The following is a 288,358-nucleotide window of genomic DNA, read 5'->3' as shown; positions in this document are numbered from 1 at the left end:
GAACGATATGAGTTGACTTTTTGGGGAAATGGTCTCGAAGCCCTAATGCAGTGAGATGGTGCATTATCGTGGTGCAAAAACCAAGAATCGTCTGCCCATAAGTCTGGTCTCTTTTTGCGAATAGTTTCACATAAACATTACATAACACTCAAATAATATTCCTTATTAATAGTTTGACCCAGCGGAATGAATTCATAACACACCACATCACGATAATCGAAGAAAACTATTAACATGATCTTGATTTCTGAACGACTTTGGCACGATCTTTTCGGTCTTGACTCTCTTGACTCACCTTTTGCACGGTATTCGCTCAATTGGTTGGTAGTTTCTGGGTCGAATACGTAGATTCAAGTCTCGTCTCCAGTTATCGTGCATTTTATTTTATCTTTATAGTAGGAAATAATTATTTCACAGACTTCAACGCGAGGCTGTTTTTCCAAAAAAAATGTATATTTGGCACCAAAAGAGATTTCACTATTTTCAGGCATAAAACTGGTCTGGCTGATCCAAATGAAAAAGCCTTATGCAATATTCTCAATGTTTTTGTAGCAGAAATTTCAATTCGCAAACAAAATTTAATGCAACTTCTTTGCTCAACAAAATCACTCACTGTGAAAATCGCTATATTAACTTTTTATTGTGTGCAAAACACGTGCGTAACTATTGGATAAATACAGATATTGACATGAAATTTAACACAGATTTCAGCGACAGTACTACCAACCTAAAAAAAGAATTTGACAGGATTGAAGAGCCCTCATATTTTAAATTTAAAAAATCACCTTATTTTTAAATCTCGGAGTACGTTCAAAAACCTGTATTTTTAAAGGATGTAGGTAGAAGATCTAGACATTGTGGTTAAGTTACAATTTAATTCAGTCAAATGAACCCCACCTGCATTAATAAAGGTTCCAACCCCAGCAAAATTGTAAAACTTTATTACAAATCGCTTTTTCAATTTTCAAAACTGAAAATGAAATCGCTAAGAGTTTATGTATGTTTATTTTGATTTATCGTTTATTGTCACCAGAACTCAAAAGCTGCCATTTATCAAATCTTCTGCGCGACTTTATGCCCCAATGTCCAGAATATGTAGATTAGCCTATTTGTCACATAACTTGGAATTATATGTGATAGATCTTCTTGCGTTTCTCATATCTCTTTGCCATTAACACACTGTGGGGTGAAAATGTATTGACATGGATTTTCTCGAAGTAAAGTCTTAGATCTTTGATCATGATACCGTATATATGTACTGTTATTTTATTAGCCTTGTTTGTCTTTGCTCAATAGTTTTATGTTCTTTTTGTTCAGTTTCTTGTGCGCATGTTTCTTCGTATAACTGTTGTAATTGGCTTAGGCCGTATATATTATAAATAAAATATATTTTAATGAAATCCATGACGAATTTATTTATCATTAAGTATCTATACCTTGTATGTAAGTGACGGGTATCATTTTTATTTCGCCATACATTTTTAAGTTGCAGGACTTTCAGATTATTTATTTCTGATTTTCAAATTATGTCTTAACCCTTTTGTTTAGTTCTCGAATACTTGTAATCACTTTTAATATTGTAAGCAAGATAGCTTACTTCAAAACATGTTTTTTTTATTAAATCGATTATTATTTATGCATGCTTAATTAGACACGATTATTTTCGCGATGGCCTCTTCATCTATGGTTGGTCGTGCGATCTCTCGCAGGCACGGCTCCGTCAGGCGAGCTACTACAGCGGGCATTATAGATAATTAGATTACCATAAACAATAGATATATAGATAAAATATTACCTGCGTTTGGCCGCATGAAGATTTCCATTCAGTAAATTATTAGCACGAAGAGACGCTTTTTTCTTATGCACACGGCGCGGCGAAGGCGTCGTAATAATCTTTCGCCATCTTTGATTTGTGTGGGTCATCAAATGTAACCAACAATAACGTATGTGTTTTTATATATGTTTATTATGAGCACTACAAAAACTACAAACAAAATTACGTTTCTTAAGTTATTCGTCATAAGTAGACAAATATAGCTATCCTTAAAAAAGGCAACACTTGGTAAAACTGTAAGAGTTTTATACTTTTCACTCTAAGTCATATTTCTTACTATTTTTACTACTACTACCATCACGTTGTGTCTCCGTAGGGGTAGGCAGAGAGAATGAACCACCACACACGTCTATCCTGGCATATATTCCAAGCCTCTTCCACATTAATACATCTTGTCATACATGCCTTTATTCACTTGTTTTACCATTCTTTCGTCGTCCATTCGTTCTTCGTGACCAAACCATCTCAGAGACCTTTTTCTTAATCTTATCAACACTTGACTCAGATTTACACTCTCGCCTGATTTCATCATTCGTAACCCTGTCATACATTGATTTCCCACACATTTGTCTAAGAGATCGCATTTCAACCGCGTTCACTCGGCTTTCATCCTTCCTCTGCCAGTTCTATGTTTTTATATTTCTTTATAAACATTGCTTTGTTCTTTTCATTAAATCATTCATATAAAAACTCTTCACTATTTAGCCTTTAATTTATTTAAAACCTTTAAAAATTATCTTAGAAATTTTAATACGAAGTTAAAAAGAGTGATGAGAAACATTTTATAGTTTTCATTCTTGGAAAAAATACTTTTCATAAATTCAGACCCAACTACCCTCCATTAAATCTTTATTTCTCATATAAAAACTTACCTTAACATATCCAGTTAAGTTAATTGCTTTGACGAAGAAGCGCGCCGGCCGTGAACGCCCTTTTTCAATTGTTTTTTTTATTAATTAATAAGAAACCTTATAGTTCATACTTTGCGTCATCGGGTAAGTTTATCGGTTTTTATCAGAATTCTTAGTTCTTTTTTGAAATTCTGTTTAGTCGCTGTTTTGATATTGTGAGGTAAGTCAAAGTAAATTTTTAGTCCATTATTCATAAGTCACTATTATGAACAATTATTATAACATCTCTTTTATTTTTTTTTTCGATATTTTAGAGCCAGGGCACGCGATCTTTTAAGGAAAAATATGTTGGTAATTAAGCCTAACTAAAAAACATAACAAGGCCTTTGCTGAGGCGTCGTAATTTCTTGTGCTACTACTACTACTACCATCACGCCATTTCACCATAGTGGTAGGCAGAGAGAATGGACCGCCACACACGTCTATCCTGGCATATATTCCTTTTATAATATGGCATTATACACTTTTTTCTTATGCACACGGCGCGGCGAAGGCGTCGTAATAATCTTTCGCCATCTTTGATTTGTGTGGGTCATCAAATGTAACCAACAATAACGTATCTGTTTTATATATGTTTATTATGAGCACTACAAAAACTACAAACAAAATTACGTTTCTTAAGTTATTCGTCATAAGTAGACAAATATAGCTGTCTTTAAAAAAAGGCAACACTTGGTAAAACTAAAAGAGTTTTATACCTTTCACTCTAAGTCATATTTCTTACTATTTTTACTACTACTACTAGTACCATCACGCTGTTTCTCCGTAGGGGTAGGCAGAGAGAATGGACCGCCACACACGTCTATCCTGGCATATATTCCAAGCTTCTTCCACATTCATACATCTTGTCCTACGTGCCCTTCGGTTATGTCTTTTTTGGTCGTCCTCGTCTCACGTTACCGTTCATTTTCGCCATAAATAATTGTAAAATAATAAACAGCTAATAAAATGTTTCCTGCAAGAAAGCGATAATTTTATTAATTTTAACAACGCGTTAATGTCAATGATTTTTTTTTTGTATTCTATGTCACTGTATCTACGTTAGAAAAAATATTAATTAAATCAATTTCATCATTGCGTTGTGATGGCTCAAACGTACCCTTAATTCAAGGTGTAAATCTTCACATAAAGTGCATTCTTAAGCCGTTTAAAAATTAAAAGATGAATCACTATCCGTCCTCGCCGGCCGTAAAATAATGAGACAATCAAATATGCACGTGAATTTAATATTTCGTGTAATTTGGTCATAATCGGATTACCACAGCCAAGTTGAGTTCTAAATATCTCCCTGACACGCCACAAAATACACGAAACCTCACGGGAAAGATCCTTATCACAGGGAGAGAACAGCTTCTAACGAATTTCCAAAGCGATTCTTCAATATTGATAGTAATTATCTGTAATTAATATGTTAATTCAACGTTTGGCCTGGAAAATTGGTCCGTAATGACACCCTGCAAGATCTTACGTGTTACGCTTTCGCGAGACTGATTAGAGAAGCCGCGTTAAACCAATCATAACAAAATTGGCCTGAAATTATTGCGTTAATCGGATCTTGTAATAAATATATCATCACGCAGACGTCCACATGTTCGTCAATCTTACGGCAAACTTAGTGATTTTAATGAAAAGGCCGCTAGGGATTTTGTCTGCTTTTCAGCTGGTCATAATAGAAGCGGGATACGTTAAGCAGGTGAAAAGTCTTAATTGGTTATATTATACATAATTAACCTTATAATAATCAAAAGGCGTTGATTAAAATCATTTTGATGAGTTAGATACAAAATATCAATCGAAAGGGTTGGTTTCGTTTCGTGATTTGACTTAGCGAGTGGCTTCAAATAAAAGGGCATTTTAAAAATGTAATAATTAGGCTAAATTTAATATTCTAATAAATAGGAATAGGAAATATTGGGTATGTAATAAATATTTTTTTTATCCTCGTGGTGTAATGGTCAGCGCGTTCGCCTACCATGCAAGAATTCGATTCCCGGCATGGTTGATATGAAATATTTATTTGAAAAGGTGTTTTCACACTAGAATATTTCATAGTCCGTGGACTCATACCAGAAGCTTAAGACTGATCATCCTACCTCCATGCAACAAAAAATATCAAGATACGCTGCGATTAGAGTACCAATGCAGTGCCCTATGCACCATTAGGTGCGGAAAGGGAATGATGATGAAGAATTAATATACTACAATGAGGAAACTTAGCGGTTTTTTAATTTCCATGTATCGCATTATCAGCACTATAATTCTTTTAAGTTTTGCTTCTTTTTAGTCAGTTCCACCGACTGATCCGTTGTCCTTGTATTGATCTGAATTTTTTTCAACTCTCTCATCTATTGATTGAATTATATGAACTAGTGACGTCATTTAAAGAAACTTTGCAGTACAATTTATTATATATGACAAATATTTTTTGTATCCAATTTCCCGAAGGGCTGAAGTTCCTCATTCTGATATTTATATGCGTAATGAATTCATATCCAAATTAGTATTTGTGCCCAAAAATACATGAAGTTTCATTTTTTTATGAAACTTGCAGAAAGGCATAATATGCATTAAATATGATAAGGCCATTTGCAATAAATACGTGTTTTGCTAAAATAAGCTTTTTTTCAACTATTGCTCACATTTAAAAAAAATAGCACGCGTTAGAGTTAGCTACTAAAAGCATGTGTCCAATTATCACGTTTGTTTTATATTTTTATGCAGGTGTATAGTGGGTTTTGCATGTAGTGTAATTAATGTCCTGAAGAGACGGGTACGTCTCAAAACTAGTATATAAAAAAAATAATAGAAAAAAATATATCCAATTTTCCGTAGACCTGAAGTTTCTCATTCTGATATTTATATGCCTGCTAAATCCATATCAAAATGAGTATTTGTGCCCAAAAATACATTTTCAATTTTTCATAAAATCTGCAGAAAGACATAATATGCATTAAATTTAATAAAGTAATTTGCAATAAATACGTGTTTTGCTAAAATAAGCTTTTCTTCAACTATTGCTCACATAATATCAAACATGTATACAAATAAATTTATTTATATTTTTATATATCTTGAGCTTTTTTATTTTTATTTTCGATGGAATATGTTTTAACTTGAATTATAAAAATAAAACTTTTATTTTATTGGTTGGTTACAAAAAATTGCCATTTGGCAATGAGAAAATTAAATTTACAGTGCTAATTCTATGCAAGGTCTCTTTATAATGCAATATGCTCTCTGGTTATTTAGTGGCCGGTGTATTCTATAGTTAGGAGTTACCATTAATGTTAGTAGCAAGTGCATTAGGCTCTAATGAGGATAAAATTATTACTGGCAAGCGATGAAACTTGGAAAACTTTACGTATGCGAAATAATTAAGGTGCCAGACGGTAGCAGAATACCTACCTTTTGCAGGCGGACAATTTTTATAATTAAGCTCGTATTTTATACCCGTGAACGCAAAGGACACCATTTTTTCTTTCGTCCTCTTCGCTTGTTGGATACGGCATAGCACCGACAAGTACCGAATTATCTTGGTAAAAAGATTAGTTTTATTATATCATCTCAATAATTTAGATAAGGCGCTAAATAAGTATTTGAATGAGGAACTTCAGCCCTACGGGAAATTGGATACAAAAAATGTTTTCTTGCGCGCGGTAAAAATTAGAGCATTCAATTGTACGGTAAAATTTCTTAAAAATGTACGAAAAAAAATAATATTTTAATAAAAAGGCAGTACTTTGAATGACGTCACTGGTTCATATGAACCATCCAATGATATGAGAGCTTTGAAGGATATCCGGTTTGGTCACCGTAAACGAATTAATCGGATGAACTGTCATAGAAATACCTCTGACGTCACACGCGAAGTTATTTCAGAAATGCAAAACTTTAAAAAATCATAGCGCTGATAATACGATATATAAAAATAAAAAAATAAAATATTGGCTTAGTTTAATATTCCATTAACAAATAAAAAAGAAAAAAAAGACACTGAACTTCCTCATTGCAGCGTGTCTGGATATAAGGATGCCAGTCCAGAAACATTTAAAGATTTCAGTGTAGAATCATTTTTAAAGCCAATATTTTACGCCTACCCTGCCGGAAACAAACCTAAGGTGTCAAGCGTAGCAGGGGCTAATCGTTTATAAAAGCGATTTTGCGCAGCTTACCATTATATTTGACAATCCATAATAATGTTTTCCGGTGACTTTATCTACAGAAACACAAATAAATGATTACTATTTTTTATAAATCATTGCCACCATTCGTATGTTTCTCCAAAAATAAATAAATATATAATAAAGCGCGCCTAGCGCCAGCAATGAGCCAAGGAATTAGTCGATTACCCCAGCTTATTTTTTCATACAAATAAGTGTACTATATTTTGAACGTATTAAACCCAGTGGCGGGATTTTTCTCCTAGAGTTAACTTGTAGATTACACAAATTCTTTAAAAATTCTCGATTTGGAAAACAGTGTTTTAAACATTATTTTTATTTGAGATGATACTTTTGACATATGACTCGCAACACCTGTGGCGCTCGACGCGGCCGTTTTTGGCATTATTAATTTCTGATACAAATCGGCCAGTTGACATTTCAATCGTTATGAAAATACCTAATACTGACTGAATGATAAACTTCCATGTAAGTAATATGTTAAATTAATGGATAATATAGCTACATACACAATATAATATATCACAAAGTTACGAAATTTGAGTTTATTTCATAGATGAAAGTTGTTGTTTCACACAGAACCACAGAAAAAATAGCAATTTACATCATATTATGAACCTACTATGTAGGTACAAATATTTTTTTTTATATAGCTTACCTGTAAAAAAAATCACCGTTCACCACTGAATGTTTTTCCATGCATGTTTTGTAGAGATGAAACGGATTTCCGGTAACTATTCGGTATCCGGACTATACGGCCTAATTTTACTATATGGCTGGATACCGGATGGTAGATTAACATCTGGCGGATACTTATTGTTTATATAACTGCGAAAATTTCATTAAATTAACGCCACCAAATTTATTTATTGATTTCGACCACTGAATAGTGATTTCGAGCGTTTTTGAGAAAAGGGAAGAAACCTTCATTACTTGAAAAATTTACGTTTTTTCATAAAAATGTTGTTCAGTGTTTAGTATACGCAATAGAAAATTAATTTAACTTCGCAAATATGTTTTTTTTACTAAAAAAATATTTGGAGTGAAACTGACCAAAACCTCTATACTTATTTTATTAATAAACTTATAGAACATACTGATGAACGACTTATCGTCATTAAAAATATAATGAAAATATTTTAACCGCTTTTTATTTTATGGACATTCAAATTTTTGTTTTTAACTTGGAGAGAATTTCGAGTACCGGGTGTTCTTATTTTTTGTTAGAAATTGAGCAGGAAATCCGGCTATTCGGCTAAAGGGCTTGCCGGATATCCGGTATCCGGCCAAATTACTATCCGTTTCATCGCCAATGTTTTGTCAAACACAGTTGGTTTTATTTTTATTGGGTATATCTTTAGTGAGACTTTTATTGGTGCGTGTATGCGTGCATGGATCTCCCACACTTAAAATGCATAAAAATGGGTTCATATATTTCTACATACTGTTCATATATTTCTACATTTAAAGATTTAAACCAAATCCTTACAGGTACATAGTAACCCAACGGGCTAATCACCATACTACGAAACGCACGTGTGGGTATACGATTTTATATAATTAAACAAGTGTAGGTATACAAACAGTGTAAATCTATTTTCAAAGGCTTTTCATACTTTGAGAACACGCATTATTTTCCAGAACATTATGCAATAAAGTGTCAGATCATAAAACTTAAATCTATAAAGTGCACCCATTGAATATTGATTCACATGATTTCATGCGCTGTAAAATTGTAACCGTTTTATATCAAAGGTCGATTTACAGATTAAGGTAGTTTTTTTAAAATATTTTTTTAGTTTATTTAGAAAAAAATATATGTTTGTAGTATTACAACTAAATACAAGTTTTGAATAAATTTCATACATATACTTACATTAACGTTTTCCATTACGTAAAATAAAAAAACTATTCTTCTGCTTACAATAGTGTGTTGATTTTACTTTTAGTTGGTAAATATTTTCTGTTTAAAATTTAAATTAAAAAAATATGTAAACGGTGCTTTCAATCAGTGCTACACAAAAAAGAATTGTGAATATAACTTTTGACTTCTTTCTTAAATCTGTTGCATTCCTGACTGCACTTAAAACGTTGTTAATTTTTTAAATTATTTATTAACGGCCGTAGCCAATTTGTACAAATTGTATACTATAGTTAAAAGGCAAAGTAGAAGATATGTAGTAAAAAGAAATCATAGTTAATATGGTTACACGTAATAAAGGCAAATTACAGTTAATAAAAAGATTATAAGATTGGTAATAAAACAGTTTAACGCAGTTAGAAAATTTACAGAATATAAGATACATAAATCTTACAGTCATATTACGATGTACACATAGACTCATTATGTATGTTGTATATGTTAGTAAAAATTAATGGAATTTTACATATTTATAAACATATTGAATTTTTGGTTCATTAGTTATTGGTGTAATGTCAGTAGTACCTATTTCCTATGTACAACCGTATGAGTATGTTGAAACAGTATAGATAGTAAGTATGATTGTTTGAAAATATTGTTTCAGGCATCTCAAACATTCGAAGAGGAGAAGCATAAACTGGTTCGCGACAGCAGTTTATTTAGTTTAGTAAATTTAGTTAATGTCACAACGCGAATGGATAATAAGGAAATGGAGTAAATGAACTGACCTTTTTGTAGATTTTCTTATTCCTGAACGCCAAAATTCCACACTGTAGTATCTTCGTTTATATTAACGCAGTAAATTAATTTTTATATTTATATTGCGTTTTTTGCACCAAAAATCGATAGGCGATTAAACATGTACTTCTATCGAGCCCAAAGCGGACCCTGTCATCAGGTGACAAATAATACCTAACTATTAATTTATTTTTAGAAACTTTAAATGGGTGCGAAAGTGACAGGATTGCATTTGGCGAGAGAAAATGAGACAAGTATAGATATTAAATTAAGTTGTGACATATTATCAACAACGACCTAACCAAAGGTGTACATAAATATACAACAAGGTAGTTACATAAGGTTTTAAACACTTTTTATAATAAATATCCCTTGTTGTGAATGATTTATCAGAAAATAAATGTCTAGCGGAATTAATATATTACAGAAATAAACGACTAATACATGATTTGATTTTTAGCTTTTGACATATTTTTATCTTTTTTGATATTATTCTTCTGTACGTGTGATGTCACTGAACTCCCCTAAATGGCTTAACTGATTTTCATGCGGTTTTCAGCGAAATGTAGATATTTGCGCTGCGCGTGTTCATAGATATTAATTTGTAAAATTGAATTTATAATAAAAAGGTTATCAGCATCAATATTTTTTTCATCAACCTACCAGGGTTGCATTCGACGAGAATGCATGTACATTAAACGGATGGATGTTGTTTTTTTGAGTTAAAAAAAGTTTGTTTTTGAATGTTTACAAAAAACATTCGCTTTTAATGGATCCAATCAGATTATTTCCTTAAATTGCTTATGATTTCTTCCCATTTATTTATGTTTACTGGATTTTTGGTAATACTAAAATAATATTAACTGGCATTCAATACATTTTTGAAAATCGCATTTATGAGTAAAGTGCACCCCTGTTGGTGAGAAGAGCCGTTTTTGACATTTGCAAAAAGAATTCTACATTTGAAAATGAATTATTCTATATTTTGGAATTCAACCATAAGCAAATACCTAGGTACCTACTTAAATTCAATATTTGAATGTTAATAATTTTTAGATTTGGAATTCAATCATATACAAGTACCTTGGTACCTACTTATCAATGAAAAGTATTTTTCCAAGGCAATAGCAGGTGAGCCAACGTTCGGGCAGGACAACGTCTGCTGGGTCCGCTAGTTTACTATAAAAATGTATTTATTTATACAAAATCAGTAAAAATAAAGAATTCATATTCTGTATGCATATATTTATAATTCAATTCAATTATTTTAGTCTTAAAGACCCTACAAATTGTTAGGGAAATTAATGTAGAAATCTCGACATTACCACGGCCTATGACCTGTCATTGGCTGGTCTAAGTGATCACTTTACCGGTTACGTAAAATCCACAATTCTGTCTCTGTTTAAATATCCCCTTTTTTGCGAGCGTAAATCCACATTTCTGCAATTTTTTGATAGTTTAATATATTTTTTAACTATCCAAAATGCGATTCCATCTACAAATCGAACCAGGTTGTGGTCCAATAGCAATGTCGTGGACTCACGGATCAAAGGTCCGAGGTTCAAATCCCTACACAACTCGATTCCCACTTTTCCTGCACAAGTTATTTGCGACTTTAAGGAAATTGTCCGATAATCTAAATATTAAAGTACTTAAATAATGAGAACTGAAACCTTAATCTAGATCAATTGGTTAAGGTCATCAGACTGGATTCGAATTTTCAAACAGGAACTTCGGTAGCAATTGCACAGAAATCTTTAATCCGAGTAATTTAAAAAAAAACATTTCGTTATCCAAGTGACTTGCTCTTTCAAGAATTCAAAGTACTGAATATTATTCAACAGTATATATTGAGAACGGTAGTGGTTACACACATAAATAGAGACATTTACCCAAGCGTCAACCACAACCATAATACAAGATATTATAATAGGGATCTGATACTAAGTGAAGGGGTCAACACTGTTCTGGCATCGAGACAACACTTTTACGTAGGCAAAAAGGTCCATAACCTTTTCGAAAGAAGTCGAAAATAAAATATGAAAATAAAGAACAATTAAAAAAAATATATTTATAGATGGCAACCATGAAGTTTCGCATGAATAAATTGTCTATGTTTTTATGAATGTATGTATGTGTATGCCTATGGGTGTATGTATGTGTGTGCGTATATATGTGTGTATATATATATATATATATATATATATATATATATATATAAATATATAAACACACATATATATATAAACACAAATATATTTATGTGTATATATGTGTATGTGTGTATGTATCAAAATGTGTACACGAATAAGTTTATATTTTATTTGTCTGTGCTCTCTATTAATGTGTAAACTATTATCATATATTAGAATGTAATTGCCTAGCTTGGAAGGGGTATGTTCCCTTGTTAGCTCGGCAAAGTGAACGTAAACTTGTATTTTGATAAAAGGTGTAAATAAATAAATTACAGGATGTATTTGATTTTAGGATCCGTGATTACTCTCCTGTGATCCCGGTGGACAGAATCTGCGCCAGAAAACCCGTATTTCGTCAATTTTTTAGTCTGTTGATATTTATTTCGCGCACATACAACTGTATTCTTCGTCCGCCCGAAAGGTGTTATGTGAAATAGAACCAGAATCCTGGATAAGTGTTTTCGACCCGATGGCTCCTCTCAGATAACAATCATGTGTAGTTAAAGAGTGGAGAAAAATCTGCCTCGTACTATAGTGGTTGGCGCCTATTATACTTGAGGTTCTAGGTTCGATTCCTGGGAGGCCAACATGAAATATTGATTATAATATGGTTTTACATTGCAATATGTCACTGTCCCTGGACTGGCACCTGAAGCGTGAGACTGATCACCTTACCTTATTGTAACACACGCTTGAGATACGCTGCATGTAATTTTCCAATGAAGTGTCCTATGCACCACTAAGTGCGTATAAGGGTTTGATGATGATGTTTATTACCCCAGAAAAGAGACCCATAAATGCAAGCAAACTTTCACAACTCTACCATTTCTCATATTATTTTTATTTTATTTTATTAACATAAACGGCAAATCTGCCTTTTACAAATATTTATAATATTAACATATTTGGCTAAATATTTTTTTTCTTTTTTTCAAAAACATGAATATAAAAAACAAGATTTATAAAAAAAAATCTAAAAAAATCGCACCAAAAATTATACATGATTTATATTTAAAAAAATAACCTAAAAATTATACAGCATATTCAGTAGAAAGTTTAAATAATAAAACATTCTAAAGTAAAACAACAAGAAAATCGTAAGTACTGTTTCACACAGCTAGGCAAAGTGAACAAAAAATTGTACATGAAATGCATGAATAAATAAATATAATTACCATTCACTATCTTTGAAAAAATTCAAAAGGTTTGTTCTAGAGGAACAATACCCTACACTAAATATAAAAGATACGTGGGAATAACTATTGCCGAGTTCATGAAGTCTATTTAATACTGCATTACAAGTATACACTGTCCGTGAATTGTTGCTACAAAACGGTGGCACCTGTCTAGTCATTCTTCCAGGCACCCTGAAGTTGATGAGAGATAACAGTTCAGGGCAATCCCATATTGAATTTACAATTTTGAATAAATTTAAAAGATCTATAATTTTTCTTCTATCGTTAAGTTTTAACAAATTTAATGTTTTTAGTAAAAAATCGTAATTTAAAAATTCATGACTGATTCTAAGTTTAAAATTGATATACCGTAAGAATTTTTTTTGGACTCTTTCAAGAGAATTTTGGTGACAGTTGTAGTAAGGAGTTATACTCTAACTGGCTTCTCACTAATGAAGTATAAATCAACTTCAAAGTGCCTATATTTTTGAATTCCTTAATCACACGTAAAATGAAGCCAAAAATAAAATATTAATTTAAACGAAAGCCCGTCAAGAAATGTCAATAGACACCTAAATCTGATGACTGGATTCGAATCGTCAGACGGAGACTTCGTTACAGGGTGTATTTAATTGTAAGAATCCGTGATCACTCCTGTGATCCTGGTAGGCAGAATCTCCTTCTCTGATCTGAACTGGAGTCACCCATTGCCTGTTCCCGGTATCGAGGCGGTATCTGGTCCTCCAATCACACCTTAGTCGACCTCACGCTGTACGCATCACGAAGCTCCTCCACTGGACCCTAATGACCCTAAGAAAAATGCGCAGAACCCTCACACAAGTAGTACGGGTATTTTATACACGTATTAACTCAAGACAAGATCTGGATTTTTTTCGTTTAAATTTACAACGATTTAAACGAGCACTAAATAAATAGTCCAGATCTTGTCTTGATTTCCCTTATTTGTCAATGCTTCTTTCTTATTTTTGGTGATTTAAACTATTCTGTATTGAAAGAAGTTAAATGACTGATTTATTAAATTTATATAAAATAATTCATTCCATGTTTGACACCTCTGCACTTTTATCACTAATTAGTTTTAATGTACCAAAAAGGACAACTCGGGAAACCTACCAATACTGTGGCAACAATACTTCGACATCATATGGTAAAAATGCAGTCATCAATAGACTTCACTCTCTGGGCAATAAGTACCAGGACATTGGTGACTCAATTCACATGAAATTTATTACAAATAGAACGGCTCTTCTTCTTTATTTTATTGGTAATAGTTCTAGGTAACTATTTGTTACTTTTGTTAAAAATTTGTTTTAAACTTCTTTATTAGTGTTTTTTTTTTCTTTTTTCGTTTCTTTTCTTAATTAATTTATAAGTAAAAAATATTTCTCTTTATCATTTTTTTTACATCATTATATACTTTTATACATAAACATATACTATTTACCTAAATATTAGTTTTCAATAATAATACATATATATATATATATTTTTTTAATGTTATTCAAAATTTACTTCTTAGTTATTTTTTTAACTGGTTCAAAGTATCTCTAATACCAAATTATCTTTTTTTATCGATAATTCTATAACTGGTAATATTTTATTCTTTTATATAGTTTATATTTCTTAGACTTTCTAAATTAATAATATTGTTTTAAATGCTCTGTATTACTTATAACTATGTTTACATGTATGTATATTTAATTGTATTTGTAACTAATATGTAAAAGGCACTAAGTGCCGTTTATTTCAATAAAATAAAAAAAATAAAAAGTCTCGAGAGTTTTCGGTGAGGATACAATTTATAAGACAGGTTAATTTTATACACTTATATACATAATATTTTTTTTATTTTTTAAAGAAATGTTTGAGTTCTTATGATTTACCCAAATATTTAATTTTGAGGGCCATTTTCAACGAGTTGTAAATAACTTATTATTAGAAAATGGAAATCGAGTTGGGGTAGATTGGGATTCAAACCACGGACCTTTGGTTCGTGAGTCCGAAACACTAGCCACAGGACCACAACCCGATTATTATTTACTTTTTAACAGTTACTGTAAAGAACTGAAGAGGAATTTTTTCAGTTACTTTTTTGTTTGAAGATATTTCATGTTAGTAATAGTTTTCGGGAGATTATTGAACAACATTGGATTAACGCAATTATATTTCTTTTTTAATACTTCAAGTACAAATATTAAGTACTTTGGTGGACTAATTGCTTAAAGTAATATCTTCCAGCTAACCAAAACACAGACTGTCAAAAGAAGAGTTGGTCAAAAATTTGTACTTAAAAACGAAAATATATATCAAAAGATACGTACATGACACAAAAAGTAAATAAAAATAACAGCTGTTTTTTAATGAGCCGATAAGGCTTGCACATATGTATTAACATCAAACAAGTACATTGAAGAATGAGGAATGTAAAATAAGACAATGAGTTTGGAAGGAGAGGAACCAAGGAAAGAAAAGGGATAAATATTTTTATTTTTTTTAATACAAGGAGTTCGGGATTCTGAGGATATATAGTAATGTTTCAGGCGTTTCTTGAAAGTGGTTAGAGAATGTTCGTTCTCCAAAGTAATTTGTAATTCGGGGAACGACCAGGTCAACTTTGTTTTAACTTTTTGTGGTGCAACTGGCCCTTACGGTCATACCGTACGTACTAGAGCGGCACTGCGCTGTGCTGCGTGAGTCCGTAACCCTACCACGGACCAGAATCCAGTTCTGCGACTTTTCATTACTATCATTATACCAATCGCAGTAGGACCTAAATCGTGGAAGACGAACCACTACAATACGAGGCGGACATGCTTTCACCAGATTTCCTGTTTTTATGATTTTTACCCGAGTGTAGCCATCGAGCCTAAAACACTCAGAACGTATTTTCCATCCGCTTGGACTCGGACAATTTAAAAAACATTAATTATTTTCAGTGATTGTAATAAATACTGATGATAACATGTACCTACTCGTATATGTATTATGTACAAAAAGCACATTCTACAGTTTGATGGTGAATATTATTTTATTTCATAAACACTGGCCAGTTGTATAAAAAAAAGAGTTTGCACGAAAAATAAAAAATAAACAACTAGTTTTGCATATTTTGACAAAAACACAGCAATTATTTAACTATAAACATTATTTAATCTATTTTTTTATACAACTGACCCTAGGAAATACGGAAAACCACATTCTTGGCTTGGTTTTTTTTTGGTGGTAGACAAGAACTGAATTCAACTTTCTTGGGAGTTATCAATATTAATATATTACAACAGAGATGACTAACATTACATAGATAGTAATATTGAACTCTAGACATTTACAGGGCTTACGACTAGTCAATGGCTGGTTTAAGTGGCCATTTCACATGCTGTGTAACATTCACCGTTCTGTCCATGTTTGAACATCTATATTCCTTCAATTCTTCCATCTGTCGATCTTTGTGAAACCAGCCGGTCGAAGAAAAAGTATTGAAATTAAAAAGTAAAATATCGGTCTTGTGGTGATTACAAAATGGTCAGCGCGTTTGCCTACCATGCTAGAGGTCTTGGGTTCGATTCCCGACATGGTTGATATGAAATATTTATTTAAACGGGTGTTATTTCACGAGAATATTTCATAGTCCCTGAAATATTCTCGTGAAATAACACCCTAGACTGATCATCTTACCTTTATAATTTTTTTTTTAAAGCACGCTGCAATTGGTGTACCAATGCAGTGTCCTACGCACCATTAGGTGCAGAAAGGAAATGTTGATGATGATAATGATGGTATTTACAGGGGTTGCGTATCTGGTTTATATATGAAATAATTCAGTCAAAATCCCGCTTCAATAATTTGAATCGGGTTGTGGTCCCGTGGCTAGTGTCTGAGGTTCGCACTCCACTCTACCACAACTTGATATCCATTTTCTAATTGTGAGTTATTTACAACTCGTCGAAAATGGCCACCAAAATTTAAATATTTGGGAAAATCATAAGAACACAAAGATTTCTTTTAAAAAAGTTTTTATTTATTTAACTTCAAAAAGATCAACAGATGGAAGAATCAAATAAATGTAGACGTTGGAGCATAGGCAGAATAGTGAATGTTACACAGTGTGTAAATTGGCGACTTAAATCAGCTAGTGATAGGTCATAAGTCCTTTAAAAGCCTAGACTTCTATATTCCCTTCGATAAAATGTGTTTCATCTGTGTTGTAATATATTTATGTTTATTTTTTACCCACAGAAGTCATAGGGGTGTTAAGTACCTTATGGTGATACAGATTCCTGCAAGGAACGTTTAATTATACACTGCCTTGAGTTTCTTCTCTCTCTGGGTGGAGTGTAATCAGCGACATACGCAATGTTGGTGTTGGCCACAGATATATTAGTGTATTATCTATTCAGTGGTGATGGCCAATGTTCGCTCAAACTTTGGTTTGAACCCTAGGAAATGAATTATCTCTTTCAACTATTAGATACATACCATTGTGTTCAAATATCACCCAGCTTTCAGTATTTTATTGTTTTACTCTTTTACAAACTTCATTATTTTAATTATGGTAGCAAGTTTTTTTTAAATATTTTTATTAGATTACAATTTTGGTTTTTCACTTATTTTTAAAAATATATCGTATTGAAAAAAAAACAACTTTTCAATATCGCAATTCCCTGACGGTACAAATTTGTACCACTGTTTTTTTTTAATGTGGAGTTTTAAAAAAATAAAAGAAAAATGCATAATTATTTTCAAATTATACATTTTTTTAAATTTAATTTGATTTAAAATGTAAATTATTAAAAAATACGTTTAATTTAATAAAAAGACAAAAAAAAACTTTAAATCCACTAAATCTATGTTCAGGGATAAAAGTGTTGACATATGCTCATCAAACGTACGGCAATTATGTATCAAATTTTTAGAACCTTTTTACGTTTAAAATCGGGTTAAAACTCCCTCTAAGTCAAAAATAGAATTAATAAAGCTGGTAATTCAGTATTTCTCTTCAGTCCAGATAACAATGAATCATTTTTAAGAGGTTTGGAGTTTTGTTTTTACAATTCATTTAAAGGTTGAATCATAATCAGTGGTTGTCCTAATTGTGTGTATAAAATTATAAATCGTATTTTATTAATATAATGTTATTTATTGAATTACTTCTTTATGTTCAATAAGAATATTACTAAAAGTTCAATACGTAGATTACAATTACAGAAAAAAAAAATAGTTGATCAAATAAAACAATAATATTAAAACTAGACTCAAATCAGTGTTTGATTTTTAATATAATAAGTTTTTCTATTTGACTTTAATAATTTCCAAATAACTTAAGTTCTTAAATACGATAGGTACTAAAGAATTTATTTAAAAAAAATAATTGTTATGAAAAATAAAAAAAGTGTTATTATGGTAGAGCGCGATTCGAACCTGGAGCCTCCTAATCCGAAGTCCATGACACTACCCATGGAACGACAATCCGTCTCCAGCAAAAGGTTATGTACATGTATGTACACGTTTAGGCATAAAAAACATTTAACATAAGAAAATCGGATTCGAAAACGTGTGTTCAATACGTTCGCATTCCCGCCCGGTAAAATAAACAAAGTTAATAAATCAGATAAATTGAAGCACATTGTTGTCGGATGATATGTAAATTCCCGACCACACGGAACGATACTGTTAGAAATTGGCGACAGAAACATCGGGAGAACATCATATTATATATACGAAGAGCGAGTACAAGTGGTACAGGACCAACCGTGCTGCCATCACTTGACATCATCTGAAGAATGGTTCTCTCTCCTTCTACCCTGTTCGCTGCAACTCTCCTTGTGCGGGTGGGTATGTGCTATGTTCCTATAGTACTGTCACGCTTGGAGTAAGGCCTCAGGGCCGCTAAGCGAATAATTTGCACGTTTATATTTTACACATTATGTGTACGAAATAGGCGTTTAAATAATATGTGCAAGCACGCGTTTAAACACTATTATTATGTAGGCAATAAATTTAATCACAGAATGGGTACAGGTGATTGCACAACGGAAATTAAAAAACGCATCCTAATAGGAAAAAAACGCCATGACTCGACTAACCAAAATTTGGCAAGATCGGGGCATCTCGAAGGAAACTAAAATGTGCATAGTGCGTACGCTTGTGCTTCCAATATTATCGTGTGGCGCAGAAACGTGAACAGTTAGAGAACGCGAGCAGGAGAGAATAGATCCCTTCGAGGTATAGGTGTTGGCGTCGAATGCCGAGAATCCCATGGACAGCCAGAAGAACAAACGTCTCCATATTGGAGGAACTCAATTTGAAAGTTCGCCTATCGGCCGTATGCTGCCAACGCATTCAGCAGTTCTTTGGACACATAGCTAGACGTAAATCTGAAGAAAATAATTATCACAGACAGCGTGCCAGGACGGAGAAGCAGAGGCAGAGATGCAGCTCGGTGGATCGAATAAGTTCACGGGTATGGTAAATGGCGGACTTGGAGCTGTGGAGAGGGCGCAGAGCCGTGAAGAGTGGATACGCATCGTCAATGAAATGGCTGAGGAAAGTACCAGCAATCACCACCCTCCCAACTGAGGAACGAGAGAGCAGAAGAATAATGGTTTATTTACTTAACAATTCCTAAAATCTACTACTTTTGGCTGTAATATATTTCTCCGGATTTTGTGTAGTCTGCCTAACTACGTACAACCTGTTTTAAGGCAGACATTTTTATATGTTGTGCAAAATCATAATAAAACATGGCTAGTATATTAAAAAAAAAATTCACGCCCACAGGGCTTTTACATGCATGAAAGTTTTATAAAATATGAGTATATAAACAACATAAAATTTTAAAAATACAATATAAAGCAACAAAAGATAGAACAGTGTTTAGAAGTAAAGTTGGTATAAAAGAAAGAAGATGAGTATATAAACAACAAATATTTCAAAAAAATACAATTTAAAAAAATACAATATAAAGTAATAAAATATAGAACTGTGTTTAGAAGTTTAGTTGGTTTAAAAAATATATATTTATTTTTAAATAAGCTAAAGAAATGCAGTTAAAGGTTTAAAGCAGCTATTTTAGTGAAATAGCTAAAAACGAAATACCTGTTTATCAATTAGTTTTTTACTTATTTATTTACTCTTGAAGGAACATTTTACAAAATCATTTTTGAATTATTTTTCAGGTATTTCGATCCAGTCTAAAAAGTAAGTCTTTTCAGGAATATATTTCTACCCTCGTTTTGAGTTGGTGAGAACTTTTTCATTAATCAGTTGTTTTAGAATATTTTTAGGAATGATCGATTAACGTGATAATCGTTTATTAAATGCATATGAATACTGTTGCATTAATCCCATTAAAATTTATTCAAAATTAACTTGAAAATAAACATTGAATAGTTGCTATTATTTTTGTGAATTCACACTGCAAATACTGGCAACATTCGCGTTACTCGATAACCTGTATATAGGTAGGAAAAAATAATTTCAAAAATAATTACAAAACGGAACGAAATATATCAAATTGAATTTTTGTTTTCATTGAAACAGTTTTTTTTAAATTTCTACAAATTAATCATCATTGTTCTCCCAATTTCCGCACGTAATGGTGCATGGGGCACTGCATTAGTAAACCAAATGCAGCGTAGTTCGATCATCTGTGACATGAAGGAAAGGTGACCAGCTTTAGGTGCCAGTCTTCAGTGCCCACGCTGCCAGGAATCAAACCCAAAAGAAAATGAACGCGTCAACCACTACACAATGAGGCGGACTTATCTTCACTCGATTTCCTTCTTAAGGATTTTTACCTGACAGCAGCCATCGAATCGAAAACACTCGTCCAATGTTCTAGTTCTATTTCACGCACATAACTGAGGGTATTGGAATCAAAGATAGAAACCTCAAAAAAAAAAATGTTTTTTTTTAAGAAATATTTGCGTTCTTATGATTTACCAAAATATTTCATTTTGAGGGCCATTTTCAATGAGTTGTAAATAACTCACTATTGGAAAATGGGAATCAAGTTGGGGTAGAGTGGGATTCGAACCACGGACCTTTGAGCCGCGAGTTCGAGACACTAGCTACGGGACCACAACCCGATTCTAATTGAAGTCATTTGTTGTTTATCAACTTTATTGTTATAAAATCATGAGTTGAGTTGCAAATGTAGTTTAAAATCATACTTCTGTTGGTTTGAAAATAGTGTTTGGAAGCAAACATAACATTATCCATCAGCCATTTTATTCAACCAATAACAGGCTTGAGATTTAAATTTTCAAAATGGCCGTGCCATACAAATATTGAGAAAGTTTTTTTTGAATTCGTGTTTCTATTAAAGCTAATTTATTCGTATCTTAAAGTTTAAGTTCAGTGAAAAAAACATTTTTAACGTGAAGACTCTTTGGCATCAGTGTAGCAGTTTTTGTTATTTTTCTCAAAAAACGAAAACGGGAGTTTGCTTTCTTTACTTCCAATGCCCTTAACTGTATTCTTCATTCTCCTGAACACAGAAAAATTAATAAACTGCTTGTTAAAAAAGTAGTTTTGTCTTTCCGATAGACAATTAGTAGCTAAAATGCAGAAATAAGAAATAACAAATACCCAGAGGCGGCTCTGTAAAATCCTAATTTATTATTCACTTCCCAGATGACAGATATTTCGTCCAACAGCGTCATGTCGCATTTTGCAAGACAAAACAGTACAAGGATTTAACTATTAATAGGGACCAGGGAGGACTAAGGACTGACGACAGGACGCGTGATGTGACCAATCTGATTGGGCAAAACATTCAATATTCTCACTCTTGCAAATAAGCGACACTGGTAAAACGCGTACCTACATTCCAAGAAAAGAGTATAATATATTTCAGCCTTCTATCACTTAGTTATGATAACATTAACGGCTTATGAGGTATCTAGTTCGATTCTCCGTCTAGGTAAACATTAATCGTGTATGATTTTTTTACTGATCAAAATTTGTCAACTCACAGTGAAAGCAGTAGAGTTAAATTCAATTAAAATCACGATTTACATTGAAAAAAAAAAACTATTTTATTAATAAAAAAAAACATTGCTTTTTTGTATGAGCGAAACCGATAGAAAGACCAGCGGTCTTTGAAATGGTTATTCGGGTATGTGGGGGGAGTGGTTTCACTGTTCAAAATACGCTATTAGTAGTACTTCGACATAAATCGGGTTTTCTCTTCCAATTTTTACAAACAATATGGGAATCGGGTTGTGGTCCCGTGGCTAGTGTTGCGAACTCATGGATCAGAGGTCCGAGGTTGGAACCCCACCTTACCCCAACTCGATTTCCGCTTTCTAATAGAGTTATTTACAACTCGTTGAAAATGGCCACTAAAATTTATTTTTTATGTAAATTATAAGAACACTCATATTTCTTTAAAAAAATTATTATTATTCAACCATCTTTCAAGAATGTTAAGACTATAATAAAATAGAAAAAAAATAATATATTGACATTTATCACGATGTCATGAGAGTAAATGATTATGTTGCTGTGTTTCTGAAGTCAAATGTCTAATATTTAATTTTGTGCATGTAAATAAAATAGAACCAGGACCCTAGACAAGCGTTTTTGACTCTATGGCTTCTCTCAGGTAAAATTTTTGAAAATGGAAATCAAGTGGAGAGGTTCTGAGTTAATTTCCTGACGGGGTGGACATGAAATATTAATCTTTAATTTTCTTTTCTACCATGTATTGTCGGGGTTACGTTCAAGGCGCACGGAAGGAATGCGGTAATGTGTTTTGACTCTCCCGGTTAAGTTTCGACAAAAATTATATATTAATTATTCAAACATCACATCGCCATTGCCAAAACTGCCATGTCTAAGCTCGATAAAATCTGGAAAGACAGTGCCAATATAAAGCTAGTCAAGAGTTTGGTTCGCTCCATTTTCCTATACGCTGCAGTAACATGAATCATCAAAGCAGCGGTAAGACGAAGAATTGACACTTTTGAACTGTGGTGCTGAAGACGCATGCTCCGAATTTCGTGGACAGCTAGACGTAGGTACCAACGAGTCCATCCATCGAGAGTTAAACTTTGACGGTTTAACTCGCCTATGACGCATTCTCCAATTCTGCAAAGCAAGTTCATCCCAAGTTGCGCGTGGCAATGAGGATAACCCGGAGCGACTGGTTGTGGCCGGTGGCGTGGAGGGAAAAAGAGGAAGAGGTAGATTCCCTACACGATAGACCGGTCGGGTCAGGACAGCGGCAGGCACTTCCGTGGTTAAAGCGCTGCGTGCAGCACAATCAAAGGAGAGTAAGAGAAAAATTATGGGTCTTGGGTACAAAAGAGCCAATGTCGGATCACATTTTTTTCTTGCCAACATTTTGTAGAGTTGATGTCAATGGAAAAATACATATATTAGAACATATATGTATATAGATATACAGGGTGTTCTTTAAACCCTGTCACATCCGAAACCACGATGATCAGTATGAGCAAGAAGACATATTGGCACATAAAAAAAATTTTTAGAAAAAATAAAATTTCAATAAATAAAATATTTAAAAAAAACAAATGGTTGCTCACTTCTGCAGGAGAGAAACGAGGAGAGGGGAGTTTAACACATCGTTAACCACGCGGTAGCGCCCCCTTCGCTTCTCCCCTGCAGAAGTAAGCAACCATTTGTTCTTTTTAATATTTTATTTTTACAAATTTTCTTCGTTCTTCATATTTTTTTAATATGCCAATATGTCTTCTTGCCCATACTGATTATCGCGGTTTCTTGTATTGTATATTTATATACAGGGTGTTCTTTAAACCCTGTCACATCCGAAACCACAATGGTCAGTAAGGGCAAGAAGACATATTAGCATATTAAAATAAATATTTAGAACGCAGAAATTTTTTTAAAATAAAATATTTAAAAAAACAAATGGTTGCTTACTAAAAATATTCCTCTGTAAGTATAATGATGTTGCACTGTAGTTGTTTTTAATTTGGGAATTAAGATATTACTACCTGTTCTAGGTCGCGTACTTACGTTTTGTGACCTAAAAATACTACTATTTATTTTGTCTTAATGTATTTGAAGCAAACAATTATTTTTATATAACAATTTTATACCTTAAAACTTAATTTTTTAAATAATTGAACAGTGGGAAAAGCAGATGTTTTTTTCAAAATAATTTTTATAATATTTTTTTGTATTTTTTCGACTGGTAAAATGTTTGTTTTAAAAGCACCACCCCATCCGACTATTCCGGACTGTAATATGGATTGGGCTAATGCAAAGTAAATTGATTTAAATTTTTCGATGGTTAATATATTCCTTAATCTAATAAATATTGTTTTTTTTTTCATAGCTGTTCTCAAAATAAATAAAAAACGCTTTAAATTCCCGTAAATAAATACGAAAAGGCTAGCAACTCCGTGATATTATTCACACTTAATGAACAAATCTCTAAAATCGCATGGATGATTCTCAACAAAAAAATGCTAATAAAAAACATAGGTACATAGAAAAAACTCCATCACTATTTTTAAATGTACATAATTCCAGGTAAACCAATAGCAAACAAAATTACCATCTAATGAAGTGTGCAAGACCTAGCGAGTTTAATACTGTCACATCAATCGGATATATCGACAAAAGGCAGAAGAGAAGCGAAATCACAACTTTTATGAATTAACAAAATACCAGCAGTGGTGCTATGTGTAAATTTAATATGATTAAGCAATTTTCAACGGATCGGTTGACACCCCTTGCAAATTAGTGCACTCACCCTTGGATAGTGTTTGGTACCAACCTAAACTGCACAGGCAGGGTAGATATCTAATTGAATATTACGGAATGTTTGCAGGAGAAAGGAATGCTTTAGGGACACTGAAAAACATAAGCGCATTTTTAGTAATAAACTTACTGAACCTAGATATTTATAACAGGGAATCAATTCATTTATTTGTTATATCCAAACGCTCTCAGTGAGCTTTTACATTTTTGCAATCATTGTGATACGTAATATGCATAAAATAAATACATACGTCAACTGGACAGTGATATAAAAATACAAATGGAAAAATATAGAAGTAAAACAAAATAAACATTAATGAATGGAAAATCCTTAGGAACCAAAGGAAACTGATTAATTAATGTACACAGACAAGCAAAATATTAAGTGAGAAGGAAACATATTTTCAATAGCTCTGTGCTAACAAACCCGGTCAACTAAAATCGAAATCAGCTGGTTGTGAATTTTTACAAAGAAATATAAATGTTCATGGAAGCGGAGAGAGAGGGGGGAAAGTAGAGTTGGAGCTATACAATGTCTTCTCCCTTTTATGTACTTTTTATTTAATATTCATATTTTTACTTTTTTAGAATTCAATTATTTTTCCCGTCTCCTCCTGCATTCATAATAAATTAGTGTGAAATCTGTAATTGGTCTTACTTTTTTAAATTGTTCTTTTGTATCTTGTTTTATATAAAGACTGTATGATTTCCTTAATAAATAAATAAATAATTCAAATAGCTGCAGAAGAAACATTTAATGAAATAAGACATTAACACAAATAAAGAATTTTAAAAATAGGAAGGCTCCCGGAATTCACAGTATCCCAAATAAACTGATAAAATACTCAGATTAAGAAATCCACAAACTCTTTAACAAAATATTAGCAGCAGGTATTATACCAGAAGAAAGGAAAATTAGTATAACTACACCTATATTTAAAAAAGGATAGAAGAAAAATCCTGAATTATTGAGAAAATTCTTTACTGTGCACAACACTCGAATGAGGAAGTTCAGTGGTTTTTTTATTTGTTAATCGACTATTAAACTAAGTCAAAACAATTTTTTTTCAATTTTTATATATCGTATTATCAGCGCTACGATTTTTTAAAGTTTTGTATTTCTGAAATAACTCCGCGTGTAACGTCAGAGGTTCATTTCCGCTTATTCTTATTCGGTTCTTCCCATTGGTCCAGAAGCGACAAGCAGACCGGAAATCTTCCATAGCTCTCAGACCATAGGTTGATTCACATGATCCAGTGACGTCATTCATAGTGCATTTTTATTAAAATATTTTTTTGCGAGTCATGCCCACTTAACCAGCAGTACAGTAAGAAACGATTTGGTGATTCCAATAGCACGAACAGTTGTATTCCAAAAATCATTTCTATGTAACAACCCTAAACTGTATACCTAACCTGATTCCGTCAATATCTGATAAACAATAAGTATTGAAAAAGAAAATTACGATTCGGTTGACAGACATTGGAAGTAACGAATCAGAGAATTTATTTAGGATAATAATCTAAATATTATGCAATTCCATTGAATCATTTGTAAATTTATTATATTTAAAAAAGAAAAAAATTATATTAACATACACTGTATATTATAATAATAATAATACTTTATAGATTTATTCCACTTTTATTTATAATTATTTTTGAACCTGGTCACTGGTAAAAAAATTATAAAACTATAAAGTATTTTTATTATTATAATTAAAATGCAGTTCCACCAAGAAATGTCAGTAGAAAAACTCAATATACACTGTATATGTTTTTTTTTTCTCTGTTAGGCTATAACAGTTTTTCTATTTCTTCAATATTATTTTTATTGAGGGGAAACATATTCGATAACCATATTTGCCGGAGCAAATCAGTTTCTTGGAACTGGCATTTGCCCATATAGGAACCGATTGCAACATTAGGCATACTAATATTTCTGACTTGCTGACCCTTCACATACTGAGCCTACAAGCAGAATTTGTCAGAGTGTTTTTTGTGCCATTTTGTAAATTATGAAATGTATGTATAAATAAAAAAATTCAAATAAAATATATTATTAGAATACTTCTAGAGAGAATATCCAATGCAATGGTAAAGACAATTCAACCATAATATATACCAACTACAAAACAAAAATTAATGTGAATAATTAATTATCCTAACAAATTCCAACAATTGATGGTATTAGACAGGGAGATGGTCTGAGCCATTTTCTATTTAATCTTATGATAAATGAAATTATAGAAGAGGTTACTGGCTCGGAACTGGGTTGTAACCTTTTGTAACATTTTGTAAAATGTACAGTAAAACAATTAATATTAGCTATAATAGCTAAATCTGAGGATGACCTACAAAGAATAAGTTTCTAAAATAAATTATTCCGTATTATTTCTTCACCTGGTAACGTGGTCAAAGTACCTGAGAACACGGATTTGCACAGTGGAAGAAATACGCTGCTTAGTACTCAACTCTCAGATTATAGAAACGCAAGTCCTATGGGTTGTTCAAGGTATCTACAACATTCTACGCCAGCATCACATTTCGAACGCCACTTTCTGTCTTCGTTCTCTTTCTCTGAAGGTCCATGTTTCTGCGACGTACAAGAATATAGTAAAAATTCGTTTATAAGCCGTGAAAAATAATAAAACAAAGATAGAGACATTCATTTATTGAATTGATTGAAAACTGTGTGACCTAAAAACAAATCACTGACTCTATCGTAATTTTTAATTCAGTGTACCTTAAATATATATATAAAAAATTCAACATGTACAATAAGAGAAGTATGTATTTATGCAATTCTTTGTATAACCAGGATTGCATTTATGAATCAAAAAAATTATCGATTTTTAAAAATCGAGTCACACGAAAATTATATTATTTGTATGAAATTTTGTCAGTGACGATAATAAATTCTTAATTCCATACAATTATAAAAATATTTTTTTGTATGAAAACCTAAGATGATAAATTTGTGATTAAGGTAGGTTAACTAAAATAACAAACAAAGAAACCAAGTCAGTAGAGTGTAATTTCAAATACTTTTGTGAACATCATTTTAAATCTATTTACAATAATTTGTCAACATACAACTCAACACTATCATAAATTAACTTATGATCTTAAAATTATCCTGATTTAGAATAGTGAATAAATTATTAACAGTAAAAAAAAACATAATATTACATTATCAATACACATATTTTATGACTTAATTATATTTCACAATATTTACACAAATAATACATTGCTTACCAACATTTGAACACATCCCGAAAATCTTACAAAGTGACTATAAAGCATCCGAAATACAATTACAACCATGGGTAAACGCACCGCATAAATGCACAAACTTAATAATATCAAATTATAATGTCTTATCAAATGAAATCAAATATGGAAGACGTTGATCGAGTGCTTGTTTTATATTTCTTAGAGTCAATACGTTTTCATAAACTATAAATTGTCATGCTTAATTAGTTTTAAAAATAACTTCATTTTCACATAACCAATTTACAATTTGAAATCTCACAATCAAATATAATAAAAATATGAACCAACTTTTTGAACATTTTACTCCAGAAGAGGTAATGTTTTGAAAATGCAATCAAATAAGGAAGTTCAGTGGTTTTTTTTATTTGTTTATAGAATATTAAACTAAGCCAAATTTTTATTTTTATGTATCATATTATCAGCATTACGATTTTTTAAAGTTTTGTATTTTTGAAATAACTTGTCCGTTTACGGTAAGCAAACCGGATAGCTTTCACAGCTCTCTTATTATCGGTTGATTCATATGAACCAGTGATGTTGTTCAAAGTAGTTCGTTTTTATTAAAATATATATATTTTTTTTTGTACATTTTCAAGAAACTTTACGTTACTATTTAATGCTCTAATTTTTACCGCGCGCAAGAAAACATATTTGTATCTAATTTCCCGTAGGACTGAAGTACCTCATTACCGTCTAGTGGTTAGTGTGTTTTCCTACTATCTCGGGTTCGATTCTCAGTAAGGCAAATGTGAATTATTTATTTAAAAACACACAGCAGCATTTAAATAAAACCTAGTGAACTGAAATACTTGCCCTTGTGCATATAACAAATTAACAAAATACACCGCTATTGGAGTACCAATGCAGTGCTCTATGCACCGTTAAGTGCAGGTAAGAGAATAATGATCAATTAACTTGAAAGATGAGCATATATTTATACTTCTTAAATTAAAATAGCATATACACACACATGCATAAATTTAATGGTTCAAACTAACTTGTAGTTTCAAACCAAATTTTTAAAAAACCAATATGTCTTGCTAGCAATAACAATATTACAAAAATGACTTCTTTGTCTGTTCGTACCCTAAGCAAAATCAATTTTAATCCCTTTTAAGATATTTAAGACTGTATTACTAACATTGAATATTTCTACCAGAATTTGTTGTTTTGCATTAATTTAAACTTCAATTGGTACTCATATTAATCACATAAAAATCGATCATAATATCTTCACTTTTAATGTTTTTTTTCTGCGCGTGAATAATCATCGGTCTTAATACATAATAGATCATTAAAAAAAATATTTGTTTTAATATTTTTGTGAGAATGTCATCAATTAGTATTAAGCCCGAGATGAAAGTCCATTGGGAGTGTGCCACTGTGAATGATTTATTTTTTAAGTATAAATGTTTCTAAATGTCTAGAAGGTTTTTATATTTCAAATATAATTTTGGCAATTAATTTATATTTTAAATGAGCTGTACACAATATTGTAATTTTTGTAGAAAACAGACAGAAAACGATTTGTATTCAGCACTGTGGATATGTTGTCAAAGAAGAAATATAGCTTTGGTCATTATGATAATGCTGCAGTTCTAAAAATTGAAATAAATTTATGTATTAAAAAAAAATAAGGACAACAAATGACATTAAGGACCGTGAATTTTGGTTAAAATAGATTCTATGTCCAGTTGCTTTAGTAAATACTGCGGAGTAAACTTTGCCTTCTTTGAATTCTCTTCATCTCTCTCATCTGAATCTTCTTCACAATCTTGTCTCTTTCTTTTGTCAGCATGTTCGGGAGTTTTGTGTATTTCCACCGATGTGGTCTCCGATTGAAAATCATCTCGGTGGTCAACCTTGGGTTCATCGCAGGAATTTTCAGAGAGAATATCTTCAATTATAGTTTTCTTCAGTTTTTCACATGCTACCTCAACATTACCAGATATGGGGAATTCCTCTATACGACTGAAGAAGAATGGACTTCTAGCAGATTCATCATGCGTAAGGATAGAATTAATAGCTATTGAGGTTTCAGTCTCAGTTACCTCTTCAGATTTATAGTTGAGTTCAGAAATATCTTGAATACTTTCGTTCTGCTCTTCGCATTCATCCATTAGTAATTCTAGTGGTCTCTTTGGTTGAGTTTTCTGGTTCCAACTTTTATTTTTTACATTGGCAGTTGGAAAAGGATCTATGGTAAATAATTCAAAGAAATTTGTGAATTGCACATTGCGTTCTTCTTCTGTATTCGTTTCAGGATTTACGATTGTCGCACTTACACGGAAGTTATCAAAATCGATACCTAAAGGCATTAATTTTGGTCGTCGTTTGAGTGAACGATGTAATATTGTTTTGAAGTTATCAGTTGAATCATTACAAAGATGAGTTTCCCAAGTGACATGATCATCAGAATCATCAGAATCATTGGAGTTATTGATTTCATCTGCTGAAATATTTTGTGAAGGAGTTAAAATTTCCGAAACATCTGGCAATCTAGAAGAACTTGGTGAAATATTTATTTTAACTTTGTTACCTTCAGTTATTACATCCTTTGCTTCCATACTGACATCATTCTCATTCCCTCGAGATTTATCAACATTTGCATCAGATTTATACCCCTTTGAAACTTTTGGTTTAATTTCCGCCGAAATATTTTCCTTAATTTCCTTTGAAGTTTTAGAACGAGAAGTTGATTTAATTGGACTTTTGTGCTTGTTTTTTTTTAAAACTGAGGTTTTTACTTTTAAAGGGCTCTTTTTATAATTCATACTGTGACTTTCCTTAGGTCTGTAATGAGACTTAGAACTATATTTTAATTTTTTAGAATTATCAGTTTTTGGTTTAAGATCTGTTTTCAATTTCTCATTTTCCAGGTGTTTTTCATCATTGTCTTCAAAGATATTTCTCGTAGAATCCAAACTCTTCAATTTGTCTTTTTTATTAACAGGTGATTTACTAAAATGTACACTATCATTATCCTTTTTTTCTTTATTTTCCAATTTTGGTTTCGAACTAGAATAGTTATGCAGCTTTGTAGGTTTTGCTGATGTGTCAACATTTTCATGAATTTTTAATGAAGTAGATACTGATTTGTTTTCGTCTTCATGGGATTCCGTGACTTGTGTGGCGGTTTTTAGATTTTCTCGGTTTTCAATATTTATTATAGAAACGTTGACAGTGTTAAGTTGACCTGTAGATTTTGAACAGTTAGAAGAAAATATATCTTCAATAGCAACCGTATCAGTCAAATCCTTCTCAATTTTTTTAGCACTAAATTCATCAAATCCTTCTTTCTCTAAATTTTTTTGAAAAGGTGTTTTTCCACCATCAGAGCTACAACTATTAGCTATAAAATTTTGGATTTGGAATAACTCAGACGAGTCATTCAAAGACTTACCACTTGTTGATTTGGGATCATAATTTAAATCAGTGGAATCTATATCTGCTTCATCAGAGCTCAGGTGTAATGTCACAAAATCTTCCTCAGTAGACTTTGGGGAGCATAAAGGTCTTTTGTTATCTTCTAAAGAACCGCCCTTAACTCTATCAAGATTTTGAGAACTAACAGTGATTGCATTATCTTTAGTAGCAGATACACTTTCAAAATCCTTTGTATCAACTTTGGTGTTTAATCCTAAATGGGAAGCTGCCATATTAACTTGAGCATCTTGACAACTCACTGTCGGAATATTACTAATGGAATTTTGGGATTCAGAACATTTAACCAACAAGGTATCTGGCAACGTGTTTTGAAGTTTACGGGGAGTAGAAGATTTTCTTCTAGATTTAATTAAACTAGTACTATTATTGCTGGATTCACTTTGAGCATTATCATCTTGAACTTTTTTAAGAGTTGACAGGTAAGAGTCAGATTTATCAAGAGAAGGATCAATAGAATGTTTTACGTTGGTTGGTTTTGAATGACTTTTTAATGATAATTGCGATGATTGAACAACCTTTCTAGTGGCCTCAATTTTTGTTTTTTTTTTGGATTTTGATTCCATAGGAGCATTGAGTTTGCTTGACGCTTTTAAAGATTTGTCTTTTAATTGTGTATTTTTATCCACTACCAAAGGGTTACTTGTATTTTGATTACTTGTAACACTTTGTCTGGCATTTTCATTTCTTGCATTGGGAGTCGATGTAGAGTATTGTTTTTGTGTGTCAATGAAAGACATTTTTATTACTGTATCATCGAAACTACTAGACGACTGTGTCGAACTAATAGACGAACTATCACTAGATAAATCTAAATCTTGTGGAAACTTTTTGGTTGATGTAGAAGGCTTACTACAACTATCATTCACTGTACATTTATCAGGATAACTGGTTTTTAAACATTTATCAGTCTTTGGTTGCACATGTGGAAAATACACTTTAGGTGTCACTCTCGGTCTTAAAACCCTCGTCGGTATTACTTCTTCAGCGGTTTCTTTATCTTGTTCTTCCGTTTCTTTCTGTACTTCTTGTTCCTTTAAATCATCTTTTTCTTCATTTTTATCTAGTGGTTTAAATTCAGGTGACACTGAACATTGTGAATCTTGAGAAAGTCTCTTTTTCAGAGCTTGTTCCATAGCATCTACATTGAACTCTATCTCATCTGGTTTGTAATAAGAACTACTACTTGAATAATCCGTAGGACGAGATGAATATGAACCGGGCGTACAGTCTTTGGTAATAGGTTTAGATGTAGAGCCAACAGCAAATGGTGTGGGAAAGTTAGGCGTCGGCATATCTAATAATTTCAGAGATGATAATCCCAGATCATTGAAAAACCCTGGACTTATAAACTTTGGAGTTTCCAAACAATTAAAGTCCATGATTCCACACTTGAATGGGGTTTCTAAAAGCGAGGCTAAATTGCATTTAGCATTCATCGGATTGAAATCGTGTTCTCTCGGCATATCCGGAGTTATTTTGACAGATGGAACAGGTGGTTCGAGAATAATTGCTACTTCTGTTTTCGCCACTTGCAATTCATTTAAGTTGGAAGCAATCGGAATTTCTTTGTTTACTACAGTCACTGTTTCTTTAGAAGAAGACTTTCCACTGTGTTTAGAGTTCTTACTCTTTTTTGGGGCTAAACTTGAAGATGCGTTTGTTTTACTTGATGATTCTAAAGTCAAATCTTTACCTGAATTATTTTCAGAAGTGATTTTAGAACTGTTTTTGTTTTTAGGTGTAGATTTATTTTTAATTTTATTCTGCAGAACTGGAACTGTTTCTTGAACAGGTACAGTTTTTTTGGATTCAGTTTTCTCATGTACAGAATTTCTCAAGTTTCTTACCTGAAGCAAGTATTTTTGGTTGGTTATAGAATCATTTTTTTGCTGGATGACAACTGAAGGGTTCTCTTTTTGTAAATGTTTACTATCAGGTAACATAACATTTGATTCAACAACTACACAGTCATCATTACTATCTTCTCCAAAAACATCGACCATTAAAGATTTTTTATCGAGTGTATTTTTAGTTTTATAACCTGTGAATTCATCAGTGTCTGTGTGATTTGGCACCGTAATAACCTCACTTAATAAGCCATTTTCATTTTTCCTAGCAGGGTCTGGGGTTTTACTCAATGCATTTTCTAACAGCTTCCCCTCATCCTCAGTGCTCTTAGATAGATTATCTTTAGTTTTCTGAATTTCAGAAGTTACATTTGGCTTGGAGATTTTTCTTCGTGATTTGGGTTTATTGGTTTTTAGGATAGCCGGTTGATGCTTATCGGCCACCTGGGCCCTGATTTCTTGATCCCAACGCCTCTTGTCTACACTACGAATACGAGCCCATTCAACTGCTGCTGCATCTTCCAAGCGCTTTTTTTCTTCGGTAATTAACTCTTTTTCAAGCTGCCTTCTCTCTTCAGCAACTCTTTTTTCTTCTTCCTTGATATGTTCCAAACTTTTCATTAGTTCGTTTCGAATCATATCAGGATCTTTATCAGAGTTAACAGTTTCTTGGCTTGTTAAAGTTTCTTCTGTATTAGATTCTATAGTCTCATTTTTACCTCGAGTCCCTTGTTTATTGGAGTCTGTACTCTTGCTAAAATTATCAATGTCAATGTGCACCGACTCGTTGGAACAATTTTTTGAGAGGACTGCCTTTTTTTTATAAACCTTTCGCTTACAGTCATTACTTTTGTTTGACTTTTCTGATTTCAAGAACGAGATATCATTGGAAGAAATTATTTTTCCTACTCCTTGAACGTCATCCCAAACATTGCTTATTTTGGGGTCGGATTTATCTTGTACTTTCCGCCTCGGTGATGTCCTTACTGGTTTCAGGACTTTACACCCAGAGTTCTGTTTAATTGGAAGTTTTTGTGGTTTAATAACTTTACAACCAGATTTACGTTCTGGGAGAGCCTTAATCAGTTTTATTCCCTTACATTCTGTTTTGCCTACAGATTTTGTAAATTGGATTTTAGGCTCAGATGCAGTTACTGCGTCAACTATTTCACCTTGTGTTTGTTCTGGAATAGTAGGAAACAGTTGAGACTTGACACTGAGTCCTTTAGGTTGCGAGTTTTGTGACTTTTGGCTTGTTCCGTGAATTCTGAGAGACTGTTTCGGGGAGCTTTGAGTTCTTCTTTTATCATCTTCGGATCCCCGAGGTGGTGTATTAAAATCTAGAACTCGTACATGTGTAAAGCTCCGTCTAGGAGTAGAGGAACTTGACCTTTTTCCTATTATTAAGTCAGGAGTATTTCTTTTTTGTTCAATTAAATCATTAGAAACAACATTTAATCCAGCTGTAGTGTACGAGTCAGTTAAAGTGTTTTCATTGTTATCAAAAGCTGCTGATGCCTTTTTGGAAACAAGTGTTGAAGGGGGAAGTTGAGAAGCTTTGGAACCTTCATCGATAACATAATGATCCTCTTCCGAGGTTGCGTAACTTTGACTACTTATGGAATCTTTAATAAATGATTCTTCTTTGTTTTGGGGTGACATGCTTTTGCCTGAAAGCTGACATTTTAAAGGTATTGACATATTATCAAAGTTTTTCAAAATGGTTGAATTTCCGTCGGTATTGCTCGTATTATTAAAATAACCTTGGTGAAATTGGACGGAATTGACTACCTGACCTATATTTTTTTTTTGCTCTATCGGGGTAGATATGGTCCACTTCCTGTTTGGTTGATTTACATTTCCAGCATAGTAATTACTATTGGACTCGACGGATGGTACAGGTTCAGGTATTGAAATAGTTGGAATCATTTCTGACATTGTTACAGATCCAGTCAGTATCTTAGATGTATCTAAAATAAAAAAGAGAGATTTATTCATTCACCTAATTCAAATTGACAGGGACAATAAATAGTTTTTGCATAATCATTTAAATGCAAGGAAATTCAATAGAGAGAAAAAAAATACAATTTCAGAGGAGCAAATCTTTTTAAGTTTGAAATAGGCCACCCCTTTCTACTCCTTCCCTCTTTTAGCAACAAGCTCAAACAAACATAAATACACCCAGATAAAATCTGGTACAAATTCGTTTGGATATTATTTCGTGGTTTGTAACATTTTTCATAGGGGACACGTATGAAAAATGTGTTTTTCTCACTATTGTATTCATAAAATTAAGATTCTTATGATTCAAGAAACAGTAAATATTATGTATTAACACAAAGTTTTATTGGGAAAATTTAAACACAATTTTTTTTCTTTGTGTGTTCACTTTATTGTATTTGATTATTATCGCACGGAAAATTAATATTTTGTAAATATCACCTTTAGCTGCAATTATAAAAAGTTTTTACTTATTGAACTTTTTGTACAATATGAATTGCACATTAGCAGATTTATTGCCACTTGGCAATTTCTTCCAATTAAACAAATGTGTCATTTGAATCTAAATAAAAATGTATGGAGTGCAAATGTATGGAAGAATACTAATTGAGGGAGTAAGAAATGTGATTAAAGATAGAGTGTGAGATATACAGAGCGGTTTGTAATAGATCAAATATTTGCTTTACGAAACATGACAAAAATTTCTTGCTAAAACCAAAAGCTTTTCTGTGCATTTGTCGATCAACAAAAAGCGTCTGATAGAGTTGACAAAGATAAATTGTGGAAGTGTTATGGGAGTATGGGGTGAACGGCTATAACAGGTATAAAGATAGCACAGCATGTGTTAGGGTTAGTGGTTTGACATCCCTAAAGAGTCAGGATGAGTGATATCACCATGACTGTTCAATATAAATATACAGTACAATCCCATTTTTACCTTCCTCAATTTTACGCTTTCCCACTTTTTACACCGCAACGTTAGCGTCTCATTTTTTTCATATATTCTTGTACAAATATTCCACACAATGAACATTTTTTTACATATTTCATCACCCCGGTTTTCATTTCATTCATTTGATATGTCAAAATAGCCAAAATTATGTCGGCATTAAAATAACTAATAATGGGTAAATTATTGTCTTAAAATAAATTCAAAGCAGATGCAATGTAATCGACCTTTTTATTTAAGTGTCTAATTTTCTTACGAGCTATTTTGCATTGAATTTTGATAATTTTTTCAAACAAATACAACATTAGTTACATTCCGATTTCCTTTAGGGTAAGTTGAACAAAAATGCCAAATTAACAGTTTCGAAATTGTCACACGCAGTTGACACACGTTTAGGAATAGTAAAGTCTTTATTTCAATAAATTTGATGCAGATATAGCAATAGAAATATTAAAAGTTATAAACATAATGTGAAAAGAAGATTAAAAAGTGATTATAAAAGAACAGAACAGTTATTCCGAGACCTAAAAATGACAGTTGTATTCCAGTGATTTTAAGTGATGTTATAGTAGAAAAGGTGATGAAAAATTATTTTATGTGTTCTAAGAAAATTTAAATCTTTATTTTAGTGTTACATTTTAATATTTACATGTATATTATTTTAATTTGTATTTAAAATAAATAAATAAAAATACTAATATTTTTTGAAAAAATGCAAAATATCAAAATCTTTTTAATGAAATCATTGAAAATAGGCCAAAATGTTCAACATCCCCAATTATGTCAGTTCTTACAATTACAATTTTCTGGCGGTATATTATTTATACATAGTCTAGAACATTTATTTTATTTTTTCAAAAACTTAAAAAAGGGATTTCTCTGTATTTTTACCTGTGTTATCTGCTCCTACTAAATACGTCGGCATGTCCAAAATTTGTTTCTTGGAAAAGCTATTTTGCTTAGAGCCAACATTTGCGATGCATGATGCCGATCCAGGAATATTTCCACTGCTGATGACAATATCAGGAGCCTTACCAGTCACTACCACTCTACTGACAGTGCAGACTTTAGTCATACCACTCGGGAGTGGAGACAGATCACATTGCTTGGTTCGCTGTCGGTTTAGCACAGTCTTCAGTTCGTACATCGCTGCTCTAGGTACAACTGAAGCCTCGGCTGGAATCTGTTTCTCAGCATTTGAAACTAAATTTAAATACTGCACAGATGGTTGCACAAACTGAATTTTAGGAAGCGAAGCGATAATATTTCCTGTTTGCATAGGTATATGTACATTAAAAGGACCTTGAAGTACAGGTGCGGTAGTTGGCCTTATATTGCTCATCTCTGTTTGGGCTTGTTGTATTTTATTTGTCTCATTCGGTTGTACAAGATTTTGAAAACTTGTAGAGATATTATTTGCAGCCTCACTATTTGCATTAAGATGATTACCAGGTGTGGAGGCTTCTTTGTTAACCAATACTTTGGAGACGGTTTTCGGTTCAACCGTGACGTGTGCAGAATGTAGAGGCAAATGGTGAGAGTAACCAGTATTGGTAATAATCGAATCATCGACCTGCTGAACAGAGAAAGATCCGTTATTAGGATCAATTTTTCCTTGAACAACTTCATTTGATAAAATAATAACATTTTTGCTGGATATTTTAGGTTCATCCTGTTTGAGATCTACAGTTGGAGAATTACTATTAGAGGACGATGCTTGGCCAGATAAATCATCCTCGATGTTGTGAGTGCTTCCTCTGTAACTTTCCCTCAAGATGTCCATTCTCTTTCCTCCCCTCGGATATCGCCGAGATCTATTGAAACTTTTAAACGGGGAAACATTCAACATATCAATCGATTTTTGGTTGCATTTCTGAGGGTGAGGATCATTTTTCATTAAATTGTTTCTGACCATCCGCAAATGATTTTCTCCTATTGATATATTTTTGCCTTTCTTTATCCAGGAAGGTGGTTCATTTTTCCTGCAAAGCAAATTTAAGATTAATCATTCGAAGAAACGGACTTCCGCTTATCTGCTTAATCCACTGGATCAATTTATTAAATGTATAATAAGTAATAAGTTATTAATTGAATCGGCATTCACTTTGTAACACTTCATAATAATTTATAAATATAAGAACTCACTTGGATGAACAAGATTTCTCGGGAGTACTTGTGCTAGGCCCACTCGCAGCATCTGAATCTGAAGAACTTTCTACCGAGGCAGCTGCAAAAGTGATGCAATGTTATAAATATGGATATATAGACTGCATCCGGACCTGGATTCTTTTTTGAGTTGGATCAGCATAATTAATGTTGAAGCTTCAAAATTTTATGAGTGTGTATTGAATAACTTACCTAAAACATCAGTTACAAGTTGATCAAATATGGGATCCTTTTCAGTCTTTTCTACAATGGATTTGATGACAGTGTCCAACTGAGGAACATCATCGTCGATAGTAATTATATCAGTTTGGTCTTTACTTGTTTCCTTTAATGTCAAAGTTTCTTCCTGAGATTTGTTCGCTTCACCAATAATTTCGTGGACCAACTTGCTGGATGAATTGTTAATTATCCTGTTTATATTCTCAGCCAACTTCTCATGTAACTCCGGACAATCTAGGAGTGCATTTGTAAGGGTCTGCAAAAGTGTAATGTTGATTTAACCATTCGTCACAAACTGACTAAATTCCAAACTATTCCTACGGGTCTGGGGAAAATCGTAATCTGCGCAACTAAGAAGATCATTTAACTTATTTTAAACTAAATAGTCTTGAAGAAAGAAGAAACGAAATAGACCGCATTTGGCGATATAGAATTATTACTAACCCACGACTTCACTATTATATACAGAGTTGATCATTTTCCTCCAAAACACAACATCAAAATATTCACCAATATTAAATTAACAATATGTATCATCATTGTCACCATCCCCCTTATCCTACTATTTTGCAAAAGATTTTTTTATTTTATCTTTAATATAAGTTGAAAAAATATGTGTGTAGCTAATAAGTTAGTTCTTAAAAAGTGTAAAGGGTATAGTTTACATTGATAAATAATTCATATATATATATCGCCCTTATGGTGATTTTCCACAAAAATTGCGCAGTAAAAATCATCTGGAATAAATAAATAATTTACTGAGAATTATATTTAACTCAATATTAGAATATTCATGATTATGTATGTATTTTAAGATTAAATAAATACATAATAAAGTATGTAACAATTCAGTACTCACAGTAACATTGAAGGAATCTGAGGGAAACGAATCATTCACAAACGACTTCTTCTGTGGGCATTGCTTTAACTTTGAACTGAACCGTTTGGAGGAACTTTGGTTATTGTCAGGTACTTGGGTTGATTTTACAAGCCCGAGGGCTTTTCTAAATTCTACTTCTTCCATGTTGCATGGCTTATATTTATTCTTTTTGGGATTACTCAGTGACTTGTTGAGATTTTCCTTAAACACTTGCGATATTGATTTGGAGAGACCTCGAGTCACGGGAATATTCATGTCGGAGGGAAGACTTCTCCTGCTTTGCTGCATTGCCTGTGGTGTGGCAGGCTCGCAAAAACATTGCGTAAATCCTAAAAAATACAATGGTAAATTTTATTATTTAATAGTGAGGGCATTTTTACTTGTTATTACAAACAAAATTTATTTATTTTATTTGATAAAAAACTGATTTTTTATGAAATAAAAGAGATGAATAAACTAAAATTACAAAGTAAAAAAACTAAAAAATAATAATAAAGCAAAGACTATTCATAAAAAATAAGTAAGGCACGGCATAAATACGCAGTAACATTTTATTATTTTTTTAATCAATTCTATTATTGGGTAGGTAGGAAGAAATTGCCTTAAGGCAATATGCCCGCCCTTATATGTATATATATTGTATATGTATATAAAGTGTCAAATAAATAAAATTATTTCTTTCATATTTCGTGATAAAAAAAGGATTATTATTATAATTTTTTCCTTTTGATAATATTGCTTAAAAAAGGATCTTTATCAAAAACAGTATTACTTGTATTCTTTATCGTTATGTAGTTGAATGCTATTTTACTTTTTTAAATCATTTCAATTTTTAATCTGTGATTTTTTTTCATAAATGTTATAGCCCCGCCACACTTTGCTCCTTGTGCTGCCGCCCTCTCGCCCGATGTTGCCCTCTCCGCCCACACACTGCTCTACTCGCGCAATTAATTGCGACTCTACGCACTTGTCATTTGTCTGCTATATAATAGACGATGAAACTATGGCAGCATTATGCATTTTTAGTATAGCTAATTATATCAATGTCATACAAAAAAATATACATAATTCAAAAATGACACGTGCGTCTTGTGTGAGCGCTCTATGCGTACCACCTGCGTACTGTGACTGCGCAATTATGTGGCCAACCACTCGCGCTTATATTGCGGTCCTTTGACTCGTGATCAAAAACTGACAAAATAGGGAACGATGGGCACGACGAGGAGCATGATGTGCGGCATGATGAGTAATGTTGCCACACTACGTCTCTGCCTCCTTTCATCGCTACTTCCCATGCCACTCGTCGAGTGTGTGGCAGGCCCATTACATTTTTTACTGATATTTTATATTATTTTATTGTTATTATCAATTTTTAATTGCAAATTTTCAATTATTTAATATAGGTAATTATATTTTAATTTATTAACTGCTGTGGTTATAATTTTTATAATACAATTGTGTAAAGGGTTATTTAAACCATATTTTTTTTTTAAATATATATTTATATGTTTTCTACTGATTTTATCATTTATACTGTTGTTTTTTTTTTATATATATAAAATAAATCAATATTATTGGTAACTAAAATGAAAATAAAATTATTAAATATGAAATAATAATTTGAATATTAGTCATTCAAGCAATACAATAATTGTCTTATAATACATTTTTTTAAATAATTAAGCTACTATCTACCCTGTAGCAAAGTACGAAAACATCAAACATGTTTCAAACAAAGTCCACCATCGCCATATCCAAAGATGAGAATCTTATTACGCCATCTCCAAATTATTTTGTTTGATAACTATTTTAAAAAACTCAAATATTTGGCATATTATTGATAAAAATTAGTCAATAGGTACTACTCATGCCGTAAAACACTCATTTCGAACATTCACAAAAAAGAAAATGGTGATACAAATGATAAACGACTCATATACTCACTTTTATTCCCAGGCAGATCAGCCAAGCTAGTAGCCTCTGCTAAACTCTCATTGGAACGCGTTACACCGTGTATTCGGCACCTTCTGTCACTGTTGCGAATAGTTCTGTCTTGCCTCTCTATGGAAGCAGCTCGTGGCGGCATATCCAATATTTCAGTCTTTATTGTTATCACACTGTCGCAACTATTACTTCTTACATGTTTAGACTTTTGTCCCAAAGATCTTGCCTGCAGACTAATAGAAAAAAACCAATATTGGAATGAATACTTGAATGAATAGCCAATTGTCACCAGTTCAATATATGTGTTCGGCAGCGGCTGTTATGGATGTTATTCAAATTTTTAATTGGGTTTTACTATGTTATTGGTTCAATCACAAGACCAAAAGCAAAGCCAAAAACATAGGAACCCAGGAAACCATTGAAGAACTGCAGCCGGTGCCGAGAATGAGAACATCTTATGGTCAATGTTCGCTCTTATATCTTGGACAAAAACCATTCAACAGTCTGCCAAAAAATGTCCGCAACATATCAACATATCCAAAATTCAAACAGAAAATAACAATTATATTAATGAACAGAAATGGAATCAACCCGGAAACTATAGTCACCCTATAATTCTGATAATCCAAGCTAAGCTACCTACTTTTAGTTGATACTTGTAACAATGTGTTTGTATTCTAATTAAATTGTTTTCTGTATATCTATGTAAAAACAATTCGTAAAAAATATATATATCACACTAAAAAAAATAATTAAATGTCTTCCTCGACACGGGTTTTCCCAGTGAGGAATATATTGTAAATTCAATTATGTAATATATTTTTGTGAAGTATTAAATAAATAAATATAATACTGGTAATCAATAATATTCATTTGCTGACTGTTATTTTGATTTTTTTTAGTGCCATAAAGTGTTATTTATTCATTTAAAAAAAGATAACAAATATTTTTGTAAACAGATTGTTTTTTTTCAGTCAAAACAGATATTTAAGTTCTTATGATGTACCTAGATATTTAAATTTTAGGGGCCATTTTCGACGAGTTGTAAATACCTCAGTATTAGAAAAAGGGTATCAAGTTGTTGTAGAATAAGCTTCAAACCTTGGACCTTTGATCCATGAGTCTGCGGCACTGGCCATAGGCCCACAACCCGATTCAAATTGGTCAACCATTTTACTAACCATCTGTTCACTATATGTTATCGTGCAAACGTGGTAATTTCATACCAATTCAATAGTTTTCAGATCGCTTCTCATCTATGGTAAAAATAAGCAATAAGGAACAAGTTCAATACAATATTATATGAGATATAACCCTAATCATAATGCAACCACTTTTACCATTTACTATTTGCACATTGAAGGTTAAGTCCATCGTGAGGTAATACGGTAATTATTGATCAATGACAAATAAAAGTATATGGGAAGAAAGAGAGAGTATAGGAAACTGAAACAAACAGCAACAGCAAAAGTATTTGCATTCTTTTTAAGTAGGTATGACATAATTTCTTAGGCACAAATATTATGTGGGTTTTATAGTATGTACTAAAGAGTTCATCTCTAAAACATGAGATTTCATAATAATATATGAACTTTGCTGTACATATTTGTTTACTTGTCAAAATTTACAATAAAACTTTATAAATCATAAATATAATAATTTTATATGCAATGACCTTCAGTCGATAAAAATAAACAAGGAATTAGAAAATAGTAAACTAACAATAATTCATCTTGAATTCTATGTAAAAATCAATAATACAACATAATGGAAGTAAAATATACAGATAAATAGCATTTGAAATGTTTGAGGTTAGAAAAATTACAAAATACCTTTGGTGTTTTTACAAAATAATTTTAGTCTAGCAGCATGCATTGTACATTTTCTTCTTTCTCTTCTTAATATTTAGCTAATTCAATTGATTTCGATGCAATTAAAGTATTGAAACACACATTTATGAAAAGTAACTGATCAAAACTAAGGCTTTTTATGGGGAGTACCTTGACTTTTTATAATATGTTATGATTAATATCATAAAATCATAGTGCTTTACACATTTACAGATTAGACATGCACTAAGCTTAACTTGCATAGTTCAAGCTTATGCTGGGCAAGTAAGCATCTTGAAAGGCATCCGACCCTTCTCGGGTCGGATGATATGAAATACTGTGAAATAGAAATAAATCGAAGAAAATCACTATTATTTTAAATATAAATTATATATGATAGTTCCGATAACTCACCTCTGAGATAATTTTTCAGCCTTTATTTCTACGTCAGTATTTCCTTCACTAATAAATTTGACTTTCTCCAAAAGACTTCGGCATTTGGCAATACGCTTTCTGAAATCCTCTCCATTATCTAGGTCCAGAACTGAAAAAAAACAGTAATTAAATAAGACAATTCATTGATATTAATTATAACTAGGATATTTTTAATTAAAATTTTATTCTAATTGAAAATTGAAAAAATATTTTCTTTTGGAATGATGAAAATTGATTTTTTATACCCATATTGTATTACTGATACTTGGTGCAATGGTTAGCACATTTGATACATAGGGCCTTACTTTTAAACCCGGTATGAAGTTACACCTAGACATGGTGGTAGAATAAGGAAGGGAATACCATCCTTAATAAGGATTACCACTATGCCTATACATAACTTTATACTAGGTTTATAATGCCCATAGTATCCAGGGTTGGTTTCCTGGAAAGGTCGACATAAAATATTTATTTACACTGCATTTGGTGTATAAAAAGATAAGTCCTAAGCACCATAGGGTGGGGATAAGGAAATTGTGATATTTACATTAATTCAATAGAGATTAAATTTCTTTATCAATACAACAAGAAATGTGGCCTATCGGCCATTACCTTATATACATAGTATCAGATTGCACCTACATAGGAGCAATCTCTTGAGTCTAAACTACACAAAAACATGCTTAATTATTACAATAATGTCTCGGGTATAATGTGATTATACAAGACAGTTAAGTAAATAGTTACTTGGGATATTATGTACGAATTGATAGCACAATTTGGTATCCACTACACCCTGGGCGCAAAATTGAACGACAGAATATTTATTTTAAGTGCTAAGTATTCAAAATGGAGCTAAAAATTTAATCATACATTTAAAATACACAGGATGAATTGCACAAATCTTTTTAACCGTCCAAATCATCAAATTGAATTTCTAATATGAATAATGCTGATGCTATCTAAATTTCACTAGCTGAACAAGGTCGAAAAGATGAAGTATCCATATTCTTGAATATTATTTTGATAATTGTACTATTTTGGCGTAGAGGCAAAACAAATACATAATAGAATCGTATAAATTAAGTAATGATAACTTAAACTTACTGTACGAGTGAACTGCACAATAATCTTCTAAAATGTCACTCAACGCCAAACCCATTATTGTTGTGAAGAACCCTCGGCCCCTGCATTCTTCCAAGTGTCGACATCCTTTGAGGAATTCATCATATGCTCTCATGCACCCCTGCTCTTCTAAATAACCTGAAATATCGACAAAAACCACATCTCAAAATACGTTAAAATTGGATAATAAACAAAGAAAGTATTTCCCGCCAAACAAAAACTAATGACGCCTAAAATAAGTTAACGGTCTCACCTAAGACCAGTCTCGCAACTTCAGATGGTAAGAAGGCACCCATTTTTACAATGTTACACACAAATTATTATTTCGTTCATCAAAATTTGCAACTATAAATATCGAGAGCAATTATTTTCATAAAAATGTATCGTGAGCATTTTCAGGACAACACACATTTCAACACTTCTCCCAATTTCAAAGTCACAGAAATCAAGTCAGAGAAACGAAAATAATAGACGAAAAATTTACACATGTTGCAATAATTCATGTGTAGCCATATAAATAAAAGTACTAACAGATGACAGCTGCCAGGAAAGGCGATGCGAATAAAAAAATAACTATGCAAATTTGTAGTTTTGATAATTCAATATTTACACCAGCGACGCCGATAACCATGTTGTATATCTGAAAAAGCATCACTTAACATTTCCTTGTTCTAAACACATTTTAAAATGTTTATTTTTCTATAATACATTACAATTTTTAAAAGTTTAATTAATAAAGTACCTAATTATATTTTATAACCCCTTGAAAATATTTGTCCTCTTTTTATCCATTGGTATACTAATGCAGTGCCCTATGCTCCGTTGGATGCGGATAGAGGGTATGATGATGATTTTTAGTAGTTCGAATAGTAAAAGTATGCATTGTGATTGTACCAAGTTTCAAATCACAATTAATTTAGTGGCTATAGAAAAAAACGCATAGGCATAAAACAAAATGTTATTAAATATAATGCATTTTTAGGCTGGAAAAATTTAATTACTAAGTATCGAAAATAAAGAACGTAAAAGATCAGTTATTAGGTATTATAAATATTTAAATGTTTCATTCTGAAATATATATTACAACAAATGTATATTTATTACACACTTACATCAACACCACTATTAGGAGGTATATTGAATTTAGAACTTATTGATTACATAGAGAAAAAAAGGACTGTAGATTTTATAATATATTTGTTATAGTCTACTTTCCAGATATTAATTTCCCAAATTGATTAATTTTTTATTCAAGGCCCCCTTTTTTTAAAATAATATTTAGCGTCTTTTGATAAAACATGTCCAAAATAATAAATATTTTAACTAGATATTTTTTGTTGCTTTGCATCTTTTTTTCTTTAAAAGCTTTTGTCATCATGATGCGATCACTAGCAGGTTTTTTAATGTTTAAAAAGGCACCCAAAGCATGTGCCCAAACTAGGTCCACCGTTATACTTTTACTCTTTATGGGGATTGATTTATTCTCATAATTCAATATTTACTGTAAACCATTTTTATTATATAAATATTTGGTCACAGTCAATAGTTGAGTGATTGGGGTCAAAAGCTTTTTTATTAATGTTTATAGAGAAACTTGTTGAGGTTTATATTAAATATTATATTACTATTTATTTGAAAATGTATTACAAACACTAAGTGCATTCTATTATAAGATATGTGAACTCTTAAATTTTTGAAGCAGTTAACTATTGGTTTTCTAGAAATGAGGAAGTGCAGTGCTATAGATAATTGGATATAAAAAATGTTTTCTTACATGCAGTAAACATTAAAGCATTTAATTGTACTGCAAAATATCTTGAAAATGTGTAAACAATTAATAAAAATGAACTGCGTTCTTAAGAATCAACCAATGGTAGAGTTTTATGATAGATTTTCGATTTTTGGGAAGCCAACTCACCAATCAGCAGACCTCGCCTACTAGAACTTGTGGAGTAATTTCAAAACATTAAAAAATTATGGCACTGATGGCACAATACATAAAAACATTGAAGGCCTAGTTCAAAGTCTACGAACAAAAAAATATTGAACTTCTTCATTGTTTTAAAGAGGGTGATCAGAATCAGGAAAGATCGAAAATGAAAGTAAGTCAAAAGTTATGGTATTTGAAAGGGGAAGTGAGGTTACTGATTGCATAATAAATGTAAACAATGAATGTCTTGAGCAAGTAAAAGGATTAGTTTATCTGGAAGCATGTTTTCAAGAAATGGAGGAGTAGATGTTGAAAGGAGAGTGAATGCGGCCAACACAATGAACAGCTCACTAAGCACAATAATTGCTAATAAAAATATGTCAATCGAAGCTAAACTGGCAGTGCACTAAAGAGTTTCAGCCCCAACACTTATGTACGGAAGTGAAACATGGAATTGGCAGAGGAAAGATGAAAGCAGAGTGAACACGGTCGAAATGCAATCTCTCTGACAACGTGTGGGAAATGACAGAGTTACGAATAATGAAGTCAGACATGAGTGTAAATCTGAGTCAGGTATAGTTGATAAGATTGAAAAAGGTTCTCTGAGATAGTTTGTGCATGAAGAAATAATGAATGACGAAAGAATAGTAAAGCAGGCTAGAATGAATGGTAACATGGGACGTGAACAACCAAGAAAGACGGGACATGCCCAGATAAACCAAAATTTTAAGTCTGGTCATGTCGAAAGCAGGCAGAACCCAAGGGCATGTATGACAAGATGCATGAATGTGGAAAAGGCTAAGAATGTATGCCAGGATAGAAGTATGTGGCGGTCCATCCTCTCTGCCTACTCCTACGGAGAAATGGTATGATGGTAGAAGTAGTAGTAATAGGATTTTTTTTTTTATTGAATCAGAAATATATAAACGGCACATCAAATAAAAAGAACTAGAAGTAAGCAAACTTAATCATATTTGTCCATATTCTAAATTTAAAATGAAAAAATATATTTAAAAGTACATTTATTTAAAAAATTTACCTAAAAATTATGTTTTTAAAGATAAATTAATGATTTACAACTTATAACAAACAATAATCGTGGAAAACAGTTCAATGTAATGGAGTCTATGCAAATTCACTTAACATTTAAAAATGAATACATAGAGTTTTTCTGGAGAGGTCTTTGTAAAGGATGTGACAAAAGTTTTGCAGCACATTCATGCATTTTAGATGCACATTTAACCACTTCAAACATATAAGAGTAGCCATTGTCCAAGGATTGTAAAGAGTCATATATCTCTTCACACTTATGTCCCGAACACATTTCCTCGTGGGAGTAGAGAATGTCTATGGTGAAGTAAGGGTGGTCCTTGAGAAATTCGTAGGATTGGATTTCCGGTGCGAGGCGGGGAAAGCAGTTGGAACGGTTGTAGAACAAAATCAGCCTTACAACATTTGCGGGAGGAACGAGCTTATAGTCCGCACAGAGCTCCGGCATATTTACATTACTGTGGATTAAATCAAACAGCTTTGATAAGTCAAATTCCTCTATGTTACACTCTTCACTTTCAAAGTTATCTAAGGCCATAATAATCTCAATGATATTTTTAGTAAAATTATGTATCCATACTGGTTCGCTTTCTTTTAATATGATTAAAGCAAATTCAGAATTGTGGTTGATGGACTGCTTGGAATATAAAAAGAATTCCGTTATTCTTTTCAACATATTCAATGGTGTAAAAGTGGTTCCCGGATCTAATACAAATAATTCGGAATCAGGGTTTTCACAAGCATCAATGCAGAAAATTATCTTTTCAGGTACATTGGAGTTTGGTACAGTTCTCTTCGGTATGTGATTTAACACCTCTATATCATTTTCTGTGTTCAAAGAAGACTTCTCCTGCTTGTCATTGCAATCTTCCCTGGAAATACAAAGTAACACAATAATTTTTAAAAATAATTAGGTACATATTCCCAATCTTTGTTAAATAAACCCTTACGTATCGCTGTCACTAATTTCGTGAATTTGCATTTGCTTTCCATCTCTTTTAATCTCAGAATATTCATCATCCGTACTAGGACTGTACTCGGTTGTCATCTCAACGATATTAATACACTAATTATTATTTCAACAAAAAAATAATGTGCTGAAAGTTAGTTAAGAGTTATTAAAATTATATTTTGACTAACACTAACGCCAATGACATTAACCGAACCGACATTAACTGACAACCATAGATGACTCTTATTTTTTTCACTGACAAGTGACAGTTTTAGAATTGTTGCTACACTGCTAATGTGTTTACGTAAAATAACAATAAAATCGCGTTCTGAGAATCGATGATTATAGGGGAAACCAAGGACGAGAGTAACAATTTTCAATTTTGTGTTCGTATCTGTCGTTTACTGACAGTTATGACAGTCACTGTTCTTTCCTAAAATAAAAACTTATTTCTTTCGATGTATGCATGTTTTTTTTTTTAATATACGGTTTTTGAAAAAATCTAATAGAGCAAATGACAGCATTTGTTACAACCATCCCGACCTCTGGGCATGGTTATAACAAAGCATAGGAATAATTATAAGCTGGTAAAAAAAATAATGCTCAAGTACCAATTTTTTAATATTCAATTCAGTATTATAATAAAATAAATAAACAATGGCGAAAATTTTCGGAACTGTATTTAAGTATATATGACGAAAAGGAACGGTAACGTAAAAAAAAGATGACCAAAGAAGACGTGGTATGATCAGATAAACCAAAATCTTAAGTCTGGTCATGTCAAAAGTAGACAGAACCAAAGGGCATGATTTAAGGTAATTAATAAACAAATACGTTTATTTCTATTTTTAACTTTTTAATCTTTTTTTTTCTATTGAATATGTTCCGTAACTTGAATTATAAAAATAAAACTTTTATTTTATTGGTTGGTTGGAAGAAATTGCCATTTGGCAATAAGCCCGCCAATGTACAAATAACATTATGTACAAAGAGTTAAATAAATAAATAAATGTAAGACTAGATGTATGAATGTGGAAGAAGCTAGGAATATATGCCAGGATAGACGTGTGTGGCGGTCTATTCTATCTGCCTAGCCCTACGGGGAAATGGCGTGATGGTAGTAGTAGTAGTATTTAAAAAAAACATGGAATCAACTAATTCGAAGCAACCTTATCCGCTGGGTATAAAATATAGTTCTTCTCTCTAATCATGGTCTAAAATTCAAAAATCGGTATTTTACTCACTCAATAGAGATATGTGGGGTTTGTAGTCTATGATCGATGACACACACATGCCAAATAATTTCACTTGAAATATAGAGTCATGACTCCAAGAAGCAAGTCAGCGTTTTCTATTGAATTCAATTAATTATAATAAATTTACATTCTGCAAAACACGAGATCAACGCCTTGCACTACATTAACATCATTCCTACCATGGAAAAATGTAGTGCAAAGGAACGTGGCCTATAAAGAGACCACAGGGTGCAGTTAACGATCAGTCCAGTGAAGTTCAGTCAGTCAATCACTCTGTTCCAGCATGTAGTTAAGTGCAGTTACTTCAACCCATTATTGCCACTACGCTCGCGCTAAACAACCTAGTACTGTATCTTATTCGCCATGTAATAAATATGCATTTAACAGCAACCTCATCGTCTCTTCTGTCAATCTCTAACTGGGGTAGGAGCTCCACCAACCCTCAACAACCAAAATCCTACAGAGATGCTGAACTTTGTGAAGTAATTGCAGAGGTAAATGAAACTGCTAAATCAATAAATGATGTTCACAAAGTGCCCAGAATAGATGATGAAGTAAATGGCATAGATGATAAACAAATAATTTATTCGGTAGACATGCAACATTCGTACACGATGAAGGTGTACTTACATTTATACATAAAACCATACACACGCAGAAATATATAGACCATTCACACGCCACTAGAGCTAACACTAATAAATTCTTCGTTGTTCCCAAACTGAGGACCACATCGGCCCAGCGCTACCACTAGGTACTGTAGTGGAATAAAATTATATAGTAAACTTTCTTCATCAATTAGAGATATGAAACCACTGCAGAAGTTTTTAAGAGCTGTGGTGATGTGGCTCTTGGACAAGGTACAAAACCCTTGAAACGTACAGTGTATTATTTATATAGGTACTATTTTTTTTACTGCAGATATGTATATGTATATATGTTCTTGCAGGATGTAGGTGGTGATTGCGTGATGGTCCACTGCCATTAGGGTGAATATTAAAATGTTTAAAGGAGTGACCGTGGAACGAGTTGCTGTCGCTTCCCGTTGTACTGCCCGTAGGTGCGATACCTTACCGATACCACACCATATGGATACAACTTGCATCTTTCTTGGTACCTATGGTTTTACCTGCATAGATAGATGCAACAATAAACTGATATTGGGATATATATATATAGCACATCGTACTAAATTATTAGGGATTTTTAGGTTTGAGACATCTTTCAAATGCAGAATGCGCATAAGGTACTGCTGCAATGGTTCTCACCTGTTCAGAATCCATGTTTGAGACTCTGTTATTTGCGAATGTCAGCTTTAGGAGGAAGATTTCAACTATGTTTTTTTTTAAAGCCCCATAAATGATTGTTATCTTGATTTCATATCCAACCTCTCTGACATTAACACACCATTTCCTATTTATATTTGAACTCTCCTGTCCCCACCCAATAAATATATATATTTAAAAATCTATGTAAATATCTAGTTTTGAATGGTGTTAAAATGTAAACGTGTTATACGGAGTGTTTTTTAAACTCAGTCACATCCAAAACCACGATGTTCAGTATCGGCAAGAAGACATATTTAAGCATATTTAAAAATATATTTAGAACAAGGAAAATAAAAAAATTAAAAATATTTAAAAACCAAATGGTTACTTTCGTCTGAAGGAGAAAAGCGAGGGGAGCGTGGCTGGGCAGTTTTCGGCCTATCAGACACCCCACACCCTTCTCGTTTCTCCCCTGCAGAAGTAAGCAACCATTTTCTTTTTTTTTAAATTTAATTTTTTTAAATTTGACTTGTTTTAAAAAAATATTTCAATGTGCCAATATGTCCTCTTGCTCATACCGATCATTGTGGTTTTGGACGTGACAGGGTTTAATGAACACCCTGTTTATTAAGAGAAAACAAATACGAACTTGTATATATAACTAACACATGTGTAAATAAAAAAAATAAAAACGAAAACTTGACACTGGTCAGAATACCCGAGATGGGAGGTGAAAAAGTCATAAAAAACGAAGATGAAGTTTTTTTATTTGAGGTTGGTAACTGGGAACTCTGTCTTTCAAAAAGCAACCTGTTTAATAAACATTGTTAAACAATGGCCAGATGATAATTTTCTTAGAGGGGGGGGGGGGGGGTTGTGCGGCATCCATTCTAAAGCCTCTCATAATTTCACAGAAATTATTATTGAGAAATAATATTCCCGTGCCCTCCAACATACCCGTTAGAACAGTTGTTCCAATACATGAAGGTGCTGGATATGAGACAACTGTACATAAAAGAAGCACTTAGACACCTGGTCGAACAATAAGAAGAGGTCTCAGCAAAATGTCCGTACAAGGTTTTCCCAGAGCATGAATTATGTCTTACCCAAAACCCGTAGGACTTTTGCTCAGAGCCATCTCTCATTTATCACACCGAGAGTGTTCGATATTTTGGAAGAGGGTATTAAGCTCTCAAAGACAAAAACTATCTTCAAGAAAGTAGTTAAGGACTGGATTTTCCTTAGTGGCACGGATTTGAATAGGAAACTTCTTCATGATTTTCCAAATGTTTGAGTGTACTGTTTATCATATTGATATGCCATATATATATATATGTATTAAAAATATATAAAAATATATGTTTCTGATCCTATATTTGTGGTGATATACTCATTTCTCTGTGTCAACTAATTGCTAGTCCCATCTCAACACCGAACTTTTAGTCTCATGGAGTTGGGTCTTATGTCTCAAATAATGTACAGCAAACTTATGTATGTAAATAAATAAAGGTAGACGGCATCAATTTATTTTTAAAAAAAATGTTCTGAATGATATATATATATATAATATATTAGATACTTATCGGCTCGAAGAAAATTTTCCCTAATTTATTTTAATTTTGATTACCTACTAATTGTTTTTTTAACAGTTTAAATTTCTTTTTTTTAAAACTAAAATTAAAGGTTATTGGTTTTTCATTCATTTCAATCATAGCACTGTGTGCACAGCAAAAACTTTTAACAAATATTTTTTGTGGTATGAAGATAAATTAAATCACCTCTAGATCGGTGATACCGACCGTCCTTTCAAAATTTGGAACGAGCTCACGATTTAGCAATGTTAAGTAAGTACTTTTTGTACACTTTTTCTTTATTGTATCGTTCTTTTCATGTCCACATGTAATCAAAATGTCACAGTTTTGACGTTTGATATTGATAGTCGTAAAAGGTAAATTGTGATTTAGGTTAACCAATAAGCCGACACACTTGGAAACAATCATGGATTATAAAGAGGAACAAGCCAATGAATTAGAGGCTTTAGAGTCCATATATTGTGATGATATGGAAAGTAAGTTACCAGGATTTATATCATTCTAACTCAAACTTAAATTGAAATCTATGAGTTTATAAACAGCGAAAGCAGTCGATATTTCTTTTTGTGATTTTATTACACGTTTTAGAAATAACCCCAGTGAATTCTGTTTCATTCTTTTAAAAAGTTACCTAATTTTGTGGAATTAAACTTTTCTGTTAAAATATGTCTGTCCGACATATTTTTTTTAAGCGTCCTGCATTTTAAAATGCACCATATCTAATCGTTATTGTTCTCTGTTTCATTTGCGCTAAAAAGTTTTGATCGCAGTTAAATCTAAAATAATCAATACGAAATGAAAATTAATATTTCTTTACACAATTATTCAAATGCATGTCATTTCTTACCAAAAGTCCGCTACTGTACGATAACTCGAATATAAATTAATTAATCATTATTTATATTATTAAGTGCGTTTTTGGGGTTTATAATATAGGTATTTAAATTCATTGTTTTAATGTTTATATCATTTCAGTATTAGATGTTAGTCCACATAAATTTCGAATAACAATCAAATCTGAAGACTTTGATCAAGACAATGAGTATGGGATGTCTTGCTCTCTTATATTCACATATACTAAAACGTATCCTGATGAACCACCAGAAATTGAAGTTGATGATGAGGAAAACTTAGAGGATACCAATAAAGATGAACTTATAAGCCATTTAATTGAACAAGTAAGTTGAACAAATTACAACAGGGATGGAGAACATTTTAGAGAAAGGAAAATTTAAGTCTAGACATTTACGGAGGTTATGACCTGTCATTGGCTGGTGTAAGTGGCCACTTTACACGCTGTGTTACATCTCTTTGTTCCAACAAATTTATATTTTAATAACTCTCTAGAGAGTAAATCCTGCCTGTCTACAAACATTTGAACATACAGTGTTCGGCAATAAATTAAGGACATCTACGGCTTTGTAGAGAGTTGTATTTGTCATTCATACAGATACCGGACTCGTGCATCAGAGATGACGCTCTACAAAGTCAAAGTTAGCCGACTAGGCCGGCAGTCTCTTCCTTAGCCCGATGTCCTTTATTTACTGAGAAAGAGGTCAGAATTAAGGAAGACTCCCAGTAGTTTAACGGTGGGTAAAGCGGTATTCCTTATATCGGGTAGTGCCATATCCTGAATCAAATTCTGTCGTCTGGCTCAAACCATCCATAATTGTTCCATTTTAGATGGGTTTAATGTTAGTCTATTTTCAGTCATCTAGTTTCCTATTTTCTTAATGCATCCATCAATTAAATTAACAAGCACACTCTTCTCGCTTGATTTACAATTTTAAAAATCTGTATCATCCGCATTGCAATGAGGCCACAATCCACATTCCTTGATAATGTTCTTTATATCTTTAGTGTATAGAAGATAGAGGAGAGGTCTGAGAGTACTGAGCCTTGAGGCACTCCTTTAGACACCTGGAACATAACTGCATATTCTCTTTCATGAAGATATGACCTAAACCACATATTGTCAACAGAAATCCATCACCGCGTAACTCTAATTTGACCACGTTAGAAGAAAGGTTAAAACACTTTTCAAATGTGTTCAGTAAAATTATGTATTTAAAAAAAAAAAAACTTAAATCAAAGTAAGATTGCCGTCTATGATATGTGCCTGATCACGGAAACTATAAGTTTTCTCCGGACGTTCAAGCAAAATATTATGTACTACAGTATCAAATGCAGCACTCATGTCCAAAAAAAGCCAACAACATCAGATGACCAGAGTCTACAGCCGTTTTAAGCATTGTCCGTTATTTTCTTTTAACTTATCTTAATTGTTTTTTCCTCAGGCTTCAGAAAACCTAGGCATGGTGATGATTTTCACTTTAGTATCAGCTGGACAAGAATGGTTAAATATAAAGTCAGATGAGCTTAAAAAAGAGAAAGAAGAAGGTGATCTTAGGAAAAAAAAAGCTGAAGATGAAGCTGAAATGGTAAATTCAACTTTAATAATATTGACTACATAATAGTTGAAATATTAGTTTATAAATATGCTTGTAATGTACTCACTTTAGGAATAATAAAAAAAATATTGGGCACTGCTGGCACATTTCTAGTTTTAAAAGCTTTTGCAATATTTTTATTTAGTATGTAATGTGAAAATATTACTTATAAATTAATATTTTTAATCTAATGAGCTATTTAGCCAATATGCATAAATATGTACTTGACACTTGGATTGGTAGTTCTATATGTTTTTGTGGGGGAGATCTACATTAAAGTCACTAGCACTTTATATCCATATCACTCTATATAATTATATATATATATCATATAATATATCATTTAATTATATATATATATATATACATAATTAATTAATTAATATATATATATATATATATATATAATTAAATGATTAATAACATATTCCCATGTATTATTATATAACTTTTCTGCATTCTATTTTTTGACATGTATAAATTTTTATTATTTATATTTTTCTATTATTATTTTGTATATTGTTTTGATTATTTTGTATATGGTTTAATATGTTAATAAGTGTTTTTGATTTATATATAGAAGAGTCCCGACTTATCACGGAATTTTCTAAAAAGTCGAGACAAAAAATTATAATTGTGCTCTATGATGAAATTGTGTATTTTGTGCATTAAATAAATAAAATAAATAAATAAAATAAATATAAATGAACATTATCAATAAAGGCGAGGGCTAATTGAATATGTGATTATTAATTAGATTATTATTTATGTTTATAGCATTTAATTTGTGGTCAAACATTTTAATTAATGTTAGTAAACATTAACATATTACAACAGAAATGAAGAACATTTAAGAGAAGGTAATATAGAAGTCTAGGCATCTACAGGGCTTATGACCTGTCAATGGCTGGTTTAAGTGGCCACTTTACACACTGTGTAACATTCACCATTCTGCCTATTTGAACATCTATATTCCTTCAATTCTTTCATCTGTTGATGTTTTGTGATTTGTGTTCTATATTACCTTCTCTTAAATGTTCTTCATCTCTGTTGTAATATGTTAATATAAACAGCTCCCCAGGGAGTTGAATCCAGTCCTTGTCTACAAAAATTTGGACAAACTCAAAATATTGTTAGTAAACATTGGTATTTAACCACTTAACGGTAGGTAGGTGGTTAAATACTAATATTTACTAACATTAATTAATTAGATTATAATGGGAATTAAAATTTTTGTGGATTTCTATTATTTTTAGACTATTTATGTTACTGCCTTTGTTACTTACTTGGTGTAGGAGTTTTAGAGAGTTGAATCCCGAAACTATAGTTTTTTTAAATTTTTTTTTATTTATTTACAATTTTAAAAAACCCGTCAGGGTTACATTAGAAATTTAATATTGTCTAGTCATTTTATGTCTCGTCTAGTCTAGTTAGTTCAGTCATCATGTGCTTTTTCAGATTGATTTTAAATTTGTCTCCAGTAAAAGTTTTCAAGTAGTAAGGTAGGTCGTTGTAGTGTTTGAGTCCATTATGTAGTATTTTTGACTGTCCTGTGTTTGTCTTTGCTTTTTCAATATGATAGTGTTGTTGTTGTCTGGTGTTATATTTGTGTATGTCAGCATTTTTGACTAATATTATGTTGTCGTCTTGTATGTTTCTCAGTGTTATTTTGTGCACAATTTTTAAGGTCTCAATTTTAGTCAAGTGTCAAGTGTCCTTTTAAGAATAAATACATGCAACACTAACAAGAAAGTTTTTGTTTTTATACTAATTCATTTTAATAATGTGTCAGTTTAGATTATTAGATAGTACAATAGTATATTTTCATCTTTGCACTTCAGAAACGATTTGAAGGTACAAGAGTGACAGTGGAATCATTCTTGGCGTGGAGAACAACATTTGAAATAGAAACTGGAGTCGTAGCAAGGCGGGATAAAGAATTGAAAGACAACAGAAAACTTACAGGAAAGGAACTCTTCCTTAGAGACAACACACTTAATGAATCAGATCTCAAGTTTCTCGATGATGGTAAATATATTTTTTTTATTTCAGTTAAAGAGACGGTGAATCCTTCAATTGGGAAAATTACAATAACCAAAGAAGAGTGATTTCTCAAACTGGCCTAAGTCAAAAAAGATTGTTTAGAGAAAAACATTTTTTTGTGTTTAGTCCGTTCTTATCCGACCAAGTGATTTTTTAAATATGAAATGTCAAAGTGATTTTAGACTTGAGTCATGAAATTGATCACTTAAATAAACTTTAGTAATTCTTATTAAAATAAGGACTTTTGACAGCATTTTGAGGAAATATGTGAATTTTTTGAGCTGTACAGTATCGGATTTAGTGAACAAATTTTCTTGCCAGTTATACAGCTTTTAATTGTGATTACAATGGCATTCTTACTTAATTCATTCATGAATTTTGACTTGGGACTCTTTGAAAAATCACTCTTCAATTGTGTTGGTTAATATAAAAAATGGTTAAACCCTGACTAAATGATTTTTCACAAACGACGTTTTTCTGTAACAGAATATCGCAATTAGATTAAATTTAAAAAATTAACAAGATCTAGATGTTAAGAACGATTCAAACATATTTTATATAAATAAAATAATAAGATATTAAGCAGATTTCATATAAAATAAATTTGACGGAGTTCTATAAAATGAATCGGATTTAACTAGTTTTGAAGAAATTCATTAAAAAAATATTACCAATTTTGATTTAATCCGTCATTTATTGTCTATTGTAAGGGTTATCACCATTTATAATATATCTTCAAAAATTCAATTAAATTTCACTTTAAAGAAAAATAAAAACAAAAGCAATGAGTTGCCACACATTCTCTGTCAAATTCAAACTAGGGGCTATATTGAAAAAATGCACCGCTTTGATTGGCCTCATTGGATTTTGCTAGTTTAGGAATAAAACACAGTATGGATGTTGCCGATTTCGATATAAAATTAGATATCAAATTTGTATTATTGTAGTAAAACGTTTGATCTTTCCATAAGCAACCCATGTATTCCTAATATTTTAATAGTTTTGCATTTAAATTATTCTTTTTTTTACCGATTTTGATATCATATACAGTTTACATACATATGCATAAGGGCGGGCGGGCATATTGGCTTAAGGCAATTTATTCCCACCTACACATATTAAAAATTAATTGTTCTTTTCAAAGAAATTGTATACCCTTATTTATATTCAAGCTATGTCACCAACCAAATTTGAAAGTTTTGTCAAACACGAGCTCTTAAGAAAAAACTGCTATAAGATTAAAGAACATTTGAGAGAGTTAAATGCAAAACCGCCACTGTGCATTATCACTGTTTATAGGAAGACCAATTAAACCAGCAACAAAAGACTATTTCTTTTATGTCCAATGTGCAACTTGTGCATGGTATAACAGGTAGCGAAAAGACTATTCATTTTAAGTTTAAGCTCATTATTAAGAATAGTCATTTGGCTATTGATTTTTTTGATCTTCCCGTAAATAATGATCATGCACAGTGACGGTTTTGCATTTAACCCCCTCATTTAGAAGATAAATCAGCTTGGCAGTAAACTTATGTTTTTCGTTATGAAATTATTAATTTGAAGTATAATTATACAGTGAAACTCCAATTATCCAAATTAATGAGTGCCAGAATTTGTTGCTTTTGAAATAATACAAAATATTGAAATCACATTAAAAACTCACATAAACATGTCCAGCAAAATTAATTGCGCCATTAAATAAAAATTAAGAATTTCTTCTTTATTTTTTATTTCCTGATAACGATCTAGATATCCAAAAGTCTGCAGTTCTGCTGTAATTACTTGACGTTTGCAGGCGATTCTATGAATCATATCTAAAAAAATTAATTAATTGTAATTGAAAAGTTACTTACTTCTATGTTTTTTAAATTACTAAATGTTCTTTATCTATAAGTCTTCATATTCATACATAACACATTAGTAATATTATCAATATTTAAATAGAGATGATAAAGTTTCTTGAAAAGGAAATAGAGATCAACATATTTCTCTGATCTAAAGTGTTCATCATCTCTGTGGTAATATGTTAATCTTAGAAATGATTGTTTTAAATTATTACTTTGTACACTGAGGGACCTTTCACCACTCTGATCATGATTTAACATCAATATTGGCTTTTAAATGTCTATTTTATGTGACAAGAAATAAAACTCCATACATAACCATGTTCCTCTCAATTAACAAAGAATGCACTTTGAGAATCAAACTCTGTTTTGACTTTTTATTTTATTGTTATCAATAAAATAAATTGTCGAAAAAAAAACTCAGTTCTCAAAGTATATTCCTTAATAACTGAGATGAAAAAATATTCTTCCCTAAAATATTGCTCCACAATGTTTTGACGATCATGGTTCGATGTGTCAAAACTTTTGCGAAGTAATAGAACTGAAAATTACAATAGCATAAATCAGACTGATTTTTATTTATAAATATGTATAACTCATTTTCTTTTAGCTGATACCATCAAAGTGGATGAGTCATTATTTCAAGATCTTGATGATCTTGACATTTCTGATGACGATGATGAAGATTATGTTCCAGGCCAGAGTGAAAGTGATTAATACAATCTTTATAACTTAGTTCCCAACCTTATATTTGACGTAAGTAAATAAAAATTGTATCTACCTCTAGTTGGTCTTAATTAAACTGTTTTTATATATTTTTATATTGTGCATTTATTTTTGTCATAATATTGTAAATGTTATATGTTACTTTAATTTCATCTTAAATTTTGAAGCTATTAAAAAGATAATTTCTTTTGAATACTGAGAAATAAATAAAAAATGCATTCTGTAAATATTTATTTTTAATTTTAAATGTACTTGAATACAAAATACTATAAATGACATATGATGTATTATTATATCTCAACAAATTGAATTCTAATGGAAATAATGCTATTCAAATGAGTTGATTTTTTATTTTTAAATTAGGTTGCCAAAAGTCAAACATTGTTTTGAAAATACGGTAAAACCTCTATCTATCGTTCCTTGAATAATCGTTTTCCCAGATGTGTTATTTATTTTTTTCCCAATTTATTTCATACAAAACACACATTGCATCAATTGAACATAGTTATGCAGAAGGCAGCCAACTATAGAGAAGTGAAACGGAGATAATAGCACTTTTGTGAAAAGAGTGAATAATCAAATCTCCACAACAGTTAGAATGTTTTTTTTAGTTTGGCAAATGATAAATAATGCACACATTTGTTTTTTTATAATACAAACAATAATTTAATTATGTATTTGACCAGTTTTAATAATTTTAAAGTCTGGCTGACCACACAACCTAAGATATGCATTTTGCAGTTTTAGCCAGCCCTAGTAAAACTCTGATGTATTGATCTTGTTATTCTATATTTATGTTCGGGTGCTTAATTATAAATAATCAGTTAATTAATTTGTTATAAGAACTTACAAAATAATTACATTATTTGTTAAGATAAATTTTGAAATTTTGTAAAGTCTGGCTGATCATAGAACCTAAAATATGTATTTTGCAGAAAACAGCCACATCTAATAATGAATGACACCTCATTCAAACTTTGAATGTATGAGGTAATATTCTGTATTAAAGCATGTTTTTAAATGAGTGAATTTATCAAATTAAAATACCTATGTATTTATCCATTTTAATTTATTTAAGAGAACTAGATTTCTTGAGACATTAATCATTAATTATGGCTTGGGTAGGTAGGATGAAATTGCCTTAAAGCAATATCCCGTCCTTATATGTATATGTATATAAAGTGTCAAATAAATAAATAAATAAATCTTTCCACCAGCATCTATACCATAAGACTTTTCTAGTGCTGTAGATGTTTTCTGCAAATTGAGAAATGTCATTTTTGCGATCAGCACTATTTTCAGAAGCTGTTTTTTTGAAGAATTACAGTATTTTGTATGAAGGCAGCCTGGCTGTTTTTAGCAGACCTTACTGCACCCGATAACACCAATATCTAATTTTTCGAAAATTGTGGACTGGGTGCTTTCTGCATAACTACGTTCAATTGTTTCTCTATCCACCATTTTGTCGCATTAATCTTTGAATTACGCTATGTTATTGACATATTTTTATATCTTGTCTAAATGTTTGACAGCATTCGTAACAATGCGAGGAACATTCGAGAGAGAGTTTGTCACTGCTGTCGGTGCCAATGAAGAGGATCCATCGGTCTGTACCTTCATTTTCAGAAGCATCTACAATCTTCGAAAGATTACAAACTTTCTAAGCTATGCATATTTAATAACTGATGCTGTAAATATACTGTTGACTTACGGAATTAAACAGCCGATAAACAAATATCACTGAAATATTATTTCCAATGCCATAAGGATTTTTTTTGTTTCTGTTCAGCTTACTAATTTTATTTAAATACATTTATTTACATAAATGTTATTAAATATTTGTATATAAACACTTACGGACTTTTCTGTCTACCGGTTTAGAGACGCACCCGTCTCTTCGTCAGGACACCAATTAAACCAACATGCAAAACCCACTATACACCTTCACCATAGTTGTTGCACAAAAATATAAAACCAACACGACATACATTTTAATAAGCACATGCACTGATTAGGACAAACATGCACTGATTAAATTATGAAAATATTATTTTGTTTGAGAATGAATGAAAAAAGTAGAGGGGATGGAGGGAGGGGGTAAGCTTAATAGGTTTAATAGGGTGACCATTACAGTGGAACATCGTATAAAGGACTATATTGGAAGTTTTTTTGATTATTGATCAAAGGAACATTATTTTTTAAAGCTTTCCTAATGTGAAATATTTTCATATTATTTATTATATTTCCATAAAAGAATATTTTCATAATTTAATCAGTGCATGTTTGTCCTAATCAGTGCATGTGCTTATTAAAATGCATGTCGTGTTGGTTTTATATTTTTGTGAAACAACTATGGTGAAGGTGTATAGTGGGTTTTGCATGTTGGTTTGCATGTTTGTTTAATTGGTGTCCCGATGAAGAGACGGGTACGTCTCGAAACCGGTAGACATAGAAAAGTCGGTAAGTGGTTATATACAAATATTTTATAACATTTATTAAAATGTTTGACCACAAAGTTAATGAATTAAATATTTATAATATATATTTACATCTTAACCTTGTATCCTTTTTAGAATTTTAACCTGCCAATGGTAATGTGAATTTGGAGGGCGGTATTTTTACCCAATTGTATCTTCTCTCGTAATGTGATACAATGAAGTGGGAGTGTGAGAATCAACGATATGTGAGTCAATGAATGTTTCGACATGAGATAAGCAAAATTTTTGTAGATGAGTTTAAAAATCGAAAACTGACTCCAGTTTCTCACGCCCCCTTTCAAAATGCATCCACCAGCTTACTCAATCATTAAGAATAGTACTCCATACAAATAAGAAATGAAGAATGCTTAATAGGATCTCACAGATTTACCCGGGAGAATAGTTTGGAAATTGAAACAAAAGACGTTCGAATGATGTTCACAGAGTTCATTCTCTAATATAATAGCGTTTACAATATTAATCTGCCTCTTTAAAGGTATCGTAGTTTAATTACTCAAATTTATTAAACAAGAAAATATTCTAATTAACTATTTTGATTTATGAATGATGAATGTTTTTTTTTTCACGCAAAAGATCAGTTTGACGATAATATTAAATTATTAAAAACACAAAAAAAGATAAATTAGTCCAATTAAATAGAGGTTGTTCAAGATTCTGCGACGAGGTCTGATTCTATTTATCATTATGCTATTTCAATGTACACTTTTTTCTTCTTTTTTTGACATTGTATTTAGTAATGTATAGAAAACTATAATTGGCCTATAATTTTGGTTTATTTGTAAATAGGATTTTTTTGTTGTAATGGCTGTTGTTTTTTTAAAATAAATAAATAAAATATTATGGGGACACTGTCCTCTATTCCTGATAAAATAAATCATACAATATATAGATCAATGTAATTAACAGGTTTCAATTATGGATCTCCAACATGGCTGGTCATCCTTCAATAATTAGATGTACTAAAATTCAGAAATCTTCTTAATATGGGTTAAGAGAAAACTTCCCCGTAGCTAATTCCTATGATGTATAATGATCATGCATGATGAATCACTATTCATGTCAAAAAAGTTATGAAATTTATGGCATTGTTAAATTTAATACGTGGTCAGCAAAAAGGAATCCTGTTTGAAATAAACAAGATAGTCATTGTGCGGGTTGTGGTCCCGTGGCTAGTGTCTCGGACTCACGGACCAAAGGTCCGTGGTTCGAATCCCACTCTGCCCCAACTTGATTCCATTTTCTAATAGTGAGTTATTTACAACTCGTTGAAAATGGCCCTCAAAATAAAATATTTGGGTAAATCATAAGAACGCAAATATTTCTTTTTAAAAAAAAAAAAAAATTATCACGTCAGATATAAATTAACTTTGTGCTATAAAAACTATTACAATTACAGATTCGGTCCCATGTTGATCTCATGGACTCCTTCCCCTTCTTATACTGGCTCAGCATCAACGTAGCCTCCTTATTTTGAATTCTGTCTTTCCACCCGTTGACAGGTTCCTATCTCGCCCGCATACTTCTGCATTTTTTATTTTTTATTTTTTTATTTTTTTATTTTAAAGGAATAACCCGCTAAGCCTCTATTTTGAGGCTTGTCAGCAGGTGGGGTAGAGGGAATATGGAAGAAGGTAATGAAAATACACCACAACACCCAGACCAATTGAGAAAAAAACCTTTCTTGGATTTTTTTCTTCCAACTGGCGGGAATCGAACCCGCGACGCCAGTTTCACAGATAGCCGTCTAACCAACTGCGCCACGGTGCATTGCCAGGTGTAAATTCACTTTACATGTTAAAAAAAAAATTAGGCATGATACCTACTTTGTTTAATAATATGACAGTATTGACCTCTTATTCCCGCATTCATAGTTTATTTCAATAGGTCCCTTAAAAAACGATAGATAGAGGTTTAACTGTACATCCAATAAAAAAATATTTTTTTTTTTTGTAAATGTGGTAGCTGCATTATAGGGAAAAAGTTGTTAGATTATTGCAAATAAACACCGAAATCGGAAGAACCAGGACACCATTGGTAGAACTCTTCTTGTTTTTCTTAGATTGCTATTCAATCAGGGATGAAAAATAAAACTTTTTTTTTCAAATATAATTTATATGAGTTATTGCACAAAATCCCATAAGGTACACAAAATTCCATTGCATGTAACTAAACATTCATAAAACCAGATCGCAAATTTAGTTAAAAATTAAACACTTACACATAAACACTTTGAAACATAACAAAATTAACTTACAAGTAAGCAACACAAATTATACACATTACTTTTAGCTGAATGCTATCAAAAAGTATATACAACATTTAAAAAGAACAGAAGAGAAAACAAACTAAAAATTCAATAATAACTAGAAAATAGTTAAGTATTTAAAAAAAACTAATTAAAAAATAAATTAGCAAATTTTTTACTCCACTATAATTTTTAAAGATTAAGAGTTTCGAAACTTCCACTTTACTTTTTACTTATGATGTCACGTTTCCCTACAAGTCTAATATGGTCAAACGCGTGTTTATGTTTGGCGAACAGTAAATTTAGATAGCTTCAGATATAATGTCCGCCTTGAGGTTTAGTTGGATACCATTCTGGAGGACCTTGATTTGATTCACAAGGTTGACATAAAATATTTATACACAATGAGTTTTTTACTAATGGTAATATTTCATAGTCACTGGACTGGCATTTATTAATGACTTGTGATTGAATTAATTTATCTATTTGGTGTCCTATGTGTAATAGGGTGTTTTCACAAATCGGGAAAAATGTTGAAAATATAATAAATGTTTGGAATGAATTTTTACAATTCGAATGATATGACTCTCAAAGTACAAAAAACAAGTTTTTGATAATAATTTTCTACAAAACAGCTCCCAGTTGGTGTCACGTCACTATGACGTCACCCATCATCTCTGCCGAATGTGCTTCTAGCAAACATTGCCGTACATGTTGAAACCGAGAGATGTTGAACGGAACGGCATTTGTTTGCTTGAAAGGCAAAGACAGAAGGGATTTTTGCATTGCATTGTGACTGGAGACGAAAATGGGTCCATTACGATAACCCCAAGCGCAGAAAATCATGGGGATTTCCCGGCCATGCTTCATACTTGGAAACGTTGAAATGGGAAATCCTACCCCACCTACCGTATTTTCCAGATGTTGCTCCCTCTGACTATCACTTATTTCGGTCAATGGCACACGGCCTGGCTGACCAGCACTTCCGGTCTTATGAAGTAAAAAGTTATTGATTAAAAACGGCGGAAGAAAAGTTGTACACCTAATATATTTTAAACCATTATAGAAAATTTATCCGACGTAGCTCGGGGAAAATAATAATACCGTTACAGTCTTAATGTTTTGTTTCTTTAAAAATAATAATTTTTAAAAACCCAAAAAGACCCTATGAGATGTGGATAAGGTAAGAAGAAAGATTCATGAATGGTTTCAGCGATCATTTCAGAAATTGAAAATGGTAGCGTAAGACGAGGACAACCAAGAAAGTCACGGCAGATTAGATATCCCAAAATATTAATTCTGGTCATGTCAAAAGTAGACACAACTAGGGGGCATGCATGTCAAGATGTATGAATGTGGAAGGAGCTAGGAATGTATGTCAGAAGAGACATGTGTGGTGATCCATCCTCTGCCTATCCCTATAGGAAACGGAGTGACGGTAGTAATAGTAGTGACTAACAATTTTTGTACATTTTTAGAAATTTTTGCTATACAGTCTGTAATTATTCATTAAATAAACTGTGGCTGTTTGAATTTTTTGTGGATTATTGTTTGCTAAGTTATTACTTAAATCATCTATTTGATGCAACTAGTCATAAAAAAAAATACTCAATAAATAATATGTTTGCATTAAAAAGAAAGAATCTTTATATAATATAATTGGGGTATATAACTAATAACATGCTATGAATACAATTAGATTTAACATGTAAAGAGAAAGTATTGAAAAACATTCAACAGGTTATCCAATATAATTCAATATAATCCTCAGGTGTAGTGTAACACACATAAAGTGTAAAAAACGCCCAAAATTTAAACGTTTATCTTGATTCTATCTAATATAGATAAAATAGTAGGCCATTAAAAAAAATCGTAATGGGGACCACACACGAAAGTCATAATAACAACTAATTATCAATAATCTATTGAATAAAATAATAACTTTTTAATTTTTCTCTAGAAGAACTGTGACAATGGCATAACAGATTAGATTTTTTACGAGTAGATTAACCTTAAATCCAAGCAGACGTGAATATTAGAATGAATATTTCTATTATTTAGGTGTAATGACATGTGTAAGATTATATCGCTTGGACGGTACGAGTATGATATTAACAATTAACTTATTACAAGAGTATTTTGTAATAAATTTTATCGACAAACAGTTGGCATTTAAAAATTATAAATAACTTATTTAGTATAATAATATTATGCGTCTTAGTTTAAACTATACATACCTAAAAACATAACATTTTTTGTTAATATGTAATACACATAGTTATATAATAACTTATATTTGAATAAATAAGCTATAAATTTAATATAGATTTTCAAAATTAAAAAACTGATCACAAAAAATGATTTTTTTTGTTGCAAGTATTGACATTATAAACAAAAAACAATAAATTAATGTATATATTTGTTTCTTATGCATAATTCACTTAACATTATACAAAGTGGTTTGAAAAAGTAACAGTTTATGATCAAATTCGTGTGAGGAAATTTAACTTTTTACAAACACTCGATGCTTGGTTCTGTTTTAAGTAATGATGTACGAGATGCTTTGAACTCAAAACAATAATTTAATTACACTTTTTTTAGAGATAGTTCATAATTATTCAAACAATTTTTCATTATTGTAATGTACTTGCTTACAATAATACATATTAGTGGTATTTGAAATAAAAATCTATGTTTTAATAATAAAAAAAATAATTATAAACAATATTATCTTCTGAAGTGGTTTTTTTTTTAATACACAGTTAGTATAATAATATGAATATAAATAATAATTGCATTTGATATCAACAAAGCTAAATAATGGTGTTGTCTTTAAATGCATATTTTCGTAAATAATGGTAAAAACGTGTGATAGAGATCACTAATCGCAGACAAATTATTTATCTATTTTATATACTAAATGTGAACAACATTTTATCACAAAAATGTTTCGATTTGACTAATAAATAAGCTTTTTTTACGAATTCGTACATGTTTATCACAAAACAAACACCCAACAATGATTTTTTACCTAATGTAGAAAATTACAACTGACATAGAACTACACGATTTCTTCGCAATCAATATTTATATATTGTACATGAAATAAGCGTTTTATTTTAAACAGATATAAACGGTTTCAACTCTAAGATGGGTAACTTAAATTTACATAACTATTTACTTTGTGCTTATCCAGTAAATAATTTAGAAGTGAACAAATATATGAACAAATGTAAGTAAGACTTTTATTTATGTTTTTGTAAAATGTTAATTAATACAAAATAAATTGTGTTATCTATAAAACTAGTATCGAATTAAATCAAGTCTCTTTAATAAACCATATATATATAATATATGGCAAAATACTTTTGATTTTTTGTTTTGAATAGTTGGTGCTTTGCAAGCTGAAATTATTAAATGAATACGATACATAGTGATTAAATACAAATAATAAATAAAATAGTCATGATGCCATTTTTCCTTTACCTTTTTTTAAATAATAAATATTCCATTGAAATATTTCTTATTTCACAACCCTACCTACCTTAGGACATACATTTTCATTGTTACTTTTCTAATGATCTACTTTTATCTTTTGTATACTAAAATATCCCTTTTCATTTTGTGGTTTCGTCGTTCACCAATCTACTTTGGCTTAATCACTGAACACTAGTGATAAATTACTTAATTAAACATTTTATATGTGTTACAAAATTAAAATCATAAGATATCCAAAGTTCATTTTGTAATAATTATAAAATATATTGGTAAAATCAAATAATATTTTTATTTCTGAATTTATGTGTTTCATGCTTTAGTATTTTCCAATGTGTCGAATGAAGACCTGGCAGTAAGAATATTTTCCATATACTGACTAATAATTATTACCCGTAAAAGAAACCATTGCATTTTATTCCTGCCATTATTATCAAAATATATTTTACACAAAACATATTATACGAGTTGGTACATGACAATTATAATAGAATCCCTACTTAAGTATCATTACAATGTTAACTCTTAATTTTATTATGATATATTTGAAATTCTACAATAAATGTAGGTAGGTGTATGCGTGTGCTGTAAATGGCATATGAAAACAGGATTTCACTTATTTCAGCCGCTGTGTGACATTCGCAAGTGCAACTGCAAATGCTTGTAGAGCAGAAAATGGATACTGGAAATCCAGAGTGTATGCATTTCCATCAATCCTTCCAAATTGCATTACCTATAAAATAGAAATATTACCAAAAATGTTTTGATGCAAAAATGAAGAAGAATTATTTGTTTATATTCATTTATATTTTGATGATTTTATTATTATAGTGGTCTTAAGTTACTAAAGCAGAGTTTACATTAGGACGATACAATAGACAGGATAATACTGTTCTTTCCCATTTCTGTGAATAGTCTTAACCGCGCAGGAGAGGAGAATGGGACAATACAACAATTTGGCTGTAGTTCAAATGCAGAATGCTGCGAAAAGAATACACAACGATGTGAGCAGTGGTGGGGTAAACCGTTGTCCTGTGGATGTCTTGATCCATTATCCTGTCCTCCGAATTTTAAACAAAACGAAAACAGTATTGTCCTGTCCTGGTGTGAACTTTGTATAACTGTTTTGTAAAAGGAATGCAGCTTAACAATGAAGATTTTCAGCTCCGGTCATAATTTAAAGAAATTGAAAAAAAACATGCTTCTCTGAGTAGATTAATATAGACAATCAAATAAATAATTTGGGGATTTACTATGCATCTCTGGGCATCTTTGACTGAAATACTTGTAATATATTGTGCGGTAATTACTGCAACTAGGTAACTTCAAAATCAGCATTTGTGAGTTACCCACTAAAAACACATATTTGTATCTTCTTCCATGAGTGCTACTATTTGAATGCATGACTTGTCCGTTTGTAACACTCATGGAGGACCAAAAAATGTGTTTTTAGTGGGTAACTCACAAATGCTGATTTTGAAGTTACCTGGTTGTAGTAATTAACCAGGCGATATTATATTATTTCGTTGTTTTCTGTTGTTTGCGGATGACTTAAAACTATTCTTAAAGGTGACAACTTCTGACGATTTTCGTATTCTCCAAGCGGATATATCTAATATATCTGAATGGGGAAGGCGAAACAAACTTAGGTTTAATGTTTCCAAGTGTTCGGTCACATCCTTCACTAGGGCCCAAAAAACTCTTTTTTTTCGCTACAAAATGAATGACCAGAATCTGATACAAACATCAAATATTAAAGATCTGGGCGTTAGATTTGTGAGCACTCTGACATTTCATGAACACATAGAGACAATCAGTGGTAATGCATTGAAGATGTTAGGATTTGTTCTGCGTACTGCCAGGGTTTTCGAAAATACCCGCGTACTGAGAACTCTTTACAACCCCTTGGTACGAAGTATACTCGAGAGTGGGTCGATGATTTGGGGGCCACATCTGTTCCATGTATCCAAAGGGGTTTTCCGGAGCAGGATTCTCCTACTACTTTGACATGAGTCTCTTTTGTGTATTTTTTTTTCTTTTTTATAATATGTACGTATTGAATATACTTTTTAATGTATATGTTATATTAAAAATAAATGAATTGAATTGAATTATGTATTGAGAATTGTTTATGAAATGTCATTGTAATTTTCACTAAATTTTTGATAAATTATAGACTATTTCAATTTGGGAATTTCTCGAGTATGATTCAACTTATTTATGTAACAAATAATTAGTCCCAGCAAATTGAGAGTACTATATTATGAACTTAACAATATTAATTCAGTCTAAATCACATTGTTTTAAAAATAGGTACTAAGTAAAGCATCATACCTGTTTCCCTCTGAACTCTATTTGGAAATTCTTTGCTGATTCTTGTGTCACTCTGCCACCAAAGTCAAGCTGGTAAACTTGACTGCTTTCATTCCACATTGGCGCTTTATTATGCATTACGAATTCTCTTCTAACTGGAGTTGTTGGTTGAGTCGCACATACTCCACTTCCCATTGGTTCAATTTTACCTCGTTTTAACTACAAAAAAACCCATTTCAACACCCTTCTTTAAACTAATGCTATCCACAAGATGTATATCTTATTTTCAATAATGTTTGTGAAAAATTGTGTCTGCATTATGTTAATTTTTTCACTGCAGTATAACATCCCATATTTTTCAACTTTATCTTGCTAACTAAAATACTAATTGTTTCAATTTTTTTTTTTACCTTTTGCCTCAACTGTGCTTTCTGGAATGTTTCGAGATCTCTGTAATTTTTTCCGTTTACAATGTCATCACCAGAAAATGTTCCCAACTCGTCATCTGAACTCTCCTGATTTTTACTTTTGTTCCTTCTGCGGTTCAGCAAAGGTGAATTCAACAAATGTTTCCTACGAATCACATGAAACTCATAAGTCTTTTTGAAAATAAATTAGGCCGTTTCCGATACATTGAGAATGCGCATATGTATTTATATTAAAGAAAGATGACTAAATAGAGGCAGCAATAGGAAAGTCATAGTTGAGCCAATAATTTCTTCAGATACTATTTCAACTTCCAAGCGTGGCAATTCTATAATGCCAAAATTAGCTAGCACCTACCTTGTTGAATATTTTAAGTGATCACTTTGATTATGTACCGTGTTACAGTTAACATTCTGCCCATGACAATAGCATTTATTCCTTTTTTAAAAAAAAAAAAAAATGTCATTCACAATTATTTTGAATATAGTATATATTTACCTAATGGGGGAGGCAGAGGCTGTCCGTTTGTTCTTCTTAGAAGGAGCTGGACTAGCTGGGGAAGAGCGAGGTAATCGGGGTCTAGTTGCCGGAGAGGGTGGTGGAGTGCTCCCTAATATTCCACTGGTACCGGTATTGCTATCTCTACCTCCCCCTCTCTCCCTCATCCTGTAGAGTAGTTGCTCCAGTGTAGCGAGAGCCGCCCCCGATATAGAGCTGCCACCGCGCTGTTCTATGGGACTTGGTGTTGCTGCACGCTCTGTTTTCAATTCAAAATTCATTATGAGGTTAAAATTAAATATAATATTTGGATTAAGTTACATTGTTTTGGCTGAGTTGAAGGTAGGAGAAGCCGGGGTAGAATCCCATACAGATGGACTGACCAAATAAAGGTGGCTATGGGGCTAAAATTTGATGAGTCAGTACGTCGGGCTGAGGACAGACTGGAGTGGAACAGACTAATTAGAAGTGTTCATGGTGATCCCGATCCTCAGCATTGAGGGACCAACTTGGAAGAAGAAGACATTGTTTTATTGAGAATTCTTAATTCATTATTGGACAGCCTTAAAATGTTGGCGTTTATGAACTGTTGAGTTTGAGATTGAACCAGACATGACTTACAATTGAAATAATTTATTTTTTTAAATGGCATGCGAAATATGTATATAAAAAAAAATTTGGACACTGTACCGTCCTCCTCAGAACAGGATTTTCTAGTGAGGAAGACTCTTAAATTACATTTGAATAGAAAATATTTTATACAGTAAATATATAAATATTTATATATTTTTTAATATTTCAACAATTTTCGTAACCTATAAACTAGCAATAAAGTAGCAAATCGGTAGCATGTGTTAGACAATAAATACTCCAAATCAGCTGACATTAAAAAATATTTTTGATGCTGGAAGCACTAACTTTGTGGAATTTTAATCAATAGATTTAAAAAAAAATTGCTTTGTCTTTAATGCACCACTTTATGGCGAAGGCAATTAAACCTGAAGAAGGCAATATTTTGCCAAAACTAATTGGTTTATTAATTAAAAAATAAAGTGGTGCATAAAACACAAAGTAATTATCTATAAATCTATTGAGATTTTTCATTATGTATAAATTTTATAAAAATGCGTAAAAAAATTACCTATCTCTATCTCACTGTTGTTACTTCCGTCAGTTGCCAAACGGGGACTGGAACTTCTACTTTTATCAGATCCCGGCGAGTGTCGATCTCTGAATAACCCTTTAGGTTTCTTAGTTGGGGTGTTACAAACACTGGACGCTGAACACGCACTACAGATATACGATTCGCTATTTGTATTTTCATTTGTTGAATTTACATTGTTAGAAGGAGTGACGCATTTACACGATTCACAGACAGGTAAATCTCTTCTTTTTTTCCTATTCATTAATGGGGTTTTACAACTTGTAAAAAAACTTAATTTTGTACACTCTTTAGTGCTTTTGGTAACGGGATTATTTACAACAGCTTCTGTTGGTTCGTTGGATACATTTATTGACATAATACTCTCAATCGTTTCGTACTCATTTTCTTGGATTGGAGATTTTATTGGTTCCTCAATACTAGTCGGAAGAGGAATTAAATCGTTTATTCCGTGAGTCATCAAGAACATCTCGCTAGAATCGAGACTTTTTGATTTTCCACAGCTTTTAAGATGTGGGGTTTTCATACAGCCATTGTTTATTGTCTTTGAATCTAACTTTAAATTTATGTTGGGGTTTGGATGATTGGTTTTTCTAAAATTGCGTTTATTGATATTGTTTTTATTTTTTTTATTAACTAAAACTAAGCGCTTTGGAGCATCTTTTCGAAGCATCGCTAAAGTTACTTCACAAGGAACTAATTGCGAATTAACTATATCTAAATAACCCACACTGCAACTTCTAATCATAGTATCTGCTATTGGTGCACTCGCAATAGAAATACCAACTGGAGTTATGGAAACCGGAGTAACTCTGTTGTTAGAACTGGATTCTAATAATGTTTCCGTTGATAAGTTACCATTTCCCTCTTCATCAATATACTTTAAATCATCTTTTTTGCTTTCACAATTTGGTGATGATAGTTTTTCCTTTCTCGTGCAATATTTGAACATAGCAGAGTGTGGTTCATTTGGCATTAAATTTGAACTTCTTTGTGTATGTACACTAGCTTGAGTAAGCATTGTTTCACTTCTATTTCCATTAAGTATTCTATTTGTTACTACTTCCATATGAGAATCTTTTTTCTTGATAAGAACCTGAAAATAAATATTATACCATGTTTAAAAAAATATATCAATATAAATTGTCCATCTCATAACATCTCGTACTACGATATTTGAATCAACAACATGCATTTATATAGTGACTGTTATTTTATGCAATATCAAATACAAATTGGGATAAAAAAAATATAGTTTACCTGCCTACTGTGATCCAAACTCAAATGGAGATTGGATTGATGGCTGTGAGAGTCCACTGCGGATATATTGGATTTAACTTGCTGAACGTTTTGTGAAAAGTCTGCTCCTGAGCTGTGATACGACATCATAGTTTGCGCAGGTGGTCGATCAAAAATAATATCGCTGGGGGCAACTGCATTTTTAGGGGATTGCAACGTCGGCACCGAGCCTTCGCAGCATAGCGGGGAAATAGCGTGTCGGCCTGGACCGTGAGAAGAACTACTTCTCTGAGAGCCGGAAGATGATCCACTTCTTCCGAGCCCAGTATTGGAACTATAACTACTGCCACTCATAGAACTAGAGTGATTCCTCATCGCGTTGCTTGTATATTGCTGAGAAGATACAGATTGCATCGGATCACTATTTCTCTCATTTGATTCCTACCGTAGCTGCTTTGTGCCATATTAATGTGTTCTCTACTGTGATTTCGACTAGATATATTGCTGTTACTGTTGTTGCTTCTTAATGATTCGCAAAAGTTGACCATTTCTGATAAATCTATGTAAGGGAATTCGTCTTCGTATGATTCAGCTCTCGCTAAAGCGGGCAATCCAGTATTATTATTATTGACATTGTTGCTAGTTTCATTCTGTGTAGAACTGTTATGGTTCAGTAATGATGACTTTGTTCTTGCTAAGAGGTTTCCTCGTGGAGACATTGGGGCGATTACAGAAACACCATCATTGTTGGAATGTTTAGCTTTATGCACCGGAGTGGTTTGTTCTCCACCCGAATGAAACACTTCCTCTTCATCTTCTGAAAATATATTAGGGTTGAAATTAGGATCAGGTCCCGTCGGAAGGTTATCCCTTAGCTCGGTCATCACTAAAGTCATCTGTCTTGGCTGTAGGTGAAGTAAAGATGTCTTGTATGTGACTTGTCCCAGGTTGGCCGGTATATTTTTTGCTAATCCGTGAATTTTAAATTTCGTCCCCCATATATTTGAAGTTACTTCAACCAATGGCACTCCCTAAAAATAAAGGTAAATGAAAGAAAAACTTTATTTAAATCTAATTGTTATATCCCTCTTCAAAGACACATAAAAATGACATAAATATTATACCTCCGGTAATGAGTCTACATAACCGAGTTCATCGGGTGTTTCCTGAACTTCTTTCTCAACTGTTGCTTGGTTTCGTGTGCTCCGATGACGACCTTTTTTTTTCCTTTGAAGCCTTGGGGATCCACTGCATCCTAAACAATTTTCATTTGAATCATTAAAATTTGAAAATTGATATTTGAAGCACGAACTTCGTGGTTATTATTTATTTATTTAACACTTTATATACATATACAATATATATACATATAAGGGCGGGCATATTGTCTAAAGGCAATTTCTTCCTACCTACCCAAACCATTTAGTTTGAGAAAATTACAAATACATGGACATATTGAATCTTACAATTTTATACAAAAAATTGAAACAAAGATAAACAAAATAAAAATATATGAAAAATTAACACTTTACCACGAGTATAAAAAATTAACACTATACTATGAAGAGTGGAGAGGGGATGGGAAGGAAAAAAGAAGGATAAAGGAACATTTCAATCTTGACTTAAATGTAAATAAAGAAGGGGGCGTCTCTAACATTAGTGGGTAGATTATTCCACAATCGAGCGGCTACTACTGTGAAAGAGGAGGCAAGAAAATTAGAGCGATAACAGGGTATTAAAAGGGTTCTCATTACTAGAACGAAGATATAGTCCGTGTTGTGAAAGAGGTTGGAAGAGCCCTCTCAGATAAAGAGGCGAAGTGGGATTATTTAAAATATTGTGAAGAAGTGATAGAATGTGAATGTTTTTTCTATACCTGATACTGAGCCAGTGTAGTTGCGTGCGATACTCGGTTATGTGGTAAAATTTGCGAAGATCAAAGATATAACATATACAAATATTTTGCAATCGTTCTAACTCGTTAATCGTTTTTCATTAAAATTAAAATGAAAACGTCTTGTTTTTAACTACCTTTATTTTCTTTATCTACTTGACTTATGACTTCACGTGTATTAGACTTAAGACACTAAAAATTATAAGAAGGATTCATATATTTAATTCTCAATAAATTATACCTTGATAAAGGTGCACGTGTTTTTATTTTAATTTTAATTACAGTAAAAATCTGTTATCTGTAATCTTCAATAGTCTGTTCTTACTAACCTTCGTCCTTATCGGTATCTGACGTGTCGGATAAGACGTAGGGTGGTTGGTGTTGTGAAGAAGAGCTAGAATGACTATGTGCTGACGAGTGTCCGCTACTGCTAGAGTTGCTCACTCCATCTCCTGCAGACTTTACTCGGAACCAGTGGATGTCATCAGAATCTGCGCCTGCTGAAATAAATAGTTGCTACTTATACTATTCATATGGTTGTTTAATAAATAGTTAACATGATGGATTAAAAATAATATTTAAAAAGAAATGTTTACGTTCTTATGTTTAACCTAAATATTTTAATTTTATTGTAAAAAGAAAATGGGAATCAAGTTGGGGTAGAGTGGGAACGAACCTTGGATCTCTGATTCGTGAGTCCGCAACACAAGCCACAGTACCACAACCGGATTCAAATTAAATTCGTGCCTAGTAGGTTTTTTTTAATTTTATTTTTTTTATTTATTTTTCTTTTTTAAATTCTAAACAATTTTTTTAATTCCCCCCAAACTGCAAAAGCAGTTTTTTTGCAGGGATTTCTCAAGAAATAATTCAGCCGGATGAATCTCACTCACATCAATATAGGTTTCAGCTCTTTTACTATCTACTTATATACAGGAAAATATTTGTATTTGTTTGTCATATCATCATCACACCCATGTCTACACCTGATGGTGCATAGGGTTTATTAGTACAATAAATGCAGCTTAAATCGATCATCTGTTACATGAAGGTAGGGTGATCATCCTTACGTTCCAGGAACATGAAATATTGCAGAGTAGAATCACCTTTTTAATCAATATTTCATGTCGACCTTCCCAGGAATCGAATCTGGGACCTCAAGCGAGGTAGGTGAACATGCCAACAACTACACTACGAGGCGGACTTATCTCCACTCAATTTCCTTGTTCAGAATTTTCACCTCAGAGCAGCCGTCGAGTTTTTTTTTTTTTCTTAATCCACCCGGGCACAGAAAAAATTGTATTTGTAAGTGATGTTTTTTATTTCATTATTTATATTTTTTACTATTTTTTTTTTATTTTCTTTATTCAGAAAAACAACAGCAATACAAAAAAATATACACAACATTATAAAAAAACATTAAATAGAGCCAAATCAGTTTTCCACAAAAATACAATTATAAAAATCCAGTTCAGCTAGATATTAATACATGTAGAAGTGCATGTGTGCAAGTTTTTGTGTATAAGGATGTGTGGGTAAGTGAGTTGAGTGTGGAAGTATGTGAATATGTGTGTGAGTGTATATGCGTGTGAGGGTGGGTTCATGGACAGGGTGAGTGTGTGTTTGCTTACTTTTTTATGTTGTTTTAACAAAAGGACTATGTTATTCTGTTGTAATATTTTCACCGTTTTATTATTTATTTATTTTATTATAAAAGAAATATTTATATATTATATTATAAAAGAAATATTTGCGTTCTTATGATTTACCCAAATATTTCATTTTGATGGCCATTTTCAACGAGTTGTAAATAACTCACTATTAGAAAATGAAATCGAGTTGGGGTAGAGTGGGATTCAAACCACGGACCTTTGGTCCGTGAGTCCGAGACACTAGTCACAGGACCACAACCCGATTTTAATTGATTTATTTTTTTAGAATTTTGTAAAAGGTTCATTGGACTGTAAATAAATAAATAAAAGACCTTCAGATTGCGGATCGAAGATGACGAACTCCGGTCTTATCTTGCTGATCCTCCTTCCCTTGAGCAGAGGCACCAGTCCCCCGAGGTGCTCCAGGTACAGCGTGTAGCTGACGGCGCCCCCCACGCCGCCGCCGCCGGGGGCCGCCCCCTCCCCGCGCCGCAGCATGGTGCAGTGCAGCCTGCCCACGCGCGCCGCTCGACTCACGAACTCGCGCACCGCAGCCGCCTCGGGCACGCAGCACTGGGGAAATGGAAACTGTTTCAGATTGTTAACAAATAAAAATCATAACATTTTGATTGCACATTTGAATTAATTATATGAAAATGTATTGGTACGCACACATAAGACAAAGTTTAAAAAGCATGCACAGTCCGACTTTTCTTCATACCATTGTATTCCCGTATGTACTCTCCCACCCCCTGCACGATATCTCACCTGCGCGAATGCGTGAAATGGCCGCGTAATGTTGCCAAACCGCAAACAATATAATATCATAACACAATTACAAGATAATTCAACGTAGTTGTGCAGAAATAATGAGATATTGATGTGATCGGATGCAGTAAGGTCAATTCTATGTTCTGCTTAAAGCAACCAGAGCGCTTTCATACAAAAAACTGTATTAATAACTTTTTGAAAATAGTGTTGATTACAAAAACGGCATTTCTCAATTTGCAGAAAACACCCACAGTACTAGAAAAATCTTACGATACTTTAAAAATCATTAAAACTGGACAAATATATAATTAGATTCTTGTTTGTAAAACATAAGAAAACTTTTTATTTTATTTTTTATAATGTATTTACCTTTTGTCAAAATCAAAAATATTCCAACGGTTGTGTAGATTTGATTGTTCACTCTTTTCACAAAGGTGCTATCTCAGTTTCACTTTTCTATGGCTGGCTGCTTTTTGCGTAACTTCTTTCAATTTTATGTTATGTTATGTTTTATCACAAAAAATATTTTACTGAATGGACTATAAAGAAAACATACTTTTACTAGGCAAACATAAATAAAAAATTCGACTACCCTGTCAATACTAACAAAATGTCCGCCTTGTTTTATTTAACAATCTGACAGACGGTAAAACAATCGAATTATTAAATAATATTATTTGCGAATTCGCTATTAACACGTGAAATGAGATCCCACCCTAATCCCTTTTAATCCCAGCAGTATTTTGACACTTAAAAACGACACAACACGACGTAATTGAATTTAAATCGGCAGTTGCTCACTAAGCGACGTCTACAGAGTAACTAATGGCCAAAACGTGATACTAGTTATTTGTGAGTAGTTCTGTCGATTTCAGTTTAATGTGCGTACGCGGTTTCTGGACTATTATAATTCTATGTGCAGACCATTGGCGTGTCCCTATCGTTTGTTTTTTTATACATTAAAACAAAATGAAAAATGTTGTAAAAAACATATTACAGTACAATCCATATTACAGTACGGAATAATCGGATGGGGTGGTGCTTTTAATACAAATATTTTACCGGTTGAAAAAATACAAAAATTTATTATAAAAGTTATTTTTAAAAAAACCGTCTACTTTTCCCACTGTTCAATTATTTATAAAATTAAGGTTTTAGATATAAAATTGCCAAATAAAAAGAATCGTTTGCTTCAAATACATAAAGATAAAATAAATAATAGTATTTCTAGGTCTCAAAACGTAAGTACGCGACCTAGAACAGGTGGTAATATCTTAATTCCTAAATTAAAAACAACTACTGCACAACATCATTATACTTACAGAGGAATATTTTTCTTGAATGAAATGAACAAAGATAATAAAAAGTACAGTCAGGAATACAATATATTTAAGAAAGAAGTAAAAAATTACATCTTTAATTCTTCTTTATGTAACACTGATTGAAAACATCGTTTATATCTTTTTTGTAATTTATTTATGTTATTCTAAAAATATTATTGATTAAAATAAAATAATCTATTGTAAGACGTCACTCCCCATTATGTACACAAGAATTGTTTATTTCTTTTACGTAATGGGAAACGTTAATGTAAATATATGTATTTGATTAATGTAAAAATTTGTATTTAGTTGTAATATTGTATTTTTATTTGTTATTAATGAAAATTTTCAAATTTAAAAAAAAACAAATGGCAAGGGAAAAAAATTACTTCGGCTATTGAATTACACTCGACAGGTTGATGGAAGTCACGCCGGTAGCTCAAACACGGATGTTTATTGACGTCAATTAAAAGTCCTCAACAAACTTGACCGATCACAATAGAAATGGACTGCGATAATAAACTCGCGCATGACCATTGAAAATATTAGTTTAGCATGATCATGTGGCCAAACGTCGAAGTCGACGCGAGTCGCATTTCAGCACGTCATTTGTTTTGCACTTTGCAAGTTTTCCTCTCCTAATAAATTTTAGTGACAACTGACAACTACACTGCCCTCTAAGCCTAAAAGTCGTATTCGAAAAAAAAATGTTTTGCGTTTTTTTTTTCGTAATAGACATACGATAACTACACATATTTACTAAGCCAGCAAGTCATTTCTAGTTCTCAAATATGAGACATTCTCTTGTAACATTTTTTTTTTAAATCATTTAAATTGGCAAAGTATAAAACAGTGTAGCAAATGTTCTGTAAAATCATTGAGGTATATAACTAGAGTAAACATGAGCGTTCGAAATGTGTTCCCTTAACAGCAAAATAAAATATTAACGTTAATATCTAACAGCAACTTAAGAACTTTTCAAACAAACTAAACAATTAAATGTAACTGAACTCTTTAAACTAGAATCCTTAAAATTTATTCATAAATTAGCCACCGATGTTGTAGACGAAGAATAAAAACTCAAAAAAACTATAGTAAACATGAACACAATACGAGAATATCAGAAAAATATCATAAACAACCTTTTAAAACAAGAAAAGGACAATCGAGACTAATAAACAATGGACTAAAATTATACAATAAACTACCAGACAAAACTAAACAAAAGACTCAGACAACCTTTACAAAAGATGTTAAAAATATTATTATTAACAGTAGAATGTGAATTTTAAAAATAAAAATATTTTGTTAAATGTATGTAACCCGTAAGGGTTTATCAATGAAAAATTCAAATAAAAAAATAAAAAAAACCTGCGGCCAATTGGCATATGTTTGATAGAACGGACCTTAGTCTATTCCGAGCGTTTACCGGCTACTTTTCTCCTCGCAATTACCTACTAAAATGCCTATATGGACGCTAAGATACTGCCCAAATCGATCTGGAAATGTTTTTATCTTCATCGATACTTTTTTAAAATAGCTATTTTAATGTTGAAAAATGTTTAATTAATATATTACCAGCTATCTCCTGTCTTCGTCCTGCTCAGTTTGTCGGGCGTATAGTGAAACGATAAACAAAGGTGACGCGTATGCGGAAGGGAGCGACATACTGAATAGAACTTACAGTAGACCGATGTAAACAGTTCGTGCTTTTTACTGTACTACTTGTTTTGCTTATCAAAGTCGACGTGATATGACGTGATGATACCTCCGCTGGTCATTCCTTTCCTTTGGGGACGACTTTTTTAGCTCGGATTTGTATGGAGTGTTATCTCTATGTATTATATCTCAATGTGTAAAATTTGCAATTTAGCAGATACGACTTTTAGCCTTAGCAGGGCAGTACATTTTTTGAAAGTGTTGTATTTTAGCTTATTTGTTTGTTTAGCTTGTTTGTTTTGATCAGTTCATTTACGATCATGTTAAACATGACTGTCGTCATAATATCGTGGGGTATTTACTACTACTGGGTAATTTCAAAATCAAAAGAAAGTTGTGATTCATTAATATAATATTATGATGATTTGAATGTGCGACTTATCTATTTGCAGCATTCATGAAGGAGGATAATAAAATGTGTGGTAAAAAAGTGGGTGACTCACAAATGCTGATTTTAAAGTCACCTAGTTATAGTAAATACTCCCCGATGCTATGTACCTAGTTTAAATTTGATTATTTTTATTTCTCTATCAAATTTAGTTTGAAAAATATATATATATATATAATTAAATGCGCCCAAACAATTGTAAAACAAATTTGTTTAAGATAATTTTTCACTATTAAATTAATTAAAAAAAAACAATGGTGCCAAATATCGTTACGTTGAAAACATATTTTTTTTTAATGATTAGTTTCAATTTTAGGTGTTGCTACGAATGGGGTTCAAGTTTGGCCACATTAAAAAATATAATAATTCTCGATCGATAAATTTAAGTCGATGCTCCATTGGAATCGCTAAAACGATAAACAATCGTGGTGAGCAACTTTTATCGCGTCGATTATTACCGACAGTAATGAGGAACTTCAGCCCCACGGGAAATTGGATACAAAAAATGTTTTCTTGCACGCGGTAAAAATTAGAGCTTGTTCTTTTACTATTAAGTTGATCGGCAAAGTTTTTTGAAAATGCATGAAAAAAAACCAACTACTTTGAACGACGTCATTAGTTCGTGTGAATCAACCAATGATAAAAGGGTTGTAAAATATTTCCGGTTTGTGGTAATTCAATGGACCGATCGGCAGAACTGACCGAGAAGAAGAGGAAGAGAACTTGAGACGTCACACGCGGAGTAATTTCAGAAAAACAAAACTTTAAAAAATCATAGCGCCTACAATACGATACATAAAAAATAAAACTTTTTTTTTGGCTTAGTTTAATATTCTATTGACAAATAAACAAATAATACAAAAACAATAAACTTCTTCATTGTGTGTGAGCTCCAGTTGCGTTATTAGATAAGGTATCCGGTACACTCACAGATATGGTGTGCGTGAAGAGGCTGGCCACGAGGCCCGCCAGGCGCGGGGGCAGGCGCAGGCGAGCGAGGTGCGCAGGCCGGCGGAGGGTGGAACGCACGCGCAGGCGGGCCAGCAGCTGCAGGGACCCCACGCGGCGCCAGGCGCGCGCCACCTGCACCCCGGCCCCCGTGGCCACGAACACCCGCCGGTCGTTGTGGCCCCAGGTCATCGCGGACACCGCCGTCTGCGCAAGAGAGATGTGATTCTTCTTCCAAACGCCCAAATAATTACAACTAAATTAACAGTATTTTGAGTTTGAAGATAAAGACTGGATTTCAGCATCTGGGCCCCGATTATAGTGGAAAGTTAACATTTATCTTCAATTTTATCTACAAGTAAAATTAAGTTTTCCATACAAAAAAACAGAATATGCATACAGTTTTTTCTTCTAAACATGTTCAATTATAGGTTTCCGACAAAGATACTTCAAATGTTCATGCAAATATACTCATTTCCGTACACAAATATAGGTTTTTCTTTATAGACAATCGAAGATAACTCTGTTAACTCTTGTGTGGCTGTGATGTCACACTAGTCGACGTAGCGTACCAGACTTGATATATCTCTTATTTAAAAAAATTATGAAACCGTATTTTTTGTAATCTTCAAATGGACATTTTCACACCGGTTTTGGAGAGTGAAATTTGTATAAACATGTTGGATGTTAATACAAGGATATCGCGGACCAAGAATGAATGTCGGCTAATTCAGTAAGACATCTGTATAAGAGAGAGCACCAAGATAAAACTCTTGTGAGTTAAGTTTACTATTTTTCAGCAGTTTATTTTTAAAAAATGGACTTAGGAGTATGCTCAAGAGCTGGCACCTGACAGAGGAAGGAAGACGGAGACGCTGTTTTGTGGCGGGTGTTATGTAAAACCGCGTAATACGAGCGGCGTATTTATCGATGTTTTTTTATCAAATGCCTGAATTTAAGAATAAATTCTGTCTTACTAGTGGTAACACGATGTTACATCACCGCGCGTAAAGGGATTATTTACCACAGTCTTTTAAGAGTTAACTTCCCATTGTAATCGGGGTCCAGGGTGTTAAAATCGAAATATTTTAACAGAGGTGGAGAACATACTTCTTAAAATATTTCGATTTTAACAGAGGTGGAGAACATACTTCTTTTGCCTGTTAATTAATTTAACAATGTTTGAGTATGTCCAAATAATTGCAGGCTGGCTGGATTTCCTACCTAGGGAGTTATTTACAGATAAATTTGTTGTAACAGAGAGGAAACATATTTTTGAGAAGGGAATATGGAAGTCTAGGCATTTACAAAGCTTATGACCTATTATTTGGCTGGTTTTAATAGCCACTTTACATACTGTGTAACTTTTAACATTTTGCCTATGTTTTAACAACTGATTCTCCCATCTGCCGATTTTTGTGAAGTTATGGAACTGAAACCTTATTATTGATATGGGTGAGTTTTTTACGAATTATTTTGTTTCATCCACTAAAGCACCTGAAAACATTTTTCAATTTTTATACTTCTTCGACCAGTTTTACACATTTGTACATTTTATTTATATTTAACAAATAATCAAAAACAAATAATTGGAATAAGCAGTGTATTTTTTTTTATTATTTCAATGTATTCCTACCTGAGAATTGGGTATCGGAGTAGCGTAAAGTGGTACACCGGTATCGGAATAAAATTTCACAAAATTATTGTATGTGGGTGTCTCCTGCACTTTTTCACTACTTTCCAAAAGTGCCCCTGCCACAGCCAGAAGTTCTCTCGAGTTCGACCATTCCATCGCCATATGCCGGCCATCGAAATCTGTGTGGATGTGTATTGGGGATACGTCGTCGTAATTCTTCAGTAAATAAATATGCCCATTTTGAAAACTAACTGCTAAAACAAATGAGCGCTCTGCGGCATTTGTTACTCCGGGTTCCGTGTCTTCTCCTTCCTCCATTTTGAATTTTTCACAACTCCAAGCCATGCTGGTTATCCCTACTTCTGAATGGAGTTGAACCTGAATAAAAAACACAATAGTTTTATTATTTCAACAACGCATTTTGGTTAAAATCACAAAATTAAATTTTCAGCCGACCGTTTTCAGAACACAAATATTCTTTTGTCGAGGCTTTCAAACATTTACAAAAAATAATAGGTTACAGTTATGCCTCCTACACAGTAATGGTTATTTATTATTTTATTTATTTCTGTTTACTTATATTTTGAACATTTTATTTTCTAATTACCTGCCTCACTAGATAACCCTGAATTAAGGCAAGAGTTTCTTTTTTTTCAGTTCAGTCGGTGGGTATTCAACACACTATAATATTATAAATGAAGTTTTCCACCAACTGCTCCGATAGGCCCGGCCCATAATCCATCTTTTTATTTCTATTTTTGATTCCCCGAGTTTTTGCGGCAATCCGTTGAAGACTTTTGGCCCTATGAACATGTGACCTCGCTGTCCGTACACTGCACCGTTAGGAAATTAAGCACTTTGAAAAGTTCTTTACCAGAACACCTTGTTTTCGTTTGCGTATGAGTATGCTTTGTCTTATCTTTTAGGATTTGAAAGAAAGTGACTTTTAAAAAGGTTTTTCTTATACTATCTTACTTTGAACCTCATTAATACTTCTGTGGGGTGTACGGATGGACCCTTTTAAGGGGACTTTTAAATTGACTCTACGCGCAATATTCATTGGATGGTGCTGTTTTGCTTGCTGCTCTATATTAAATTTGTGAATGGCACAATGCAAAGTATATTATTTTGGCTATTGCTGAGTTTGTGATGCCTCTTATTCTTTTAAATACATACATACGTTTCTTTAGTCTTTTTGTTATTTGTTTTATTAGTTCATTCCAACTCACCTATTGCAAGACATGACATTTGCTAATGTGTTATACACCTACTCGTATTCATATCGTCATCATCATAGAACAACGACGCATGTGATTTTCTTCAACTTTACACGAGAGCAGTTTAAAAAAAGACACTTTATGTCACAACTTAATAAGTACAAAAGTACATAATTTGATAATTAGATTAGTTATCTTTATATGTATATAATACTTCTGTAGGCGTGTATGTCACTGAACTCCTAAACGACTGGACCGATTTTGATGAAACTTTTTGTGTATGTTTGAGCAGGTCCCTGGATGGTTTACACTCCCAATTGGAACCGGAAGGTGGCTGGTGATATTGCAATATTTTTTTTTTTGCTTTAGGCAACAGCCAATTACACAATGACAAAACGAAAAGATTGAACTTTCAAATGTCACTTAGTATATAGTTTATCAAAAAACCGAATATCGTAAAAACGTTTGCTGAACCAGCTAATAGCAAGCAAGTCAACGTTCGGGCAGGACAACGTCTGTCTGGTCTGCTAGTATATATATATATATATATTTTGATGACTGGAATATGAAGCCTTTATACTTTATAATAAAAAATAAACAGCAATTTGGCAAAAAAACGTAAAATTTTAATTTTTAATAAAAAAAATATCATCCCCTTTAAAATACTCGCCATTTGCGACGTCACATTGATGTCAAGGCTAAGTCCAATTGTCCATGTCATTTTCATAGGCCTGCGAAGGTATGGCCTTAAGCTCTAGCAGAGAATTCTCTTTTTTTGTATCAATCGTCTCAAAGCGCGTTCCTTTTAATAGCAATTTTAGTATTGGGGGAAAAAAAGACAGACGGGACCTTGTCAGGAGAATACAAACAATCACCTCTGTATGAGACGGCGTTTTATCGTGGTGTAAAATCCACGAATTGTCATTACTCCAGTGATTTTGGACAGTGACGCGTTGCATACCCAAAACATTTCAATGATGAGATGCTCAATATACACCAAGCTCTCGGATTGGTACTCGTTGATTTTTTAACACGATTTGCTTTGCCGATTCAGTGTTTTCTTCGGTACTTGACGTTGCTGGACGTCCAGTATGTTTATCATCATCTAAACATTCACGAACGTCTTTAAACCTCTTATACGATTCGTATGCCCGAGTTTTCGACATAAACAACTTTTCAAAGGCTTTTTTCAACAGTTCGGCACACGAAATTTCATTACTAACACAAAATTTGAGGCACACTCGTTGTGCCAATTTAAAAAAAAACTAGAAATATTGTGAAACAGTTTTATAAGCACTACCATGACCATCATAATGTCTTTTTCTTGTCGTATTTATGGCATTTTAGTTAGGAGTGTTCTCGGTACCCCCCTCAGGAGCCCGCGGATTTTTTCCACGTTCAAATTCGGAAAGGTTAATAGAGAGTAGTTGAAAAATATCTTGTTTTTATGGCGGTTAACCATTTTGAAAAAGTTAATGTCGTACCTGAGAGACCATGGCACCGTGCACGTCCATGACAATAATTTGCCCAGCTGTTGTACCAAAGTAAACTTGCTGATCATCCGGAGTCCATATTCCGCATGTTATCGTGGCGTCTAGATTTAACATGGAAGACCAGTACCGCTGTCCAGCAACTGACCCGACAAGGACAAATCCATCCTACAAATTTAACATATTAAAAACATTTATTATGTTGCTCCGGATAATAGAGATATATCACATACTACGAATACAGATAAAAATATATGAAATGGATTTAGAATAATCAAAAGGGTATATTCATTTTTTTTTAAATAAGCAAAACATTACGATGGTACTAATATTTTTTTTGTGCGACGTCGATAAATTTTCTACTGAGGTTTAAAATAAGAATATTTTGAATTACCCGAAAACGACATGTTACGCACGCTGCGGGATAAACGGCACGTATGACGTTTTAGCGTCAAACTTGTTAGCAATGTTTATTAAAAGCGCAGTCGAAGGTCATAACGCGTGACGTCAAAGTGACGTGATGCCAACTGCGAGCCGTTTAGTACGTGCTCATTTTTAAACTCGAAAATTATAAATTAAAACTTGTTTCAATAGTAAAAATTAGCTCTAAACATATATAATATTTTTAGCTTTATTCCCAACTTGTGAAAATACCCTATTGTATTTTCAAAATCAATATAGATATTGTGGAGAAATGTTTTCATACATAACTTTAAAAATAAATTATAAAAAAATATGTTTCTAAAGAAACGCGTCATGTTTGGCATTGATAATTGTGACATCAATATTCGTGACGATGTTCTATGAACATTTGAAAGGTTAGGAACAAGGTTCAAAATTAACATGAATCGTGATATATTAGGGGCGTTAAAAACAATTGGGAAAGAGTATGATAATTTACCTGATAACAAATAAGGGCCATTCTTCCATCATGAGACCAAGAGAAGTGGGTGACAGGTGTATTGCGGTCATTAATAAGTTCAATACTCCATCTTCCTTCATATTTGATCCAGACGAAGATCACTCCTGAGCTGTCACACGATGCCAATTTCTGATACGGTTCGTTCCATTTCACCAAAATTACCTGAAATATTTCGTCATATTAGAAACCTGGTAGAAAATCACTTAAAACTTCTGAAATATATCGATTTCTCATTGCAAACATGTTCATAATGTGGAGAGTGTGGAAAACCATTTTTGGAACAGCAAAAAATGACACAAATGAAACGGAAACTCAAGTCATAACGAGGTGGTCGAAAATAGTTCTATCAAAAATTTTATCATCGGCCTAACTTGTCAAACTCACAAGTCATTTAATTGCGCATGGCCAACTTATTACACACATGACGTCAATTCAATAACGAAATCGGATGACAAATCCAGTGCAACGCACTGGAATGCATCAACTTCATTAACATTTTTTTGCTATCTCCAAACTGGTGTAGGAGCTCCCCTAACAATAACTCTTAAAATCCTACAATAATATCGCCCGGTCTTTGCATAATTTATTTATTTATTTGTTTATTTATAAACTGCTTCGTAATATAAAATAAAAAATCACATTCAAATCTCGTCGCATAGCCCTTAAAGGTTTAAAAGTTTTTCAACAATAATATGAGCAAACATAAGCAAAATTGTGAATGTTACATTGTGTGTAAAGTGGCCACTTAAACCAGCCAATGACAGGTCACAACCCCTGTAAATGCCTAGACTTCCATATTCCCTTCTTGAAGGTATTCTCCATACCTGTTGTAATTTTTTTAATCTTAATGACTCCCGAGGGGGTTCCAGTCTTTTTTCTACAAAGATTTGGACAAACTCAAATATTGTAATAAAACCAACTGTTCCAAAAAGAAGTTTAAAAATTTGAAAATTGTTTTCAGGCATTGCTTAGTATGTGAAATAATCCAGTAAGATGAATCTCTTTTTAACTTCACTTAAATAAACAGTTTGAAGAATTTAAGAAATACGGATGTTCAAACATACGCAAAATGGTGAATGTTACACAGTGTGTAAAGTAGCCACTTAAACCAGTCAATGACAGGTCATAAGCCCTGTAAATGCCTAGACTTCCATTTTCCCTATGTTAATAATATGAGTGATGATTTATATTGTATCTGTATCATATTTTGTTTAATGTATTATTTTATAATGTACTAATAATTCCTTGCCCGAAAACGAATTAATATAACTCACAGGAATATAATTTACTCATATATTTTTTTGTATATTACAAGATCGGGTTGTGGTCCAGTGGTAGAGTTATGGACTCCGGATCACCGTCAACCAAAAATTTTTTCAAACCTTTTGTTTTTGAGTCATTGTTTTAAATGCTAAACAAACACTTTTTTTAAATATGCTGGATTTCCAACCAGTTTCTAATAAAACAAGGAACAATTATTTATCTTATAATAAGAAAAAAGACACCGTAACGCTAAAAACGCAAGTTTTTTTTTATTGGCGTCTTCTGTTGCATGTAGTTTCATGAGATTTATTGTTCGTCTATCTTCCAGGAAAAAATACTAAAACCAATAAGAGAAAAGAAGCCTTTCTTCCAAGCTATAATTTTCCGAAAAAACAGCCTTTACGATAGCGCGAGTTCATATTGTAGGGTCCGACATTTATGCTAAATCGAAGGTCATGATGAATTCGATTTTCTTATATCAATAAAAAGTAAGATAAAGTTTTTCTGCTCCATACAACCTAAATCGTGGGTTGTTTAGCTTGTCAAAAAAGTCACGGACAAGAGATTTTATTTGTTTAAAGATAATGAGATAATAAAATAATTTTATCAACAAATATCTAATAATTTTATCATTATTATTTTATATTTTTGTTTTCTTTTGACAATGTACATAAGGGGTAAAACAGAATATTAAAAAAATAAAGGATAATTACATAGCAATGAAATAAATATTAACAGTAAAAATAGTAAACAAAAAAATCCCACAAAGGCATGGCCTGTTCGTGGGTATACAAGAAATGTTTATGAATTTTTTGCTCCTATATGTTAGGTATAATAGACAGGTATAATATTTTTGTGTAATATAAGAAAGAAAATGAAATATTCTGTAAAAGATAAGAAGGTATTTTTTTTATAGTAATTTAAAAATTTTCCTTATTATTAAAGGGCAACAAAATATACCATAGACAAAAAGAGTGAATATCTTTAGTTTAAATCCAGGATAATGCGCGTTTTTTAAAAAGAAGGAAAATTTTGAAAGTTTGGGATCAATGAAATATCATCAAAAGAATTTTTTAAAATTGGGGCTATAAAATATGCATGTCTCTGTGCCCTTGTGGCATTTCTAGCGCACGATTCCTTCTTTGACTTGATCTATTTAAATTACTTGAAATTCCATTTTGGTTCTTAAATATATATTTTAAACATTGAAAACAATATACTTGTCTTATTTCCAAAAGTTGATAATTATGTAACAACTTATATTTACATACAAGTTACTAACTAAAAATACTTGGTATACTCATCTTATTTCTTAAATATCACCATTACAATGGAATTCCATCAATAATTGACAAAAAATGATTTAAATCAAATAAAAATTAGATGTTTTTTTATCTTTATCGAATTACTATAAAATAAAATAAATAACCAACAAAATATGAGTACAATAATTTTTACCCATCTTTTACGGCAATAGGTTCCGTAGATTTATAAAATCTATTTGTTTTATATTTATAGCAATGCAATTCTGTGTTTTTGTTTCAATAATATTTTTCTAAAACTGTAAGTATTGAAAAAATAATATTGTACAGAGCTATACATATGCAGTTCCTTAGTTCATATTTCTACGCTACTCGTTGCTATAGCTACGAAGCTGGATATCAGTTTTTTTTACTTATGTGATGTAAAACTGTGTAAAATGTAATTAAAATATTAATAATAATCTACGTTTTATAGTAAAAAACTTTTTTGTGCATGTGTTCACATATAATTGATGAACAATAAGCATCTAAACATAACAAATTGTGATTATTATACCAATGTCGTATGTATTGTTTATTGTTTGTGAACCATAATAAATAAAATAAAATAAAATAAAACAAAATAAATAAACAAAACAGGATATAGCTCTGCTTTTGACAGTCGCAGTTGAAATTTAAGCATTTTCTCATCCCACACTTCGGAATTTTTCTGCGTAGCGTCACGTCTGATCACAACGATAGTCTGTCTACAAATGAAGGTAAGGAAAGCCAATAAATTGGCAACTGCCCACGAATTAAATGCCATTGACTGCGCTTGTAACATGTCTATTTAATTTTACGCAATCGACTTTGATGTAGTAAGCATAACGTTAAACGTTATATAATAATTATTTTTAAATGTGATGTTTGATGGTACTATTTATAAACCCGGCAAAATCTATATTTCTTTATTTTGAGCAAATCCCAAAAAAAAACTGATTAAATAAAGGCTTCAACTTTTTTGTATATTTCAATTTTTTATTACCAGTTAGTATTTTATATCTAACTAGTGGTAAAATAATCATGATTATGTCAAATAATAATAGTGAAATAATTCATTTAGCTTTGGAAATAGCCAACTTTGCAATACTAAGTAGAGGTTTCCATGTTTGCAAACAAACCCAATAATCATCATTTTGACTACGTCTCTAAGAAAATAAGAAATCTGGGTTATGCCCTCAAGGAATTACGAAACGCCATTGACTACAGGACAATAAAATTAATTTACTTTGCTCTTGTACAGTCCACATTAGCATATGGAATATTGAGCTGGGGAGGAGCTACCCAAACCAAAATAGAAGCTTTAAGGATGGTGCAAAAATATATTTTGAAAATAATGAACAGACGCCCTCTTGTATGCCCTACTTCTCTTCTTTTTGCAGAACAAAACGTATTGTGTATCAAAAAGTTGTTTGTAAAGTCAGTGCTTTGCCTGTTTCACATAACTAAAACTAGTGAACAAAGAACCCAGCAAAACATACACGAGATGTGCTCTGGCTGAAAATTATGTAACCTCTGCTGCAAGAACAAGCTTCGCTCAAAGGCAATATAGTGTTGTTGCGCCCAGATTGTATAGTCAGTTGGACAGTTCCTTGAAAACCACAAACAGCTTAAATACGTTTAAAGTCAATATAACCAAGTGGATTGCTGCACAGGACTACAAAAAAATATGATATACTTTAGGCTATGCAGTGAATCCAACATAAAATATATTTCTAATTTCTCCTTGATCTTAGTGTGTTTTTTTTGTATATCTTTATTATCACTATGTTCTATCGCAAACAAGTAAACTCACAATTTGTTATCCTTTTAGAACAGACTATTGTCTAGTTAGGCGACAAACTGAGAAATTAATAAATTAGTCTCTATATAATATGTAAACGGTTTCATCTTGTTTCTCTTTTCTTCAATTTTTATAAATATGTATGTAAATATTAATATTAAATAAATGAATAAATTTGAAGTCAGATTCTCGCAAATAAAGACGTATTTTGAACTGACAGTGTTGTAATTGAACGTAGTTATGTAGAAAGCAGCCAGTTTACAATTTTGAAAAAATGATATATTGGTGTTATCAAGTTCAAGAAGGTCAATTCTATGTTCTGTTTAAAACAGTCAGGGCGCATTTATACAAAAAACTGTGATTATTACCTTCTGAAAATTTTATGTCAAAATGTCATGATAATGAATGTCACTTTATACATTTAAAGTTTATATGAGGGATCATTCAATATTAGATCTGAGGTGATATTCCGAACGCTCTTACAGCCGTAGAAAATACTTTTATCGCGTATTTTGTATGTAAATACGTGAGATAATTGTGTTTCCTACGGCCGTGAGAGCGGTTCAGAATAGCGCTCTTATACTCTTATTTAAGAAAATTAACGAATAAAAATAGAAAATTAGGTATTTTTACGTAGGTATCATCTCTACATTAGATTTAAAAATATGATTAAAAATGCATTTTCGTGTGAAAAGTAAACGCGCATACACACATCTGATCAAAATATATTTATCTTACAAAATAGACAATTTAGAAACCTTTTATTTCGAAAACAATAGCAAAACCGAAATATTCATTTCTGTTGGTTGTTTCGTTTGAGGAAAATTCAGGGCGAAAGTGCAGGGAGGTAGAACGTTCACGAAACTCCATCTTTGTATTTTTATCTCGCTTTAAGTTCACACCTCTGGCTTGTAGAATATAAAGGTTTATAGATGCTTCCTCCCTACCTATGCATATAAGTATACCAGACTATTCAAACCGCTCGCGTTGGCGCTCGCCCCTAGCGCTTATAATGAATCCGCAGGAGAATTTCCACAGCTACCCTTACTTACCATTATTTACTTAGCCCCCAGTTTTCAACTCCTCGAGCTAAATAAAGCACACCAGACATAGCTGTTAATTAATCGCCGGTTCTGGGTTCTGGGTTCTGTTAATTTATAAGATAAAAAACTGTTATGAGAATACTCAAATCTATTTTTCGCACTTTTTTATTTTTTTAATATTTTTTTTATTTATAAATTTCATAAAAAATACATGTTTTTGTAAAATTCTAAACATATCTACTTTTACACATCTAGTAAATGTTATCACTGTAACTCTCAAAAAAAGAGACTAACTCTTGTGCTTGGAGAGTGACTTACACTGTTTTAGTTGTTTATTTATAAGAGTTTATATAATTTTAAATACGAGTACATGAAAAGAAAAAGTAAAACATAGGATATATAAATAAAAGACATAAAACAATAATACATTCACACTAATTAAAATTTAATGAGGTTTTTACACGAGTTCAAAAAATATCTTTAGATAAACTTTAAATTTATTTATTAATACATTATTTTTAATCGTTTTTAGTTCATTAGGAAGATTATTATAATTTTTTACACCTTTGAAGACAAAGCTATTTTGACCATGACTTTTATGGAATTTAGGAGTTTCAATACTATGTTAGTATCTGAGTGACTTATTCATTTCAAATTCTTTTATTTGTTCTTTTTTGTATATTTGTATAATAGAATTTATTTTATAAAGAGTGTCTACTGTATGAATATAGTTTCAGAAAACATAGCTTATCCATCTAGGTGAAGTTATAAATTGGTTCCATAACAAAGTGTTTTATTTAATTAATTTTATCATATTATTTCACAATGTTCGTTTTGAGTCAATAAATAATAATGGCACTATCAGTTTGAATTTGACTAAGCAGTTTTTCATTATTTTACTCATTTTTAAACATGTAAAATTAACTGATAAAAAAATCGATGCATTTGGTTTAATGTTTTTTTACCTATGCGTGCAGCTGAGGTAGAAAATACTTCATTTTTGGTTGAAGTCAAGTAGAACATTTTTTGTATAATTTAGCTTAGTTCAAGTATGTCTTATAAATAATTAAGATTTTTGTAGATAGGTATATTTACAGCGTCTATAGTAAACCCTGTCACATCCGAAACTACGATGATCGGCATGGAAAACATATTGGCATATTGAAAATAATATTTAGAAACGTTTCAAAACTAGAAAAGAATAATAATTTAAAAATAGAATGGTTGATAACTTCTGCAAGGGAAAAACAGGATCGCGGAGAAGGTATCTCTGCGCTTTACAGAAGTGAGCAACCATTTGGTTTTTTAAACGTTTCTTTTTTAATTTTGACTCGCTTCGAAATTTATTTTTATTATGTCATCTTTCTGATACCAATCATTATAGTTTCAGGTTTGACAGGGTTTATCATAGCTTTTTACACCTATAAATATTTAATATACATAATTTTATCTTTGTAATTTTACTGAATCTTTTCTAGGTACCTGTATAATTGTATGTATTCCACATATACATGTACTGGTTGCGGCATTGCCATCTTCCTAGTTTTGTCGGTGGATAAATAGAAAGCTATTCGAGATACAACAAATTTATTTTTATTTCTGAAAACAGGTTTTGAAAAGAGCGTTAGACATTTAGTGCCTGCAACATAAACACTCCTGCAAGAGATTTCTGAAGCGTCGCCCAACTCTCTGGAGCATTTATTGGGGTATACGGCGAATTTCCGTGCGGATTGCCTCCTTCAGGTTTTGTAAGTTCCTTGGGCGAAGTTATAAACTTCGGCTTTGAGATAATTTCACAAAAAAAAATTGCAGAGATATTAAATTCCCGGGAAACTTTTCCATGCGCAAATTGATTAAGCCATTCACGTTCTGATAATTCTCGTACGGATGAAAACTTAGGTCTTTACGGAGAATTTTCCTAACAGAACAGTCGGAAAGTCAAACGGCGGCAGCATGTTTGCGAGTTTGCGTTTAGACAACTGCAAAACCGGGCGCCTGACTGCGTCAACGTTCTCGGGTGTTCGGGCCATTTGAGGACTTACACCTCTTTTTCTGACTGTAGATCCTGTTTCCCTGAAGGTTTTCACCCACAACGCAATCGATTTTCGGTCCAGAACTGCTGAGCAAGCGGGCGTTTGGAACAGAGAACGGAATGCACATTGTGTGGCTACTATTATAGACCCGTTTTGGCGAGTGTATGTTTCAACGGCAAAAACGCGCTGTTCATTCGTTCACCCGTGTTTACAACCACTTTGCAACTGACAATTTTAGGCATCTACAGGGCTTATGATGAAAGAATTTAAGGAATATAGATATAGGGTGATAATGTTGTGTAAATAAATAATATATTGAATGTACATGTACTTGATGAAAAAAAAACAGGTGGAGTGATTTTAAAATAAATAATATATTTTAAGTACCTCTATGTATTGCGCGGTTTACCTTAATTTCAGATGAATTTATTATTTTTATTTTATTTTTAATCTTGAAAAGGGGCACACATAAACTTACTCCTATGTGTGCTGTAATAATAACAATGTACATATATTTGATTTTTAAGTTATTTAGCACATATTTCTTCAACTTCTATTTGAATTATTTTTTTGAACTTCTATGTATGTAATCTGATACTCGTTCAAAAATATCACGAGTAGGTAAACACCCTTTAATGTTCTGGCGAAATTGCCAAGAGGAGAATCGAAAATATAACGTATTGAAGGAAATTCAATTAAGCTCGAGCTAAATAGAGCCTTAATATCTAAGTGAAGTTAGGGTGGGATGTGTTCATTATCTTTGTGAAAAGCTCTTTGCATAATGTAAACCAAGTTGATGTAAGAAAGCGGAAACCCGAATTGAAAATTTACAGTAGCAAAAACCCTATAATTTACAGATATTCTACTTATCATTTTTTTACGTATGTACGTAAAAAAATCTTTATGGTAATTACATTCAGGGGTTGTATTAACGATATTTTCAGCATATCCAAATGTTTTTACACAGGTACTGGATTACCCCTTAAGATATTAATCAAGATTGATAAATCATCATCATCATAATTACACTGTTTTTACCCGATGATGCTTAGGGAACTGGATTGCTACACTAAATGCAGCCGATCTCGACCATCTCTTACATCAAGGTAAGGTGATCAGCCGCACTCTTCAGGTGCCAGTCCAAGAACGTGATATATTGCAACGTAGAACCACCTTTTATTAATATTTTATGTTTACCCTCTTAGAAATCGAATCCGAGACCACAAACATGTAAGCCGAACGCGACAATTACTACTACACTACGAGCTAGATTTATTTTCACTCGATTTCCTTTTTCGGGATTTTTATCTGAGGCAGCCATCTAGTTGAAAACACTCGTCCAGAATTCTGGTTATATTTCTTATACATAACTTTATTATTTTTCCGCCCGGACACGGAGATTGATAGACAGTATCCATACCTCCCTCTGAAAAATGTTCTCCATCTCTATTGTAATATCTGTAAAATTTGTTGATATTATTTTAGTACAATGTATTAAATATTTATATCAATATGCAAAACAAAATTTATTTGGTTTTTTCACCTACACCTACATCTATATTAATTAGTATTAACATAAATTATTCATGGCATCGTCACCGTACACTGCGCAAATATCGCGAGCAGCTTTTGCAGCTTTACTCCCTCGGTTGAACGCGAGCAGAAGGTGTCGAAAACGCTGACTTTCGTCTGCTTGACATTTCTTTTTGAAGGCTTGTACTAATCAAACAAAATAACATATGTAACGTAAAAGCAAACACAACGTCATGTAGATCAGAAATTTTTCTTTCGAATGGCGTTTAACGTTTACCATTTTGTTTACTCATTTTTTGATTTTGCAAAAAAAAGAAATAATTAATATATTATTATGTTAAGTCTGTATCCGGGCGGATGATGAATACGGTTCTGTTTGGTAAATAGCACCAGAATCCTGGACGATTGTTTTCGACCGGATGGCTACTCTCAGACCACCCGGAAAAGGGGAATCGAGCGAGGTCCGCCTAGTAGTGTAGTGGTTGGCACATTTACCTACCATGCTTGTGGATCCCAGTTCCATTCCGGTTCCCCATTCCACTAGGCCATTAAATTTAAAATTCCTACTCCCTGGACCGGCACCCGAGCCTTATCACCATGGAACAGATGATCAAAATAAGCTGAATTTGGGGTTCGAATGCAGTACCCTATACACCATCGCGTACAGTAGCTCAATCACAAATAACTATCGACGTGCTTAAAAACATGTTACGCATTTGAGCGATACAATGAATAATAATGAACATGCTTAAGTTATCACAGTCATAAGTCAACGCGTGTGTAATTTCTAAGTCAACCCTCGTGTCGGCTTCTTTTTTATTTTCCTCATAAATAAATACAGTTCACTGGCAAAAAATGGGCGTTTACTATATAAAATTATTCAATATATTGCATTAGCAAAATAGTAAGGAGTATCTAATAAAAAAAAGTGAAAATTAGATTACAATTACTATGGCGACTGCTTTTTTTGACGTTTGGCTTGCCAACCGCCGGCTAAATGCAATAAACAGCATGATAAATAATAAATAAATAAATACAAATAGCAGTTTTGGAATATTTTCCATATTTACACCAGTGAAATTCAAATATGTGATTGCGCAGCAGGATTATAGTCGTGAAAGTAAATATTTTGACATTTAATATTAGGTGTTCACGGATGTTTCATTGTGATCACAAAAAAGGTTAACAACATCGCTGAAATTTTTTTATCACGTCGCTTTTTAGCACGTCGATAGTTATTTGTGATTGAACTACAGATAGGGATATGACAATGAGAATTGATAAATATCAAACGCAGGTATGTCCTCAACGATCCACCAGTGTCCATGTGGACCTAACAGCTTCTGAATTAAAACAGAGTATTTTATTGTTATAATTAGGACATTTTTTAATTTGAACAGTACTGAAATGATTTAACAAATATATATGAAAAAAATTGGGTGGACATGCTAGCGTTTGATATTTTTTATCAACTCATAAATACTTTGATGTCTATCTCAGAGTAATAATGCGCTACATCTGTAGAAACGCCATTTCGCTTTATTGCATAGAACAAAAGCGTTGCAAATTTTTGGTTTTTCATGCGTGTAACGGACGCTTACGTAGCTGCGCTTGCGATTCTCGACCTGACTACTTACGGCCCATTATTTTGCTGTAAACTATAGCTGTGATTGATAATCCTATAATTATTTTTGTCCGTATGGGCGGCTCTAAAAATGTCACACCTCAGGGTGAAAAATGTTTTTGATAATAAAAATAATATAAAATGATTGTAGAGAAGAACACTTTAAATTAGTGAGTATCATATTTGATATATTTCTAACCTGTGTTTCTTTTTTTGCAAACATGTTTGTATTTCCATTGCACCATGTGAATGTCACACGGCATAGCATCCCAAAAGAAGGCCGTCAGTATTAAACATCCATGATTTTTTAGAAGAAATAATAGGGAAAACAGTTGTCAAATAATGTTGATATTAAATTACCTACTCGTGTACTGAAAATCTCGAAAGAAAAAAACAGATGAATAAACCATTAAATATCCATTACCTTTTTGTAGAAACTTTTAGAAACCTTTTCAAAATCTTTAAACGCTTATGGTAGAGTAAACAACGTATTACAATAGCGATACTTTCTGAACTTGCCAAAGAGATTTTCGTAAGCTTCAATCGCAGAAAATATTTCATAAAACAAATTTTAATACGTGAACTTGTTTACGTAATATTATTTTTTAGTTTCGGCCTTTACCTTGTGGAATAACATTTTAAATATGCAGCAAAACACCGATTGTTCGGATCAATGAGGGCCAGATATTATTGCTGTTGAAATAATACAGCGAATAGGAATCACATTAAAAACTCACCTGAACTTCTACTTCATTTTTTATTTCCTGATAACGACCTAGATGTTTGTCAATCCGGATGACTGGAGTTAAAATAAATGGATTTCTCCGATATTATAAATGATATAGTGTATTTGAATCTAGGACCTTTGATCCGTGAGTCGACAACACTATCACAAGTCCACGATCTGGTCCAAATTTAATTTAGTTTTTAAAATATACATATTTATATTGTGTATTATTATTAGAACGCATGTATCATGTATATATGTGAATATAATTTTTAATATTTATAATAAAGAAATTTATGCAATGTCCCGCAACAGTTTCACGCAATATATAACATATTCTATATGCATAAAAAGTGTTAAAGTGTGAATGAATATTTAAATACATTTTTTTTATATATTTACACAAATCATCTTAAACAATCATTTAAATTACCAAGCTTAACAAAGCGTGTTTTTCTTAAAGGGGTCATTTTTTGCTAATAAATGTTAGTTTATTTTCAAATTATTTAAGTAACAAAAACAGTCGTTATTCCTTATTCCTTATCCACACGATAAAATTTTCTATAAATATACCAGAAAATGATTAATTGTAATAATGATTGTGATTTTTCCGAATGTTTGAGTTTATTGTTTACCATATTGATGTGCCAAATATTTGTTTTCTTATTGTTATTATTAATGTTGTGTTTCTGATCCTATAAAATATTTGTGATGATATATTCATATGTCTGTGTCAACTAATTGCTCGTCCCAACTTGACATAGGACTTTTAGTCCCATGGAGTTGGGACTTATGTCTCAAATAATGTGGAGTAAACTGTCTTTAAATAAATAAATAAGTATTTCGTATCTGGACATATTACAAGGCAATACTTAAAATAAACAGAGTAAAAATCTTTATTTTTATTTTATTTTATTTATTGTGGTGTACAAACAATAAAAAATAATACGAGATTGGTATAAAAATAGCAATTTGTTATGTTTAGATATTGTTCGTAAATAAACAAATGTTTGTGTCATACCCGTAAAATTATGTCATACTCAAAACCTGTACGACTTTTGCTCAGAGACATCTCTTATTTATTGCACCGGCAGTCTTCAATATTTAAGAAGAGCGCATTAAGCTATCTAGGACAAAAACTATTTTCAAAAGAGGAGTAAAGGACTAGATTTCCCTTAGTGGGAGGGATTTGAGTAGGAAACTCCTTGATGATTTTCTGTATTTTTGAGTTTACTGTTTACCATATTCATGTGCCATATATACATTTTTTTATTGTTCTCCAAACAAAATGTAGTCAATATTACAATTGAATATAATGTTATAAAGATACACCAAGTCTAAAATCTGTCTCCTAAATTACATTTTATCTAGACCAAAATCTCCTAGGCGCTAACCATAACACCAAAGGGCTGCCCAGATTACATTTAAATGATGGGTTATGTAGAATTATTTTTTGCACAGATTCAATCGAATTAATATGAATTTTGTAATTTGATGACCAGACTATACATCTATATTCCAAATTACTACTAATGAATTGTGTAAACGAATTATCGATGATCCATATCAAAAAAATTTACATATCCTCTAATACGAATTCTAACATTTTCAGGGCTTTTAAAAAAAATATTATTAAAATGAGTGGAAAATGTAAAGCGTGAGTCAAGAGTTCCTAGATCTCGAATCGTGTTGACTGAATTAATGCTCATATTATTACTATTTTAACTAGATATTATTTGATTATTATATCAAATATTTATTTATGAAGGGGTTCACCATATTATTGTATTATAAACATTTGTAAACCTTATTTAATAAAAAAAATGTGTTAAAATTCGGATATTCTTTACATTTAATGTATTAAAAATAAGTACAAATTGTATTAAAATAACAGTAACGATAAACACAAATGCCTTCATATTTCTAGTAATACCATAAAAAGTTATTCGTTCTCTGGAAATGACATTTTAATGAAAAGGGTAAGGTTAAATAATAATAGGAAAGTACCGCGAAAGTTATTTAGACATTATTATTGGAAATTTATTTATTTACTCATTTCAAATTACATTTGTATACACATTGACCAACATATATTATGGCTTTTTAGGCTAAGCCCGTGTTAAGCCATAATAATTAACAACGACAAAATATAATGTAAATTAAAATAATTAATAATTGCATATGATACAATATGATTGAATTTATTTCAAATGAAACACTTTGTAACTTTTACCACATAAGGGTTTAATATATTATAACATAACTATGATGATGGGTAATTCAAAATACCTGAAACTATTTGTGTTAGATTATTTTAAACTCTTGTGTGGTAAAAATTACAAAATGTTTCAATTTAAATAAATTCTAAATGTTTTTCCACAAAATAAATACTGAAACAATAAATAATATATATATTTTTTCAAAATCAAATAGAAGAAATATCATAAAATACTTTGATAGCAATCATTACCTAAGATACAATATTGAAAATAACAATTAAATTAAAAACAACAATATAATTAAAAGAAATAACATTAAAAACTTATAAAAGGAATAGAATATAAATCATACATAAAATTACAGATACAAAAATAATGTAAAAATAAAATTATGGAAAAATAAACGTTGAATAATGAAGAATGGAGGCAGCATTAACATTAATAGAATATGTATATTATTATATTTGGATAATTCATGTTGCGCAATTTTTGTAAAAATCACATTAAGGGCGATGCATGTAATAAAATAGTACGAAAACATAATTGTTATAATCATTTTAATATGGTAGGTATTTAAAGTATAAATCACAGTCATCAATAAGGCTACAAAATAACGGTTAAAGCGACATAGAAAAATAGAACGAAACATCCAAATATAGTATAAAGCGGAAATAAGGATAAATATAAGGAAGGAAGGAAAGGAAAAAAGGATACAATAACTAAATGTTATTAAATATTTGTGTATAACCATTTACCGACCTTTATATGTCTTTCGGTTTCGAGACGCACCCCTTTCTTCGTGAGGACACCAATCAAACCAACATGCAAAACCGGTAGACATATAAAAGTCGGTAAGTGGTTGTATACAAATATTTAATAACATTTAGTAAAATGTTTGGCCACAAAGTTAATGCTTTAAATATTAATTATGGGAAACAATAAATTATTTCATTTAATGTATTAATGCTTGCGAGAAAATGTTCACTATTCCTAAACCTTGAACGGCTTAACATAAATAATAATACGTTAATAATCGAATTGAATTAAAATAAATCTTATTTATTTCATTTCATTTCATTTCATTTTTTTTTTGCACCACAACAGGCCAGGAGGCCCAATTACAGTGGTGAATTACATTACAGAACAACCAGGCTTGAGAAAAATCACATTTTTTAAATTTTGTGTTCTCACCGGGAATCGAACCCGGAACCTTCCGTGCGTGAGTCAAGCGTCTTGACCACTACACCACGGAGGCCGCCGACTTATAACTCTGGCTATGACATAAAAGTATTTCGTTTATAAAAGCTTTAATTGTTTTCAAGATTCCCGCTTCCAAATCACAGAGCTCGCTTAAAATTAAGAAGCCTTCCTTTTTTACTGACCTTTAAACCATCGAAAAAACACGTATTTTTTTCACAAGACCGAAGTAGATATTATTATTGGTAATTTGGTAATGTATCTAAAATAAAACAAGTTTATTGGATTATAATTCTACTTTATTTTTTATAAAATATACAAAAGGTATATTGTGACGCGTTTCGTCTTGTTGGGACATTTTCAAACAAACTAACTTAAATATTTACAAAGTTTCCTTATATACTAAAAATGATTGCTATTTTATGTTTGTGGATTTCTATACAAGCCAAAATAAGTAGAGTAATTAAAATTCAATTTGGGTATACTGAGTATATTAGAAGAATATTTTGGTTATATTGGGGAAAAACCTTCCATTATTTAAAAATATTTGTAAGGGTATGACTTTAAAATTAATATAATAATTATAAAAATATTGATTTCATTTATACAGGTTTGTTTTAATATACCATTTGTATATTTTATAAAAAATAAAGTAGAATTATAATCCAATAAACTTTTTTTATTTTGGATACATTACCAAATTAAATATGGAATTCTACCAATTGTCTGCATACACAATAAATTATTATTATTGTTAATTTTTTTATTCATTTTTTTCCCCACATAATAAGCAAAGATTAATAGTAAAAATAATGTGACATCACTGGGGTTATCTGTGCCAAAGACTTTAAAAAAAAATTAGATGTGAGAATATACAAAAAAGACTTGACATACAGAGGTAATTAACAAAATGTTTAGACAGTTTTATACACTTCGTATTTATGTTTAAATTTCAATTACGTTTACCTATGTTATTTATATTTAAAAACACGCAATAAAAGAACAAAAACACAACATAAACTATACATTTGTCGAGCAGTTGATTCAATATTCGTTTAGGCGAATGAGACAATCCATGTGACTTCTACCTAGCTCCATTAGCCATTTTTTAAAAGTATTTTTGAACATTTTCTCGTGACTAATTGTTTTAATGGATACTGGATGTAGGTTATAGATTTTAATTGCATAATACTCAAAATCCTTTAGTCCGAAAGTGGTATTAGTTTGTATTTGTTTAAGTTGTCTTTGTGTTGAGGATCTAGTGATTATATTATTTGTATGTGTTGTATTGTTAGGGTTATGTATTTCGTTTGAGTGAGAATAATTTCTACGTATCTACTTGATTAAAGCATTGTAAAGCGTCGTATTTATTTTAAAAATAAATACAAGGCAAATTTATATGGTATATGCGAACGGAGCTGGGGGCAGCGTTGCCAACCTTCATCGAGTAAAAATCGGTAAATTCTGAGAAATAAATCGGTAGATTTATAATCAGTCCAACCGCCTTTACCAGCCTCAATATTCATTATTCCTCTATTCCTCCAGAGGTAGTAAGATTCATTATTTTCCCAAGAACCGATATCATAGGAGGAGACGTGGCCAGAGATTTGTTGTCAACTTAAAAACCGCGAGCGGGGGAAGGTGGTAGCTGCTCATTTTGTCAAAAAGTTTAACAATTGTTCAAAATTTCATAGATAAAACCATTTTTATATTGCAATTCTATTCTATAAAGAATTTTGAAATCGGTAGAATTACAGTCAAATTCAGTAGTTCGGTAGATTGTTTCCAATCGGTAGGGCTGATAATGCTGACTGGGAGTGCGAGTAGGATAAGCAGGCGTCGGGCCCCTTTAATTAAAACTCAAGAAGGCTCTAGAAATTAGATATATTCACAGTAAAAATAAAATTCCATCTTTATAACGCCTACATAATATACCTTCTCTCTGGTTGCGAACTGTGAAATTTCACAAGAGCCAATACAGCAAAATACTGAGTTTTAAGAATATATTATTTTTAATAATTTGGCGTGTACGGTAGATTTACATTGTAAGGAATAAATAAGTGAGAGAATGGACGCAGCAACCTTCAGTGACAACTGTCATTAAGAAGAGGCAATATTGTTTTCTGGGCCACATACTGCAGATGCCTCTAGAGAACCTTACCTACCCTTTTCTTTTCAATGCCTCAAATTCTGACCTTCTAAATATTCACTGCTAACAATTTTTCGGTGGTTCATGCCAAAAGCAATACCTACGGTACGCGGGTCTGTGCTGGAAAAGTCGCACAGGAGTTGGCATCCCACAGGTGTCTGGAGGATATTTGTGGACACCGTATGCTTCAACCAAACATCGGACATGGAATTATGATGATGATGTAGAGCATATGGCCACTACTAGTTTTAGTAGTAAATATGTTAAAACACTCAAAAGTTGGCATCCAACAAAGAGACATGAAGCTGTTTGTAGACACCATATATACTCAACTAGGAAACGAGTGATGATTATTCTTCAAAAGAAATTTACATTGACCTTGCCAGGAATCAAATCCAGGACCTTTATCCGAGTAGCCCATGGAAATACTTCTTAGAGGCAATTACAAAAGCTATCATCATCGATACATACCAAGACGGTACACTTAACTTCGGTACTATTTCTATCTACCTCGGTATGCTCTACCGACTTGTTATCTCGGCGTTATATGATCAAATTTAATCATTTAATGACACTGAAAATTTACTCCGCGTTCCTTACTTAATTAAAATTTAAAATAGTTCTCATCAATATTTTAAATAGGCCTCTATGATAAAAAGTGCCCGTTCCAAACTGCTTAATAAACTTAAATAAACCCAAATTACAGTAAAAAATGCTCGCTTGAATATGATTATTGACAATATTACTAAGACGGTATGCTTAACTTTCGTCAGTGTTTATCTACCGAAATATTTCAAAGCCGGCTCTTTTGACATCTCGATACGTACATTCTGGAAGATAGTAAAAAAATATGTAAAAATTGTAATAATTCTTTTTTTATGCTGGCAATGTTTTTACGCCTAGATGATTGTATGTGTTAATAAGGCAGCATATAGACACGGCATCTAGCCGTTTGGATCCAAAACTGACAGTTATGTCAGAATTACCTTATTTACTTATTTCTCTCTCGTATTTTCAATAGGCTTTTAAGAAAAAATCTGCCCACCTCAGAACGATTAAAAAATTAAATAAATCTTAATTAAAGCAAAAATTGCCCAGTGAAACTCGTGGAATACTAGATTCGTCGGTACGTACCGATGTACGTACCTCAAAACTTAAAGAAAGAGCGTCGGCAGTGTATCTTCGTAATCGTTCGAGAGAATTTATCTTTAACCCATTGTAATCGCAGCCCGGGGTCCAGGATACTGATTTTATTTTATACGCATAGCCGTATTCTTCATCCGCCCGGACACGTAGCGGTTAACATAAATAAAAATGAATAAGCTATTCGTTACCGGTACTAATTTCTTCCTCAAGTTATTGAACTAATTAATATTCGAGCCATATAAATCTTACCTTCCGAAAGTTAAGGTAATATTTCACTTAATTAAGTACGCGTGCTTAATTAACTGCCGTACTTAGTCTTGGCTACTAAATATAAGCCCTTGGGAAACTATTAAAGAAATTTTTATTCATTTTTCATTTACTCATTGAAATAACGTTTTCAACGTACGTAATTCCAATTTCGCTAATAAATAAATTTGCAAAACCGTGTTTCACCCCTTACAGTGGTGTTGTTGAGATTTCTCTAGGTATTTCTGTTAATTTTTAAAACAATATCGAAGGCATAATTTAACCTTTTATTTAAGAAAAACCCCACAATATCTGTATGATGCTTTTTTTAACGATGTTCTGAGAATGTCCGAACGTTCGTAGACAGGTTGGATTCCCCCCAAAGGAGTTATTAAGATCTAAATTTATTGCAACAGAGAGGAAATACATTTTCGAGAAGGGAAGTCTAGGCATTTACAGGACTTATGACCTGTCGTCGGCTGGTGTAATTAACATTCACCATTCTGCTTATGTTCAATCATCCGCATTTCCTCAACTCTTCTACCTGTCGACTTCTGGGAAGTAAAAGAGCTGAAACCTTTATTGATGTAGGTGAAATTCATCTTGCTGAATTATTTCATCTACTAGGCAACGCTTCTTCAATTTGTATGCTTCTTCTTATACCAGCCGATCACATCTAATAAGTCCTTTAAATGCCTAGACTTCCTAATTCCCCTCTCAAAACGTTTTCCATTTCTGTTGCAATAAATTTTGCTATAATTTCTTTTCAAAAACAAAAACTTCAGTTTTTTTCCGTAATAACTTTTCTGCTCAATTCATTGTCTTCAAATCATCAAAACATATACTTAATATGTGTAGCCACGTACCTAAATTTAGTCTTAATTATAAGAGGCGTAATCTGTCTGTCGAAAAATAATTTAAATTTTTGTAGGCAAATAAAACTTTAAGTATACCTTTTATCACTCCAGATTGAACAAACACCTTTGCTAGAATGAACCTTTCCGAAACTTCTAGATGTAGGTTCTGCAGTGCAGATGAGGAAACAACTATACACATTATATGTGAACATAATGCTTTACATCATAAAAGAAGCCTCATTCAAGGGGGACCACTGGTTAAACCTGAGGATGTTAAAGAGCCCGCCCCCTACCTAGTAGCCCGATACTTTACGGATCTGGCCTTGGAGAAGGAGATTTAGCAAAATGAAAACTCTCGACTTCCACACAGTAGCCAGGTTCTTTATAGACATGCAATGACGTCAGGAGATTGCATAGCACTGACCCCCACCTCTAAGAATAACAAGAATAATACCTTTAATCAGAAATACCCTAGAAAATTATTGTCTTTGTATTATAATGTACACTTTATTTTTATAACGGCGCGAATTTGAAAGAACGGCATTTTAAAATGCCAAGATCGTATGATTTCCTTACATTTTATTACCATAGCTTTAAAAACCCAGGTAGATCCGCAAACTGATAACATTTTTAATTTAAAATTACTTGCTTTCGTTGTCAAAAGCATTCTTCTTTTTAAATGAAATTCCACTGTGAATTTTGCAGAGCGACGGGTCACCGTAATGTTCAGATAAATTTCCCTAATTAGTTTTCCTAGCGCCTCTGGAATCGTTTAACCCATTCCCCTTCTATATATCTGTTTCCATTCTACCCTCATAACACCCCCTAACTAACTGTAGGAACCCTGTGAAAGCGTTACAAAAAGATATCTCATTACTTTTGTGTTTAACTCTGTGTGGCTGTGGTAAAACACTAGTATACGCATGACACAAGAGTTTTTTTTTCTCTTATTTATTTCAATGATGAAGTTGTGTTTTCTATGATCTTAAAATGGACATTTTCAAATCGGATTTAGAAAGTTAAATTTGTATAAATATGCTGAATTTCAATACAAAAAATATTTATTCTTACTATGCGAAGAATAATTACACGAATGCGAACGCTGACAATACCACAATAATTCTGTTTTGCTTATAAGAAAGCCCACGAGAATGTAACTTATAAATCAGGAATACAGATACGCTGTTTTGTGACCGGTGTTTGTGTGAAAGAGACAAAAACAAAATAAGAAATTCGTTCAATCAGTCGGTTGTTGGCAGTCAGCGGGAGTGCACGCTATTTAGGTGACCGACGTATTTATGATTTTAAATTTATTTTGCTATAAAAGGCCTAAATAATATTACAGTTATTTTAATTTATCTAAAAGGACTTATTTAACAATATGCCTCTATGTTTTTTTTTTTATGTCTGAATTTCTGAATATTCTGTCTTTTGCAGACAACGACAGGTCATAAGCCCTGTAAATACCTACAATTTTTTATTCTCTTCTCTGTTTTTGCTCTCTGTTGCAATAAATTTAGAATATTTTTGTGTTTAAAAATAAAATAAACGATTTTAAGTAGAGTCAAATCAGTGTTTGATTTTAATATCACGACGCAAGGCGGATTTTTTAGCGATTCGGGGCAAGTTCACAGGCATGGGTCGTTCTTGATCGAGTCTCTGTCCCCAATAAATGTGTATGCAAGGCTACTTAAAATTGAAATATAAAAGTTCTACAAAATAAACACCGAGTCAGAAAATAAATATAAATTCAGTAGTTGAAATACATAAAATATGATGAGGAAAGGAATGCGTAGATATGGCATCGGGTAAGGTGTTTGAAAGGAGACAGGAAAAGGATTCGAAAATGAAATGATTAAAAAATTATGGGATGTTAGGTTTCCAAGTTTCGGGCGTTTGAAGGAGATCAAAGAAAGTGCATTTGTTGCATGACGAGATAACTTATTCCAAAGCCAATGTTTCTCAATATTAACTCGTAAAATTTATAAAACCAATCAAAAATACGTTTTGTTGAATTTATTATCTCCCGCAATAAATGAATACTAAATAAGACATTTTATCAAGAAAATGTTTGTAGCTACTAGTATAATACTACTACCCACCATTTTTTTTACCCAAGGATTTCAACAGGAATAATTGATTGAGCTATCATCACAGAATTTCGATTCATAAAACAACGAGAAAATGATTTGACAATAGGGAAATATCACATACTACGAATACCGATAAAAATATATGAAATGGTTTTAGAATAATTAATTGTATTTTCAAAATCAATATTGATATTGTGAAAAAATGTTTTTCTACATAAATTTAAAAAAGAGCTTAAAAAACACGTCGCTAGAAAAACGCAACATGTTTGGCCTTGAAAGTTGTGACGTCAAGATTCGTGTCAATGTTCCAAGCAAATTTGAATGGGCAGAAACAAATTAACATGAATCGTGACGTATTGTGGGCGCAGCCAATGGAATGACTGTATATGAGGGAATTCAAAATTACAAATTTAAAAATATTTTTTATCTAATAATTTGCAATTGTTTTTTTTTACTGGACAGTATTTTAAAGACCTTTATTACTTTGAAAATGTAAAAATAAAAACCTTATATTTCCCTATTAATATGAGTACCTACCGTTGTTAGATTTTAATAAAGGCATGGGGTAAAAATATTTTATACACTTATACAATTTACAAAACTGTTTTTTTTAAGACCCTTGATTGAACATTTTTAGCGGTCATTAGCGACTAGCGACCATATCAATCTTATGACGTCAGAAGTCACACCCTTATTAGATTCAAGATATATATAATATGTTCCTACTCCCGTTGAAAATGACATGTTAAAACCACTTGAATGGTAACCTATTTTTAATTATTGTACTATACGGCAGGAAAGTAACATGAGATTACTACTAAGAATTATATTGCTATAATAATTCATAAAAATAATGTCTTTATGTTTTCTAATAATTTGGGCGAATTGATCATTGAAGAATTCACTCCCCTTTTATCTTCCATCCAATGAAACTCATATTATGTACTTCGGGATTACCTTTCTTCTAAACAAATAATATGCCAAAGTTATCGGATCACAGAGAACTCCTTTGGGTAGCTTTCAGCCATCCTTGTTCTTAAAATTCCATACTTAGCCTCCATACATAAGGGTCGGCACCAAAAGTATATTGTGAATGGCTAATTTCGCCTTCTGCGAAAATATTTCTTTCTTAAGATTGATTATTGGATTGAAAATGCTCCAACCAAAATGTTTAAAATACGTAAATTATAAAAACAATAAAACGCTTTGCACTTACAGCCAATCTACTAAACAAAATGGATTTTTACTTTTGAAAATTATGCTATTTACATATATTATTAAATAAAATAAAGTACACTCTTTAAACCAAAATCTCTCCAAAACGGTTTTTTGACAATAAATAAATATTTATTCTATCTGCCAGTCTGTAGCACTAACTATGCACAACACACTTTCCTCTATCGTTCTTGCTCAAAAGTAATTCATTTTTTTCATCTATTGACCAAATATTTAACATGCCCCTTAATTTATTTTAAAATCAATTAAGACACATCCTATCTGGCTCCGATAAGCTCCCACTTGCTTTTTAATGATACGCTCGCCTACACACACCTGAACAATTACTCCCACACAAATGCACACAAACACACCTCTACACTTACTCTCTTACACATACACACAAACACACCCTTTTGTTGTACCAAAATTTAATATGTAGAATCTTTATTTAAAAACCTCGCTGGCCTGTATTTAAACCTTCTATTTATAATGTTATTTAATAATTGTTGACTTTATGTCTCTGTAAAATAAATAAGCTCTGGTAAGCCTAAAAGTCGCATGTGAAAAAATTTCGTTTTACTAAGCCAGCAAGTCATTTCTGCTACTCTAATATGCGATATTCTCTAGTAAAAAAAAAAAAAAATTCTCAAAAAATTCAGATTGGCTAAGCATAAAACAGTAATTTACTGTAAAATTTTCAATTTAGCAGATACGACTTTCAGCCAGGGGTGGTATTCTGGATCTTTCCTACTGAGTGATTAATTTGAAGATTTAAATTTTTTCTTTGCTTCAGTATAAATATTTGAAATTTGAAGGTATTTTCTTTTAGCAGTAAATCACGATGTCGTAGCCGTAGATCGTCGTAGAGCGGGGTTCGAACCTCGGACCTCCTGATTCCATATATCCGACACCATCTATCCCTGGTACTGCAACCCATTCACATTACCATATGGATGCTTTGATTAATATGGCGGGTAATTTGGCCTATTAGTCTGTTGTGAAAAAATAAAAATATTAAATAATATGATACTTATGTTGATTTTTTAGTAAAGTTATTGTTTTTCGTGATAATTATGTTTTTTAATTGAAGTAAATGAGCTGAAACTTTTAATAATGTAGGTCAGATTCTATCGACTTCAATGAATGGTCTCGCAGATGCCAATTATTGATTGTCTTGTTTTACATAACGTAACTTCATTTTGTTTCACATTATATTTAAATTGAAGGCTTTACTGGGTGTATATTTTTAGCCGGAAACTAATTAAAATTTAATGAACCGCTCTGAAAACGAGAAATTAATTGATTACAAAATCAGTATTTGAGAAATTCTAAAGTGCCTCCCACATTTATATGATTTGCACAAGCTTTCAGAAATTGTTTCTTGCTTTTATATGGGACGTGATGTTGTTAATAATATAAAATATTTTTTTTTTTTTAAACTTGAATGCAGTGAAACTAGAGAATGGGTTAACTAAGGTTTATTACAAATCTTAAATTTGGACAAAGTATTTCATGTATTTTCCAATCATTATAAAACCATGATTCGGATTAAATTGAAAAAAATGTTAAAAAATACTCGTAGCTTAGATAAGGTAGAGAGAAGCCAGAAAAAATACTTTAAAATATTGATAAATATGGATAATTAAACTTGTTTAATAGTCGGCCTAGTGGTGTAATGATCAGCGCGTTTGCGAATCATGCAAGAAGTCTCGGGTTCGATTTCCGACATGGTTGACATGAAATATTTATTTATAAGGGTGTTTTTACACTAGGATATTTCATAGTCCCTGGACTGGTACCTGAGGCGTAAGACTGATCATCTTACTAGCATGTAACAAAAATGATTTAGATACGCCGCAATTGGTGTACCAATGCAGTGCCCTCTGCTAGTTGCTAATTTAAATTATTATTTTTCTCTGCGTATAAAAATGTCTGCCTTAAAGTAAGTTGAAGGTACCTATTTCGGAAGACTGCACACAATCTAAAGAAACCTTTTACCACAATAACGTAGTAGATTAAAATATGAATTATTATGTAAATAAACCATTGTTCTTTTTATTTATTTTTCACCATTCTTAGAGGTCTCACTAAGTCTAGATACTTTTTAGTGGGACACATTTTTTTATAACCGATTTATTTTACACCCATACATATCTTTAAAAATATAAATCCTCTGTACGTGTGATGTCACTGAACTTCTCCTAAACGGTTAAACCGATTTACGGGTGACTTTCAGAGAAATATAGATCTCCGCGCTGTGCGTGTTTGTAGATATTAAAATCTTCAATATAATATGTAAAAAAGAAATACGGAGCATAATTGTTTTATTTATCGATCTACCAGGGTTACATTCGAGGAGAATGCATTTACATAAAAATGGAAAGATGTTGTTTTTTTGCGTATAAAAAAAGTTTGTTTTTGAAAGTTTACAAACAACATTTGTTTTTTGTGGATCTCAATCAGATTCTTTCCTTCAATTCCTTATAATTTCTACGCATTTATTTAATTTTACTGGATTTTTGGTAATGCTAAAATAATATTAAATTCAATACATTCAAAAAAATTATATTTCTACATAAGTACACCCCTCTGTTGGTGAGAATAACGGAGTTTGACGTTTGCAAAAAGCATGCCATATTTGAAAAAATATTTATTTTATGTTTTGGAATTCAACCATGAACAAGTACCTACTTAAATTCAACATTTGAATATTAACCATTTTTAGTTTTGAAATTTAATCACAAATAAGTGTACCTAGGTAGCTACTTATCAATGAAAAGTCTATTTCCAAGAAAATAGCAGACAAGCCAACGTTCGGCAGGACAACGTCTGTCGGGTCCGCTAATATGCATATAAAATACATTTATTAATTACCTTTTAACATAGTATTTATTACAAAGTATTAAGAAGGTACTTATTTATTTTAGAAAAAAATCGTTTGAAGATATTCCAAGTAAACATTGGTTTTTCTGGAGATTATTGAACAACCTTCGAGTAGAGCAATTTAATATTCGTTCTCGAACGAATGCATTCATTGTTTATAATTTGTCGAATTAAAAAACATTCTAACTCTTGCGTAGATTAGATTATTCGCTCTTTTCACAACAGTGCTATTATCTCGGTTTCACTTTCCTATGGTTGGCTGCTTTCTATGGTTGGCGAAACTAGTCAATATAAATAATGAATTCAAGGAGGTAAATCGGGTTGTGGTCCTGTAGCTAGTGTCTCGGACTCACGGACCGAAGGTCCGCGGTTCGAATCCCACTCTACCCCAACTTGATTCCATTTTCTAATAGTGAGTTATTTACAACTCGTTGAAAATGGCCCTCAAAATTAAATATTTGGGTAAATCATAAGAACGCAAATATTTCTTTTTCAATAAAAAAAAAAACAAGTAATTTTTTAGATACTTTACACTTTTTTTTTTACTGCAATGTAGTCTACAAAATAATTTAATTATCTATTTTATACAATACTATGTAATGACAATAAACAATCTCCGAACTCTCGACAAAAATATTAAATATTTGTTATTTTTTAAGGATTTTTTTACAGTTTAGAACATTCTATGCTACCAAGTTCAACCGAGTCCAAACTCCAAACGTTGTTATATTTACAGTACAACTTTAGTACAATTTTCTGGCACAAAACATTAGATAAAGCTACTGTTACAAAGAAGCTATTACGCGCTGTTAGCTTTATTTACATTCTATGTATATTGTGTTACGAAATATTATTTCTTCGTCTCTTTTTTGGAGTATGTCCCATTTTTTTCGCATCTCACAGTATGGCTCCAAATGGGACAAATATTCTTGAATGGATTGTTAATTTCATCTCAAATGATATTAGAGATCTTTTACACTGCGGTCACTATGTGAGCGTAGCTATTTTTATCTGTCGACGACTGTACCTGTATTTTACTAATTTTAATTGTGTTAATCTTATTTTAAACATTAACGATACATTTTGAAAATTTTGGCAATAAAAAAAAAGAAATTTTATAATAATAATAATAGAAATTCGATAAGGTCTGTCTGTGGTGTTGAAGACATATTGAGGTGAGGAAAAAGCAGAAGGCGCTTTTGGAGGGACCGTGTGGACCGCATGGAAGATACGAGGCTTGCGAAAATTACGGTGTCTAAAAACACTAGTAGCTCAAGGCCGCTGAAAAAATGAACACAGCTGGATCACCTAGAACAAGAGGAAGAAGAAGAATATTCAGAAATTCAAAAAGCTGACTTTAATAATCTTTCTATAATGAAAAACAAAATTAATTATTTAAAAAAAGGGCTTTTACCTAAAAGATTTTAATAATTAAAATAACATTTAATTTACCTACCATCTATTCCTTTTCTAAGAATTTGCAGTCAGGGCGTGAAACACTAAACACCTGTTAGATATACATTTGTGTATTTTAGGTACTCGCTTAATATGGAGTTTTCTTTGGTAACATTTAAAAGATTTAGTGTTGGTTATAATATTTTTCAAGCCTCGACAATGGAACAGTCGTGTTCTAAAACCGGTGGACATAATTATTATTTAATGATTTTACATAAATAACTGCGTTGCTAAACTATTTTAAAAGTTTTTTTAAGTTTAAAAAACACTTGACATTATCTTCGGAATTTACTTTTGTAACACGCACAACGATTTGATTTATTACCCCACGGAGATGAGATATTGAAAGCTCCACCCCTTTCCTACGTCTACAGACAGGTGCCAAGATACATACTATATAAAATTTTCTCTGACTTTCTCCCAGACCCCCTTGTTCATATACGTATTACGATTTGTAAATCTAACTCTGTGAGTGAGATTTGACATAATGTTTTCTTCAGTGGAAATGTAAACGGTTAATCTATTTTGATGAAGAAGTAAAGGTAAAATTCAAGCATAAAAGTCAATGACTTATTACCTCTATGTGTTTAGATTTAATATTTAGTAGTGACACTGTTAAAAATAAAATAGGGTAATATTAATTGGCAAAGAATATCTTGATAATTAATCTTCGTAGCTTCTGGACCCGGCCAGATAAAATAAAAATATATGTTAACATATTACAACAGAGATGTAGAACGTTTTAAAGAAGGTTATATAGAAGTCTAGGCATCTACAGGGCTTATGATCTGTCATTGGCTGGTTAATTTGGGCACTTTACACACTGTGTAACATTCACCATTCTGCTCATATTTGACCATCAATATTCCTTCAATTCTTTCATCTGTTGATGTTTGTCAAGTTAAATAGCAGAAACCTTTATTTATGCGGGTGAGATTCATCTAATTGAATTATTTCACCTACATACCAAGCAACGCCTGATCTAAACATTTTAGCTTTATTAATTTAGATTTTCTAAAATGTTCTCCATCTCTGTTGTAATATGTTAATATTAACAGCTCCCCGGGGAGATCCAGTCCCTGTCTACAAAAATTTGAACAAACTCAAAATATTGTTGGTAAAAAATGTGTGATAAAAAATTATTTATCATTATGTGTAATATATACATATAATTTATAAATTACACATTTAAATAAAATTTCTTTGACTATTCATCCCGTTCTAAGACAGTAAAAAAATAAAATAAAAAACAGTAAACAATATAGAATACATAGTAAGTAGTAGACATAGTAAAAAAACAGTCAAAAACATAGTAAAAAACATAGTAAAAAATGTATTGAAAGACATAGTAAAAAATATATTAAAAAACATAGTAAAAAATGTAAATATATTTATAGTTTTAAAAAACATTCAAAAATAACACAGTAAAAACAGAGCAAAAAGTAATGAGGATCTACAAAAATTCAATCAATAAAAAAGCATATAATTACAATTCAAAAAAGAACATGAGATGGCCTTCTAACAGCCACCATCAACCCCTCAGACTCTCTGCGACCAATTTCACTGAGGGAAGTTGTCAGTAATTTCTTTAGCTTGTGGCTCTTAAAACATTTCTATGGTTCTGGCATTCTATTAAATAGCTTTTGTCCTATGTAGGAGTATTATCTCGGTGCTAAAGAAGTTATAATAAAAACTGTTTTCTTAATGTTTTAATTTTAATGAATAACCACAAAGTAAGCGCTTTCGTGTAAAGTGATATATTGTAATAAAAAATGTACCAAATATAAACGAAAAAATTGTAAATAAAAATAAATAAAATAAATATAAATTTTGTATATTTTTAAAACTAAAATAGTGAGTAAAAGATATCAAACTTTGCCAAGGCTTGGTTATTGGTTAAAGTAACGAAATGTTCAAAAGAACATAGCCAAAATAAAATATCGTATTACACAGAATATAACGCGACATTTTTTACTCAAAATATTTTTAAAACATTCGCGTTATATTCAGGATTAAAGATAAGTGAATTTTTCTTTTCATTACTGCTCCAAACATTTAGGTCGCATTATATTTGAGGCCGGGTTATATTCGGGCTAATACGGTTAACATAATGGGCCTTACTCGTAAACTTGGCATAAAGTTACGCCTGGGTATAGTGGAAGAATACTGATGGGAATTCAATCCTTATTACAGTGGTAGAATAAGGATGGTTTTTCCATCCTTATTTTCCACTATGCCTAGGCGCAACTTTATACCAGGTTTATAAGTAAGGCCCAATATTACTTAGATTTCTATAGGATAGATCTTCCGGCTTTTCGTAGATCTTTTCTCCACTAAAACAGTGTAAGATGAAGATGGATTGGCATGGTTTAGCTCAAAATCTTATCTGTTTATCGAGTTTATGAATATGTTGAATACCGTTATTTTATTGCCCTTGTTAGTCTTCGCTACATAGTTTTACGTTCTTTTTGTTCAGTTTTTTGTAAATGTGTTTCTTCGTGTAACTGTTGTATTTGGCTTATTTATTTAACACTTAATATACATATACAATAGATATACATATAAGGGCGGGCATATTGCCTTAAGGCAATTTCTTCCTACCTACCCAAACCGTTCAATTTGAGAAAATTACTAGTACATGGACATATTCTAAGGAATTATACTTTATATAAAGTTTATATTTGAAGCACTAACTTTGTGGTTATTCATTATAATAAAATAAATAAAACAAAGTTGTTTTATTTATTTGATTATACTTTATCTTCTGTTTTTTTTTAAAAGGCCTAGGCTGTATTTATAATAAATAACTTTTTTCTGCATAAATACAATATTTTTCCATGACGCAATAAACGTCCTTTTTTATTTTGTTTTATTCCATCAATACTTTAGAGTAATTACAACATGCAGTAAATAAACTTGTTACTTGAAAATTATTCTGGTGCAGACCATGAAACATGAATGCGATTCCTGGCACCTAACCAATGCCTACTACGCGACGTTTTTTTCTGATTTTTAATGAGTATTTAGATGAAGAATAATACTGTATAAATAGTTGTCATATTTATTCACTCGACGTTCGTTGACGGCGAATTGACCAGGCAAGTATAATGATTTTTGGGGGGTCCTAGCGTTTTATCAAAAAAGTCGAACGTGGGGACATGCTAGAAACAAATACTTGGAGTATTAAACCACTGCTCTAGTTATGCAATCCAGGGATGAAATAGAGAAATACGTTTGTGTGGACGCATAACTTCGTATTATATTTGAATCCGAAAACGGATAAAAAAACCAAACACTGTGTGCAATCCCTTAAGCTTCCAATATTTTCGTCATCCTGAAATATTTATACGAAACTTCAAACGCCTGTGTACATGATAGCGTAGTTTCATGAAAATAATTAGACGGCATTTGAGCATTTTTCACAATAATTATGGCTTTCAGTCATGTATACATAGTTTAGTTTATTTTATTTATTTGAACTAAAATAGGCCAGAAGGCCTAATGACATTAGTTAATTATAGCACAGAACACGCAGGCTTACGAAAAACCTCATTTAATTGTTGTTTAACCAACGCGTTATACATAAGTTTTCTACGTACTTAAATGCAGAACAAATTTTACAAAAAACGCTACGATTAACCGTATTATGGATACTTATAACAGGAAATTTAACGACATAGATATATTTACAAAAATATCAAATTTATCAAAACTGGCATAGATAATAAATTGTATTTATCCGCATCTTCCTCTCCGTTCTTCTCAATCCCTGAATAAATATAAGTTTTATATTGAGACGACCTTTTAACATAATTATGTATCCCTGTACTGCGGGCCAACTGTTAGTGACACCTGATTTTTATCATTCGAATCATTTCTATCAAACTTACAGTTGTTATTCTTATTTATATATTATTTAGGTGCGTATAATATGTACTTGTATGTTCGTTTTGAATCAACGTTCGCGTATTGTCATATCTACCTTGTTTTATTGTTGACATTATATCGTATTTACTGCATTTTGTGGTTACCTACCGTTTATTGTTGACATTATATCGTATTTACTGCATTTTGTGGTTACCTACCGTTTATTGTTGACATTATATCGTATTTACTGCATTTTGTGGTTACCTACCGTTTATTGTTGACATTATATCGTATTTACTGCATTTTGTGGTTACCTACCGTTTATTGTTGACATTATATCGTATTTACTGCATTTTGTGGTTACCTACCGTTTATTGTTGACATTATATCGTATTTACTGCATTTTGTGGTTACCTACCGTTTATTGTTGACATTATATCGTATTTACTGCATTTTGTGGTTACCTACCGTTTATTGTTGACATTATATCGTATTTACTGCATTTTGTGGTTACCTACAGTTTATTGTTGACATTATATCGTATTTACTGCATTTTGTGGTTACCTACCGTATTGTATGGGACTCGTTGCACATTATTCGTTCGGTGAGTATTGATTCAATTTTAAAATAAAATGCTTTTTTTTCAGAATAAGGTTTAGAAATTTACCATACTTTAAAAAAAATACAATTTATAACATTTCTTGACTTAAATTTTTACAAAAAGGTTTCAAAAGTAGGTATAAACTATTTTTTAAATTATCAAACTTCTTACCAAGCTCTTTCCTGTACCCTTTTTAATAGAATTTCATATGATATTTTTTTTTACTTACGCACACCCACACCAACACATTCGCACTATTTCCCTCATTCATTCCCACACGCACATATGCACCCTCTCCCTCATTCTATCACGCATAATCACATTCACAGACACACCCATGAATACAAACGTCACACACATACAATTACGTAAACTCTTTTCTTATATATAATGTATTATTAGATTTACTGTGGATTTTTTTAATTGGCTCTAGTATTGTTAATATATTTTTACTTATATTTTTATGTAAGAGCTGTATAAATGCCAAATAAAATAAAATAAATAAATAAATAAGTGGAAATCGAACCTGAAACCTTCCCTGCACGGGAAAGGGGGCCGCCCTTGAAACTCGTGAAATGTCAATAATATTTACAATTTTTCACGAGTTTTAAGTTTTAGACCTGAAAACTGTTAAACCATCGAATCTCTGATTTGTTTAAAGCGATAAAACGTTATAATTAATTCAACAATGTTTTGGGTATGTCCAAATGTTTTGCAGACCGGCTGGATTTCCTCCCTAGGGAGTTATTTAGATCTAAATTTGTTGCAACAGAGAGGTAAAAAACTTTTGAAAACAGACCGGCTAAATTTTCTCCCTAGGGAGTTATTTAGATCTAAATTTGTTGCAACAGAGAGGGAAAACACTTTTGAAAAGGAAAAATGGAATTCTAGGCATTTAGGCTTACGACCTGTCACTGGCTGATTTAAATGGCCCCTTTACACACTGTGTAACATTCACCATTCTGCCTATGTTTAAACATCCATTCTATGTTAAAATATGATTTTAAAAGATTCTAATATTTTTCTGTAGTTTCTATTTTTGGTGCACCTAAATAAAATATTGTAAAAGATACACACTCAAAATAATATTAATCTTTTATAATCTAGTCATAGTTTATTGCTTTCATAGGTACAAATCTACCAATATTGTGTTACTTATCTATTTATCGGAATTGCTTTTCTATAAACATCGACGTCTTTCAATATCTTTTAATGTAACATGTAACTCCAAATTATTTGTCTGTAATGAAGCTTTTATTACCTATTTTATTCGATTTCTTTTCTCTTATCTCGCGAAATGGGTAAATATATACCGACTTTCTATAGTTTTAGTGCGTAGAGAGCTTTTTTCATAGGTACATTCGTAGGGTGAAACTCGGGTACTATTTGAGTAATAAAATAGACTGTAAACTTTACAATTACTTTCTTCATACAGGATCGATAACTTTTTGTGTTAGATGGGCATTTTGTTTTTTTTTATATATTAGATTTATATTTTCATGTTGTTTTTTTTTCATCATATTGATCTATACGTTTTTTCAGCTTTATCTGCATATTCATAATGTTTAAAAAAAAAAATTTTAGGCTTATGGGTGTATTATATTACATAAAAATATGAAATATATTCACAAAAAAATATATAAATAGCTGTTAAATAAAAAAAATAAAAATATTTGTTTCACAGTATCATTATTCTATTTATTTTATTAGTAAATCAAACAGTATACCAACATTTGCAACAAATTTAAATATGAGCAACTCAGTAGGGAGAAAATCCAGCCAGTCTGCAAGAATTTGCAAAACCGGAGACCGGAGAATTCGAAAGACGGGAACATAACCCGGCATATATGTATTTAGTAAAAATTAGTTTTAGGGTCCTTAAAAAAAACAAAACTGTTAACCGGAATCATATAATATTTGGCTTAATTAAATTCCGCCGCTTGATGGCAGTTATTATCAGAGATCGCTGCATCCATTTAATTATTTTTTTTTATATATTTTAATTTAAACAATTTATTTATTTATCATTGACATAAACATAGATATAAAATTGCTTTGACTGTCTAATTAGAGCAAATAACCCAGTTATAAGACAGTAAAAGATATATAATTTTTAAAGCCAAAAACACAAAATGTAATATTTCCACCACATTTTCAAACAGTCTATGGCAATGAACCTCCGCTTCTGGATGTTAATATTGCTAAGCAATGTTCACAGACCGGTGCACAGTTTATTGATGTTCAAAATATCAATGAGAAAGATGTGGCCGACACCATTAAACAATTAAGTAATATTAATTCTCTTGGTCCAGATTTTATTCGACGTTATTCTTAAAAGGTTGCGTGGAACTGATCAAAAAACCACTCTGTTTTTTGGAGAAAAAAAATGTAATACGGGGGTCTTCCCAGAAACATGGAAGACGTCAAAAGTAACACCTATTTACAAAAGTGGATCTAAGTCATCGGTAGAAAATTACAGACCTGTAGCTGTTCTTTCTGCACTAGCGAAGGTATTTGAAAATATCATATGTAGAATCGTCACTTCCCGAGTAGAACCATTTATTATTGATGAACAGCATGGATTCAGGAAAGGCCGCTCGGTTGAGACCAATCGCAAACTACATCACGGAAGCTCTAGACGAAGGACATCAGGTTGACTGTTCACATAATGACTTCGCCGAGGCCTTTGATACTGTTGACCATGATGTCTTATTAAAAAAGCTCTATGAGATCGGTTTCTCGGATGGTATGTTAAAATTAAAGGCGAGCTTCCTCCAAAATAGAAACCAATACGTCTCGTATGGTCTTTTTGCGTCAGAAAGTTTCTATACTTTCTCGGGCGTCCCGCAAGGCTCTAACCTGGGTCCATTGCTGTTCTCTATTTTCATTAATAATATTAAAAAAGTAATTTTGAACGAGCGTTTTCTGTTATTTACGGATGACTTAAAACAATTCTTAAATGTGACAACTTTGGATGATTTTCGTCTTCTCCAAGCGGATATATCTAATATATGTGAATGGGGAAGGCATAACAAACTTAGGTTTAATGTTTCCAAGTGTTCGGTCACGTCTTTCACTAGGGCCCAAAAAACTCTATTTTTTCGCTACAAAATGAATGACCAGAATCTGATACGAACGTCAAATGTTAAGGATCTGGGCGTTAGATTTGTGAGTACCCTGATATTTCATGAACACATAGAGACAATCAGTGGTAATGCATTGAAGATGTTGGGATTCGTTATGCGTACTGCCAGGGTTTTTAAAAGAGTTACTGCTATGCTGAACAACATCGCTCTGGATGTGGATCTGTTCCGTGTATCCGAAGGGGTTTTCCGAAGCAGTATTCTCCTACTATTTTGACAAGAGTCTCTTAATGTATTTTTTGTCTTTTTATAATATGTGCGCATTAAATTTTAGTTTGTAATGTATGTTTTATTAAACATTAATTAATTGAATGGAATTGAAATCCACCCGTCCATCCACCAATTAACTAATTATTACAAATGCGAAAGTGTGTTTGTCTGTTTGTGTTTCATTCACGTGGCAACGGAGCGACTGATTGACGTTATTTTTTTTGCAAAGTGAAATAAGCTACTTCCTTTTCAGAAACAATAAAAGTACACTAAAAAATAATGATATATAGCAACAGTGAGCAACATTATTTAAAAATGAGTAGGCGGTAAGATGGGATGTAAAAAAGGATCAATTTGAAATTGATATTTTGAATTTCTAAAATTGACTTACTTTATACATGGTGATTTGAGTAAAATTGCTTTTCGTTTTGAGTTTTAAATATTGGGCTATAGTAAGATTTTGGCTTTGTGAACAGACATAACGATCTTACGTCGCCATAGACGGGTCGTCGTATTTCTTTCATATCAATGGTCGGAGGACCGGCAATCGATACAATATATCGTTCCATCAGGAAAATTTATATTGCTAAACGACAAAACGAATAAATTATGTAACTTATTTATTTATTTACATTTGGATAATTTATATAGCGCCGTTTTTGTGAAAATCACCTCAAGGGCGCTGTACAATAAATAAATATCCCACCACGTCTTGCAGCTACAGAGCGCATGGATGGTTGGGATTCTTGTTCCTCGTCTCCAATTATGATATACAGGAGCTAGATTACAGCACGACTTGCAGCTACAGAGCGCATAGATAGTAAGAAATCTAGCCCCTATTTACATTTTTTATTTGACAATAAAGTTTAGAGATTTAGTGATATTAAAAAAAAAAGAAAACAATTTATAAAAATAGAAGTTAGATTACAACAAGTCTTGCAGCTACTGAGCGCATGGACGGTTGGAACACTAGACCTCATTTACTAAATTTGGATATTTGATAGTTGATAACATTTACCTATTGAAGCTAGATTACAAATCGTCTTGCAGCTACAAAGTGCATGGACGAGTGAAATTCTGGCCACTTAAAATTATCAATAAATTTACAAAAACAAACATTGAGCATAATAGTTAATTCATAAAGTGTTAGTGTTAAATAGTAAACAATAAAAAACTAAACAGATAAAGCACTTCAACACTATGGATAACATAACACATAAAAATGTCCGAAGGGTAGCTTTCGTAAATTTCGTCAAATTTTGGGTAGTCACTAGTCACTGTCGCACAAGTGCAAACACATGTTGTTTGTTTAATTCCTAGAAGATGGTCCGGTCCACGTGTAGTTGCCGGAGGGGGCAAAGAAGCCTATTGTTCCAACGACTTTGTATCCATTTTAGTCTGTATTATTTCGTTTTATAATGAGTATGAAATTCCCGCTCAATTTTATTTAATTTTTACATTATTATTAGACAAAAGTGTGTATGAGAGTGGTTTGAGGATTGACGTATCACTTTGTATGTACGAGTATATTTATCTTATGTATATAAATACAATAAGTAAAACAAACACATGAAAAACAAATGAAAAACAGTATTTTTGGAAAAAGTTGTTAAATAGTAAAAATAATAAAGATTTCCAAAATTGATTACATAATTTTATTTTTTTTCCACATGTAAGACATCCAGAGCCCCGATTACAATGGGAAGTTAACTGAGTTACCTTCGACTGTCTATAAAAAAAAATCGCTAGTTGTGTACGTAAATGGGTATATTCGCATGAACATTTAAAGTATCTTCGTCGCTAAACTATAATTAAATATGTTTAGAAGAATAAATTGAATGCATATTCTGCTTTTCTGCAAAACTTAATTTTACTTTTTAGATAAAATTTAAGATAAATGTTAACTGTAATCGGGGCCCAGGGCCCCCGATTACAGTGGGAAGTTAACATTTATTTTTTAACATTTAATTTTTTCTTTTAAATATTTTCAATTATAAGTTACCGATGAAGATACTTTAAATGTTCATGCAAATATACTCATTTTCGTACACAAATATCGATTTTTCTTTATAGACCGTCGAAGATAACTCTGTTAACTTCCCATTGTAATCGGGGCCCAGGAGACCCTATCATAAGCCAGCACTCTTGCCTTCTCCCATGTCAGTCCCACGTCCCTTAGCTCCACCGAAAGACCGTCATCGACGGCCTTCCAGGACAGCGCGGCAGAATATAAATTACGATAGAAAAACCTTTGCTAGACTCGACTTTTCTTTGACTTTTGACTGATCGAAAAAATTTAATATAGGAACTTACGTCAGATCTATGTCCCCGGAGATTGTAGTTGGTCCGTTGAGGAACATCCGCATTCTTCCTGCAGTGGCTAGACGTGAAGGTGACTCCAACTATACCCCTGACATTTCCCGTAGCTAGCCACCCCTCTTGGTAGTAATTCGTTCGGTTTAGTTTCCACCCCTCGTCCTAGAAAAAATACATTATTTAATAATCAGAAGCAGTGTACGTGGGGCGCTCACTCCTAATGAGTATCTGGCCTTGCACCTTGTAAATTGTTTTACTTATTTTTTCAAATGAATTTGTTCATTTTACTTTATGTTTCATATTGATTTTACTTTCAGTGCATATTTTTTATTTCTTGCAAATAATACCTATCTTTGTATCATAATACCATATTGTAAATTTAAATCAATAATTCTCTTTTTTTTCGTAAATATTAGTAACATCAAAAGTGTGTTTTTATTTATGTTTTATTGTTAAAGGTTTTTTTATGGTGTAATTGACTAGAATATTTAGTCATTCGCCAAAATCTTTGAATTTAACAATATTTTTCACCAATTTAAATTAACTTTGCTAGAAAATGGGAATCGGGTTGTAATAGAGCAAATATCAGCCCTCTCAAATCTAATTCGGAATTCGCAACAACCGTTTGAATCCGACCAAAACAACACATTGTGGGTAAGGGCTAGCCTTTCTTTTCTGTTTGCACGCGTTTTCTAATAAAAATGGTCGATTCTGAGAATAATTTAACTTGAATTTATATTTTGAGCTCTCAAGGTTTTTATAAATTTGTATTGCAATTCGAAATTCGACTCTATAATTTTGTTGTGATACTAATAGTAAATATGTACCAAGAATAATACATATTATGTATATACTAGAAGTACCTACATAATCTAGCCACGCTCTACAAATTTTAACTTGGTTATTATTATTTTAAGAACGGATCGAATAATATATGTTACGTACTCTGCTCAATTTTGGTATGTACATCGCTATGTTTTTTACATTTGTTGGAAAATAGTGAACATACGAGTACGTAACCAATTGAATGGCATTTATTACATAGCGACGGAATGAAATCATCCGTTTGATCACGGAAATAGTTCTCAATTTCATTTTGAGAATCATATCCAGCGGACATGAAATATTTCCGAAGAAATCGTTTGAAAAGTATCCGGAAGTGAATTTTTTATACTTTTTTTACGTCTAAAGATTTCCGTTTTAGCGATGTTTTTCCTGCTATATATTGTAGAAAGCTCTTGAATAAAATTATGGAATTCATCTTAAAATCTCCGTATCTACATTCGTTTGATCTTTAAAACTTATCTTGTTTCTACTTATTTAAGTTAACTCATTTAAACAAAACATTTACGTCAGCCCTCTGAACGATTTTGAAAAGTAATTTTTTGAGTAAAATATCAGATTGGGAAAAACATAATTTCGTATTTCGCGCCCTTTTTTTCAACTAAGTATATCTTGTTCATCGGATCATACGATACGGCGTTGTAAAGTTGTGAGTGTATACTACAAACGCTTTTTTGAAAGTATTGTCCTTGGTCTGTTCAGTCGTAAACTATCGTGCGTCGAGTATTTTACTCTTTCGGTTCGTGCTGCACAACAGTAGGTCGAGCAATTTCGTTTTGGTGTAGTGGAAGTGAATTATGCACCACGCCCTGGCAGGCTTGTCGTCGAAAATGTCGGTAAAATCATGGAAAATTTCAATACAGACCGTCATGTTAGCAGTCGTAGCATTGCTTAAGAGCTGAGCTGAATATTGATCATAAAACCGTTTTAAACCATTTGCAGAAGGCTGGACTAAAAAAATGATCGATGTTTGGGTGCAACACAAGCTGACGCAAAAAAAACTCATGGCCCGAATTTCCATCTGCGAATCGCTGTTGAACCGCAACAAAATCGATCCATTTCTGAAGGTAACTGGTGATGAAAAGTGGGCCTCTTACGACAATTTAAAGCGACAGAGATCGTGGTCGAAATCCAACGAAGCGGCCCAGACCGTGACCAAGTCAGGACTGACGGCAAAAAAGGTATTGCTGTGTGTTTGGTGGGATTGGCAGATAATACTCTACTATGAACTGCTTTTCTATGGCCAAAAGCTCAATTTCGCCCTCTACTGTGAACAACTCGACCGTTTGAAGCTGGCGATTGAACGGAAACGGCCAGCATTGGTAAATAGGAGAGGAATCGTGTTTTATTAGGACAACGCCAGGCCGCACACATCTTTGATGACGCGCCAAAAGCTCCGGGAGCTCGGATAGGAAGTTCTTATGTGTCCACCCTATAGTCCGAACCTGGCATCAAGTGATTACCACATGTTCCTGTCTGTAGCCAACGCGCTTGAGGGTACAAATTTGGCCTCAATCGAGGCCTGCCAAAATTTGAACAAGGGTTTCTACGACAGGGGCATTATGAAGTTGGATTCTCGTTGACAACAAGTTATCAAACAGAACGGCGCATATTTGATTGAAATCAAACAATTGTAACACTTTTTATAAAGCATTGAAATAAAGCGAAAAATTAGAAATTACTTTTTCCCCAACCTATTATAAATTTTAATCTTCTTGAGACATGTTAGGGTATACTCTTAGTTAAATGATAGAATTGGAGTAATGTATTTATTTTAAAGGGAATACTATTACGCTTGTATTATTTTTATGTGATACAGTCATGTATAATAAATTAAATTAGCCCTTAAACGTTTGATCACAAATTATTTCAGAAACGAACTAAAATTATGAAGGGAATACGAAAAAACCTAAGTATTTTCATGGCTGTTGCCCTGTAGTTCTCTATTTTTATAAGTTATAACACGTAACACTAACGATTCTGCCAACGTTAGAACCGCAATATTTCCTTAGTTTTTTTAACTTCGATCTAGGTATTATTATATAATCCAGCCCGTGTATATCTACATAAAATTTACCTGCTTATTCCTAATATTGTTGACTTTGGACAGATTATTGATCAAATAATCTTGAATTTTCCAAGAAACGAGATTGGATATTTGAATAAAATATTTTTGGTATAAGCATTAATCGAATTTTCATTAATTTCTTAATGTACGGAAAATTCTAGTTAATTCTATCAATGGGTAATTATTTATATCGTTTACGACCTTACAAGACTTGACTTATGTTATTTGATAAATTATTTAAGAAGCAGATTCAAATATTTGTTTTTTTTACAAAAAAAATAATTAAAAAGCCGGCTTACACTTTTATGTATCTACTTATCCTTAAATACTTAAAGGTAATCCGTGAATAGGTTAAACTATATTTTAGGCATTAATAGAAAACGTACAAAAGCTAAAGGTATTATACAATGATTCACCTAGGTATTAAAGATAATAAAGGATTATCGATTTTGAATATAAGAGAATGGGGTAACTTTTCCGATCATAAACCTTAACCTTCTCTAGCGACATAACCAATAACTTTAACTAAAGCGTGCGCCAGAGTATTTTCTTGTTACAAGAAACCATAAGACAGAACATGTAAATACATAATCATAAATGCAAATACCATTGAATAAACTTTTTTAATATGTTTCCTATATACGCGATATCTCCGGGGTACAATAATATTACTTATCCACTAACATAATATTATTTTCCAACCCAATTATTTTCCTAATAACTTCTACATAAACTAAAGAATGGTTATGAGAAATATGGTAACTCATTATTGCACAATTTATTATTTACGCCCAACAGTTATAAATATGGAATAAGTCATACAATATTATTTATTTAAATTTTAAGTGTACCTGCGATTTATTAATATAATGTAAGTATTGAATATTACAATATTTTTTTGTTTATTTTGCAGCAGTAATTTAATATAAAATTTTGAAGTTCAAATTAATATCAAACACTGATTATGAATATTATATAAAATCACCCTACGTGTATATATATGATCATCCTGACAGTTTATAGTTTTAAAAATATAATATTAAAATATGCTTGAGTTCCATTTTTTAATCACATTCGTGAAAAATTTGCATAGTATTAGGTCGGTTGAATATTTTTTTTTTTATTTCAAAACTTTCTACGCTGTATTTGGCGGGTTAATTGCTATTTAGCAATTTTTTATTTGTTCCAACAAACCAAACTAAAAAATAAATTTGAATCTTTTTTTTTTACATAAGTAACAAAATAAAAATCTCGGAAATATTTCGGTACATTCACTTATGATTGAATATGGAATATCTTTCTCCGTGTCTACATAAAACGTAGTTTTTGACGTTTCGGACTGCACACGAACTTTCAATATGCGCCCTGAAAACGAAAAACCCAAGCTACCAACATTATTTTCATATTATTTTTTTCCTAATTCGCACGTAAACTAATACAGTATGTTGAAATGTCATTATTTACTTGAAAAAAAAATCAGAATATCTACCAATATCGGAATGTTGCTTTTAGTAATAATTGATCGCATTTATTAATATCAATTACTTCATTTAATTTATTTGATTATCGAAATTACGCTTCAGGTTGCAGAGACCAGGATAACGTCAAACGTAGGTATTTAATATTGCAATGAAAAGGATAAAACGAATATAACCGGAGATCTAAAAAACGGTCCCTGGGGATTTTGTTTTTTTTTTCATAACCCACAAAACGAATAAGTTTGCCAGCGTTAGGTAATTTGATAAAAAACGAAAAATACTCTACCAACCTCAAGCTTTAAGTGCCATATAAATAGTACGAAATTTCAAACCTACCATAATGGAATCATTACCGAAAATACATTTTGGTTTTTAATTAACATCTGAAAGTTCAAAAAATTTTCATTGATGTTTTTTTACTGTGTAAATATTCGTTTTAACGAAGGTAAAGTCCACAGAATAAATTATTTTATGCTAAAGCACATTAGTTGCTCTAAGGTTGCTGATGAAAAGTTGAAACTAAAAATAACATGAAGAAGCTTTTTTCAATATCTATCGGGAATGTGGAATGAGAAAAATGTCAACAGATAGAACTGGAATTGAAAAGAAAATTGCATGGGTAAAAAACCCACCATCGACACCCGCTGGAAATGTTTGATTTTGCTTTGAAAACGAATTTTATTGGTGCCTCTATATTTCCAAGCGTTATTCGAATATTTATAATACTAGTATAATGTGTAGGTTACAAGTTATAAGTAACACCGTGCCTTTCAGTAGGTGTTTTTTTTTGTTTTATTAATAAATAATAGGATTGACTATCTAAAAAATACTCCATACGGAGAGGAACTAAGAATTCAGTTGTGTTCGAAATAGAACTAATGCCTAATAAACGGAAATTAGGAATTGAACTGAATTTGTTTTAGTCTTGTTTATTTGTCCTTTATTTATGACTCCAATGATTAAACAACTTATTGAAATACAAATATATAGTTTGGAGGGCACTTATTCTTTTGCTAAAATAAAAATTTAAGTTAACCATAAATGCTGTAGCTTTCAGTCGGTCCAAACACTAATAAAGGTGTTATTGATAGTTAAACTATTAACTTTGTGGTCAAACATTTTACTAAATGTTATTAAATATTTGTATATAACCACTTACTGACTTTTCTTAAATTAAATTAATTCTCAAACAACAGAATATTTTCATAATTTAATCAGTGCATGTTTGTCCTAATCAGTGCATGTGCTTATTAAAATGCATGTCATGTTGGTTTTATGTTTTTGTGCAACAAATATGATGAAGGTGTATAGTGGGTTTTGCATGTTGGTTTGCATGTTGGTTTAATTGGTGCCCTGACGAAGAGACGGGTACGTCTCGAAATCGGTAGAGATAGAAAATTCGGTAAGCGGTTATGTACAAATATTTAATAACATTTACAAATAAAGGTGCTATAATTCACGCGAAAATGTCACAGTGAGTATAATATTTTTCATAGTTTATGTATCGAGGCTTTGCTGACAGAATGCAATTAAGTCATTTAAATAAATTCCGTTATAATCGCATTCGAAGGTTTTTTATTCTTTCGCATTATTTTTCCCAATTTTTTTAAAATTTTATTTGTTAAGTTAAGACATCTTGCACCTATATTTTAAAATATTCGAAATATGTAAAGGCTGTTGACTTAATGCATTGTGACAGTATAGCCTCGATATGTCTTGACAATAAAAACTACCAAATAAGTATTTATTCGAAAAATAAAAAAAGGTACAAAATTGTACACCATAATAAATTTACATCACTTGGCAGTCTCATAGTGGCTAAAATGTTGCCTGCACGTACGACACGTACGTTAGGGAGGGCCAATATTTTTTTTTTCCGAATTTTGAAATGAAAGGGGTCTAAAAAGTTGGCTTTTGGATTACTCAGAATGCAAAAAATATTCGATACTACTTTTGGCCCTCAACCAGGCTTGAAGTTTTCGAAAAAGTCGATTGTTTTTAGTAAACCGGCTGTTATTTCGTATTTAAGTAAGAACATCAGTCTAATTAAATGTTATAATGTGCATTAAACCTTATTAAATAAACATCTAAGGGCGTGAGTAGCACTTTGTTTTGTAATAAATGGGTAGCATTGTTTTAATAGGCCATTGTTTTCGTCAATATTACCCAGGCGCTCGACGGAATTAGTTCCGCTGAGTGTAAACTTTTTCCATTTCGGTAGTTTTAAAGCGCGTTTGAATTTGTAATGTGATTAAGTTATTTCTTTACTAACATAAAATAATTTTATCAATATAGATAATAACAAAATGTTCAGACAGTGATAAACTTCAAACCTCGGTTGAGGGCCAAAAGTAGTATGGAATATTTTTTTAAATAATTTTTACGTTCAATGTGATCCAAAATGCAACTTTTTAGACCCCTTTCACTTTGATGTCTAAAAAAATAAAAAACCTCATACATCATCGGCCCACTCTAACGTACGTGTTCCACTCCTGGTTCGATCACAACAATAAGATGCGTTTTTCTCAAACATGGATGTTATTATATGGACTTCTTTTCCAGTGTAATTGGGCTTCTTGGCCTGTCGTGGTGCAAGAAACAATGTACAAATTCAACATGTTTCTATACATTTATTGACTAACATTATTTGAATAGGTGCGAAGGTTTTCACGGTCACTGTTATCAATATGTTTCCTTTTTGGGTGATACCGTGTAAACACGGTACAAATTACTAGTACTTAAACACACACTTTTTTCTACAAAACATTCGGTTTACCCTGAAGATGGCCCCTGCAATGGTAGCCGAAACGTCGGAACAAATCCAACACACACGGTATCACCCAAAAAGGAAACATATTGATATCATTATTTGACTTGTTTTTTTTCAATACATCGTTAATATGACCATTTACTTCACTGGTACCGTAGTACCTAATCAAATGTTGTATGGGGATGGAAATTCAGTTAATTTCTGACTAACCCTCCGCTCTGAAGTCTAAATTGAAAAAGGGAATTCAAACGCTTTTTTTTCATAATTCAATCAGAAAATAAAAACCCTGCTTTAAATTACAGTATAAATTAAGTCGTTCTACAATCATAATGATTCTTGAATCATGATAAAGTCGTCCTTTAATTAAATAATGTACCGTGTTTGGAATTAATGAACAATAATTTATTACATTCTTAGTAAAATTGGTTGCAAACACGCGGTGACCTGGTTTTGGGATATATATATTTTTTTAGATGTTTGAGGGGTTTTGTGTAGCTACTTTTATTCTTATCGTAGTGCATAATGAACGGTGGTTTCAAACCTCAAAAGGGTCTAGAAAGATATCCTAGAAAGGGGAATGTTATTGGCAGTTCAAAAAGAAGATAAATTTCTCGTTTGTTGAGAAAATAGATTTCCCAGGAGACCTTAAAATAAAGGGTTTCAAAGTATAAAGTTTAGTTAAACATTGATATGTATTTATTCGTCCATAAACTATGTTTATTTTCACAATGTCAATGTGTTTTTTTTATTAAGGTACACTTATTCTTCCATCCTATAAATTTATTCACATATTTATTCTTTAGTTTGTTAAACTTTGAAGATCCGTAAATAGTACCAAATATACAAATATCTAACTATTTAGATCAGTGATTCCCAACGTGGACTATATCGACCCCCAGGGGTCTATGACAACCTGCAAGGGGTCTACGTCAACGAAAAAATAATTTGGGGGTACATGAAATGAAAATAGGGGTCCACGATAGTGGATCTCAACATACACTGGTAGTACTTCTGTACTTCTGGCTGCAAAAAAACATACCTGTTACTTATCCTGTATTATGGAATATAGCGAGCAAATTTTTAATTTCCTTTCCATCATCATACCTAGTGGAAAGGAGGTTCAGCGCTGTTACCAATCTCCTAACGAAAAAAAGAAACAGACTGGACATCATTGGCCGAGGAGATTTAAGATTAAACCTGACAAAATTGACGCCAAATGTTGATAATTTATTATTAAAGCAAGCAAGGTTCATCCTTCCCACTAAAAACATTTACTTATTGCTTAGTTTATTTTATGTTTATTTTATGTTACGTTTATTTTATATAACAGATACAAAATTTTATTTTGAGTAGTTTTAATTTAAATTCAATTAATAAATGTATAAAACTTAACATTTGTTTTAACTTTAAGTTTTTAACACTAAACTTCACTACAGTTAGAAATTTATGAAAACACAATATCAGGTAAGTAGTCTACCAAAAACCGAAAAACATGGCAAGGGGTCTACGACACAAAAAAGTTTGGAAACCTCTGATTTAGATGAACGTTCTAGTATAGTATTTTTGACAATGGTTGCTAGATAATGGTTTTCCGCGGTGAAAATAATGTGATGCAGCGTGGAGATGAATTATAATATGAATTTAATGGTGATGTTTTACACTAATAAGTTATGAGCATGCATTACTGATTCAAAATTATTAAAAAATACACATGGGAAACCTACGAAACACAAGTTTGGTTCGATGCAATGTGTGTCGTACAAAAATGTATCAAAAATTCTAATACTCAATTACATTTTTTTGTCAATACTATCGCTATCATTCTTTTCCAACTAATCAAATCGTATTCATTAAACATCACCTATTTCATCTGCAAAAACGTCGTGAAATAGCGGATATAATTTATTAACTAAAAATTGCGTCTGGTTCAATCGACTTTCCTGAACTACTATGCAAACTTTCTATCAATGTTCCTTCCAAAGTTCTAAGAAATAACCTTCTTCTTCACATACCTTTTGTCTCATCTAATTATAGGCAAAATTCATATTTACGGCGAACTTTTAATATTTTTTTATGTAATAAATAAATCATTTAACATATATTTATTTGCAAATAATCTTAATGACGGACGGCGTTTGCTTTCGAAATAATTCGTAGTATTTTTCTTGTCTTTTGAATTTACATTAAATTACTATTCATTTTATGTTCGAGAATCTTTTTTAACTTACTGTGATGCTACTTGTGAAAACCTGTAATTGGCTTATTTGTTATTTGTTTTGTTATATATATAAGATAATTATAGCTGTTGGTTATCCAAATAAATAAAATAAAAAAAATAGTGTAACTCAATTACACTGATAACACATATTGAACCGTCAAGATGTAAAGTATGAAATATACATTGCTCCGCCTGATAATGTTGTAGAAAAAATAATGGAAAAGAAGTATTGGCGGGAAAAAAGCTGTCCCAAAAAAAATGTCGGCGACGGGACAACGGAATACTGAAGATCTAGGGCGGACGCTGCGCTGGTGGTACCAGGAGCCGATCGACACAAACAAGAAAAATTATCATCAATACTAATGCATAGATATATTTGCAGATTTTATCTAGAAATTGGATGAATTAAAACCGAATGGAATTATATTTATAACAGTTAATGCATTGTGATATTTTTTACGATCAAGGATCTATTGTGCACTGTATAAAATAGTCGTCAATTAGGCTTCACGTCATGCAACCCTCCTTTCTTCCGAAACACAATGTAATCCCATTTCGGATTACTAATTCAAGCATCGATCACGTTGTGATCCGATTGTTTGCGTTGGCGCTCCCTCCGATATTGACACCTCTTCGAAAGCCATCAATAATTCTCCATACCGACTACCGACCGCACCTACCCGTGCCTCTTATATTATCACCCCTCTTCGATGAACTTTAATTTCTTATTATTCGTTTCCTCTCATTCTACGCATCTGCGAATAGACGATAGACGATCGGCATAGACGGTGAAGTTAAAGTGAAAAGAAATATGAAAGAAGCATTCATGCGTGTGTAGATAGTGCCAGAAATTTCTTATAAGCGTATCTATCAAAAATTTATACGTAAATAATCCTAAAGAAATCGTTAAGGAAAAATACGCACAGTCCCATAAAATAATATGCCAATTCAAAGGTTATGGAGGATAGCGGTGCGAGTTTATGTATATTATTTTAGAAATGTAATCATTTTGCTACATCCAAAAACGTCATTATTTAGATGTAAGCTTGAAAAAAATATTTATAATAATATTTTAATTAATTACACAAAAAATCTTACGGAATCAAATCTGAAAGTAATTAAAAAAACGTTCTCCCAATCAAAGTTATTTTATTTATCTAATAGCTTTTTAAAAAAATACGATTCTTTCTCCAATTAACTAATTGTTTTTTTTTATCGCGTAAACTTAATTCTTATCCTGTTCATTTTAACATGAGTAGAAAAATGAACATGGTGTTAAAGAATTTTTTGAATGTACCCGAATGAAAACATTCAAAAAAGAAAGATCACATCTGTCGTGACATGATAAAATAATTCAAACGACCTTTATAATAAAGTACCTAGGTTATAATAACCACAAAATTAATATACTGAGACGATAAAATATAAGATAAAGAATGGTCAAGAATAAAAAATAAGTAGGTAAACATACCTTTGTAAAACTAATAACATAGAATGTAGGATTCATCCAGAGATGTTTAATTTCCATCATCATCATTATATGGAGATACATTATATTTACCTCCGTGTTATTCTGTTCTATCAAATGTTATTTTCTCATTTCGTATTGTATTGTGTGATTTAAGTATTCCGGACCCTTCAGAAATGTATATTGCAATTATTATCGTAGGTACCGTACTATCAATTATGACAACAAAGCAATGTGATTTCACTTACTAATATTTTGTCTTCTTTTACATCAGCGTTCGTGTTTCCATATCATTTCGTATTTTTTTTACGAAATTATATTTCGACCTTTTTACAGGAAGGGATGAAATTGTCTAGACGAACCGACCTTCTTCATCAAATAATTTACCAAACTCGTTTCTACGAATGGAATTATTGATACTCGCTTTAATTAAAAGTAAATAAAACGATGTGACGACTCACAATTGGTTAAATATAAAAAATACTGAAAAAACGACGACGATAGGAATAATCTTGAATTCTAATACATACAGGTTGGTATCGTAAGTATGAAATCATTGATCTGAATAGTGCGAAAGATCTTAACCAGACATAGAATTACTCGCAAAATGTGAACATATTACGTATATTTACATTTCTTGAAGGGAACAATAATTATGAAGATAAAAAATAAAAAATAATATTATTCCGAAATCTTAAAAAGTGTTCGTATTTAGATTTAGGTAAACCTAAATCTGACATTTAAAAGTTTTTTTAAATGTATCTTAATGTAACGCATTCAATTAATATTAATTATTCTTATAATAGCGTAAAATACTTATTCTAAGAATTACTTAGACGATTAAAATGTTCTTTAACAATATTTGCAATATAAAATATAATATATAAATGCCCATCAAATTTCAAGGTGGAAGATATCATAAGACGGGAAGCATGATATGAGCATTTTTAAAATTTCAAACATTGTAGGCAACTTTTCCACGTGTTTAATATATACAATATGTGTATATACGTTCTAACAATACTCTAAAATACGATTTAAGTAACACAAAAGGTATCCGATTTAAATTGAAAAACGATGAACCTTGAAAGGGTTATGGAGCATAAACACGTCTGCAATAAGAATTCTATACAGTATAGAATGATTGAATGTATATTATTATTTTACATTGTGATTTATGTCTTTTGTAGGTCGATTTAAAATATTTACGCGGCCAATGGAAGCGGGTAATTTTGACCAGTGCAGGATCAAGAGTATTGCGTCAAAATACTGAGCCGCTATTTTCTGCAGTGCGGTATTAAATACTTGAGATCTACAAATAAATACATAAATAATAAACATATCATAGTCTAAGCGAACGAAATAACACAAATAAATCGCTGGTGCTGGCTACACTTGTTCAAATGCATATTAAAAAGCTCGAGTAGGGGTAGAAAGTGAAGGCGAGATTTCGTTAAGAGTTTCATGTTTGTGACGTTTACAATAGCTAGATAGGAAAAATTAAATCTTTCCAAACAACGTCTTTATTATATTTGTGAGAACTCAATTTCCAGAATTTTTGACACTAATTATTTATCTCCCGATCGTGTCAGTGTTGTGCTAGAAGAAATTGTGGACAGATGAGTCACATTTCAAAAGAGAAGGCGTATTCAATATTTTCAAAATTATCATAGCTGAGCTATAGAAAACCCTCAAATATCACGACATCCAAAATTTCAATACCAATTTAGTGTTAATTTATGGACTCCAGTCCAATATTCCAATATTAAACAAAAACATTATAGGACATTTTGAGTTGCCACAACGTTTTAATGGTGAAAGTTGTTTAAATTTTCTTCAAAATGACCTTTTTGAGCTTTTAGAAGATGTCAATTTAGATATTGGACAAAGGATGTGGTTTCAAAATGACGGTGCTCCCTGTCATTATGCTTTAACAGTAAAGACATTACTTAAACCGGGAGTACCTCAAAAATGGATAGGTTGTGATGGCCCAATTAGGTGGCCAAATTTAAAACCAAAATGCCCGGTTGTATCATAAAAGCGTGCCAAAACATTTCGGATAAACATAGTAAAAGGATTGTGTAACTTCTATGTCTATGTCTAGTCTATGTGCAACTGCTTCTATGTCTATGTGCAAGTATGTCTAGCGGCACAACTGCGAAGCTCTTTTTACTTGCAGGGCTGCACTGATAGGAATACGTTTTTAAAATAATATAATGGATGTGAGTTGATATTCTTTTTTCATTCCCAAAATCCAGTGAAAATAAATAAATGGATCGAAATGATAAGGAATTTCAGGAAAGAATCTAATTGGGATCCACCAAAAACGAATATTGATTGATGACGTTAAAATACATTTTAAAAATGAGTATCCTCCAATTGGTACCATATGCATAATCGTTGAATGCAGCTCTGGTGTAAATAAACAAACTTAACTACTACTAACTAACTATGGGTACGTTTTCGTGTCAATACTTTTAAAAATATTTTACTTTATAGGGCGCGTCTATTTATCAATGTGTCAACGGCGGCATGTAATGACTTTTAGTTCTTGGTTATTTAACGTGGTTTTAATTTCAGGTTTCAGGTGTCGTATTAGTTTCAATCTCATGAAAATATCATGCTTAAAATTCTTAGAAAGTACATTAACGTTTTATTTTTCTGTTTAAAAATAAATTGTCATTTGTTGTACCTGCATGAAACAGTTTGCGTGTATATGTAGCATAATTTTTATATGCTTACATTGTGTTCAACCCTAACCTAGTTAATTAGCAGTTAGCCTGTGTGGAGTTCGGCCCTGGATGCGCGCATTCGAGCGAATATTGCATTTTCTATTTTTATAAGTCCATTGCTTTAAAATCAAATAGATTTCTATGTTCTTTGTTGAAAAGGGCAGTTCAATTAACGCAAGCCTTGCTTAATGTATGTGGCAGCCGACTTCTCTTTTTCCAACAAAAATAACACTATTCAAATATTAATTATTTACATTTTGTATAAACATAAGTTCGAATAAGTGTTTTTTTCAATTTACCGATATTCAGTCATTATCCAAAGGTATCAAAAAGTAAATCATAATGATATCTGTAAGTATTCTGTGACTGCAAGTCCACCCGGAAACGAATACCCACTGTCATCTGACAGTGAAGAAATTTAATCATGAACACTTGCTATGTGTAAACAATAGATTGTCAAAACACCCAAATTACTAATAAAAAAGTGCTGATACTAGCGGATAAAAAATCGTAGTACACGACCACAAAATCCCACCAGGAAGTAAAATGAATACTGGACAATAACGATATAATATAAGTGGTAGTATTTTTAGTTAGTCAACACCTCAGACAGTTCCAACTTGTAGTCAGATAGTTCAATACTTACACAGTTAATAACTAAAGTAAAAAGGCTTATGTAGTTACCCTCTCGGTTACATGTAATAAATACAACATCAACGCGCGACATCGTTTTCTTCTGTCACCACCAAATGGGTAGGAGCTCCCATGATTTCCACGTGCATAATTCCTACATATTTATAAACTCACGGGTCACTCTTGTTTGGCCAATTAATTGCAGATTTTGCTCCCAACTGGAATTGTCAGAATGGTGAATTAATTTGAAACATATTTGATTTGTTTTTTTTAAATGTGATATTGATCCCGAGTTGTGGATTCCTGGCAAGGTCAACACGAAACGTCGGTTCGAAAGGTCGTTTTACATTCGAGATACGGTGCATTTGGTTGACCAGTACTGTGCCCTATGAACCATTGGGAGTGGATAAGGAAATTATGATGAATCCTTAAGTGTTTTAAATAAGTACCATTATTACGATTAGAGTCAAAAGTATTAGGCAAGTTGATAACTTGTAAACTTGTAGATAAAAACAATGTTGAAATATTTGAATTTTCCCAGAACTGTAGATTATTAGTATCATTCGCAAACGAATGGCATCTTCACAAGTTCACTTATGTGTACACTCTTCTTTATGTTGTTTCTCAAGATGTGCTCTAGAAGATGGAATGAAAGCGCTCCCCTTTACGAGTACCTAACCCTTCTTATTATTTCTCTCTCTTCTCTTTTCTTTTCTCTCATCCTCTCACTGGCACCGAGAGCTCTCAAGAAGAGCTCTTCAAAATTACCAGAAATATCACAAACAAGATACTCTAGTGAACAGATCATTCAAGATGTACCCAGCTAAGTTGATTTTACGATTCTAATTCTAAAAAAAATAATTTATATCTACAGTGTATTTTTTACGAATGTGAACACTTTACAATATATGTATATATGATGCACAACTATGTTAATAATATTTTAATCTTACGTAGGTCGGTACAATTAACACATTATATTTAAAAATCCTTAATACCTACTTAGTTGATATTTTAGGTGTTGAATTGCATTCAATAGCCTAATAAATTTCAAAATGTCCAAGTAATATTCCGTAAGCAAGGTTATTAAAGGGCAATAATAATTACAATATTTTGAGTTAGTCCAAATGTTTTTAGACAAAATATTCCCTTCTTTAAAATGCTCTCCAACTCTGATGTAATTTGTAAATTACAACAATAATTATTTAATATATTATAAATGTTTTACATAATTGACTACGGCGGTTTTTATTTTGTAAAAAAACGAACGGAAGTCCACATAATATTTATTTTTATGACAATTATTTCGCTTTAAGGGGACATTTTGTGACACGCAGCCATTAAAAAATGCTTTTATAAGATGGAACAATAATTATCGCAAAACGTTCTTAAATTTTAAATCTGTATTAATTCCAAAATACGGATTTCCCAATATTTCATTAACCTTAATTTTCCATTACGCGTATTTCAGTGTGTGCTTTTTAGCCACCATATTTAAAAAATATTTTTTTCTTACGTAGGTAATATTACAATATATCTATATTTAAAAAGCTGTCCAAATATTACAATAAAAATGACAGCATTAATAATACAGAAATTAGTTTACCCGGTCGAAACCTTTTATCATTAAAAAGTTCATTAGTAATACGAGATCCAATCATTTTAAAAGCAGATAATATATTTTAAAGTTATTATTTACTGATACTTATATTGTAATTATTAATTACGATTTCAATTCAGGTTGAAATGCTCCCCCTTGCCATCATTATATAATATGTATAAAGGGTAGTTATTAATAAAACCTCCCGTTTGAGGGTAAACTCAAACCATCCTTTTTTCATGGCACTGACGTTTTCCAATCACGTTTCATAATTAAATGAATAAAATATTTTATACAGAGTGATCCGAAAAAAGGTGGCAGTAAAAATATATCATAGAGAAGAAGAGAAGATAAAAAATAGCCATTTTAATTATGGGTGTGGTTGCACCAAACATTTCGTTCCACGAGATATTTCATCGTCATCATCATTTCATCATCCACACGCAATGGTGCAAAGGGCATTGTTACACGAATGCAAGATGATCAGTCTTACAATGACGGGTGAAAAATACAATTATGGGTATGAAATCGAGAGAAGATTAGTCTGTCTCGTGGCATATTGGATGGTGCGTTCGCCTACCATGTTTGACGCCCGGAGTTCGATTCATGACAAGGTCATTTTTTAAAGAAATAACCCGCTAAACCCCTTTTTTCGAGGCTTGTCAGCAGGTGGGAAATGTAGGATATGGAAGGAAGCTTTGAAAAATACACCACAGAACCCAGACCAATTGAGAAGAAAATATTTTTTGGATTCTTTTTTGCAACTGACGGGAATCGGATCCGCGACGCCAGTTTCACGACCAGTCTAAAATCCTGACTTAGTTAAAAACAGAGAAAATATCAGATTATTTATTCAGTTTGTTAGCTCTTGGATTGAGAAACAAGAAATTCTCAGGGGTGCCCCATAATGTAGTGACCGATACCTGCGAAGTTCTCGTCTTTGAGAGAATGTGCAAAATGGTTGGTAAATTGAATTGTATGCATTGTCCAGGGAACCCAATGTCTCTTATATTTTGTGATGTTCTTTCCCATTAAACATAAGTAGTTTTGCCTTGCTAACCCTTGGTGTTGTTATTGTCAAACGAAGTACTAACAATCACCGTGACTTGATTAAATAAATGTAGTTAATAAGCTTTAAATAAGCGGTGCCACATACATGATTATGGTATTTATCTTTGACTTGCATGAGGGGCATCGAAGTTAAGAAATGTGTAAATAATAATAAAAATAATCTAATCTGATGTTATTAAATTTACAAAATTACTATAATGAAGGTAGGCTATTGTGATACAAGTAAATACAGTTTTTGCTACCATTTGTGTTTGAAATATGGTCATGAGGATAAATGACAATATCCAAAAAAGGCCCCCCATATAATTTGCCAAACTCACAGTGAAAGAGGCAGTGAAGGCAATAAAGCTAAGTTCAATTAAAATCACGATCTATGAAATTAAAAAAGAGTAATTCGTTTATTAACAAAAAAAACATTGCTTTTTTGCATGAGTGAAACCGATAGGAAGACTCACGGTCTTTAAAACGATTTCGGGATGTGGTCCGTGGCCTGGCACCCGAAGAAAAGAATAGTAATTTAGTTTTTGTTTACCGTATGATTGAGATACGCAGCATTTGGTGTACTAATGCAGTGCCCTATGCACCATCAAATTCTGATATTGAAATTGTGATTGTTGACTCGGGGTTTTCCTAATTTAAAAAGACACATCAATTTGATTTTTTTTTAATCCTACGTTGGTGAAAAATAAAAATATAAATAATATAAGTTACGTATATTTCCATATCGTCGGGATCGTGAACATCGACGCAATTGATTTTCCTAAACTTTACGCGAGAGCGGTTTGATTTTTTTTTACATTTTATGTCACAACTTGATAAGTGCAAAAGTACACCATGATTTTTTTTAAACCTGTAAAAAAAAAAATTGTACAACTTTTTCAATATCAAATATAAAATAAAGTCAATGTCCCATTTTTTGCACACCCGTCGTTGTACTGCGATCCTGACGATATATTTATAAGGATTTTTACTAACAAGCTATTGTTAAATTTAAAAAAATGTATTATGTTGTGTAAAAAAAAATAATTGGCGAAGAGATTTTTTTGTAGTTTTTTTTTTTGTTAAAATATTTTTTGTCTAATCAAACTGCATTTCAATTAAATAAATTAATACATATACCTATTGGTAACATACCTAACGAAATCACTTTAATGAGAAAGTTCAGTGCTGCGGGAAATTGGATTTAAAAAATAGTTAATTACAAGCGGTAAAAATTAGAGCATTCAATTGTTTGTCAAAGTTTCTCGAAAAGTAATGAAAAATTAATAAAAACGATTTTCCGATTTAATGATAGATTTCCGGTTTCCGAGAACACAACTCGCCAATCAGCAAAACTCACCGACTAGAACTTGTGATGCCACGGGCAGAGTAATTTCAAAATTGCGAAACATTAAAAAAATCATAGCGCTGATAATACGATACAAGAAAATATATAAATGTATTTATTTTATTTTTTGCTTTGCTTGATAGTCTATAAACAAATAAATAAATATATAAAAAGCACTGAATTTTCTCATAGCGATGAAAATATTGTTTTTGCGTATATTTTATTTGATCCACCTAATAAATATGAAAAAAATATTTAAAGCAAAAATGAATTACCCTAGAATCCTATTTAGAAGAAAATATAGTTAATTAAAAAATACATTTTAAAAAATATCATTAGATATAATACATATTACAAAATTTCACGTAGATAATGTAGATAAATTTGGATTATTTTTACCGCCAGAAAGAAAGTTGACAAAATACAAAAGGGATGTTAAAATAAATTATAGATTATAAAATAAACATATCAAAATATTAACTATGGGAAATAAAATAAATATACAGTAATAAACAAACAACCTACAAATTACATAAATATTGTTAGCGATGATAGCTAGGTATTTCACTAATTAAGTATTAATAATTATCCAGTTAATTTGTCAAATTAATAACAGAAACTTATGCACAATTAGGACGAATAAGAATATTAAATATTACAATAATTATTATTTATAATGATGTGCATTTACATAGATATATTTGCTTAGTGACATTTTATTGTTACGTATTATTTGCTAGTATAGAGAAACAATATTAACTATTTTAAATAGCCGAAAGTGGCTCATATAGTAAATATATACGAGAGACAGACGAGAGAAAATAATATAATTGTTAGGAAAACAAACCTCTGGAAGCTCGTCTGGCACTTTGCCCATCCATGACAGAGAGAGAATAGAGCAGTCACACTTTGCACTTGTATTTTGTTCGAAATGAAGGTGCATGGCGAACTATTTTTCACGTTTAAATGACGAAAACCCTAGCATAATAAAACAAATACAATAGAGCTTTCGCGTCTTGTCAAGTTAAACATCTTAGCACTCCAGTGAACACACTAGAAGACGCTGGGAAATTAAGTAAACGTTTCAAAAAATATCATAAAAACATGTCAGATTTAATTTTATTCGCGAGCACTGTTGGAATTAATTTAAAGCGATATTTAAAAACAATTTGTCCGCCACATAATCTACCGCTTTTACGCTGGGTCTATCCGCCGAGACTTTGATAGTAACATAAATTTTCACGAGAGCAACGTCAAACCACCCCTAAACATGTCTTTGTATTGATTTCCCGCTACGAGAGGGGGAAACTCCAGGGTAAACGTAAAATGTTCACGTTGTATTCACCTCCAAAGTATTTATTCCGAACGGAGACATCTAACGGCAATAATAGAAAGTTATTTGACAATACTCGTAACCGTAACGTTCTGAGCGTCCTAATTTTCGTGCGCATGCGCCGCGTTCGGAAAATTATTTCGTACTTCCCGCGAGCGCGAACTGTCAATATTTCAAGTTTGAAAGATTTTCACTGCTAAAACTATTCCGCGCGATCTCTCCGCCAGTGCTGAATTTATTTCAGATATTGAATTTTGACCTAAAAAAATACTTGTCTTGTCGCCAACTTTCCAATCTCAGACATTGTTTCAATTTATGAAGGTACTGGATATTAGACAATTAAAAAAAAGTCATTGACACATTTCTGGTCTTATGGTTACAAGAGGAGATCCCAACAGAATGGAGGTATGAGGTTTTCCTGTATTTGAATTATTTAATACCAAATACACGAACGACTTTCACTCAGAGATACTTCTCTTTTGTGGTTTTGTCTCCAAAACGAAAGTCATTTTCAGAAGATGTATACAAGTGTGTCTAAGGGATAAGACCATTGCAGGAGACTGCTGCGAGATATTGCACAGATTTATTAAGCGTGTTGTCCAGATGTTTATGTCATAACTTTTATTTGCAGTATTCCTTAATAATATGCATGCTTCCACTTTCTATTTTGTTGTATCCCAAACTCAACACAGGGCTCTTGGCGTCATAGAGTTAGGGATATGTTACTATTTTTTCTAATAAGTATGTATCTTTATATGAATAAATAAAAAAGCTTACTATTTTTTTAAAGATATGAAAAACTAAAATTCTAGATACCTAAAAAATGCATTTTTCAGAAATAGATTGTTGGATTTTCAAGACCAGAATACAATTCGATACATTGTATACTATGTTTATGTACTGTATATTGTGCAATTTTCATTAAAAAAATATATTAATTTTAACTTTAATGTGGGAAAACTGGTCCCTTCTAATATATTTTTTAATAAACGTAATGCGCGACAGGCGCGTAAGGTGAAAATATTATTTTTTTTCCGTGTAGAGAACAGGTTCTCTAACTTATTTCACACACCGTCCACTTAGAAATTTTCTAAAGCCCCCCAATAAAGCAATAAGCTTAACACAAAGCAAATTAAAACAAAGCATTATTTCTTGCTGTCAAAGGGGGGAGGGAGAAGTCGATACATGAGATTTCAATACCGACCGGGACCAATTTGTACCTTTTATATACCCTTTGAAAGGCTTTTTAAAATGAGTCATCGCCCCCTAGACCGCCTCAATGCCCCCCAATTTTTTTTGGGCCTTATACCGCCCCCTGAATGCCTTCAGCACCCGCAAAGGGGCACTATCCCCCACATTGGAGTAGAAGAAAAATGATCCTATGGAATGAACCAATTTTTTTTTATTATAAATGCAAACAGAGGTTACAGAGAGTGAGTAAATATGAAAATGGCTATAGTTGGGATATGCACTGGCTATTGGCTAAATGAAATAAAGACGAAAACTGTCTATGTTCGGGTCCCGCACTCTAAGGGTCAATAACATAAAATAAATAAAACGCGTTTTTAAACATTTACAATAAATTTTATAAGTAGTTCATCAATTTCATTATGCATGATATTATATTTAATCTAAGCCCTTCAACAAATTCTTTTTTTAATGTTGCATAACACAATACATAACCTGATTTTTTATTATTTTACTTTTTTTTTAATGCATCCACATGATTTTTTTAACAAGGGAGTAAAAATGCACTGTAAAATACAATACCAATATGTGTACAGTCCATTAAAATCTTTAATGGTCCTAGCTTTACGTGCGTGTAATAATAAGTTTTTATATAAATCATTCAGTGTACTTACTAACACAAACTAAATATGTATGTTTACTTTGTTTACCGACAGGCACTAACGCATTAACACAGGGTTATTAAACATTCAAACACATTATATACATACCTGTTAAAAAAAAGTTTTGATAAAAATTACATAATTGTTTTTCACAGCCATATTCTTACAAACAGCGTAATTACCATAAAAGGTTATTATACAATTGAATGTTTCTCGATATTCACATAAAATTTGTTTAATATTGTTAATAATAATTATTTTTCTAATTCATTAATAATCAGTAGCAAAGCAATTTAAAAATTAACGATATATTAACGATATGCTTATTTATCGTTTCAGAGATGTTTAAGTTTTCATGTGTTAATTTTTCAATGATTTATTTTGAGCTATTAACATTAATACGTCCAAGAAAATATGACTTTTTAATTACATTCACGTAATATAAATTTTGAGCTCTATATTGTATAAATTTTATGATCACAGTAATACATATTTTTTTAAAATTTAACTATCAACAACAATTTTTTTAATTTAAAACGTTTAAAAGAGGCATTTACAACTATGATTTTTTTCAGTTGATTAATTATTTTTTTAATACGTACCTAAAAAATAAAAATAATAAATTGTACCTATACAAGTTTTGTAAAAATATATCATTTTACACTTCCTGAGCCACTTAGACTATTAAGAATATAACTTAAATACAATTTTGTATGAGAAGTACATATATATATATAAATATACATATATATTGGCGTGCATGAGAAGATGTATGAATATAGAGGTAGCAAAATCTGTATGCAAAGACAAAGTGATATGGTATTCTATCCTTTCTGCCTACCCTTATGGAGAAACGGCATGATGGTTTGTGTGTTTGTTTTACAATTATTTATTTATGTTATTTCTTTTAAGTCTCCCCATAGTGAACCTATTTTAACTTTAACGGGTAAAGGAATTGATAATGAAACAGTTTTCTCCATACAACTACGAAAAATACCCTTAAAGGTGTCCACCAATTCTAGGGGAACCTCATACATTAACTCATCGTGCAGTAACAACACAAGTTTAATATTATGAGATTCGCCAAAATGTTGCTCAATTGTTTTATGAATCAAAATCATCGCAGATTTCAAAATATCAGCAGCAGATCCTTGTATTGTTGTATTAACAGCTTGTCGTTCGGCATGAGCTAAAAATAAAAAGTGAAAAAGTTAAAAATGTATCTTAACACACTTTGTGTGGGAAAGGTAGTTCTACCCACGCGGCCGACTGGTACTTATCGGCAAAAAAAATAGAAATACCCGCTACGCCTGCTCCACTTTAAAGGCGAGAAAGGTAGATCTACTCGATTATTTCGTTTGAGTATTTTATGTCAATACTTTAAGATTACACACTCCAAATTACACACACTCATCTATAAAAAGTAAGATAATTTGTCATTTCATTTACGTACACATTTACTCTTGCACAGCTCTTATGAGAAACATGAGAGCTTGTGCATAAGATGATTTGTTAAGTCAATGAGTTGATAAATTATATCCATATTTTTATTTTATAATTTGTGAGCAGAATGGAGACATTTTAAATTTGTATTTGTAATATGAATACCTGTATGTTCGTCATTCTGCCAAAATAAAGACGAATACCTATATTTTCTTTTATGACGTGTTATGAATATAATTTACTTCTTCTCTTATTTTTTATTGGATTATCATAAGTGGTAAATGGTGAGTGAGTATTCAAAATTTAATTAAAAAATAACTGATGGTTTAGGAGATATGGCGATTTTTTTGACCGCTGCGTTAACTTGTTACATTAGCAAAGCCCACATAAAGTGTGTTAATTATCAGAAGAAAGATAATTGAACAATTAATATACATAATAATGATTTACCATATTTTAATAAGTAGTCAGGCTATATTATAATGTGCACAATCACCGAAAATGAAATGAAATATTTTATTTATTCAATCACAACACAATACATAAATTGGATAAAGTACAGAGACACAGCTTAGAGTGCTATAAACAGAAATGGCCCGTGCCTGTAAACTTGCCCTGACTCTCTAGAAAATCCATGTTGAATGGGGGGCACTTGTAATTGCATATATTATTAAACTTGTTCTAAAAATATAATAAAAAAGAAAAGACTGATGATTGACATAATAAATGAATAGCTAAGAACCTATTTTTTATATTTTTGTTAATAGAGTGAAGTTTATTTATTTAGATTAGCCTTTTTTAGGTTGTTTTAGTATTGCTAATTCATTGTAATTAATTTAAATTGTCTTTGCTTTCTGAAATGAACTAAATTCATAATTTAAATATTATCAACATTGTGGAATACACAAATTAATATATAAAGTGGTGAAATCAAAACATGGCATTTGACTACGCATCGACACAAGGATGTATGCATTTGTTTTATAGGTGAACATTCTCGATGATGAATGGTATATATAAGAGTTGCTTACATCAGAATCCTAACCACCCTATTTGTGGATTTGAAACTGCAAAACTTTAATCCTTGAAAATAAATTAAATAATAATTGATGTGAGATACTAATGAAACTTACATTTTTCAGAAAACCCGGAGCTTTTGATGAGAGGCAAATACCTCCGTCTCCCGCTAAAGGTTTCAACGTACCCTAGTCTTCTACAATCTTCAATTACTTTATTGGTGTAAATTTTAATTGTTGGATAAGCAGCATGAAATGAATTCATAAAAACACCAGCCTCAAGTTCACAGACGTCTAATGTCTGAGCCAATGTTTTACAGCCCATACCATAAATGATTCCGTAACACATTTGTTTTGCTTTTTGTCTTAAATCGTCCTCAACCTACAAAAAAATAAAAAAATAGACTATACAGATATAGAAAATAATAATTTTAAAATTATCCCAAGTACACCTACCTCATCTTCAGATATACACTTCCATGTTGCAGCAATAGACTTAAAGATATCTCCATCAGATGTCACAATCTTTCTTAAGGTAATATCATTGGATAAATGAGTTAAAAGCCTTAGTTCTAGCTGGCAATAGTCTGCCGATATAAGTAGTGTTCCGTGGGCAGCAGGAAATATGTTGCGGCAACTAAAGAAAGTGTTTATACTTTCATTCTCATTTCTATTAAACAAAAGATCAGAGGGAATTTCAAAATTTCTAGGAATACTTTGCAGATTTGGTTCCTGCATTGACATCCTTCCTGTTGAGGTGTGTGTGCAATAACATGTATATATTCTGAAACAACAATAAAAAACAAATAAAATATAGAAAACAACAAATAATAGACATGTCATGTATATACACATTTATATATTCTTTATGTACCTAGTCTCTGTTGTACACTCTACAGCCTTAGCAGTCAAGGGAAATAAATTCTTGGTCAGAATAGCGCTGAGTTTTCTCCAGTAAATAACTATTTGAGCCAGTGGATTGTCGATTTTCTCTAGTTTTTTTTTGTTAGTGCTAACTTTGTGTCCTTTATACAAACCAAGAACCTATAAAATTTAAATAAATATCTTTATCTAAATGCAGTAATTAATAATAACAACATTATTTCATTATAAATTTATTTTAAAAAGTATATATCGAACCATGAACACCGAAACGTCGTAACAGGCAGGAGGAATATTTTACAAAAGAATAATTTCTCTTCTTAATTGTTAAGGAATATACAGCAAGTTTTGTTTTGAATATTTATTTTATTGATATTAATAAAATAAATGTATTTGTTCTTAATTGATAGAAAGAAGTGTTCTCTTGTAAAATATTGTTTTTGTCGGTTATGATGGTTTGGCGACCATGGCCTGATATATGTATTAATCAAACCTTAGCAACTTCTGAGGGAGATGTAAATCTAAATCGACGACCTGTTATTAAAAAAGCATGCTTCTCCAGTGAATTTTGAGTTGTTTTTAGGTTATTTAACATCTTTCCTGCCATTACTTTATCTATTTCTATTCCAGACAATTCACATTCTGCAATAACTCGTAATGCTTTCATCTCTAGGTCTAGAAGAAAATTTCATATTATTTGTACAATAATTATAGAAATAAGCTATCACCATAGATTTAATTCAATAACTTACTAAAAATATTAATCATTTTATGGTGTTTTTCTTGAATACGGCATTTCAATGTTTTTATGCTGTAATAAGTAGCCCACGCACTTAAACATGAAAGATCTCTGGGTGTTTTATTTGAAAAAACTGACGCTGAATCTATAAAACAGTATGTTTGAAGCTGAAAGTAATGAAATATGCAAATCAACAATTTAAAAAGATGTAAGTTTTTATTGGTGTAAATAAAATATTATATTTACCATTCCTGTTAATGTCTTGCGGTCACCTTCTGGATCTAAAAGCCAATCAGCTACTAATGGATCTTCCCAATGGCACTGAATTTTTATATCACAACATCTGTACAGTACCATAAATGCATATTTGCTGTTAAATAACATAATTGTTTTCCTTTTATCATTTACTACTGAACTGAGAAGTTGATAGATATCTGATTGAGGTATGCCTGCCTGTAAATTCGTTAAATCGAAATAATACCCAATATTTTGATCGAGTAAAACCGCAAATCCCTTTATACATTTACCAAGATACGCCTTCCTGTCAAGTGTAGATGTATTTTGATTTGAAATTCCTTTATTTTTAAGAATACTTTGTCCAATTTTGGGAACATTATTTTTATAATGCTCCATATCAATAAACAATGTTATGTTTGTAAAGCTCACAATATGAGAGCAGTAAGTTGCGAACAATTCACGATTACTGCAAGCATTCACAGAAAATACATTAAAATTTTCACCCTCTAAATTTTTAAATTCTAAACTGTGAAAATCTCCACTCTTAATATTATTCAGATAATATTCAGTAGAAAATGCATTTTGGATAGGTGTTTTCAGGATACAATTTGATATATTCATATTGATCTTTGGAAACCTTAAACCAGCACCATCAGCTTTTTGTTCCAAACACTTCCTTTTCTTACATTTCTTATTTTCTTTTCTTACCATTTTTCTCTTTGGTGTAACGATTTTTGTATTTTTCATAGATAACTCCTTTGTTGACTTGTTTTGAGAATTCAAAATAAGGTCACCAGCAGGTTGACTATCACATATTTTATCCATAAATGAATCATTAAATGGAAGAGCGAAAGCATTCTCAATTGATATCATGTTCACGGAGTTGATTTCAGATTCATCTTTTAATAATACTCTTTGAGGGGAATTTTCCTTATTGTTTTGATCAAAACCAGTAAATTGATTTTTGTCCAACAACCCACGAAGCTGAGTATCAATTTCAAGACTATCTTCAAACATGCTAAGATTTTTGGAATGATCACTTTGTAGAATACTACAGTTACTAGTGAAGCTAGAATCCTTACATTCAAACGGACTATTTAAAAATTGTGTGTTTTTTACATTTGTTTTACTATCTGTGAGTAAGCTAAAAATTTGGCCTCCTTTTATGAGATCTTTAAACATAGAATCAGAATCATTCGCTGAATTATCTATTAAGCAAACAGATTCTTTGTTTGATATACCATTCAAAAGAAGGTTCTCAATTATAGGAGTTGAATGATGCAAAGATGAATCATTATTAGTATTTACAAAACTGTTAGTAGAGTTTTTCTTTTGAAGTTTTGGATTAGGGGTCTCCATTTCATTAATATAAGGAATGACAGCAGAATTATTAACATCATCAATTTTATCTAAAGCCGTTGTGAGAGACTCCATAGTATTATTTTGTAGATGTGGTTTAATTATAATTCCTTGTTTAGAAGTCACTGGAGTATTTGGATCAAATCGAAATACAGATTTATTTTTAATTTCATTTCTATCTGCTTTACAATGAGATTCCACAGTACTATCTGGTGGCAATTGGTTGGAGGGCTTTAATTCCCATTTTACTTCAGTAACACCCATTTCTAATTGCAAATAAGTTCTTGACTCAATGATTAGAAGACCTGCTGCCTCTTTGGCAGTAACACCCTTTTTACCAGTAATCCAAATATTCTTTAGTGAATTCCTCTTTTCCTGGTCATATTTTATTTCTCCTTCTCTCTCTTTTTCGCTTTGAAAGGGAACAGCAGAAAGTAAAGCATTCTCTATTACACAGAGGTCTGCATTGGCCATCTGGCATAGTGTTTCAATTCCTGAGTTGAATAGAGCCCTTGCTCTTAGTCCATTCAATGATTGCAATCTCATTAAATCCAACAGATCACTTTGAATACCAAACTGTAATCGATCTTGAAATTGTGATACTAAAGATTCAAAACTCTTCCAGCCAAGTTGTCTGCTGAAAGCGGTTACCATGCCTAAAATTATATAAATCATTGATTACAGTGTACTTACCAAGAAAATACTTACACGTATAGCTATTTAAGAAAAAAAAATGCTATCTCACCTGCAAAAGTAGCGGCAGATTGCTGTAAACTTTGAAGCATTCCACGAGAACAATTGAAATTGGTTGAGACTGTTGATAAAGGCACTTCGTTAATCAAGTCTTGTAGTGCTAAAGCAGTGTAAAATCTGAAATGAAATATTTTTGTTTGGCAATAAGAACCTTTTAGTAAAATAAGAAATGTCTTCTTAATTATAATGTGGAACTACCTTCTGAGTACCTGTAATTTACATTGAATAGCTGATGAATCCATTTTTACAGAACCTCTCATACAGCGATAGATAAAACTTTCTTGAATCCCGACCATCTCTCCTACACGCTTCATAGCTTTACTCAGCGCATCCCATAAGCTCAACAGGTGCATCCAATTTATGTCTCCCCATTGAGAACAAATGCTATAAGGAGTAACAAGATATATCATGTGTAGATCTGTTTCGAGAACAAAACATTCTCTAGCTTTTTGTAACTCTTTAAATAAAGTGAGACCATCTTGAGGAGACATGGATGATGAGAGACAAGCTCTTCCCAAAGGAGTTGCTGTATAAAACAACTCGTTGGATACATTTTGCAGGCGTACTAATTCATAGTCCACCAGTTGCTTAATAGTGTCTCTGCAGTATTCCTTTATGGACTCATCATGATCCGAACTATTTAATAGAAGAGTACAATTAATAAATAACTGTAGATCATCGGGAGTTTTGGCAACTTGACTCGCAATCGATTCCAGAACGGCTCTAAGTAATTTGTCTCCACCTTTCAAACAACTCGATATTGGTTCGAAGGTACCAGATATTAATTCTTCAGCGGCATTTTTTTCATTTGATGAACAAATTAAAATGCTTTCTCCAGCGGAGTCAATCCCCATTCTACCAGCTCTGCCTGCCATCTGTTTGTATGACAGAATATTTATCGGTTTCGATCGAAATGTAGGAGATCTTATAATAACTCTACGAGCAGGTAAGTTGACCCCTGAACTGAGAGTAGACGTAGACACGAGTACCCTTATTGCGCTAGATTTAAAGGCACCTTCGATGATATCCCTTTCATCCATAGTAAGACCGGCATGATGATATGCTACTCCAAAAGAAATTGTCTGCTGTAAAACATGATCTAAACCAGACGGAGAATTCTTCAGCTGTTCCAAGACTTGGCTGATAGCCGAACCGTTTAGCTGCTCTCGTAAATAATTGCCATTATTAGACTTTGAATATCCTAAATTCCTAAAATTCGCTGCTATTTGTTGAGCCAAATTTTCGCACCAATTTTTAGTAGGGCAAAATAAAAGAACGGAACAATTCTGAAATAATGTCTCGAGACATAAAAACACAATATTGTCTTTATCGTTTGGCAATTCCTCCAAGGCTTCAACCTTTTTTACTAGTTCCATATTGCTGTTGTACAGACACCCAGAATAAAGGTAATGTTCTTGAAGAGGTATCGGTCTGAAAGTAGTTTTGTATAAATCAGCATCAAGCCATTGGGAGAGTAAAGAAAGGTTGGGGAGAGTAGCTGACATACCGATAATCTGAATATCTATTTGTTCGTACCTTCTGGAGACATATAACAACTTGGTAAGTAATAATTCTAGAATATATCCTCTGTGTGGATCTCCCAGAAGGTGTAACTCGTCGACAACAACTGTTCCGACATCAGATATTAGGCCGCTCTCTAGGAGACTATTCACCAAACTGTTGGCCTTCTCGATGGTGCAGATGGCCACGTGGACAGCCTGAAACCCGCCGGGAGGAGCATGGGATCCCATGAACCCTTCGACCCTTATTCCGCTGTCGCTAAAAATGTCTTGAAAGTAAAACATCTTCTCTCTTACTACCGAGACGAATGGTAAAATAATTAAGACTTTCTTTTGTCGCTCCAGAACTGTTTTGATTGCTAATATTTCCGCAACTAGGGTCTTTCCGGCAGAGGTGGGGGCTGAATATAGAAGATTTCCATTTTCATTCAAAACTTTTGAATTACTCAGACATTCTACTTGCCATTGAAACATATTGCTCACGCCTTTAGATCGATATTTGTCAACTATTTCTGGAGGCAGTCCCCAACATTCGAGTTTTCGCTGATCAGTAATAAGTGGTACATCTGACTTTTTCTCATCCTTGTTAAGTTTTATGTCATCGATACAACTTAGTCGCAGTTTGGAGTTGGTTCTAATAATTTCACTAAAACATTGTGTTTTATGAATGAGTGTAGATTGAATTGAAGTATTTTTTTGTGATTCACAAACTTTATTAGGCGAATCCCAAGTAGAGGTGAAGCCTTTGACAAAAGCTAGAGTCTCTTCGAAGGGTAGATTCTTCATTTGATGTTCATCGGTAAATGTTATATTCTCAACGAAATTACTTTCATTCAGTAATTCGTGATACATATGATTTTCTTTATCATCCATATTACGAAATTAAATTACATTGGTACTTGATATTTAAAATAAACACTATAAAAAATATCACAAAGTTTTGTCACATAAAAACAATTTTTAGATAGAATCTAGAAACATTTTTTTTATTTATTATTTAATAACAAAAACCTTTTTTCTACATCGTACTTCCGCATGCTGTCATTTCGATCTTTCTGATTTCGCGGCTGTCAACTGTCACCTGCCAGAATAATTTGACTTTTTAAAATCCTGCGTGTTCATTTATTCTGAGCGATCAATGATCGGACGATTACTTCAGGGAATAGGTCCTGGTTTTTATTTGTTTTGTTTTATAATCCGAGTTAGGTAATATCTAAACGAGATTACAAATAATTATTATCTAAATACATTATACTATTAATTAAATTCTGGTCATTCAAATAAATACGAATAATATTTCATTTTGTCATTCACTACTTTTATATAGATTTCCGGTATTAAATATGAACTTATTTTTGCAATAAACTTATAAATAAAATAAAACACAAATATATGATCGGTCTGATCAATGCTCATACCAGAATTTCATATAATAAAATATCGTATATGTATACACAACATAATAATTAAAACTAAAATGGCTACGAAAACGGCAGTTTTTTTAAACATTTTCTATAACTGATTCAACAATTATGTCAATTGTTGGTTAATCAATAAATAAATAACAAGCTGGACTCAAATTTTGGCTAAATTGCATAAGAGAAATAAATAAAAAAATATTTATGTGACATGTGAACTCTGTAAAATTAAAATAAAGTATGTAGGCTACAGTCCTTTTTAGAACAGGTTTACCTGGTAAAAGGGATTTTGAAATAAACCTTGCATATTAAAAATATAAAAATTAAAAATTACAGGTATAAAAACACAGATTTAGTTTTTAAAAATTTATTTTTTTACATTACAAAATCATTATTATTGTGTTGTGTTTGTGTTTCATCAAAAATACTAAACTTTTTGCTTAAAAGCCATTTCTTTTTCTTATTCCTTCAACACGGGTGCCTTATTAAAATATTTATTGATTTAACAAAAAATGTCGCAGTGCTCTTCTTTATCGCTAAGACAGAAACACGTGGAATGTTAGTTCAACTGTCTTATATATTTTACTTGATTAATTTAAAGATTGGTTAAATTATTAAAGGAAACTTTGTACTGGGCATGGTTGAATATTATTGAAGATGCCAACATATATTCCATAATTATTAAATAATAACACTATCAGGAATGAAGAAAAGAGGTTTTGTCAAAAGGAAAAATTAATATGGAAATAAATAACATCCGATGAATATCATTCTGTCATAAAAAATAATACTATGTCGGGTAAATATAAATAATTGACTTATTTACAGTATAATAATTTAAGTGTGCCAAAAAGTGGTTATCCTATAAATCAATACGTAAGGCATATTAGCTACTTTTTTCTGTAAAATGGTTGCTACGGAAATATTACCCTACTGAAGACAGAATAGGTAATAAAGGAAATTAATATTATTTTTTGTTAGCTTTAAATAGATAATTTTTTTCACTGTTTTTTTTTACGAAACATACTATTTATATGTAAAAACATTATAATCATGCATTATTTGCCTCTATTAATTTGTTAGTATAATACTATATTACTAGTCTATAATTGGCATTGTGTTGTACAATAAAGATATAACTTACATTAATTAGAAATTCCTAGCTGGACAACACAGGACAAATATAATAATATAAATTTATGTAATAATATAAAAAAATGAATATATAAATACTACTGTTATTTGGGTAGGTATCTTAACTTCATTAAAAACAATAATATATATATTATTATTTGTTTATTTACCCTACATTTTAACATAATATTTTCATGTAAACATTTCCATTACATTTTTTTCATACCTCGCTGATTATAATGTTACATCTACCAAATTGGTTAAATGAAACTAATTTAATTATAACAAATGTGTTTTTTTTAGTGAATAAACTTTACGTAACAAAGATACAAAATGTTGAAACCAAACTATAAATACGAGCTTTGTATATTATGGGTATATTATGTACTAAATTTGATCGGAGAATCGATATGAAAAGAGAAAAAGAAAAATATTTATCAACATTAATTTAATACAAATTAGTTTGATTTAAGATTACTGAAATTAGTTAATAAATCATTATTAAATTATTAAATAGTTGAGATATTTTCACTTAGTAAATTAGTACAAAATAAACCCAGAAACGTTTTTACTTAGAACACGTTTTATTTATTGTATGCATCATTAGCGTCGTAGCTAGGGCTAGGCGAGTGGCCGCCAGGCGCCCAATCCTGAGGAGGCGCACTTTGCAGACCCACAGCCTTCTTTTTTCTTTCTCTTCCTAGAAAATAAATCTTAGGGGGCGCAAAATTCAAATTTTCCCAGGGGCGCTCATGACCCTGGCTACGATGCTGTGCATCATTATTTAACCATCTATATTTTGTTTTGTCTCATACCTAATTAATTAATCATTTAAGTTTTGACGAAGGTGTTCTATGAGCGGAAATAGTTTTTTTTTTCAAAATAATTATATAACTCTTTAAATTTTGTTTATCATTCGATAGAGATTAAATTTATATCTGGGGATTGAAGCAATTATAGAAAACCAGCAACAAGATAATAATCGTTCACAATCTGGATATTATACACGAACAAACATTGGAATTTAGTGTGAAATGCATGGCCTACTTAAATGTTAATTGAATTTTCGTGTTTTGGGAGAGTTTGATTATTTGAAAGAGTCCTTTTTGAAATGAGCTGATTCAATTAAATTTGTTTCCAATGTTTCCCTCGTTTGCTTGCGTGTCGAGAAAATGCAGAATGCAAAAGCTTATATTAAAAATTTAGAAGTTAACACATTTCGATCACTACATTTTGTATTTATTTGACTACTCAATTTGGAATGAGGTTTGTACTTGTACCCATTATTTATTTTTTTTGTCTGTGGCATTCAAAAATACAATAGTACCTGTATTATTTTCATTCATCAGCACGAATTCATTTACTAAAACATGTTTGATAATAATAAAAAATATATTAATATTATCTAATCGCCGTCATTCGCTTAGTTAGTATTATTATTTTTTGTTAGTTTAACCAAGTTTATTGCATAATATCGACACCCCTACGTATAATAAAATATCGTAACATCGTAACCCACAAAACGCGAAGAAAGCGAAACAGGAGAAGGGTTTAAAGGTATTTATGTCCAGTATATATTAAAATATGAACCATTTTTTTTTTCAATTTTTTGCTTTTTTATTTTTATATTTTTTTTCATATAAGCCTAGAAAAAACATGAAATGTTTTGCTGTTTTTAAAAATTCGCGTACGATATTATACTTCGTAAAAGACGTAAAGTGAAATATTGAATGAATGACATACTACATTAATTGCAGTTTATAATTAAAAAACACTTTGTTCTTAGACCCCTTGAGTTTATTTTAAAGCACTACTAGTTTCGGAAAGCACAGATCCTTCCACCTACAGGTGTTATCATATACTAAACATAAATATACAGAAATTAATAATCTAGGTACTGGCAGGGGTAAGAGGAGCTAATAAATGAGGGGGGGGGGTTTATAAAACGAGAATATTATAAGTAATGGCTAGGGATTTTTTATAATATTATTTATTAATGTTTTTTCGTTTATTTTTGGTTTCTCTAGATTTTCTAAGCTATTCATTATTTGGGCTTTACTTGTCATATAATGAAGGAGTTTGATTTCATTTGAATAAAAAAATGCTTCAATTTCATTATGTGATTGGCGAATTCTGGGAAGGTATTAGATGTAAGGGCTCGACGATGTTATTTCATTCTAATATTTAATTTTATCGCAGTTTGGCCAGTATACTTATGGTTACAATCTCCACATTGGATCTGGTATATGCCACTTATATTTAAATGTCTATTTTTTTTTTATGTTTATTTTGAATTACCATTTTTTTTCTCCTAATTTATAATTTATAATTTTTTCTCCTAATTTATAAGTTAATAAACGGACTTTGATTATAATACGATGAATCTGTTGTTGGAGTTTCAATTTTACGTATTATAGATTAAGTTTCTGAGGTGAAATCATTTTTTATGCTCTAGTTAGCATAGTTCTTTTATTTTTCGCATAAGCGGGATTAATTTTAGGAAAATATTTTATAAAATTTAAAAAAACAATCCACGCGGCGGACGTCCGTCTAGTCCGGAGAACACAATCGTAACTGATACTTACACTGCATCAGGTCATCTCTTTCGTCCCGCGAAAATTATTGTAAGGGTTCGTACAATAGTATACTTTCTAAAAAATATGAGATATGACAATATGGTTTTCCCAGAGCACGAATTATATCATACTTAAAACCCGTAAGACTTTTGTTCAGAGCCATCTCTCCTTTATTGCACCGAGAGTGTTTAATATTTTGGAATTCTCAAGGACAAAAACTATTTTCAAGAGAGAAGATAAGGACTGGATTTTCTTTAGTGGGAGGGATTTGAGTGGGAAACTATTTGATGATTTTCCGAATGTTTTAGTTTGCTGTTTATCATATTGATGTGCCGTATATTTATTTAAAAAATATATTTTATTATGTTTCTGATCCAATACAATATTTGTGGTGATATACTCGTATGTCTGTGTCAACTAATTACTTACTCGTCCCAACTCAATATAAGGCTTTTGGTCCCGTGAGTTGGGACTTATGTCTCAAAAAATGTGTAACTAAGTACTTATAAGTAAATAAATTAATAAATATGCTACTCAAAAAAAACTTAACTAATTTTTTTAAAAAAATGTCATGGTTTGAACGAAATATATATTAATATGTAGACGAAATACATCAAAAACTCAAAATCGACAATTTGTGGGTTACGGCATTATACGTAGGGGGGGTCGATATATCGAATTTACTAGACATTCCATATGATTGTAATTTTTTACATTCGGTGAATTACAGGATCAAAAACATTGCTGGGGTTCGAAACAAAAGAACCTACCTTATTATTATATAAAGTGAACATAAATTTCACAAATTAACCAAAATATCTGTCATTTTTATTTATCAATTGCAAAGTCGCGAAATTCAGTTTTATACGGGGCAGTAAAAATATTACGAAAAGGAAAAAAACATAATATGAAGAAAAATTCATATCAGCATTTAAATTTAACGTTATGACATATGCAGTAACTAACAAAAATATGTTTTTGCGAAATTTTTAAAGATTTTGATAACCTATCCATATATTATATGTGTTACCATTATTATTTCTTATAATTTCATGTCTTTGCAATTGGTTGTACGTTGTACCCAGTTGTACCTAGCTGCCGTTTTGACAAATCGCAATTTGGAAACAATAAATCTTTTTTGTGTTTGTGCTGCCATCTAGTGCTAGGTAGCTTCATTATTAATCCGCCCTCGTATGTTCTAGTTTAGGTTGTATTTATTTAAAGTAATTTATGTTGAAATCGGGCTGTATTCATTAGTAAATAAGTTAATAACATTGTTAGGGCATACGAGTTATAATTCAAATCCTTAATAGCCTTTGTTTATGCGATACTGCCGAGAATCGAACCTTAGACCTCTGTCATGGTAGGCCATGTGCGTACCTAACTATTTATATTTTAATTGAGATTCTGTATTTATTTATTATTTTGGAAACGTTATGCACTGGTTTGGCACTGGGTAAAGTAGGTAGGAAACTCTGACACGTGACAGTAATTGCATTCCGTCAGTAGACATGAGTAGAACTCAAGTAGAAGTAAGTAGAAGTATTCGAGTTTACGAGATTTTATTGGCTTTGCGTGTGTTCACATAACGTGTGTGGCATGGCATGCAGTTCTACTGAAATATGCGAGGGAGAAATAAAATTAGCGTTAACAATGAACGCTGAAATTATCTAGCGAGTCATCCTTCCATCTTGGAAAATTTATGTTAACCCAGTAAAAATATAACGTAACTGATAAAAAATTAGTACATTTATCACAGTTCGTATTTATTTATTTTTTAATTTTTTATTTATTTTATTAACATAAACGGCAAATCTGCCTTTTACAAAAATTGATAATACTAACATGTTTGGCTTAATATTTTTTTTTAAAACATAAATTTCCCTTTACTCAAGATATAAAAAAATTAAACCTTAACATTTTACAAGATTTATAAAAAAAAGATAACCTAAAAATTATACAACATATTCAGTACAAAGTTTAAACAATTTAAGAATAAATGAAAAAACAAATTAAATAATAAAATATTTTAAAGTAATATAACAAGAAAATCGTAAGTACTGTTTCATACAGCTGGCAAAGTGAACAAAAAATTGTATATATTATGAAATGTATAAATAAATCAATATAATTACCATTAACAATATTTGAAAAAGTTCAAATGGTTTGTACTATAGGAACAATACCCTACACTAAATATATCCGATACGTGGGAATAACTATTGCCGAGTTCATTTCTTATGTTTATGTATTATCTTTTTTATACATATGTACTTAATACCTACTTGTTATGTGTTGAAGGTTTATGTTCAAAATGGCATTGAATCATGAATTCCTAATACGAGTATCATTTATTAATTTTGCATTTAAAGGGATTAAGGAATATTCTCACGGCTTTTAAAAAACAGTAATTTAAAAGTTAATGTTTTTGTGATAGTATTGAAGAAATGTGTTCACGTGGATTATTTTTTTTAAAATGTCTAGAGGTAATTATTATTGTAAAGATAATAGTTTAAAAAATATGTATTCTCATGGTTAATTTAAAAAAAAATTGAAGTAAATATTAGTATAAATATAGAGAGATCATTATTATTCCATTCGAATATTACATTTTAACAGACAAAAATGATACTGATTTAGCTTTAATACCATGAAAATAAGGCTCAAATTCCTGTGCGCGAGTATAAGGGACAGACGCAATCAATCAATTTTAGAGTATTAACATTAGGTATAGATTGATTTGTTCATGCAAAAAACAATTGCTATATTTACATCTTATATTCATTGAGACACAAGTTCCAACTTTATGAAACTAAAGTCGTGTTGAGTTTGGACGAATACCTAATATAATACAACAATAATATTATAGTATCATTTATAACCTCCATCATCCGCACATGACGGTGCATAGGCCACTGCGTCGGTATAACAAATACAGCGTTTCTCGAGAATCTCTACATTTTTTTATCAGCTCGTTGATCAGTCTTACGCTTTAGGTACCAGTCCCGGGACAGTAAAGCAGTGTAAAACCACATTTTAAATAGATATTTCGTGTCGACTTTGCCATAGGAATCGAACCCCAGGTGAATGCGCCAGAGGCGGACTTATCTTCACTCGATTTCTTTTTTAGGATTTTTACCTGACGGTAGCTGTTCATAATAATGATTATTATATAAATGATTATCCTGTGAATTCAATCGAGAAAAGTAAAAAATTAACAAAATATGCTTACCTTAATATGAAACGAATTTTCCTCCATGTGAAAATATATCTAATAAAAATTCACTGCCCACATATGGGTTAGGTATTATGCCTTAAATTTTTGTAACAATTTCACGAAATTTCCATACATTATCTTGAAACAAATCGATTGCGATTTGTTTGTATTTTTTGTACGAAAGCTGTTTTTTTTTTATATTTACAGCTTGATGGATAAAGTCAATTACTCAAGGTTTAAACGTATTTCTTGTAGCTCCAAGTCGCGTGTGACGTGTGAATTGTGAATCTGTTGGTGTTCAACACAAAGAGTATTATTATAGGGAGGTATTTTGCAACCAGCTAAAGGAGAGTAGTGACTTAAATAAAAAATATACACCTACTCGTTATAAGTTATCTTTTTAACGGGACCAAAACCGTAAAATAAAATCGAATTTTCTGGGTAGGTGTATTTCTATAAAATTTTAAGGTTTTCTTATAAAAATTCTGTAACTTAAACTGTAATCTTTACTTATTGACTGCAAAGTTCTGTATTTAAAATTAATAAAACATGTATTGTAAACATTTTTGTAATCAAATATATCAAGGGAGGAACAAATTTTGTTATTTTCTGTGCAGCTACAGTTAATGAAGGAATTTTGTGCGAAGTTATTGGATGGTACAGGATTGTTAAAAAATTAAAGTATCTTCGTCGGTAATCTACAATTGAAACATGTTTAGAAGAAAAAAATGTATTCATATTCTGTTTTTCATACAGTAAACTTAATTTTACTTTGTACATAATATTGAAGATAAATGTTAACTTCCCATTGTAATCAGGGCCCAGGCAGCGGCAAATTGCCATTTTTCAAGCAAAGATAAAAAATGTATTCACACAAGGTTAGAAAAATTCATTCAAAAGGTGTAATAATTGTATAAATGTTCGAATAGATTAAATTGAAAAATAATGAAAAAAAAAGTATTTTAGTGGCTCATTCTGCGATTATAAAAAAACACCACTCGAATATTACGTGTATTCTACGTAATATTATTTCCATTTGTAAATACTCACTACAAACTACAAACTTTAAAATATCTTTTTTTAACTTAAATTTTAATTTTTAAACAACTTTCATTTATGTTTTTCTTTTTCCTTCTCTTTTTTATACTTTCATAATTAACCTTACATATAATTGCTTTATAATATGGAAACTTCACTGGTCCATTAGAATTAAGTATAATTGTGTAAAATATTAAACTTTGTAACTGTACTGTATGTTTCCTAAATAAAAGAAAATAAAAAAATAAATAAAAAAGTAAGGTCCAAGTTACTCAAAACTAACTAAAAATAGCCCCAAAATTATTAAACATGCACAAATATTTATTTTATTCAGTTATGTGCTCAGCTATCATGCTTTGCTACGAAAATCACATCACACAAGTTTTCCATTTACGCTAACTAAAACTACATTCGGTCGTTTCTCGTAGTGGTATAAATAAAGTGTTCGTATTTATCGAGAACAGCGTCCTTAGTTGTCGAGTGGTGCTAAATAATATTGAAAAAGTTTTTTCTTCCAATAATACAAGTTCTTATTTCCCTGAACCTACTAAATATTATAATAAAATCGAAAACAGCATTTTTTAATAATCTTAATTATCATAATACATTTGGTGCTTTTAAAACAGAATTACAAAAATGCAAGCGAGAGATCCATTACAACACACGAGCATGTATGAAAGAAACTTGGATGGTAAATTTGTACATCTATTTATATTTAGTGAAGCTTTCATTCTAAATATTTATACGATAAAATACATTTAAAAATTGTCCCATTGAACGCATGTCAAGTCAATAAAATAAAGTACTAAATAATCAGTCATTTTACTTTTATAGATTACGCAAACATGATATATATTTACTACAGTAAGCGTAATATAATTAATAATTCATTCACTATTTAAAGTTTGCATTAAATTTAATCAGTTATTATCAAACTGTACTTTTTCCACGCAAAATATAAGTATATTGATACAGCTTAAAATATATAATAAATACCTATGTACATGTTTCTATTCATAAAAATATCAATTGACAGTTTTCAGTCGGTTTTTAATAGGGAATGTTTAATGTAAACTTTTTATAAAAAACGATACGATCCAAAATATAGGTATGCGAATTTACATTTCACTATATACTCGTATTTAATGGATATCTTTTAGTGAATTTTTACTTTTACATATTATTATGTTTTTCAAATTATTTGATTTGCACTGTCACTGTCTTTTTAATTTTATTTTTATGGAAAGCGAACTAACATTGATAACATTATAAAAAATAGTATAATCAATTTATTTATTAATTATCGTCCAATAATTGTCAACAGATGGAAGAGTCGAAAGGATATACATGTTCAAATATAGGCAGAATGGTAAATGTTAAAACGTGTGTAAAGTGGCCTTTTAAACCAGCCGATGATAGGTCATAAGCCCTGTGGATGCTTGGACTTCTATATTCCCTTCTGTAAAATGTTCTTTATATCTGTTGTGATATGTTAATTGTTGTAAATACCTTTAAATCTGTTGATCTTATAATGATGAACTAATTAATAGGTATGCGTAAGCCTGTCTAAAAAGCGCCATTCCCATCCTTGTATAAAATATAATAGGCATTTGTTATTTTTAACATTCAGACAGCGAGGATAGTGATGGAGAAGGGGGATTTGGAAATTTAAATCGCATGGTAATGCGCCCCCTTGGACACAGCGGAAAAGCCAAGAAAGGTCACATCTGCTTTGATGCATCTTTCGAAACAGGAAACCTCGGGAGAGTAGATCTGATTTCCGAGTTCGAGTACGATCTTTTCATTCGACCTGATACTTGCTGTCCCAAACTGAGAATCTGGTTCAATTTCGTTGTGGATAATGTCAAGCAAGATCAGGTATGATTTTTTAATATTTAAAAAGGAAAAGTCTACACTAAAATTAAAGTGATTCGCCTTCCTCAAAACAGGAAGTGCCGCTTTTTGTTTGTATTTTTTTAAATGTTGTCTAATTCCTAAAATGTATTTCAGAGAGTGATTTTCAATATAGTGAATTTTTGTAAAAGTAAAGTTTTATTCAACACTGAAATGACACCCATCGTTAAATCTTCCTCTCGTCCAAAGTGGTAAGTTTCATTATTTAATAAAAATGAAAAATTGCATAGGTACCATACGAGTATAATATGATACAAAATTTATTACATGATATGTTTATCCCCTTTTCTACCTCTTTGTTTTAAAAGTTTTTATTACTGTATTTTTAGTAGTAATTTTTTTATAATTTTGCAAACATTAAAAAATACGTATTTAATTTTGAAAATCGATGAATAGGGCATGGAAATTAGGATGGAGTGGGTTTCGTATGATTCTTTAGTTTGGCTTTTGAATGATTTATTATTTTCATTACTCAAATTAATGTACTTTGTAATTACATAACTTGAAATAACATATTGACCACCACCTCCAAATTATTAAATTATGTTGATGAAAAAATATATTGTAAACATCGTAATCATTATTATGTTTATAATTTTATATTATGACGGGTGATCACGACGATGATGTTTTTAACTGTTGGTAAATTGCTTTGAAATACGTATTTTTAATAATTTATTTAAAAATACTCTTATCATCCTGCTCCTGTATCCGGGAATAAAAAAACAAGAATATTCTTGATGAATTATCATTTTTTTAACAGGCAAAGGATACGCCGCCGAAATGTATATTATCATCGCTCTATATATCACCGATTCCGACATATCCTGAGTTTCGCCTTTGCCTTTGATAAGGAAGAAGATATTTACCATTTTGCCATGGCTACTCCATATAGTTATTCTAAACTTCAAGCTTATTTGGACGTTTGGGTACGAAAAGCTAAACATTTAAAGTCAGCGGTAGATCGACAGACCGTTGGAAAAAGCATAGTATGTTCTTTTCGTACAAAAAATATTTTTAAAGACCTGAAACCATATTTCAGGAATCAATAAATTATTACTGCTTTGCATATTTGCAGCAAAAACGAAAGATAGACCTGATTACCATTGGAGAAGAAGAAACCAGTGTTGAAGAGGTTGAAATAAAAACAAAGAAAGAAAAACGACATGTCATAGTGATTATGGCGCGAATTCATGGAGGGGAACCTCCGTCTTCTTTTGTTTGTCAAGGTTTTGCATTATTTTTTTAAATCATAATATATCTTTTTTATTATTACTGTTAATTTTTAAACTACCTATTCATTTATATAAATCTAGGTTTGATGGATTTCTTGATCAGCAATCACAGTATGGCTCAACTTTTAAGACAAAATGTCACCTTCAAAATCTTTCCAATGCTCAATCCCGACGGAGTTCACCTCGGCAATCAAAGGTCTACTCTTATGGGATTTGATCTTAACAGGTCCTGGAATATTATTTCGCAGTGGGCTCATCCAACGCTAAAATCTGCGTTAGAAATCATAAACGAAATTGAAAAGAATAAGGTAGGTACACTTTCTTATTTGGAAAACATGGTATATTAAATTATGCGCCTGGGGACAGGCAAACCTCATATCACGTATTATTACCGGCAACCGATTACATAATTAAAAAATGAAAACTTGTTACATAACAAAAACTACATAATATATTTTTTATTTGTTTGTTTTTTTGAAGCATCGCTTATTAATGCATCATAATATGTACCTATTTGAAAATTAATATTATTTGAATGGTCAAGTAAGTCCTAAATTCTGAGGTTTTGTACAGAAAAAGGTTAAAATATCATTATACAGAAAAGGAATATACAATACAATACCAACCATTGAAACATTGATCGTTTTTAGGATTATCAGCTTGATTTCATCATTGATATTCATGCACATACAAGTCAAAAGGGGTGTTTTATTTATGGTAATGCCTATGATGATGTTTATAGGTAATATAATATTTTTTATTATGAACAAGCATACTTGGTAAAATGAAGATTAATATACTAAATATATTTCTAATATCATTTCAGATATGAAAGGCATATAGTTTTTCCAAAAATCTTTGCCTCTAAAGCTGAAGGTTACTGTTTGGAAAATTCTCTTTTTAATGCAGATTCTTCTAAAGTGGGCACTGCCAGGAGATATTTCTGTACCAGTTTAGGCAAACACACTAATGCCTTCACTCTTCAAGTTTCAATGGGTGGATACCATATACCAAACTTGCCACACTATATACACTACAATGATGAAGCATGTATCCTTTGTTAAATTTATCTGATTTTCACATGCACAATTTAAAGATATGATTGTCAAAACATTATACTTACCTGTTTTTCTTAACCTACTTATCATCGCAGATCTTCGATTAGGTCGGAATATAGGCAGGTCTCTCTTTGAATATTACAAACAAGTAAATATTATAAATGTTCCGATAAAAAATACTGATGGGAGACGTGGACGAAAGAACAGGCGACACAAAGCTAAACTAAAATATCGCAGGCCTAAACCATCTCCATCACCACCGAAGCAACAATTCCTCGAACCTCGACTGTTTAGTCCTTTAATAATAAGACCAGAAACTACCATTGAGTTTAACAATCATTATCCTAACACCAACCACACGGCTCTTTATGAATATCCCGCTATTCAAACCAAAGTACATCCTAAAAAAGCAACAGCATACCAGAAGATTTTTTATCAAGAAGATGACCAACCGATCACTAAGTACGGATTCCAAGGAAGAACTAATTCTCCTCCACCTAGTTTGAGTATCATTGATTTAAATAATACTATACGGAGTGGACTCAGAAATTCTTTGAGTAACAGTAAGCATTGCAAAAAATTACCTCATGTTGATGAATGGAGTTCTAAAAAGAAAAGACTGTTGAAAGAACAGACAAGCATGGGTGTAGATTTGTATTCATCCGAAGAAGATGACAATTGAAAACTCCATGAACTAATCCAATTTAATACATTATTTATGCAATCAAAATTTGCAAAAAAATAAAAGCATATTTGACAACATGAGCTTTTCAAAATTTTTTCCAATAATTGCTATAAAAATATGATTGAACATTTTGAAAAATAAATTGAATTAAATAAAAGGGTCGAGGGTTTAACAGTGTGCGGAATGGAGCTTTAAATTTAAACTTAACATTTTTCCATTATCGCTTTCACCACCAGGGGTTTTTCTTCTACCACTCTAAAACTAAAATCCTATTCTATAAGACTACTATTTTCTCTTTCTTATGAACTTTCAATAAAATCAAAACAAATATTATCATAAGTTTCTCAAATCATAATTATGACATACATTATATTATACATATAATAATAGTAGGTATATCCAATCATTTCCTGTTCATTTGATCTGCATGAATAAAAAATCTTCTACCTAAATATAAACTTCAAAACACAAATTAATCAGCATAATGACTTGCCTATTATTATTAAATTTGTAACAATAAAATATATACATTCATAATAAAAATGGTTTTATTTATACTTTAAGGGGATATGGTAAAGTAATATTTTCACAACTATGTCCAGCAAACATGACATTTAATAAAATAAGAATTATAAAAACAACCATTATTCATCAAAATTTAAGGGCAATGAAGAAAATTGCTACATGGAGGAAAAGCAATTTATCCAATAGCAACAGTTTTTATGTTCCATAGCATTCTGTGGTTCTTATGATGTCTTTGCATGAAAACAAAATCTCTTATCATTTTCCTTCTATCAAATGGCACCATAGCTGTTCCAATAGTAATATGTATGATTTGTCATTACTGTATTCATAATTGACTATCATTCCTCGCTAAGTTTATAAACTTGGCACATTGAATAAAAACTAGTTTTTGATAGGTTCAAAGTTCTAAATTTAAAACAAAAACTTCATCAGTATAATACTTATAGTAACCCAAGAGTCAACAATATTTGTACCTACATAAATTCAAATAAATCTACAAATTAATATTGATGATTAATTATTAATTCATTTGACACCATCTTTCAATAGGAGTAAATAAAAGACAAGGTATTATTGTGATCTTTTAATAATTTTTACCAACAGATAATATGATATATACGATCTTTACTCCTACTCAATAGGAAACTACTTCGCTCGGGTTCTCATACATACAAAAGTTCAGCATTAGCACTTAATATACACTATATGTAGTAATTGCGAGAACACAGCTTAAGACTTGGCAAGGGTCTCTGCCTTGGCCGCCACCTCTTCAATAGGTCCAACCATGTAGAAGGCAACCTCGGGCAAGTGATCAAGGTCCCCGTTGAGGATCTTGGTGAAGCCCTTGATGGTCTCCTCAAGGGGGACGAGCTTGCCCGCGTGGCCCGTGAACACCTCAGCCACCTGGAAGGGCTGACTGAGGAAGCGCTGGATCTTGCGGGCGCGGGCTACTGTCAGCTTGTCTTCTTCTGACAACTCGTCCATACCCAGGATAGCGATGATGTCCTGCAGAGACTTGTAGTCCTGGAGAATCTTCTGGACGCCTCGAGCGATATTGTAATGCTCAGCCCCGATAATGTTGGGGTCCATGATACGGGAAGTAGAATCCAGAGGATCCACGGCAGGGTAGATACCCAGCTCGGCGATGGCTCGAGACAGCACAGTGGTGGCATCCAAGTGAGCGAAGGTGGTGGCCGGAGCGGGATCAGTCAGATCGTCGGCTGGTACGTAGATAGCTTGCACAGAGGTGATGGAACCCTTCTTGGTGGTGGTGATGCGCTCCTGCATGGTACCCATGTCGGTGGCCAGAGTGGGCTGGTAGCCTACAGCTGAGGGAATACGACCCAGCAGGGCAGACACCTCGGAACCAGCCTGAGTGAAGCGGAAGATGTTGTCAATGAAGAGAAGCACGTCCTGTCCTTCCTGGTCGCGGAAGTACTCAGCCACTGTGAGTCCAGTGAGCGCGACACGAGCACGGGCGCCCGGGGGCTCGTTCATTTGCCCGTACACCAGCGCTACTTTGGAGGTCTTGTCCTTGAGGGAGATAACTCCGGACTCAATCATCTCGTGGTACAGATCATTTCCCTCACGTGTGCGCTCTCCTACTCCAGCGAACACAGAGTAACCACCGTGAGCCTTGGCTACATTGTTAATAAGCTCCATGATGAGTACAGTTTTGCCTACTCCGGCACCGCCGAACAGGCCGATCTTGCCTCCCTTGGCGTAGGGAGCCAGGAGGTCCACTACCTTAATGCCCGTCACCAGAATCTCCTGCTGTACGGACATCTCCACGAACTCGGGGGCCTCGGCGTGGATGGCGGCTGTCTTATCTGTGGGGATGGGGCCTCTCTCGTCGATGGGTTCGCCGATCACGTTAATGATGCGGCCTAGGGTCTCGGCTCCTACAGGGATGCGGATCGGGTAGCCGGAGTCGTTGACGGCCTGACCTCGCACCAGACCCTCGGTACCGTCCATGGCGATGGTTCGGACGGTGTTCTCTCCCAGATGCTGCGCCACCTCCAGCACCAAGCGGGGCTTGCGGCCCTCCACCTCGAGGGCATTAAGAATTGGGGGAAGGTTATCATCGAACTGGACGTCTACGACGGCACCAATTACGGCGACCACTCGGCCCGCTCCACCTTTCGCGGCTGCTTTGGCGGCATAATCGCGTTTGCTGTTGACGGACAAGGATGCGATGATTTTACCAGATTCGTTGAGAACCTTTTCTGCTGATTTTGAAGCCAAAAGGCCAACCCGTGATGCTGCCCCCAACATTTTTACTTTTCGATCGGCGAATGGAGAGAAAATTTATGTAACTCACCGAAAGAGGAGAGATAGGACGGGGTTGACAGCACTTAAAAACATAAAATCCAATGATATTCCAAAACAGTAAAATAAAAATCATGGGTCCATTTTTATGTCAATACTGTTAGGCCGTAATATAATTATTTCTATCCTTCCCTTGTTGAATTAGCAGGGTAAAACCATAACATTTAATTAATTTAGAATAAACACGCATATCTTAGAAAAGGAAAATTTAATATGAAATAAATAACTACGTTAATTAGTGTCTTCTCCAGTAAGTCAATCATATTTTTTTGTTTCTTTGGAACAGCTTGCCGATAAAATCAAAAATCAAGCGAGAATAATACTTAAATTTCAATTACTTTATGCGATTAAAATAAAACCATTACTGACTTTGTAACTTACGTTTGAACTATATCTTAGTGGTTTGAACATATAATTTCCGGTTACAAATTTGAAAGGTCTCTGCATAGAATTAAGACTTTTTTTTATATGGGTCCCTGTTTTTAAATTTATGAAGAGAAAACAATTCCGCAATAAGAAATTACGATAAATATCCAAGAACTTGTTTTGCATAATATTTGACCTCAAACAGAAATACTGTATATAAGATTTTTTATGAGAAACTGTCAAATAAACATCACATATTAACAAGATATCTACTTTACAATACTTTTTGTAGTATTTGAAAATCGAACTGAAATATTTTTAATGCTGGTAGGCCCTAAATTCTTAAATAAAATAAAATTTATCATAAGTGATTTAATCTCATTTTGGTAGTTAATAATATCCTTAAAAGCATCAAGAAAGAATGACTTTTTTCAGTATTTTACGCTAGGGACAATCTAATGCATTTTTTAAAAACCTCAACAGGTAAATTATTGCACAGAACACTAAGGCTTAAAAAACAAAAATATTGTGTATTCCCTCCGGGAATCGAACCCGGACGAATCGAACTTCCATACATGAGTGAAACGTCTTGGCCATTATACCACGGAGGCCGGCCAAATATACTTTCTAACTGACATCTAAAGGAGCCATTTCAGTTATTTATTAAAAAATATTTAGAGCGTGTCCAATTTTTTAAGGATAAGGACCGGATTCAACTCCCCGGGGAGCAGTTAATATTAACATATTAGAACAGAGATGAAGAACATTTTAGAGAAAGTAATATTGAAGTCTAGGCATTTTTAGGGCATCATCCCCAGATTCAGATATGATCAGAATGGCGAATGTTACACATCGTGTAAAGTGGCCACTTAAACCAGCCAATGACAGGTCATTAACCCTGTAGATGACTTCACTTCTATATTACTTTCTCTAAAATGTTCTTCATCTCTGTTGTTATATGTTATTGATTTATTATTTATTTATAAACATTTACCTTTTTATCTTCTAAAATGCAAGCCAGAGTATTTTTAATGCAATCTCAGTCTTCAAGAATCCTTTGAATATATTTTTTTTTGAGTGTTCGATCTAGTACCTACCTATCATTCAATGTTCATAACCTTAAAAATGTAATTTTTGATAAAAAAAAAAAAAATTCGCCTACTGGTCACACATCACATGACACCTTGTCATAAGTCACGTCTGGTTGTTTTTGTAGGTTAAGTCCAATTGAAGTTTCCATAAATGTGCTCTGATCAGCTTACAAAATAACATAATCATTTTATTTACTTAATTTATTTTTACAATATTTTATCATGGAGTACCTTAACGTAGAACCTGATCCGATAACCTCGGTTTCACGAATGTAAGTGTATCATTTAGAAAATAAATTTATGTTTATTTTATTTTTTTAAAATTCGATTTTTTGTATTTTTCTTCTATTTTACGTTTAAATTAAATATGTTGTTATTTATTACAGTCTTTGTTGCGAATGTGGTGTTCCCATTGAAGCAAATCCCTCAAACATGTGTGTTGCATGTTTACGAAGTCGTGTTGATATCACTGAAGGCATTCCAAAACAAGTTACTCTTCACTTCTGTAGAGGATGCGAAAGGTAATACATAAAGTTTCATAACGTTGTGTTCTATTTTAACTCAAAAATTTATAACCGTTTTTCAAACACGTCCTCAGGCACTTTCCTCATAGGATCCACTCATGGACGCATTATCTGTAACCTTAAAAAAAATATATTTCTCTTCTGATTGGACCCTAGTTAAATAGGTGCGAAGGTTTTCACGGTCACTGTTATCAATATTATGTATCTTTTTTGGGTGATACCGTGTATGTTGGATTTGATCCGACGTTTCGGCTACCATTGCAGGAGCCATCTTCAGGGAAAACTGTGTGTGTACTGAACACACAGTTTTCCCTGAAGATGGCTCCTGCAATGGTAGCCGAAACGTCGGATCAAATCCAACATACACGGTATCACCCAAAAAAGATACATAATATTGGACCCTAGTTGATGGTTCGAAGTAAATCTTACCAATGTCTTTTAAACTGACGGCTACAGCCGTCAAATTCGTGTCTCGCATTTAGGAAATGACGGGTATAGCCGGCACAACCGCGAATGTGTTAAATAATAACATTACCGTTAGTCTGTCCCATTGATATTTATCTAAATGGAACCTGACCATTTTAGTAATGTATATTTTCCAAAATCCCTTGATCCAATATTTATTAGCAACCATTATTAAAAAAATATTTAAAAAAACAAATAATTAGATATTTTTAACCCTTCGATGCCCAATTTTTCTAATTCTTACTAGAAACATATTTTTATGTATGTTTTTGACGGGACTTTTTTACTGGGAAAACTAATTTTTTTTAAAAACTGATTTTTTTTCAGTTTTAATTTCATATTTTAGTTGATGTTGACGGTATGCTACATCAGGCGCTAAAACATAAAAAAAAAACAAATGTAAGGAAAACAAGAAATAACGATTCTTACTAACATATTTTTATATAATAATGAAAGTTGCTGAAACAATTATAACTTCATATCTTTAAAAAAAAAACAAAGAAATCACCCTTTAAACTTTAGCTAAATTACACTTTTGACAGAATACGTGCAACTGACTGACTATATTCATAGAACCATAATGTTTGTAAAAGTTATCTTTTCTGATTAATCACAAAAGGAACACTTATATGCTACCAGGAATCAAACTAGAGGATGGGTCATGAGGTCTACCACAAACTCTGAATTCGGGCAAAGAAATTTCAGGGTTTAGGTACCAAAATATACAATGTATTGCCTGGTTTCTGTACTTGACTGAACTGTTATTGTACTATGAAAGAAGTCAGAAAACTTGTTAAAATATATTTCATAAAAAAAGAAAGAAAAGGGATATTTAATATTGCATACTAAATTCACTAGTAGGTAGTCATGTTTTATTTATTTAGCTCCAAACAATAAAATGTCTGTCTTAAAACAGGTTGTACCTAGTTAGGCAGACTACACATAATCCAGAGATATCTATTACCATAAAAAATTTAGTAAAGATATTGTAATTTTGTTAATAAACTATTATTATCAATACAATTTACAAACATTTTGCCATGTTTTCTTTACTACTTACATGTATATTATCTCTTTGTCCAGGCGGATAAAGAATACAATTTTGTTTGTGAAATACAACTAGAATCCAGAACTAGTGTTTTCGACTCGATGGCTGCTCTCTGGTAAAAATCCTGAATAAAGAAATCAAGTGGAAATAAGTCTGCCTTGTTGCGTAATGGTTGAAGCGTTCACCTGCCAGTCTTGAGGTCCTTTGTTTGATTCCTGATAGGGTGGATGTGAAATATTAATTTTGAATGTTAAGGAAGGAAGGCAATATTTCATAGTTTTTGAACTGGCACCTGAAGTGTAGGAGTGATCACCTTCATGTAACAGATGATCGAGATATGCTGCATTTGATTTAACAACGCAGTGCCCTATGCACTGCCGGGTGTGGAATGAAGCACTTTGTAATGGTCTAGTAAACTAACAATCCATATCCTTATCCCAATTTAGCATTTTCTACCCGGAACATAGTGAAACGTGTCCGTTATGTAAAAACAGAATCCAGTGTATATTATTTTATTTTTCCTCAGATACCTTCAACCCCCGGCAGAATGGGTTGCGTGCAGTCTCGAATCTCGGGAGCTGTTGGCACTTTGCTTAAAAAAACTTAAAGGCTTACAGAGGGTGAAGTTGGTGGATGCTGGATTTGTATGGACAGAGCCACATTCCAAGAGGATTAAGGTAATATTGATATGTTTTCTCCATGTTCTTCAATTATTATAAAATTATATTCGAAAGTGAGATACATAATTTATTAACACAGAACAACCGAGAGGGAAAACATTTTGAGAAGGGAATATGGAAGTCTAGGCTATTACAGGACCTATGACCTGTCATTGACTGGTTAAAGTACCTTTTGCCATTTTGCCTTCGTTTGAACATCCGTATTTCTTCAATTCTTGTACCTGTTGATTTTAGTTACAGTTTTTGCAACCATTTTGTCGTGAGGATGAATAACAATATCCATCAAAGGCCCTCCCATGTAATTTTCCAAACTCACAGTGAAAGTAGTAGAGTTAAATTCGATTACAATTGCAATGTATGAAGTAATTTTTTTTTTGAGTAACTTGTTTATTGACAAAAAAACATTGTTTTTTTTGTATGAGTGAAACCAATAGGAAGACCCACATATAGACATATGAAGAAATGTACTTTCACTGTTGATTTTAGTGAAGTTAAAGAGCTGAAACCTTTATTATTCTGGATATATGTTCCTAGCGATTCATATTAAAAATAATTTATGTTGTATTCCAATAAATTTCATTTAATACTATAACAACAATCCACAGTTTTAAATAAAATTACCCAGTTTTTAAAAACCGTAATTGGGTGTTTGGCTGCGGATTTTTACTTTATTAAAAAAGCTATGTTTTTTCAGGTAAAGCTAACAGTTCATGGGGAAGTGGTTGGAGGAACAGTTCTGCAGCAAGTGTTTGTAGTTGAGTATACCGTGGCCCATCAGATGTGTGACGCATGCCACCGTACTGAAGCTCAGGACTTTTGGAGAGCCCTGGTTCAAGTTCGACAAAAGTCAGAAAACAGGAAAACTTTCTACTACCTCGAGCAGTTAATATTGAAACACCGCGCTCATGAAAATACCTTGGGTATTAAGCCAATCTATGGTTAGTAATTTCATGTAATTCATGAAATCTTGATGATTATACTAAAATACTAATTGTGTAACAGACCTGTTACAAAAGGGGTTGTGCGGCTTTGTCAACATGAGTCCTCTCAATCGGTCATCCCAGCGTAAATGATATGCAATCCCTAATATACATAGTTCTTGAGAGCTGGGGAAGTGGGATAAAAAGGGGGATACCTAATATTCGTTAAACTGCGAGAATTTCATGAAATCAACGCCTCTAAATTGATTAATTTTTTGCTTACTGACCATGTTAGGGAAAAAGAAAGTAACCCTCATTTTTTTTTTATTGACTTTTATTAAACATGTCGCTACAAGTCAGAGACAACGAGTCGGATATCCGGCCGAACCACTATCCGTTTCATAACTAGTACAAAATTTTAGAGAATTAATTGTATTATTTTCTTAAAAGGGTTCAGTTCAATGTAATTTCACTTTAGTCTTTTCAATATTATATAATACCTATGCAATGTTTTTTTCCAGATGGTCTTGATTTCTTTTATACAACAGAAGGTCACGCTAGGAAAATGATTGACTTCTTACTGTCCGTATTGCCGGTTAAATACCAACACTCCAAGAAACTTCTTTCTCATGACATTCACAGCAATATATACAACTACAAATTCACATACTGCGTGGACATCGTTCCAGTCTCTAAAGACAGTATTGTGTGTTTATCCAAGAAGCTGACTCACCAACTTGGATCTATATCTCCTCTGTGTCTTGTATACAGAGTTACTAACTCCATTCATCTCATGGACGTGAGCACGGGACAGAGTAAGTATTTTTATAAAAAAAAAAAAAAAATTCTTATCAAAATATAAATTTAGCCTTGATCCAACGCTAAATACCTCTGAAATTGAAATTTATTGCAACAGAGATGGAAAATATTTTGAGAACAGAATATGGAAGTCTAGGTACGAAGTATTTTCAGACGTTGCCTCGTTAACTTCAATAAAGTCAACAGATTGTCATGATCGTAGAACAATGATGCGTGTTATTTTCTTTAACTTTACATGAGAGCGGTTCAAATTTTTTTTGACACTATTTCATAACTCAGTAAGTACAAAAGGATATCCTTCGATACTTGGTTAGGTATATATATATATAAATATTCTTTTCAACCTGGAATATAATATAAAGCCTTTTCACAATCAAATATTTTAAAAAGTCAATGTAGCATTTTTCGCAAATCTGTCGTTCTACGATCATGATGATATAGAATAGTTAAGGAAATGTTGATGTTTAAACATAGGCAGAATAAATACACAGTGTGTAAAGTGGGCACTTAAACCAGCCAATGACATAATCCCTTTTCGATGCTTCTTCTCTCTGTTGCAATAAATTTCAATCTTAATAACTCCCTAAAGTCTGTTAATTATTGCAAGAATTTCCAAATAAACAAACCAGCCGCGTGATATCCGACGGAGAATAGCCTATTTCACACATATCATCTTAATCTAAACGGCACATTAAAATTATAGTGGATTGACATTTATTAGATTCGTTTGTACCTATGTATTTAAATTTGATAACAGTTATGATTTTTGTTTTTTTTTTAAAAACCTCCATAGTTAATGATTTTAATAAAAATATCAATAAAAACACCTCAGTTAATATATTAAATTAAAAAATATGTAGATTAGTGTTCTCATAATTTATCCAAATATTTCAATTTTGGTGACCATTTTCAACGAGTTGTAAATAACTCACTATTAAAAAATAGAAATCAAGTTGGGGTAGAGTGGGGTTCGAACCTCGGACCTCTGATCCGTGAGTCCGCAACACTAGCCACGGGACCACAACCGATTCAAATAAAGTGGCCACTTAAACCAGCCAATGACAGGTCATAAGCCCTGTAAATACCTAGACTTCCATATTTCCTTATTTAAGGTATTCTCCATCCCTGTTGTAATTTGTTAATATTAAAGTAAGTTAACAAAAGAGATTTTAATGATATTTTAATCAAAATCATCATTCAAATTTAGCGAGTACTCTCAGGTAAAGATCCTGGAAAAGGAAATCGACAGATTAGTCGGTCTCACGATGTACTGGTTATTGCATTTGCCAGGTATTCAATAAACAAATAATTGTAAAACAGTAAATATCGATCCACCGTATTGTATTTTATTATGCCGTGGTGTGAAATGGGCTAATCATGCGATATCACGCAGTGGGCTCGTGGTTTGCACGTGCACAGCGGTCTAGGCTCCGTCAATGTATGGTAGAAAGTGAAATCCAGCCTTGTTCACAAACATTTGGACACACTAAAAATATTGTTGACCTTTAAAATGACTTAAATAATGAATATAATTAAAGTATATGATATAATTATGCGTTTTGTTCAGGCGCAAAGATTAAGTTACACAGTAAGACTGATATTTTGAAACTGAATAAAAATAAACATTAAAATAAATAAAAATTGTAGTTGAATCACTTTATATATATTATAGTAAACATTTTTTATGTATAATCTCTGTAAAATATGTGCCTAATTAAATTTTTGCATTATTAGTTGCTGAGATGTCTGCTACAGTATATTGGCGTAACCCTTACACACCGATTTGTAATCCCAAACAACTTGTGGAGTACATTGTCATGGATTTAGAAATTATTAAAGAAAAGGTATTTACTATTTTTGTACTGAAAAATTAATTTTATAGTAATGTAAATATACATATGTCTTTTTAAAAATTATTATTTATTTTTTTGTCCTATCTTTATTTTGATTTAGTTGTATTTTATTTCAATTCTACCTATATGTATTATAAGGAAATGTGTTTGCCATTATTGAATGGACTGAAATAAGTCTGTAATAATTTACAATTATTTATATAAATAATTATTAATATAAATAAATTAACCTTTGTTTCTTTTCAGGACCGCAAAGTATTCCCCGGTCAAGGAGCCATATCTACCAAGCATGTGGTAGCAGACATTTGGGTCGTCAAAGCTTCTGAGCTTGGAATTACAGAGAATACTATTCACACCAGAACTCACTTGGGCCATGTTCTCAAACCTGGAGATTCAGTAATGGGGTAAGATTTCAATTAATAAATACTGGATTTAATCCCCTTGGGATCGAATTATGATTTAAAAAAACTGATTGAAAAAAAACAGAAATGGAGAATTTGGCAAGGTATCCAAAATAAAATACTTTTATTGGATTAAATTCTACTCTTATTTTTAAAAATATATACAAGAGTGTATAATGTGACACGTTTCGTCTTGTTAGGACATTATCAAACGGACGTTTGATAATTAAAAAATTACTTACCAAATTTTAATATGGAATTCTACTGATTAACTGCATACAAAATAAATAAGAAATGGAGAACTTTTTGAAGAAGGGAATAGGCAAGTCTAGGCATTTTAGAAGTATGGATGTTCAAACCTAGGTAGAAAAGATAATGTTACACTTAAACCAGCTAATGACAAGTCATAAGCCCTATATATGCCTAGACATACATAATAGGGTAATATCACTTTTTTTTATTTACATTTTTAAAGTAATAAAAGTCTACGAAATACTGTCCAGTAAAAAAGTAAATTTTTGCCACTTATTAGTAGCATAAAAAATATTTTTAAATTTGTAATTTTTAATTCCCGCAAAAACTGTCATTGCATTGCATGTCACGCGATTCATGTTCATTTTTAACTTTGTTCAGACCATTCAAATTTTTATAGAACATCGTCACGAATCTTGACATCATAACTATCAATGCCAAACATGTCACATTTTTCTAGTGAAATATTTTTTTATATTTTCTTTTTTAAAGTTATATATAAAAACATTACTCCACAATATCCACATTAATTTTGAAAATGCAATTAATTATTCTGAATCCATTTCATATATTTTTATTGGTATTCATAGTTCGTGATATTTCCCTATTCTTTCTCAAGGGGTTTTTCCATCTTTATTAAAATATTGATGTTTTCACATCATCACCATTTCCCTGTCCGTATCAAGTATCCTAATTCAATATTCCATAGAAATGCACTTTTGTAGAACATCTGTGAGGTATCTTTTATAATACAAAATTGCCGCTATATAAGTTATCCATAATTATAATAATGTCAGCCTTACTGGTAGCTTTACTATACTTTCTCGCGAGTCTTCTGTTGAACATCGATTTTCCACATGCATATTGGTCAAGGGATCGCATTTTGATTAGATTCACTGCTTTCATCTGATAGTTTAAAATAAATTGTTTAAGGTTTGATAATGTTGCACTACGTAACAGGATAAATTGATCTTTATAGATACAACATTGAGGATTCCAATGTAAACGACTCCAACTTCGAAAAGTTGGACAGCAGCCAGATACCTGATGTGTTATTAGTGAAGAAACACTATGGCGACAAGTTGGCAAGAAGGAGAGCTCGCAATTGGCAGTTGAAACACATGGCAGATGATGAAATGGCAGTGGATACCATGAATGAGTATGTGCTATTTTTAATTTATTGACTTTTCAGAAGGTAAATAAGTATGCTCTATAAAAATTCATTTAAAACATCTCAAAATCATTATATTTATAAGCTTAGGAGAGGGTGTATAATATGGAGCTACAAAAGTTATTTATTTATCTGTACCACAGTAGGATCTCTGCAGTATAGATTTTTTAATAAACAATTTGTTAACCTTTGTGTAGCTATGATCTCACATAAGTCTACACAGAATACAAGACTTAATACATCTCTCTTATTTTTTATAATTATGAAATCGTCTTTGCTATAACAGGACTAAATAATTTTTTTTATTACTAATTATAGAAAATAAATTATTAAACAGTATATATTTATATATTATGTTTTAAATGTTAAATGCATGTAAATATTTCAAAATATGTTGTCTTTTCCTTAATGAAACAACATTACAGCACCATTTCCAGGGGGATTTTGTAGATTGACTATAAATTCTTATCAGTTGAAGAAAAAGTCAAATAGTTTTTATGAAAAATATGTAATATGTATTTAATGACTTCTCGGAAATATGTTCTCAAATTAAATGAATTTGTAAAATACTTAATATTATGTGTAAGTTTGTAGATTTTCAGATACATGTGTTATCTAATATTATATAAGAATTATCTAATGAAAATATTGTTCCACAGTGACTACAATGAATTCCTGGACGATTTGGAAGAAGATCCAGCTCTCAGACAAAATGTCAACATCTTTAAGTCCAAGACATTAGTGGACTGCAATGAAAAGGAATTCGATCCCACTATGCCCAGAATCACATTAGAAGAAATGTTGGATGATCTGATTATAGATGATGTTGAAATGGGAGATGAATAAATGGTTTTCTCTTAAAATTATTTTTAACCTACATACATTATTTGTTTTATTATTTTTCTATTATTAATATATTTACCCATAAATATACTATACTCAATGGCATCCCTATGTTTTTTTACTAATGACACGTCATATTTTAAAATCCTATAAACATTCCAAAAAATCAATAATTTTAAGAGAATAGCTTATGCTTACAATTTTAATTCAAATACTGAATCATTTGTACTCTGAATAAAAATTCTGTGTCAGAGATCAATAATTTGCAGTTGGTCATTTCCATTGCTTTGTATCAGTATTCCAACCAATTTATTTGAGACATTTAAGTTTGTAAGTGAAAATTCTTGATGGAAGTTCATTGTAATTTATTATATAAATAAAACACGAGTGATACTTTAATCCACAAATTTGGAATATCCAGTGACCGGTTTCATCGCTTTCGCGACATCTTCGAGACTGGTATATTTATTAAAAAGTTAAATGTATTTATACAGAACAGAGGTAAGGATACATAATTCAAAGTTATATGTAAGTAAATTAAATAAAGTTATTTTTATCTTAAGGATCATTATCGACAAATTTTCTATGGGTTAACAAATGAATGGATATAATGTTATTTTAATGAGTTTAAGTATTTTATTTTATTGTTGGTGTCCCATCCTTCGTGAGTGTGGTTTTGTAATGATTTCTGAAAAACAAGGGGTAAAAAGTCATTAGTAAAATTATATTACAATGGGTAAAGTAATGGAGAATGCACATGTGTTATCTGTTCATTAAGTAATTCTACGTCGGGTTTATTTTTTAATCTATTAATTTCGAGAATTTCTAATTTGTCAAGTTTATGGCCTTTGGGTGCAATATGAATTATTTTTACATTATTTTTTAATTCGAAGGAATGTTTGTTTTCTATTAAATGATTGGCAAAATTTGAATTATCTTTATTATTAGACCATGATTGTATGTGCTCTTTTATGCGTGTTTTAAAGGCTCTACCCGTTTGGCCTACGTAGCATGTATTTTTACAATCGTTACAATTAAGAAGGTAAGTTCCTGAGTTGGAAAACTTATCTTTTTTGTCTTTAGTATTTACTAACAAATTAGCTAAGGAATTATTATTATAAAAGGCTGCCGTGCATTTATTTTTATTTATTATTTGTCCAATTTTATCACTAGTTTTTCCAATATACGAAAGTTTTGCCCACCGCTTTCGGTCATTATTATTATTGTTTTTTGGTGTCAAACTTTGGGTTAATTTATTGTTTACGAGACGCTTTTGTTTCTTTCTTATTAAGTTATCAACTAGTGTATTGTTATATCCGTTATTTATCGCGATAGATTTAATTATGTTTAACTCATTGTTATAATTATGTTTGTTAAGCGGTACGAATAACAGTCTATGAATTAAGGAGTGAAATACAGACAATTTATGTGAAATATGATGTCGCGAATTATTATGTATAATGTTATCACTATACGTTGGTTTCCTAAAAATATTGAAATGCATTTTGTTTGATTCTATATTTAACGTTAAGTCTAAGAAGTTGAGTTTTTCCCCTCCTAACTCCATTGTAAATTGGATTGACTTATTAACTGAGTTTAATTCTAAAAGGAACATATCAAGCTGGCGTTTCGTTCCGACCCACAAAATAATGATATCGTCGACATATCGACGATAGAATTTAACATATTGAAATAATTTTAGGTTTATTATTTTATTTTCAATAAAATCCATAAAAAATTCTGCAAGTACAGGTGAGATCGGACTCCCCATCGATAATCCACATGGTTGTATATAAAATTTATCATTGAATTTGAAAAAGTTTTGGTCAATGCAAAGTTCTAAAATATTTTTTATTTCTAATTTCTCTACGGGATTAATGTTTTTGGTGTCCATGTGATTATCTAAGGCTATTTTTAATTCTTGTGTTGGAATATTTGTAAATAAGCTAACTACATCAAATGACACTAAAATAGCGTTATTTGGCACTACAATATCTTTTATTTCGTCAATTAACTGCATTGAGTTTTTTATTCCGAATTTCGGTTTAAATTTAAGTTTATTTTTAATAATATTGTTTCCGAATTTCGCTAAATTGTATGCAGGAGCTGAATTATATGAAACTACTGGTCGGATTGGCATTTCTTGTTTATGAATTTTTGGCTGTCCATATAACCCTTATAAAAAATGAATATCAAATTCGAAACCTTAGTATAATGAACCCTCAATGCCCACGTTTATATGGACAGCCAAAAATTCATAAACAAGAAATGCCAATCCGACCAGTAGTTTCATATAATTCAGCTCCTGCATACAATTTAGCGAAATTCGGAAACAATATTATTAAAAATAAACTTAAATTTAAACCGAAATTCGGAATAAAAAACTCAATGCAGTTAATTGACGAAATAAAAGATATTGTAGTGCCAAATAACGCTATTTTAGTGTCATTTGATGTAGTTAGCTTATTTACAAATATTCCAACACAAGAATTAAAAATAGCCTTAGATAATCACATGGACACCAAAAACATTAATCCCGTAGAGAAATTAGAAATAAAAAATATTTTAGAACTTTGCATTGACCAAAACTTTTTCAAATTCAATGATAAATTTTATATACAACCATGTGGATTATCGATGGGGAGTCCGATCTCACCTGTACTTGCAGAATTTTTTATGGATTTTATTGAAAATAAAATAATAAACCTAAAATTATTTCAATATGTTAAATTCTATCGTCGATATGTCGACGATATCATTATTTTGTGGGTCGGAACGAAACGCCAGCTTGATATGTTCCTTTTAGAATTAAACTCAGTTAATAAGTCAATCCAATTTACAATGGAGTTAGGAGGGGAAAAACTCAACTTCTTAGACTTAACGTTAAATATAGAATCAAACAAAATGCATTTCAATATTTTTAGGAAACCAACGTATAGTGATAACATTATACATAATAATTCGCGACATCATATTTCACATAAATTGTCTGTATTTCACTCCTTAATTCATAGACTGTTATTCGTACCGCTTAACAAACATAATTATAATAATGAGTTAAACATAATTAAATCTATCGCGATAAATAACGGATATAACAATACACTAGTTGATAACTTAATAAGAAAGAAACAAAAGCGTCTCGTAAACAATAAATTAACCCAAAGTTTGACACCAAAAAACAATAATAATAATGACCGAAAGCGGTGGGCAAAACTTTCGTATATTGGAAAAACTAGTGATAAAATTGGACAAATAATAAATAAAAATAAATGCACGGCAGCCTTTTATAATAATAATTCCTTAGCTAATTTGTTAGTAAATACTAAAGACAAAAAAGATAAGTTTTCCAACTCAGGAACTTACCTTCTTAATTGTAACGATTGTAAAAATACATGCTACGTAGGCCAAACGGGTAGAGCCTTTAAAACACGCATAAAAGAGCACATACAATCATGGTCTAATAATAAAGATAATTCAAATTTTGCCAATCATTTAATAGAAAACAAACATTCCTTCGAATTAAAAAATAATGTAAAAATAATTCATATTGCACCCAAAGGCCATAAACTTGACAAATTAGAAATTCTCGAAATTAATAGATTAAAAAATAAACCCGACGTAGAATTACTTAATGAACAGATAACACATGTGCATTCTCCATTACTTTACCCATTGTAATATAATTTTACTAATGACTTTTTACCCCTTGTTTTTCAGAAATCATTACAAAACCACACTCACGAAGGATGGGACACCAACAATAAAATAAAATACTTAAACTCATTAAAATAACATTATATCCATTCATTTGTTAACCCATAGAAAATTTGTCGATAATGATCCTTAAGATAAAAATAACTTTATTTAATTTACTTACATATAACTTTGAATTATGTATCCTTACCTCTGTTCTGTATAAATACATTTAACTTTTTAATAAATATACCAGTCTCGAAGATGTCGCGAAAGCGATGAAACCGGTCACTGGATATTCCAAATTTGTGGATTAAAGTATCACTCGTGTTTTATTTATATAATAAATTTATTTGAGCATTTTTGTAAAATCTACCTATTTAAACCCGAAGAATTTCAATAAAAAATTATTTGCTTCATAAGATTAGGTTTTTTTTATAAAGAGTATTTTGCAAGAAAAAAAGATCTAGGAAATAAGGAGATAGCAGAATCGGAATTGTTTTTAGATGATTAACACTATATCGGCATGCTCCAAATTTGGTCTGCCTCTTGTGGCTACATAGTTACTGTTTCTAATATGATGAGGGACTCTCCCATTGTTAAACTTTAATCATTTTTATTTCTTCACCGTCGATTGTGTATCCCAAAATATCATTGTAAAATGTATGTGGTCTATTTATTTAAATACGTGGTGTCTTATCTGAAATATCTCATGACTACACAAAATGATTATTTTTGGAGATCAAATATAATCAATTAAATTTGGAGATGAATGATAACAACCACGCTGTGTGGGTTGTTTAATATAGGCATGTTTTCCTATCTTCATAATGATAGGTAAGTGATATATTTTGCCTGACAAAAGCGTGAAAAACAGATTATTTAAGTATTAAAATCTACTTAAAAAACAACATGAATGCTGGATTTTATAAGTATATATGTTTCGATAAGATTAAATCTGAATTCTGTAGTGTTTTATATGATTTAACTTTAGTATTTAAAAATCAGTTGTTTTTTTTATTAATGTAACATTATAAAGTCATCTTTAAAATATAAATACATATATATTAACTAGACATACCCATTCCAGTGTGTGTAGTTGTCTTTTTCTAATAATTATTTTTAACACCAGCTTTCGCCAAATGTATTAGGCACCCTCTATATAATTGGTTTATGACTTTACTTTTATTTTTTTGATTTGGAGGCGTTAAATCAGGTTAAAATTGCCAAAAAAGGTGTTCTGGGTATGCGGTGCAAACTATGCTTAAAAGATTCTAAAGATAAAATAGAGAATAAAACTCTTATAAAAATTGGCCAAAACCAAATTTCGATACACGTGTTTTTAAAAAGCAGTCAAAACACATCTTCAAAGATATCTGTAAAGTGAAAGCTATGTTTAAATTTTACCCCGCACAATGAGGTGTCTTCTAGAATTTGGGTAACAAGGCTGCATTTCAATTTTAAAAATCCTTGACTTCAGGTCAACAGGAAAAAACGGCTAAACTGGGCATGAGAGCACCAAAACTGGATGGCAGATGACTTGGTGAAAATTCTTTCCTTGATTTTTCTCTTTTTGGGTTTTTGTGACTCCTAGTTCCGTATATGACTATCGGAGAGTAGTTGAAGAATATCACCTTGATCGTGTGATGCTTACAGTACAACATGGTGTAGAAACATGGTTTGGGGGTGTACGGCATCTACAGGCGTAGGAAAACTCATGTGCAAGGGACGAATGAATTCCGACACCTATACTACCACCCAGGATGATGTTTTAGTACCCTCAATCGTTGAATTATGTAATACCAAATCCTAAAAGAGTGTTTTGTTCAAGCAAGACATTTATGCCATACTTTAAAAAAAGTATTGAGTGGTTTAAAAAAAAAAAAACGAACCTTTTTAATTGGCCTGCACGCTTGCACAGTCACTTAACCTAAATCCAATTGATCATCTATGGTCAATATTTAAAAAAGTACGTATTTAAAGAATGGGCCAAAATAGAGTCTGACCTTTGCCGAAATCTGGTAGACAGTATGGAAAAAAGTGAATGCTTGTTATACAAGCAAAAGAATTGTTCACAAGATATTAAATATAGTTTATAAATAAACCAATATTACTGAACAATTGTTAGTTATTTTAAAATCCCACAATAAAAAAAACATAGTTTATTAGGTTTCATAGGGTGCCTAATAAATATGGCCAAGGCTCTGTTTGTACGTTAAAATATTAAGCTCATGCAACACCAAAGTTGCATAACCTGAATGTGGATATTTTATAATCTGATATAAATTTTACTAACCCGCATTGGTTAAATTAATTCAGATTAATTATATGTAACATGTGAACAAAAAATACAATATGTAAAGAATAGGCAAAATTTGCATATCAAATCATAATTTGATATGTACCTTATAGTGTTTTTTAACATTTGTGTTAATTGTTAATTTATGCATAGTATCAATATTGTTTCAAAGCTGAGCATCGCATAGTCAGAAATATTGTGATATTATGAAATAGACTTTTTTAGACTGTATTTCGGAATACATTTGTAATCAGCATAACTTTAATTAGTTACCAATTAGATACATAATCTGTAATAATTATGTAATTAATATTTTTCATTTATTGTTCGGACCATTTTTTACTGTGTCCTTATGAGTAAGGCCTCCTTTAAAAATTATATTTTTGTGTGTTTTAAAATTAATCATTTGTAAAAATTCAAATATCCAGAACCATTTTCTATCTGTGCAATTCCACAGGTGTCTTTACTAGACCTTATTACCTTAGTTCATTGTCGAAGTGTTGCTGCAAAGCTGGACAATACTGCTTGTCAAGATACAACGTAATACAAATTAATATTAAATTTGATTTAGCATTTTAATATTCGATTACACAGATATTTTTAATAAATTATTGTTAAAAATTGAATCTATAAAAAAGACACATCAATTATTACAAAAGTATTGATAAGAAAACTTATTAATAATGCATGATTTGTATCCCACTCTTTTTTTATAGATAAAGATAAAATGTTTTGTTAAACAGGTGCAAAATAAGTAATTTATGTTAATAAATATCAGCTATATATTTAGTTCACTAGAGTACTTAACAGCTAGTTGAGCGACTCATGTTTTAGTTATGAAGTCTGTATATTTTCCTTTCCTCTGGCTAGGATTTCTAGTTTTAATCAGTCTACAAAGTGCCATAGGGAAAGAACATTTACGTTCAGAAAGTAAGTTATTTAAAATAAAATGTTCATTCTATGTAGGTGATTGCAAATTTATTATACAGTAATTATAATAGAATTCATATTATTAAAAATATTTTTTTAAGTATATGATTTAAATGGTGTATAGCACTACATAAAACTTAACATAGTAAGTTTTATGATTGTGCTATTATTGCAGGGTAACATAAAATATATATGTAGATGTAAAAATATATATGAAATCGGGTTGTGGTCCAGTGGCTAGTGTTGCGGACTCACGGATCAGAGGTCCGAGGTTTGAACCCTACTCTACCCCAACTTGATTTCCATTTTATAATAGTGAGTTATTTACCACTTGTTGAAAATGGCCCCAAAAATCGAAATATTTAGGTAAATAATAAGATGAAAATGTTTCCTTTTTTTTAAAATAAAAAATATATTTATAATTTACAAGAATATCAACTTTCAAATAGTATAAACATAATATTGTGTTTTTTTGTTGTTCTGTTTTCAAGAATGTCCAAGCATTGTATGCTTTTAAATTTAATACATCATTGGAACCAAGAAAGGTCATTGAATGAAAACTGCAAAACAACATAATTTATAAGAAATAAATCACATAAAAGTTAACAATATTGTCACAATAACAATATTTTGAGTTTGTCCAAATGCTCGTCGTCAGGAACTATATTTCACCCCCAAGGGAGTTATCAAGATTCAACACATTACAACAGAGATCACATAAAAGCTATTTATAAATTAATTTCAAAATAAAACAAAATCTAATGAAAATATAAATTCTAAAAGTGGATTTGAATTTGAATATTTTCAGGACAAATATTGACGCAATTTATTAAATATGCTACCAAGACGCAAACTACAACTGACTTGCAGGAATTTAAGAGGATAGTAGAAATTCTAAGTTTCCCTCAGTATATTTATCGGGAACCTCTTTCTAGCTATAGTCGTGGACGAGTGGTAAGCAAGAAATGAAATTAAACATTTAATAAAGCTTTGAAATATTTACTAATATTTCACTTTGATAGTAAATACATGCATGAATATTGTGGGTTCTGCATTGAACCTCTGCTAGATGCGTAAATGAACCCATTTGAATGTAATACCTACTACTAACAAATTGTTAATAATCCATAATTTTAATATATATATATTTAATTTATGTTACAGCAGAGGGCTATATACAAACCTTTATGTTGTGTTAATTAACTAGCATTTTTTTTTTCCTTAGTACCTTGTAAAGTTGAAAACAGTAATGACCAACTGAAACAATAAAATCATAGGTTCTTAGTCCCCCCTTACATAGATTATAAAATAATGGGTTTGATTAGAGAAAGTGTTACGATCGCGTGACATTTCAATATCACACTAGATAATAAAAACATGAATAAACATAACATTGTGTTGTATCATGTACGCCATTCACATTTAAATAATAATTGTCTAGGAATTTTAAACCCAAAATATTTTTTTGAAAATAAACATCAATTCATGTACTTTCACTATGTGTGTGATTTGTAGTTCCAGAATTGTGTTTATGTATTTACTTACATACTATGTCCTACCTACGGTCTAGAATTCCTGCTGGCTGCAGGACATTTTGTAATCAAACTACTATTTTTATGAATGTTTTTTTTTTATTTCATCAAAACATTAAACTTTATAGTCCATTTAAAAAATAGTGTAAATAGGGGCTAGATTGCTCTGTAGCTGCAAGACATGCTGTCATCTAGATCCTATTCCTTATTGAAATAGATCATAATGAGGAAGTTCAGTGCTATGGGAAATTGGATATTAAAAATGTTTTCTGTCTACAAAAATTAGAGAATTTAATTGTATGGTGAAGTTTCTCCAAAATGTATGAAAAAATTTTAATGGTTTTAATAAAAATCAACTAAGTACTTGAAACTACTTTTAATGTTCTTGTGAATAAACAAATTTAATTACAGCATTATGTGTTGTGATAGATTTCCGGTTGCCAGGTAACCTTTTTTTACAACGTTTAGTGTAATTTGACACTACGGGGCTCTACTTTTAAATGTCAGTATACCTCATCAATGACAACTCGTGACGTCACCAGCGGAGTTATTTCAAAATAACAAAACTTAAAAAAAAATAGTTATCATAATACGATTCATAAGAATATTAAGAAGAAAAAATAAAATTTTAATTTAATTTTGTAAATTTTTTAAAATTTTAAAAATAAAAAAATCACTGAACTTCCTCATTAGAAACGAGTAACTAGAATCCCAACCGTCCATGCTCTCTGTAGCTGTAAGACTTTTTAGGATATTTATTTATTGTACAGTGCCCTCGAGGTTTATTGAGGCCATACTGTATATATCTATTATTGTTTGAAAACGTTGTAAGAAGTGGATAAGACCTTTATCATCTATAAAATGTAAATAAGTCACTACTAATAATATCTATCTATCAAGTTCAAAGGAGAGGGGAATTTATAAAAATATTTCCCTAGTGTGATGTCATTTTTTGCTGTTTTTAAAAGAATAGCAAAAAAAAACACGAAGCGGGTGTGTGTAATTAGGTAATGTACTAACTTCTAATTCTTAAAAATATATGTATCCCTAAATATCGTTTTTGAAGTAAATACAGAGCTTGAACCTTTACAAAAATATCCATGATTTGTGATTTCAATGAAATATTTACAAACACTAGCAGGGTAGTTCCAGACTGGAATAAATTACCAAGTCTAGTTGTTCATTCCGTTTCGGTCAACCGGTTCAAAAACCGTTTGGATGCTTATTTGAAGGAAGACGAACGCAGACAAAAAGCAGTACACGAGATATAGGCGCATCAGCAAAGGCTGCCTGCCTACAACAAATAATAATAATAACACAATACAGGTTAAACTTGACTATAAACTAAATAAAAACAATATTAAAAAAAAAAAACATTTGTAAAAATTTGCTTGTAGGGTGGTCTAAGATAAACGAAAAAGAATATAAGTTTTAAAATAATGTGGGTTCATAAAATATGAAGCTAAAAATATTAATATTGGTGCTGCAATATGTAGACACATACTATTGAGATATTATAATGTGTGTAAAATTTCATATTTTTTCTGTTTGTATAAGGTTTTGATTGAAATAAAAAGATATGTGAAATCTATGAAATTAGACATTTTAAAAACTCATATAATATTTTTCAAATAGCTTACTTTCAAATAATTTAATATACAAAAAAGGACTAAAGTATATTAATTAATTATTTTAGGCTGCAACATGTGTCGCTTGTCGCTCTACAGTAAACACTATCCTAGAGATGCACGAGTCGGGAGCAACAGAGAAAGACTTAATTAACATTGTCACTCATATGTGTGTGCTGCTAGAAATACAGACTGAAAAAGTTTGTCGGGGTGTTGTGCAACTCAACCTGGTTAGTGATTCATATTCATGCATATTTTATTACTTTTTAATATTATGAACCCCTTAATCATGTAACAGATAATTAAAATTTTCTAAACTCATGTCAAAAATGGTTTATAGTATAATTGTTCTGTGGGTCTCTTTGTAGACCAAGTGTTACCTTTTCTCAATAAGCAATATAAAATATCGACACAGCCGTATAAAAAAAATATGTTTATGTTTTATAGATCAATAATGCTTGTTTTCAGTTTGATTGTATTATTTGATATCTGTAAGAAATCTTACAATATATGAAAACTGCATTACACCTAGTCCTGCCATAAATACTATAACACAAATTCAAAAATTCATAAAATGTAAATAAAAGCAGGTAGAGACCTATATCCTTATTTCAGGTAATGTCCCATTGTTTCTAATATTGCTATAATTAGTCAGTCATCGAGCGTTGTAAAGTAAACATGAAGTGGGGTGATAAAGAAAATTAAAACTGTAATTGCGTCACACAAAGTTGGGAAGACACCCGGCGACATTTTTAGCACAGTGAAACTTTTAAATATCAGTCACCAGTTTGTGTATCAAACTATTAATCACTTCAAGAATATTCTGAGTGTGCTGAAGATCGACAAAGAAAGTGACTTCAGGAGCTATCGAGGCTGTTAGAAGCAGAATTTTAAGATGAGAGCTTACCATCATTTGCTTACATTAGAAAGACCAGAGCCAAACAACTGATTCACCGATGCGTAAACAATTCCCATCATAAAATTCTGCTTTCTGATGAAAAAATATTCAACGTTGAAGAAAATTTCAATAAGCAGATGACTAGGTGTATGCTCATAGCTCTCGAAAAGCCGCTCAAGTTATTCCCTGAGTTCAAAGAGATTATCATTCTGTGTCGGTGATGGTTTGCTGGGGTGTCTCCTATCTGCTGTGCTTCTATTTTGTGCTTAAGGTATGAAATCTTACCAAGATGACATTCTGGAGTACGTTGTGAAGTCTTTTAATGACACATTGTTTCTTCAAGACATTGGATTTTCCATCAAGCTACAGCCCACATGGCAAAGTTTGTCCAGCAATGGCTAAAAATTAATATACTTTGACCACAAAGTTAATCCTTAGAACATAAATAATATACTGGAATTTATTCTTATTATTATGTTAAAGATTGGCCCTACAGAGCTTACAGAAGTCCAGATTTGAATTCGCTGGTCTCCAAATTGTGGTCAGTATTAAAGAACATAGTCTGTAGCAGACGACATACAAATTTTGAGTTTTGAGTTCGATCTTTGAAGATGTGGTAGCCTATTTTCCCATGGATATCGTGCATGGGGTAAAGGTCGGTATGAAGGCAAGTAGAGGACATATTAATTTTAAAAAAATAGTTGGTGCAATATTTGTGTAAACCTAGTAATAAAACAAAATATTTGTAACATTCACTGCTTTTTTAATTATAAACAAAATACTCTGTAATAGTATTTATGGCAGGACTAGATATACATAATATTTCATCTGCATTTTATAATCGGAAATAATAAATGTAAAGTAATGTTTGTAAATGTTTCAGCCAATAATATTGTACATTGTTGATAACCAACCATATTTTACTTCCGAAGCATTTTGTGGTGTAGTATTACAAACCAATGACAGAAATTCATGCCCTTACTTTGATGAAAGGTTTAATTGGACTGTACAGTTACCAGGCACAACAAAACGAGAAAAGATAGAGGTTATAAAAACATTATTACTAAAAATACTCATATGATAAACTATATTTATTCCAACATATCTCAATATGAATATTCTTTTTTGTTTATATTGGTCACTAAAAAACCACATATTATTTTAGCAAATCTCTAATAAGGATTTATCACTGAAAATTGCACAAATATCTGACATCCACTACGATCCAATTTACGAAGCAAATGGATTAGCAGAGTGTAATGAGCCTACTTGTTGCAGAGTGGGGCAAACAGAACAAGCCTCCCCTAAATGGAAATTCTTGGATATAGATTTTGATGACAGAATAATCATAAATGAAGATGGTACTTATCATTTGGACCTTGATTTCGCTCCTAAAGATATATGGAGAGAAGATAAATCAATTCTATATCCCACTGGTAAAGAAATACCAGAGAGTAAGAAAGCTGGATTTTGGGGTGACTATAGAGATTGTGACTCTCCTTGGTGGGCCGTAGAAGATACTGTGGACAAAATTGTTGAGACTCATAATGTGAGTATTCCATTTCAACTGGTTTATTCTAAAATTTAATTCATTTTAATAATTGATGTTTTTTGGAGATATATTTTTATTGATCATTGTATACTTTTCCTTAAGCAGGCATCTTCAAGCCTGAAAGATGCTTAGGCAAATGAGCTCAGGAAAAAATAAACAAAACTAGAATTTTTATTGATATTTTGTTTTAAAAGTATTATATCTTTGTCCCTGTGTATTTCTCACTTAAGTATTTTTCCATTTAAGGATCTAGACTACATTTACTTTACCGGAGATATAATTGACCATGGAGTTTGGGAAACTACTCAGGAAGGGAATGTTGCATCCATAAAGAAAACATACCAGCTCTTGAAAGACAAATTTGGCAATACTACAGTATTTCCTGTTATTGGAAATCATGAATCTCAACCTATGAATCAGTATGTTATATCCTTCATTAAATCGTATGGCAAAAAATAAGTATCATTGTAAATTGCATTTGACAACCCCCTTTTTTTTAGTTGATTTATTATTATTTGCAATTTTTCAAATATTTGACTATAGAATAAAATAATAAATAGAATTTAAATTTAATTTTACGTAAAACGTACTACATTACGAATAAATCACAAGGTTCTTGATATATTAAATCTAATGAAAAAAATAATAAAAATGAGCTACTTTGAAACATCACAGGTTCAGGTGAACCATAACCAATCAATTGTTATATTATTATTATTAATTTTAAGCGAGCAGCTGAAAGCTGATATGCTTAAATCTATTTAAACGAAAGATAATTGTTGGCGCACTTTAACTTTTCCGAAAACAGATCTAGTCCATTTTTGAACCCATTGAGACTACACATTGAGATCAGCTCTTGTGGCAGCTTATTCCAACCATCAACAACCCTATTGCTCAGGAAATGCTTCCGTGGATTTAAATTGAATCTCGTTTTCTCCAGCTGTGGCCTCGAAGACGAGCATCTTGTTTAAGCTTGAACATGGGATCCAAATTTGGGCAGCTATAATGACTGTTGAGTATCTTGTATGTCTCTATCAGGTCACCCCTTTCCCGCCGTTCCTGCAGTGTTGTGAGACCGAGAGTTTCCAGTCTCTCCACATATGGAAGCCGTTTTAGAGTCGGCGACAACTTTGTAGCTCGTCTTTGGACTCTTTCCAACAAGTTGATATCCTTAACAAAATAAGGATTCCATATCTGAAACCCGTATTCGAGAGTAGGTCTGATATATGTTTTGTATATTTTTAGTAGCATATTCGGTGTTATATATGAGAAGGCTTTTTTTATCAAGTAGATAATTTAATTGGAATTTTTTGTTATTTTTTACTATGTGACATTCCCATTTTAAATAATCTGATATTGTTATTCCAAGGTCTTTTTGTTGTTTCACAATTTTCAAATCTACACCATTTAGACTATATTTAAATTTGGGGTTTTTCGAGCCGATGTGAAGAACTGTAGGTTTATTAACATTTGGTTGTTAGAAGCCATTTCTTGGTCCATTCATGAATACTGTCCAGGTCTTGCTGTAGTTGAGTGGAGTGAGTGAGAGGGTTTGCATACGGCTTTGTATCATCTGCAAAAATTTTGGACTTTGATTGTATGATTGTTGGTAAATCTATAACATAGTATGAAGTATGAAGAGAACCGGACCAAGTACGGATCCCTGCGGAACGCCGCTTAATACTGGTTCTTCACGCGATAGTCCATCACCAACTCTAACTTGGTAGGTTTGTCCTGTAAGGAAGGCTTCAATCCAGTCGTAAACCTTTCCCCGGATTCCTATGTGATACAGTTTGGCTAACATTCTTTTAGTTGGTACTTTGTCAAAAGCCTTTTTAAAGTCTAGATAGATAATATCAATTGGGTTATTTTCATTATGTTCTATGGTCCATTCATTCAAACACTCGAGGAGATTAGATATTGTGGATCTTCCTGGCATGAATCCGTGTTGCTCATTGTTAATTATTTTGTTTTCCAGTAAGAACATTCGAAGTTTTTGAACAATTAACTTTTCCATGCATTTACACAGTATACTTGTCAAGCTTATCGGTCTGTAGTAGCTTGGGTCCAGTCTGTTACCTTTCTTGTAAATTGGTGTGACTACAGATTTCTTCCAGTCGCTCGGTAGTCTTCCAGTGCCAAATGAGCTTTGCATAAGAAAAGACACGTGTTTGCTTATATTTGAATCCCATTTTTTCAAGACAATTGATGGAAGGTTATCTAGGCCGATGGATGTTTCATCTTGCAGGTTATTAAGGACATTTTTGACATCTTCCTCAGAAAAATATATATCGCAAATGGGGTTTGGCACCCATTCCATTGAATCTATCCTTGGAAGTGGTCCATCGGGTTCCTTGTATGTTGTGATAGATTTACGGCTTCCGTAACCCGGTAACCATGTTTTTCAACGTTTATCGTATTTTGACAAATATTGGGTTCTCCTTTTAAATGTCTTCCTCATTGCTCTAAGATATATTTTTTCAAAGATAAATCTTATTTTGAAAAATTACAAGTCATTGCATTATTTTCAACAATAATCAATGTTATCATTCAAAATTTTGTGATAAAAACAAATATTTATCACATATTTGATTTGTCAAATTATATAAGTGCCTACTGTACTTGTCAAATTTTGTTTGCCAATAATTCAATGCAATCATTTCGATAAGCAATTTTGTTAAAAACACAAACAAAAAATATGTCCTCATTATATTATATCTCAGGTGCCTTTGATCATGCTTGGTGGCTAATAATTTTGTCCGAGCTACGACTTCGACAAATACCTGAAAACTTATTTAAAATTATAATAAGCTATTTCTAAAATTGAGACGTTTTGTATCCCAATTGAAGTACACTTTTATCATGTGACTGTCCTCAGATGCGGTATGTGGTGGGCAAGCTTTACCAATAATTTATTTGCATTTTTTTTCTTCCAATTTGACACAGTATAGGACACCTTTTTTACATTACATTATTTAAATGTCTTTAAAAAAATGTTTTTGGCTTTTATTGAATAAGTCAATACATTAAAATATGTATGTAATTTAACATATGTATACCTTGAGACGTAGTATGGTCTGCCAACATGCACTTTCTGTTACTAGAAAAGTTTAGCAAAGCATGACATCAGCCTCGGGAATATTTATCCAGCATAAAAGGTTCATAAAAATCAAAGTGGTAAGGGCAGTCAATATTATTGAGGATTTAAGTTAAGTTTTAATTCAAGTTAAGTAAAGTTTAAGTTATATTTGTAAATTCTGTACAGGTATGCTCCTTCGTACATAACGAATCCAAGATTCTCCACTGCTTGGCTATATGAAGTTTTGGCAGAAGAGTGGGCCTACTGGCTTCCAGCAGAGACCAAAGAAACAATCAAGATTGGAGGTTATTATACTGTATTAGCTCGACCTGGGCTACGGATTGTTGTACTCAACTCTAACCTTTGTTATCGCTATAATTGGTAAGCGCTTTATAAAATTGACACCTGCTCTCTTTGTATCATATTTTGTAATATTTAAGTTCTTAAGGGACAGATATTAGAAACATCACTTCACATCATTTCAGCAGATACTATATTACTGATGATTGAACTGTTAATTCTCTATGGATATTTTAGTAAGTATCTAAGGTATAACGTGATCAAAATCTCAAATTGAAATTTTTAATTCCATGAGAAATAAATGCAGGAATTAACGTAAAAATATGCAAAAATGCCTTTTCTGTAATGCTGCGTAAAAATCCTTTCATAATCCTGGATAAAATAAGTTAAACAATACTCTTAATGCATTGAAACCACTTCAAAGTTATTAAATTTTCACTGTAATTCATTCAAACTTTTGGGAATATTTCAAAACACCCATCTACATAGAAATTAATATTGGCGTATTCACATACGGCATCCTAAATAAATAGATCCAATATATTAATTTATTTATCAGTTCGGAGAAATATTTTTGAGTTGGCCGCACGTCGGTTTGAAATATAAGGCGGCTTGTGGGACTGTGTAAGCACATAAAATACCTAGCGTCGGTGACCCGCTAGTTTGAGTCTTGGGCCTTAAAATGTATATTTTTCAGGTGGCTACAACTAGATCCAAATGACCCAAGCGGACAACTTGCCTGGCTTATCACAGTATTGACAGAGTCTGAATCTAAGAATGAGAATGTTCACATTCTGTCGCACATACCACCCGGTGTAACAGATTGCCTTGCCACATACACCAGAGAATATAAAAAGATAGTTGAAAGGTTTGTTCTTAACATTTGATATGCACTTCATCATTTAGGAACAGACAAACAGACAGAAGAGGTAACGATAATCACGAAGAATTTTTTTATACTCATTTTTTTATAACCAAAAGGAATTATGGAACAAAGATAAGAAAAACATCCAATCTTTGTCAAATTTAGATTTGATGAGAACCAATATATCAAGGTTCTGAAACGTCAAACGTATAAATAATAGATTACCATCAGAAACAACATATCGTCCACGGCAATCCATCACATTGTAAGTTAAATTTGATCACATTACAGGAGAGAGAAATAAACATTTATTTCATTGTGTGTTCAGTAAAATACTGGCAATATTGCAATTATTATTTTTTAACCCTTTAAATCTTACTTTACAGTTAAGTTTAATATTTCTTTTGTTTTAACAAGCAATCTTTCAATATATTTACTGCCAAATGGCATAACTGGATGACATAGGCTAATGATAACATACGCGATGATGGATTGCCGTCGACGTATTATTCTTATTAGTTATTTTTTTGCAAATGACTAAATATGTACATGATATATGTGTTATGAACTTTCTGTATTCCACGTTGAAGTTGGAATGGGTTTAATTTATTCGAAATTTCATAATTTATGATCTATATAAATTTTATATTATTGTTTATTTAGATTCTCAGATACAATTAGTGCAGAATTCAATGGACACACTCACAATGATGAATTCAAAATATTTTATACCAAAAATACAAGTAAACCAGTCGCAGTAGCATGGAATGGCGGAAGTACCACTACATACTCTTTTGTCAATCCTAATTATAGAGTATATGACATAAACAGCACAACTTATGTAAGTTATATTGACTTTTCAATAATATTATGGCAGAGACATAGGCTCATACTTTAAATGCCAGTTCAAGGTAACATAATAACTTGGCTTAAAAAATTAACTGATTTTCTAATAAATTGAGTTTTTCTACTGACATTTTTCAGTGGAACTGCTTTTTAATTATAATAATAAAAATATGTTTTCAATTTAATTCCACTATTACTTATAATTTTCCCCAGTGACTGGGTTTCTTAGTGACCGACATTGTCAGACCCGTTATAAATAAAAGTGGAATTAAACTATAATAAATATGTATTTTTACTAACTGATTTTCCTTATCTAAAAAAAGCATTGTAATTGGTACCGTTAAGCATATCGTTCAGAACTAAAATTCCAGTAAAAGATATTAAACTAGACAAATCAGAAGCAATCACACATTTTTAGAATAACAAAAAGAGGTCTGAGATGCTTAGAATATAAATAAAATCTTCACGACTTATAGAAATAAATTTACATGGATATTTCTTTTGTGTTGTACCAAGAGTATGCAATATTTGACAGAAAATAATATTATGTAAGAGCAATCTTGCTACTTAATCGCATCACCTCGGATATCGACATATTTCACGACAGTGGGCCTTCCCTAATAAAGCACTTTCTAACTTTTAATTTTTCTTTTTACATTTTGTTATATTATTTTAATAACATAACTATGCATTATAATTTGTTATCTATTATTGTATTTAGAATGAATTGAGTTTTCTTTCTGTAATGTTCTAAATATCTGAATACAATAAATGAATGAATAAATAAATGAAATGGTTGTTATCCAACATAAGCATATTAAAACAAAAAACATCTATAAATGGATTTAATCGAAAGATTTAAATGGAAAACTCCTTTTTTTACTATCACTTAAAATTTTGTGCTTTAAATCATAAAATAAAAACATACAACATTAAAAAAGTACAAGATTTTTTCATAATGAAAATTATAAATAAAAGTTGAAACTACAATATTTGTGGTTGGTTTCCCGTAGTAAAATATAACTCAAATTGTTATGTATAATCATGATAATAAGTATATCTCTAAATATCAATGTCTTTTACAGGTAGTTGAAGATTTTGATACCTATGTATACAACTTGACTGAAGCAAATCTGACTCCCGAAAAAAGGCCAAGATGGTACAAGGAATACTCTTTTAAGGAGAGATATGGACTAATATCTCTAAACCCTGACGCTTTGGATGTTTTACTAAAACGAATGGTTTCTACGGAAAAGAACTTACTGGTCACCGATTATCACATTTTAAGAGGAAAAGATTCCGATTCTTTTAATGAAAATGTCTGCTCTTCAAGTTGTATTAAGGAAAACTTACGATACTTGTCCACTACAGAGTTATATGATGATCTCAAATACAATGCTCTTTGGGGCGAGTTCCAAGTTAATAGCAATCAAACAAGACACTCACAAAATAATTAAACTACAGACTAATTCTTAACTCAGCATTTGAAAATGTGTTGCTGATTCCATATAGTTTTATTCTGAGCTTTCCATGTTTTATTTATGCATTTTTATACTGTGATAGCACTCAACTAAATAAACTCACTCAAATTGTAAATAAACATGTTTTTAAAACTAAACATCATTGTTTGATTACACCCTTTCAACAAACATTACAATTTAAAAGATTTTTTAAATGTTAATGCCTATTTGATTCCGATGGGGCCTTTGGGGGGGATAAAAGATGACTACAGAAGCTTTTACTATTCTCGATCCAAAATAATATCAACCTACTACAGTACGAAATTAGGTTCGTACTGCGCATATCTCTCCCCCTGCTACGTTAGCTTCATACGCGGTGCTCATGGCTATGATGCGGCATCTATAATACTTCAGTAACTCGTCGACTGTCTCGCATAGCGCTTGCTTTACAAGATGTTAACCCATTCAGGCAAAATTTTCATTCACATATAAGATCCTATATTAAAAAAATGTTATTGATAATTATTATTTTCATCAAAAAATTGCTGTTGTACACCCCAATTTATCATCAACTCAAATGAGGTCAAATGCATTTTAAAACATTTCACAAAGTTCACAAGGATATTTTAAAAGTTGAACTATCATAATATCTGGCGGCCTCTGTGGTGTAGGGGTCAAGACGCTTGACTCACATACGGTGAGAACTCCAATATTAAATAAGATTTTTCTCAAGCCTGAGTGTTCTGTGATGTAATTCACTACTGTAATTGGGCTTCCTGGCCTGTTGTGGTGCAAAAATTAAATAAAATATATTTTTGTTGGTTTACAATAAATCAAATAATCCCATTATCCTTATTAGGCGTGGAAAAGAAACAAGGATGGCTTTATAACTCTTTTTTCCGCACGATGCACACTAGATACAAATCAAAAAACAGTTTGAAAAAATTATTTAGGTACTAAACCCATTGACATATCATCTGCATTCCATTTTTCGTCACATGTAAATTTTTATTATTTATATTTTTCTATTATTATTTTGTATATTGTTTAATATGTTAATAAGTGTTTTTGTTTTATATATAGAAGAGTCCCGACTTAACACGGAATTTTCTAACAAGTCGGGACATAAACAAATTATAATTGTGCTCTATGATAAAATTGTGTATTTTGTGCTTTAAATAAATAAATATTAATACATAGACATGCCCTATAGAGTAAAATATTTTTGAAATTAGTGACACGAAAACGAACACATGGTTACTAAGTTTATTTATACCAGAGCTGCGATGATACCAAAATTGGAGGATATTCATTTGAGGTACATAAAAAAGTTTGTATTTTAACGTTTCCAATCAGAGTCTTCCCTTAAACTCCTTATAATTTCAAACCATTTATTTCTTTTCACTGGATTTGAGGGATGTAAAAACAATATAAACTCACGTTTACTATATATCAAAAACATATTTCTATCGGTGCACCCCTGTAACTAAGAAGAGCTTCACAATTGCGCCACTAAGCATAGTTTGATGTTTACAAAAAATAACATTTATATTTGAATATTAATTTAAGCTTTGTTAATCACTTATGAACAAATATTTACCAATGAAAAGTTACAATATCCTTTTTACAATGTTTATCCGAAAGATTTTTACACACTTTCACGACACAAGCAGGCATTTTGGTTTTGATTCTAATCGTCATGCTTGGCTGGAGGTCGAAGAACGACTAAATAGGCATTGGGCATGAGTTAAGTGTCATCATCTTTGAGGGCTCAGGGCATGTCTATGTGTATTTATATGTCAATGACTAAACCACTAATTAAACCTTTATCAGATAAAAAAATGTTTTTTTAAAGTGTATGTAGGTGCAATGTTATGACAATATTTAAACTGGTAAGGCCTAAAAATACCCGTAACTTACACAATAATCAATTGCAGTAAAAATAAGTAAATAATACCTCATGGTTAAATCATTTTATATGATAAAACAGGGCGTGGCAGAAAAGGAATTTACAATAGACTAAAGTGTTGATATTTTCTGGCAATGTGATCCAATTAGTTATTATTTTAACATACAAAAATATATTTAGTGTATTATTTTAAGGGAGTTAGTTGAAGCTGATTGGTGTAAATTATTTACCGTTTGAAAGATGCAAATATGATCAGATTTAATTTAAAACAAAACACTTAAGCGGTGCACTCATGTCATCATTTATAAGGAGAAGGAAACGTGTGTTATGTTTTCTGCTGCTAGACTTCATCACCGGAATGGACTGCTGTGACGCCGGATAGCAGGCCTCAGAGAAAGGCTGGGGAAAAGCCCAAATATTATATTCAGCTAATTGGCGAAAAAACTGCTGGGAAACGATCACAGAAGTGACATTATTTTTAATTTAGGGTACCTATTCTACTCAAAATTTTATTTTTGTTTTATTATCTTTTAATCCTTTTTGTTTTTCTCTCAAATGTTAAAATTGAAGTATTTTATAATTTTTAATGTTAAAATTGAAGTATTTAATGTACAATTTATATATTGTTGTATTTCAAAACAAATCCACGTTTCGCTAGTTTTAGTAAAAATAAATTATTTTAAATATTGCATTATAAAGTTGTGTACGTATATTGCCTTAAGGCAATTTCTTCCTACCTACACAAATCTTTCAGTTTGAGAAAATTACAAGTGAATGGACATATTCTAGGTAATTATACAGAATCTTATAATTTTATGCAAAATTTGAAACAATAATTAACTAAAAATCTACACTATACTGTGAAGAGAGGAGAGAGGATGGAAAGGAAAGAAGGAGATAGAAACATTTAGATAGTGACATTTTAATATTGATTTGAATGTAAATAAAGAAGGGGCGTCTCTAGCATTAGTGGGTAGATTATTCCACAATCGAGCAGCTACTACTGTGAAAGATGAGGCAAAAAAAATAGAGCGGTGAATGGATATTAAAAGAGTTCTCTCGTTACTAGAATGAAGAGATAGTCCATGTTGTGATAGAGGTTGGAAGAGCTCTCTCAGATAAACAAGCAAATGTTTCTTCTATGCCTGATACTAAGCCGGTGAAGTTGCGTGGGGTATTTGTTTATGTGTCAAATTTGCGAATGTGTGACGAGTCTAAACTAAAGTTAAAAACTTAAAAGTCGAAATTTATACATGTAGTACAGAGCAATTTTTTAAACCTATATTTTTTAATTATGACCTTGCAACTCGTACTACCCTGCTAGCCTAAAAGTCGAAAATTTAAAGAAAAATATTTCATTTTGCGTTTTTTGTTTTGTAATTGATATTCGACAGTCTTATATATTTACTTAACCAACAAGTCGTTTCTGCTTCACAAATATGATATATTCTCTTGTAAAAAAATATATTAAAATAAAAAAATCAGATTGGCAAAGCATAAAACATTAATGTAATGTAAAATTTGCAACTCGGCAGATAAGACTTTTGGCCTTAGCAGGGGAGCGTAGTAGACTGGCTTTCCATGTTAAAACTTGTTCATTTCAAAACAATCTATTGCGTCACCTTCATTATACATATATGACATTATTTATATTGAGTTATAACATGATTTATCACTAAAGAAATCACCTCAAAGTGGTAAATTATTTAATTAATTGGTCGAAAATACATCCGTTGACGTATGTGAAATTGTTATTTTGGTCTATAAAAAGGGGAAGACATATCACAATATTGAAAATAAATTCAGAGTTTTTTTACAGCATTCCCTGTTATTACTATAAACTCATTGTTACAAATCTGATTTAAAGCAATATTTTTGAATGCATACAATTTCATATTTTAATAAATATACATTCAGAAAAAGATTAATATACCTAATGAAGTTATTGATGTGTCTTTCTCCCACTCCTTAAAAAGATAAGATATATTTTTTAATGTTTTAAGATATATTTTTTAAAAGCCAGCCACCTGTTTAGCTGACTCCACATGCACTCAAAATGGGCACCTACATTTTTCTTGTTTTACTTAGTTCATTAATTTTATTTCAAAATAGTGCTTTTGGTAACAACACACGATCAGAAAGTAAGCAAAAAATAACCATAATAACAAAAAATTATATACGATATAAATAAGTTGATTATTTTTATTACTGATCCATCATAACTTACAACAGTGAAATATTTCAGCTCACATATCAGAACAGTTTTATAAATATATGACTAAAACTCAGAATGCAGTTGACAAAGATGAGTTTAAGAAATTGATGGAAATTCTTTCATTTCCTCAGTACATATATCGAAATTCTTTTGAAACATTTACACAACCAAGAATGGTAAGTTATTTTTTCATTTTATGTACCATGAATTACATTAACTTAAAAAAATATATATTTCAGAGTTATGACTAATCATATTTAAAGAAAATACTACATCATTATTTATGGTTAGCACATGATTGGCTATAATTTTATTAGAATTAATGAATTCATCTTTATGATTAAATCAAAAATGTATATTTTAGAAAGCTAGCTTATCAAAAGTATTTTAATAATAATAATAATTCATTATTTTTGTATTTTATTTGTAGACACAATTTTAAATTAATTTATGATTTAAGCAGTTTTTCTGTCTCAATAAAATATTAATTATACATAATACGGTATTTAAGCATCATTACCGGAATCAAACCCGGAACTTGTACCCAAAAAAAGTCAATGTCTTAGCAACTGCACTACAGAACAGGTACATTTTACTATAATTTTCTAATCCATATTTTGAAGAAATGTTGAAAGAACATAATATGACATATTTTCAGGGAAAATGATTAATATTTTAACTAAAGGTTTAAGATTTTTAAAAATGGATATAATATATAGCCATGTATACTAATTTCTGTGTGAAAAAACTGTAGAAATGTGTATGTATATTCTACCTATAATGCATTGTTGGGGTCTACGTTCTACGAATGCGGTAGTGCGTTATGACACTGTCCAGTGTTTAGATGAAAATTAGCCGGTCAATATTCACTAATATTTTATAATCTTGAAAATTAAGGCGCCAATTTTTATCTAACCTCAACAAGGCAGCGTCAAAACACATTACTACATTCCTTCTTCAAAGTTCATACTTTGAATGTAGATTCTGAGAGTATCTTCTACCTAGTCACTATATTATACAGTTTATTTAATGTTATATAAATAAATAAAAATTCAAGAATAAATTAATCTATGATAATTTGTTTATTTTCTGTATGAAATTATATACTTATGTCTTTTTATATAAATAAATAAAAACCATTATTTTCAGATACTTACATGCATTGTTTGCCGTTCGGTAGTCGATACAGTTCTTAAACTACAATCTCAGGGAAAACCAGAACAAGAGTTGATTGAAATAGTAACAGACTTGTGTACACTTATGGAAATCCAATCGGCGGGCGTTTGTCAAGGAGTTATCAAATTGAACTTGGTAAATTAGTTATTTACGTAGTTTATTTATGCCCAAGGGGTATTTTCACACCAGCCGAATATGGTTGATACATAAACGAGTCAATTCAAGCAAAAAAATATAGAACAGAAAAAAACAAATAAAATTTTACTAAAATAAAATGTAAAGAGAATATTTGAGAAAAAAATTATGAATTGAGATGCAATATACAAGAAGACGGTAAAATGTTCAGTTTATTTAATGATAGAATGAAGGAAAACAAATTATTATCAAACAAGTCAATGCTATGGAAATTTTTAGCTAATCTGAGGATTTTGGGTAGAGTTATTAACAACTCGTTTAAAATGCCCCCAAAATGCCCCCAAAAATCTCAATATTTGGGTAAATCATAATAACCCAAATATTTCTTTAATTTTTTTTTTTATTTGAAGTATTTCATCTTACAGTGACATTTACAAATTAGTTCAAGTTTGACAAAATACGTCATTTGAAAATAAATGCCCATTAGAGGGTGAAAGCACTAATTGGTCAAACAAATAAATGGAAGTGTATGAAATATTTTTTAATTAATAACTTCAATGTAAATATAAGTTATTACATCATAAAAATAAGTTGTGTTTGAACTTGAAAAATCCTAATTATTGTGTTTTCATTAGCTATTTGATATGGAATTCCATCAATAAACCACAGGTTCAATTGTTTGCAGCCTATAATATTGTACATAATGAGAAATAAAGCTAATTTCAAAGCTAATTCATTCTGTGGAGTTGCATTCCAATCTGGTGATAGAAATACATGTCCCTTTGAAGATGAAGAATTTGATTGGACGATAGATTTACCCGAAAAAAATGTAACAATACAGGTATTAATATTTTTAATTAACAGTATGTTTAGTTCGGGCAAATCTTTGTAGACAAGTACTTTATTTAACATCTGAGAGATTTAATCAAGATATTTTGATATTGACATATATTACAAGAGAGATGGACTATATCGATGGTCCCTATTAACAATGCCGGTTCTGCAAAATGACTACTTTTGAGTAGAGCAGTTCAAAGTTAGTTTTACCAACACTGTTGCATGGACAAAATTATTACTACCGACAATATTAGCCTAGAAACTGACTAAATAACATGATTTTCAATAAAATAAATTATTGTATACCATGTAACTCTTTATTGTGATTATTTTTATATAAATAAGTGAAAATGTATATCCGACATTGTTAATAGGGACCACCGATATTTTTAAGATGGAAATATGAAAGTGTAGGGATTTACAGAGCTCATGACCTGTTATTGACTGGTTCAAGTGATCAGGTGATATTCACCATTCTGCCTATGTTTGAACATCTACATTTCTTCTAGTATTCTATTTGTTGATCATTGTGAAGTAAAAGCTGAAATCTTTATCGGTGTGGGTGAGATTCACCTGGCTGAATAATTTCACCAATAAAATTTAAATGGATGTTATTGCTGCACCACTATTTTTTTGTGGACGTTACACAGCATGTAAAGTGGTCACTTAACTCAACTAACAATATATCATAAGCCCTGTAAATACTTAAAATTATATATTTCCTTGATCTTCTCTGTTGAGATATCAATCTTACATCTTTTATTATTTACTAACATTTTCATGTTTAACAATCTCTAATTTTTCATAACTGTTTCTTGAGATAAGATTATATGAAATTGGGTTATTAAAAAGATTAAGAAAATAAATATAATAGATGTTAATAAGTTGCGTCCGTTTTTTTCTAAATTTAAAAATGAGCACCAAAAGAAAAACAAAATGGTAAAGGTTATACGTAATTCAAAAAAAAAATTGCTCAACAAGACATTGCGTTTGCTTTTACTTTACATATATTATTTTATTTTACTTTATAACAAGCCTTTAAAACGGATAGACGAAAGTGAGCATTTTCAACACCTTCTTCTGTTCACGTTCAATCAAGGGAATAAAGCTGCTCGCGATGTTTGTACAGTGTACGGTGAAGACGCTAAGAATTACTGGCTAATGTGTTGTAAAATAATGAAGCGGAATACTTGGAACTAATTAATTACTAAAACTAATTTTGTTTTGTGTCCTCATTTGGTAAAAAACAGAAACAACTTGTTAACACAACGTGTGAACACACCCAATACATAAGTTTGTATATTATGTAGATACCTATAACTATAAATGCATGCTTTTAGAATTTACAAATAAGATTTTGAGGTTTTAAAACTGGTATTTACCATAAACCTACATATTAAAATATTGCCAGTAATAACACAGCAAAATATATAGTATTATTGACAATTAAATGTTCAATATGTGTGTAGGTTTTCACGGTCACTGTTATCAGTATGTATCTTTTTTGGGTGATCCCGTGAGAGTCGGATGCGTTGCGACATTTCGTCTACCACTGCAGGAGCCATCTTCACTACACTCAGTTTACGCTGTAAACTGAACAGTAGCCGAAACGTAGGAATGAATCCAATTTACACGGCATCACCCAAAAAAGATGCATATTCATTTAATATTCACTTAATTTAATATTCAATATCACCAAGTATTTGTGTAAAATTCTAACAACAATGATCCTAATCAGTTATAATGCATTTGAGACTGTTATTACAAAAAAATATAACAAAAACCGTTTTGACTGATAGTGAAGAAGTGAATTTTCTCTTTGCAAATATCAATTTATATTATTTTTTATATCTAAAATATACAAAAAGATTTTCCATTATTTTTTCTTTGAACACATACAACAGGGGTGAATCGTCTAAATAAATTTTTAGTTATTATTTATTTTACTTTATTTTATTAGGTAAACAAACAGTATGTACACAAATATAGCCAATTTATTTGTATATTAGTGCAAGACACTCTTGCATACACCAAAAAAAATGTTTACACTTAATACAATAATTTAAATTATGTTCAATATAATAAATGTAAAAGAAACGAAATTAAAAAATATGTTCATAATAATAAAGTTAAATATCTGCTTCTCTCAAAATTTCTATAATTTTTGACCTAAATTTACATACATTGTCACAAAAAATATCAGCCTCGGTAAATATATTGTTTTATTGGTAGCATATTCTAGGTATTGTAGATTGTTTAAAATAGTTTGTTGACACGTTTTCTCTGTAAAACAGAAGATTTTGTCTTGTCGGTCTAGATGGCACACGGAATGGAAGTCATTTATAATTACATATTATGTATTTATATGTAGGTACAAATCAATGAACATTTTTTGTAGATTACCTGTAAAACAAATCACGGCTTGCCACTGCTACACAAGAGCAGATTTACCATTGTTTTCTTGAAATTAAAATCACAGTGGTTATTTTTTTATTAATTGTGGATTACGAAAGTAAAAAATAATGTATCAATGTCAATTTGGTCACATTATAAATTAAATTGAAAACAATACGCGAGGGTCAAAATAAAGATTGATTGATATTTAAAAGATTATATCTTTACATTCAACACATGATGATAACCTCAGAAGTAAAGACTTAAAATCACATTAGTAGGAATTGAAATATATTAATAGAAATGTGTTATTGATGACGTTGAGATAAAATTATTTTCAATCATTGCCAATTAATTGTTAACATTATGTACCACGTATGGCGTAAGCAATGCTCTGATAAACGATTAATTTTACATATTGAGCCATGATTGCCAAAATGTTTAACCTACAAAAACAATATTTTTCGGTTAAGTCGCTGGTGCTAGCTAACTTCATGTCCTTTATGCAAACCCTATTAAAATTCAAATAAATAGCCAATATTAAGATAGGAGTAATAAAATATAGTAATTAATAATAGCAATATTAATTTAATTGTAAATTTGTCCAAAAAAAACCATCACGCCGTTTCCCCATAAGGGCAGAGAGGATAGAATGCCATATCATTCTGTCTTTGCATACATACCTCGCTTTCTGTACATTTATACATCTTCTGTACGCACAATGATTATTCTGACTTTTGATGTGTTTATTTGCAAGTATTTGTTGGATTTGGTCTTCCTCGTTTTCTGCATCCATCAACATTTGCGCAATAAATACTTTTACCCGTTCTTTTGCCATCCATTAACTCTACATGCCCAAACCAACGCAGCACTTCTTTCTTGATTTTGTCAATAATGCTAACCTCAGCCTTACATTACGCACAGGTCTCAACAATTTCTTCCATACTTATCCCTGTCGTACCCTCATCTGCATTTAAATATACTTGAAGTGATACAGTGCTTATATTTCCTGTGTGTTTCATATACCTCCTCAAACTATTATTCACCACCATTTTTCCATCTTTTCCTTATCAAAAAGATATGTATCGAGCCATGATTACCAAAACATCGTAACCGAGAGGAGCAATATTTTACAGGAGAATATATTTTACAAGAGAATAATCATAGGCTTTTGTATCCTTATTAATCTCCGATTAGTGCTAAAAAATCTACTATAATATGTGTTCTGTATTGTTTAAGGATAAGAAATAACTTTTTACTATTATATAATTCAAATAATGTTATCAGGTAGAGTGGCAGAAAGGAAGAGAAATCGGGAAAACATTATCAGTTAAATAAATATTGACTACATATGGGTGAAGTAATAATTGTGTCATTCTTTTTACAGCCTCGAGCACAGGTTGGTGAAACATTTAAGATAGTTCACCTATCCGATTTCCATTATGATCCAGTCTATGAACCCTTCGGTTTAGCTGACTGCAATGAACCGACATGCTGTAGGATAGGACAACAAGAGCGAGCTTCTGCAAGATGGAATCCTCTGTATAATGATATATCCACGGATACGATAATTACAAGAAAAGAGGATGGATCATTCCTTGTCGATCTAGATTACTCGAAAGAAGTGAGAAGCTTAAAGTTCCAACATGAATTTGAAAGAAATAGAAGTAATAAAGCTATTCCTATTCATAAACAGGCCGGATATTGGGGAGATTATAGACATTGCGATGCGCCTTTATGGGCAATAGAAGATTGCATCAATAGAGTAGCTGAGAACCATAAAGTAAGTTACCAAAACCTAATTGAATAGTAAGGTTGTTTTCAATATACTATTTGGCATTAGACATGGAGACTTTTACTTCAGTGAAATTTTATCTGCAAACATATTTTAAATTCTTAAAAAAAAAAAACAACAAACTAATTATTATTATTATACGCTGGTGGTAAGATTTTTTAAGAATGAGTTAACAAACAACTTTTTCTTTTCAAATGTTTTATTTTAATTTCATTATTATTATATTTTTTGGTGGAGTGTGGAGTGGAGTGATACGGAGTGGCTCTACATAAGTATGTTTTTTGTTAGTTTTTGGTGTTGTATTGAGTAATATGCAGAAAACTATATTAATAATCATGGTTTATTACTAAAAATAACAATTACTTTATCTACTACGTACACACTTCGGTAATAGATTTATCTGGTTCATGTCTAGTCTGCCTAACTAGGTATAACCTGTTTTAAGGCAGACATTTTTATGCAAAATAAACAATAACATTACTACCTACTAGTTAACTTATTATACAGTTATACATTATTAATTTATACCATTTATTATTTAAGAATGTTTTTGAGTATGAGAGACCCAATGTTTGGGTAACATATTGAATATTTTGGGGCCCAGAAACCTGAAATTTCTTTGCCCGAATTCAGAGTTTGTGGTAGACCCCAAATTAATGGGCCTATAATTTTGGTATTTTTGTAAATATTGTATTTTTTGTTGTAATGGCTGTTGTTTTCTTTAAATAAATAAATGATTATCACTCTATCTTGGCATACAGATCTTGCTTCCTCCACATTCATACATCTTCTCACGCACATGCGCTGATTACTCTGTTTTTTTTTTTTCAAAATTCCTTCCAAATGCGTAAAAATACCATAAGTATATTTATTTATACATTTTACCATATTTACATTTTTTTGTTAAAAACTTTGTCCAGCTAACAATGGTACATACCCCATTCTAAGCTAGGTAATTACATTTTAATGCATAATCATAATTTATATAGTTCTTACATACAAGTATATATTTAAAGCGATAATTATTTTTGAATATTATTATAAGTTGCCTAATTGTAACATCGATGTTGGTATTTTCGTCATCTTTGTCATTAATATTGTTATTTATTTGTAATGTTTGCATACTAAAAAAGTCCAAACCTATTAATTAATATTTATTATGATAGATACCTAAATCAATACGAATTAATTCTTAGAGAAGAGAATATGGAAGTCTAGGCATTTACAGGGCATAAGATCTATCATTTTCTATTGTCAACATATTGTCACATCTTCACACAAGTAGTTTTTGTTGGGTTTTGAAGGAGCACCTTTAATGTTTGACTGTTCGTTAATTTGTTTGTTTCTCATACATATATCTCACTCTATCGCTATCAAAATCATATTTCCTCTCTTTTCCGCTACATACGAACAAACACTCTTATGATTCTTGTGCTAACTATTATGTCTAGCTGAAGGAATATTTTTTTATGTGAACTTGTTTTCCAGGATTTTGAGTATGTGTACTACACAGGCGATACGACGGATCATGGGGTTTGGGAAACTACACATGAATTAATAGCAGAAAGTCAAACAGCAACAATAGAGAAGTTAACCGATGCTTTCGGTGATATACCCGTCTTTCCGATAATAGGAAATCATGAATCTCAACCGGTTAATCAGTAAGTTTATTATTTAATACTGTATTTATACATATTTCCCATTACTGAAAATACATAATAAAAACGTATTTAGACTTTCACTATTGTAAACTACCAGACTAAGCTTTATTTACTTGTTATTAGACTCGCTCTCTTATAATAATTAACATCTTGAGAAATCTGTCTATTTTTAAAATATATGAATTAAATGGGAGCATTATCAACAAAAAAAAACAATTAGGAACTTGACATTTGAGATAAGCGAGTGATAAAAAAGTATGCATTATTATTGCTAAAAGGGTGTGTGTTTTTTAATCTAAGTAAAATGATCACATCTCCCATAAAAAAAACTTAATTTTATCAATGTAGATAACTAGATTTAATTCTTATATTTTATCTGTACAGAAATTTGTAATTAACATTCTAAATAAAAACACAAGCAATGCAATATACCCATAGTCTAATAGCTTAGATACTTGGCTCACGCATAGAGTTTGTTTCATGGTTTCCGGCGAGAACACGATCGTTAAATGAGATTTTTCTAATATGTATCAAATTAAGTTTTTTTTTCTTTTTTTTATACGCCTCCACTCGTTTTTTTTTTTTTTTTTTTTTCTTAGAAACAAATTTTTTAATTTATGATTTTATTATTTGAACTATGCATCATATTTAATAAACCTACACTCAAATATGTAAAATTACAAATATTTATTGCCATTTGTGTACAATTTTATTTATTAAAAATATCCTTCAAAACTTGGACTTTGAGATTGTTTTTTTTTTGGTTTGGTTTCAATATAACACAGTACTAATAATCTGATTTATATTAATTCTAGGTTTCGTATAGCGCAGTTTTCATATAATGCGGCAGCGGTTTCTTTATAGTGCAATATGAATATGAACTGGTACTATAAACAGTAGATTTGGGAATATCAGAAAATCACGTTTTTTCTATGTTTCAACAACTATACATATTTTGTTTTATCAATTTACAGATACGCTCCAACATTTATAACAGATTCATTCTCTTCCAACTGGCTATACACAATGCTAGCACAACAGTGGAGTAGGTGGCTACCCAAAGAAGCAACCGAAACTATTAAACTAGGAGGTTACTATACCGTGTCGCTGAAGCCAGGATTCAGAGTCGTTGCCATCAATTCAAACGTTTGCTATCGCTTGAATTGGTAATGTTTTATAATATAATTACTGAGTTTCAATATTAACCGAAACAACTGTAGCATGAAAATAGCAGATTTTTTATGGTTAAAAACTATTAAAACTAAACAATATCTTCCTATTTTTACTGTATACATTCAACTAAAATGGAGGACATTTTTAATATCATCTTCATCATCATACATGTCTGCTCCCTAGTTGGAGCATATAGTGTTCACAAAGAGCCTCCAGGCATCTCTGTCGGCTGCCAGCTCCTGTGTATCATGTAATAGATATAAAGAGTAGTGTACTTATATATAAAACAATCATATGTTCACACATAAATTACTGTTCTTCCATTCTTTTTTTTAATTATAAATTTTTTAAATATACTAATTCTTCAAAATAAGGTAACGAGGATTATACCCAAAAGAAATATCTATTCTAATTAGAAAGAATGCACAGAGAAATTGGCTTGCTCACAGCAAAGCAGCAAATTAAATATAATGTAGTAAGTTTTATGCATAAAATAATTAATGGGATGAATTAAATAAAAACAATAAAATTTAACCAACAATGTCATACATATGAAACAAGGAATAAAAAAAAGATAATTTTACCAATGAGGAGAAAAACAGAATCTCAAAACTCATTGTACAAGGGATTGAAGCTGTACAATGAGTTACCTGAAGAAATAAAAGAGATAGAAAAGATCGAAATATTTCAAATTATTTTGAAAAAATACGTTATTGAGGAATTTTGATAAAAAAATTGTAGTGTTTTTAAAAGTTTATATTCATTCTGAAGATGTTATGAACTAACTTAAGAATGCATAAATAAAAAATACATAGACCACACACGAGTTTAATGTTATAAAATTAATATGCATATACATATGTATGTAATATATACAAACATTTAATATTACACTGTGTTTTATTTTAAATACATGTATTTAAAATGTTATCTCACAAAGTAAATGCTGAAACATGAAACAATAAATAGCCTTCATACTGTTGAATGTGGCGCCTGCTATTCCTAGCCGCACTCTCAGTTCGTTTTTAATGTTGCCATTCTTTGTAACATATACTCCCAAGTATTTTAAACTCTCGACCCTTTTGATGACTTGGTCCGACAACGTCAGGGGATTTTGAGCATCAAGGCACAAAGTGTTACACAGTACATGGGTTTTTGCAATAATGTTATTTTAGGGGAATATTATAGATGATAATTTTTTGCGCTATCTTCAATCAATTTTTATGTTCTTTTTTTTACAAATACTTCTTAAATCTTAAGTATTTTTTAAATTTGAGTACGATAAATTTAACATGTATCTAATTTTCTAATTTTGTTGTTGGTTTCAAAGTCTTAAAACTCTTATGTATTCTAGATTAGTACCTAATCCAAGATTTATACACACTAGTAACATTATACATATTGTTACACTGTTTTTTACAACTAATTTGAATTATTTTAAGGCATAAGAATGCAAAAGTTCCTTTAAAAATATAGCGAATAATTGCTGAAATTGATGTCAATTTAAATATCATACATCTTGTGTAATAATGTTGTTATTACTTTATAGGTGGCTACAAATGCAACCTAAAGATTTAAATGGACAACTGCAGTGGCTCGCAGACACGTTGAGAAAAGCAGAGTTAAATAATGAGAAGGTTCATATTCTGTCTCATATACCTGCAGGAAGGTCAGATTGTCTTTACGTTTATACTAAAGAATACAAGAGGATCGTCGAAAGGTTAGTTGCGTTTGCTTTAATTCATAATGATATGGATAATTATAAGATGGGCACATTTAGATATTAAAATAATAAATGATAAGTTTATATGCAACATTTTGTTTGTTCAAGTGTTTGTAGACAAAAGACTGAATTTTACCCCTAAGGGAGTTATTAAGATTAACAAATAACAACAGAGATGGAGAACGTTTTAGAGAAGGAATTATGGAAGTCTAGGCATTTACAGGGCTTACGACCTGTCACTGGCTGGTTTGAGTGGCCACTTTACACACTGTGTAACATTCACCATTTAGCCTATATTTGACTGATGAATCTCTTCACAACAATAAAGGCTTCAGCTCTTTTATTTCGATAAAATCAACAGATGGAAGAATTTGAGAAACATGGATGTTCAAGCATAGGCAAAATGGTGAATGTTCTAAAGTGAGTAAAGTGGCCACTTAAACCAGCCAATGGCAGTTCATAAGTCCTGAAAATACCTAGACTTTCATATTTCCTTCTCTAAAATGTTCTGCATCTCCGTTGTTATTTGTGAATTTAAATAAGTTTATCATACGCACAAATACTTTTAATGACTTAATAATAATAATTTTGCATAATGCTAACCTTTAAACGAGCACATATCTAGCTAGACTTAAATTGTTTGCGTTATTTAAAATAACAATGTAAAATGTCAATAAATACGTAATTTAAATAAATAAATATGTAATAATAAACTGAATTAAAATTTTAAGTATCGATCTAGGATAGTGAAGATAGTGAAATTATTTATGATTTTTCTATCCAGATTTTCAGATATTATAGCTGCAGAATTTAATGGACACACTCACAGCGATGATTTCAAAGTGTTTTATTCGAAGAACGATACTGATAAACCAATTGCAGTAGCGTGGAATGGAGGGAGCGTCACAGCCAATGATAATATTAACCCTAACTATAGGGTGTATGATATTGATAGCAATAATTATGTAAGTCCAACCAATCATTCAAAATAACAACAGCAGAGAATCCTTTGATTTTTAACTTGCAAATTAGTAAACATGTTTTTTTTACAAAGTTAATATAGAATATAATATGCGTGTATAAATTAATAAAGAAACAATGGTATTATATAAAATGTATTTACCCTCAGAATATTTATCCTAAAAAATATATTAAAAAAACTTTATTTCAGAAGAGCTATACATTAAGTACATAGTAAATCATAGCATCTATTTTAATTTTAGGAAGTTGCAAATATTGAAACATGGATATTCAACCTAACCGAAGCTAACTTAACTCCACAGCAAAGGCCGAGATGGTTCAAAGAATACACTTTTAAAGAACATTATGGTTTGGAATCTTTGAGTCTGAAAAATTTAGATAATTTAATCAACCGAATGGTAACCACGGAGAAACATTTACTGCAAGATTATCATAAATTTAGGAGTAAATCTGCAGGCCAAAAATCTCCAGTTTGTAACGGGAAATGTGTACATAATTACTTGAGAATTATGACATCATCCGAATTGTACGACTTTAGGAAAGGTGACTCGCTGTGGGATACTTTCAACAATATGTGGCATCAAAAAAAATAAAAAACTTTTTTCAATTATATTATTTGAGGAACGAATCCATATATTTTTGTGTAATGTTACAATAATTAAAAAAAAAATTCTACTACTTACAATAAATACTCTTAAAAATAGAATCCATCAATTATTATTTATTCTCCTTAAGTGATTGCCAATTTATTTTGGGGCTCTCCATGAATTCTGTTGATGGTATTCTCTCTAGTAATGACAGCTGTAAAAAATACTATGTATTAACAGGATGATAAATTAAATGGATTTTGACAGACTCAAGTAAGTATGCAAAAAAGAACCTTGTTTTGTTGTCCTTGCTGGGAATAAAATTTTAATCAATAACCAAATACTTTACCACAAGCCAGCAAGTAAAGTAACTATGCATATAGCACAGCAAGGAGTATTAATTTAAAGATTTTCACAAAGAACAAAAATAAAATATTAATATTTTAATATTTTATTTTTTTGCACCACAACAGGCCAGGAGGCCCAATTACGGTGGTGAATTACATCACAGAACTTGAGAAAAATCATATTTAATTTTTGTGTTCTCACCGGGAATCGAACCCGGAACCTTCCGTCTGTAAGTCAAGCGTCTTGACCACTACACCACGGAGGCCGCCAATAATAAATATATTATTCTTGTAAGGTTCCTTCTTATAATAGTGTAGCAGTGGACTGTAATGAAAGGCATTGCTTCTCAGCAGAGATTTATTCTTGGAAGATTATAATTGAAATCAGAAGGCTCTAATACTGCACCGGGAACCGCTGAACATGACTGTTGTTTCAGGAGCTGAGCAAGAGAAGCAAGAGCAAGAGAGCCAAGTACTAGCAATGAGACCTCATACCTAGCCTCTGTGGATAGGTCCACATATAAAATATAAACCAATATATGCATATAATGCATTAAAACCTATCCACAGAGAAACATCAATTCTAAACAAAATATGCTTTATAGTATAGGTAACGCAGCCTAAGTTGAGGCCATCACAGTACTCACAGATGTTACTTTTCTGTATAAATAATATTTTATTCAATTATTGTTATTTTAACATGTATTTTATATCCAACTTGTGGTATAGTGGTTAGCGTGTTTGGTTGTTGCGAAATATTTATTCAGTGATTGTGTTTATTATTGAGTGATTTTTCACAGCGATGTTTTGTGTTAAGGCGGATATAATTTATATGTATTCCTATGAACAATATACTGCATTTTTAATATTTTTTTAAAATGTGAAAATGATTATAAAATTAAAAGTGGTTACTAAGACCCGGACGGTTTGTAGCAATGCAGTTTTCTCTAGAGACGCGTCGTAGTAAATGTTTAACCAAAATTTATAATTATTACTATTTTCATAATTCTACTGTGCCCATTAAATACATTAATACAATATAGACTAATTGCAACTATAATTATCTGCAACTTATTTAAATGACAGAAAAGATTCATTTGACATAAACGTTTTCTTAGAATTCAGTCAGCACCTCTGCAAAGCTATTTCTACCAAGGGGAATAAGAAAATATAACTTTTTTTTACATTTTTAAAGTAAAAAGGGTCTATGAAATACTGTCCAGTAATTTTTTTTTTTAATGTTACTTACAGTAGCATAAAAAATATTTTTAAATTTGTAATTTTGAATTTTGAATAATACTAGGGTGGGTTGATATGTATAGTATTTCAAATTATTTTTTTATTTACATTTTTTTATTTAACGCCAGGCAAACGCAATAAAGTGACTAATCTCCACTTAATTTCGTTTCGCAGGATTTTCACCTAAGAGTAGCCCCAAAATTAATTTGAAATAAAAACAAAATAATATGATAAATGTCAATCCACCCAATTTTACCGTGCCGTGTGGATTTGGACGATTCATGTAAATTGGGCCTAAGTGTTCAATAAACACACTATTGTATCATTCGGAAATCTGTAGCCCACCAATACTTGGCTATTTGAATGTATTTGATGACCTCAACTAGAATTGAGTTACCTATACCTATGTACCCTCTGTCTTAAAATAAAAGAACTTAATTGTAACATACATTTTTTAACACTTCTAATAATTAACAGTTTTTATCACCTTTGCTGCTAATTTTTTATTAGTACTTTTTATTAAATTAAATGTTTTGTACAATTGTCTCAAATACATGGCAAGCTTATTTAAAAAAATAACTAATCTTATACCTACGGTCAAAAATATATACCTATTGTTGAAACAAGTATAGTAATTGCCATTTGGCAATAAGCCTGCCAATGTACAAAAAATAAAATAAATGGGTCGTAGAATATCACACATACAGTTTATTCAGAGTTTCATTGCTTTTACCATCTTAACCGCTAATTGTTATCTCTCCCATTAAATATTGATATTTTTATTAAAATATTATTTTTCTGATTTCAATTTGGATTTGTCCCCTCAGACAATCCCTCTATGACCTCATATCAGATAGGCACCATGTCTCGCAGCCGTACATTAAAACACTCCATACAAAGGCCTTGACTAGGAGCTGGCGTAGTTTCAGATCTACATTAGATTTTTAAAATTTGGGTTTTCTGTTAAACGCAAGTCTCTTAAAATGTAAAAATAAAATATTTATTGAAAAGCAGTAGTTTGTTTACCTGTTTTCGAACATATTTAATGAGATGTTCCACAACAATAGGGTCATCACATGTCATCTGAAAGAATCTGCGCCAGAGAGCGCCAGCCAGGACTGTATCATGGCTCACTATTCCTTCATCGTAACTTATAAGAGCAGCTTGAAACTGTTCTGATAATAAATTGATATGCTTCCGCACCAAGGATTTATTACCTGGCTGAAAAAATTATCGTGAATTAATTTAATCTTAAAAAAATACATGCATAAATTATCAAAGAGAAAGAACACTAGGCAAATACATATTTTCCTGGCACTTGATTACAAAGAGACTGAGAGTTTTGTTAATGTTTGTCGATGTCGTCAACTCGAATTTTCTATCTAAAAATTGGAACATTTTTACAGAACTTTTAGTTGTTTTCATTAGTAAAGTTATTGATCATATTGTTGACAAAATTATTTTTTTGTATGCAGAATTCAAAAAACACCAGTGAATCTTTGACAGTCTCATTGTAATATAATAATAACCATAGTTTATTAACAAAAATAACAATTACTTTATCTACTACATACACACTCAGGTAATAGATTTCTCTGGATCATGTCTAGTCTGCCTAACTAGGTACAACCTGTTTTAAGGCAGACATTTTTATGCAAAAATAAACAATAACATTACTACCAACTAGTTAATTTACTATACAGTTATACAATATTAATTTATTAGGAATGTATTTTGAGTAAATTATCAGATTTTTCTTGACCTAAACCCAGTAACTATTTTTTTACAAATTTGTTCAATTGAATCCGGGTCATGGTTTTGCAATGTTTGGGTAACATATTGAATATTTTGGGGCCCAGATACCTGAAATTTCTTTGCCCGAATTCAGAGTTTGTGATAGACCCCATAACCCATCCTCTAGTTTGACTTCTGGTAGTGTGGGAGTGTTCCTTTTGGAATTTGATAGAATAATTTACTTTCAGAAACATTATTATTCTAAAAATATATAATTGCCTTATATCTAAGATCTCAAATTCCTTAAATAACTTGAAGCTGGGGTACCTGAAGGGCTTTTTAAAAATTATTTTAATGATTGATTTTTTGGCAGATTTGAGAGGTTTTAATATCGATTTATTAGTGCCTCCCCATCCTATTATGCCATAAGTTATAATCGAGTTACATAAAATAAAATATAGTTGTTTGAGTTAAATTAGGGATAAGATGTTATGTATCGACTTAAACATATGAGAAAGTTTTCTAATTTTTTGTGTTATATATTCCATGTGTTCTGTCCATTTAAAATATTTATCAATAATTATTCCCAAATACTTTATATGGTGTACTGATTCAAGGATTTCAGAGCATATTTTTAATTTAAGGTTTTGTTTAGGCTGCCCCGCTGTGGTTTTACTAAATGTTATATATTTTGTTTTGTCAATATTTAAAGTTAAGATATTGTTATCCAGCCACATTTTTAATATATTGACACCGTTTTGAGCCGCAGAATAAGTTTCATCCCATTTGTCACAAGTAAAAATTAGAGCAGTGTCATCTGCAAATGCAATTGTGTCACAATTTTTTATGTGTGTCAGACATAAATCATTAATATACAAAAAAACTAAATCGGTCCCAAAATACTACCCTGTGGTACACATGGTATATGGATCTTGATTCTGGTGCTAACACACATCTTTGGATGAAACCCAATGATTTTACAATGTAACTGATAGGATGGGAAAAGAAAGTTGTGAAGATTATTTTGACTTTCCAATTTGTAAAAAATGTATGTTTCAAACGAGCAGTGTATAATATCAAATCTAAAAGAAAAATAATTTGTTTGTTTGCTATTGAGGTTGTCTTGTGGTCGGCGCAGTTGTGCTTCTACCTTCCGACTTTGTCTTTGACTCTGTTTGAGAGGGCGGCTTCTCACTTACGCCGGGAAGCCTGACTGCGGCATAGGCGGGTGACGAACCAGCGCAAAAATTGTGGTAACGCGTACGTTACATTGTACATTGTGTATATATTTTTATCTTCCTCCGTGAATGCTACAAATAGACAAGTGGTGCATTCAAATCATGATAATATTGTGATTAGAATGCACAACTCGTCTATTTGTAGCATTCACGGAAGAAGATACAAACAAGTGTTTTTGGTGGTTATACGAAAATTATAGTTTCGAAGTTATCTAGTTGTAGTAATTACTCCATGATATGATCATTTAAATATTTTATTGTGACTAAATTGAAACATACCACTAGTTTTGTAGCTCGCACAGAAACATCAGCCCACATAGCTTCAATTATTGCATTTCTTATCTGTCGACCTGTGTCCCCTTCTTCCATACAACGAACGAGAAGAAGCCATACATGAATTTCTGTTATCATAAACCAGGAAGTAAAAGTATTGTCTAGATTAAAATGCGTCATCCACTCTTCGTAGTTTAACTGGTCCACAACAGATTCATATAGCATATATCCTTTGAGACGAATTTTCTGAGAGAAAAAATAATGTCAATAATATTAAAGTTAATAACATGTCGTATTCGGGAAACAAGGTTCTATCAAACAAAATATGTTTTTTTTACATATAACTGTTATTGTATTTAGATTTAAATATCGGTTCTATCTGCATCAAAATTTTAAAGAAAAACAAAATCAATCTTTAATTATTATTAAGGCAATATAATTTTTAAAATATTAGATAAAATAATATCTTCATTTCAAACATTCCTTGCGACCCAATGCGACAAACTATGAATGCATTCAAAAATGGTCATGAATAAGTTTACATTTTTAAATTTTAAAAAGTGCATTTTAAATATGTCAAGACGCTTATGAATAAGTACTTCAAAATGATGAAAAAAATATATCAATAAAATAATAAAACAGACATACCTAGACATTTTCAAAATTCACATTCAAAAATATTTTAGCATAAAAAACAATTCAAATTGAAATTATCATTATATATTTTATAATTGCTCTAAAAAGTGCACAAAAATACGAATACAATTATATAAGTGTAATAATCACCGTTTTATTATGTGGCAACCAGCCAACTTTCTTGATGAATGATTTGAAGAAACCATTATTGTCTTCATTTACGCTGACCACTTTGGTATTGACAAAATTGCACTGATTAAACGCATTTGACTGTACTTGATTTGTTTTTAAGTTACATTTATTGAAGATCACAGTTGAATACTCATGTTGATTTACAATACTCTCACAATTTCTACTAAGCGAGTGTACCTGCAAAATTAAATTCATTAATTCTTGAAATATTGTTTATAAGATAAAGATCTTTAAAATCCTTGTTATAAAACTCAACAAGATATTCAACGACATTTCATAGAACACTATAGATAATGCTAGATCTTAGGATAAATAATTCATTTACAGGATTTATTTATTTAAATGTACAATACAGCACTACTGCCAGTTACAATGTACATTATATAATTATTAGGTAATTACAAAAAAAGGACAATAAATTATTAGGGTCCAACATATAGTCCATAAAAACAATAGTAAACAAAGACAAATAAATCACTATATATAGATCTAGGTCACAGGGGCGCCAGGAGCTTATTTACCACTGACCCCCCTTATTAAGAATAAGAATACTCATAGATCTTAGTGAGTAAGTTTATTATACGAGTCTTATTTAAAATAGCATAGCACAGTTAGATCTCAACAAATAAAATTGTGGATCCCACAATACGTAACATACATTGAAAGGATTGAAAATATTCAACGGAATTTATTTAAATACCTATATTATAAAAACAATACAACTCTTTGCACCTACAGCCAATCTACTAAACAAAATGGATTTTTGACCCTTGAAAACAGACGCACTTTACTATCTGAAATATGCTATTTATACAAATAATTAAATAATAAAATGAACATGTCAAATTATTATGAATATAAAACTTTGTTATTAGTGTTACACAATTTTATTATTTTACTGTAGTAGTGTTCTTGTAATAAAAATGTTTTATATTCATAATAATTTATTTATTTTAACTCTTAAAGGACTGTGGTAAATAATCCCTTTGCGCGCGGTGTTGTAACATCGTGTTACCACTAATAAAAGATGGAATATTCTAAGGTTTAAACATTTGAAAGAAGAAAAAACATAAAGACATACTTTTTAATAAATCTTGTGTGTATTTGTATGAGAGTAAGTGTAGATGTGTGTTTATGTGTATTACTGTAGGAGTAAGTGTTCAGGTGTGTGTAAGTGTGTGCATCATTAAATAGTATGTTGGATCGTATCGCAGCTAGAAATAATGAAGTGTTACGAAGTGAATGCCAATTCAACTAATAATATTATGATGGACTCTTCAAACCTATTCTCCAAAATCAATTTCAATATCCCCTTTCGCATGACACAACTTTCCTCTAACAGTCTTGTTCAAATTATACTTTTTTTTTTCATTTAGATATATTTAACATGCCTTTAAATAATTTAAAAATAAATAACGACTCATTCCAGTTGGCTGTGATATTCTCCCACTTGTTTTTAAATGATCCACACACTTACACATACCCGAACTCTTACCCTAATACAAATACACACAAACACATCCTTTACATATATATATATATAAATATATATATCAGTGACGTGCGGTGACATTTACAACCTTTTTTTAACCACACCCATCGGGGTATTTTGTCATTACTTGAATCTCAAATCACACATATTATGAATGTTCAACATCATCATACCCCCCTGTCTGAACCTAATGCAGAATAGTGCACTAACTAGACAGGCGTCGCGGGTTCGATTTCTGCCAGTTGCAAAAAAAAATCCATGAAAGATTTTTTTTCTCAATTGGTCTGGGTGTTGTGGTGAATTTTTCATTACCTCCTTCCATATCCCCTCTTTCCCACCTGCTGACAAGCCTCTAAAATAGAGGCTTAGCGGTTTATTCCTTTAAAAAAAAAATGCAGTGCCCTATTTTAGGTGTGCATTAGAGTAAGTGTAAATGAAGCGTATATCGATCATATATTACATGAATGTAAGGTGATCAACCTTACGCTACGGACGCTAGTCCATAATGGACAATACAATATTGTTTTGTCCCAGGACTCCACTATTGTCCACGTGTTGACGGCCATTTATATGAGAAAACATTGTTCCAAGACATTGTCACGGAAATAGACAGGCAGACTATCTCCAACGGTAACCCCACTAATGTGCGAGGCCGCCAGCTTTATTATTTAGTTTGTTCTTCAAAAATTTCATAATATAAAATAAATAATATTTTTCATGAACTCGGCTGAACTTTCATACAGTCCCAGCGTTCTGTCCTGCACAGTCGAGGCTGTTCACGGAACTGGGACAAGACAATATTGTCCTATGATCCTATCTATTATATTGCCCACATGTGCGGCCTCCGTGGTGTAATGGTCAAGACGCTTGACTCACACACGGAAGGTTCCGGGTTCGATTCCCGGTAAAAACACAAAAATTAAATGTGATTTTTCTCAAGCCTGGGTGTTCTGTAATGTAATTCACTACTGTAATGGGCCTCCTGGCCTGTTGTGGTAAAAAAAAAATTACGCTATAAAGTTGGCCGCCTTAAATATGTAGGTACATATCATTATTACAGATATTTTTTTATAGGTTTTCAAAAAACGTTGTTCACGATAAGTATTTATATATATAAGTACTAGTTCGGATTACATTAATGGTAGGTATTTAAAAATATTAGAACAAGTTTTTTGTAATTATTAGTTACTTATTATTACTTATCGTGGAAAGTACATAACCTACAAGCCAACGATTAATACTTATAGTGAATGCACTACCGAGGGACTAAGCGCGACCCTTTAAATTCTACGGGAGAAGTGAAGGTGATAATAATCATCGTAAATATTTACCTTCCAATAATTATTGAAGAGCCGACAGCTTCTATAACCGATGACATTCATATTGGTGTATTATCTTATATTACTTTTATGTATTCATAATTAAATTAATGCCTTGTAATTTATTGTTAAGCTGATGTACATTCAAATTTATTTACTTTTCACTCGCGTTTGTCAATTTCTAACCTTAAAATATTATAAATTATAGGGCAAAATATTTCGTGAAGGTGTTACGTGATGTCAAAACTCGAATGTAATGTTTAGTCGACTCTCTGTTGGTAAAGGAAATTTAAGCTTTTCATAAAAAGGTCATTTTATCAACTTGCTGCAAATGACTTTAGTACCAACCGTTTATATATTTTTATGACGGATATTAAAGACAATGCGATAATTTTTAGTTATTTCGCATTTCGTCCTTAGCAGTCGGTAATGTCGGAATTTTTACGTTCGAATTATGATAGGTGCTGCCATCGTTGTCATTATTTCGCGGAATTTACAAGAACAATCCTTTACAAAAATGGAGTCGTCGTTTTCGGAGATGTGAGAAAAATCCTGGTTCGCCGTACTTTTGCGATTACTACTTTCTGTGTAAGTAAACACTAATTTAAGATATTCATCGCATTTTACAATACCTTAACCATTGTTTGTATCACAGACAGTGACGGAAAATTGCTGTTTCTTTCATTAAATTGAGGGAGAGACTTCACGCATTTAGTCATTTCATTGTGCGACAATCTAAAGAATACTACAATCCACATTTGTTGGCTTGGTTATTTGTAATCAGGAATTTCCTTGAAATGTTGATAGTTTTCCATAAATTAATATATTCTATCAATTATATCTCGAATAATATTTTTTCATTATGTAATTCTAAAAGTACTAATCACGTTTTGAATATTATTATGAAGTATGAATAATTATGGAGTCATATTTTTTTGTCCGAAATGTGAACCGCCTATCTAGAGATACTTGCTAAAAAATAGGTATTAAGCGCAATTCTCAAATTACGATAACATTCGTGTTCGTTTTTTCATGTTATTCTATCTCCTTATGTGGGTACTTACATTAAAAACAACAAAAATATTGCATGTATTATAGGAGACCATGGTGTTATCAGAAGCTGACTTTTTAAATATCATTTCCATTATTTGAATTTACTAACTTTTAAGAATGGAATGTCAATTCCTAGTTAGGTATTACAAACATCTTTATTTACCTACCTTTATATTTATATAAACCTATTTTGTTTCATATTTGCAACATTTCACATTTTTTATTAATCACTGGGGTTATACTATTGTCAAATTTAACAGTTTTAAATACTTCTAAGAAAAAAAATGCCATTAAAGATATGCGTCAGCTGTAAAATCCACATATCTAATCGCGATGATGATAATATCTATTCATTATTTATTTTGAAATATTTAAGTAATGTTACAGAATTTTTTCCCGATGCATGCAAGATGACCAAGCAAAATGGAAAAATTCAGCGCACTAAAATCAGATCTGGTGTTTCCCCATCTTCAACGGAATCGGGCCAGATGGAAGATCTTGAAGATAGGCCCATGCCGGATTTGTCAATACTTAGAAAATCAATACAGACCAGCATTACTGGCTTCACTCAAGCCCGTGATGTGTTTGATAATGGTACTGAAGAGGTAAGTTAATAGATTTTTACCCTTGTCGCAACCAATGGTGTATAATGTATATTTATTTAGCCAAAAGTATTTTTATGTTTTCAATGTTATTTTGATGGCGCTACGATGTGATGTTTTAACATTGACCTTTTGAAAATTCTCACTAAAATTTAGTACGAAGAAAGATGAAGTCACAAGGTGGAAGCTTGATTGCCCACAATTCCACCTCAATCCTAAGAAAAAAATCTTTAGGTTTCAGACTGGAATAACATGGCTATCCATTATCTACAGTTAACCAATTTTAAAACCACTTAGATCAGTGGTTCCCAATTAGTTTTTCCTGCGTACCACATCAAGAAAGGCCTCAAACTCACGTACCACTTATTGCGGAAATCATAAATAAAAAATTAAATCAGTTTTTTTTAAACATTTATTACGATCAAAATACAGTTCTAATGATAGTGAAAATCAGTTTAATGTGACAAATGTGCACGTTTTTCTTTGCACAACTCTGAAAAACCTGGTTGCTTTTTGGTCAGCTTCAATCTCAAGTTGTCTTCGAGTTGAAGTCTGTGAAGGTGTTTAGTTTTTTAATTATTATTATGGATAACTTATATAGCGCCATTTTCGTAATATAATACCGCAAGAGCGCTTTACAAAATGATTATATCAAGAAATAAATTTAATTTTAACTTTTTTAATCTGTAATTTAAGCAAAATAATTTACTTAGTTATCAAATTCTACGGATTTATTTAAATGATTTAGAGAACAAGTAAGTTTTAAGTTTTTTTCTAAAACATCACTTCACTCTCACAGTTTCGCACCTCTGCTGGGAAAACATTCCGTACTGTAGGGCCTGCAACCGCAAATGCGCGTTTGATGAATTTAGTGCGCTGTTTGCGTAGAGGTATAATAACTTTTCCTCTAGACGTAGATGTAGCTGATCTAAGCGTAAGACGTCTGTCAGCTAGTTGATCTAGAATGCAAAGTCATGGTCGAAAATCTGCTTTCGGAAAGGTACGTCGTGCAAAATGGCAGTAAATATTTTATTGCTGCTTCTCTGAAATGTCTTTTAGATCAGCCCAAAAATTACCTTAGGCAAGAGATTGCCGCGCATGCCCCTTGATGCAACTTCGCTTCCCCCTGAGGTACGCGAAGAACCACCAATTGGGAAACACTGTCTTAGATGATTTCTTAAATAAAGTACAGTGAAGCAAATAAGACACCAGCAACCCAATAATAATATTAAAATGTTTATTTTTTATTTTCAGATAAAACAGTTGCTTTCAACCGAATGTGACGTGGTCTATGAATGTAGAGTTTGTCGTAACTTGTTTAGGAGTTTGGCTAATTTTATATCACATAAAAGGGTGTATTGCCGTCAAAAATTTAATACTTCTCTACATGCTCATTTTATAAACAATAAATTTCTTGTAAGTACCTTATATTTATTGGTTTTAAAAGATTAATTCATTAATAATATTGCCAGTAAAATAACGAAACGTAAATTCAATAAATACTTATTTATCTTTTTTTATATTTAGGTCATTATACATTTTACTTGATTAGTTATAGTAAGTATTCATAGAAAAAAAAAAAATTTGTAGACATATGTAGAATTATAATAGTCCAGAAACTGCGTACGCACTTTAAACTGAAGCCTACAAAACTACTTGTAAAAGAGTAGTTTTACGTTTTGGCCATTAGACATTGTTTAGTACGCAGCTGCCGAATCAAATTAAATAAAACCGTGTGGTGTCGTTTTTAGGTTTCAAAATACTGTTGGTATTAAAAGGGAATAGGGTGGGATCACATTTCTTGTGTAAGTAGCGAATTCACAAATGATAATATTATTAATAAATGTTATTAAATATTTGTATATAACCACTTACCAACTTTTCTATGTCTACCGGTTTCGAGACGTACCCGTCTCTTCGTCAGGACACCAATTAAACCAACATGCAAACCAACATGCAACACCCACTATACACCTTCACCTTGCACAAAAATATAAAACCATCACGACATGCATTTTAAAAAGCACATGCACTGATTAGGACAACAGGGTATGTCTCGAAACCAGTAGACATTTAAAAGTCAGTAAATGGTTATATACAAATATTTAATAATATTTGTTAAAGTTTGACCACAAAGTTAATGCTTTAAACATTAATAAATAATATTATTATTTAAGAATTCAATTATTTTACCGTGTGTATTAAAATTATCTTGTATTTGTCTTATGATAATATAATGTTCGCGGTTTGGCAACATTGCGCGGCCATTCAGGCATGCCCGCAGGTGGGATGTCATGCAGGGGGGGGATTTGGCAATTTTTGGGTACAGTGCGATGTATGAGAATATCCTCTTAAAGTACACCGCCAACACATATGTTTAGATCATTTGTCTCACTCTGTTCCATTGCGATATTGCGTATTGTATTTTTTTCAACTTATTTTTAAATGTACCTACACTTAAGATAATATTTAGTTTTATATAAATTATCCATACACTTTATAATATTCACCAGTCTAAAGATGCCCATTAGAGGGTGAAAGCGCTAATTGGTCAAAATAAATAAGTGGAAGTGTACCAAGTATTTTTTAAATTAATAACTTATATGTAAATATAAGTTATTACATCATTACAATGGAATTCCATCAAGAATTGTCATTAATAATTTTAATGAAATAAGTATGTAAACTTGATTCTACGCGCCTTCTGGTATGTTACAATTCTATGTTTTTAGGTTTAGTAAAATAATAACAACAGCTTAAATAAATTTATGAATATTGAAACCATTTTTCCATTTTTTTTTTCCAATTTAAATATATTTCAATGCAATTTAAAAATTGAATTTATATTATTTACACAATGTTTAATACCACTGAATATTTCAAAAATATTATTAACATTTCTTACAGTGCATCTTAAAATGTATTTTATTTTGCTAATTGTTTACATATTGTTTATTTTTTAAATAACCAACAAAGTTCTTACATCTATAGAAGGAGCTATTTAACTTTAAAAATATAATATCATTATTCTCATAGAAAATTGTGTACTTTTATTTGTTGCAGAAAGATGATATGATTATGATTTTGCAAAATGAAGAGGACTATCAGCAATTTTTAAAGAATAAAGATGTCAATGTATCTAACAATGATAAACCCTTCAAAGTATATCCGGAAAATAAAAAGTCTACATGTAAAGATTTAACATCAATAGTTGAAAGATTGGCGTCTACAAAAATGAACACAGATTCTATAACAGAAAATAGTAAACAAACTCCTAAGAGAGTCATTCAGTTACAATCAATAAAATCCGCTTCTAATGCAGTTTATCAAAATTTAGATCTACAAGATTCAATCAAAGACCAGGTTTTTATGTTTTCTTATTTCATACTTCTTCAGCTGTTACATTTTTTATTTGGAAACGACATAATGTAATGAAATATTTAGTTAAACTCAAAAAGCCACACAATACCCCAATATATTGTGTTCTACAGTCGTAGCTGTATATTAAAACATAATTTACAGAATTGGTTAAAATGATTTCATATTTTAGTGCAATGTGTCATTGTTTTCTTTTTTGAAAGTTAATCATTCTTAAATACAGATTAAAAAGCTATAAATAATACAAGATTTATTAAAAACTCTGTTTTAATATGATGTTTTTCTTTTATTATTTTTAACTAGTTTCTGTAGTTTTTGTACTTTATTCATATAATTATTATTGGGTGACAGGTCTAATATTATGTATCCTGTTGCCAGCTGTCTGCCATTGTTCTTTAATAAATTAAATATATGCATACCTGGAAAATAATATGAAAAGTGTTGCAAAGAAAGAATATACATATCTGTCGCTGTAACTTAAAAATAGAAATGATTTATCTTTGTAACCTTCATATTTTATTTGTAGATTTACGGGGTTATAGCTACATCTGTAATCCATTTTAGAAATTTGTAATTTTTTAATATGTATAAAAATAAAAATAGTACTTTCATTAACACTTTTCGAATAACCAGAGGTCTGTAATGTTTTAAACCACATGTTTTTTGTCAAATTGTAGGTGACTGAACTAGACAAAATGATCTCAAATTGCGAAGCAGTTTTAGGTCCAGATGGAAAATTATTGGGGCCTGGAAATTCAACTTCGCCCCAAAATACAGAAACGGTTATACAAATTAGTGACGAGGAAGATGATACTCCTAACCACAATCTCGTCTGTAAAATATGTAATATTCTTACTTTTGTTTTATCATAAATAACCGGTGTTATATATGTTTAACGTCAGTGTGGCCCATATATTATGTGTGTGCATATTCCATCAAATAATATTGAGCAAATGATTTTTTTCAGGTAAAATGATATTTTCAACCCAAAAAACCTTGAGATTTCATACAAAGCATAAACACACTTCCAACAAACTGGTGTTTCCCTGTCCAGACTGTTCTGATACTTTTGTCAATGCTTGGGGCGTTTATAGACATTTATTTAAAGTTCACAGGTAATTTACGTTTACATTTCAATGACTATGAACTATGGCGAAAGTGGGTACATGTTTTACAGAAAGGATTTTAAAAGTTAAAAAATAACATCTTAATACTACTACTCATTATAAAACAAAAAACATCCATAGTTAAATTAAACAATACCAGCTTTAGGCAAAAATTCCTACAATGCTTAAAGAAACATATTTCATCATTATGAACTTTAAATTACAGAAAAAGCACCGCATACATCAGAAAGCTTCGTGAGTCAATCCAAAATAAAGCGTTTATTTTAAAGAAATCTCCTGGCACTGAACCAAAAAAAGAAACCTCCGAATCACCCGAGGCTATCAGTGAACAACATCGAATGGATCTCGAAAATCAGGTTTATTTTTCAAGCATTAATAAGAATCTTTAAATGAATTGATATTGTAATTTGATGACTAACTTGTACGGATGTGTATAGGCCTGGATGGACAACTTGGAAGGGGACGGAGAAGTGCCGCGCTGTGGCGGGTGTGGGCGGCGGTTTGAGCGTCGTGCCGCGCTGGCGTCCCATCGCCAGACGTGCCAGCTGCGCATTGCAGCTCACAACCGCATCTCCTCCTCCCTGCAGCGCCGTCCTCCCAAGACTGCCCCCCGTGATCCTGACCCCCCTGCCAAGTTACCTAAAATAGACCCTAAACCCGGTGAAAAAACCATTGAAATTCAAATCAGGCGAGATTACAATAAAGGTTCCTCCGCCAGTGTTGGTACTGCCTCTCCTGTACCGGATATCGTGAACACTGCGGATAAAGGTGAGAATGCTGGTATGTTAACTTCTAAAGATGTTCCCAATTTCGACGTTAAAAATGCAACCAATAAGCGAAACGTCGAGACTGTGATAGACCGTGATGATGCGTATGTTAATGAAGCTACTTCTATTTCTTTAGGCGACTTAGCAAAGGACAATTCTATAATAATGGATAATGACCTCAATTATGATACGACCGTCCCGGAAAAGGATAAGGATTCGCCCGATATAGAATTGACGACATACGTAGATGATAGCGAGCTCAGCTTTGAAGATATTGAAAGGATATGTCATTTTAATGAAGACAACCCGCAAGATGATAGTAATGATATATCTCAACTTTCGGGAGTTCCCTCAAGTGAGAAAAATTATTTCCCAGCTGTGTTGATACCCATGAATACTATCTCTGAACCGTTGTGTACCGAAATTGATGATACCTCTATTAATGCTTCTGATGCAATTATACTTACCAGTACTCCAATAGAGAGTGATAATGAAAATGAAATTGAAAATACAAAAGCATTAGATGCCCAAATAGAGTCTGAATCAAATGAAATACTGTTTTGTAAAGATTGCGATGTCAGTTTTCTGTCAATTATTAGTTTTAGAAAACATATGGCCAAGCACTTTGATTGGAAAAGATTCAAGTGTAAGCTGTGCCATTTTAAAAGTTACAACAAGAACCATTGTGTCAACCACTTGAGATATCAACACAAACTTTCCTGCGATACAAATCGCTTAAAGATGTTTATTTCGGCACTCTCTCCCACTGAAGCTCGCCCTGGAGAAACTATGTCAGGAAGTGATGTATATGCACCGTCACTTAAAGAAAAATTAAAAAATTCAACTGATGAAACATGTGAAACCACCCAAATATTTTGTTTGTCTGATGACGACGAAGATACAACTGTAAGTTCATCAGCAAACATTTCTGTTAAGAAGCAATCTGTGGTTGAAGATGTTACAGAAAATATTGTTGACAGCAATAAAGGAGCCAGTAGTTTATCAATAAGTGGTAAAATTTCTGATTCTTCCATAACTAATGAAGGAATTACTAAAAAAAGAGGACGACCAAAAGGCAGTTTTAAAGTCAATAAACGATTGCGAATAAGTGCAGATAGCAAAAATCCCAAGAGCAAGCAAACATCTCCTATAAAATATGAAGGTATTTTTTTATCAATTATTTTTAGTCTAAATATTAAAAGGACCTTTCCTTCATTTTGTTTTAAGTATTCAACAATTTTTATCTATGTTTTTATTTTTTATTCCAGATGATGATAGTTCTTCAGTTCAAAATTCATCTGAAAATAGCATAAATATTTACAGTATCGAAGATGACCAACTTTCAACGGACTGTTTACCAACAAAACCAATCACAAGTTTGCCTAAATCCAAAACAAATAAAATGTCTAATTGCGTTACCTTTAAATCCATCTCTAATTCCGATGACAAAAAGCTCCCGGAAAAAATGGAAATGGAAGGAAATTCAAATGAACATGAACATACAGCATCATCTCCGTCTCCCACAGTTAAACGACCTATCCGTAACCGTGTTAAACCTTTAAATAAAGATTTCGAATATGATCTGTCCAATTTGTTGAAACTAGAAGCAGAAGCATATAAAGAATCTCATACGACATCGAATGTACCACAAAAAACTCAACTGAAACGGAAAACATTGTTACAGAACGACAGCTCGGCTGTGGATCATCCGATAGAAACCGGAGCGACAAAGGATCTACCAATCACAAAATCCCCAATATCTGCCTCCAAAGGTTGCCACGGAGCCTTACAGACCATCTCACAGAAGGCCGTGGAATGTGGAAGAGCTCTCATGAAGCGGACACGTTCAGTTCCGATGCGGCGAGATCTTCCTCTCTTCATACAGCGCAGAGCCCCTCCCACTCCTTCAGCACCGATATCTCCTTCCAGAGATTCTACGGAGACGATTCCTCCAGTGAATGCAGTGACCACCGAGAACTTCAAACCCCTTCCCACACTTTTGAAGACATCAGAAATATCATCTTTGGAACAGAAAACTGCAACAGTTCCCTCCAGTTCTCCTCTAACAACATCCCAGATGAAAACGGATACAAAACTGTTAGAGAAGATCCCTTTCCCGAAGAAACAATCAACGATGATGGTAAGTCAGAAATCATTCAAAAATAATATATCGCTTTTGTTAAAAATCGATCAACCAAAAGGAAAAGGTAATGATTCGTTAGAAGAGAATAAAGACAATATTTTGGAAAGTATGTCAAAGAGTTTTAGCGAAACCAAATTCAAATCTGATTTACCTATGAAATCTGAGGATGAGAATAGTGATATTTCAAATATTGAAGATAAATTGACCGAACATGCTAAGAAAAATTTTGATAGTAGTGACAAGGATGTTTTCGAAAATAACAAAAATGTAAATATAGCCCCCCATTCAATTATTTCTAACCAAGAAGGGGGCGAAATTCATAGTAAGGATTTATTAAACGTGAAGAATCTGAAAAATAAATTGGCTCGTTACCTCATTTTGAGTCATAATAAAACTACCTCTAAGAGTTGCATCGATGATGTAATTGATCCACCGATGGCTGAAGATACTTCTCCCAACTTAAGCAAAGAGACAGAGAAATCTGGTTGAAATAGCTTAATTACTGTTTTCAAAATTCTGTGATATAGATAGGTAGAATGTAAGATTTCAGACAAATAAACTAATGTATGTTAAAATTAATGGCGTAAAATATGTTCATTGTTCTACCACATGTCATTTTTAACTGACCTGATAAAATATTGCATTTTATGTATGTGTGTACATAGTATATCGAATCGTAAACAATCTTCTACCACCTAAGTGTATTTTGATGTATAAACATTTTTATAGAAATTTCTTTAAAGTTTAATATTTACATTGATATCATTAGAATATTTATGTAGTCACACGTTAGTGCCAATCATAAGATTATGAGTTTAAAAAGTATTATTTCTTATACGGTTTTATTTTATGTCCCAGTTAGAAACAATGCATTAATTTCAAGCATTCAATAAATGATCAGCCCCTTGTATAAGCATTTTATAAATTTTCAGAATGTCGATGTTTTATTAAATAAGTGAAAACATGCATCACAAAATGCAAGAGGTAATTAACCACACTAATTTGTTGATTAAGAAAAGAGAGAGGGGTAGATAAAATAATAGTTCCCTTCTTTCCATCCCCAGTTTACCTTCTTATACCTCCTTCAAATGACTGATTATGATGGACTTTGTCACAACTTTTTCCTAGCTGACTAACTAAATTGAATGAATGCTAATATGTTAAGGGACAAGCTTAAAATAATTTGTTTCATCTGGTAAGGTATTTGTAATAAAATTATATTTTAAGGCTTTATTAAATCATCTGTTTATACAAATATTAATTTACCTATTAAACTGTATTTTTTTAATGGTTTCTCTTCCGACTGACTGCCATATCTGGATATTTATGTAATTGATTCAAAGCGTTTATCCGATTGTTGAGACTGCTGTATAACACATAAAAAACACTCACAAGAGGTCCGAACCTTAAATTATTATTCAGGAGCTGCAAGCCTAATAAATCTTTTTATTGGTTTTATAAAATTCAATACCAAATCTCTTTTGATTTATATTTTGTTATTTGAATGTTTCCATGCGAGTTCAAACTTATCTACAAACCTGTATATATAGTTAGTATTGTAAAACACCCTTTTTTTTCAATTTATTGTTTTTCGTGGAACATTATAAACTTGATAAAATAATCTAATTGTCAAATCAGTGTCAGTTGTGTAACAAAGTTAATACCTGTATTTTTTAATTATAATTTTATTTTTCATAATGTTCACTTGGCACGTTCATGGACGCTTTTTCTCATAGGATCCACTCAAATAATGTAAGCATAATATAATTCGATACTTAAAAATAAAACAAAACCTGTTTATTAGATATGTATTTACTAGACCTATATTGTCTTGTTGTACCATGAAACGCTTGAATTTTAATTTAAAAGCCCTCTGGGCTTATATAATAAATAAATATAGACACCCATCATAATTTTATTTTTTATATTTCAGTTCCGATTAGACCGTAGATGACGATTTTAATTCAATCTTATTTGACTAACATACTGGGACACTTTTGTTGCTGACTGATTTTTTAGGTCACAATATCTCGTACCGTGTAATTACTTCAGTTTCACTTCGGCTATAGCCGTCTTTTCACTACCAATGTATTTTGGACTGACTGGGAAATGAGAGAGAATATATAGTCATTATTTATTTATTATGAGAAACACTATTTTGATAGCTATTGCCGGCATAACCGCAAACGTGTTAATGTTTCAAATTTATAACAGCCAAATAAAAGAAGAGATATTCCAACACAGAAACAGTAAATTCATACCTACATGTTATTATGTGATGCAATTTATTCCAAACACTCATAACACCTTATATTCTCTCATATTTGGATAGGCATTTTGAAATCTATTTAACTTATAGTTGATATTTGAAAATTAGGTCCAACCGTAAAGTTTATAGTATTTTTGTATCCAAGTAAAGAAAAAATATGTTCTGCACAAAATATTGATAATGTACTTTGTTATTTAAGCAAAGTACTGAGATTTTAAGATGCAAAACTACTCTGTTTAATATTTTATTTTTTAAAAAGAAAAGATTGATCGAACTCAGTTTATATGGTCTTCTGCTACCTTATTATTCATTTTTGAAAATCCTAAATATTTTTTTTTTATATCTCAGAATGATACTCTTGTGCATTAGATCTTGTTTTAAGAAAAACATACAAATTATTAACCATATTACCGCCATAAATATTAGGTATGTGTCATTTGAACTACATTTTTTTTAATAGTTTTGAGTTGATTGCCTATTAAAATGACTTCAGCTACATAAATGCTTTTTTTTTTAAAAACAAATCTTAACCTTTCAATACATTACGTATTTAAAATGTGATTTATCAATTAGTCTTGGAAAAAATATTTTATGTTAGGCAAAGTTTTCTTGAAGTATGTCCTTGAAAACTCTTAATATCTATGTATACTTTTGTTATTTTTCCTCATGAACGTAAAACATTTAAGTTGTTCATTATAATTTCAATATATTTGTGTAAAATACTATTTCTTACTATTAAGTACCTTTTATTGAATTAAACCTATTTAAAAAAAAAACTTTTTTTATTTTACACGAGTATTATAATTTTATACAGTGTCAAAAGAGTATAGAATAATAGAAAGTGATGGTGTTATGATTTTCTTTTATGCGGTAGTTAAAAAACAGCAGTATTGAAATATAATATTATGACCATGTCATTATCTCAATCGCACAAAATAAAACATTACTACAGTAAAACTCCAACTATCCAGATTAATGAGTGCTAGATTTTATTGCTTTTGAAATAATACAGTGAATTGGAATCGCATTACAAACTTAAACATGTCCGGCTAAGTTAATTGCACTATTAAATTAAAATTTAAAACTTCTCCTTTATTTTTTTATGCCCTGATAATTATCTGGATATTTGGCGATCCGGATGACTGAAGTTCGGATAGACGAAGTTCTACTGTATTTAAAATTCACAATTCAGTTGTCAGTCGAATTTGATGCGTCAAATGGAAAGAAATTGTCAAATCTTACATGTGACTGTGTTGAACATATTATAAAACCTTTCTCAATTATTGTTTAAATTAATTTCTGCATATAATATATGCTTACTGCTTATACCACTGACATAATGAGGAAGTTCAATGATTATTTATGTTATATTTTAAAAATTTGTATAGTTTTGTATTTCTGAAATAACTGTGTGTGAAATCAGAGATTTTTTTCCGCTTATACTATCAGTTCTGCCCATTGGTCCATTAACGGCAATCAAACCGGAAATCTTCCATAACTGTCTTGGTTGATATGAACCAGTGACGTCGTTCAAAGTAGTTTGTTTTTATTAAAATATTTTTTATTATATTTTTCAAACATTTTCAGGAAACTTAGCATTTTTACTGCGCGCAAGAAAACATTTATTGTATCTGATTTCCTGTAGGGCTGGTTTTCCTCATTATCAACGCATTTGGTCCAGAATTCATTTTTGACTAGGTCAACAAAAAATACAGTAAATCATTAAACGAGAGAGTTTTAATAATTTTATCATAAACCATTTGTTTCAGCATATACTTAGCACTTAAATATAAAGTACCTGCTCAACACAAGACTACTACTCCCATCTTACTTAGAAATGGTATACAGAGAGGATGAAACGCCACACACGTCTAACCTGACACATTCCTAGCTTCTTCCCAATTCATACATGCCCTTCAATAGTGCCTCCTTTTGACATGACATGAGATTTTGGTTTATTTAATTATGCTACGTCTTTCCCGGCCTACCCTTATCCTAAGTTACCATTCATTCCACATGACTAAGCCATTTTAGTGATCCTTTTTAATCTTATCCATTTTGTACCTGTCTCAGATCTTCGACACAACACATGTAACGATCATAGGTAAGTTGCCCAATTAGGATTTGAAAATATTATAAATCTCTAACTGATGAAGACTGATCATTGCTAATTTTCTACAAAGGAGTGTTCTGCAACTGCTAATTTAACGCTAATCTGGTAATGAATTTCACTTAATATGGAAGACAAGTACAATATGTATAATGATATTAAAATCATAGTTAAAAAAAAAAATCCATTACTTAACGTAAAAAAAAACAGCACCGGCAGTCCTGCCTCTAATACGGGACCCAGTTTTTGATGCAAATTAAAAAATATTAACAATGGCAACCCGATAAGAAGTCTAATAATGTACCCGGCCACGTGTGTGGCAACACTGAAGGCCCTGCAAGCCGCCGTCTTCTGGCAAATGCTGCCACAATAAATATCTTCATTATGATTGTTCACTGAGACTATTGTCATGAATAACGAGTTTTATGTATCTAATTTTTTTGTTTACTATTTTTACTGTTATTATGTATTTCATTGCTATGTATTTATCCTTTATTTTTTTTAATACTCTGTTTTACCTTTTATGTATAATGTTAAAAAAAAAAAAAAATTTAATTTTAAAAATTGGCCTATTACAACATAATGAAAGCGGAATAAGCATGAAAGTATTAAATTAATTATATCCATGTCATTGGATCATGGTCATGGATTTTTTTCTTGTAGGTATTTGTAATTTTTACTAATAATAAAAAGGGTATGACAAAACAGAGTAAGGATTGTGCTGGTTTAGGTAGACTTGGCGAGGGTCTCTGCCTTAGCCGCCACTTCCTCAATGGGCCCCACCATGTAGAAGGCAACCTCAGGCAAGTGGTCGAGGTCCCCGTTGAGGATCTTGGTGAAGCCCTTGATGGTCTCCTCCAGGGGCACAAGTTTGCCCGCGTGGCCTGTAAACACCTCAGCCACCTGGAAGGGCTGACTGAGGAAGCGCTGGATTTTACGGGCGCGGGCCACCGTCAGCTTGTCCTCTTCTGATAGCTCATCCATACCTAGGATAGCGATGATGTCCTGTAGAGACTTGTAGTCCTGGAGAATCTTCTGGACGCCTCGAGCGATATTGTAATGCTCAGCCCCGATAATGTTGGGGTCCATAATACGGGAAGTGGAATCGAGAGGATCTACAGCAGGGTAGATACCCAGCTCAGCGATAGCTCGAGACAGCACAGTGGTGGCGTCCAAGTGAGCAAAGGTGGTTGCCGGAGCGGGATCAGTCAAATCGTCGGCTGGTACGTAGATGGCCTGTACAGAAGTAATGGAACCCTTCTTAGTGGTGGTGATGCGCTCTTGCATGGTACCCATGTCAGTGGCCAGCGTGGGCTGATAGCCTACAGCCGAGGGAATACGGCCCAGCAGAGCAGACACCTCGGAACCGGCCTGAGTGAAGCGGAAGATGTTGTCGATGAAGAGCAGCACGTCCTGTCCTTCCTGGTCTCGGAAGTACTCTGCCACCGTGAGTCCAGTGAGCGCGACACGAGCACGAGCGCCTGGGGGCTCGTTCATCTGCCCATACACCAGCGCTACCTTAGAGGTCTTGTCCTTGAGGGAGATCACCCCGGACTCGATCATCTCATGATACAGATCATTTCCCTCGCGCGTGCGCTCTCCCACGCCGGCGAACACCGAATAACCTCCATGAGCCTTGGCTACATTGTTGATAAGCTCCATGATAAGTACAGTTTTGCCTACTCCGGCACCGCCAAACAGGCCAATCTTGCCTCCCTTGGCATAGGGAGCTAGGAGGTCCACTACCTTAATACCCGTCACCAGGATCTCCTGTTGTACGGACATCTCCACGAACTCAGGAGCCTCGGCGTGGATGGCGGCCGTCTTGTCTGTGGGGATAGGGCCTCTCTCGTCGATGGGTTCCCCAATCACGTTGATAATACGGCCTAGAGTCTCAGACCCCACGGGAATACGGATCGGATAGCCGGAGTCGCTGACTGCCTGACCTCGCACCAGACCCTCGGTACCGTCCATGGCGATGGTTCGGACGGTGTTCTCTCCCAGATGCTGTGCTACCTCCAGCACCAAGCGTGGCGTGCGGCCCTCGACCTCGAGGGCATTAAGGATTGGGGGAAGGTTGTCATCAAACTGAACATCTACCACGGCGCCAATTACGGCAACCACACGACCAGCTCCAGTCGCGGCGCCTTCGCCCGCTTTTTTTTCTTCAGCTGGTTTGCCATTCTTATCAGAATCTTTACATTTACTTCTGGCAGAAAATCCCAGAACTATTTTGCCCGCTTTTAATGTAAGCTTTTCTGTCGCAAATTTTGTGGATAAAAATCCTCTGCTAACTCTGCTGGTAGCACCCAACATGGCCGACTGTTCATTGCAAATTATCCGGTTGTCATGCAAAGTAATAAAACAAATTGTATTCGGTACCTCGTCGGTTTGTTTTATTTGCATTTATAATAATCGGATATTTAGTACCTACTCCTATAAGAATTAACCTAAAATAATTAGGTTTTTTTTCTGTTATCAAAAAATTGTAAGATCAGTCGGTAAACGCTCTGACTAAACGCTACTACACGTTGAACATTAATTTTAGTTTTTAAATTTCCCGCACATAAATCTTAAAATGTACCAAACCCTAAACAGTAATCGTAGATATCATAATGTATGCCACTGAGGTATATGAGCATCATTATTTTTTGTAGTCTATAGTGCTAATCTTTGGCCCGTTTCACATGTATCGTGCCAATCCACCCGGCCCTATAAAATTAGGGTGGGTAGATGATTATTTATTATTTAATTTTTCGTTTTATTTCTTTAGCTCGTGCTTGTGGGTGAAAGTTTTGCTTAAAAAATCGAGTGGAATTCATGGCGTACTGTTTTGGGCATTTTACGTTTTCGTTTCGTCCCAATTAATAAATATAATAATTTGAAATGTTAATAACTACAATCTACCCTACGTTTTTTCATCGGACCGGGTGGATTTAGGATTTTTGCTTTGGTCAAAACCATAAACTAAAGAACTGGTGTATAATTGTATACACATTACACAGGGAAATCGAACTTCATATAATACTTTTTAATCATTCTAAGTTTTGGGCGCAGTCTGCGGAGTAATAATTTGGTACTGCATGTGCTGTAATTGTCGGCTGCTCTGAATTGAACTGGTAGGTTGCGTCTCTTTGCGAATATCTGCATTTAATTAACTTAGGATTCCGGATTCCACCTTTTTACCTCAAAATACCGAATGACTGTGTATCTAATTTCAACTCAAGTAAAAATCTTCGTTTTCCGAAACGAAATCAACGCGCATTTAAAGAACAAATGAAACGCATGAGATAAAAAAAATAGAGATAAATAAAAGAACAGTCTCAAAACTCACTGTAAAAGGAACAAAAACAAAAAGCCTTAAAAAGTTCTTATTGATTTGAAAAAATATGTTCTTGAGAAATTTTGATATAATTGTAAAAAAACAATCAATCAAACCATCATGCCGTTTCCCCGTAGGAGTTAGATAGAGAGGATAGCACATTATAACACTCTATCTTGGCATACAGACCTCGCTTCCTCTACATTTATACATCTTCTCATGCACGCATGCCCATTATTCCTACTTGTATAACTGTAATTTTATTAAAAATATAAATTGGTTCTTAGGATGTTATGAACTAACTTAATAGAGTAGGTATAAATAATAATATTAATATCAGACACATTGCGCGCGGCAATGAAGATAGCCTGGAGTGACTGGTTATGGTCAGTGGCGTGGAGATGAAAACAGGAAGAGGAAGATCTCCTTACAAGGAGACCAATCAGGTCAAGACAGCGGCCGGTGGTTGGAGCGCTACGCGTGGAGCAGTATTTTTTATGTAGTAGTTGCTTATTTTTGCCTAGCTTATTATATACAAGGCTTATTAATACTACAAAAGGTATACATTTTATATAAAGGTATATATATATGTTGTCGTTGAAATCATAGATACACGATAAGTAGGTTAAGGTCCCGGGGGTGATTTTTTTATTTTTTTATTTAAATCTTAAAGTAGGGCACACATATCATACATATTGTTATGTGTGTTCTAATAATAACATTGCAAATATATTTAATTTATAAATTGTTTATCACATATGTCTTGACCATTATTTTAAATTTTGATATGTTTTTTTCTTCATAATTTTTTTTTTCCATTTCGTAATACTTTTTAATTGCTTTAAATAAAATTGAATTTTGTGACTTTGCCTTTTTCCTAAATGGAAGTCTAATTTTGTTCTTTTCTCTAATATTGTGATCGTGTTCATGCTGGTTCCGATCAATTTTTTTCCAAAATTCTGTTTTAGGGTTAGCCAGATTTTTTTACTCATAAAGAGTTCACCTATTCAAAAAGTTTGAAAAAGGCATTAATTTAAGGTTCACGTCATCGCTAAGCTTGGGGCGCAGTCCGCATGGTGTCGCTATGATCGGCGTCAAAATGATCTAATAAATGGACAGAGTTCGTCTTCTACAGTATATAACATATTTAATCTATGGGTCAAACAAGATATCTGTAGTCTGTGGGTCAAACGAAGATATCTGTAGTCTATGGTCAAACGTCAAACGAATCATAATCTGTGATCTGTGATCAGAATCAGAAATCCGAGAGTAATTTGGTGTAAGCTGTGATCTAATTTGTGTTGTGTTCTGATTCAGGTTTTATTGCAAACGTCAAAGGTGCGTTAAATTAAGCACGAAAGCGAGAAGATTCGTGGCACGACGCCGATACGAAGTACCAGAAAGAACACAGTGCATTTATACATCATTCTGCATATTTATTATACATTAACTTTTAGCTTTGCGGCTTATACCATTTTTTCCTGTAGTGTCGTTACAGGCCTCAGTCTCAATTTGTTTGCAGCGTCGGTCGAGTATAAGTTTTTATATTCGTTTATTTTTTATTAATAATTCAACTTTTAGTATATCTCTAGTTTTGCTTATATCTAGAAGAAGCATATTTAAATTAAAGACTTGTGCAATAGTGAATATACTTTTTTTGTTTCTCGCAAGCCGCAGTCTCTACATAACCTAAAACATTAAGTTTTTTGGCAATATAAGCTGTATTGTAATTTATCTAGTGATAATATACTGCGAATCCGGATCTAACTGACCAAAATACAATATGGATACTGAAATATTATCTCCACAAGAAGTAAGAACTAATTTGATTTTGAAAAAGTATCTCTATTGTTAGTCTATACCTACCTAATGTTTGTTAAATTGTACCAAATAGAAATTCCACACTGGTTTCAATTTCACAATGTCACCTATGAAATATTTATATTTTTACTAAATTTAATATACATTGCGAATATTTTTTACAACACAACAATAAACAAACCGTCACGCCATTACTTCGTAAGGATAAGCATAGAGAGTTTGTTGCTTGGATGTGTGAGATATTTTTGCAATGTTGTCGGCGAAAACACAAATTAGGTACTTACACACTTACATAGTGTCGGTCATAGTCTATGATCGATGACACAAGCAATGATTTCACCTGAAATAAAGGGCAACGACCGATGAAGCTAGTCTTCATTTTATATTGAATACAATCGATTGTGCCGATTTGCTGGCTGAAATAAATTTCAATATTCCTCTTCATCGCACCAGACATACTACGTTACTGAGCAACGACAAATGCAACACCAGAGCAGCTCAGAATTCTTTATTAGGAAGAGTAATAAGTAATTTTTCAAAATTTGAGAAATTTGAGTCTCATTGACAATAATAATATTTAGCCTCTTTTGGAAAAAAAACAAAGACAAAAAACACCAAATCTCCTATTCATATAAAACAAACATCACATTTTACATTTTACATACATCACTCCATTAACCACATTTATTATTCACAACTAAGGAGATACCCAAATAGAGTCTAGTGTGATACATATTCTCGTCACATTTTGTTGCCTTGTTCAAAAATTGTATTATATATTGTGTTGTGCACGTAATTGGTGCTGTTAGATTTATGTTTTATCACTGTCTTATACCAATATAGCACTGTATGCACAGCAATAAACATAAATAAATAAACACATTGTATTCTGCAAAGTTAACAGTATTGCACATAAAACGTTCGTCTAGATAAGAGCAACGTCCTGCAGCACATTCACGCCATTGAAGAGTTTTTGCTTAACTGTTGACAATATTTTTGTTCGGTATGTCTGAGAAGTAGCTCGTTATAAAAGTGAATAATTGTATGGCTAAAACCATAAACTAAAATTTCAACAAATGTTTCTTCGTTACATCCGAGATCTTGCTACTTTTGTGATTGTTATAACCCAGTTTGACTGTATTTTATGTAAAAAAAATTACCATGTTTATATTGGTAATTTATTTGAAATGTTTGTGGTATTATAAAAATGCTTTTGGTCTTGTACGATTATATTATAACATTCCATTATTAGCACTTAAATTATATAACATAAAAAAAACTCAAAAAGCACACCCCTAAAGTCAGGGCCTACGTTCAAGGCGCACGGAAGGAATGTGGTAGTGTGTTGTGACTGATTGAATTTAGATAAAAATTGGTAGGTTGGTATTCATAATGTAGTATTTTCTTGAATATCAAGGTGCTAACTTTTATCAAAAGTCAATTGGGCAGCGTCAAAACGCATTACCGCATTTCTTCTGTGCGCCTTGAACATAGACCCCGTTTATGCTACTAAATATACATATTTTTTACCCCCCCTCTTATTCTTATCCTCTTCAATGCATCCCTGTTCTAATCTCTTTCCCTGTATAGGATGAAGAATACAGTTTTAAGCCATATAGTATATCTTTTGAAATGTAAAGGTCCCCTATGGCGTTTCAAATAAATAAAAAAAACTTACTAACTACATGTAAGAATTAAAAAATAATATATATTTATTATTTTATTAGACTATCTGGAAATCATACTGTTTCTTTGTGTACGCATTGTTAAGTATAAGTAAGGCTATTGATTGTCCAAATAAAATAAAACACAGTAAATATTTTATAATCATTACTGATTAATTTTTCTATGTTTTTAGACCACGACAGTTCCAGAAGAAGTCCAAACTCCAGAACATTTACAGAAAAGATGGTTAAACATCCGTAAAGTACTAGAAAGGTCCGGTCCATTCTGCCACCCAGATTTCGAGCCTTCTGCTGATATTCTAGAGTTTCTGATGTCTTCTTGCAAGATATTAGTAATTGGCGCTGGAGGCTTGGGTTGTGAACTCTTGAAAAATTTAGCATTAATGGGATTTCGACAAATTCATGTTATCGATATGGATACGATTGAATTATCCAACTTGAATAGGCAATTCTTGTTCAGAAAAAAAGATATCGGGTCATCTAAGGCTGAATGTGCGGCTGCATTCATCAATGGCAGGTCTGTAGAAATATTTCGCATAAATTTTTATTTAACACAAACAAGTTCGTACATGTTTATGTTTTAAAAAATCTATTTATCAAGTTGGCATTTATTTTGTAGATCTTCATTTAAGTTAGGAACTCAATATTAAATGAAACACTGGTTTGAGTGTATGTATAAATTTATTTTTTGACAAAATCGGATAATTGTTTTGCCTTATTAAGGCATTTTCAAATTAATGCAACATTGATTTTGAAATGCCGTACACTGAAATAAATGTTTGATTTTAAGCTCTTTTTTATAAATCTTTTTTTTGTTATATTTTTTGGAGTATCATGTATATTTATTCGTTTTGAATTAATCCGAGATATCAAATCCTAGACTGACCAATGGTCTGTATTTTGTTGTATTTAAGTGATTAAATAATAAATCATTTGATGAAAATATATAATAGAAGAAATAAAAAAAGAAAAGAAAAAAACAGTAATTCCGGGTAGCATTGGAATTCAATATAACATTGGACAACAACCTGACTTATATATGACTGATTACTTTCTAAAAGAATAAAAAAAGCTTTATCAATTTTTTTATTTTTATTTGTGTGGTACCACCGCTCGAGCTCAAGAGTAAGTATGTTTGGGGTATTGGACACAAATTCATGTTTTTTTTAAAAATGCTTTGGATCAGAAGAGTATTTTATATCAAAAAATATAGTTCAATGTTACCCGGAGAGATTTTTTAGTCAAAAATCAAGAAATTCGTTCATCGAAAATACTTAAGTCCAAAGTTACCCAAATATCAATATAACATTGGATCACCCATGAAAACATCATTAAAGTTATGTTTTCATGTAATTTTATAAATTTTGTGGTCAAATTTAGTTATATGGAGCATACAGAACACCAAATAATTCATAAATTTGCAGCTGGCTCAATCCAATAAAAAAAAAATTTGAAAAAACTTGTTGAAGTGGTCCAATGTTACCCGAAATGACTGTAAAGTTTTTTTCCGTATTTTATGTTTCTTACTTAAAATACGAGTACCTATGTCAAAAACATGTTTTTTTTTTTTTTACAAAAAAACAGTTTAAAGCTGTACCTAGTCTGGTAAAATGAATGAAAAGTTAAGAATTCTTACCATTTAGCCATTATAAAATACCTTTTTTTTAAATCGCGCCATTGAAAAAAAAGTAAATGAACACCAGATAAAAACATCATTATTTTTCGACCGTCAGTTTACGCATCTTGAAATTTAGACCAAACATATTAGTATATAAAAGTACATTGTTACTCATTTAAAGACGAAAGTATTAAAATAAAATATGTACTTATGATTTGAAGATAATTGATTAATCAAAAAAGTTATGGAAACAAAAGATTTATTTCTTTTTGAAAAGAAATACAATCATTTTAAAGCACACAAATTTTGTGGTATTTTAAAAAAAATGTACATAAAATATTTTAGTTGCAACCTTTTTTAAGGAATATGTTTTTTTCTTTGTTTAAGATTACTATGGTTGTTAATTTTCAATTCTACAGCATGTTTTTAGTGAAATTTTAATGTTCATACCAGTTATTTAAAGGCTGCTGACAGCCAGTTTTCCGCGTTCTACATTCTGACTTTGTTTTAAAAAAAAATTTAATCTTCTTTTAAAATATCAATTTACTTTTACTCAAAACATATTATATCAATATTTTCAGTCCTGGATTTTTTTTATTTTGAATAAAATAAAATTACTAACAACCTTAAGAGGCTAATAACAAAACTCATATATTTCAGAGTTCCTGGATGCAATGTAGTTCCTCACCATTGTCCAATTCAAGATAAAGAAGATTCATTTTATCGTCAGTTCCACATTGTGGCTTGTGGACTTGATTCTATAATTGCCCGTCGTTGGCTTAATGGAATGCTTATATCATTACTTAATTATAATGACGATGGTAACTTTTATTTTGGATCAATTTTAATAAGTAGGAATGACTTTATAGAAATAAAAGCAGAGTGATACTTGAATCTACAAATTTGGAACAACCAATGACCGTTTTTTGGCAACACCTTCAAGTACAATGGGATCTTTTTTTATAAACTAAATAAAGTAATTGAATTGAATTGCTTTTTATTTTAAAAAGTCCTTCAGATTTTTTTTTTAAATTACTGTTATAAAAATTAGAATTTGTTATCTTCACTGATTATGTATTGTTAATAGATTTTTTTTTATAGTAAAAATATCAGCTCTTAAGAATTTGTAAAAGCGACAAAACCAGTCACTGGGTTATTCCAAATTTGTGGATTTACATATCACTTGCATATATTTCTATAATAAATTATAATGTCCTTGATGGAATAACATATTACTAGCATATCTAATGGTTACACTTCTCAATTATTGACAATTTTGCTTTAAATCTTAATCATAGGAATGAAACTCGGTCGTTGTGAGGAGTACCTGTATTTATTTATTTTAGTTAGTTAACTTAAATATATATATTATTCTCTGTGGATTTTTCAGGTACCTTGGATCAAAGTAGCGTTATCCCACTAATTGATGGTGGTACAGAAGGATTCAAGGGAAATGCTCGAGTCATTCTCCCAGGGATGAGTGCCTGCATAGAGTGCACTCTTGATCTGTATCCTCCTCAAATAACATACCCATTGTGTACTATTGCCAACACTCCCAGGTACTATCTTATAATATTCCATCAAAACTAAAATGATTTATTTCTTCGTTTTTACGTTCCTCGATTCTACGTTTTCCCTCTTTTTACGCCGAAATGTTTAGGTCCCACTTTTTCCATACATTTTCATTCAAATATCCCCCCAATTAACGTTTTTTTACGTTTTACGTAACCCCGGTTTTACGTTGAAAAAATTTCGAAACTCATTTGATCTGCCAAAAGACGCCAAGCCGCGCGCCGCCGCGTTTGCCCAAAATGGTGAATAAAGTCAAGGCAAATAAGAAAATGTGTAAATTGTTGTCTCAAACTAAATTCATAGTAGGTTCAGTGTAATTGAACATTTTGTTCAAGTGTCAAATTTTGTCATTTTACTAAATTGTGACATGCAGTTGACGCATGAAGAATAAATTCTTTACATCAATAAATTACTGTGCAAAAAGTTTGAAAATTTGGTAATTGAAATATTATTTGAAGTTGTAAACATAATTTGAAAAGGAGATTGTTTAAACAGTTATCACAAAAATGTGAAACAGTTTTCCCGCGATGTAAATGACAGCTTAAATTATGTGGTGCCATAATCAAAAAGTGATACCATATAAATAAAATTTCCCAATATTTAGGGAAAAAATCATTGTATGCATTTTATGAACATTAAAATTTTTGTTTTCGTGTTTTTAAGGTAAAGTACTGTTAGAGTTATAGTTGAGTATTTAATTATAATAAAAACCTTCAGTATTTCAATGGTATTACTATGATATTGCACCATCCTATAACGACCACGATGCCGGTCCGTCAGTCTCCCACGTGACCAGTTCTCCTTCTCTCCGCTAGGGGACACTGCAGGCGCGATATATAGTACCACGTTATCCGTAGTATTAGCGTTCACAGCTCTTCAAAATGCTCGTAATAGTACCTACATAAAATTATTATATACATAAAATTATTTTTAATTCAATAAAAAAAACACATGGTGTGATTGAAAAAATACAAAATATTTTTAATGAAAATAGGTAACAAATTATAACAGGGATGGATAATACCTTAAATAAGGGAATATGGAAGTCTAGGCATTTACAGGGCTTATGACCTGTCATTGGCTGGTTTAAGTGGCCACTTTACACACTGTGTAACATTCACCATTTTGCCCATGTCTTTTTTTTGTCTACATTTATTTGTCTACAAACATTTGGACAAACTCAAATATTGTAAGAAAATAGATAAATATGAATAATCCCCAATTATGACCGTTTTTACAATTTTTATGCAGTTTTTCATTTCCTCACTTTAGCGTTTTCCTCAGTTTAATTTTTTTTTGGTTTCTCCCTTGAAAAACGTAAAACACTTAAAATTAATTTATATTCTTTTTATCACTTATCCCTTCAGGCATCTTATACATTTTCATTCCTTTATATAATACTTTTAAGAATTTTGGCATTCTGTATGTATCGAATATGAGAATCTTTTTCTATCTTTATTTTTAGTAATATACTTATCATATTATTGGTATCCTGTAAATTTGAATTGTTTTTGTGAAATTAACGGGAGATTATTATTTCTTGAAAATCATTTCACATAAACACACTAATCGTATAATATGTTGTAATATGCCATTGGCTACATTAATGAAAAAATGTGATTAAAAAAGAAAACAACCCTGAATTTTGATGGTTGCTCTCAGGTAAAAATCCTGAAAAAGGATATTGCGTAAATATTTATCCTACTTGTGGTGTACTGTTAAGCGCATTTACGTAGCAACTTCACAGAAATGCCATTTTTGTACAAAATGACACGTTTTAACTCTTAAAATGCTGTGCTAAAAAAAATATTCAGGTGAGGTGCTGTAATGTTGTGTTACATCAAGCAAAAGACGGAATATTCTGAAGTTCAGTCATTTGGAAAAAAAAACATTGAGGCATACTGTTTAATACTTCCTTTTCCATAATTTATAAATATAATAATATGACTTAGGCCTGTTATAGCAAAATAAATTTAAAATCATAAATACGCCGGTCATTTGATTAGCGTGTTCTCCCGCCCACGAGAAATACACACACACTGATGTCTGATGTACATCTTATGCATGGTAAATGTATATATCCTATTATCTGGACGCTGTTGTCTCTTTTACACAAACACCGAGACACTGAGAAAACCGAGGCCTCCACCAGCTTCTTTTGGTGTTAATGGTTATATTACGATTCTTCCAAATCTTCACCAGCCGACTTATAGCACTTTTGGCAATACCAGAACGTTGCTGTATTTCACCTTTACACCCACCACCGTCACAGATGAGAGAACCTAAATAAATGAAGTTGTTAACTCTTTCCATGCTATGGAACAAAGATAATGGTGCTACATTATTAGCTTGATCAATGACCATAAGCTTAGTTTTGCTCATATTCATTGAGAGTCCCAGGTCTGAACTAGCAGCATCTATTCGGTCAATTAGTTCTTTCATTTCAATTTCCGAGGATGCAATGAGTGTGGTGTCATCAGCATATCTCAGGTTGGGTAACTTCCTTCTTGTCCAGCCGTTAAGTGCCTTCCGGATATGTTCGCCATAAATATTAAACAAGGCTGGATCAAAATGCAACCCTGTCTAATGGCTTTTTGAACTAGGAAGTTAACTGATGGTTCATTGTTAAAATTCCCAATTGCTGAACTGTTATTGTTAAGTGATTTTATCAGGTAAATAAGGTATGCCGGTTATTGAGAACAAAAAATGATTTGCTCCAATTCACACAGCCAATAGCTTTTTTATAATCAATGAAACAGATTTGTTGAATTCTTTGCTTTTTTCGATAATTTGCCTGACATTACAAATCTGCTCACGCCTACCTTTTTCCTTAACAAAATCTGTTTACTCCAGTGGGATTTTCCAATCAAGGAAGCATTTTAACCTCAAATGTAAAATATGCTGTAGAATTTAACTTGCATGGGAGGTGAGTGCAATCAACCTTTGGTTTTCGCATTTGGCCGTTGAACCCTTTTTGTGTAGTGGGACAAAAATCAAATTAGTTTAACCAATCATAAACACCCATTTGAAAAAGTTCCACAGATTTTTATAACTTTTCGTTTATCACACAGATTTGTAGAAATTTTGATATTGAAACAGTTACACATTTGTAATGCGTGTCGACACCATTTTTATTACCTGTTAATTAGTTCACCAAATCCGGTAAACACATTAGACTATTTTTTTTAAATCTAAAACATTTGTCAATACATAAAATCTTGTCATCATGCATCAAACGGAATTAATAATTTTCATGTTTACAAATTTTACTAGTGTTAGTTAAACTCATTACATTTGTAGTTTGGCCCATATTTGTGATTTTATTAGATCAAATTTTTATGCAAGGCTTTTTTACTCTAAAAAAAAATTTGTAATAGTACAAAGTGTTTTACTATCGGAAATAAAAGACAAGTAATACTTAAATTCAGAAATTCGGAATAACCAGTGACCGGTTTCATCGCTTTCGTGACATCTTCAAGACCAGTGTATTTACTATGCCATTAAATGTCTTCAATAAAGTGTCTTCGGCACGGTACATCCCAGTGAGGACACATTCTTTTTTGTGTTTTATATTTGTCCGCCTCGTGGTCCAGTGGTCAGCATGTTTGCCAACCGCGCAAGAGATCTTGGATTTGATTCCTGACATGGTTATCATGAAATATTTATTTGAAAAGCTGTTTTTACACTAGAATCTGACTAGCACCTGAAGTAAGACTGATCATCTAACTTTCACGCAAAAAAAAATGATCGAGATACGCTGCAGTTGGTATGCCAATGTAGTGCCCTATGCACCATTAGGTATGGATAGGGAAATTAATTATTGAATGTGTTTTATAGTGAATAAATATATATTATATTCAACAGATTACCGGAACATTGTATCGAGTATGTGAAAGTAATTCAGTGGCCTAAGGAAAATCCGTGGGGTGCTACAATAGATGGAGATGATCCTCAACATGTTAACTGGATTTACGAGAAGTCTCAGGACAGGGCCAGTCAGTTCAATATACACGGCCTCACGTATCGTCTTACACAAGGAGTTGTTAAGAATATCATTCCGGCCGTTGCTAGTACTAATGCAGTCATCGCTGCAACCTGCACAACTGAGGTAAGAATTAAACCGGTTTCATCACTCTTGCAACATGAGATTGACTGGTATAGTTTTTAGAAGTATTATAAGAGTTGAGTAAATTTAAATTTAACACTATTTATCAACAACCGAGGGTGCGTCGACAAATACAAAATACCAATTAATTAGTTTATACCAATTTTGCATACAGCTTTATTTTACAAACTAATTAAATTTAGTTATTTATTACGTACAATTTTACTAACATACGTGTTTTGTTTTTTGTCCTTACTATCTAGGAGTTTTGTGTGTTATGTCGGGACTTTTTTTATTGTTACTTAAATATATAATGTGTGCATTAAATATTGCAGATCTTTAAGTTGGCTACTTCATGCTGCATTAATCTCAATAACTACATGGTTTTCAATGATGTTGATGGAATATACACCTACACATATGAAGCTGAAAAGAAGAGTGATTGTCTGGCATGCAGCGTGGTACCAAAAATCATTAATTTGGATCATCCTCGTAAAACCAAATTGAAAGATTTATTGGAAATGTTATGTGATGGTCACGAATACCAAATGAAAAGTCCAGGTAAGTTATAATATTTTCGTGCCATTAAAATGAACTGTTTTATTATAATAAACTAGATTAAGAGCCATTAATTTTAAATTATTGCTATTTTTACTCCAAATAATGATAGTTTTTTTTTTGTTGTAGTTTTTTTAGTTGTATATGTTTTTTAGTTTATAATTTCGTTGCTCTGCCCAAAAATTATAATTGTATGGTATTTATTTATTTAATAAATGCCCAGAGGGCTCTTACAATATACAGTTAAAAGTTACAGTCATACAGCATTGCAGTATAGCCAACAAAATGAAAAAAAAAAAATCTATCCCCTAGGGAGTGGTTAATTTGAGGATATTTATTTTTTCCATGCGACTAATTTTTGCTTTAAATATGGTCACACTTAGTCGCGTGCGCAGAGTTATTAACTAAGGTAGGCAGTAAAAAAAGTACTTTTTATATAATATAAGTAATAAATCTTACCAAACAATTTCCTTCATTTGTCACATTAGTTAGAATCACTATGTTTTATATGTACATAACCAGTTAGCCAATTAAACTCTTCATAATATTTAACACTGAATTTACGTGGAACATTAAAAAAAACATTTAAAAATTCAATCTAATTTGGGAGTGCACCTTCCTTCTATAATAAAAAGTTTTTTGTCCATAAAGGATAACCGAGAAAACTCGTTGTTTCTAACACAGTTAAACACACATTTCCGTCAATATCACAAGTTTCACTGAACTCCATTTCATTTTTTATCAACAAAATAAACGTGGACCATATTCTCAGTTGTATGAAAGAATCGATTTGAGGCATTTGAGGTTATTTATTTGACATTTGATCTTTGACCGTCTTTTATTAAATAATAATTGAAAAAAAACGCTAGATGTCAGTAACGTATTTGTTTTTTCTTTCTAAAACAATGCACCAAAGTTCATAGAAAGCACTGCCTAAAAGTTACCCATACACGCGTAATTACAACTGAAAAAAAACCACACATAAACATTTTGCATTTGTAGTTTGTGCCTTAGCCGACCCTGGCCGATGGTGCAACACCTACAGTACTTAACCAAATTATATCTCGCGCATTTTTCAAATTTTACAAATAGTTACTCGCATATTTTATATTATTTTTTGTTATTGTTTTAATGAAATTCTAGTAGGGTAGGCACTGCTTATGTGCCCATATGGAACACACGCCACTGACCACACTAATGATTAAACGTCAAAAAATATGAACACGTGAAATCAAACATGATGATTTTCATCTAGAACATTATTGCGACCTTAAGCATTGCCCAAAACACTGAATTAGGTTGAATTGAGCAAACTGTATTAGTTTTATTTTCGTTTTTGAAGCAGTTTTATTCACCATTTGATGTTTAATCATCGGTGTGGCCAGTATATGAAGCTAAGTGTCGTCGCATTAAAAAATCCTCAAATGAATCACTCTCTAGGGGGTAGAGAAGATTCAGAATACCATCGCTGGTTCAATTCCCAGTATGGTCCACATGAAATATTGATTTAAAGGGTGATTTTACACTGCAGTATTTCACTGTTCCTGGACAGGCAACTGAAGCCTAATAACCTCACCTTCATGTAACAGATGATCAAGGTACACCGCATTTGCTGTATCACTGCAGTACCCGATGCACTCATTATATATTGATCAATTTTAAGATTACTAGTTACTACCTTATTGTCGGAACTTTAACTATAGTATAAGAATTATATAAGAAGACGAGGTATTTACCTTGAAACCGGTCGACAGATAACTAAAAAATTAAGTGGTTTATACAAATTGAAAACAAAAAAGTGTGGAGCATATTCTTTTTATAAACATGAATACAATTTCGTTCAACAGACTTACATTAATATTATGATTTTTTATCATTTTAGGTCTCACTACATCCATCAATGGTAAAAATAAAACCCTGTATATGTCAACTGTGTCAAGTATTGAGGAGCGCACCAGAGATAACTTAAACAAGACAATGTTCGAACTTGGAATTTCGGATGACGCGGAAATACTAGTTGCTGACGTTACCACTCCAAATACTCTCACATTAAAAATTAAATATACAAATGTAGAAAATGAAGTCGAAATGATGTAGCAAACATTTATCTAGACAGTTCTCTAGTCGCTAACATAATTCAAGGAAGTGTCACTCATTATAACTCTAAATATGTATTGCATACTGTGATTTTCAAGCATTGTATCAAACCATTTTGCACATGCCGTATTCTAAAAAATTCTGTAAGAATAATAAAATAAACTTTTGTAAAGAATTTTTATATCTTCGTTTATATTTATATAATAAATAACCTTTTATGATGCCTCCCAGAACAGATGTTCTGCATCAAGTATGATAAAAAGTTATTCAAGAAACATATTTAAAATACCCTATAAAACTATGAAAACTAGTTTAGTGTAATACTACCTCTTGCATATTTTCATTAAAATATTGAAATTGGTTACGCTGAATAAGTTCACATATAATTATTATTAGTTCCACTGTTATAGCTTTTTATTTTAGATGTTTTTTCTCTGAGAGCTAAAAAAATACTGAGATGTAGGTATGCTTTAGGTACTTCAAGATTTTACTCCAGGACCCAAAAATAAATTACAGGAGCTTATATCTGCGCCATTTTTTTATCTCGATAAGACCCTTCTAAAGATTCAGGCTGGGTAAATTTGATCATTCATAAGCCACAGAAAATTTGGTGGAAGTATAACACCATTGATTTATTAGGTTACAGTAATGATTATGTTAAAGATGTGTATATGTAACTTGTTTTGAGAAAATATCATATTCACATTTTATTTCATTGGAAAGTCAACAGACATTTATAAATTCATAAGATGTAATTATATTATAAATACATATTATTATAGTTCGCTATTTGCGTCAAATCTAGAAATAATATAAATGTTTATACAAATAAGTTATAATATTTTCAAAATATTCTCAGGCAAAAGTATTTGAAATAGATTTTTTCCCCTTTCTGTCGAAAAAATAACGTAAAACCGTGACAAAACTGTGGAATGAAATTTTTCCTTCAATTGATTACGTAGTAAGTAGTAATGTTTTATTTTATAATATTAAAAATCATAAGACTTTTTCGTATTCCATATTATGCGCCCGTGGGAATTTACCCTAATGCCTAATTTGAAATTCTAGTCTGTAGTCGAGATTGGTCAAGATCTAGTCTACTGACCCATAATCTAGTCGCTTTGATGACGTCAGACGTCGTGTCAAATGACACATCTTCTATGGATTGGACACGAGACGCGTGTAGAAATGATTTTCGATCTCTGCATTACAATAAATAAGTATACAAATAATTAATATTTTTAGGTTAATATAAAACAATTACACAAATTAAAATCATGTTACTCGTACATTGAAACGAAGATAACCAATAAATTTTTATGTTTTATAGACAACGTTACTATTGAATCAAATCGCATTTACTGTTTTAGGCTTTGTTGATTGAACTCAAAAACGTAATGTTGACTTTTTTTAATTCGTAAAATTGTAGACTTATCAAGGCATTTCCTTTTTTAATAAAATGTAACCAGAATGGTCAAATTAGAATTGTAGATCAGCGAAATGTTTTTTTCTTTTAGTATTCACCCCGACATAATGTTTGAAGTTCAGATTTCGTTTTTTATAATAAAGACGGAGTTTTTATGAAGTTTTGAATTATTTAGAATTGGTTGTGTAAAATATAAATAAATCGAAATCTTTGATCAGTAAAGCATAGAGTTTTAGAACGCTAAATAATCATATATGTTTTTTCTTTGGTTTATCGGTAACGTCATTTGTATGGCTTATGAATGTCAGAATTACTTTAATTTTTAGTTCTTTCTCGTTTCCTCCTTCCAGCTTTTAAAATAATTGTTGGATTAGCAATATATTTTTTAAAATGGCATATTTGATACAATCCGACTACGTACAATATGCGTGCACTTGCGGAAAACTCAAGCCTATAACAAATATTTACTTTTGTAGACATTGTTTGAAAGTTCGATGTGGTTTTTGTATTTGCCATGAGGTATGTATAAAAATGTCATTCTTGTGAAATATGGTTTCTAATCTGCCTTTAAAACACTATATTTTCCATCAGGTGGATTCGCTTTACTGTGCTAATTGCCTTGAAAATATGCCGTCTTCAGAGGCAAGGTTAAAAAAAAATAGATGTGGCAGTTGTTTTGACTGCCCTAGTTGTTTCCATACCCTTTCAACTAGGGCTACAAGTATTGCCCAGACCAAAAGCTCTCAAACTACTGATGCCGAGGTAGCTAAGCCAGCAGATACTAAAGTAGATCCTAAAGCTCCCAAGAAAATGTATTATTTATCTTGCTTCAATTGCCGTTGGACTTCAAGGGATATTGGGATGCCAGATCAACCTGTTGGTAGGTTGTTTGTAATATAACTGACGCATTATTTATCTAGCAGTATCTATAAATATTTAATAAATCACCAAATAATACTTTTTAGTTAGTTTTTTCTGACACAAGGAATATAAAAATGCTCATAGGTACGTTAATCTTCACCAAAGCAATTTATTCAATTGCTTTATGAAATAATAATGGCTGAGGTTTCTAATCAGTTGTGGTAGTTTATATCTCAGTTGAGTCTTCTGTATCTTTTATTGCATCACAAGCCAAGAGGCCCAATTACAGTGGTGAATCACAGCATAGAGCACACAGACTTGAGAAAAATCACATTGAAATTTTGTTTCTTACCTTGAATGTGACTGAAACTTTCTGTATGTGTTCATTTAATTTAGTATGGGTACATTTAATTTATTACAAGAAAAATTCTAGCAACTGGCGGGTGGCCTGAGCACATGAGTCTTTACTCGCAGCGTATATCAGTACTGCAGGATCACTACAAGTCTCTAGCTCTCCAGGAGAAGCAAAACAAGTTGGAAAAGGAGCGCAAAAAGTTTGTCATGAGTGGAAAATACATGACATTGACTGTGAGCAATTCATTACCAAATTATGGTTTTCCTTCTTTCCCTTTTTAAGTTGTAGTATGTATAAATTTTTTGTATTTTAGGATAAAATAGGTCTCACAAGTGCAATGGCCCGGGCTAGAGCGAGTGGTGCGAGTTCTCTTGGAATAACAGGAGCTTCTGAGGGGATGACTTTGGCTACCCCTTCTATACCCATTTCTGATCCTAATGATCTTCCTAGCGATATCTTTACTAAAGAGATTAACCTCAAATATGGTAACTTAACAAATCTTTTTATAACTCAAAAATACATAAATAAGTTAATCATCATAAGTCAACCAAACAAAATATTTTTTGCAGAGCCCAAAAAGTACCTATGTTTTTATTACATTTTTTATTTTGCTTAAAAAATTAACAGTTCTACATATTTATACAGTTTAACAATTAGAAATATTGCGTGGGCTGAAACCAAATAATTTTCAAAACCAACTATCCATTAAAATTTTGAAACAAACCATCTGAGTCTAAATTGCACTTGTTTCTTTCGACAAAACGAGCAATATTATCATGGGATCTGCATTCAAATGACTTTTTGTTTAAATAAATTCATGAATTCTTCAAAAGTTGAAAGATGTTTTAGTCTTAATATATAGCAAACTTGACATGTATTTCAGTGACAAATATGGAACAACGCTTAACACAACCAGAATATCAACCAATTAATGTGGAGAAACTATATCCTTCTGCAAAACAGTTATTTATAAAGAGGTCTCAAAGATGTCGACAATGTGATCATAACGTCACAAAACCAGAATACAATCCTGGATCCATTAAATTTAAAATTCAGCTTTGTGCATAGTAAGTTGTCCATTGATCTTTTAAAAGTAGCCTAAAAATGTTCCGGTATACCATTTATCTATTTGCACTATGTCTATTAACAGAAGACCGCAGAAGTTCTTCATAGAATATTTCATTTTTGTCTTTGATATTGTGTTGTATCATTGCCTTAAATGCTAAGACAGTTGTCTGTTTTATCAATCCAAAAGTTACATTAATCTTATGTAGACAATTGAAATATTTTTACCACCATTTAATCTTTATACTCTCTTTTGAATGTGCTTACCTTAAATGTATTTTTATGGATTATTTCGCCTGAAGCATAATTTTTTATCGTATGCTATAAAAAAGTACACCAGTACTATTCATGAATTGCAGTTCTTTTTTAAAAATAACTTTGTAATAAAATATCTAACTAAACACAAATGTTAAAAATATGAATGCATTGTACATCTTAACTTTACTGCTTTCAGCTATCATATTCCAGAAGTTAGGATAATTTCTTGCGAACCACTTCAACCCGGGAAACCGAGCCAGTTGGTCTTGAAACTCTCGAATCCAACTGGTCACGATACTACCATTCAACTACTTCCAATATCTGATTTACAAGATCCTGAACAAGATACTCCACCTGAAGTAGCTGATGAAGGAAAAACAAAGTTTCAAGAGGTATAAAAATATACATTTTCATGACAAAATGTGTACTTAAAAAATAAACTCTGTTTAAAGCTTAACTAATATTTTTTACATTAAGTAACATTTTATTATCATAATGGGCAGTTGACTAAATAAAATTTATTTTATATAATAATAATAAAATTTATTTTATATGTTTGTAAAATTATATTGTGGAGACCAAAGAGTGAGAGACGAAGATGTGTTGTTGTCTATGGCCGCAGTGCCCAATGGACATATATAAGGGTGCGTAACACGTCACTCGCCCTTCTCTGTCTTCACCAGTATTCAAATTAACTTTAAAGTCTTTGAATCAACTCAAATGAATTAATATTATAATTATAAATAATAGAATTAACAAATTAATTAATTCAAATTAACTTATCTTTGATGTAATAACTTATATTTACATATAAGTTATTAATTTAAAAAATACTTGGTACATTTCCACTTATTTATTTTGACCAATTAGCGCTTTCAGATGCCCATTAGAGGGTGAAAGCGCTAATTGGGCAAAATAAATAAGTGGAAGTGTACCAAGTATTTTTTTAATTAATAACTTATATGTAAGTATAAGTTATTACATCATTACAATGGAATTCCATTAAGAATTGTCAATAAATAATTTAAATGAAATAACTTATCTTTCTTTAATCTCTGTATTTTCGTATGTAATAAACCAAAAATTGTAAGTAACTTAAATTACTTTAGACACCTGGTTTTTTGTTTCAGATTGACTACCAATATGCTAAAACAAGCACTGCTTGCACCGCAAAGTTGTTGCCACCTTCTGATGAACTACGATTACCACAAAGGGACGATGCCTCTGAATATGTCGATGACACACAAAACTATAACGATGATCCCAAGTTAGTTTGCACAATATATTATGTCTAAAATGTTCTCTATTAACCGCTTGCCAAACTAGCGGGATGCAAGATGTACCCCAATTGCATTTTGCTTACGCGCACTGATTTTTAAGCCTTTTTTTGCGATCATTATTTTTACTTGAAAATGGAACATAATCACTGATAAATTACAATTCTTGGTTGGCCTTCATATAAACTGTATATGTTTTGACTCTGCGATAACGTCTATAAAAGATTAAAACACCACATTCTTAGAGTGATAACTAAAATTTTGTCTTTAAAAAAACGAATAAAACAATGACTGCATCACAAAACTGTGGATTTTTTTCAATAAAAACCATTTTAAGATATACAGGCTATCAAAAAAGTAGTAAAACTGTGCGGTATTTATACAAATACTCAATAAAATGTGCAAAAAACCTTTATTCCATGGCATTCATTTTCAAACCAATCTATGTGCATACCCGCTCGTGCTAATTTGTTTGTAAAAATCACAATTTTGCCATCTACCATATCATGTATTATATATTTTTCAAATCTTTATAATATTGCCATAAACAATGTATAAAATACTTTTTACAAAAAGCCCGCCTTAATTTTATTCTGCGAAAACTACTGTCACTTTATTTTAATAAAACCATCAAAATACTGACAATGGTGGTGATTTTATCTCTTAAATGTATCCCTAAATACAATCAATAATAAAAAAATACGTACATTTATTAAAGTTAAAATCACGATCTGCTAAATGCGGTTTTCGGCACTGTAACAGGGGCCGCTGGTTGATAGCTCCTTCCAATGCATGCTCCAGCCGCGTTTCTGTCTGGGGCAATTAGGTAATTCTTGAAAGCAACCGGCAGTTAATTATTATCAAAAGCTATCTTTATTTGTATTTTAATGAAGAATTAACATGTGTTTCATGATCATTTAATATTATTATAACTTTTTTTTTACTAAAGTAAATATGGTATTTTTCTTAATAAAATTAAAATGCAGTTTTACAATTTCAAGAAATGTCAGTTGAAAAATTCAATACGCATAAAGTACTAAATACTATTATGTCATTTTAAAATTTCCATTCTTACTGATTTCTACTGTAAATTGATTTCTTTTCATAGATGAAACCAGCTTACTGTATACCCAAAATTTGTCAATTAATGTATGTAATTTTTATGTATGTACATCTTTTCACATAGTCAATTATGATTTTAGCCATCATTGTTTCTGATGGCATTTTATTTCCTATTATTCTCTTTCTAGGGTGATTCTTTGGAGAAAGTCTAACAAGGTAGCAGTGAAGATGGAAGTCGTTCCAGAAGAATCTATGAAGCTGGATGATGAAGTTGTGGCTGGTTTTACTTTGTCATACACATACACTAACACTGTGGCTAGTACGCCTCGCCCACCATCAATACACACTGTCAAAGTCTCACTGTACTTACGTTTAGGAAACATCTCCAAAGTATAACTCATATCAGTGTATTGAATTTAAAACTTTGTATTTTGCAGTATGTAATTTAATTTTTTATGAACTTTAAAATTGTAATTTATCTTTTCTATTAAAATACAGGAAAAGTTAATTTTGCAATTGAAGAAACATCATTAAAGCATAATCAAGGTTTTTTAAACTTATTTTGCAGATAACTTTATCAAGCTTTTCTTGCAAAGTTTTATCTTTGTTTATAATAATTATATAATATATTCAATAAGTCAGTACCATGATTATTGTGCCTGTCCCATTTATATAAAAGTAGAAGATTTATGCACATCACATGTAACTTATTACTTTGACTATTTTACTAAATTAAATAAGCTTCATCCGATCATTTGCTTGTTTTGAAACACTAGAATATGTTTCTTACTTATTGGATAGTGTTATAATGCTGCTGGCCTTTGATAAAATATGTGTGAACTAAATGGATTATAGAATTTGTCATATTGTGGCATACTACATAATTTACTTGCACTGTTGTGCCTTCTCTTTTGACTGTGTACATTGTTATTGTGGATAATTTGTACTGCGCCGTTTTTGTGAAAATCACCTTAAGGGCGCTGTACAATAAATGCCCCAACATGTCTTGCAGCTACATAGCGCATGGACGGTTGAGATTTTAGTTTCTCATTTCCAGTTATAATATAATTTAACAACATATAACAGACAGGAGCTAGATTACAGCATATCTTGCAGCTACAGAGCGCATGGACGATATGAAACCTAGTCCCCATTTACATTATTTGAAAATTGAATTACTGTATATTTTTTTCAATCACTGTTAGGTCTCCAGAATGTCACTTGCCCTGCAGCTGCAAGATGCTCGTTAAACCAGCATCCTAAACTACTAAACTGACAATATGCAGATATTGTAAAATTTAAACATTTATTGGCTATATTTCTTTTATAACATCATTTAAATATATGACTTATTGTAGATAGATCGGTGGAAGTTCTTTCAAGGCTTTTAAGTGATTTCGTTTCAATTATTTAGTATCCCAATGTAACTAAATTATTTTCAGATTCAACACTGTTTAACAACTTTTTTTCAAATGTCTTAAGAAATTAAAAAAATATGTGTCTATTATACTTTTATACATACATAATAAATTTTAATGTGGGTATTTATGCATTTAAATTAGAAATATTGCTGCAATGTCAAAGTTGAACAATAAATATTTTTTTCCTTGAAAAAATATTATTTCATCTTATATATAAAAAAAAACTTATTTATTATCTAGTAAAAGAAAAACATTAATGCCTTTCCATTCTAACGTTGACTCACTAAGCGAACTGTTCACTTTTTATAGGAGCTGCTGAAATATTCAATAATAATATTGTATTTACGCTAATTGTAATAATTAAATAAATTAATATTTATATATAAATTTTATTTTATTTGTTTGTTTTATCCTAATTACACGAAATATTTTATTTTCTATGAATAGATGGCTCTGCTGCCTGTTAACTGTTGGGAGTTTAGATACTTTAATAAGTTCTAGTATTCATTTATTTAATATTAAAATAGTACTTATGTCGCCGCCAAATAGTTAAATTAGCTGCTCAACTGTTTGGCTAGGCTGTTCATTAAATGCCGGCATTCAACAACGTTCGTTGAATTAACAGGGTTGTGGTCCCGTGGAAGTATTGTGGACTCCCGGGCCAAAGGACTAAGGTTTAAACCCCACTCTACCACAACTCGATTTCCATTTTTCCAGCCCAAGTTATTTACGACTTTTAGGAAATGGTCAGAAAATTAAAATATTTGAGTATTCACTTAACTCGAGTATTTCTCTTTCAAAAAAAAAGAAATATAGCTTAACGTTCAACACGTTGGCTGATTGAAGTGTTATTACTTTTTTTTTATTATTAAGCTCAACCCAACCTATCCTAACTTCACATAATAAAATAGATTTTAAAAAAAACAATTATTATTGCATTAAAATTAAAGAGGCTAAGTGACGTTCAACTCTTTCGTGATACGTTAATTCAACGAACGGCCAAACCAAGTTGAATTCTAGTGTTTAATGACCAGCCTAGGTGCTCAGTTGAGCGGCAGATTTAACTATTTGGCGGCGACACATACATTATGAATGCCCCAATATTAACTTGAAGACCTCATTTTCGTTTGCAGATATGTGTACTTTGTTGTATTTCAAACAGAGTGACTTTTAGATAGGTTTTTCTTATGCTCATTACCTTGAACATTGTTATTTCCTCTTCTGAGGGTTTAAGGGTGGATATTAAGTTAGATTTTCATTTAGTTCAAATTTAGATTATTTCAAGCTTGTATTTAAAAGGACCCACGATTGAACTCTGATAATTATTGAGGAAAAAATATTCTGACAAATGAAATAAAAATGATTTCAAATAGATTTATTGCACAACCCTTGTGTAAAATTACTGAGCATTAAAAAAATAAAAGGAATTTACTTTTTAAAACCACAATAAATGATTTTAAAAACGTTTGGTTGCATTTTTTGCTGAAAGGATGACGTCATTAACTCCAACTCCATCATAAGAAGATCCACACAGAGAAAGAGGAAGCTTTTGTTCTTGTATGTATTTCCTTATTCTCTTGACACGGTCGTGATGTCCAACAATATATTGAGGAATACACTTTTTCAAAATATTTACTTTAAAGGCATTAGGTTTGTCTGTAATTTTCAATATATTTTTTAATTGCAATGTTGCCACTTCAAGTAGATGCTCATTTGTTGGGTTAGTTCCAAAATGTTCTTGAAACCACTTTCCTCCCATCATTACTGTAAGTACCGTTCCATTATCATATGGAAAGCAGCAGGAGTCAAATATTACCCCAAGTATCGGAAGATTTTCCAGTGGCGGAACTAAAAAACCAAATGCACTCTCTTTCAATAAATTGTCCGAATCATATTGCAAATTTATGACAGCAACATCTACAAATGGAATGTTCAATAGTTCTTCAGCAAGTTGAGAATGTTCTTTTATTAAAAGTCGTCCTAGTTCATAAGCAGGAATACTACTTATTAAGTGATCGCAGCAAAAAGCATAATTTTCTTTTATTTTTACGCAAGCTTTTTGATTGTTACTGTAAAACACAATTTCCTCAATTCGATGTTCAGCAAATATTTGACCGCCGCTTTGAATAACATATTCACTTATGGTTTTGGGCAAAATCTCAAGCCCTCCAGCGAGTGAATAGATGCTCCAATTTTCTTCTTTGGCTTTTAGTGCAAGATTTCCTGAGGTTACGGAATCTGCAACATTTGTTTTAAAACCGGTTTTAAATAGGCCTTTTATAACTCCACCATGAGTTTGTTCCATTTCAAAAAATTGATTCAAAAGGAATTTGACTGATATTTCTTTGGCATCACCTGCGCAGATCCCACAAAGCATGGGGCTTATTGCATAATCAGCTAGGTCTTTTCCGAACCTCCTTTCTACAAAATTATACATGGTATCATCTTCCAAAACAGGTGGTGATTTCGACATGAAATCGTGGATAAAGGCGCTTGCTAGTGGTTTTGAGAACGGTTCCTTAGTTAATAATGTTTCGTAAAAAGAAGATGGCAACTTGTGCAAACGATTCTTGGCATATATCATACGAACACGAGCTGCTGGGTGATCGGATTTTATTGGAACAACCATTTTGGTTAAATTCAGATCTTCTATCATGTTAAGAGTATTTATACCAGATGCTCCTTTAGGTCTGATGGTTCTAGGACCTGATTCAAAAGTGAATCCAGATTTTTTTTCTGATTCAATCCATCCACCTGTTCTCTTTGAGGCCTCTAAGAGAAGCAATTTACATTTATTTGGGGAATGTTTTTTTAAAATATAATAGGCGGCTGATAGCCCCGAAAGGCCCCCTCCCAAAACAATTGTCATTTTGTGTTTTTTTTTTCTTCAACAATCTAACATACTTCCGAATCCAGACAGTTACCTAATTGCCAATAAAATAGTCAACAACTGTGAGATGAATTAAAAATGTAGAAATCCGTCTGTTAGAATATATATTATATTGCCTTGATTTTACATTACAATAATATTATATATTATGATAAAGTAATAATGACCACAGATTAATAGTACATGATGACATCATATTATGACATTTGACATTTCACGAACGACTAGAAAATCTAGTGAAAAGGGCACATGGCGACATGGCACAGGTGAATAATAGACAAGGTCATAGACATGTAATTTTTGATGTGGCTCCTGTTGAAATGAAATTCTTTCCACCTCATAAAATATTTATTATTCCTTTCAACTGAAACATAAACAGAATATTCGATTGACATTGTGAAAAACCACCATAAATAAGGCGTAAAACAGATCACTAGAGGTAAAAAACTATATTATTGAAACGCAGTGTTTCATGCGGTAAAGTGCAAAAATCCAAATTTCATGTTTGCATAATATATCGAAGAGGTTAATTTTTAATACATTGTAAAAAAATATTTGTGTTTATGCGATTCACCAGAGTATTTAAATTAATAAATACCACGCTTGAGGTCTGAAAGATTGGTAAAAATGTGTCTAGAAAAACAAAATTGTCACTGTCCCTGTACGAAGCGTAAGACTTATTACTTTATACTCCATGTAAAAAAAATATCCAGCGAGGTAAGCTCCAATTGGAGTATCAATGCAGTGCCCATGCATTATTTACTGGGTGCGGATAAGGGAAGCGATACTTATTTGTACCGGAAAAATAAGGTAATTCATTCTCGCACCTGACTTGTGTACTTACGTCTTACTATGATAGTAATAGTAATGTGTGCACACTAATATAAAGGATTTTTCTATTGGCACGGGTAGATTTTGACGGCCCGTGGTGGCCATTTTATTTTGATGACATCTGTCAATTTTTAAAATTATTATTCAGTTACTTTTGCCAAATCACCGTGGCAAGTTACATAATTGAACAGCACGTTCAAATGATAAAATTGTATTATTAAAATGAGTGCTCGTTAGTGCAAACGTTACGCGCATTGCACTCATTTAACGGTAGACATGGTGGCCCTTCACAGTCAACTCTTCTAGGTTTGGTGTCTAAATTTTAGATGACCGGTTCGGTAATCATCAGCCAACACCCGTACGTTCAAGGAACGCAAGATCAGCCGAGAACATTGCCGCTGTCCGTAAAAGTGTACAGCAGAACCCAAGGCAGCTGATTCCTCGCCGTGCACAAGAACTCGGTCTTTCGCAGAATTCAACTTGGTGAATATTGTGTCGGGACTTAAGCTTACACCCGTACAAGATCCAACTGACCCAGAAGCTCAAAGTTCATGACCATAGACAGCGCCGTTTGTTCGCTGACTGGGTTTCGAATCGTTTGGAAGACGACCCCAATTTTTGCCGAAAAATCATTTTTAGCGACGAGGCGCATTTTTGGATGAGTGGCTGTGTTAACAAGCAAAATAGCCGTATATAGGACGACACCAACCCACGCGAGGTTCACCAGATGATAATACATCCTCAAAAAGTTACAGTTTGGTGTGGATTTTGGGCCGGCGCGGCGGCGTCATTGGTCCGTACTTTTTCTAAAACGACGTTGGTGAGGCGGTCACCGTCAACGGCAAGTGCTACAGAACAATGATAAACAATTTATTATGGACCAAATTGAACCATATGGACCTAGGCGACATGTGGTTCCAGCAGGACGGCGCTACATGCCACAGTGTAAGCTACGATTGACATTCTGTATGAACGATTTGAGGGTAAGGTTATCTCTTGCAGGGATAATCTAAATAGCCCACCAAAGTCATGCGATTTGACCCCGCTAGACTTTTTCTTGTGAGGTTTCTTGAAGTTAAAGGTCTATGCAAATAAATTACAATTGACTGATGCCCTAAAGGGGAAAATAATAAAGATCATCGCTCAAATTTAGCCGAATCTACAGGGAACAGTCATTGACATTTGACCACTCGGATCCGTGCCACCGTAAAAAGTACCGATGAAAGTAGTCGAATGAAAGTAGTCGACTACATTCGATGGGTAAATGTAGTCGACTGAAAGCCCGAATGCAGTAATGTAGTCGAATGAATTCACTCAGAATATTGGGTAGCCTCCTCCCAAGCCAAGGGTAAACATCTTTTCCAACTGAAACTAAATGTAACAGAAAAGCCTTGGTTTTCCAAAGTGATTCTGAACAAGTTTGAGACATCCTCCATATGCAGAATGCGCATTGGGCACTGCTGCAATGGTTCTCACCTGTTCAGAATCCATGTCCAGGACTCTGCCATTTGCGAATGTCAGCTAGATGAGGAAGATTTAGACCATTTTTTTTGGATGCCCCATAAATGATTGTTATCCTGATTTCCTATCCGACCTCTCTGATATTTATATCCCATTCCCTATTCATATTCTAACTCTCCTGTCCCCACTCAATAAACGTGTATTTAAAATCCTATGTAAATTTCTCGTTGTAAATGGTGTAAAGCTGTAAATATATTTTATCATAATATGTTTATTTTATATTAAATACTAACATACTAACTTGTACATATTATATTGCTAACACATGTGTATATATGTAAAAAAAAAAAAAAACAAAAATACTCGACACTGGCCAGAACACCCAAGTTGAGATGTGAAAAGGCCATGAAAATACGAAGAAGAAAAAGAAGAATGAATTCACTCGACTACAAATAGACCAATGGGCGAGCTTTACGCTGACTACCGAATGAATTAGTAATTTCCAAACTAATGAATTCACTCGACTACAAATAGACCAATAGGCGTGCGTTAAATTCATTCGACTACAAATTGACCAATGGGCGAGCTTTACGCCGACTACTTTCATCGACTACTTTCATCGCTAACTAATTCGTTATTACTTATTACGTAATGGGCGCTGGGATCTGGCGGGCATGATAGTTGAAATAAAAGGCTTTTGTTTTTTTGTAGTTATGTCAGCACAGATAAAATAAAAATGTATATTAATAAAATTAATATATAAAGTGCATCATTTTACAATAACAATAAAATAAAGTGACGTTTGTTTACAGGTCTGCTGCTAGCCTATTTGTGTACTTAATAATAATAAAATTTATATCGAATCCATCCGATCTGAAATATCAACACAATAACAGCTGATTGTAGTTTTACATGCGTGACCTAAAGTATATACTCTAAGGACCTAAAAAATAAATATGAAACAAAAATATTTTAATTTTCATCCTTTCTTTGGCAGATAAATATTAGGTTATGTCAAGTTATGATAACCACAGACTATAATTATACCCATGTTAACTAACTAACTAACCATCACGCCATTTCCCCGGAGGGGTAGGCAGAGAGGATAGAACGCCACACCACTCTGTCCTGGCACACTTCCTTTGCTTCCTTCACATTCATACATCTTCTCATGCACGCACGTCGATTATTCCGACTTTTCACATGACCACTTTCAAGAATTTGTTGTACTTGATCATGCCATGTCTTTCTCGGCCTTCCTCGACTTCTACAACCAGACACATTCGCATCATAAATCTTTTTAGCCGTTCTTTCATCATTCATTCGCTCCACATGACCGAACCATCGCAAAAGACCTTTCTTAATTTGGTCGATAATGCTTAACTCAGCCTTGCATTCTGCTCTAATTTCGACATTAGGGCACCTATCATACATTGTTTTTCCGCACATTCGCCTGAGGGATCGCATTTCAACAGCATTCAGTCTACTTTCGTCCCTTTTTTTCCAACTCCATGCTTCGCTTCCATACATTAGGGTTGGTACCAGAACTCCATTATGAACTGCTAATTTAGCCTCCAAAGCATTTGAAAATATTCTAGAATGTAACCAACTCTAAGTTTTCATACAATGTAAGTATCGTTTTTTGCTTGTGTTCATATTGTTATTCCTTTATATTTGTGTTGTTTTAAATTTTAATTTGTAAATCTATGTCATTTGTTTTTGGCCGATGTTATTATTATTATTATTACGGATAACTTATATAGCGCCATTTTCGTAATACAATACCTCAAGGGCGCTTTACATGGTGATTCTATTGTTAAATTAATTTTATTGAAGCTTTTAAATTTGTAATTTAATTAAAACAATTTATTTTGCTGTCACGTGTTACGGATTTATTCAAATGATTTAGAGAACAAGTGGGTTTTAAGTTTTTTCCGAAACATCACTTCATTTTCACAGCCTTGCACCTCTGCTGGGAGAGCATTCCATGCCATTAGGCCTGCGACCGCAAATGCGCGTTCACTAAATTTAGTGCGCTATTTGCGTAGAGGTATAATAACTTTTCCTCTCGCCGTAAACGTAGCTGATCTAAGCGTGAGACGCCTGTCAGCTAGTTCTGGTATGCATAGTTCCCTTAGATATTGGTTTTATCGACTCTATAATCGACTCTAGACACTACAAACGCATTTATTAATTGACGGGCGGCATCAACCGTGTTTAGCGGGTGGCATCAACCCTTTTTTAGATGTTATCACATTTTGGTAGAAGGTTCTTTGTCTTATAAAGGAAAAAAAGTACCTAGCATTCGCAAAGCATGGATATTTCTCCCGAAAAACGGAGTTTGTCTTTGAATAAATTTGTGTCTATTGTCTATGGTATACCGGAAATAAATGATTCATTCGAATGATTAAGTCGATTATTTCCTTCATTCTATTACTAATGATTCGATTAGTAAATTTAGTCGATTATTTTCATATCTAGTAAAAAGCCGAGGTGGGCATTTAAACGATGTCATATTTTACACTTAATGGCACATATGAGCTTTCAAATAAAAAAAGAATTTCGTCAATACCTTACACACAACTTGTTTTATTTCATTTCAACATCTACCCGCCCTTGTTGAAAATTATCTTTATATAGCAAAATAATAACAAATATTATTACATATTTTCAAAAAATGTAATTGAAACGATATAATAAGAAAAAAAAGCATGGTTACTAATTAAAATTCAAGATATAGAACAAATCAGGGGTATTTTTAAACATTTAATATTTTTGGCCGAAATTTCCCACTGTCTTACTTTGTCAAAAAAGTTTGCATATTTCGCGTCTTCCTATAAAACGCGAACTTTTTTAGATGAACCGTCAACGCCGTGAGCGGCTGGGCGTGATTCGTGAGTGAACATCATAATATTTGGATGTGATATTTTATTTACTAGTAACACAGGGAAAAAAGTGGCGCCAAAATAACAACTTCCGATAATCTCTGCTCCGATCTCCGATTAACGTCACTTTGTAATATTTTTAGTTGTTACTAATTTAAATTACGGGTTGCAGTATAATTCTATAGTCTGATAAGTATTTATAGTATATCTTTTAAACAGTAACACTAAGATTTTAATATACATACATAATAATACAATATCAAAATGAAGTGCTCCATACCCGAAATCGCATGGCACAACAGAGACCCAGTGTTGAGTGTAGATTTTCAACCATTGCAAGCTCAAAAAGACTTTGCCCGTCTTGCTACTGGAGGTTGTGATACTCACGTTGTGGTGCGTCTCCTTTTTAGAATTTAAACTAATATATTTGTTTTCTAGATTTAAATTTTGTGTGTATTTTTAAAGATATGGTACGTAAGAACGGAGGAAACTGGAAATGTTTCTATAGAGGTCGCGGCTGATCTCTTCCACCATCAGAAAGCTGTGAATGTTGTACGATGGTCGCCGAGTGGAGAATTTTTGGCTTCCGGAGATGATGAATCTGCTATTATTATCTGGAAACAGAAGACAGATGTAGATCCACCGCAACTGTTTGAGGCTAATGATGAGCAAGATAGAGAAACGTGGAATGTTTATAAGGTAACAAAAATCCAATAATAATATACCTATTCGTGGTCCTAATCTGCAAGGCTGAGGAAGACAATGAAAATACCTTAAATTGTTTATTGTTTAACCCTTTCCAGCCCAAGGTGTCAAAAAACTTAGTTCTATGAGTTTTGTTGATTAATAAGGTTTTGTTAGGGGTTTTTTTTAATAAATATTTTATTAACATTTTATGAGAGTAGGACTCACAGGTCCCTTCAGGCAGTAAGTACATAAAAAAATAAGCAATACTATGAAATTCATTCATACAATTCTTCTTATCATTGCAGCACAGGTACTCTTTACAATGTGAACACAAAGGTATGGCCTTGACTCTATTTTTTTTAATCTATGCATTTTAAGCCGACCTCTTTTCTTTTAAAAAATAGGCCAAGGTACGCCTCTGTTCCCTAGGCAAATGGTTCGTATTAGTATGAATGCCGGCATTTTAAAAATGTACAAAAACTGCTTTTTTATTTTGCCACTAGGTGTATAAGTGAACCTGTAAGTCCCATCAGGAAGAAAAGAATAAAAAATGATAATAGGTATTTAGATATAGAGCTGATAACTTGGCAGGACTCGCAAGTCCCGTCAGGCGGGAAAGGTTAAAGCAAAACAAAAATACAAGAATTGGGTTACGGTCCCGTGGCTAGCATTGCTGACTCACCGATCAGAGGTCCTAGGTTTGAACCCCTCTCGACCTCAACTTGAATCCTGTTTTCAGTGAGTTATTTACAACTTGTCGAAAATGGCCCCAAAATTGAAATCGAGATACATATTGATAACAGTGACCGAAAATCCACATACCCATTTACCCTTCATTCTGTTGAATGTAGCGCCTGCCATTCTCGGCAGCACTCACAGTTCTTTTAGAATGCTGCCATTTTCCATAACATATGGAGCCATAATCGGCAGAACAACGTAAGCAATCAATAGTGAATTGTGCAGGAGAAGGTTTTTTTTATTTTTGTTCCATATATATATTTTTAATAATTCAGTAAATGGGATTTATAATTGTTGGTTACTGCCAATACTGAAATGACAGACAAATTGTTTAAATAATATGTAATAATAATAATTATGGTTTATTAACAAAAACAACAATTTCTTTATCTACTACATGCACACTTAGATAATAGATTTCTCTGGATCATGTCTAGTCTGCCTGTTTTATGGCAGACATTTTTATGCAAAAATAAACAATAACTACCTACTAGTTAATTTACTATACAGTTATACAATATTAATTTATTAGGAATGTATTTTGAGTAAATTTTATGATTTTTCTCGACCTAAACCCAGTAACCAATTTTTTACAAATTTGTTCAATTGAATCCGGGTCACGGATTTGCAATGTTCAGGTAACAAATTGAATATTTTGGGGCCCAGAAACCTGAAATTTCTTTTCCCGAATTCAGAGATTGTGGTAGACCCCATGACCCTTCCTCTAGTTTGGCTTCTGGTAGTGTGGGAGTGTTCCTTTTGGGATTTGGTAGAATTATTTGCTTTCACAAACATTATTCTAAAAAATATAATTGCCTTATATCTAAGATCTCAAATTCCTCAAATAACATGACACTGGGGGCTTTTTAAAAAATGTTTTAACTATTGATTTTTGAGTAGATTCGAGAGGTTTTAATATTGATTTATTAGTGCCTCCCCATCCTATTATTAACCTTCCGCTTTTAAGATAGTGGCGGTAACACTGTTTTGCCTATAGCTCTGACAGTGGTGGGAGCTAGAGTAACCGCCTACATTGTCGTTGCTTACGTTGTTTTGCTTAGCCTAAAAATAATATGTCAACATATATATATATTTTTAAGAGTGGAATGATGCGGAGAAATACATACAAAACTATAAGTGTAAATATTTTTTTTTGTTATAATGGCTGTTGTTTTCTTTTAATAAATAAAAATAAAAATCCTTAAATGTGGCAGGTGAATTTTATAGAGCTAGGATGTTTTTAACACTTGTGCAGGGGGCAACAAGGAACACATTTAAAAAAAAAACGCAATTTTCCAAAAATGTCACGTTGTTCTGCCGATTATGGCTAGATATATTCCCATTTATTTGAACCTCTCGACTTTATACCAAAGAATAAGTAAAAGGAACTTCAAAATGTACTAAATGATATTATTTGGAAATGGGAAGTAGACTGATAAGATCCGTAAGCCAGCCGTTTACTGACCGTAAAATATTTGTTTTTGAATTTTTTGCTGTAGATTTATGTGCTTCTTTTAATTATCCATAAAATTGTATACTCCGTTCATTTTTTATAAAAACTGGTGGTTTTGATAAAGTTTGGAAATGGGCAACTCAAATATATTCAAATGAACGTATTACAACCGAGACGGAGAACATTTTAGAGAAAGGAATATGAAGTTTAGGCATTTATAGGGCTTATGACCTGTCATTATGACCGGTTTAAAAGACCACTTTACTCAGTGTAACATTCACCATTCTGCCCATGTTTGAACATCCGTATTCATTCAACTCTTCAATCTGTTGATTTTTAAGAAGTTAAAAAGCTGAAACCTTTATTGATGCGGGTAAGATTCACCTGACTGAATTATTTCACTTACTAGGCAATGCCTAAAAATATTTTTCTATTTCTATTTTATACTTCCTTTTTACCAGTTAGTTTGATCAGCAATATTTTAAGTTTGTCCAAATTTTTGTAGACAAGGACTGAATTTCACCTTCTAAGGGTTTTTTAAGATTAACATATTAAAACAATCTATTCAATTTTGTTTTAGATGCTCCGTGGTCATGTAGAAGATATTTACGACTTGAGTTGGTGTCCGCTGGGCAAGTTCCTGGTGAGTGGATCTGTGGACAACACGGCTATCGTGTGGGACGTTCACAAGGGCAACAGGACAGGGATGCTTCATCACAAGGGTTTTGTGCAGGGAGTGGCTTGGGATCCAAGTAATCAGTACGCCGTCACCATGAGCAGCGATAGGTTAGATAAAAAATATTAAATATATAAAAATAAAAGTAAAAATTATTAACACCTTTTATTTTATCAGTCAGAAGAAATTGCCATTTGGCAAAAAGCTCACAAATGCGTAAGCATTATTGCATTTAAAGACAAATAAATAAATACTAAACAGTGTATCACTTATTTACTAATTAAGATGCATGTATATGAAACAAATACGGCCTCTATAGGAAGAACAAAAAAAATCCATAGGACAATTTTGGTTCAAACTAAGTGTATTTATTTTTATATAGATATTTCAGCAGAGATGGAGAACATTTTAAAATGTCAATATGGACCTCTTTTTGGTTGTTTCAAGTGTTCTGTAATATTTACAAATGTGTCTATTATTGATAATCCATATTTCTTCAATTACGAATATTATTTCCGTGTCGGGGCGGATGAAGAATACAGTTCTGTGTGTTAGATGGACACAGAATCCGGGATGAGTGATTTCGACTCGATGGTTATTCTCAGCTAAAAATCCTGAAATAAGTCCACACCGTAGTGCAGCTGGTTAGATTCCTGGCAGGTTAGATGTAAAATTTTGGTTTTAAAAGTGGTTCTACATACGCTACATTATTCCATTGTCCCTGGACATCTGAAGTGTAAGACTGATCACTTTTCCTTCCATATGATAAAATTTATCCAAATAGCAGAAGTTGGAGTACTGATGCAGTGCCCTATGTACCACTGGGTGTGAATAGGGAAGTGACAATGATGAAACCTTGGACATGTCTAAATTTCTATTTTTGCTTCTTGAAAATAATGTCCAATGTTACATGTAATTGTTTAATGATTTCAGAGTGTTTCGTGTGTTTGATGTCAATTCGAAAAAAGTTGTGTCGCGCAGTTCCAAAGCCATTCTCTCTCTTCCGGAAGCGCATCCTTTCCACGGGCAGTGTGTTCGTCTGTTCCACGATGACACGCTTCAGTCATTCTTCAGGCGCTTAGACTTTAGTCCTGATGGAGAACTGATTGCCGTACCAACTGGACTTTTAGAGGGAGATCAGAACAAAGGATTGAAAAATGTTAACGCCACTTACATTTATTCCAGATATTCACTTCAAGTGTGAGTATTTTCTAAGTCATCATAATCAGCTTATGTTAGTCCACTACTGGACATATACCCGTCACAATAGATCTTCCCAGGTCGCAGGGATGTCGGGAGCTTTTTTGTCACTGACAATATGGTATTATATACATGTACCCATATATTTGACATAAAGTTTTGATCAAGTTGCATAATTTGTAATAGACATCAATCTTTATTTTTAAATGAATTTTTGCAGTCCGATCTGCATCCTCCCATGCGGAGAATCTCCTGCCTTAGCTGTGCGATGGAGCCCCGTAGTGTATTCTGCCAGGAAAGAAGGTCCCCCATCTCTAATAAACCTTCCAACCCCTGCTCGTATGATACTGGCCGTTGGTACCAATGATTCCATCTCCGTGTATGATACTCAGCAAACCACACCCTTGGCCATTGTGCTAAATCCTCAGTACGCTAGGTAAGAATAACTGTTTATATTAATACTTACACCGGCTTTATGATCAGTTTTCTGATGTTCATTTTAATATATTTATATAAAAACACAGTTTTGGTATTATTTTAATCCATATCCAGATGCCAAAAGTTGAGAAGTAATCTTTGAATTAGGATTTCATTACACATTTTAATGTGAATAAGAGATAATATTCTAACAATTATAAAATGTATTGCTTTTCTTGAAAGATTTTTTTGTCTGAAAAATTAATCTCAATAAGTAACCTAAGTAAAGCTTAGATATAAAATATTTCATATTCATAAGTATGGGCTAGAATGTCGGTGAATACTGTTCATGTTAAATTTAATGGTCATGTAAAATATTTGCAGATTAACAGATCTTACATGGTCAAGTGATGGGAATATTCTCATTGTATCGAGTTCAGACGGCTACTGTTCTATTATTACTTTCACTTCTGGCGAACTCGGAGAAGTGCTGTCCAGTAAGGAATCTGAGAAAGTAACAAGTTTAAATGCAGAAGTTCCAATGGAAGTAGACGCTGATAATAAGGAAGAAGACCCGAATAAAAAAACAAATGATAACACTCCAAATAAACACACTGAAAAGAAAACTACGATTACACCGAAACATAACAAAAGTCCTAAAGTTGCAGCTAAGAAGAAAACGACTGATGATTCCAGTGATAAAGAATCAAATTCAACTGCTAAAGACATAACAGAATCAATCAGTACCCCTGGTAAAAGCGAAGACAAGCTGCTCAAACCCCCAAAATGTAAAAGTCCGAGGGTTAAAACCAATTCTGCAAAAAAGAAAGGCAAGCTAAACGAATCAGCGGAAGATAAAGTCTCTGGCGTTATTCCTATTGATGAAGCAGCAATGGAAGCATGGTCACAAGACGGATTTATGTCTAAATTTAAAACTGTCAAGAGCCCTCCAGTACCCTCTTCCCACAACAGCATTATTATTGATGATCCTACACAAGACATGAAGTTAGTTTACGAGGACACGGATGAGACAGATAAAGGAAGCAAAAATAATTATATCACTGATAAAGATATTTCTGATGGTTCTACTAACAAGTCTGAGGCTATTAACGAAACCAAAACCTCTCCTAATGTCGGGTTAGTTAGTTCAAAAGGATGCATCCTTTCTCCTTTGCCGTTGCAAAAGACTCCGAGGAGAGTAAACTTCATTACATTATCGAGTCCGAAAAGCAAGAAGAAACTTTGAGATCTAATTAGCGATACACAAATAAACTAAAGCATTGTAAATAAATCATTACTCAACTACCGTCTAAAACAAATTCATAATACTTTTGAAAAGAGTAGTATTTTGATAGCTATTTTCATACGTAGAAATATATTTATGATATTGTAGATACATACATACCACTTTATTATGACTGTACTTTTAATTTTTATAATAAAGCATATGTAAGTACTATTTTTTTTATGTGTTGGATATTTAAGTTCAATTTAGATTTTAATCCCCATAACATAAATTTTACAAAATTAAAAAGCGTTTACTTCTAACCCAACTTCATATTATATGATCCACATTCGGAAAACACTACAGAAGCTGTTAAATGTATTTAAACATTCAGTAAGGTTCATACTTCACAATACAACATAACATTTATCCATTAATGCGTAAGACAAATTTGACCACTTTAGAGGAGATAAAAATACCTTTATTTTTATGTGTGTTTAGTAAAGTGCAGTAAATGGCAGTTATTTTTTTTAACCATTTAAATCTTACTTTGAAATAATGTTAAAAAAATCGGTTTTGCTTGATAGTTACATTACTATGTTTTAATATATTTATCGCTGAATGGCATATTTGGATGACTTTGCGGTGATGTTACATACTCGGTGATGTGTTGCCGTCAACGATATGTATTTTGCAGTCTTTTACAATCACTTTAAAGTTGCAACTTAAAAATATATTATTATTGAAATGTCTCATTTCAACTTTTTTTACTTTCTGCTGAAATTTCTGTGGGTGATATCACCAAAAGTAACAGTTTTTACAAATATGTATTTGTGAATTTACTAAATTTCCATCAGCTACATAAAGGAAGAATATGTTGGAAACATTGGAATTATTGAGATAAAAGAATAGCATAAATTGTAAAATTTATTTATAAGTTTTGTAAGATAACTAAAAAAATTCTATACCAAAATGGAATTTTTATGTCTTTTTACCTAAGTCTTCGAATAATAACCTATGTAAATGTGATTACTCATTGTGATGGCAGTCTAGAATTCTTAAATTTATACTGATAGCTGAACACGTACATTAGTTAACTCTTTAAGATCTATAATATAATAATATTTATATTTTAATCTTGGAATACAGAATATAATATACATAATACTAACACATCTTAAGAATGATGTACTGCAATAACAATTGCCATAAATTTTTTAAATCTGCAAAATAAATTTGATTCCGTCATATATTTTTTGACTAAGTGTGTGATGAGTGTTTTTGACTGTGATGTTTTAACATTTCAGTTAGTTATTTGGTACTTTTTCAAAATACTTTTTCTTCTCAACAGGGTTTGGAATAATCTGTAAGAAAAATAAAAACAATTGAAATTTGAAAAAAAAGTCTTATCTTGGTTGGTAATACTATGAAAACACAAAACTTATAAGGGTTTGAAAAAAAAAAATATTTAATTTACAAAAAAAATAAAAGGTAGATTAAATAACTAAGTAGATATTCAAAAGTATGATGCCTCTACAAATGCAATTTTTATTCAATTTTATGTTTGTGACAATTGTTTCACCTAGTAAGAAACATTTCTAAAACTTTAAATTTGAGCAAAATATATAGCAACATTATAAAATATTACAAAAATAGTAGTGGTTGTTGATAATTATGATAATTTAACCTTTTCATTCTGTGGCTTCGACTAGTCGGCTACACTTTTATGTGGTAACGTTTTTAACTAATACTTCCATACTGGCATCTCTTCATGGATACAATATAGATGTATGGCATGGCATTTATAAGAGGTGTCAAAAGGTTAAGGAGTTAAATAGACAACGTAAATAGACAAACCGTATCTTGTCCTGGTTTCCATCCAGCAGGACAAACTTCTCCGTGATGATCAGTATATTGGAATGCCTGTACTAGTCTTAGAGTCTCATCCACTGATCTGCCTACTGGGAGATCGTTCATTGTAATCTGTCTTAGGACTCCTTTATCGTCAATGATAAACAATCCTCTCAGAGTATGTCCTAAGTCCTCTAAGTACACTCCATAATCTTTGGAAATTTCGTGTGACAGATCGCTAAGTAAAGGAATGTTGATTTTTCCCAAACCACCCTCCTTCCTGGGAGTGTTTATCCAAGCCAAGTGGGTGAAATGGGAGTCTACAGAGCATGCCACTACTTCCGCATTCAGTTTTCGGAATTCGTCAACTCTATCAGAGAAAGCGAGGATTTCCGTTGGACACACAAATGTGCTGTAAAAGTAAAATACTATCAAACTTTTATTTTTAACAGGTTTTTAAGTTAATATTAAATCAAAACAAACCACCTTGATACTAAAATATATGCAAAAAAATGTACTCTATTAGTTCAAAAATAATTATTCATCAGGACTGTCAAAATATAAATAATATTCAATAGAGCAGTAGGCATTATAAAGTCATTTCAAGGCTGGTCGGCATTAAATAATACAGGATAAAAATAGATTTCCATCAAAAAAATATTGATATTTTACTGAAGTAAAGACAAAAAAAAACACGAATAAAGTCCATAGACGTGTTTTGATAGTAAGTAACATGCCTTTTTTGTTACAATATATCGACTGTATAGTATTTAAAATCTCTTGTGTTTTCTTTCATATTCAGAATAATAAATACCTTTATTATCATGGTAAGGTTTTAGGTTTTTATTGCGGTTACATTAATCTTTATTTACATTACATTATTTTTAATCAATCTTTTGTATACCGTTATTAGCAGGTTTGTTGCTACAGAGCAAATTCTTTCAACCCACCAAACTATATGTATTATTAAATAATTGTAAACAAGAATGGCAAAAGAAGCAAAATCTAAGGAGAAACTTAGTAAAACTGCGTAGACAGAAAAGAAGGAAAATAATATATGAGAAATTGGAAGATAAGTAGATAAATATTATCAAAGTTACTTAATAAATAAATAAACTGCAATGAGGAACTTCAGCCTTACGGGAAATTGAATTCAAAAAATATTTTCTTCGTGCGGTTAAAATTAGAGCATTAAATTGTGTAGTTAGGTTTCTTGAAAATAACAATAAAAACAAATTACTTTGAACGACGTCACTAGTTCATGTCAATCAACCAATGATAAGAGAGTTGGGAAAGATTTCCGGTCTATGGTAAGTCAACGGACCAATCAGCAGAACTTGAGACGTCACACGCAGAGTAATTTCAGGAATAAAAAAAATCATAGCGCTAATAATGTTACTTAAAATATAAAAAATATTTTTGGCTTAGTTTAATATTCTATTAACAAGGAAAAGAAACCACTGAACTTTTTTGTTGTTCTAATTGAGGTGCTTTATGCATCATTAGGTGCAGAATTTTTTTTTTTTAACGTTTTGCTAACAATGAATTTCATAAATTACTGTTCAAAATGTTCAAGAGGTAGCTAATAAAGCTATTATTAAATATATTAATGATAATTCTAAGATTAAAAGTATAGTTAAATGGATTTAAAAGTGCTATCTAAAAAACATGATAAGCATTTAGTGACGTAGATACCGAACTAAAAAAAAGAAGATTAATATTTAAACCTGTAAATGAGCTACTTTACTAATGTGTTGGCATTTTAAATGTCATGTAGGTAAAAAGACTTTCAGCAATAATTATTAAATAAGAGAATATTGATGTAACCTACTTAGATATTTTAGTATTGGTTGTGTTATAAATATTTCCCTACCATTTCTTGAACTTTCTTATCACAAAACTATCAGCCTTAAAATAAAACTGTTACTGATTAATTCAACAATATGTAAAGGTTACATTGTTATATTTGAATTTAATGAAATAAGTTAAACGGTACATAAAAATAATTCAAAGTACTTACAAGTCCAAGGGATAAAAAAAGAAAACTAGATATTTTCCTTTAAAACTAGCGAGTGATAATTGAGTAAATTCACCATTCAAAACTGCAGTGGCTTCCCACTCAGGGGCCGGTTTTGAAACTGGAATAAACATCAATAACAAATTATAAAAATGAAATATTGCCTAAAATTGTAGTTTACAGCTATTCTACTTACTGACAGCCTTCGTGAATTGTAATTTGTGGTCTATTTTCTTATTTCCTCCAGGAAAAACATTGCCACCGGCATAAGAGTGACATGTTCCATCGCCGAAAAATGAATTTATTGCGTTGGTATCACAAATGAAATAACCGAAATACAGCAAACAAAAAAATTGAAACCACATTTTACGGTAATATAAAGGAATAGTGATGAAACTGTGTGAATACAAAAATCTAAAAGAATTGAAATATGCCACCTGTCACACTATTTTGATTTTTGGACCACAGCACGACCACAGATAAAATTTATGAATATAGATTCGGAATAACAACTTTACGCCGTAACAATCATTGACATTCAGCTTAATTTGTAAGGTTGATAAGTTTTTAAAACTTTATAGATAGATGGCAGTAATGTGACAGAAAGCTAAAATATTGCTGGAAAGAAAAAGTTGTATACCAAGCGACATGAAACAATATAGTTTTTTTAATGAATAAATAATCGCGCATTTTAAATTTTTATTTAAATTATGTAGGAATCATGCCAAAATATTACGAATGCATGAGATTTTTTAATTAATAAAAAAAAAGCAAAAAAACATCAAGTTGCTACATAAAGGGTGTTCTTTAAACCCTGTCACATCCGAAACCACGATGATCAGTATAAACAAGTAGACATATTGGTACATTAAAATAAATTTTTAGAACGAATAAAATCTTTAAAAAAATAAAAGATAAATAAAAAACAACTCCTGTTGGGGAGAAACGATAAGGGGGAGGGGGGAGCCTGATACACCGTCGACCGCAAGGCCGTGCCCCCTCGCTTCTCCCCTGCAGAAGTAAGCAACCATTTGTTTTTTTAAATTTCTTTATTCTAAATATTTTTTTAAAGATGCTAATATGTATTCTTGCCCATACTGATCATCGTGGTTTCGGATGTGACAGGGTTTAAAGAACATCTGTATATCATATATGTCGCTTGGTAACTTTTTCCTTTTTAGCGTCGATATGTGGTTAAGCATAATAATATTGTGAATACTATTTTAATACGAACATTAAATACATTTAATTTATTTGTAATTTTGACACTAATACTGGATACTACTAAATTACTCAAAAAGACACCATATTTACGCATTTGAAAAAATATAGATAGATTTTAAACAAAATATATTAACTTAAAGCATAATTATAAAAATTAGCAATATTATTTGGATATTGGTATTGGTAAAACTGCCTACATAGTTACCAGCATATCAAAATCGCAGATCGTCTTTTTTTTCACAGATAGCAGATCGATTTTGTAAGTCTAAACTCTGAACACAGAATTATAATTGTCACGGTGGAAAGCTACGAAGCCTACTTGGCCGGTAATAATATTTATGATGAATAAAAGTAATGTTACAAGTAGTAAAAAGAAAACCTTAGGTACCTAGTGTGGGTAGGTACTTATGTTAAAATATTATATTATTATATCCCCCTTTTTACATGACATCCACGATATTACAACTAATGTTATTGTTAACAAATTACACCAGGGATGGAGAATACCTTGAATAAGGGAATATGGAAGTCTAGGCATTTACAGGGCCTATGACCTGTCATTGGCTGGTTTAAGTGGCCACTTTAAAAACTGTGTAACATTCACCATTTTGCATGTGTTCGAACATCCATATTTCTTCAATTCTTCCATTTGTTGATTTTAGTTAAGTAATTTTATTGTATTATAATACAACTACCTAGGTAGTTATTGAGGTATTATAATTAAGAAAAAAAAAACTGCACTAGAGGTGCATAGGGCACTGCATTGAAACACCAAATACAGTGTATCTTAATAAAAATAAATGAAGATAAGAAAAAAAAGGGGAACACGCTAACCCCTACATAAGGTGGACTTATCCCCACTCAGTTCTATTTCGCACACAATAAGGAAGTTCAGTGATACGGGAAATTGGATATCAAAAAGTTTTCTTACACGCGGTAAAAATTAGAGCATTTAATACAATGGCGAAGTTTCTAGAAAATGTATGAATAATTATCATCATTCCCTTTCCGCACCTAATGGTGCATACGGCACTGAATTGCGGCGTATCTTGACCATTTTTGTTACACGAAGGTAAGATGATCAGGGACTATGAAATATTATGGTGTGAAAACACCTTTTCAAATAAATATTTCATATCAACCATGCCGGGAATCGAACCAAAAATATGAATAAAATAATAAAAATACTTTTTGATAAAAATAAACAACTTTAGAACGTCATAGGTCCGGGTCAACAGCTGTTTAGATTAGCTTATCAATTATGTGTTGTTATAGATTTCCGGTTTCCGGAAAGCCATGTTCAGGGTGTGTGCATACGTATGGAGTTCTCTTTTTAAATGTCAGCTCAACTCACCGACGACTACGCGTGACGTTATGGGTGGAGTAAGTAAACAATTTCATAACTTAAAAAAATCACAGCGATAATAATACGATACATGAATATTAAAAATAAAATTGGGCTTAGTTTGATAGTCTATTGACAAATGGTAAACAAAAAAACAATGAACATTAACAAATAAATGATTCATTCGCCTGCACGAGTGCACGGAGCAAACATAATAAATAACAGAGAGAAATATTTATTTTTCATAGAATTATTTATTATTGACGTTTTTTTTTACCTAATGTCTATTTTCATAAAACTTACCTACAGTTCTTAATATAAACACGTGTATTGACGTTTGTTCTGTCAGTTGAAACGGTTGAAATTTTTCTCAGTTTCGATTCGTCACCGCGTCGGTTTCCACTAAAAAAATCCTTGGTTGTTTTTTATTTCACCCCGTTATTTTGCGAATTCAATTTTGAATTTGATTTGATTAATCAAAAAAATGAATTAAAAGTGATTTGTGAGTGTTGTGGTTGGTTCATTTGGCAACGCCATACAATTATTATGCCTGTGTAATACTTTCAAATTTTGTGGATGAAAATCTGACTACGATAAGGTAAATCTACAAAAGCACTCGCAGAGTGGAGGCGTACGATATTATGTGAAGAAAAAAAGGTAAGTCGAATTATATTATTTGGCAAGTAAGTGGGTGATTTATAAATACATTAACTGTAGATGAACACGTAGAGTTTTTGAACCTTTTTTTAAAATTTTGTTATTTACAGCTCGAAAATAATTACATATATTCCTTGTTTTTTTTTATTTTTTAAACGATACATGTATATATATTTATAAAATAGTGGTACAAATTTGTACGGCCCCCTGGCGCAATAGCAATATATATATATATTTTTTCTCAAATATTTTTACATAAATAAATGAAAACCAACATTACAATCGAATAACAAAAAAAAAAACTTACATTCATAATAAATTATAGTGTTGAAGTTTATAAGGAGTAGTTATTTTACACAATCAAACAAGTGACAGCTCTACGTGAAGCTGATCTCCGGAGTCACTTTTTTGGAATTAATTACTTCAAAATGGCCAAAACTATTCAAAAACGTCATAATATGTACCGACAGTGATGAGTTATGTCAAATTTATTATCATATGCGAGATATACAGTTATTTTGCACTTGGACAAATGTACTGCTAGGGAGGAAAGAGCGGGGGTCCTCCAATATATCGGATCATTCCGGATGGAAATAATCATTTCTGAAACATGTCGGTTTTCCAAATGTTAAATGGATTATTTCAAAAGATTAATTAGTACCTGTTTACTTACCTAGCTATACTCTCTGAGTCCGGGCGGATGAAGTTCTGTGTATAAAATAGAACCGGAATCTTGAACAAGTGTTTTCGACCCGATGGCCACCCTCAAGTAGTCTCAAGTAAAATTCTGAACAAGGATATTGAGAAGAGGTAAATCCGCCTTGTAGTGCAGTGAATGGCGCATACGCCTACCTTGCTTGAGGTCCCGGGTTCGATTCCTGGCAAGGTTGACAGTAAATAATGGTTTTAAAGGTGGTTTTACACTGCAATATTTTAACTCCTAAAACATAAGACTGATAACATTACCTTTGTGAAACATACTTTTGAGATACACTGCATTTGATATACCAATGAAGTGACCAATGCACCATCGAGTGTGGTTATGGGTATGATAATTAGTATATTTATTATACGCCCTACGGGGTTTTACATTTACACAATTTTAGTAGTACATTCAAGTGCTGTAGTGTAACATAAGTATATATATTAGGTTAAAAGTAAGAATAACATAGGACAAACTAAAAGAAACAATAACAAGTAAAAATAAGAAAATGTACCCACATACGTATAGGGGTATACAGAAAGATATTTAATATATTTACATACACAAATACACACACATACACACATATACATACACGTGTACACATATATAAATATATATACATACACATACATATAAATATATTTATTATTATAGAAATACATAAAAGACAGAAACATTTAGTAAATAACAATATTAAGAAATTTTATACATATTAATTTATAGCCTTTAGAATACTTAACCTAAAATTATATAAAGATAAACGAAATATACTAACTTCACTATAATCGTTACCTAGCCGGTGTAGTCTAGGTATTAATGAATTGTAATAATAATTATGACGGCCAGGAAATTAAAAAAATAACGTTAGCTGCCGAGTATTTCGAATAGATACATTTATGCTGATAATATTCTGATATTGTTAATTCTTATAATACTTATCTAGCTATAAACGATAATAGAACTCGGTCAAAACGAAGTGCCGATTATTCAACTCTTGTATAATGCCAGTGCTCCTATATGGGTGCGAATCTTGGCACCTTACCAAAGCTCAAAACACCAAACTTCTGAGTTTTGAAAGTAAATGCTTGAGAAGAATATTAGGTATAAGGTGCTTCGATTTTATAACTAACATTGAAGTCCGAGAACGGACGCAGCAGCCTCCTATAACGAGCGTCTTGAGGATGCGGCGGTGGACCTGGCTTGGACACGTGCTGCGCATGCCTCAGGAGAACCTACACCCAAGTTGCCTCTTCTTTAAACCTGCGGGCTCACGTCATCCTGGAAGGCCGTCAATGACGATCTTTAGACTTTATTCGTCGGAATTAAGGGGCGCTGGATTGACGTGGGAAGAGGCAAAAATGCTGGCTGGCGATAGGGTCTCCTGGAGCCAACTGGTGAAGTCCACATGCTCCACTTAGGAGTGGATGTGGAAAAAAAGAAGAGTAAGATGACAAAATATTCGTACTCTGCAATTGGAATGCCGATACAGTGCCCTATGCACCACTGGTTGCCGATAGGGAAATGATAATGATATACTATTTATATATTATCTATATATATTATCGGGTTGTGGTACCGTGGCTAGTGTCTCGGACTCACGGACCAAAGGTCCGTGGTTCGAATCCCACTCTACCCCAACTTGTTTCCATTTTCTAATAGTGAGTTATTTACAACTCGTTGAAAATGGCCTTCAAAATTAAATACTTGGGTAAATCATAAGAACGCAAATATTTCTTTTTTACGTATATATTTCTAATTACGATAAATTATATGAAATAATTAAAATCGATTTTTTACGTACTTTCCATGTCCAATTACTTCATTCTGAATTTTTAGTAAGTATAAATAGAGGTTATGTGTTTAGTTTTCTGTCTTAAAATATTGGACTAAGCTAAAGTTGATTTTATTTAGTTCCCAGAAAGGTTCTTCACCTAGAAAGTTAGGATAAAGTACGAATACAGGGGTCCTTTTGGTCTAGTGAGCATTTGTAATAGAGGAAGAATAGAACATGGCAAACAGTTTTTGGTTTAGGATTAGAAAGGCTTTTACCTTAGAAATGAACTTAAATCCAATTCCTATATGAACAGGATGACCATGTGTACGTTACTATTATCTATTATGTCATTCCATACGAATAAAAAAAATCAATAAAAACGAATAACTTACTAACATCACATACATATTTTTAAAAATTATCAAGGATATAATTTCAAAATTGATATTAGATATTTTTTGGATTTATAATATTTTGCTTTCTTGGGTAACTTATTCTACAGCAGGGAAATATCACATATTATGAATACCGATAAAAATATATGAAATGGATTTAGACCAATTAATTGTATTTTTAAAATCAATATGGATATTGTGGAGAAATGTTTTCATACATAAATTTAT

General features: G+C 31.8%; 17 protein-coding genes, 1 long non-coding RNA gene and 1 pseudogene across 28 annotated transcripts; 9 read left to right on the top strand and 10 right to left on the bottom strand.

The window, feature by feature from the left end:
• Window positions 1-29,327: 29,327 nt before the first annotated feature.
• On the bottom strand, window positions 29,328-45,356 carry LOC148284631 (uncharacterized). The gene is made up of 9 exons (XM_088237578.1): window positions 45,105-45,356; window positions 44,834-44,989; window positions 43,706-43,835; window positions 41,463-41,695; window positions 39,498-39,847; window positions 38,612-38,894; window positions 38,399-38,480; window positions 37,145-38,235; window positions 29,328-35,273 (listed from the first exon to the last, which is right to left on the bottom strand). Exons 1-9 carry the CDS (start codon window positions 45,145-45,147, stop codon window positions 29,662-29,664), a joined length of 7,980 nt encoding a protein of 2,659 aa, XP_088093704.1. The 5' UTR covers window positions 45,148-45,356; the 3' UTR covers window positions 29,328-29,661.
• Window positions 45,357-47,790: 2,434 nt separating this feature from the next.
• LOC148284630 (BRISC and BRCA1-A complex member 1-like) lies at window positions 47,791-49,025 on the bottom strand. Its single transcript, XM_088237323.1, has 2 exons — window positions 48,782-49,025; window positions 47,791-48,703 (listed from the first exon to the last, which is right to left on the bottom strand). Exons 1-2 carry the CDS (start codon window positions 48,877-48,879, stop codon window positions 47,917-47,919), a joined length of 885 nt encoding a protein of 294 aa, XP_088093449.1. The 5' UTR covers window positions 48,880-49,025; the 3' UTR covers window positions 47,791-47,916.
• Window positions 49,026-53,174: 4,149 nt separating this feature from the next.
• On the top strand, window positions 53,175-61,697 carry LOC148284629 (RWD domain-containing protein 1-like). The gene is made up of 6 exons (XM_088237569.1): window positions 53,175-53,375; window positions 53,875-54,077; window positions 55,197-55,340; window positions 57,191-57,377; window positions 59,847-59,992; window positions 61,495-61,697. The coding sequence occupies exons 1-5, from the start codon at window positions 53,306-53,308 to the stop codon at window positions 59,951-59,953; spliced, it is 711 nt and encodes a 236-aa protein (XP_088093695.1). The 5' UTR covers window positions 53,175-53,305; the 3' UTR covers window positions 59,954-59,992; window positions 61,495-61,697.
• A 7,041-nt stretch (window positions 61,698-68,738) lies between these two features.
• LOC148284628 (tubby-related protein 4-like) lies at window positions 68,739-144,289 on the bottom strand. Its single transcript, XM_088237557.1, is given in 16 exon segments — window positions 68,739-68,933; window positions 70,535-70,732; window positions 70,924-71,086; window positions 71,438-71,696; window positions 72,579-73,695; window positions 73,860-74,266; window positions 74,269-74,869; window positions 74,963-75,093; window positions 76,062-76,232; window positions 77,717-77,957; window positions 82,515-82,739; window positions 84,169-84,546; window positions 86,870-87,043; window positions 87,777-87,959; window positions 124,702-124,866; window positions 143,760-144,289. Coding segments are annotated over 16 exon segments (4,626 nt in total). The 5' UTR covers window positions 143,856-144,289; the 3' UTR covers window positions 68,739-68,816.
• A 1,574-nt stretch (window positions 144,290-145,863) lies between these two features.
• PolQ (DNA polymerase theta) lies at window positions 145,864-155,123 on the bottom strand. Its single transcript, XM_088237546.1, has 9 exons — window positions 152,723-155,123; window positions 152,517-152,641; window positions 150,422-152,427; window positions 150,189-150,342; window positions 149,930-150,111; window positions 149,429-149,598; window positions 149,011-149,338; window positions 148,672-148,936; window positions 145,864-147,284 (listed from the first exon to the last, which is right to left on the bottom strand). The coding sequence occupies exons 1-9, from the start codon at window positions 154,915-154,917 to the stop codon at window positions 146,989-146,991; spliced, it is 5,721 nt and encodes a 1,906-aa protein (XP_088093672.1). The 5' UTR covers window positions 154,918-155,123; the 3' UTR covers window positions 145,864-146,988.
• Window positions 155,124-155,928: 805 nt separating this feature from the next.
• On the bottom strand, window positions 155,929-171,797 carry LOC148284624 (uncharacterized). 2 transcript variants are annotated; one of them, XR_015824367.1, is made up of 3 exons: window positions 171,554-171,797; window positions 162,405-162,677; window positions 155,929-155,998 (listed from the first exon to the last, which is right to left on the bottom strand). It is a non-coding gene; the product is annotated as an uncharacterized LOC148284624 (long non-coding RNA). The 2 variants fall into 2 exon arrangements; XR_015824368.1 differs by lacking the exon at window positions 171,554-171,797 and adding an exon at window positions 166,719-166,800.
• LOC148284626 (cytosolic carboxypeptidase 6-like) lies at window positions 156,010-171,162 on the top strand. Its single transcript, XM_088237519.1, has 9 exons — window positions 156,010-156,261; window positions 165,058-165,305; window positions 165,438-165,532; window positions 166,105-166,330; window positions 166,420-166,570; window positions 166,658-166,884; window positions 167,227-167,318; window positions 167,403-167,626; window positions 167,730-171,162. The coding sequence occupies exons 1-9, from the start codon at window positions 156,255-156,257 to the stop codon at window positions 168,314-168,316; spliced, it is 1,857 nt and encodes a 618-aa protein (XP_088093645.1). The 5' UTR covers window positions 156,010-156,254; the 3' UTR covers window positions 168,317-171,162.
• On the bottom strand, window positions 169,415-171,193 carry ATPsynbeta (ATP synthase, beta subunit). Its single transcript, XM_088237506.1, has one exon. The coding sequence runs from the start codon at window positions 171,116-171,118 to the stop codon at window positions 169,574-169,576; it is 1,545 nt and encodes a 514-aa protein (XP_088093632.1). The 5' UTR covers window positions 171,119-171,193; the 3' UTR covers window positions 169,415-169,573.
• Window positions 171,798-172,704: 907 nt separating the features above from the next.
• Nmd3 (60S ribosomal export protein NMD3) lies at window positions 172,705-181,643 on the top strand. Its single transcript, XM_088237492.1, has 9 exons — window positions 172,705-172,901; window positions 173,016-173,150; window positions 175,193-175,343; window positions 176,041-176,284; window positions 176,788-177,081; window positions 178,820-178,929; window positions 179,185-179,342; window positions 180,571-180,750; window positions 181,422-181,643. Exons 1-9 carry the CDS (start codon window positions 172,852-172,854, stop codon window positions 181,606-181,608), a joined length of 1,509 nt encoding a protein of 502 aa, XP_088093618.1. The 5' UTR covers window positions 172,705-172,851; the 3' UTR covers window positions 181,609-181,643.
• Window positions 181,644-188,362: 6,719 nt separating this feature from the next.
• Window positions 188,363-200,848, top strand: LOC148284622 (sphingomyelin phosphodiesterase 1-like). The gene is made up of 10 exons (XM_088237432.1): window positions 188,363-188,530; window positions 189,339-189,484; window positions 191,759-191,920; window positions 193,472-193,633; window positions 193,754-194,137; window positions 194,387-194,559; window positions 197,406-197,600; window positions 198,217-198,387; window positions 199,048-199,225; window positions 200,316-200,848. The coding sequence occupies exons 1-10, from the start codon at window positions 188,437-188,439 to the stop codon at window positions 200,685-200,687; spliced, it is 2,037 nt and encodes a 678-aa protein (XP_088093558.1). The 5' UTR covers window positions 188,363-188,436; the 3' UTR covers window positions 200,688-200,848.
• On the bottom strand, window positions 189,745-226,347 carry Uqcc1 (Ubiquinol-cytochrome c reductase complex assembly factor 1). 4 transcript variants are annotated; one of them, XR_015824361.1, is made up of 7 exons: window positions 225,759-226,101; window positions 222,894-223,112; window positions 222,114-222,353; window positions 219,889-220,083; window positions 217,373-217,490; window positions 191,230-191,356; window positions 189,745-189,787 (listed from the first exon to the last, which is right to left on the bottom strand). XR_015824361.1 is itself a non-coding variant. In XM_088237468.1 (6 exons), exons 1-5 carry the CDS (start codon window positions 225,807-225,809, stop codon window positions 217,407-217,409), a joined length of 789 nt encoding a protein of 262 aa, XP_088093594.1. In that variant the 5' UTR covers window positions 225,810-226,310; the 3' UTR covers window positions 189,745-189,787; window positions 217,373-217,406. The 4 variants fall into 4 exon arrangements, 3 of the variants coding, with proteins under 3 accessions (XP_088093594.1, XP_088093602.1, XP_088093587.1); XM_088237468.1 differs by lacking the exon at window positions 191,230-191,356 and having other exon boundaries at window positions 225,759-226,310; XM_088237476.1 differs by lacking the exon at window positions 189,745-189,787 and having other exon boundaries at window positions 190,767-191,356.
• On the top strand, window positions 204,531-217,452 carry LOC148284621 (sphingomyelin phosphodiesterase-like). The gene is made up of 10 exons (XM_088237443.1): window positions 204,531-204,740; window positions 204,845-204,990; window positions 205,964-206,125; window positions 206,811-206,966; window positions 210,744-211,139; window positions 212,640-212,812; window positions 213,787-213,978; window positions 215,535-215,705; window positions 216,493-216,673; window positions 216,932-217,452. The coding sequence occupies exons 1-10, from the start codon at window positions 204,656-204,658 to the stop codon at window positions 217,280-217,282; spliced, it is 2,013 nt and encodes a 670-aa protein (XP_088093569.1). The 5' UTR covers window positions 204,531-204,655; the 3' UTR covers window positions 217,283-217,452.
• LOC148284619 (uncharacterized) lies at window positions 226,152-235,455 on the top strand. Of its 3 annotated transcripts, XM_088237416.1 has the most exons (10): window positions 226,152-226,334; window positions 227,187-227,404; window positions 228,656-228,817; window positions 230,465-230,764; window positions 231,457-231,622; window positions 231,747-231,894; window positions 232,112-232,262; window positions 232,344-232,674; window positions 232,810-233,835; window positions 233,942-235,455. In XM_088237416.1, the coding sequence occupies exons 2-10, from the start codon at window positions 227,210-227,212 to the stop codon at window positions 235,303-235,305; spliced, it is 3,843 nt and encodes a 1,280-aa protein (XP_088093542.1). In that variant the 5' UTR covers window positions 226,152-226,334; window positions 227,187-227,209; the 3' UTR covers window positions 235,306-235,455. The 3 variants fall into 3 exon arrangements, with proteins under 3 accessions (XP_088093542.1, XP_088093534.1, XP_088093548.1); XM_088237408.1 differs by having other exon boundaries at window positions 232,344-233,835; XM_088237422.1 differs by lacking the exon at window positions 232,810-233,835 and having other exon boundaries at window positions 234,358-235,082.
• A 3,349-nt stretch (window positions 235,456-238,804) lies between these two features.
• LOC148284618 (ATP synthase subunit beta, mitochondrial pseudogene) lies at window positions 238,805-241,816 on the bottom strand (annotated as a pseudogene). The gene has a single exon (XR_015824358.1). The product of XR_015824358.1 is annotated as an ATP synthase subunit beta, mitochondrial pseudogene (transcript).
• A 1,903-nt stretch (window positions 241,817-243,719) lies between these two features.
• On the top strand, window positions 243,720-256,154 carry Uba3 (Ubiquitin-like activating enzyme 3). 4 transcript variants are annotated; one of them, XM_088237374.1, is made up of 7 exons: window positions 243,720-244,330; window positions 246,197-246,540; window positions 248,302-248,462; window positions 249,032-249,200; window positions 253,078-253,321; window positions 253,654-253,879; window positions 255,759-256,154. In XM_088237374.1, the coding sequence occupies exons 1-7, from the start codon at window positions 244,301-244,303 to the stop codon at window positions 255,971-255,973; spliced, it is 1,389 nt and encodes a 462-aa protein (XP_088093500.1). In that variant the 5' UTR covers window positions 243,720-244,300; the 3' UTR covers window positions 255,974-256,154. The 4 variants fall into 4 exon arrangements, with proteins under 4 accessions (XP_088093500.1, XP_088093522.1, XP_088093515.1 ...); XM_088237396.1 differs by having other exon boundaries at window positions 243,785-243,855; XM_088237389.1 differs by lacking the exon at window positions 243,720-244,330 and adding an exon at window positions 245,229-245,341.
• A 1,526-nt stretch (window positions 256,155-257,680) lies between these two features.
• DCTN4-p62 (dynactin subunit 4) lies at window positions 257,681-266,782 on the top strand. Its single transcript, XM_088237353.1, has 8 exons — window positions 257,681-257,918; window positions 257,991-258,279; window positions 258,694-258,848; window positions 258,929-259,100; window positions 259,499-259,682; window positions 260,135-260,330; window positions 261,069-261,205; window positions 262,466-266,782. The coding sequence occupies exons 1-8, from the start codon at window positions 257,790-257,792 to the stop codon at window positions 262,671-262,673; spliced, it is 1,470 nt and encodes a 489-aa protein (XP_088093479.1). The 5' UTR covers window positions 257,681-257,789; the 3' UTR covers window positions 262,674-266,782.
• On the bottom strand, window positions 265,059-266,567 carry Ppox (protoporphyrinogen oxidase). Its single transcript, XM_088237363.1, has one exon. It carries the CDS (start codon window positions 266,565-266,567, stop codon window positions 265,155-265,157), a length of 1,413 nt encoding a protein of 470 aa, XP_088093489.1. The 3' UTR covers window positions 265,059-265,154.
• Window positions 266,783-271,823: 5,041 nt separating the features above from the next.
• On the top strand, window positions 271,824-278,395 carry Caf1-105 (chromatin assembly factor 1, p105 subunit). The gene is made up of 6 exons (XM_088237333.1): window positions 271,824-272,158; window positions 272,231-272,464; window positions 275,224-275,429; window positions 276,253-276,519; window positions 276,740-276,955; window positions 277,321-278,395. Exons 1-6 carry the CDS (start codon window positions 272,030-272,032, stop codon window positions 278,180-278,182), a joined length of 1,914 nt encoding a protein of 637 aa, XP_088093459.1. The 5' UTR covers window positions 271,824-272,029; the 3' UTR covers window positions 278,183-278,395.
• A 680-nt stretch (window positions 278,396-279,075) lies between these two features.
• On the bottom strand, window positions 279,076-282,520 carry LOC148284613 (peroxiredoxin-like). The gene is made up of 4 exons (XM_088237343.1): window positions 282,226-282,520; window positions 282,033-282,150; window positions 280,019-280,424; window positions 279,076-279,525 (listed from the first exon to the last, which is right to left on the bottom strand). The coding sequence occupies exons 1-4, from the start codon at window positions 282,392-282,394 to the stop codon at window positions 279,469-279,471; spliced, it is 750 nt and encodes a 249-aa protein (XP_088093469.1). The 5' UTR covers window positions 282,395-282,520; the 3' UTR covers window positions 279,076-279,468.
• Window positions 282,521-288,358: the final 5,838 nt, after the last annotated feature.

This window comes from Micrasema longulum, unplaced genomic scaffold (assembly GCF_059751315.1).
Source record: "Micrasema longulum isolate JH-2025_06_02 unplaced genomic scaffold, ASM5975131v1 h1tg000103l, whole genome shotgun sequence".
NCBI lineage: Eukaryota > Metazoa > Arthropoda > Insecta > Trichoptera > Brachycentridae > Micrasema > Micrasema longulum.
This window is presented reverse-complemented; position numbering and strand designations above follow the sequence as displayed.

What these genes read in the sequence shown, in the direction of transcription:
- LOC148284631 (XM_088237578.1), bottom strand. Translation starts at nt 45,147, where the DNA reads ATGGGTGCCTTCTTACCATCTGAAGTTGCGAGACTGGTCTTAG. An exon ending in TTGTGCAGTTCACTCGTACA is followed by an intron (nt 43,836 to 44,833) that starts GTAAGTTTAAGT and finishes GTTTTTTTTCAG; the next exon opens with TTCTGGACCTAGATAATGGA. An exon ending in TGATCTGCCTGGGAATAAAA is followed by an intron (nt 39,848 to 41,462) that starts GTGAGTATATGA and finishes TGTATTTTTTAG; the next exon opens with GATTTACGCAATGTTTTTGC.
- LOC148284630 (XM_088237323.1), bottom strand. Translation starts at nt 48,879, where the DNA reads ATGACAACCGAGTACAGTCCTAGTACGGATGATGAATATTCTGAGATT. An exon ending in GAAATTAGTGACAGCGATAC is followed by an intron (nt 48,704 to 48,781) that starts GTAAGGGTTTAT and finishes TTGTATTTCCAG; the next exon opens with GGAAGATTGCAATGACAAGC.
- LOC148284629 (XM_088237569.1), top strand. Translation starts at nt 53,306, where the DNA reads ATGGATTATAAAGAGGAACAAGCCAATGAATTAGAGGCTTTAGAGTCC. An exon ending in ATATTGTGATGATATGGAAA is followed by an intron (nt 53,376 to 53,874) that starts GTAAGTTACCAG and finishes ATATCATTTCAG; the next exon opens with TATTAGATGTTAGTCCACAT. An exon ending in TCTCAAGTTTCTCGATGATG is followed by an intron (nt 57,378 to 59,846) that starts GTAAATATATTT and finishes ATTTTCTTTTAG; the next exon opens with CTGATACCATCAAAGTGGAT.
- PolQ (XM_088237546.1), bottom strand. Translation starts at nt 154,917, where the DNA reads ATGGATGATAAAGAAAATCATATGTATCACGAATTACTGAATGAAAGT. An exon ending in ATCTGCCGCTACTTTTGCAG is followed by an intron (nt 152,428 to 152,516) that starts GTGAGATAGCAT and finishes ATATAATTTTAG; the next exon opens with GCATGGTAACCGCTTTCAGC. An exon ending in CTCCCTCAGAAGTTGCTAAG is followed by an intron (nt 149,599 to 149,929) that starts GTTTGATTAATA and finishes TAAATTTTATAG; the next exon opens with GTTCTTGGTTTGTATAAAGG.
- LOC148284626 (XM_088237519.1), top strand. An exon ending in ATAATGTCAAGCAAGATCAG is followed by an intron (nt 165,306 to 165,437) that starts GTATGATTTTTT and finishes AATGTATTTCAG; the next exon opens with AGAGTGATTTTCAATATAGT. An exon ending in TCTTCCTCTCGTCCAAAGTG is followed by an intron (nt 165,533 to 166,104) that starts GTAAGTTTCATT and finishes TTTTTTTAACAG; the next exon opens with GCAAAGGATACGCCGCCGAA.
- ATPsynbeta (XM_088237506.1), bottom strand. Translation starts at nt 171,118, where the DNA reads ATGTTGGGGGCAGCATCACGGGTTGGCCTTTTGGCTTCAAAATCAGCA.
- Nmd3 (XM_088237492.1), top strand. Translation starts at nt 172,852, where the DNA reads ATGGAGTACCTTAACGTAGAACCTGATCCGATAACCTCGGTTTCACGA. An exon ending in GGGTATTAAGCCAATCTATG is followed by an intron (nt 176,285 to 176,787) that starts GTTAGTAATTTC and finishes GTTTTTTTCCAG; the next exon opens with ATGGTCTTGATTTCTTTTAT. An exon ending in GCAGTGGATACCATGAATGA is followed by an intron (nt 180,751 to 181,421) that starts GTATGTGCTATT and finishes ATTGTTCCACAG; the next exon opens with TGACTACAATGAATTCCTGG.
- LOC148284622 (XM_088237432.1), top strand. Translation starts at nt 188,437, where the DNA reads ATGAAGTCTGTATATTTTCCTTTCCTCTGGCTAGGATTTCTAGTTTTA. An exon ending in CAAAACGAGAAAAGATAGAG is followed by an intron (nt 193,634 to 193,753) that starts GTTATAAAAACA and finishes ATATTATTTTAG; the next exon opens with CAAATCTCTAATAAGGATTT. An exon ending in ACATAAACAGCACAACTTAT is followed by an intron (nt 199,226 to 200,315) that starts GTAAGTTATATT and finishes TGTCTTTTACAG; the next exon opens with GTAGTTGAAGATTTTGATAC.
- LOC148284621 (XM_088237443.1), top strand. Translation starts at nt 204,656, where the DNA reads ATGGGCACCTACATTTTTCTTGTTTTACTTAGTTCATTAATTTTATTT. An exon ending in CATTTACACAACCAAGAATG is followed by an intron (nt 204,991 to 205,963) that starts GTAAGTTATTTT and finishes CATTATTTTCAG; the next exon opens with ATACTTACATGCATTGTTTG. An exon ending in AAAAAAATGTAACAATACAG is followed by an intron (nt 206,967 to 210,743) that starts GTATTAATATTT and finishes TTCTTTTTACAG; the next exon opens with CCTCGAGCACAGGTTGGTGA.
- Uqcc1 (XM_088237461.1), bottom strand. Translation starts at nt 225,809, where the DNA reads ATGAATGTCATCGGTTATAGAAGCTGTCGGCTCTTCAATAATTATTGG. An exon ending in GGTTGCCACATAATAAAACG is followed by an intron (nt 222,354 to 222,893) that starts GTGATTATTACA and finishes TTTTTCTCTCAG; the next exon opens with AAAATTCGTCTCAAAGGATA. An exon ending in TGCGAGCTACAAAACTAGTG is followed by an intron (nt 220,084 to 222,113) that starts GTATGTTTCAAT and finishes TAATTTTTTCAG; the next exon opens with CCAGGTAATAAATCCTTGGT.
- LOC148284619 (XM_088237408.1), top strand. Translation starts at nt 227,210, where the DNA reads ATGACCAAGCAAAATGGAAAAATTCAGCGCACTAAAATCAGATCTGGT. An exon ending in CAATCTCGTCTGTAAAATAT is followed by an intron (nt 231,623 to 231,746) that starts GTAATATTCTTA and finishes GATTTTTTTCAG; the next exon opens with GTAAAATGATATTTTCAACC. An exon ending in ATCTCCTATAAAATATGAAG is followed by an intron (nt 233,836 to 233,941) that starts GTATTTTTTTAT and finishes TTTTTATTCCAG; the next exon opens with ATGATGATAGTTCTTCAGTT.
- Uba3 (XM_088237374.1), top strand. Translation starts at nt 244,301, where the DNA reads ATGGATACTGAAATATTATCTCCACAAGAA. An exon ending in AAATATTATCTCCACAAGAA is followed by an intron (nt 244,331 to 246,196) that starts GTAAGAACTAAT and finishes CTATGTTTTTAG; the next exon opens with ACCACGACAGTTCCAGAAGA. An exon ending in CTGCAACCTGCACAACTGAG is followed by an intron (nt 253,322 to 253,653) that starts GTAAGAATTAAA and finishes TAAATATTGCAG; the next exon opens with ATCTTTAAGTTGGCTACTTC.
- DCTN4-p62 (XM_088237353.1), top strand. Translation starts at nt 257,790, where the DNA reads ATGGCATATTTGATACAATCCGACTACGTACAATATGCGTGCACTTGC. An exon ending in AAAATTCAGCTTTGTGCATA is followed by an intron (nt 259,683 to 260,134) that starts GTAAGTTGTCCA and finishes TACTGCTTTCAG; the next exon opens with CTATCATATTCCAGAAGTTA. An exon ending in AACTATAACGATGATCCCAA is followed by an intron (nt 261,206 to 262,465) that starts GTTAGTTTGCAC and finishes TTCTCTTTCTAG; the next exon opens with GGTGATTCTTTGGAGAAAGT.
- Ppox (XM_088237363.1), bottom strand. Translation starts at nt 266,567, where the DNA reads ATGACAATTGTTTTGGGAGGGGGCCTTTCGGGGCTATCAGCCGCCTAT.
- Caf1-105 (XM_088237333.1), top strand. Translation starts at nt 272,030, where the DNA reads ATGAAGTGCTCCATACCCGAAATCGCATGGCACAACAGAGACCCAGTG. An exon ending in GTTGTGATACTCACGTTGTG is followed by an intron (nt 272,159 to 272,230) that starts GTGCGTCTCCTT and finishes GTATTTTTAAAG; the next exon opens with ATATGGTACGTAAGAACGGA. An exon ending in AAACGTGGAATGTTTATAAG is followed by an intron (nt 272,465 to 275,223) that starts GTAACAAAAATC and finishes ATTTTGTTTTAG; the next exon opens with ATGCTCCGTGGTCATGTAGA.
- LOC148284613 (XM_088237343.1), bottom strand. Translation starts at nt 282,394, where the DNA reads ATGTGGTTTCAATTTTTTTGTTTGCTGTATTTCGGTTATTTCATTTGT. An exon ending in ACAATTCACGAAGGCTGTCA is followed by an intron (nt 282,151 to 282,225) that starts GTAAGTAGAATA and finishes TGTTTATTCCAG; the next exon opens with TTTCAAAACCGGCCCCTGAG. An exon ending in TTTTTTTATCCCTTGGACTT is followed by an intron (nt 280,425 to 282,032) that starts GTAAGTACTTTG and finishes TTACTTTTACAG; the next exon opens with CACATTTGTGTGTCCAACGG.